Here is a 243,793-nt window from a genome sequence, read left to right as displayed (position 1 = left end):
CCAGGCAGGCGCTTCAGCGCGGACCGTGTAAAGGCGCCTCGGGACCCGGCGCGGTTGGGGAAGGATGGTTGGGGAGTGGGGGTGTCTGAGTTCTCGTAGTAGATCCCTCCGCGCGGAGCTCGTGCCGGCGCTTCTTCCTGCGGGAAACCCCTGGGTGCCCAAGGCGGCGGGGCTGAGGCTGCGGCGACAGGGGGCGGGGCTTTGCGGTGGGAGGAGGCGGCCGAGGCGGAAGGACACACGAGGCTGCTTCGCTGCACACCCGAGAAAGTTTCAGCCAAACTTCGGGCGGCGGCTGAGGCGGCGGCCAGGGAGCGGCGGACTCGCGGTGCAGGCAGTCAAGGCTTTCAAGCCTGAGCTTCGGAACGTAGTGCCGGGCGGTGAGCCGCCGCAGCAGCGGGAGGAGGGGAGAAGTAGTGGGGCTCCTGGGTTGGGACCCCCTCCCCATGTGGATCTGCCCAGGCGGCGGCGGAGGAGGAGGAGGAGGCGATCGAGAAGATGCCCGCCCTGCGCCCCGCTCTTCTGTGGGCGCTGCTGGCGCTGTGGCTGTGCCGCGCGGCCCCGGTGCGTGGTGAGTATCTGACTTGAGGGCGCTGTCCCCCGCGCTCTGGCCGCGTAGCGTTGGGTTCAATTCGGCGGGCATGCCGGCCACCTGAAGCGACCTCCGCCTCACCCCCGTCCTTTCTGAGAAGGCAGGGCCCTGCGGCCGGCGCGGAGAGAGGCCACTTGGTTCCCGAAAGTTTGGACATCGTGGGTCCCTGCTCATGGCGGGCCCCTCCCCCGCGCTCCCCACCGCCTCCCTCTCGGCTTTGCCACTGGCCGCACACACGCCTCCTCTGCCTGAGCGAGGCCGCGCAGCGAGGCTCAGAAACTGCCTCTTCCGAGCACTGGAGTTGGACAGTTTTGCTCTTTTGGTTCCGCGTTTCCTGGGGTCAGGGGAGAGCCTAGAGCTGACTGCTCCAGGCGAACCATCGCCGGCCTCAGGCCGCGGATGGGCAGAGCGAAGGAATGCCAGATTCTGGCGAGCCGCGAGCGGGGCAGGGCCTTCAAGCCCCAGGGCTTGTCCCTTCACTGCCGGACTTCGTTTTGCCAAAGGGAAGCACGCAGTCTGGGGTGTGTGGGTTTGTTTGGGATGAGGACAGGGTTTTGTGGCGCGCCTGAGTTTTGACACTCTGACCGGATTGGCGGTCTGGATGAGTTGGGTGTGTTGATGAGTCGGGCGTGTAGCTCTGTCTTTGAAAGGTGGAGGCAGGAGCAGCAGAGAAACTGGTGTGGCTGCATGCTGAACCACATGATTTAAAAATTTCAACTGCTGTTATTCTTTCCGAGGAGCGAAGTTCTGCTGCTGTTTCAGACTGTGTCCAGGAATGTGGTGTGACGATCATCAACTCCTCCAACCTGGCAGAGGCATTTGCTGCTCTTTTGGCACGGTTGGGGGTGGGGTGGGGTGGGGCGGGGCAAGCGAGGAAAAGTGGATACGTTGATTCAAAGTGATTTGGTAGAAAAAGCCTGTTTATGGTTGGATATTCCCAACAGTCTAACAGGGTTGGAGCAAGGAAAGAATCGTATTTTACCCATCCCACCCACTCTTTAAATTCTGAATTTCTTTAGATTTTTTTTTTTTTTTTTAGTGGAAAGAGTTTGGATTTGAGGGGCTCTGCTTTGTAATTCTGGATTCAAAACTGCTATATTAACTCACCATCAGAACAGGAATGAAATTATCCAGCTAATAGGATTAATTAAAAGGATGTATATTAAACTCATGGCTCTTAATAGGTGTTCAGAAAGTCCTTTCAGGACAGGAGCTGAATTTATTCTTTCAGAACTCTGTGCTTCTAGTGGGGTGGTGGTGTCTTGTGCATGTTTGTTGAATTGAAAGGGCCCCTTCTTTTCCTGAGCCTAATCTGAAGGAAGATTTTACTTTTACCAAAAAACTAGTGCTTGAACTATGTCTCTTTTCAAAGAAAAGGAGATGAACTTCAGAAAAATATGGTCTTTGTTCATTGTTAACAAGCTGCCAACATGCCAATCACAGATGTTCAAAAGAGAACAAGGTTATTTATCACCTGAAAACAGTACTGGGTTGTTCAGCACCAAACAGATACTTCTTGGAAAGTTCAAATTTCATACACTGTTAGGTCCCTAAGAATTTCAGAAGTGGATCTGGAGGCTATGTGATGATGAAGCAAAACTGTTGTTTCTGATATATGTAATAAAAATGATGTAATGTTATTTTTACCTTTCCTTTTTCTTTGAGTGGAAGGTTTAGTATAAGTGTAGATTTAGGATAAAGAGGCATATAATCAATGGAATATTCTGAGGGTTCCAGTCCTAGGCCTCCCATTAACTTATTTTGTTTAGTAAATAATGTAGTCTTCATGATCTATAGTCTCTACACCTATGAAATGGGACTAAAGACATAACCTTTAGAGGTTGTAGGAAATAATCAATACAACTGTAAGGTTATTACAAACAAGTATTAAGTGATAAGACTGATGAATTACTCTGCCATATAGGGCTTCTTTCATTCTAGGACCCTAGTGCACGGAACTATATCCCCTTTTATACTTCTGATCTGGTGAGGTACTGCTATAACTACTTAGCTTATAGAGGGTCAACTTGAGTATTACTCAAGTTGGCTCAAAGGGTAGGATTTAGTCATTTTGGTTTTTAGACAGGTGTTCTTTAGGTGCTAAACTACTATAATAGAAGAGATTAAAAACCTTGTTTCTTAGTACAAATCTTAAATCTCACAGTCTAACAGTGAAGGCTTCTTGAATCCTATTATGATTGTGTTTTGTCAAGGTACCAATTAATTATAACACACCCTTCCAAACTTTTGAGTGTTCCTGTGTTTGGCTTATGGCCAGTTGTTAATTTAAACATCACCAAGTTCCTAAAGCAAGGAGCTGTCAGCCCATCTGTCTGATTGTCTAAACACAAATCTAGGACCACCCTTTGTTCCTTGTTTTATTTTGTTTTGCAGTGGGAAGTGACTCCCTGGTTTTGCTGCTTGCTAGATAATTTCTCAGCTGAATTCTATTGCTTTTAAAAACATTTCAGGGGCTGGGGTTGTGGCTTAGTGGCAGAGCACTTGCCTAGCATGAATGAGGCACTGGGTTCAATCCTCAGCACCACATAAAAATAAAATAAAAGTTATTATGTCCACCTACAACTAAAACAAATATTTAAAAAAACCCCAACATTACAAAGAGCAATTGTTTTTTTCATGTAGAGATGAAATTTACCCTAAAACTATTTCTCTTTGTCTTTCTATATTATTTATCCTCTTTTTTGAGGTGTGAATCTGTTGGGAAGAGAGTGGTTATTTGTAGTGTCTCTTCTTTTCCTTATGTTTTAATTTTTTAAAAAGTTGATACGTGTTGACAAATCTCCACTCCCTTCCCACTCTACTGCCTTTTTTTGGTAGGCTTCTCTTGGCCTAAAGGAACAACTTTTGGTTCACCTGGATTGTAGTTGCTGACTTCAGGATGTTTAAAGAATGTCTAAATTCAGTGGGATATGCTTGGATGCTTCAGAGCAGTCTTACAATACATTTTAAAAATATCACACCCACAGAAATTCTATTTTGCCCACAAAATTTGCATTGATCTAGTTCCCATTCTCTGATGCCATTCCTAGTGATCCTCCTCCCTGACCCTTCCATTGTGCTTGAACAAAGCTTTGTGTCCTGGCAGCATCAGAATCAGCTGGAGTGATTCTTGAACTCAATGCTCAGGAATTCCCATACAGTATGTATAATAATCTCCATGTTTTTTAAGGTTTATAAGATGAGTTTGACACAGGAACCTGGTTGAAACTCATTGATCAACTCCACCTTTTCTGCCTTCAGGTGGTGTATGGGATCTTTATAAATTTAATAATTCCCACAATGAACCTAATCTTAGCCAGCCAATCTAGTGTTTAACCCTTCTGACTCCCGAATTCAGAAATTGCTAACATAAGAGCTATAGAATATAATGTAATTACTTCTTGTTCATCTGGGTGCAAAGTATCTCCATTGTTTCTGTAGACGTTTTCTTATATTTGAATGATATTATAAATTCTCCTTCCTCCTTCTTTGTTGTCTCTTTTTCCTTGAGGATCATTTACATATTTAATTTTTGGAGCCTTTATCTTTTTGTCCCAAATGGTTTTAGAGTAAAAAATTCCAACATGGTTTGAATGAGATTTTATTTCGTTATCTTTATGTTGTGTTAATGGTTCATATTTAAGTGTTTCATTTCCTTTCAGATATCTGGATATCTGGATGTCTCAACTTGGCCCATTCATTTTCCTTCCATCCTTTCCTGATTCTTCTTTTGTCTTCTACCCTTTCTCTGCAAATGATTTGAAACCAAAAGGTTTTCTGCTCTATGTGTAGCATTTTGGAAGGCTCACGGAACTAGGAGCCAGAGAAGACTTTTCCATTGGTCTATTGTTAATTGGTTTGGTAACTTTGTAGGAGAGGTACTGTTTTGCTCCTTCATTTTCTCATATACTTTGTCCGTATTCACAGAGCCATTATGGAGTGTAGAGTAGAATTCCTTTCTTCTAGTCCACAGGTCCTGGGTCTTTCCGACTCTCCATACTGCATGCGTTTTGTGTACAAATGGGTTTACATACACAAAAATACCTAATACATCTTCAAGTGCTTTTTTTTGGTGGGGGGGCGGTACTGGGGATTGAACTCTGGGGCACTTAACCACTGAGTCACATCCCCAGCTCTATTTTGTATTTTATTTAGAGACAGAGTCTCACTGAGTTGCTTAGTGCCTCACTTTTGCTGAGACTGGCTTTGAACTCGTGAGCCTCCCAAGCCTCTGGGATTACAGCATGTGCTTGGCTTCAAGTACTTATTTTAATGTGTGCTGGAGGAAAAGAATTGTGTCTTTTATGTGTTTCTTCTAATACTCATATCCCTATTCCTCTACCTGGCATGGTGCCTTGGCAACTAATAGGCACTCAGTAAGTAAATATTTGTTCAGTTGAACAATTATTTTTAGTCATTTTCTTATTTTGGACTACCGTGGTACTCTGGGACAAATTTTAAGTAGCATTTGCAAGAGTCACTGCTTACTTTATACTTAGGGAAGAGCCAAATTTCCCCCTTCCCCATGTGTTTTATTTAAACTTGCCATTTTGAGTGTGTGTGTGAGTGTGTTTTCTTTCTCTCTTTTTTTCTATCACTTCTGATATTTTAAAGGTCACTTTGACTTTGGAATCTTAACTTCAAAGGCACTGGCATCCGCCCCCTGCCTCTCTCTGTCTCTCTACTGCTTCCTGTATTACTACTATAGGTCAGCAATTTTCTATTATTTTGTTCAGAATTGTCATGCCATATTGTAATTTTGTCATCTTGAGGACCAGTCATTTTCTAAAGTAGTATTTTTTACACATTACAGCTAATGTTTTAATGACATTTTGATTTTTTTTTCATCTTAAGTTGGTTATTACAAACTTCTACTAGACTAGGAGGATATGTACATATTTCCTGAACACCACTGGAGGGAGGACCTCTAAAGGTGAGACATGATAAATAAATATTTGTGAGAACCACATGATATGTGAGTTTTCTCTGGAACAAGATTTTGTTCCTTAAGGGCAGGGACTCTACTACACATATCCCTTCTCTGTCCTACAGAAGAGGAGAACTTGTCTGGCACACACCTAACATGCAGAGTCACCTGAGCAGCAGGTGATGGTTGAGCCCCTGTGGCTCCCGCTTTGCCACTTTGGGGCACACTTGAGATAGATGGTGAGTCAGTGTCTTATCCCTCTTGCTTCCTCTTTTGAAGACAGCATCAGTTGAAATTTGACCCTACCTAGACTTTTGTGCCATCCCTTTTTGTTACTTAGCAGTGACTGCAATTTTCATATTTGTAAGCTTATGTGTTGACAGGAGCTTCACAATTCATCTAGTCCTTCTGTCAACTCCATGCTTGGTGAGATTCTCTCATAACATCCTGGACAAGTGGTAGCATACCTTCTCTCTGTTTGACCACCTCTGGTGAAAGTCTGCTCCCTATCTCCTGAGGCAGTTTAGTCAATCTTTGACCAGCTATAATTCTTAGATCTTATATTCAGCTGTATTCTGCCTCTTTATGATTTGCACCCATTGGCATTGTCTCAGGAACTTTTCTCAGGGTCTTGAGCACTGACTTGGTACAGGGATCCAAAGGGGGTGGTTATATATCCTTTGCTGAACAGACACCCACCTGTCAGTAAAAGGAATGAAACCCAATGAGGAACATGAAGTTGATCTTTTCTGAGATGGCTGCTTACATGTTGCATACCTTCTACCCAGGTGGGCCCTGGTGGGGGAAAAAAAAATTTGTCTAGCAATGTTTCACTGACCCCTCTTTTGATCATAATACTGAGTGTTTGGAGATTCTGACTCAGTGGGTCTGGAGTGGTATTTGGGAATTTGTGTGTTCAAGAAATAGCCAAATTGATTCTAATGTTACGGAAAATTGGAATCAAGACAGTGAATCTGGAAAATCAAGGTTTTGTTTTGCATTGTACTTTTGTTTGCTTTTTTTGAGAATGCCAGAGAGGTTGCCTTGTCTGGGTCCCGTGGTCATTTTTTTCCCCTTTGACTATGCCTGTGTATTCCTGAATGTCTAATTTACTAGGGAGAAGAAAGCTCCTTTGATTCTCCCTTAAGGCAAATAAAGTTGTTTGTTTTATCTTTAAAACATAATAATCTGCTAACTCTCCCTGTCTTAGGACATGCTTGTATATGGATAACTTTGGTCGAAGACCTCTTTTCCCTCCACCAGAATGTTACTTGAGGTGTCAGAATGCATAGGGGTTCCACAGCCTGTTTGGTGTCCATTAAGGAATTCTGTCTTCAAATCTTGTGAAGGATGCCTCCTTTGAGAGTGCAGTTTTGTGAACCTGTAAATGCATACCCAGTGACAGGTACTTCTCTCAGATGGATTATTGAGAAGACATATCATCAGGTCACTCATTTCAGGCAGTCTCGATTTTGAGGTGTCTAGGTTATACCGGCAAATAGAGTGAGAAAAGGAGAATAAAGGGGGAATATAGGGGCTTGAGCAGAACTGAACAGTCTGCAAGGGGCCCAGAATTTTTTCTCTTATAAAGACGTTGAATGCCACTGTCCTCGATGGGAAGAAGGAAGTGGTTTCTGATTTGAAAGGATGTCCTCACGGGCTCTGGATGGGATAAACCATGCAGTGTTCCTTAGTAGTGGTGGAAGGCTTGCTTGCTGTCTTTTTTTCTTTCTTCTCTCCTTTTTGAGGGGGAATATTAGTTATGTGATAGAAAACACATCGTGGCCTTAAAAATAAGAGTGAAAACAAGAAATAACCTAAGAAAGTGGGTTAATAAGAGTCATGGTGAGCAAAGCAATTATTGTATTAGTTTGTTATGTAAATATGTACATTTCTTAGTATTCTCTGATAGGATCCTTAACTATTAGTTTTAAGATTTGTCGTTTTTGCAACTCTGCTGAGTTAGTGGTATGTGAGAGGGGATTGTGGTATGTTGCCACATTAATTTGTATGTGTTCCCTTGGCATCACGTGGTGCAGAGTTCAGGGTATTCTAGTCTTTAGATGTGTGGGAATCATTGACCAAGTAAGAGTTATGATTCTTCCTCCAAGAGCTGACATCATCATTGGAGACAAGATGGTTGGGCACAGAAATATTAAATATAACCAGTTATTCACTTATCTACACCCTCCTATAGTTTGGGTGACTAAGAGCTGTAGAACCTGGGGAAGTAAAGACAAATCCTGATACCATTAGCAGTCCCAGCTCACCTTCTGGACTTCTATGCTATTGCATATTTTCTGCCATTTTTCTGTTTCCCTATTGTAATTTAAAAGTATAAAAATTTAACTTGGGGAAAAGATAAGGACCCTTTTGTTGGCATGGGTATACATATAAGTTTGGCACATGTTGTGGTGTCTATTATGTCTGTTAATGGATTTCTTGTGAGAGAGAGTGAGCGAGCTATGTCCTCAGTCCTGGATGCCAGGCCTGATCTAGGACAGGTTAAAGTGAAATATCTTCTTTGAAAGATCCAGTTCTTTTTTTTTTTTTTTTTTAAATTGTACTTGTTAGTTATACAATAGAATGAATTCTGACATACATATATGGAGTATAATTTCTTATTCTTTTGGTTGTCATGATGTAGAATTACATAGGCCACATGACCATATATGCTCATAGGATAGTAATGTCCAATTCATTCTACTCTTTATTGATTCTTGATTTTACTTCTTGTGCTTTAGGAGTCTTGTTAAGGAAATTAGTTCCTAAGCCAACATGATGTAGATTTGGGCCTACTTTATCTTCTATTAGGCTCAGGGTCTCTGGTCTAAAGCCTAAGTCCTTGTGGAAGATCCTGAAGAAATTTCTCATCATAGGCAATGAGGTGCGGTGTGGGCACACCCAGAGCTGCCGCTGCAGGTGGCATTGATGAATCACACCAAGATCTCTCTCACCCTTTTGTACTTGTCTTGGCAAAACCCTGTTCTACCAGCTTCTCAAACGTGTGTATTAGTAGATGTGATTGAACAAGCTCTTGGGGGATCATTTTGCTGTCCCTTGCCCCTCTTGAACTGCAGGCCAGTGACCTTGACTCAGCTGTGCTGCCTTTGCTATTCTGGCCAGGCAATGTGGGGCCTGAGTCTCTCTTCCCATTGGATGGGGGCACCTTTCCCCAGAGGCCTGCCTGGGGCAGTTTCTGGTCTTCAAGTCAGTTCCTTCTGCAGGTTTTTGGCAGCTGTGCAGTAACTTTGGGTTCTTTGAATGTATCAGCCAAACATCATGCCAAGATGGACTCATCCTCGCAGAAAGACAGGTTGGGTCTGTGGTGTTGCAGAACCTGTTTCTGGGTTAAGAGTTGCTCTCCCACCCATTCACATGTTTATTCATATTAAGTGTGTGTGTGTGTGTGTGTTTGTGTGTGTGTTTTGTGAGGTCAGGAAAACATGATGATAATATTTTGATTGGAGTCAGATGTTGTCTCCTTAATAATGTGTTTCCATTTAACAAATAGCCTCCCCTCAAAATACTATTTTACTTGCTGAATAAAGTTTTGAATGAGGAGCTGTGGTTATATTCTAAAGTATACTGCCTTGTTTGGAGGCAGGTGCATTTTTAAATTGTGTGGTTTGTTTTTTTTGTTCATCTCTTTTTATTCTCATCTTTCCCCCGCCCCCCCCCCCCGCCCCCCCCCCCCCCCCCCCCGCCGCCTTTATGGAAGGCTTTTAAGTCTGAAACATTTTCAGTAGTCTATTTTACTGTTTTACCTGGTACATAGCAGGGAAAGATTTCTATGTTGGCATACTTATCCAACATTAAATAAGAATAATTGAATACTGCCTACTAAATAATCTATTCACTTGCATTTCTTATATGAATAGCCTCAAAGGTAGATAGTGCTAGTTGTTTACCTTCTCAAAATGGTAAGTATAATAAATAAGTTGAACAGATACTTTTGCTTAATTCTTGGTTTTCATATGCATTTGTGCAGAAAGTGTCATAACTCGTTGAAGTTTTGAGGAGACGTGTGTGTGTGTGTGTGTGTGTGTGTGTGTTTTTCTTTTTTAAATTGGGGATTGAAACCAGGGGCCCTTTACCACTGAACTACATTCCCTTCCCTTTTTATTTTTTGAGACAGGGTCTTGCTAAGTTGCTGAGGCTGGCCTCAGACTTGTAATCCTCCTGCCTTACCCTCCTGAGTAGCTGGGATTACAAGCATGTGTCATCATGCCTGGAAAAGGACATGTATATTTTGATTATTAATTAGTTTTTATATGTTTTCCTTTGCTGTGAATAAGACTTCTTTAATTGGAAGCATTAAACATATTTACTTTATTATATTATTTAAAGCACTTCCTAATTTTTATGAGGATTTTTAGGAAAAAGACCATATCCTGAGACATGCATGTCATTGCTATTATTTCAAGTAAGTGACAGTTTGACTCCTAGTGACACATATTTTCTAAGAGATTTAAAGAAAATAATTATAACTAAAACAATAATTGTAACAATTTCAGGTAGGTTTACATAGCAACAAAATTAGCCCTTGTATTTATACATAATTAACTCATATTTATACTTTGATTTTCTCTGGCACCTGTACAAGATTTTTTTTTTTTTTTTTTTTTTTTGTGTGTGTGTGTGTGTGTTTGTTGGGGGAGAGATATGGAAGTAGATACATTTAGAAGTAGTTGAGGATGTCTGGAAAATCTAGAAAAGTATTAAAAAAAGTCTATAGTCACACACCACTGTTAGTATTTTAGTATACATATTTGGTCTTTTATTCCCTATGCTTAAATTTGAAAAATTCATTGATTGATAATACATTTTTAACACATAAGGCAATTTTCTGTTCTGCTTTTTTTTGGTAATTACAACTATTTTAATATTTGAAAGCATTTTTAATAAATTTAATGCTAATGATTAGATACACTAATGATGAATTTATTGTGTTTACCCTCCTTTGGTTGCATATTTGATTTATTTCCATTCTTCTGTTTTTAGATTTTCATAAATACATATGAAAATCTATTTATAAATATAAAATATATTTATATAAATATAAATAGATTTTCATATGTGTGTGTGTGTGTGTATTTTATTGATCTTCTTCATACAGAAAGTTCCCTTTTTAAGATTTTTTTTTCCAATAAGCTAGATTTCCAAAAGACAGATTACTAAATTTACCCAAGAGAGTGAAGTTTAAAAATAAGGAATAGGGTTTTTGAGAAACAGGATTTCCTATCACTTCTAACCCAAATATCATGGTTAATATTTCAATGCATTCCTAATAGTTTTTATTTTTGGTGGCTGTTATTATAATTGGGATTTTAATGTAGATTCTTTTATCCTCTGCTTCTGTACCACTTAAAATAATATGAACATTTTTCAAATATGTAAATATTATTTAAGAGTATGATTCCAGGGCTGGGGATGTGGCTCAAGCGGTAGCGTGCTCGCCTGGCATGCGTGCGGCCCGGGTTCGATCCTCAGCACCACATACAAAGATGTTGTGTCTGCCAAGAACTAAAAAATAAATATTAAAATTCTCTCTCTCTCCCTCTCTCTCTCTCTCACTCTCTCTCAAAAAAAAAGTATGATTCCAAAGGCTGCTTACTGTTTTCTTAAGTCTAGTATACTTCATTTAAAATGAAACTCATTCTTAGTTTCCAGTATTTCTAATTGTAAATAATGCTATGGTGAATAATTTTTTGTTCATAAATCTTAGTGGAAAAATTTATTTCCTAATATAGACACCCAGAAGTGAAATTATTTTATCTAAGAATCTAAACCTTTTTGTGGCTTTTAATACACAGTGCCACATTCCTTTTTATATAGTTTGATCAAATTATACTTTTATTGGCAGAATATGAAACTGTAAATGTTCTCAGCCATTGTCAATACTAGGTTCTATTTTTAAAATTTCACCATTTGATAAGAGGTAAATGCTACTACCACATTTTAGTTTGCCTCTCAGATTACAGTAATGCTGCCTATTTTTTAAAGGTGATTTGTGGCCATTTGTATTGCCTTTTGTTTTTTGTGTATTTATTTGGCAAATTGTGTCTTTTACCCATTGAAGTGTTCATTTTTCTTTTTCTTTTTTTTTGGTACTGGGGATTGAACTAAGGGGCACTCAACCACTGAGCAATATCCCCAACCCTTTTTCTTTTTTTTGTATTTTATTTAGAGACAGGATCTTACTGAGTTGCTTAGGACTCAGTTTAAGTTGCTGAGGCTGGCTTTGAACTCAGGATCCTCCTGCCTCAGCCTCCTGAGGTGCTGGGATTATAGGTGTGCTCCAGTATGCCCGGCCATGTTCAATTTTTCTGATTTGAAAAAACTCCTTAAATATTAAAAGTATTAGTCCTTTATTTTAAATATGTCACAATATATATGACAGCAGTTAACAGTACATAATATTACATAATATTAAATTGCTATCAACTTCGATACAAAAGTTATTCATTTGATAGGCTAATCTTTTTTATTCTTTGATTTCTAGTGGACATGATAAATTTTTTTATGTATTTGTTAACTGGAACTTTCTGTAGCTATTTTAAAATTCTAATCTGACTGTATCATAAAACAATATACTGCTGGGCATGGTGGTGCATGCCTGTAATCCCAGCACCTTGCGGGGCTGAGGCAAGATGATTATGAGTTCAAAGCCAGCCTCAGCAATTTAGTGAGACTCTCTCTCTATATGGCTGGTACTATGGCTCAGTGGTTGAATGCCCCTGGGTTTAATCACAAGTACCAAAAAACACCCCCAAAACCCAATATGCTATTGATTATATATGCCTAAGAAATACATATTTATTTCAGTTCCAAATAAAAAAGATGTTGTAGGGAAGCAGCATATTCTGGAGCCAAGTTTGTGATTTCCGTGGGTTGGGGGTAATCTAATGTCCTGTCTTCCCAGACATCCATGAGCTCTGAAGTTTATAACACCCCTGAAAAGCATGACTGTACGATGTCTACCACACACTGCTAATTCTGACACTTTGACCTGATTGATAAGCCTGTACAGTGGTCTAGCCAGTCAGTTTGGTCAGTCAACAGATGACTAAGATTCCCCCTTACCCTCCCCAAATTGATTAGTTGTGGGACAGAACTGACTGAAGCAGCCTGTTGTTTTGGCACCCCAGGAACACCACCTGTTTCTCCCTCCAGCCTCCCACTGTCCCTGTGCAGTGCTGTGTGCACAGTGGGTAGGAGATCAATGTTGTTGCTAAAGAATGTTGCAATAAAGAAGAGTAGATTGCATTTTTTCCAAGCTTGTGTGTTCTTAGTGCACCCCACTGCTTTTGACATTCAGTGATCCAGCTGAAAACTGCTGTGTGTAGAAGCCCTGCAGATCAAGTGTTTGGTTCAGAGTAATTTCAGGCAATATGAATGCTGTCTTAAGTATCACTGGAATTTACTGGGCTGGTCATTTGCCAGCTATTACCATATTTAGTGTGAGGAGACCTGGGGAATGAGGACATTTCTGACCAACCAAAGAAGGAAACTTTTCTCAAGGACTGCATTTATTTGTTTTTATTAAATGAAGTAGTTAAGAGAATGCCAGTTAGACTTAGCCCGTTAGACTAGTTTGTGTCCATTGGTCCTTCTTTCTGTGATCCTTCCATATAATTAATCTGTGAATGGAGAAAGATATTAGATAGTGAAGTTCTTTCTCACCCTGAAGTCTAATACTGTTTCTGGGAGGAAGTTAGAGAATCATTATGCTCAATTGTGCACTGAAAGGCTTAACCAGCAGGTGAAGCTGCTGATTAAAAATGTAGGTTGATAAGTATTTATTTTCATTTTTCTCTTGACAGTTTCTGTTCTGTCATGGTCTGAATGTATTTTGACTCTGCCGTTATCTTCACCCTACTTTTGGGATCATCTGTCTTCCTGCTATGACTTAATATCTATCTGCCTCAGTGTTCTTCCATTTACAGATGAAGATTCTAAATACTTGGAAGGACCAGTAAATACAGTTAGCATAAAAGATATTTTATAAAGTAGCCCCCAAAATTTATATAGCAATTTATAGTTTACAGAAAGCACTCACATAATGCCTCCTTTAATTCCTTTAAAACTTTGGTGGAAACTGAACCTCAGAGGGGTAGGGGTCTTGTTTACTCCTAGATTTACACCTAGAGAGTAAGTGACGGAGCTGGGACTTAAACTTGTGACTTGAATTTTTAAAAATATGGCAGTTTTTTTCCTTTTTTAAAAAACATTGAAGTTTTACTGTGTCTATCATTCTGCTAGGGGCTTTATGTGTGTGCCTTATATCATTCACATGGTTATCCTTTGGGGTAGATAGTATTCATCTATAGTACTGATAAGGAATTTGGAGCTTGGTTTATAGTTATGATGTTGGAGTGAGTCACAGTGAGGGAAGCAGCTCAGATTCAAACCCCTGTTCAGCTCCTAGGCCTCTGTAGTTAGTCATAATTTCACTTCTCAATAACCCTATGAGAAAGGGGTAGGGAAGTGTGGAAATAGGTTTGTCACATGCTCAGGCTAATGCAGGTAGTAAGTGGCTTAGTTGAGATTTAGAGCTGGTTCTGTCCTCATAACTGTTACTTACTCTCCTACATTGCAGTTGCATACTTTAATGTTTTGAATAACTAAGAATTAATTCACCAAACTACCTTCTTTGAAGAGCCAACCTGTTAGGAATCTTTTGTATCTTCTGAATAAGAGAGAAATGAATGTATGTTAGTTGACTGCCTTCTCAGGTGATTTCTAGTCCCAGGACAAGCAAACGGAATTTAGAGGGAGAAGGAGGGGACTTGACATTAAGAATGAGTCTTTAGGCCAAAAGGGACCACAGCAATGAAAGCAGCCCTTTGGAGGACCGCTCTCCAGAGCACTGGCCTAGACTCCTGTGGGCTCTGCTTGGGGACACTACTTTTTGTGTTTAGGAAAACTTCTCTTTGAGAAGGAGTTGTCAGCTTTTGGGGATAGAAAGGTGGGGATACTTACAAGTCTGGTTCTACACTAGTAAGTGCTGTATCATTGGGTAAGTTTCTTAAGCACCCTGTGCCTTGGTTTTGTTATTCATAAAATGAGGACAATAGTAGTATATGAGTGTTGTGTTTGCTCTGAGGATTAAATAAGTTAATAGGTATTAGATCCATAGGATAGGGTCTGCAGGGTCTGGCACGCAGTATGTACTTATTGTTGTTAGTGGTGTTTTTTTTTTTTTTTTTTTCCCCAGTACTGGGATTGAACCTAAGGGCACTCTACCATTGGGATGTGTGTGTGGGGGTGGGGGAGAGGGGGGATATACACATCTATATCTGTATCTATATCTCCAGCTCTTTTTTGAGACAAGGTCTTGCTAAGTTGCTAAGGATGATGGTCTTGAACTTGTGATCTTCTTGCCTCCGCTCTCCCAGTAGCTGGGATTATAGGCGTCTACCACTGTGCTTGGCTGTTAATGGTGTTCTTTTATAATAGATAGAATGTCATCTTTGCAGCATGCAGATTGTTCACTGGTTTCCTGTGACCTTATAAAGTTCCCTTAATGGGGTATACTTCCCATTTTAAGAAATTTTTCTTTTGTGCAAATTGCATTGATAGGTGTTAAATCATTCCCCCATTTCTTATTAACCATAAATTGTGTCTAGATGTCACATTTAGTGATATTTCTGAGGTTAAACTTCAAGAACACTATTAGGTCCAATACTTTCATTCTCAAATTTCCTATGACATGGCAAAGTTTATCACATGCCATTCAGTGCCACCATGAGGAATACTACTCTAAGGCTACAAACTTGATGTTTTCATTAGCTTAAAAGCAGCCATTGAATGTTCTCTGTTAGACATTTGAAATACTACAAATACCTCATCTCTCATTACAACCTCAGAGGCTTCTGGAGATTTGGGATCTTAGGCTGAGAATCACCATCCTAATATATTGCTCTTTTAAAAATAAGGAAACAAAAGTCCACAGAAGTGGAGTGACTGGCCAAAGGGATTGGAGCCAGGTCAGGGTTGGGGTGAGAACCCATGCTCTTGATTTCTGGTCATATGGTTTTTCTTCTGTGCTCACTACTCAGATGATATATTAGTATGTTGACCCTCTGGTTTTTGAGGCCTGGAAAACAACAGTGAAGGAGTAGGAGGGGTGGGAGAGGACAAAGGTGTGGCCATATTGAAAATGTCAATGATAGTAGAGAAAACATTTGCTTGTGAGCCCCCACCTGTCCCTTTGGACTTTGTTGTAGTGTTATGACAACCCAGCAGGTCTGATGTCACTAGTGATTCAGAATTGGATTAGCCAGGACTGGTGTAGTTACTTTCTCAGAAAAGGGCTTCATATTTTAACATTTGTTTCCCATGACAGTTTGCTTATCTCAAGTTTTGGCAGCCTCGAACAAATGGTTGTCGGGGTTTTTGTTTTGTTTTGTTTTAAGACAAAATTCCAAATTTCATTTTGCTGAATTTTGTAAACTGTCTTCTACCTGCCACTCCCTTTTGCTCCCTCTATAATTATTTCTAAGATTTTGTTTTTCCATTGTGGGAGTACAGTGAAAGGTTTTCTTTTATAGTCTGAGATATTTATAATTATGTGTAAGCACAGTTTACAGAAAAGTAAGTGGTGCACAAGTTATCTCAAATACCCTTGAAACACTTAAAATATTTTCCTATAATTTAAATCTTTCTGAAAAAGCAGCTTAAGCTGCTTATGGTAAAAAAAAAAAAAAAGAGTTATACACTAAGGATACCTGAATTTGGATGTGATGTAGATAAATGTGAATGTCACTTTGGAGGAACTGAGAATGTTTGCATGAAAGCTGATCCTTGTATTAGAGTGAACCAAACAGACAAAACTCTGTATTCATGGAGCTTCTACAAGTATCAGTAGCTTCCATATACTGAGGGTTTGTTATGTGACAGATGATTGGGAGGACAGAATTTTACCTGTTTCTTTTAGTCCTTATAGTTGGTATTATGATTCCTACTTACAGAAACATTAAGGTATGATCATACAAGTCACCCTCCTAGTTAGTGGAACAGGGTAGTTAGTGGAACTCCCCTTGCCTAACTAACTACAAAGCTAACATACTTAACCATAGTAAATAATGCCATTGTCTATCTTGTAGAATCCTCTAGTTCCACAGATAATGCAGTTTTGGTTTAATGATATCTTGTGTTCTAAATTGACTTTTAGTTTACTTTTCGGAATAATAACTTTGAATGAGCACTTACATAATATGGGAATTATTTAAACTGCAAGCTCCCATCTTAAGGAATTATAGTTCCTTCTAAATCTTTTTATAACTAGGAAGAATGGATTTATGTTTGTTGTAATACAGGTAACTTTTTTAGAAATTCTTTTTCTGTTACTTCTTGATCCCCCCCACGCCCAAGAATTCTTTAGTAGATTAAGACCAGGGATGAATACATAGCGTTTTTTTTCTTTAAAGTAATTTCAGAAAGATTGAAAATAGTAGTCCAGAGTCATATTTGTGCTTGGAAATATTTTATGCCAGCCCTTTTAATTACAAATAGCTTTCTCTGGACCGTGCAGCTATAGTCTTAACTGTACCATTCTAAAAGGGATGTGAGAGACCACATAAATGATTGGAATATCTCCACATCTGAACAATGGGCTTAATCAATTACTAAAACTACCTGCTAACATATCCTGATCTTGAATTTTGGAATTAACTGTGTGTAGTGTTTCTGCACATATTCTTTACAGAACAAGAATGAGGACAGCTTTACTTTTTCTTCTTTTCTGTGAATTTTTTTTTTTTTTTTTTTTTGTAGTTGTAGATGAACAGCATGCCTTTATTTTATTTGTTTATATGTGGTGCTAAGGATCGAACCCAGTGCTGCACACTTGCCAGGCAAGTACTCTGCCACTGAGCTATAGCCCCAGCCCTGAACTTTAAAAAAATTTTTTTTTATTACTGTGTTCTTCATTACTGAAAACTGGTGGTCATCTGTACTAATATATAAGAGAAGTATGCTTGACACCAATGGAAAATCCCAGAGTGCCCCTGCTGTTTCAAAATGTAGTCTTTTTCAGCATGCTCAAACATTTGGGTCCTTTCAAATATTCCTAACTTTCTCCTTAGATTTTGGTTGTTTATCACCAGTTGAATGATGAAACAGAGACTTCCCAGAGATACTAAGGATAAAAAAGATAAATGACTATCAGTGTTTATTGAACATTTTAAAATATCTTTCAGAACAACTTTATATACCCTCCCTCATTAGGTTTTGATTTTGACTTTAACATAGATGATGAGTTTGGAATCAGATAGACTTGGCTTTGATTCTTACTAGCCAAGAATATTGGATAAACCATTAAACTTCTCTAAGTCTCAATTTCCTCATTTATATAATGGGAATAATGTTAATATCTAACTTGCAGGATTGTTTGTAAAGACTGGAAACAGCATATTTAATTGTGCTTGCATAGTTCTGGGCACAAAATAGGTACCCAAGTGTGGGGCCCTGAACTTTAAACTTCATTAGTTTCATGGTAATTCCCCCTTTGGAAGAAAGAGTCTGGGAATACTTGTCTCTGGACCTCTTTGTTTCCGTTTCTTTTAATGACTCCCTTTAAGCTCTGCTTCATTGCCAAGGCAAGATTATGGATTACCTAAAGAACAGACTAAAAGCACTATTGTCTAGTAATTTCAAGTTTGTAGATTAACCCACTATGAATTAAAAGCCTTTCTAACTCCTTTGTCTGTTCATAGTTTGCAGCCTCCTTCACCTCTCACCTCAGAAGCAGTTGATTCACAGAAAAACATTATTTAGGATTTCTAATCCTAAGGACTGCAGGACTCTTTTAATAAGGAGGAACCTAGTTGGTTGGATTATTTGTTTCCATCTTTCACCCCCCCTCCCAAGTCTTCATGGAAATCAGGTTTGAAATGTTAGAAGCAGTTGGTTTTCAGCATTGGGAAAGCTTATCTAATCAGGCATGTGAAGTGGCCTATGTTGGATTTTTGTGCCAGAGAAGGCCAGGGGAGGTGGAGGAGATTATTGCTTTTGCTTGTACATTTCTGACATTGGTTGAGGCACTAGGAGAACAGTGGGGAAATTGTTCTAAAAGAGTTGTTGAAGTTATTTTCACTAGTCTAACATATGTATACTTGCCATCCATATGGGCTAGAGGAATGGGTCTTATAATCACAAATAAGTGTATGTGACCTAATTTGAACCATATAATCATTTATTATTTTAGGCTAGAGGGTGAGGGTTTTCTGTTTCACAGGATTTTGGACTAGGAATTTTACTGTTATAAAACAATATTTTATATTAAACAATGCCCTCCAGTTTTTAATAACTTTTATAGACTGATCTTATTTGAGCCCCAAATGAACTCTGTTAAGGATAGAAGGCTAATTATATTATTAGTTTTATAGATGAGAATAGCAAGTCCCAAATAAGCTTAAGGGAGTTCTTCCTGATCACATGGTTAGTATCAGACGAAGCCAGGGCTAGAACCCAAGTTCTGATATGTAGGGTAGTTTTGTTTTATGATATCCTACCACCTTGCCCTTCCATAATACCCCTAAATCTATGTTCTGTTTCCCATGACATGGAATAATTCTTTTCTGATTAACTGTGTCAGAACATGACAATAGTGAACTAGAATTTAAGGATTCTTTTCCCAGATGGGTCAGTTAGCCATTTTTCCTTTTTTTTTTTTTTTTCCTGTTGTCTTCCTTTATTTCTTTCTTTGGTATTGGATATGGAACCCAGGATCTTGTGCACATTAGGCAAGTGCTGTACCAGTGAGCTATAACTCCCAACCCAAGTCAGGTTTTCTTAAAACTATTCTGTGCCTGGGATGTTAACCACTTGTCCCCATTATCTAATCAGGATGTTGAACCGAAGTGAAATAGGCAGGGGAACATGGTAAACTTGGTTCAACACAGCCCAACTTACATATGCTTTTCTATTTGGTCCAGGATGTCATGTTCACTTAGAGGCATTTTGTATTCTGTGATGTCTGTTTCTTAGTATTGTTACTCAGCCATTTGTAAGGGTTTCAAGCCTTGTCTCTTCCTGCGTGGCCTTGAGTGACTTTGCTGTTCCTTAAAGTTTCCTAAGTTTCTCAAGAGCGTACATCTTTAATGTAATTTTATGTCACAGCTCTTGGCATTTCTCTCCTTAATCAGTGTAACTTTAAATTTAAACAGAGTACACATTGCGTATGCAGAGGGGTGTGTCGGTATTGCACTGTGGCTTATGTAAGCACACTGCAGCATTTCTTCTTTTAATCAAAATGAGGAAATAGAAAATATGTTGTTATGGTAATTTTACACATAAACCCACAAGGAAGTGTGTATCTAGGCTCTGTGGGAACTGTAACTGATACATTTCAGGAAAGAAAATGCAGACTAGCTAAAATTTTAACTGCTAAGTGTTCATGGGGAAAGAAAGAAAAATTAGCAACCTCTCATATTATACTTCAGGTCGGCCAATGAATTCTAAGGTTAATGGCACATATGAGAGCTCCTGCCTTGTTTACATCCCTTAGCATATGGAACTGTGCTTGCCTTACCACAACAACATATTTTGCCAGTATTTGACAGCTGACCACAAGAAACTAGTTCAAGATTTGACTCCTCAATATCATTAAGATGCCACACGGATCATTTTGACTCCCACGGTGATCCAGCTGGACATTTCACCTCACCCTGAAGTCAGCTGAGAGTTTCCTCTATAAAGATCTCTGTTATATAGCTACATCAGGACCATGCATCTCACTAGGAAGAATTTGGCACTGGTATATTGTGAGAGGTAAAATTCCCTATTCCCCATCCTCTCAAGAAGGGGCTGCTCCTGAGGCATGAAGACTATCCACAATGCATTTAAATTTTCATCAAAGTTTGATGATTAGTTGTATTTTTCATTCAAGTCAGGTTGAAGTTATTAGACTTTTACATTCCCCACTGTAAAGGAATATTTATGATTTGGGTAAAGTTTTAAATTTCAAATCTGAAAATTTGAATATCTGAATGATAAATTAAACTTTTATGATGAGAGAGAGAGAGCGAGAAAGAGAGAGAGAGAGAGTGTGTGTGTGTGTGTGTGTGTGCGTGTGTGTGTTTAGGGAGGAAGAGTAGACCTTGGACTGTTTCTTCAACAAATTTTTTTATAGTAGTACCTATTTTCAGTTGGTAGAGAAAAGCTATCCAGAATGTCGCTCAGGTCTAGTGAAAAGATTTAGGGAAGTTGTAACTAGTTTAATAACCATTTGTGGAGTGACATAGATTGACACACCCAATTACACAAGACCAGAGTCTGAGAACTGTTGATGTGCAATCATCCCATCAGCATCTGCTCGTCATTATCAACAACAATAATGGCTCAAATATTTCTTTGGGACCACATGAAAAGACAGTGTACCCATAAACATAAGTCAGACCTGACGAAAACATAGTCCTTCCTCACTCCCTTGTTCCCAAACTTCTCTTTTTCTGTGAGGTTTTGAAAGAATTCATTTAATTTTTTAAAATTAATTTTCTTCTTAAAAACCATGTTCTTTCAGGCTCAAATTTTTGCCCAAACCAGGAAGGGCCAAGATACTGTGCGTCATTTTTTTTTAAAACGAACTTCTTTGTCATTGGGAGCCTTTACTTAAAATAGTGTCATGTTGCTCTATATGTATGAAAATATTTAGAATCTTTTCTACTTTACGCTTTTATCACAACTGCAATTAAATCACTTATTGGCACTTTTTAATATAACCATTTGAGTCACTGGGAATGGGAGGAAATGAATCTGTTCACAGGGATAAATCTGAATGTTGAGAATATGTGATAGTTTGCAAATTACTTAATATGTTTTTATAGAAACAGGACCATGTGTTCATTTGTAGATACTGGACAGAGACCCCAGGAGGGTCATGAAGGGTTGCTCTACAGGTACCAGAGCATGTTAGGAGAGCAAAGCCAGGTCCTGTGTCTGTTTCTCTGTGTATAACTGGATAATTATTTCATTGACAGAAATATGGAATCTTCTGGTTTTTAAAAGGCACCCTTTGCCCTTGGACAGTATATGAGAATTTCTTTCCAGAATGAAAGGAAGATACATCTTTCTGCCTCTTGATAAGAACCATTGTATTTTCTTTAAAGCTGTTGTTGCTGACATGAGGCTGATACTACTTCAGGGCTTCTGAGTAAGGTGCCTTTGAAAAAATTAGGATTTCATAGAAATTACTGAGTTTTCTATGGCTTTCTGCAGGAGTAGACACAATCGAATGATACCAGATGTGTTCTTTGATTTATCAGAATATTATAAACCTTGACTTTTGAGTTTCAATATTTGGTTGCTTTCTTTATGAAGGATCTTATCAGGGCACAAAATTGTTGCTTAATGAAATCTCATCATTTTGGCAAATGATTGTATATAAAAAGTGAGTTTTGGCAGAGCAATGCAATTGTAACTTTGGTGTCAAGAGCACTGTGTGTAGATTAGCTGTGGGACCTTGTTTGGTTTTTGAGAATTGATGAAGAGTTTGAGGAAGCACTCTGAACCTGCATCCCAGAAGTCCTGGTGGTGGACAGTGTGAGCCCAGAGGGGGGAAAATATCATTTAACAAATAGATTTTACATTCCTTTTAGGAGTCAGCCAGGGTGCTGACTATTTTAGAGTAGTTGGTTGGTATCTCTTTTCAGTTCTTCCAGTAATTGAGTTGAGCTTTCAAATATATTCATTCATTTAGCAACAAGTATGTGAGTCCCCACCACATATTTTTAGTTGCTAGGGAATATTGTGAAGAAAGTATCCAAGAACCTCTTCAATTGTGGGACTTCCTTGAGCATAGGGCAAGATTAACCTGGTAGCAGGTCCTTCTGTATTGGTGCATACAGGTGAGTCTGTTCTTTTTGCTTGCCTCCTTCTACTCGTTTTACTTCCTTTTAGAATCCTTGCATTTACTAATAATGATGTTGATATTATTAGTCATCACCAAAACTTGACCTTGAGTGCCTATTCCGTGTCAGACAGTGTGGCTAATGCTTCATATGCATTAGCTCATTTAATCCTTAGGAAAACTCCAATGTTTTAATTTCAGTTTAAAAGATGATAAACTTTGAAAAGGTTGGTGATTTACCCAAGATTACATAGTTAGTTAGTGGTGGTGCTAGTCTGTCTAACTGTAAGGTCACATTCTTAACTACCAAGCTCCTGGCCAGTGTTTTTAAACTGCAGATCGTGTCAGTTCATGGGTTACGAAATCAAATAGCATTTTGGGAAAAAATGTAATAAGACATAGAACAGAGTAAGGATAAGTACTATTTCTTGAAGTTTTTGTTCTTTGGTGTGTACACATTGTATATGAATATTGAGTTTTGATGTACATTTACATCTTAATGTAGATCCCTATAAAAATGTTTTTAAGCTATTGCTTTGTTGGCTACCAGACCATAGGTCATCCAACTTTTTTTTTTTTTTTAACAGATTAGAAAATTTAGGGCTTGGAAAAGTAATTGACTTTTTTTTTTAATACCTTTATTTTGTTTATTTATTTTTATGTGGTGCTGAGGATTGAACCCAGGGCCTTGAACATGCTAGGTGAGCGCTCTACCACTGAGCCAATTGACTAAGAACACAAAAATAGTGACTGTCTTGTTAGCCATGGGCTATGACTTCACCACTTATATCATGCTGCTTACTTAAAAGGAGCACTCCCATAATGCCTAGGAATTGAACCTTATCTCTTACATGATGGGAAATATGCCATGGAACCTTCAGGAATGTTGACAAAATCTGAAAAGGGAAGTTGAACCTCAGCCTGCTCTTGGTAGCTGAAAATTCTGCCACAGAGCCTCAGAATCTACAGATAAAGATGTAACATTTCTCCTAGGATTTCTGGTGTACTTGATGGAATGAATGTGATGACATTAATAAATGGCACTGGGTGTATGTGTATTTCATATGTAAACTTAAACATTGTTCTGCTAGAGGGCCAGGGCTGGGATATGAACTTAGCTGTTTTGAGTGTATGTTTGTGTGTGTGGGGGGGTTATCTTATCAGTGAGTTAACATTTCTCTATCCCTAGTTCCTCATTTTGTTCCTGCTGAGTTCAGAGCTGTTTTGCTCATAGCCTGGCTTACCTAGGGATGGTCTCAGCCTCAGTTTTCTTTTGCTATATCACGTGTCCTCATTATGTGGGTACTTTTGGTTCCTTTCACTTTCCCCCTTAAAATTAGTAACTGCTGATTTGAATCAGGGGCAGAGCTGTGGATTGTTGGCTAGATCAGGTGATAATATGACTCCCCATGCATAATGTTGCCCCAAGCACTGTATACAAAAGGAGCTTATGGTCTGCCCAGAAGTAATGAAGGCACTGGAAAAAAATTGAGAATATTTATAAACCCTTCCAGCAAGTATCCTTTAGCATCATAGTCATGGAAGCTAAGGGAATGTAAAGTCAAGCTTCATCAAAGTAGGAGGCAGGGTGGTGGTGAGGAATGGCTAATGCAGTCTAGTTAAAAAACAACATGTGCTAGGGCTTTAAGCAAGTAAGGATGGGAAGGAAAACTCATGAATCATAAAACGACGGAATTGAGAAGGAACCTAAGGGACCTGGAAGAATAAAGTGATTGGCTTTTGGTCAGATGGCTTGTCATTGGAGAGCCAGGCATAGAAGCTCAGTCTTCATTGCATGAGCTCCTTCATCCTAAGACATGTTCATCAGAGCTATCTTAAGAGAACACCTGATAGTAGATAAAAGTGAATATAACTTTCTCTAGACTGAGTGAAATAGAGATGCCAGAAAGATGTACCAGTCTTATCTAGTTTCTTTGCATTTTCCTAGTGTGCCATGTACTCTCAGGGGTTTGCGCATCCTAGTTTGTGAAAAGTGTGGGTAAATCAGAAAAATATTATTTTTTAACATGCACCTCAATAAGTAAATAAGTATTTATAAATTATATAAATATACAGCCATAAACTGTGTGTGTGAATAAACTACTAGTCAAGCTTAGGTATACATTTTTAAAGCTGTAAATTTGTAAGCTAAAATTTCTTCTAGAACCTCAGTGGAAGGTCTTGCACCTCTCCCATTTCTGGGATACATGCACCTCATTTTGCAGACCACTGATCCAGAGTATAAATTGAAGAGTTTAATGCCAAAGCTTTTGGTTCTTTCATTAAATAGATTATCTTTTACTCCCAGTGTTTCAAATGTCCCTTTACAAAACAGTGTTTGAATTAATGTTTTGACTTAAAAAGCTGTCTTTTTGAGGTGCAAAAGTTAAGAATAGAATATGTATGTGAATTAGGTTACATTTCTCCTTGAGAAAGAATATTATTTTAAATTTTGCATAAGGAGAATTAGCAACCTTCCCATTCATGTTCTGGGTTGGTGTACATGAAACCCTTGCTTGATATCATTAAGCCTTCCCTTCCCACCATTATAGTCAGTAGCCTGGTTGTAATTCAGAGTTAGGGCTTGGTAAATGTTTACTCATTTAAAAAAACATTCTTTCAGCCTTAACTAGAGAGCAAGCTCAAAGTGACAGGGCAATAGAATAAAGAATTTACCAAGAGTCCTTTGGAACCCTTTCGAGAGATACTTGTAGCATGCAAGGGTTTTAGTTTTGTCATGGGTCTAGCTGAGCAGAACATGTAACCAAAAACAAGGGAAACAAATTAGACAGTTCATTTCATTTCAGCCTTTGGAAGCCTAGAATAATGAAGCTTAGCTAAAATAACAGTATACTGAGCAAATGCAATGAAAGATTATTTTTATTATTAGAAGAATTTCCATTTTTATAACAAAATCGGAAGGAATAACTCTGGCCATCATTTGTGGCAAGACTCTGGAGAGCAAATTAGAAAAAGGAGTAAAACTTTTTTTCTACAAGGTAGAATCAGACAAGCTCAGGGGTATATATGCTATATATGTAGGTATTTCCAAGTATTTTTTTAGTTGTGGGAATGCAAATTATTTCAATATTAGAGAGCTCAGCTCATTACTTTACTGGAAAAACAAGTTAAACCAAATGCATGTCCCACTATGGGTGAGTCAACAATGTCATTTTAACATAAGGAGGGACAGTACGTTAAGTGAGTTATTCCAAGTCCTGTGGTTTTTCTCCAGCTGAGCAAAGACAGCTGTTGTTTTAGAAGTGGGGCTTAGATGCACAAAAAGAGGTTGCCCATTTCCTTTCTTTCTTGATTGTAGCATTTTTTTTTTTTTTTTGCTTGAGTCTTTTCAAAATCTATTTTTTTCTTGGATTTCTATCCTTAGATTTCTTGACTTTTGATAGGGTGCTTATTTATAGAATATATTACTTATTATAGACCTATTGTAGTTTAGAACTTCATTTTAATTCAACTACCAATTTGAAGTCCAGGTATATGGTGCCAGATAGCCTTTAAAAAATATAGTAAGGAGGGCTGGGGTTGTGGCTCAGTGGTAAAGCACTCGCCCAGCACATGCGAGGTCCTGGGTTCGATCCTCAGCACCACATAAAAATAAATAAATAAAATAAAGCTATTAAAAAAAAAAAAAAACCGAAAACACTAAAGTGATCTATTTTTAATGTATCATTGCTTTTGACAGTCCTTTAGTGGTGTAGACAGGAAGTAAGTTGGTATTTTATGGGACAACATATCAAACTATATTGATAAAATTTACACTTTTAGCTTTGGAAGACAAGAATGTTGTTCTGGGCCTTGTGGGAAGACAGTACTATGGGCACCTTAAGGTTTGTTGACTTGGGATCCAGCATCATTAGGGGTATGTGTTAGAATAGTTTATTTCTTGGTTTGGGAAGGCAAGTTTTGTCTTTTTTCTGTCTCGGTTGATTCTTTTAATTGGAAAGAAGTAGACCAGATGAAGAAAATATTCTATCTCTTATGGCATTTTTGGTTTACCACATTAGTCATTACTTGCCTCTCTGAGTAGTAGGCCACACTTTTCCTGTTTAGTGGTTGAATTTTCATTACCTTAACTGCACATGTGTTCTTTGGAAGGATTTATTTCTAATCAGTCGAATTATGGGTACTTCAATCAAATGATGATAGATTGCCTACTTTTAGTAGAGTCAGGATTTTAATTTTTTTATATGTATTTTTAGTTGTTGATGGGCCTTTATTTTATTCATTTAGGTATATGCTGTGCTAAGAATCAAACCCAGTGCCTCACACATGCTAGGCAAGCACTCTACTATAGAGCCACAGCCCCATCTCCTAGAGTCAGGATTTTTAATAGTAAACTCTTGTCAAGATAAGTTACGACCATTCTTATGATCTAGTTCTATCTCTGACCCCATAATTTCCTCTTGTTTTATGCTACTCTATTATGGAGAAGAAATGGTGTCTAGTCAGTTTTATGAAAAAAGAGAGCCCTGTATAATTTCAGCCATTCTTTTTTTTTTTAATATTTATTTTTTAGGTGTAAATGGACACAGCACAATGCCTTTATTTTTATGTGGTGCTGAGGATCGAACCTGGGTCCCGCCCATGCTAGGGGAGCGCTCTACCACTGAGCCACAATCCCAGCCCTTCAGCTATTCTTTTACCTCGTGGTTTTTTTGGTCTTGTTTTCTTGAGAAGTAATACGTAGCAGTGTATCGAATTCTAGAGTTTCCATGTTTTCAAAGTGGGATTCTTTTATTTTGGAGGTCATGGTAACACTAACGAATAGGTGTCTGTCATTAGCATGTGTGTCAGGGTGGTTCCAGAGTACATCATTGGCAGGCCCTCTTGTCCTAGGCATTCATTGTTTTGACAAATATAAGGTCATTAGCTGGTCTTTGGTATAAATGTTCTTTATTTGCATGGCCAATTTGTGGATGGTTATCTGAGACTGTTACAGTCACAGATGTGTATTATGGAAGTTTAAGGTTATGGTAGATACAGGTTTTTATGACCAGTACAGATGTGGTGAGTGGAAGGAATATAGGACCTGTACATAAAAAAAAAAAAAAAATGTGTTCTAGTCCTGGCTTGGATACCTTGATTTTTTTATGACTTTGGGCAAGTCCCTTATTTTTTGAGTAGCATGTTCCTCTTCTGTAAAATTATGCTGATACCAATTTGCATGCCTCATAGGGTTGTTGTGGGGACCAAAAAAGATATTTTATATGAAAATGTTTGGTAAACTGTGAATGTACTTTTAGTATAGCATTGTCTTTGGCCAGTTAATCTGTGTATGGCCAGCCTTCTAGGGCAACCCTCATAGATTGAGGGTCATGAACTGACTTTCTGATGTATGTGGCCTGGGTGTTCACAAAGGCCATCAAATGCTTGTGGATTTGGCTAGAGAAGGATAGATGCAAATCAGCAGAAAATCTCTGCCCTTTAGAGGCCAGGATGTTAGTCCTAGCCCTAAATATGTCCATGGCCTTGTTCTCCATAACAATGCTTAGTCAATACCAGCTCCATCTTTGGGTATAGTAGATGCCTGTTGGTCTTATTTTACTAGGTGGATGCTGACCATTCAAGTGTCTTAAGATGTGGCAGGCCAATTTCTGAAATTCATATCCTTAGAGTTACTTCCTGAGAGTATTGTCTTCTGAAAGGTTGCTGATTTGGGGTGGGGTGGGAGGTGGGTGGGCACTTTTGAAACTCACTGCACTCAAATTTATAAACTTGTTCTAGTTAACATTTCTAAAATCAGATTAAATTGGGGGGTGAGGGAGTGGATATTTTATTTGCTTAATGCTTTTTATATAAAACTTAAAAGAGTTTTTTTTTTGTGACTTCTGTGGTAACTTATATTCCGGGTCATAGCCAAAATGATTATAATGCCTTGGTTTTAATATTTTCAGTGAGGTAATGTGTGCTTTAGTGGGGGAGGAGGAGAAATGTTATTTAAGCACAACACTGCATTAATAACCACGTTCACTGAATCTTTTGTCCCTTTGCTTGAACTGAGGGTTACTTGCTTTCATACTGATTTTCCAAAGGACTTAATCCTGTAATGTGAAGAGGTGATGGTGGGAAGCACTTTCCCACTAGGCCCGGAGTGGTGAAACTGGTAAAGCTCCCTCTGTAAATCCTTAGTGTTCATCATGAGTGTCACTCTCATGTCCCCCAAATGGGATGAATTTTTATGGAGGAGAGAATTTTAAGAGTGATAAACAAAAGAAATTGAAATATCTCTTCTGTCAAGTCATTGTGACCTTAAAAGGCTAGAATAAACTATCATTTTTCAGGTTTTCTTTTTGTCTTAGGGGAAATTGTTTATCATTGTCTTGGAGGGAGTGAGAGGACTACAAATCTGCCCCTTCAACAGTTCAGCATGGCAAGCATTTTCCAAGTCCTGACCTTGTGTCAGGCCTCATATTTGGGTTGATACTAGGTAGAGCAGACATGGCTTGTGTTGCCCAGTTCCAGAATCTGCATTCTTCTGGAACTCTCTCAGGCTCTAGACAGAAGTGGCAGTGAAGCAGATGAAGGGATGGGGGACAGGGTAAGTCAGGGCATTTTTTTTTTTTTTTAAATTCTTTAAGGAACTTATGTCTCATCCATGAAAGGGAAGGAGGAAGCACTGAGTTAAGGAAAGTCAACACCTCTTAGAGGACTTGCCCCAGACTTTAAATTTAATATTTTGGAGTTTATTTACTTTTTTTTTTTTTTTTAAACCTTTCTGAGAACTCCACACTGAAGCTCAAACAAGCAAACTTTTGTCAAAGACTGTAACTCTTTGGGTTTGGCAATCAGGTGTTTCTGCAGATGGAGAAATCTAGAGTTCCCTCTAGTGTTTGAAGATACAGACATGGGAAGTTTAAGTTGCAACACGGTTGCTTATTATGTCTACAAAATTTTCTATTTGTGCTGTCTTTGTTCATTGAGCAATAGTTAGATGAGCGAAGAGAACAGGTGTGAGTATTTGCAAAAACAAATTGTGATTGTTTGCTAGTGTGCTCAGGGTTGTTTTTTTATTAAATTGACTAACAACTCCACAGAAATGTGAGTCGCTTTGGAGATAAATTCTTTAAATATATATATATATATATATATATATATATATATTTAGTTATAGGTGGAAATAATCTTTATCTATCTATCTATCTATCTATCTATGGTGCTGAGGATGGAACCCAGTGCCCCACACATGCTAGGCGAATGCTCTACCTCTGAGCCACAACTCCAGCCTTGGAGATAAATTCTTACTTTCGCTCATAGTAAGGAAAAAGTATGAACAGTTGAAAAATGTAGAGTTGAGGACTGAGGTTTTTAAGAGGAACTTATTGAATATGGAAGTCATTAGCTGTTTATCAGTTATGCTTTAGGGGTTCATTATTATTTTTTTCAGTTGACTAAGTGATATTGGTGTAGATTAACACAGATTTATGTATGAAGAAACAAAGAAAGTGAGAAATTGAAAAATCAAAATAAAAGTTGAAGTTTGGGGCTATGTTTCATATGTTTTTCTGTGCTTAGTATTTAATAAAGGTTTGATATTTTCCTGCTGTCTGCCTTCCTCTGTTCCAGGGCTTTTGGCCCCAGGCATGTTCTCTAGAAATAGGAATGATATTCATTTACCATCTCCAGATTTAGATATTTTCCTCACAATGCTAGTTTCTGTGTTGATTTGAAGTGTTTTGGGTACAAGCCAAGGGTTAGGGCTTTTTGAGGCTCTTAGATTTAGATGGTTCTCAGTGACATGTGCAGGGTTGGGTAATATACACAGGTGAGCAGGGTTTGTTTTGGGCTGTAGGTATAGAGCCTCTGTGGCCCAGATAAAAATGTAAGAATAGCCCCTTGTTGGGACTCTAGTTTCTCCAAACCTGCACTGCAGAACAATCAGCCATGTACAGAGTTGGACCTTATATGAGACTGCCCTGTCTACCCATCATTTACACAGTACATTGGTTTTGGCCTTCTAGGGACTCCCCTCTCAACCCCAGTTCTTGAGAATTAACTTCATTGCCAGCACAAGGGTTTTTGTTTTTTTTGTGTGTGTGTGGTGCGGGGAGGGGTGGAAAGAGAGGGAGAAAGGATTTTTTTTTTTAGTTGAGGTTTTTGTTTTAGTTGTAGATGGACACAATACCTTTATTTTATTTGTTTATTTTTATTTTATTTTTTTAATGTGGTGTGGGGGATTGAACCCAGTGCTTTACACATGCCAGGCAAGGGCTCTACCACTGAGCCACAACCCCATCCTGAGGGAGAGAGTTTTTAAAGTCTATGGGGAAGGATGCACATGGTGGAAATCTGAGACTGTTCTCTGGATTTTCCCTCTTTGGTTTTGTGAAGTCTTCATGATTTTGTATAACAATATGAAACAATCATAGCTTTTTCCATTTCCATTTTATAATTTGTCCCTTTTTGGGAGTCTACTTCTAAATGAACAAACACTAGAAATTGTCTCCTACGTTTATAAAGTGTTCTGAACAATTTAAGCTAAATGAACACTTTGTTTTTTTTTTGGGTGGATAGCAAGAAGATTATATATATTTATACATTTTTTTCCAGCAACGGTACTTAACAACATCTATTTAAAATTAATGGCTTTTAAAAAGATTAAGTTGTACTTAACAATTGTCTTTAGAAAACTTCTTAAAAAGGGAGGGTTTGCTAGAAACACAGGATATTGGTGACAGGCAAAATTTGTCTTGATAAGAGAGATAGAGATAATAGAATTGAACAGAGAATGCATAATAGAGAAATAAAATGAAAACACTTTGGATTGACATTATTTTTTGATTTTGAACATTAATAAGAACACAAGTATACAGCCTTTTTGTATAGAAAATAATTGAACTTTTCAATATTATTATACAGCTTCTTATGTTTTGTTGGGTTTTCTAACACCAAGATCCTGAACCTTCTGGACATGTACACCCTGTGTTTATTTTGGTCAGTGTCATTTTACCAAGGGTTGGATACTTACTCTGAGGCGGTATGTTGGGGCTTCTTTGGATCTCATTGGTACTTGTTCTGTGATTGTGTATCAGTGCTATTTAGGGAAAATGGTTCCATCCAATGAAAACAGACTATTTACCATTCACTTGGAATTATTATTATTTTACATTTTCCATTTAAATGTAAATTATTTTGGCTTTTGTTCAAACTATTTCAGTCAGTTTTTACTGCAATGCACATAGCCTAAGAGTCACAGAGGGGCCAGGTTGGAGGGGGTAACTTCATTCATGCAAATTTTAAGATAGGAACTTTCAAAGTTGTTTCAGTTTTGTGAAGATTAAAAAAGTGCAGTTCTACTTTCTCAACTTTTCATCTTTGTTAAAGGCCAGGAAGTTTGCACTATTTTTTCCTTCAATTTTACTTTTTCTACTTCTTAAACAAAGTGAAGTAAGAATTCGACAGTCACATTTTAAGTATTCCTATACTTAATAACATTGGAATCTTAGAACATGTTGAACACATAAACTGGTTGCTGGGTTTGTTAATAGATTTTTGTCTTAGTTACAGATATTAGTTCATTGAATGTTTTGTTGAATGTTGAGTACTTGTTATGGCCCAGATAGAAAAAATATGGAGGTGATCATCAGTAAAATCAGCCACATCCTGATTTATGTGTGGAGTTTTAAACCTGTATTTCCTAAGAAGAGTTTCATCTCCAAATGCATTAGTTTCATCTGCAAAGCCCAGGAATTGGAATTTTACTCATAAAGTTATTTTTTTCCCTGTAGTCTTTATAAGGACAGAAAAACAAAAGTAAAAGGGAAAAAAACAGTGCATAGTAAATTTCCATATGATGCAAAAAATTGATGATTTTTAGTTTTTGTAATAAATCTAATGTTATAAAAAGGACAATTGGAATTTTTAGAATTCCAGGATTATTGTAGATTTATTAATTCACTGGAATGAATTTCTTTATTATTTTATTGGTGCATTATGATACATAATAGGGGCTTTTTTGTTGTTTTGATGCTGTGGATCCAACCCAGAGCCTTATGTAAGGCAAACACTCTATCAACTGAGCTATATCTCCAGCCCTATAGGGGATTCTTTAGGTTGTATTCTTTTTTTTTTTTTTAAAGAGAGAGAGAATTTTTTAAAAAAATATTTATTTCTTAGTTTTCGGTGGACACAACATCTTTATTTATTTATTTATTTATTTATTTTACAACATCTTTATTTTATTTTTATGTGGTGCTGAGGATCGAACCCAAGCACCCTGCGCATGCCAGGCGAGCTCGCTACCGCTTGAGCCACATCCCCAGCCCTAGGTTGTATTCTTACATGCACATCACATAATACAATCAACCTCATTCTGGAATGAATTCTTTTATAAAATGAAAATTCTACTAGTCATGCTAAATATACTCTGTCTTGTAAGTTCAATTTATATTGATTACATATCCCTAAATCAAGGCATATTTCCAGATTTGAAAAGCAATACTGTTTTGCTGTGAAATGTGGGTAGCCTGACCCTTAATCTATGGATCTGGTGTTGGTTTCTTTCAGGTAGGAAATACGTTTTCTGATAGATGATATCTGTGAAGAGCAAGAGTTTGTGTTGTTTCACACTAGAGTTTGTGTTGTCTCATACTGTAAGAAAAATAAAATTGGTGTCTCTCATTGCAGGGTTTTTTTTTTTTTTTTTTTCCCTTTTAATCAAGACTAATTTAAAGGAGGAAGACAGATGTTTCTCCACTTCATTTTTATTTAAATGTACCACTTGGGATTTGAAGCTTCCACACTTATTCTGTTTGTTTGTACTATTTTCTTTTCTTTCTTGCTTTTTTTGTTTTTTAATGGCTTGATCCCAAAAAAATGGAATGAAAAAATTTAGTAAAAGCTTTGTTGTTTGAAATTGCAGGGTGCTGTGAGAATTATTGCAAATCCCCAGTGTCTCCTTGTCTGCCCTCAGTTCTCCTATTTTTGGTAATAATACACATAGTCATTTTAGAAAACTTTGCTGTGTTCATTTTTACTGTGCCTTTTCCAGAGGCCATGTGCCAGAAGCAATAGCAGCCAAACACCGCCAAGTCCTAGGAGTAAACTCAGACTTCTTCTCTCAAATACTGCTACTTGAAATTTGCATAAACGTTGCGGGGGGAGGGGGGACCCTGTATAATTCTTCTTCACATATTTTAGGAACCCCAACCATTCACGTCTTCTGAGTGAGCTGTGGATATGCAACAGAGAATCATGTGAGATAGACAACAGAAGCTTATTTGAAGAGGCTACAAAGCAACAAGTAATACCAATTTAAAACTATTACATGTCAGTGCAACAAGTGAAACACATTGAAGGTTGCTTAGATTACACTGTCTTCCGTACCAGAATCTCATGTTAGAGATTCCTAAAACAAAGGGAGTCTTTTAAGCCAGTGATATGTAGCTGGCATGGTACCGGAAAACCTAGGGAATATCAAGGAGGAGGATTTTGTGGAGTTTGGACACTTCTAGCCTATCCCTAAAAGAGATAAATTCCTGAGGCACTGGAACTGGTAAAAATCAATGACAGCTTATTTTGTTGTTTGCAGTATTTGTATATAGTTGAGTCTGATAGGCTTGAATAAACACACTAGATGCTTGTCTGGATTGAGTTAAGATTTTTGTTAAACAGCAAGAGTTTGTGTTGTTTCTTAAAGGCTCTTTGTGGGTGATTCTGAGATGGATATTAGTAGTAATAAGAGCAGTTTTTATTTCATTCATATTTTTCTTACATTTATTTGGGTCATAGCTGCTCAGCCCCTACTCCTCTAACTTCCCACCATTACATTGTAAGGACCATATGACCAGGGATTGTTTTATTCATGTTTGATTTCCATGCATTGCCTAATAAAGGGCCATGCTCATAGTAGTTCTTCAACAAATATTAGTGGAATTCTTTTTATTAAAGATGAACAACATTTTTGCTTATGTAGTGTTTGTTTTACCTTTAGTCAATCTTAGTCAATCACTTCTCTTTATTCCTGCAATGCTATAATTTTTTTTTTTTTTTTGGTACTGGGGATTGAACACAGGGGTACACAAACATTGAGCCACATACCTAGTCCTTTTTTATATTTCATTTAGAGGCAGGGTCTCACTGAATTGCTTAGGGCCTTGCCAAGTTGCTGAGGCTGTCTTTGAACTCGCAGTCTTTTGCCTTAGCCTCCTGAGGCTCTGGGATTAGAGGTGTGTGCCACTGCGCCTGACCACTATACCTTTTTAAAAGAAGAAGAATGAGTTCTGTTTTGTCTTGTTTGTGGCAATTTGTATGTCTTTTATTAGACTGCTAGTGATGGCAGTTGGGAAGGATTTATTCCGTTTATTGATATAATATCCTATGTTAAATTATGCCATTTTCCTTGTAAGTTCCCTTGCTTAACACAACCTAAGAGTTTAACCTCCCACTGAGAGTAGAAGCTGCAACTCTGACCACATCCATCCAAGTTCTAACCCTTGCCTTCCTCCCTTGCTTGTCTTCTTTTTCTATCCTTTTGTTTAGTAACTTCTGGCTGTGCAGGCCTGGAATGCCAGTCTCAATACCACCTAAGGGCTTTCCACCTGTCCTTCCTCTTCTTGGAGTGATCTTCCTCCTATCTTCATGACTTTTGTCCACTTCACTCTCAGCCCAAAGGATACCTCCTCAGGCAGGCCTTTTCTGCACACTTTAGAAAGTATACCCCAACTCCCTCAGCCTTCATGACTGCTTTGTATCCCATTGCTGGGTTTTGTTTTTAACAGGATATATCACTGTCTGAAATGGCTTTATGTAGTTTTTTATTTGTTATCCATTTTTTTTCCCCCCAAAACAAATAAGGATCACGAGGGAGATCTGTTAGCCATGGTATTCCTGAAATCAGGGCACACACTTGCTCATAGCAGATGCTCTGTGTGTTGTGAACTAGTGTGCTAGTCTGGAAGCACACTATGTTGAAAAATGTTCAAATTGGAAATTGGCCTCTAGATTTTGTGTTACTTTGCCAAGTGATAGAGCAATGACATTGAAATCCACTACTTCTGTTTTCTTGTTTGTTTGTTTATTTTTTTGAGTTGGGGAGGAGCATGCACAAGCACACACAGATACAGTAAGATTGATCTCACTCAGCCAGTATTTTTTTTTTTTTATTTAAATTTTTAACAATTATTTTTAGTTATATACAACACCAGGATACACTCTGACATACTGTCATGGAATACAACCTGCTCCCTGTCTCTCCACTCCATTATCCTCTTCAATCCATGTACAGTTGATTTATTTTTAAAAAATAAGCTAGTGTCCCCTGTGGATACACCCAATGTGGAATGCACTATGCCACATCCATGTATGCACATACAAAAGTTCAGTCAGATTCATGCCATTATTCTTCCCTTTTTCTGTCCCTTCTTCCTTCTCCTCAACCTGAGGAGGCCGCCTAGGTTGTCTCCGTTGCTTAGCTATTGTGAATTGTGCTGCTGTAAATATTGATGTGGCTATATCACTGTAGAATGCTGATTTTAGATCCTTTGAATATATACTGAGGAGTGGGGTAACAGGGCCAAATGGTGGTTCCATTCCTAGTTTTTTTAAAGAATCTCTATACTGCTTTCCATTGGTTGTTAATTTGTATTCCCACCAACAATGTATGAGTGTACCTTTTTCCCCCCGCATCCTCATCAATATTTATTATTTGTATTCTTTAAAAAAAATTTTTTTTGAAGTTGTAGATGGACAGAATGCCTTTATTTTATTTGTTGTTTTTTATGTAGTGCTGAGGATTGAACCTAGTGTCTCATGCATGTTAGGCAAGCACTCTGCCACTGAGCTACAGCCCCAGTCCCTATTTGTATAATTGCCATTCTGACTGGAGTGAGGTAAATTCTCAATGCAGTTTTGATTTGCCTTTACCTAATCGCTAGAGATGTTGAACATTTTTCCATAATATATGTTGACCATTTGTGGTTTTTTAGAGAGAGAGAGAGAGAGAGAGAGAGAATTTTTAATATTTATTTTTCAGTTTTCGGCGGACACAACATCTTTGTTTGTATGTGATGCTGAGGATCGAACCCGGGCCGCACGCATGCCAGGCCAGCACGCTACCACTTGAGCCACATCCCCAGCCATTTGTGTTTTTTAAGAAGTGTCTGTTTAATTCTTTCAGCTAATATTTATTAAGTGTCTACTGTGTGTGATGTAAGAAGAAAATTCGGGGAAAACACTCTGAGTGGCTTCTGTCTTGAAACCATTGAAGCATCAGCCTAAGCATCTGTTCTCTGTGATTTGATTTAGTATTTTGTTTTCATTTTACAAATATTAAGATGCCTTCAGTTTCATTGTTAAAATTAAATGTATGTTGGAAAAAAGAAAATTAAAGTTTGAGATGAGATCTTTCCCAGTCTCATCTTCATCATTTTGGATTATCAAAGTTTTCACTTCTGCAAATAATTACAGTATTCATTTAGAAAGAGCCCCAGGAAAAGTTATGAGTCTCAAATTTTACTTTATTTTTATTTTTATTATTCAGACAGTATATCTAGATCTTTTAAGACCTGTGGAGGATTGTATGGTTTTAGGAGACACATCTTCTCAGTGTCTGTATTCTTAGCATGTGGTTCCTCAGACCTGGATTATTAGCATCTCCTGGGATCTTGTTAGGCATGTAGATTCTGAGGCGCCCTCTAGACCTACTCAATCAGAAACTGTGGGGGTTGGGTCTGGCACTGTGTTTTAACAAGCCCTTCAGGTGATTCTGATGCATACTAGAGTTTGAGGACCGTGGTATAATAAATGTTAAAGGTTCAAAGTAGCATGATCCCACAAATCAGTCAAACAGCATTAATTATTAGCCTTGTAAGCCCGCCTCCTTTTCAGTCACGAATTGGATTGGTTCACTAAGGCTAGGCTATAAAGTTATTTGCTAGGTTGATTGCCACATATTGACTTTGGGTTGTTTGTATTTCTCTGAACCTGTCACAACTATAATGATTTGCCAGGACACTTAATAGGAACAGGCTGTGATTCCCCCCCACCTCCCCCCCAACCACAGTTTTCTGAGTCATGGATGGCTGGGTCCTGGATAGGTTTCTCCAAGTATGGGGCATGTTGTTTATGTTCTTTTAACACAGGAGAGTCATTGTTGGATCACAGGGACCTTCAGGGGCATTTAGTCCACCTCCAGATTGGTTTACCTATAGGGAATTGAGCCCTTTGAGATTGTGCCTTGCTTGCAATGGCGTAGGAAGGTATAGTTGAGGCAGGAATTTAGGTCTCCTGCCTCCCTCCACTGCATGGGGATCCACACAGGAACCAGCACCTTGTTTTGTGCCTGCAGGACTTTTCCTTTCCTACTGAGAGTTTTCCTTTTTATTTAAAGGAGAAGGGCAAATAGAGAAAAGCCAGGAAGTTCTCACTGAAACTAATAAAAGTGTCTAAAGAGAATAAAAAAATCAGTTTGAGAACTTTGGTATGGAGGAAATAACCTGACATTAACTGTTTTAATTATAGTTCTTGCATTGGGCTTATCAGTGTGGGAAGAGGGAGCACTTGAGCCTTACAGGGAAGTGGGACATGGGCAAGAAGATGACCCTCTTTCTGAATCTGCCTGTTCCGCCCACGGCCCAGTGACTGCTTATGTGATCCCAGCAGCTGTTATTGAAATGGTTTTGGGACTTAGGAAGAGACATGGGTCTTAGGCTCAGCACTGCCATCAGCTAGTGGGGTGATGTCTATGAGGGGACTTCTTAATGTCCCTGGCCTTCACTTTCTGGTAAATGGGTGTGATAATGCCTACCCTGCCCCTCCTGTGAGGACCAGTGTCAGGCAGTGGGAAGCAGAGTAGTAAAGAGCACAGTTTCTAGATCCAGACTCCTTAGGTTCATTAGTGTAATAGTAATCAAGTCAGGTGCCCTGTGTGGAATACATAAAGTTAAATTAACAACTTTTTATAGTTGTTGTGAGGATAGAATTAATGTATGTACATTAGGATAGTAATTGGTATTTAGTAAGTGCTACATTGTGTTTGCTACTATCATTTTCATTACTGTTTTATAAACAGCATTATTTTAGAGGATGAGATAAGATTTCTGTAAACATGTTCTCAGATTATTCCACTTCTTGGTGCAGTACTGGGCTAATGAAGGGTCCTTATGTAGTATGTCAGAGGACTCGCTCTGACATCCAGCTTGTACCTAGGCTCTCTGGGAAAAGAAGTTGATTTTGCTGTTGGGACGGGCAAGCCTATAGTCTCTGATACTGCACAGTTTATATATAGAATGTTGTGGCTAGAGAAACTCAAATGTGGGGACTTCCCAGTTTTGCTTTCAAGTATTTGTGTATGTACATCTTAGGAGATGGACATCTTCATGGTCTACAAGAATGGAGTTTTTGAACTTTGATTTCAATTGTTAGACTAAGTTTCTTTCTGTCTTTCCTGTCTAATTGTCTTTAGGATTAATGATATGCATTTTGGTAGTGAAAATTCTGACTCTTAAAGCTAAAACAATTAAGAAACTGTAAGTTTCCGACAAGTGCATGGCAGACTGGGATGGACTTTCCTGGCTGAAATCAGTGAAAGTTTCTACTAGTGCACTTTCTTTTCTGAGTAGTCTGATTTATTTTATTTTATTATTATTTTTATTATTTTTAAAATACATGACAACAGTGGAATGCATTACAATCCTTATTACACATATAGAGCACAATTTTTCGTATCTATGTATATAAAGTATGTTTACGTCAATTTATGCCATTATACATGTACTTTTTTTTGTAAGATAGTAGAGTGTATTTTGACATATTATGGATACATGGAGTATAACTTCCCATTCTTGTGGTTGTACATGATGTGGAGTTACATTGGTCATTTATTCATGTATGAACATAGGAAAGTTATGTCCAATTCATTCTACTGCCTTCCTGTTCTCATCCCCACTCCCTTCCCTTCATTCCCCTTTGTCTAATCCAATGCACTTCTTCTATTCTTCTCCCCACTCCTTATTATGTGTTAGCATTTACACATCAGATCCATACATCATTTGGCTTTTTTTTTTTTTTTTGAATTGGCTTATTTCACTTAGCATGATAGTCTCCAGTTTCATCCATTTACCAGCAAATACCATAATTTCATTTCTTTTTATGGATGAATAATATTCCATTGTGTATGTGTGTATGTATGTGTGTGTGTATATATACACACACACACACACACACACACACCACTTTTTCTTTATCCATTCATCTGTTGAAGGGCACCTAGGTTCGTTCCAGAGCTTTGCTATTGTGAATTGAGCTACTATAAACATTGATGTGGCTGTGTCACAGTAGTATGTTGATTTTAAGTCCTTTGGACGTATACCGAGAAGTGGGATGACTGGGTCCAATAGTGGTTCCATTCCAAGTTTTCTAGGAATCTCCATACTGCTTTCCAGAGTAGATGCATCAATTTGCAGTCCTCATTTTGTTAACTTCTGTTCTCCCTTCCTCTACAATCTCTATTCATGATTTACTCCCTTTTTGTAAGCCCTTATAATTAGAGATTATGTTTTATTCATTAATATATATTCAAAAATTTCTCCTTTTTTTCCCCTGGGTCCTAGGAGAGTGTACACTAGGCTTTCAATTTCTGTTTGTTGAATGGATATTATTGATGTTTCTGATTTTTTTTGTGTGAAGTGTTTTAAACTTTCAGCTGAAGGCTAAGTAACTCCTAATATGGTGACCTAGTATCTACCTAGGTCTTCTAAACATTCATTTATAAATTCTTATATTACTCGATCTGAAGTATCCAAATCTCAAGATGGTTATGACATGCCATGGATGTTATAGCTTAAAGTGTTTTACTGTCTATCTCTGGGAGAGAGATCTAACAGCCAGGGATATAGAAACACAGAGAAATAAAAGCATATAAGACCACAAAAGTAGTTCATGTGGGAAGACACTTGTGGAATGAATTTTTCTGCCTTTATGAATCTAGAAGCTAAAAGATAAACTGATTAAAACTTGAGGGGAAACCCAGATCAGATTAGATGTGGGGATCAATGTTGATGAGGATCTCATTTGGTGTTGAGGGTTATGATTAGTGACTACTTTCTAATATATGTATGTTTCTTGTTTTCAGCATTGCAGTGTCGAGATGGCTATGAGCCCTGTGTTAATGAAGGAATTTGTGTTACTTATCACAATGGCACTGGCTACTGCAAGTAAGTTTTTCTCTTCACATATTTTCTTTTTATACTGTAGGATACTGGACAATATTTGGTTTTTTATTTTTAATATTTCTATGAAATGTTATTGGCTTTTAGACTTTGCTGATAGTTTTAGTGGGTGATGAATACAGAAGGATGTGGATGTAAGATAAATGGTCAATAAGAATTTTTTGCTATCTTACCATTATATTTTTCCTTATGAAAAAAGACTTCATAGAATGGAGACTATTAGAGAAAAGAAAGGGGATCAGGTGGAGAGGCAGGGAAGAAGAAGGGGAAAATGAGGCGTGAAATGATAAAAATATGTTTATGAATGTATAGATATGTCACAACGAAACCCATTGTTCTATGTAATTAATATGCATTAATAAAAAATTAAAAAATAAAAGGAATTTTTAGTGAGTGGCTAACTAATACATATTGAGTGTGTTCTCTTATATTTTTCAGTTTAAAACATAGCCTTAGAATCTCTTCTCATCTATGATCTTATTTTTAAGATAAACTCTAAATAGATAGTAACTTTAATTCTGCCCAGTGTAATATTATAATCATATGAAATTTTCCTCCCGGTATAAAAAAATCCAGTTCTGAAAGTGAGACTGTGAAGGAGGAAGATGTATAAGATGTGTATGCTGTGACCCTTCATTAGCCCAGTATATGCATGTGTAAGATTGGGGCAGGGCTGTGAGTGGGCATCCTATGGGGTTAAATCAGTGTTGAGGAAGGAGGAGGGATAGGGTAGGCTGTGCCATCTAGTTTTTGACTCAAGAGCATTTCTTTTCTTTTTCTGCAGCCTTGTAGTCTCGCCAGACTTCCTTCCTTCCTTCCTTCCTTCCTTCCTTCCTTCCTTCCTTCCTTCCTTCTTTCACGACAACAGTGGAATGCATTACAATTCGCCAGACTTCTTGTTTGAGGAAAGCTGTGAGATAATTTCATAAACAGCTTCTTTATATTTTTTATAGATCTTTTTTTTTAACCTTAACTGAAAAGTTTTGATAATAAAGTATCATTCTATTTATTTCAGGGAAAATGTTGGAAAAATAAGATTTGATAATATTTGTCTTCGTTTTCTTCATATGATTGTAAATTTTTTGCCAATTGAGTCCATTCTGACACCAGGATCTAACTTTTTTAATGTCACATTTATTTATTTTTTCCCAAGTCAGAAACAGTTTTCTTTAACAAAGTGAAAATATTTTAAGCTGTGATGACAGTAAAGCTTAACAATAGTTTGTTTGGATTGAAATAAAGATAACATTGGAAATGAAAGATTTTATGTAACTGATTATGGACTGCTCACTTGGTTTTTCTAGCTGGACAAAGAAAACATGTGGTGTATTCTCCTCTAAGAATGGAACTACAACTGGAGATAATAAGGGAGGGAACTTAATACCTTAGAATTGGTCACTGAAATCTTGTTTAGTCTCTTAGAGGCATCTGGTGCCTTAGTTGCTTGCTTGCTTTGTTTTTCAATTCTGTTATTCAGTTGTCTTGTGCAGTTAACCCATTACATTGTGATTACTTGTTGATATGTCTTTTTTTCTCACTAGATTATGAGGTCCTGATCTTAGGCATATTTCATGGTTAATAACTTACACAGGACCGGCCATGTAGCTATTGCTTAACAGTGTGCTTCCTGAACTAAAAGCTCTTCAGTTTATATGCCTCTTAACTGTTTTCAAAAATTAGATACTGGGGGCTGGGGTTGTGGCTTAGACATAGAGCGCTTGCCTACCATGTGTGAGGCACTGGGTTTGGTCCTCAGCACCACATAAAAATATAGCTCAGTTGGTAGAGTGCTTGCCTTGCATGTACAAGGCCCTGGGATCAATCCCCAGCACAAAAAAAAAAAAAAGTGTCCGCCTATAACTAAAAATAGACATTAAGAAAAAAAAAAGATACAGGTTCTCTCCTTTTATTTATTTTATTTGCTTTAGGTAGCATCCGGAATGGTAGTACCATACAGAGAGCCAAGTTATTTGGATATAATTTGATGTGGTGATTTATGTGGGGAGAATTTCACATAGGTTCTTTTTTTAAAATATTTTTTAGTTGTAGATGAACACAATATCTTTATTTTTTAAATTTATTTTTATGGGGTGCTAAGGATCTCAGTGCCTCACACATGCTAGGCAAGTGCTCTATCACTGAGCTACAACCCCAGCCCTTACATAGGTTCTTAATGTTGGTCTATAGATTATGGTCTGCCATGGGGAGAGAAGATTTCTAGGGGAGAAAGCTCTGAGCACTTACCTGGAGAGGACAGTAAGGGTCACTTTTGTGAGGAAGCAGGTATGTGAGTTCTAGTCTCAGACTTTGTAAGCATGATTAGAGAGGCAAGGTACCTGGTATTTGCTATTGCTCAACAACGTGTTTCTTTCTTTTAAATATTTTTTAGTTGTCGATGGACCTTTATTTTAGTTATATATATGCGGTGCTGATTGAACCTAGTGCCTCACACACTCTACCACTGAGCCACAACCCCAGTCCCAACAATGTGTTTCTTGAAGTAAAAGATGTTCAATACATTTTCTGTGAGAAACACTACTCGGAAGCAGGGAACTTCCTTTGTGGCTAACAAAAATAGAGCTACCTAAATTCTGTCACTGGGCCTGTGTTAATTGTTGATAGAATGGAATATTTATGGATATAAAGTTCTGGATGGGTCAGTCAGTCCCTCTGGTATCTTCCAGTCCTGCTCTGAGGGAAACAAGGTCCTTGATTGAGAAAGGGAGAATAAGAAAAAAAAAAAATTGGCAAAGCCATCCTTCTCATCTGAGAAATCAATATGAAGAACCGAACTTGTAAAAAGAGTGTTTACTTCAGAAAAGGTAAGATTAGCCTTTTCAGGAGTGGCAAGGTCACCATCTGTACTCATAGGGAAAGCAAGAACTCACCACAGAGGCTGAGTTGGTGATTCCTTCACAGAGTCTTAAGCAAAAGTAATGTGTACTTGGTATACTTTTCAATATATCTTAATCAACCTTGCTTTTTCTTTCTTTTCTTTCCTTCCCAGGGGAAAGAAGGTAAGCCGGCTTGTTCAGTAAATATTTTCACAAAATAGTAAATAAATATTAAAATATTTAGAAAGTTTATGAAAATTATATCAGGCATGCAGGGTATGTGATTATATTTTTATTCATGAGATTGCTCAGTGGATTAAGAAAATAAAGTTGAAGCCAAATTCTTTTTTTGGAGGGTGGGAATTGGTAGAAAGTGATTTTTAAAACAGAAGATGTCTGACTACCTCTGAAGAGGGCATTGTGTTACTGACTCAGCTAAAACATAATGATTGTTTATAGAAATTACAGAAACCCTTGATAATATCACATTGACAGATGAGGATAAGTACTTTTAAAGATTGGTTTTATGCAAAGCTCTACTGTTTTTTCTCACTGTTAGAAACTTAGCTACCCTGTCAGTGTGTGATCAGATTGTGATGCCAGACAAGGGGAATCTGTGTAATCTTGCATAAAACTCAATTATTGCTGCTAAATAGTTGCTGTCAGGTTTTAATAAAGCCCTCTCACTACACAGAGAGAAGGCATTTTATTCTCTCCCTTGTCCTACTGGGAGGTGTAAATATATAATTAAGTTTGGATGTCATTAATCACTTTCAAGTTGTTTGCTCCAGGCTTTCAAAAATAACCCATTCCAAATCCTATTTTGATTAAAAATCATGGGCAACTCAAGTTTGCTGAGATGCTGGGGGTAGATGAGGTTATGAATTATACAGTTTATAAAATGTGTATTATAAAAACATTTATCAATTATTATTTAAATTTTTTTTTTGTCAGTCCTTAACATCTGGGTTGTCTGTGGCTATGTTTCTATCAACTTCTTCTCTTGACTATGGGTTCAGTTGCTCTTTACTTTGAGTGTGCTTTAGTTTTTAATTATTGACTGGACATTGTGGTTGATGCATTTAAAAGGTTTTTCTACTAAAGAATGTTGAATTTTGTTTTAGTAGGCAGTTCCATTCCTGAGAGATAACCTTGATCTGATGGAGGCTTAGTTTGAGAATAGGTTTGCTTCTCTTTCTAACAGGTGAAAGCTTAGTCTTGAGATGTGGTCCTTATTTCTAAGGACCCTTCAGAGAGTTCTGTGGAAAGTGTGAGGGCTTGACTAAACCCTGGAGTGTTTATCAAGGCTCACTAATTTGGCAAGGCTCTAACCAGGAGCCTTCTGCCTGCTTTTTCACTCTTGAGTTTCTTGCTTCCTCTTGGTTTCCTGAATCCCATTTGCTTCTGCATAGTGAATTGTTAAAGGATTTGAACAGAGTTCTATGCATACTTTGAGCTGCTTCTTCTATGGTTGTCTTTTCCAGGACTTCTCTTCAAATTCAGCTGCTTTGACAGCTCCAGATGCCTCTGGCTCCCCATCCAGTAAAACATTCATTGTCTGCTTTCACTGTCTGTCTCCCTCTTGTGCTTCATGGACCTGGAAGTTACCTTCACAGGAAGGCTACATGGATATGGATTTCCTGTGGTTTGCTTCTTTTTTGCACCCCACCCCTAAGCTCACAACCCATCCAATTTTCTGCCTACTTTTGGTTGCTCTCTGGTGTCATTAATGTTTTGACCAGTGTTTATAATTGTTATGAGCAAGAAGGTTAGTTTGATTTGAGTTACTTTCCCGTTATTTTTAATGATGAAATTTGAAATTATAAAGAGGTCTTTTGGAATTTCCTACACACCACTTAGGAGGTATTTAGTACAGTGTTTGTGGAACAATAAAGAGACACATGAGTTACCCAGCTTTTGTGGATGGGTGCTTGCCATCAAGAATCTCTACTTTTTATCTACCTAAAATGACATTTTGAAGTGCATCATTATAAATATGAAATGTTATACAAGTTTGCATCACATTTTATCTAAATATCTGCTGTCTGTAATAAACACTAAACATTGACAGTCCTTGCCAGGATTAGGGATTAATGTTGGTAGTCTGGGCCTCCTAAATCCATCCAAGAAAACTGGAGCCATTGCCTTTGCTATCCTCTTGACAAATTTAGCTATAGTAGTAGAGAGTAGAGACACTGGGCTCTCAGAACCCAGCATGCATTGGAGGATGCATCATTGACATTTGGGTGGTGAAGGTGCTTCCCCAGAAAGGCATTTTCAGAAGTCATAGCTGACTCAGTGTTTGCCCCTCTCAACAGATTCTCGTTATCACACTCAGTGCCGAGCAAGCAGTGTCATATCAAAGAAATCCACAGGGAGAGCATCAACTGTTAAACCACTTTCTCTTTCTTCTCTACTGACACTGATCCTGCCAGCCTGGGTCCTTCATTAGCTTACCCCTAGTTAGCATAAAAAAGAAAAAAATATGTATATACCTACACATACATATACACACATATGTGTATATTTTATGTAAATAAATAAATAAGTATATAAATAAATATATATAAAATATTTCTCTAAGGTGGGTTGACACACTATGGCATATATATATATATATATATATATATATATATATATATATATATATATATATGGTTGGTGGTGGTGGTGATGAGGAGACAGTTGCCTCAGGTGCGAAATTTAGAGGTCTGTTAAAGAGCTCAGTAATCAATATCAATAATATTTTAATGTCGTGGTTCAAAAAATCAAAATGAATGAAAAAACATTTTTTTTTCCACCAAAAAAAATGGTGAAAAAACACCAAAATTTTGAATAAGAGATGATCAGCATGACTGATTTTCTTCTTTTGCCCCAGGCTTGAGTGTAGTTCCTTTGGCACGGGTGAATGATTAAGGCACCTGGTGACAAGCAGAGGACATAGGATTTTATGCCAGGTAGATTTGAGTTTGAGTCCTCATTCCTGCCAGCAGTCAGATCTTTGGCAAGTTAATGACTATAATGTCAGCTAACATTTATTGAATACTCATTATATGCCAGGACCCATCCTCAGTTAGGCTTTTTAAATGTACTACTTTAGTCTTTCTATGAGGCATAGTGTGTAAATCTCTGTTTTACCAATGAACATGTGGAAGCTCAGAGAGGTTAAATAGTTTGCCCAAAAACGATGTCCAAAAGAGATAAGTCTTTTTACTGATCTGAGATGTGCTCTGGGAAAATATGCTATCATTTTGAGTCTTAGTTTGCCTGTCAATAAAATGGGAACAAATTACATATTAAAGTAATAGTTCAAATAGTCTGAAAAGGAATTTTAAAACATTTGAAAATATATGAAAGATTTTTTTTTAAGATATATTTTTTAATATGATTAAAAAACTCTGCTTTGTGTAGTTCTGATTTTGGGCAGAAAGTGTAGCACTAACTGGGCCTGAGTACTCACTCATATAACACTGGGACCTTGCACCTACTTGTGGTTGCATGAGTGTGCTTGGACCAGGCTTGGCTAGTTCTATTACTGAGAAGTGGCCTTTGATTGGAAAGCTCTGTGCAGTTACTAAAGATGAAAAGAAGAAGGCAGTGAAGGGGCAGATAGAGGACATTGTCTGTGAAAGTATTCTTCAGTAGAGAAAACTGAATTAAAAAACTTGAAATTTCTCCTTTTTTCCTGATTAAGGGTGAACAAGTCCAGACCAATTTTATGCAGCTATGATATTAAGACAGAACAAATTCAACAACTTGATATGTTCCTGTCAGCACAGAAGTTACAAGTTGGTAAACATGGCATCTCAGTTTGCTAGTGAGTTACAAATGTACATGTGTATGTCCTGTGAGGCCTTTTCTTTAGGACTTGAGAACGGTTGTGTTCCCAAGTGAGTCTTATTAACACGATGTCCTTTAAAAATCCCTCCACGTACATTGTGTCCCCGAGGGGTCTTTAGAGGGGAATCTTGATCGACAGCTTCTTATCCACACATAGCAACAGAATTCCCATGCTCTTTTCAACTCATCTTTGTTCTTTAGATTGGAACCTTCATGTATTTCAGTGTTCAGTAGAGAAGTAGCAGGAAGTTCTGAAGCTCTGCCTGGATCCTTTTCCCCATCCTGGGTAACTGCCAGTAAGCTAAATCAATTAATTTTGGCCTGTAAACCTGGCATTAATAGATATGAGTTTAGCTTGACTTCTTTCAACACAGTCTCCAGGTTAACAATAATCCTATGTGAAGTTTCCTTCTTATTGTTCAATTGTGGCTTGTCAGCACCATTCATTTCATGTAGGAATTTTTTTTTTTTGTCCCTTCTCTTGGAAGCAGAATGGAAAAATATTTCTCTTTCAGGATTTTGAGAAGCTTAATTAAGTCCTTCATTTTAATTTTATCTATATGTGCTAGCAAAGGAGTAGGGGATATCAGAATACAATAAAAATGAAAACCTTGTAGACTTTATTTGTTAAGCTAGCATAAATGTGTGGGTATGATGGAGGTTTTTATTAAGCCCTCTTCTCAATGTCCAGTAGTAGGAATTTTGTAGGTAGGAATGAAGTTTAGTATCTCTCCTACCTCCACTGTCATATGTGTGTGTCTGTATGAGTATGTATATGTGTGAGTATTATGTATCCTGTTTTCATATTTGTCCTGTTTTTTTGCCTTACATACTAATGTCAGGTAAATTGGAATTTTTCTCGGATTTCCCCAAATTTTCTAGAACCTATTTATTCACTATTAGTAACTATCACTAAGCATTTAGTCTCATATGTCTAAAATGGTTGCTGATTCTCAGACTAGTACCATTATCATTATTAATGCAATACCTTCGATTTAAAATGTTCTTCACCAAAGTAGTTTCCTATTTGATCGTTATGAAAGGGGCTTTAGGAGAGGAAAAGTGAAAGTAAAGAACAAGAAAGTTATTTAAGTGACAGGTGGTATTACTCCGTGAACACATTGAACTGGAGCATTTTGTCCAAGTTTTTCCCCCCAAATAAATATGAAGAGAAGATTAGTGAGAAAATAGTGTGATTAGGTGTTTGTGTAGAACAGTGGTATTTAGAGTAGATTCAGGCCAGTTTCCTGCAGTTACTCTCTCTGTGACCCTGAATCCTGAATGCTGTAGGGTTAGATGGACTCTGAAGCACCATAGAATTCTCACTGTTCAGACAAAGGTTTAGTTTACATCACACTGATATTTATTGAGCAGACTACTATGCCTGATCACCGTGCTGGGTGTTGTGAACAGACAGAAAAACCACGAGGCCTGTGACTGAATTATCTACAGTTGTGCCACGTGAGCTTGTGTCTGTGCACGCTGTTTCTCTTGTGTGAGAAGAGTGGCGGCCCTCTGAAGTCTTGCTGGGGGGAGGACACATACATATGTGTATAAGATTAAACATCCTAAAGTGGCACGGAAAACAAGAACTACTGAGCATCCCATGAGGAACAACTACAATGGGACCGAAGGATTTTTGGTGCACTACTCAGATTCTAAATCTTGGAATATTACTGGAGCTGTAGGAGATGGAGTGATAGAAAAAGGATGGGTGGGGCTACTGAAGAAACTAGAAAGCACTATTAGTACTTGGAGTAGTCAATACCAGTTTCTTTATTTCTTCTTCAGTGATAGAACTTCAAAACTTCTACGTTTTGGTGGCTCTTTTCTGTCTCTGCTTCCATTTGTGTGAGGTTTTAATAGCCAGTGTGTGGATTAATCTGGTTTCACAGTGACAGGGAAGCTATTTGAAAAATCATTCTTTAGCATGTGTTAGCTTTGTTTGGAGATGGAATGCCTGGAGAAAAGGGTGAGGGGAGGACCAGGGGACCGGAACAGAGGGCAGCTGGGAGCAATTACCATTCCCTTCCCCAGACCTTTTTGGCCTTGACTGTTGATTCTTGTGCTGCTGCCAGACAGAGCAGCCAGGTAGGCTTGTGAACACTCTTTTGTAAGCAAACAGTTCAGGAATCTCTAGGGCAAGAAAAAGAATGGATTGTGGTAGAGGGAGTGATAGAAAAACAGAGAACAGGGCTGGTCTTCATAGTGCTGCGTGGTTCAGTTTCTTAGCTGAGAATTCAGGGTCTCAAACTCAGATCTCTTTTGTCCAGTGAATATTGGTCAGATTCTGTTCATTTTAGGGATCCAGAGTAAGGAAGCATCTGTTAGCCAAGTCTTTGGTTACCCCACATTAGCTCATGTTCTTTACTGCTTGTTTCCTCTGATTATATAGTACATATCCAAACCCTCAATTATCCAGAATAAACCAGGACTGCCTATTCTGTGTGGAAAACATTTAATAGTGGTTTAAATTCTCCTGCCTAGACCATGGCAGTGCCTTAAGTCATTTAACCACTCATCCCTTTAAGATTTTGAAATGTTGGTTCTTGTGTAAGCCAGACACATTTTATTTCACCAGGCAGCTTGTCCTTTCTGAAACCTCAGTCATCCTAAAAAGTACCTCAAGAGCCTCCTTGACTTTAATTTTTCTGCCTTAGTCCTATTTGTGTATAATGTTTGTGGTGTCTGATGTTCTGTCTCGTATTGCTGAAACTCATATCCTTGAATTTCTGGGTCACTCTTAAAAAATGGACAAACTTGATTACTAATGAGAAGGTGACTCATTTCCTTCCAGGCAAAGGCTGAAACTGACTATTAGAGTTCATAATTAGTCTCTAAAGAAACACTCTCTAATTACGGAGCATCACCTAGTTTTTCCTAAATTTTATGGGGATTTATGGTAGCATCATGAACTGGGGAGGCTTTTATGCTGTGTTGAGAGGATAAATGTGTAAATGAGATCTGCATAGAGGTCCTATGTGAATTTACTTAGAAAGTCCATTCCCTGTGAGTTTACAGTTAATACTTCTCAGACTGTTGACTTACACACACACACACACACACACACACATACACACACGTGTCACTTTTTAGCCATGTGTGATTTATCAGTAAGGACTGAAGTGTCTACCACTATTCTTTGTTGAAGAAAACAGGCTGTCATATTAGCAAGTTGTTCTGGGGAAGACAGGAAGGCCTTTTTGTCCCTTCAGACTGTAGATTGCTTTTCAGTCAGTCCCCTTATCTTGTTTAAGTGTATTTGTTACTTCTCCTTTGCTTCTTTTTTCCTCATGCTTCCTGTGAGGGGCCAGCTGTGCAGTAGTTCATTTACATAGGCCTGTGTTCTGTGCACTTAGAAGGTGCTTGTTAGGGAAGGTGGTGAGGGCTGTAAAACAAGGGAGACACAGGCACATTTCTTGCTCCAGGGAAATGCCACTGACTCTCAGGTACTGACAGCAGTCAGAAGCCTTACATTCTTGGGTGATATTGCTGAGGAAGTTTGAAAGCCAGGATCTTGATGGTCAACATGCTTGGGAGGTTGAAGGGACTCTGGGGAGCACCTTTCCCTTGTTTCGTATGTGAGGAATCTGAGACTTAATACAGTTAAGTGAATTGTAGTGAATTACACAGTGTAATAAGACTAGGCCATAGACTTGGATTAAGAGCTGTCTCTCCAGACCCCATTAGACAATCTGAAGATCGAGCCCTATTTCTTTCGATTCCTAGACCAGACCTGAAAGAACTGATATTGGTGAATACATGTATTGACATAAAATCAAAATACAAAAGCAAACAAATACTTAAGGTTTTTGTGAGATAGTTTGGAAGACTAAGCATGTTAACCTGTACACTTTAATTTTTAAAAATTTCATGAAAGCAAACAATGTGAAAATTCTTTTGAGCTCCTTCTAAAGGAGTCTATCCTCTACTCCAAGGGGCTGTGGAACATACCAAAATGGACAATTTTACAGATAAAGTGAATGTTGGAGATTATTTGGTCTAGCATCTTATGTCTAACACATAAGGAAACTGAAGATTGGAGAGAGAAAGTGACTTGTTCAAAGTTAGGCTAGTGGCAAACCAGAACTAGTCCAGAGGAAAAGCAGCCACTCTATCAAAGAGACCTGGGAACATCCTAAAGTCTTAGATAGGAGATTGAAAAAAATGTACATGCTGTCTATGTTTTTATTCAGATAAAACCAAGCTTATAATTATTAAGTGTATAGTTATATACTAACAGTGTGTATGTGAGCCTAGAACAGATAAATGTGTATATGTAAATTTTAAAAGTATGTTAATAAATAAATCACATGCACACATCTTGACTGCTACTAGGAGTTTTTTGAGCAGAATGGTGCAGGAATATGTAGGGACATGAAATGTTGTCTTTCCCTGGCCGGGTTCAGTGAGTGAAGAGCCTCTCCAGAGTTAATGTGGGCTGCTGTGTGCATTGTGGTTTCTGTTCTAGTGCTGTCTTTTGTTTAGACTTGGGGGTTTATTTGGAGTTTTAGCTTTGTTGAAGAGCAGATCCAGCTTGGGCCATTGCAGCTTTCAGTGTCTGTTGTACTTGTTATGTCCATCCTTTAGTTTTGGGATAAATGTCATTTATTCACAGAGTACATTTATTTCTACTTTGAGTAAATTTGAGTATGTATGTTTGGTATGCTTGTTTGATATTTAGTTTCTCTGCTATGGAAGGCCACAAACCATTGTAATATCTAAGATTTTTTTTGACCTTCAAGAATCAATTTTCTCCAATCTTTAGGCCATGGTCTTATCTCTTTAGGAAAATAGTAATGATAAGATATGGGCACCACATTTTTTACCCCCTATGTCCTCTCTTTTTATCATCTTTGGCTTTGTTTTTAAATTTTAACTTTAAATTTTGAAGTGTTGGAGATTGAATCCATGGTCTTACGCATGCTAGGCAAGAACTCTACCACGAACCACATCCCCAGTCTTCATCTTTGGTTTCAGTGATGCAGAGATTTGATGATTGACAATGATGATCCTTTGACCATTGGACTGCCTTTCTGAAATTAGACATTGTTCATGATAACTGCTCTCAAATGGCCTAATTTTTAAATTTTTTAAAAAACTTTATTTCAATTAGGTATATGACAGCAGAATGCATTTTGATTCATTGTACACAATTGCAGCACAACTTTCGAATGGGTGTAATTTTTAGTAAGCAGAAAAGTTTGAGGTATAAATAAGCAAATCCTTTGAGAATGTTTTTTGCATACACAAAAATATGAAGATACACCATAATGCTGTTCTGCCCTCAGAGCAGGAGGCACTTAAAAGTGCTAGGTAGTGTTTTAGCTAACTAAGTGGCAAATTGAAGATCCTGTATAGGTACTTAATATACCCATTTAAAATGTCATATTTTAAAAAACGTAAAAGCCAGTTATAGTTTCTTGGCTGATGATACAAAAATAAGTGGCAGCAAATTTAGCCTGAGGGCCATAGTGTGTCAACCCACCTTAGAGCACAAGAGCCACTTGAAATGTTTCATGTCCTCCCAGGGCAGTGGGTACAGATGCGAAGAACTATTCTTTGCAGTTAACTTTTCTTGAAATATCCATATGATATTCTTGAAGCAGATGTTGCTGAAATTAGAACAGTGAATCATATCTGATTCCTCCTGTATCAGATTTTGGTTGATGCCACTTTTCTTAGTTGAGATGATCTATGCTGGACCAAGGCCAGGACCTAAACTGAGATCCTGATGAATTAGAGTGGTAATAAATCAAATAAATGTCAACTACATTTTTCTTTGACAAATAACTATTTTCATTGCCATAAAGGTCAGATATTTTCAGTAAACATCAGAAAAAGTCAACCTTTATATGGAAAAGTTTTTAGGATGATCAGTATAATGGTGATGATTTTAATAATTACGATAGTGATCATCAGTGATAGAACACTTGCCAGGCATGTGTGAGGCACTGGGTTTGATCCTCAGCACTGCATGAAAATAAGCAAATAAAATAAAGGTATTGTGTCCATCTATAATTAAAAAGCTTCTAATCTAGATGAAAAAAGTAAGTGTAATCCCAATAGTGGGGCTGGTGCTTGTTGGTGCATGCTTCCAGGCATAGGCATGGATGTGCTGAGCTGCTCACACAACACTACCCGCATCATCCAAAGTAGAGGAGCACTTTATTTTCTGGACCCATGGGTCCAGACTGCGGGGGATGGGAGAGATTGTGTGTGTACACATGTGCCTCTGTGTGTGTGTTGGCTGATTTCATGTTTTTGAGGAAAATGTGATTAAAAAAATAATGTCAATGTTTGCAGGGAGCTTTTCTATTCAATTCAACCAATATTTATATGTATTTGAGTGGCAGGTCTAGGCTAAGAGTTATTTTCTATATGCTGTTTGAGTGTTTCTCAACTTTTCATCATTACTGCTCCTTGCCTAAAGGAGTCTTAAAATGTTATCCCCTAATTATCCCCCTTCCCCAGTATATTTGTTTACTTGTTGTGGTCCTTACCCTTTGGATGAACAAAAATCCTTATAATATCTATGATCCGTTTTTTTTTTTTAAATTCTCAAGGATCAATTTTCTCTCCCTAAAATTTAGCCATTTCTTTCAAGGAAAAGAGTGATTTTTGTCATAAACAAGCATTAGTATAATTATTTTCTTCCATAATGTCTGCTATTTTTATTGTCTAAAATTTAGATGCTTTTTTGGTAGTGTTTCAGGGCATTCTGAAATTATATTTTCCAATTATCATTAAAATGTTTTGCGTACCTACAGGAGTGATTAGTTTTTTTCTTCTTCTTCTGGAGAAAGGTTATTCAGAATCCACAAAGAAATACTTTAGGGACTGGGGCTTTGGCTCAGTGGTAGTGCACTTGCCTGGCATGTGTGAAGCACTGGGTTTGATTCTTGGCACTGCATATAAATAAATAAAATAAAGGTCTATCAACAACTAAAAAAGATTTTTTTTAAAAAAAGATATACTTTAGTTTCTTACCCTCTTAAAGTTTAAGTAAATACAGATCTTTCTCAAGCCTTCCCCCATATTCAGGTTTGGTTTGATACTGGGTACCATTATTTTTGAACTAGGAATCCTTTCAGACCAAACTGAAAGTTTTTCAAACTATTTCTACTTTCAGACATATTTTGGACTTTAAACTTTGAAGGTGGTCATCTACTCACACTGGGAACAAAAAGCAAGCTCCCATACTCAGTTTTCTTCCTAGGAATCTTATTTAATTTTCACGCCAGTCTCTAAAATTCTACAGTGCATGCTGTTGAGGTCACTGTTGCAGGCCCCTGTGGTTCATATTGTCAGTGTTTTACCAAAAACTAATAAAAGTGTGAGAGAGTGAAGACTGCGGGGGATGGGAGAGATTGTGTGTGTGCACACGTGCCTCCGTGTGTGTGTTGGCTGATTTCATATTTTTGAGGAAGATGTGATTAAAAAAATAATCTACTCCATATGCAGTTGGCCCACTTTGAATGATTTAGGGGTGAGTGAGGGTTAAAAAATACTCTATATATCAGGAATCTTAATTAGTTTAAAAAATCCTTTGGGTAAATAGCTCAACCTAGTGGTTCCCAAACTTCAAGTGTAATTAAAGAGTCTTTTTAAGGTGTAAAGATTCTGTGGGCCCTTGCATGTTGCCCTTTGGCATTTGTTAAGGATATGAGCTCTGAATAGTTGAATGCCTTCCATATGCCAGTCACTATGTCAAGCTCTGGGGTATGGCAATGAATAATTCTTGTCTGCTAGGGAAGATAATCATAATAAAGGTTAATGAGTGATATAATATGTCAGGGTTGGGGGAGCATATGGCCAGGGTGTCCGGGCTGTTTCTCAGAGGAAATAATATTTAAGCAGAGGCTTGAAGGAATTTTAGGGCTTATCTTTGAGAAGAGGGTGGGGAAAAGTGTTTTGGGCTGAGTGAACGTCATATACAAAGGTCTAGAGGTGAGGAGTGTTGCTCTGTAGCCTGTTCTGTCAGCTGGAAGAAGTTGAGTCTGGCAAGAATACAGTGCACAAAGGAGAGATGATCTTGGGAGGAAATCATCTCAGCCTGTTGTTTGAATGCAATGCATCAGGTCAAAATCTACTAAGAACTCAAGAATTACATTTTAGAGGCTGTGAGTGTAATTCAGTGGCAGAGTGCTTGCCTAGCATGTACTAGGCCCTGGGTTCAATCCCCAGCATATACACACAAAATCATTTCAATAACCTCTGTATTTTAGTAATCACAGCAGCATCTGTGTATACTTTAATGTAGACATGACATTATTTGGTAGTTTATAGAGTGATTTGTCAGGATTGCAGACTCTGGCCATAATTCTGCAGTCCATAGCTTGGGAACAGGCTTATCTCATTCATTTTTGTCTATTACTGTGAAGGGTACTTTTTGTAAACTCACATGACTAAGGTATGTCAGTTATGTTTTAATCACACATTGATATTTTCTTGGGGACCAGGGCAGTAAAATATGGTAAGGCACTGATTGTGTGCTGGAAGACAGAAGAAAGAACCACATTCTGTAAGAGCAGCAAAGCAAGTCTTTGGACACTGTTTGTATGTCCTTTCCCCATCTTTCAAGTGAGAATTGAAAATTGAAGAGCCTAGGCGCTCAGCTTAGCTTTGGAGTTCTGATAAATGAGCTCAGACTGTCAACTTGAAGATAAGGGCATTTGCAAAGGTCTTGTGTCAATAAAGCATGGTTTCCCATTGCAGAGGTTCCTGATTTCACAGTCTCCAGTGAAGAGGAACGATGCTGTGAATGAACAGCTTCAACGCCTGTCCCACTTTAGCCACTCTGTGGCTTGGATTTATTACAATAAGTGTGTGTTCATTGCTTTATTCAGATGAGGGGTAGAAAACCCTGAACACATTGCAGACCAAGTGGGGTGGGGCTCCAGAAGACAGCTCCCAGCCTCACAATTCCCTGTGAGGTTATTTTCCTGTGGGAAACTTAATTTGGAAGCATTCAGTTTAATGTGGGGACTGAGATTAACATTTTCTGAAATACTTCTACAAGAAAAGCAGAAATGTCTGTCCAGGGAGCTGAATTTACATACTAGAAAAATGAGCTGCCCTGCAGTATTCTGTAGTCTTTGTATATTAGTTGTGAGTGTGTGTGTGTGTGTGTGTGTGTGTGTGTGTGTTAGAGAGAGCACAAGAGAGCGAGAGAGAGCGAGAGAGGGAGGAAGGGGATTTGATTGTATACTTGTCTTTGTTTCCTTTACATCAAACTAACAGTGTTTTACCACAAACAGCCTTGTTCTGGGCCCTATTCTATACACGAATCTTTTTTTTTTTTTTAAAGTTCTTTTTGTTTTTTCCTTCTTGCTGAATAAGCTATAATGTTTCCCTTTTTCTCCCCTTTCTTTCTTTTTTTTTTGGAGGAAGGGGGAGTGAGAGTAGGAGTGGGAAGAGCAAAAAGTCAACATGATAGAGCTTCTTCCTTTTTCTTCCCCTCTTTACCAGGAAATTAACTGGAAGTCTTTGTGATTTTTTTTTTTTTAAACAAAGTTTGTAGTTAGCATAACCCAGTTAGTTACCTTTACACAGAGTTATAGAATTGAAAAGTGAACAATCTGGTGAGACATGGAACTGGAGGTACTGGAAGGAGGGGGAGGCCATGAAGTTAGCTCAGTGGGTCGGGCTCTTGAATGCCAGCCTAGGCATTTGGACTTGATTCTGCAGGCTTCAGGGCATCTAGAAATTTGCAGTCAGAGCCTTGGGAATTGAAAGTTATATAGGAACTTTCACTGGTTACAGCTAGCTTTGGCTGTTAGCAATTATTTTTATCTTTTTTAACAGGGGGAACCAAAGAGGGGGCAGGAAACCAAGCTGGCATTATGGCCACAGGAAAGAACAGACTGATTTGGGGCTTTTCTAACTGCAGACCTTTGTTACTGACCGATGCTTAATTTGGTTTCTGGGTTTTGTTAGTTTTTTCCCCTACCCTTACCTCATTTACCTTAATGACAGCTCCCCCTCTAGAGCTCAGCTAGGGCAGGCTGCCACTGCGGATTGGGGGGCCGAGAGGCCCAGAGCAAGAAGAAAGTGGGTTGAAAGCTGAGTTCTGTTTAAAGAATTTTCTGCTGGAAACTAGCCCAGAGGGAGTAAAGAGGAGCTTTAATGAGGAGCAGCTGCAGTGCCGACACAACCCACATGAGACATTTTTTTCCCCTCCGTTCCACATTCTGTATAGTTTTTTAAAAATCATGATTTTGAAATAGCTATTTTGTAAAGCATGTTTCTCTTTTTCTTCTTCTTGTATGTGGTAGGACTTTGCTTTGTTGTCGTTTTTTTTCAAATGGCCAAATCCTCATGAAAAAAAACAAAAACAAACTCAAAACACCCCAAAACTAAAGACAGAGCTGCAGCAAAGCCCTGGATGCAATTTGTGCTCACCCTGCTGCTACAGAACATTCAGCAGAGAAAACAAGGACAGAGAACACTGGCTTTTATTTGGAAAAGGGGCTTATTTCCTGCTCCGACTTCAGTCATCTTGGAGCCGACACAAGCTGCTGCACTGTTTTAAGCTTTTCTGTAGACGAGTGGCTATTCACTTAGGAAACTTGAAAGAACAATTTTTTTTCTGTCCTGTATTACTAGGGAGACTGATCCCAAACTGCAGCCATTGCCAGATAGACTGGAATTGCAATTCACAACCCAACTTCGTTGAAATCTGTAAAGTGGCTACATGTAAATTAATCCAGGCTGCTGGTGACATGTAAGAGTTAGGGTCTGGTTTTCATCTGTGTTAGTGAGGGGGACCATACAGGTATCCTTGCAAATGGAATGTTTTCTAGTTCCCTTGTTTTTCTCTCTTCTTTCTTCCCTCCCGTTTGTCCCATTCTTCCATGTGTATGTTTGACTAGTAACAATGAAAAAGTGGTCCTCTTCATGTCTGAGATGGGAGACTTTTAAAGAAAAAGTCATGGATATATTTGGACTTGAAAAGTATCCAGATTAATTTGTGGAATTATTTTGAAGGGAAAAAGTCCCCCTCCCCCCACTCTTCATTCACAGCCTCACCTTTGAACCATATTCTTTCAGGTTCCAAAGCTTAGGAAGAGGGATGGAATAGAAGGAGTCACTGAGAACCATTAAAGTAACTGATGCATTCCGCAGAGGAGAAAGGTGTTCATATAGCTTTGGGAATGAAAGGCAGCTGTTAGACGTACTTGGTTATTTTTATACACACACACGCGCACACACACACACACATAATAAATTTATATATATATATATTTATATTTTAGTTGTTTATAGACACAATACCTTTCTTTATTTATTTATATGTGGTGCTGAGGATCGAATCCAGTGCCTCACATGCCCAAGGCAAGCGTTCTGCCACTGAGCCACAATCTAGTCCTGTATTTGGTTATTTTTTTGGAAAATTTTTACATACCTCTTTGGTTGAAGAGGTAGACTCTTTTTCATTTGTACCTGAGTAGCTCAGTGGAATTATAAATGGAACTTGGATATTTATCTAGTCATGTTCCTGGCGTCTAACCAAACTCAACTTAAGTCATCTCAAGAACTCTCTTCTTTTCAGGCAATCTTACTTTTTACTCACACTTACAGGGTATAGATTGTCCTTATGTTTTAGGTGAACAGGGATAAATGAAGTTAGGAGATCTCCTGTCTTAGCCAGAAATAAAGGATTCTGAAGGATCCTTGTTTCCTATCTCACTTACCCATCCCTCCTCTGTCTTCCTATGTACATAATTCTGCTTAGCTTCCTGGCGTGTGAAGGATAATAATCTAGTACCTCAGGAGGACTCTTGGGGTTGATTTGGCTTGTTTTCTGCCAGGCAGAGGACAGCGTAGAATTGGAAGGAAATTTTGTAGCAGATCTGGACTGAGCGATTGTTCTTATCCATAATATGAGATTTAACCTGCTTCGGAACCAGTTGCTTAGTGACATGGTTTTCAAGGAACTTGCACAGGACTTCAAGATGTGCTCTTCCCATCAAGAACTATTTAATAGGGGGTGGGAGAGAGGCAGGCAGGAAAGAGAACAGTGGCCTAACTGAAGAAGAGCCATGTGGGTGGAGTCAGTGAAGGCAAGTCACTGCATTTGCTGTTGGAGGGTTTGGGGGATGGTGGATGGTTTGAAGGAGGTTCACTGGAGGATGTAAAGTTCAAGCAGATCTTTGAGAAAGGATGAGAAAGGCACATAAATGGGAGACATACCAGATAGGAAGTATGATATTTCTCACTGAAATTAGAAGATTTTTTAAGAATTAAACTTATTGTTAATATATTTTTTTTGGTACTGAAAATTTAACCTGGAGTGATTTACCTTTGAGCCACATCCCCAGTCTTTTTATTTTTTATTTTGAGACAGGTCATACTAAAGTGCTGAGGGCCTCACTAGGTTGCTAAGGTAGGCCTTGAACTTGCAAAAACCTGCTTCAGCCTCCTGAGCCATTGAGATTATAGGCACATGCCACTGCACCCAGCTAGATGATTTTATGTAGGGGACAGTAGACTAGATGGTGGAAATAATCCATAGTGTTTAGGTTATAGGTTAAGATGGGTAGATGGTTGTAGGCAAGCAGGTCAGAGATTCTAAGAAAATTCAGTTTGCCAGATTGGGTGCTCATGCTAGTTTCCAAGCAAAAGAGTGACATGGTCAAAATTATGTGTAAGAAGAATTATTTCTTTTAAAATTAATTTTTATTGTACCATTATAATTATACATAATAGTAGGATTCATTATGTCATATTTGTATACACACATAATTTGATCAATCTCATTCCCTAGTACCTTCCCTTTCCCTTCCCTCCTCCCTCCCCCTGATTTGCTTGCTCTACTCTACTGATCTCCCTTTTATTATTATTATTATTTTAGTAAGTGCATTATAATTATATATGTGAGTGTGATTCATTGTGGTATAATCATACTTGGACATTGCATAACTTGGTAGATTTCATTCCCCAGTACTTTCCCATGTCCTCCCTCTTCTCTCTCTCTTCTACCTACTTCCTATATTCTATGGGTTTCTGAGAAGGTTATTCTTTAAGTAATAATGTTTCAGCCAGGAATTTCCAGACAGTCCCTGTGGAGAGATGTTGATGGGATGCTCATGAAGTTAGGAAGACTTTGCTGACTGAATAGGTATTAGTCTTGGGGCAAGACTTAGTAGCCTGCTTTCAGTGAAATACTATTTTATCAGATGATCTAGGTAAAGATAGGGATAAATTTGTAGATGATGCAAAACTGGGAAAAATTGCTAGGTTCACAGATGATAAGCTTGGGGCAGGTCAGTTAGCTTTGGTGTCCTTATCTGTGCTACAGGGGTATGGCTTCTGGGGTATGGTGCACTGCTGAAATTCTGTAATTATATGAATACATTGTAAATGTTGTCCCAATCAATGAAACTTGGGAGTAATGATTCCACATGACAAATTTAAAAGGAACCAAATGATAGTTCCAATTACAAAGCATAAGATATAAGTACAGGATGAGAAAAATGTGGCACTAAAGTAGGTCATGTGAAATAAGGCTCTGAGCTTTTTATGTATTCAGGAGCACATAGTAGTATATTGTGGCCTCTAAGAAAGTGAACATAGCTTTAGACTGAGATAGAAGAAACAGTGTCCAAATCAGGAGATGATGGTTCAATTCCATACTGCACAGGTGAGAACACATATATTATCTTTTTCCATTTGGACCCTTTAAAATTTTTATTCTTTTTGAAGTGCTAGGGATTGAATCCTAGGGCCTCATGCATGCTAGGCAAGCACTCTCTCTCTCAGCCACATTCCCAACCCCTTAAAAAGATTTTTGGAAGATGGTGCAGGATAGCCCAGGGATGAAATGCATGGACTTTAGAGTCACACCTAGGATCCTCCCTCTAGCATCTACTAGCTGTGAAATCTTAATCTTTCTAAGGTTCAAAATTCTTAGCAAGTATATAATCATAGTAAGTACTTAAAAATATTAGTTATTATTACTATAATTACTATTATTATTACTGTTGTTATCATAAACATAGTAAAGCTACTAAAAAGGTGTGGAAGCCTGGAAATGATTTTATAATGAGGAATAGTCCAAAGCACTGAATCCTGGGAAAAAAGAACACAGAGAATCTGCATAAGTGTCTTTAGATTCTTGGAGAGCCACGTGTCAGAGAAGAAGTCTTGCTCCTTTTTGTTCTAGAGCGCAGGGACAGCCAGTGGGTAGAAATTGTAGAGAGGAAGAGTTTGTTCTTTTTAAAATTTAGATATAACTCACATGCCATAAAATTCACCCTTTTAAAATGTGCAATTCAGTGGTTTGGGTATGCTCACAGAGTTATGGGACCTCCACCATTGTCTAATTTCAAAGCATTTTCATTGCCCCCAAAAGAAACTACTCCTTAGTGGTTATTCTCCATTTCCTCTTTCCCCTAGGCCCTGGTAACCTAATCTCTTTTCTCTCTCTCTGGATTTGTCTATTCTAGATATTTCATGTGAATGGACTCATACTTGCAGTTTTTTTGTGTGTGTCTACCTGCTCTCTCTTAGCATGATATTTTCAAGGTTCATCCATGTTGCAGCATGTATCAAAACTTTATTCTTTTTCCTGATCCAATAACATTTCATTGCATGGACATACCACATTTTATTTATCCTTCATCAACTAATGGACATCTGGTTTATTTTCACTTTTTGACTATTGAGAATAATGCTGCTGTGAACATTCTTGTTCACAAGCTTGGGGCAGGTCATTATGTTTTTAGTTATCTTGGGTACATACCTAGGAGAGGAGGCAGAGGGAACATACCTAGGAGGGGAGGCAGAGGGTACATACCTAGGAGAGGAGGCAGAATTTTCAGACTTAAAAAAGAAAGAGATTTCTGATAATGGAAAAACTGAAGACTGTTCTGTTGAAGCAGCAAGCCCATACCTAACAAATACATGGTTTTTCATATGTGCTGGGTGGTATTCTAACTGCTTTGCAGTGATTTAAAAACCCTGTGAGGTAGGCGCTGTTATTAAATCTGTTTTACAACAGGGAGGCTTAGCACTCTGCCCATGATTTAGCTGGAATTGAAACCCATGTGGTCTGGTTCTAGAATCTGCAGGAACAATTATAATTTCAAGCACTTACTAAATTCTTACTATTTGTCATTTACCATGCTATATGCTTGTATTCAGAGACTGGTGACCTTCTTTTAGAAATATTTTAGAAACGATTATCTTGTTGAATAAAAATTACATTAGGGTGCCCTGAATCTTAAGGCACCCTTAAGGTACCATCATTCCAAGGATGGATAGAAGTAGGGAAACAGCAAGAAGATGTCTGGCCCGAGGCTTTTAAGATGATCAGAACTTGTGTCAAAAAGGAAACTGTGAACATGAATAGCAGGTATTATATAAATTCAGTTAATAAGACTTGTCAGGACATGGCAATAAATTACATATAACTTAGAGAGATCAACTAAAAGTGACTTTACATTGTGAGTGGAATCCTTAGAAAATTAAAGGAATTAAAGTTTCATGGGGAAATGGTCTTTTCCAAATGTTTAGTTTCAAGTATGTACACAGATGTAGATAGACGGCTTCTAGAACATTAAACACATGGAATTGGAGCAGTGTATTTTGGAGTAGTACATTTCAGTGGTTATTTAAAACCATGTCAGTAATACCATCACTATCGAATGCATATGAGAGAAAAGAGAAGGACAGGCCAGACTTCAACTTTAAGACAGCCATAACTGATGAAGAAGAAGAAAAAAAGGAATTGGCAGTCTAGACTAAGATCCTTCTTTGCAGTGACCTAATGGGTGCACCTGATCTGTATCCTAGTTACACTCTTAACTATTTTCTGCTACTCTTTCTTACTCCCTTTGGCATAGCAGCAGAGGTCTCCAGGTTTGTGCCATTCCTTGAACAGGCCAGGGCTGCTCCCCTATCTTAGAGCCTTTGCACTGGGTATTTCTCTGCCTTGAACAATTTTCCCTTAGTTCCTTGAATGGCTAGTCCCTGACCTCATTTGGATCTTGACTCAAATTATGCCTTCTCTGTTGTATTCCGCTGCCTTTCCTATCCTCTACTATCCCAACAGACACTAGTATGGCAGTATGTAAAAAAGTGGATGTGTAACCAATGTGATTCTGCAATCTGTATATGGGGTAAAAATAGGAGTTCATAATCTGCTTGAATCAAATGTATGAAATATGATATGTCAAGAGCTTTGTAATGTTTTGAACAACTAATAATAAAAAAATTTTTAATACCAATTAAAAAAAATTATGCCTTCTCAATGAGGCCTTCTTTGATTTTCCTATTTAAAACTGAAATAGCTCTCCTTAACACTTCATGCCCCTATGCCTAACTTCATCATTTCCTGTTTTATTTTTCTTAATAGCATATACTACACCTAACATATAAATATCTATTACTTACAGATTTTTATTTTTGTATTCCCTATGAGAATTTCAACTCCTTGAGTGCAAGTATCTTCCTGGTCAGTTGTCCCTCAGTATTTATGGGGAATAGGTTCCAGGACACCCCTCCACTCCTGCCCTGTATATACCCATATCTGTATGCTCAAGTCCTTTATATAAAACAGCATAGTATTTTCATATAACCTACAAACATCCTCATTTATACTTTAAGTCATCTCCAGATTACTTATTATACTAAAACAATATAAATGCTATGTGAGTAGTTGTTCCACTATTCGTTTAGGAAATAATGACACAAAAATTCTGAACACTTTCAGTATAAGCACCATTTTTTCATATATTTTTAATCCATAATTGGTTGAATGCATGGATATAGAGTCTGTGGATACAGAGAGATGACTACTAGAAAGCTGCCTGGTACATAATAAGTGTTTACTTATGTTTTTGCAAGAATTAATAAACATTATGAGTTAATTTTCATTGAGGAAACCAGTAGGAGAATATTCTTCATCCTCATTAACATCATTATTAATAAGAATATTAATGCTATTAATAAACTCCATATATCTTTGCTTAGAGTTGGCAGACTTTATGTAAAGTGCCAGAGAGTACTATTTTTGTGGGTCCTGTGGTCTCTTTGCAGCTATTCCACTCTGTCGTTGAAGTGCAAGAGCAGTCATGGGTGAATGAATATGGCTGTGCTCCAATAAGACTATTTATGGACACTGAAATTTGAATTTTATATAATTTTTGAATGCCACAAAATATTATTGTTTTAATATTTCCAACCATTTAAAAATATAAAAACCATTTTTAGTTCACAGGCCATACAAAAACAGAACAGTTGGTCAAATTAGACCTGGGAGCTAGTGTGCTTTACCAGTCTCTACTTGACTGGTTTCTTCAACATGTCTTAGTTGAAATTTATTTTTTCATATTTGGTTGGAAGCAACAATGTGGCTTAACCCCTAGAAACAGATAATTCAGAAATATTTTTGTTCCAGAAACTTTCATGCCTTGTTCCATTTTTGTTTTCCTGGGAACCTTGTTTTCATTGTGTGTTTACGATGTTAAAATTTAAATAAATTTGTATTCTCTTGGCAGATGCCTTATGGTAGTTTTAAGAGTGGTAATATTTAGGAGAAAATCTGGTCAGAGCCCACCCAGGTTTAGAAGTTTGCTGTTATTTAAAAGGTGAATAATTCCCACATGGGAGAGCCAAGCCAGGCCTAATGCCTGAAGGACTGTCACTGTAAATGAGAATTGTGTTGCAGTTTTTAACATCATCCATAACACATTGCTTGAATAAGCTGCAAGTGCTTTTAATAATATAACTCAGGGTTAACTTTAGCTGTGCCATAGTGGTACTGTTTGCTCTTCTACTTCAGAAACAACAAACAAAACAAAAACAAAACTCTATTATCAAATCAAGCTGTGATTTTGGCTAAGGCATCATATTTTTCTTAGTTCGCACAAAGGAGAGAAAAAAATGTTTCTCATTTGTAAAGCTTTTTAATACTCATATGGTTTTTCACATACTTGACTTTGTTCAGTTCTCATACTGCCAGAATGAGGTAGCTTTCTTAACTATTTTAAGAGGTGAGAGAATAGAGGTGATAGTAATTTGCCCAGGAAGGTCACGGGCACTGGGACAAGACCTTCTCACCTTCTGAGGTACAGACTCTTTACTGTCACCTTTACCAAGTGCTGTGAACTTTCCTTTGCTGCTTCCTTGTTTCTGGCTTGACTTTCTCATGAAGGTGCTCAGAGCCCTCACTGCTCTTCCTCTGCCATGTTTTCTGTACACAGCTTCAGGAAGGGGTGAGGAGCTGCGGCCAGTTACATCACTGATGCTCTAGCTGTTGACCGGCTCTGTTTTCTCCTCCAAGCCCTTTTAGCTAGTGCACTGTCTTAGTTCCCTAATAGCTGATCTATCTTTTTTCTCAATAACTTTGGCCCCTGAAGACCTCAACTGGCCAATAAGTAGCTAATGAAATGTCTTGGATATGATCAGTGGAACCAGGAATGAATTCAACTAGACCCCAGTGTTTTAGGTCTATGTGATTAGGAGAATCACCCAGTAATTCTGCACAGGAAGATAAGACAGGAGCTGGTGTAGAGGGTCAGAATTAGAGTTTGATCTAAATGTATTATCTTTGACATAATGGTGGAACAGCCTTTTGCATTCAGTTCTCTGTGCCCCAAAGAGTAAAATGGAGAAATAGTTTGAACCAAATATCTGGGTCTCCAGCCAAATAGAAAAATTTATAGTTAGAATCAAAGTCTTTATGTTTTTTTTAAATACTTCTTCGATGTCCCACTTAAATAATCTCTTCATATGAAATTTGAGATTTCCCATGCCTATTTGATGTTGTTTAGAAAAAAATTGTCAAAAATATTACTCCCAATTTAGAGCAGTTATACATCATATGAATTAAGAGGTGGCATATAAAAATCTTCCTCAATGCCCTAATGTGAAAAATGTTATAGAATGTTATTTTTCAGTTATTTTCCTCGTTCATTATGGTGTTTATATGGAATTTTAGATATTTTGTTATTTTAATTTTATTTCATGCCTTCTTGACTTAAAAATCTGACACTTGTATATTAACAGGTTTTAGAATGCCCTTTTGAACCCTTCCCTGTTCCTGTACCTCCTTCCCCTTTTCTCTATTGCAATCTCAATTACCCGAATTTAACCCAGAAAGCTATGTGCAGGCCAACTGGTGTTTAAACGGCAGTGAGAAAGAATTTACTATTTCTTGATACTTAATTTTGAAAAAGTACATGATGTCTTATATATTTTAAATTGGAGGAATAAGAGGGTTGATTCCATGCATTATCATGTGAACATTGTAATCCTATCAAAGGGCATAGTTAATGCTAAGCAAAATTAGCCAATCCCCCCAAAAAAACAAATGCCGAATGTTTTCTCTGATATAAGGTGACTGACTCATAGTGGGGTAGGGAGGGGGGAACATGGGAGGAATAGACTAACTCTAGATAGGGCAGAGGGGTGGGAGGGGGAGCGGGTTAGACATGATGATGGAATGTGATGGATATCGTTATCCAAAGTATGAAGACGTGAATTGGTGTGAACATACTTTATATACAAACAGAAATATGAAAAATTGTGCTCTATGTGTAATAAGAATTGTGATGCATTCCACTGTCATGTATTTAAAAAATAAAATCAATTTAAAAAAATGAGAAAGTTAATGATTTTAAGCAAACAGGTATCAACAGTGCTCTATGGGAAATCACATCATTCCAGGTTGTACCTACATGAACAAAGCTGTAGTGTATTTTGCCTTTGAGTAAGGGTCATGCTGACTCACTGTGGTGGCAGACTCTGCTGGATCATCTGCCTTGTGTTCTGTCACCTGCCAAGACTTGGAAGGACCAGGTAGTATGTGGTAAAGTTCTCTAAGTGCTCCTTCTCCTAAAGTGAGGCAGTTCTATAACTTGTGCCTTCAGTCTCTTGATTCACAATTTAGTATTACTCAGATGAACCACATTACTATAAGTTTTTGTACTTACGAGGCATCAGATGTTTTCATGGACTCATCTTTTTTTCCTACAGATGTCCAGAGGGCTTCCTTGGAGAATATTGCCAACATCGAAACCCCTGTGAGAAGAACCGCTGCCAGAATGGTGGCACCTGTGTGGCCCAGGCCATGTTGGGGAAAGCTACCTGCCGATGTGCTCCCGGGTTCACTGGCGAGGACTGCCAGTACTCCACCTCTCACCCCTGCTTTGTGTCTCGCCCCTGCTTGAATGGAGGCACCTGCCATATGCTCAGCCGGGATACCTATGAGTGCACCTGCCAAGTTGGTTTTACAGGTAACAAAGGGGGCTAAACCTTGTACTTTCCTACTCTTAGCAGGTACCTTTATTTTGCTTTTTTAGATCATAGTGTCTGGCTCCTGTAGGGTCTCCCAGCATTATGATAAGGAACTGTCCTCAACTTCTGTTTGAGAGTTTTTAAGGAGTGGAAAAGGAGAAAGAAAGAAGGTCAAATACTTAGGCATATTTGACTCCATAAAGTGTTTATGTCAGGATTAGGGATCATCCATCATATTGTAGCTTTAGCTATAAATGCAGATCTAACAAACTCACCTCTTTGTAGTGTCTTATGAATTTTTGCCATCCACAGAATGAACTGTAAACTCTTTACTTGGCTACTTTGGCTCATCACAGTGTATGCCTCACATCTTTTCATAGCCTCACTATCTCACAAGCATCTAGGTTTGGTCACACTTATATTTTCATCATTTCTTAGAGATGTCATACTTCCTGTTGCTTCCATGTGGTTTCCTGGAGTGTTCTTCTGTTCTTCTCTATGATTGGTGATTACCTGATTTGTCTTAGTGATCCTTTCATGGTTGCTTTAGGCAGTTAGTCACAGTTCGATTATTTTTATGTCACATTTTACTGTAATTGATTTTTTTACATGTCTCTTACCTGAATAGATTTTGGTTTCTTCAGAGGTAGATCTTAGCTTTTTTTCAAAGTGAACCATTGGTATTTATTAAATTCAGAAAATTTGTTATTTATTAAATTGAGAAAAGGAGGACCATTCTCTACAGGTTGAGTTCATCCTTTTGGTTTTTGTGAGAGCCCTTCACCCTCACCTAGTTAGACCTTGTTAGCTCATCTACACCCAGACTAAGAAGCAGAGGCAACAAGTTAGTGCCTGTACATAGTACATGTGGGAATCTAAGTTAAAGGACATTTCTGTTTCAGTTGTGGGCAGGCACCCTGATATCTGTGGTCTCCAGAAGTAAACATTTATGTCCCTTTCTGCTGTAATACATACCTCTCAGCAAAATGAAGGGAAAAAATAGGCCCAAAATGGTAGTTCCTTCATTTCCTTTCTGCTCAGCACCTGAGATATATGTGCTGTGCCTAAGTCTGTTTGGTCCTTTCCCTTTTGGTTTGGCATTCGTTGATAAGCAGAGAGCATTTCTATGTGACATTTCTCACATATTACGACTTTTCTCCTTTTAGCAAAGCTGTCATGTCTCTCATTTGCTTTTTGGTGGGGTCAAATATTTGGACAGCCAGTTGGATTATTAACAAATCCAGGGAGTTCTCATCTGTAGCTTAAAAAATAAAAGACTTAGGCTAATGTAAACAAAAAAGTCATATGAATACCAGATTTACTAAAAGTTTGGGCATATTTCTGTTTCTCTTTCCCTTTCTCCCTCTCTCAAGAATGTGCTCTGCTTCCTGTGGACAGATACCTTGGCATTTAGCCTGGCGGAGTCCCCCTACTCCTGGTGTCTTTCTGCCTGGAAGACCCCACAGAAGTTACCTTTTCAGACACCTGTACTCATGACAGCTTCTATTTTTTCTGACACATTGGAGGCCAGGGATCCTTCACCATCTCCAAACATATCAAGCAGTACCTATATTAAGACCACATAGTAACAAAATGTTTCCCAGAATGGATAGTATATTGTGTTTAAAGGAAATAGAAGTAATATTGACCTAAGAGGCCTCTTTAGTAACTTGTTGGGGAAAATATCAGTACATTTTAATGTATTCAGTAAAATAACTTGAGAATATACCAGGGGGACCTAGCCCCTGTTGGTGTGGCAGCTATTTATAATGGAAGGAAAGAGCAGAGCTGCGGTGTTGGGGAGCATTTAAGAATGACTTTATAGAGGAGGTAACTGTTGAGCAAAGTTGCTAAGATAAGGGAAAAGTTCACTAAATAATCAAAACAGAAGCTGGCATTCTAAATGGAGGAGCAGCTTGTGCAAAGACAGGGAGGTGTGAGAACGGATGGATCAGACCCTGTGTCATAGGGACCAGTGTAATCCTTCAGGACTGGGCATCGTATGACAATGTGATCCCCTTATGTGCTCTATCCATGACGTCTTTGAGTCTCATCTATGGGCCTTGGAGAGTTTCTGAAAGGACCCTTGTATCAGACAATCTTGAGGAAGCTCTGATTTGTTCTTCCATAAAATCAAAGAGCTTGAGGATCTCCATGCAAGAACTCCTGCAGTCACTTCTTGGATGGGAGAGGGGTTTTGAAGCTGGGGCTGGCTCCTGATTATATGAAAAGTACTAAGTTCTCTTATCCTCTGTAGGAAAGCTGTGCCAGTGGACTGATGCCTGCCTGTCTCATCCATGTGCAAATGGAAGTACCTGTACCACTGTAGCCAACCAGTTCTCCTGCAAATGTCTCACAGGCTTCACAGGGCAGAAGTGTGAAACTGATGTCAACGAGTGTGACATACCAGGACGCTGCCAGCATGGTGGCACCTGCCTCAATCTACCTGGTTCCTACCAGTGTCAGTGCCCCCAAGGCTTCACAGGCCAACATTGTGACAGCCCCTATGTGCCCTGTGCACCCTCCCCCTGTGTCAATGGAGGCACCTGCCGGCAGACTGGTGACTTCACTTTTGAGTGCAACTGCCTTCCAGGTAAGGAACTCCCTAGTGTCCTAGGATTGGGAAACAAATCAATTGCAAGAAGAAGGTGGAAGTCAGTGAGTGTGGTTCAATTGTTCCTTTAGGAAGTGTACTAAAGCAGGGAAAAAGGGAAGTGAGGATTTTGTGAGAGGTGGCTTGCTAGTGAGGGAGGAATTTTATGGGCCCACTGTGGTCTTTAAACTGAGCAGGGGGTAATTTAACATGTCAAGGTTTATGATGATGAGTGGCTAGGAAATTGTTTATTGTCCCTTCTGGAGAAACAGATGATATAAGAGAAATAGAGTTCTGGGAAAGGGACAGGCAAATCTGGAGTGGAGAAGAACACAATGAGAATTAGACATTGGAAAATATGTATGCATGGTTAATAAAGTACTTTAAATTATAGTGACACTAAGAGTAGGTAGACAACTTTCCCATATGCTTTTGCCCCTGATAGAGTAATTCACTATAATTTGAATGCATCCACCCTCCCATATGTGATTTTCCCTGAAGATTTGTTCTTCAGAACCCTTACCCATGTACCTTCCCTGATTTGGGGGTAACCCTACCCTATCTTGAGGCTGGAGAATTTTGAAGCTGAGAGGGGGGGTCCGCTGTTAATCAATAGGTACTTTTTGATGGCCTCTGGTAGATAATGTATGAGAGACTAAGTAAATACTTTGTCATCCTCTGGGCTGGTAGAAGTGCCTTAGAGCACACAAGTAACCCAGGTAGATGGCAAAAACGGAGCAGCTAGGTCTGGAAGCTCCAGGCTGGTGTTCCTTGGCAGGGAGGAGCAAATGGCCAGATCACTTTACTCCTTAAACAAGTGATGAGGAGGCTGAAAACCAAGAATTTTGATTGGGAACAGAGCATAAACAGCTGGAACAAATGAATTACTAAGCAACAAGGATCCTGTTTTTATACAAATATCCTTAGAACAAAAACAAAAGAAGGAAAACTGCGTGTGTGGGGGGGAATAATGTGCTAAATAAGCAGAATGGTCTCAAAGAGAAGTTGTTCTAGCCACTGTTTCAGAGTGGGAATCTTAGATTGTGGTGTTGTGGATATGGTTCACATAAAATGGGTTTGTGTGTTTTATCTTTTGGGAGTTAAGGGTCATAGGTTGGTCCTCAGTATAAGACCAAATAGTAATTTATTCATTTCATTTAGCAAAAATTTCTTGACTCTCTGCTATGTTCTAGGTACTGTTATGTGTTTGGGGTACAGTAATACAAGACACTGCTACTAGTTGCAATGAAAACTTTTTATCATTTAAGTCGTAAGAATATATTATGTGTATTGCTTTTAGTTTCTCTTTCAATAAAGAATAATGTTATCATTCTCTACTAAGTAGATGTTTATTATCATAATATTTCTGTCATCCACATTATCTTGCAGAAGGACTAACTAAAAGATATCCCTCACTCCTGTATTTGTTTGCATTTTCAGGGCTAGAGACAGAAATAGAAATATAAACAATTTAGTTTCGTAAATATTTTAATATTGCAAACATTCTAGTAGTCTAATATTGTAATGGTCTAAGTGGGTAGTAATTGAGGTTAGTGTGATTTATGGTTGAAGGCTAGATACTGTTTTCAGTTTTAAGAAAATTACTTTTAATAGTTGCCTAGAACAGTAGGTTGATTTGGCAGCAAAATTTTGAGAGGAAGTCAGAGAACTCAATAAAGGAAGTCTTTAGCTGAGAGAGAGAGTGATTATTCACTCCCATTGTCTCTGCATTGTTTTCCATTAACCTCGATAAGAACCTTAGGGAATTCTGAGAGTGTGTCCAGGAAGAGATCTGTCAAACAAGAATAGCATCTCTTCCTTGAGAAAGGAAATAACCAGGCATTCCTCAGCCAAGTTGCTGCCAGGGCTGGTGGGCTAGGGAGTGAGATTTTTGGCTCTCTTCATGTTCTACTTGTCATGTAAAGCAAGACATTTATTTATTCACTGACGGTGTGTTGGGGGATGCTGAGGGGATTTAAGCAAGGAGAAGATTGGGCAAAGATAAAGCTAACATTTATTTAAAACCTTTTGAGTTAGGTACTGCCAGGTACTTTCACACCCATTAGTGTAATTAAACACAAAATCCTTGGGGTTAGGAGTTATTTTTTGAGTTTCTCATGTGAAGTGACTGAAATTTGGTCGTGTTAAGTAAATTTACCCAAAGTTGCAGAGCTGATAACAGGAGAGGCTGGGCTCCTGAAACCCAGGCATGTTATTTCCAAAGCCTGAGCTTTTGTGCATCATACTGGGTTACATTGCACTGCTCATCTGCTTCCTGGAAGTGTGTTGAAGATGTGTTGCTTTCTTTAAATGCTTTGAGTTATGTGGGTTAAAATAATATGTTTACACTATAAGGGGAAAAAAAAACCCCGAAATACTCATAATTCTAACCAAATAGAATTTGTCACATATCAACCTATGTACAGAGCATTGTGTAGCTGTTTAGACATAGTTAAGTAGGTTATTTCTTGCCTCATAGGGTCCCATGGTCTAAAATGGATTAGTAGCTTGAACAAATTTGTAGAAGGAAATAAAATAATTTAAAACCATAGATGATATAGCAACACTTTGAATAAATATATATTTACAGTTTGTAAGATGCTGTTGTTCTTATGTCCCAGGTGAAGTTTGGGAAGTATTCATTTGATTTCCAGACAGGGAAATAGTGCCTGGAGATGATTTTCTTTTTAAGTTCTTTTTGTGGTGCAGTACTATTCTTCTTGTCCCTTGCTCAGTTTTTCCTTCAGATTATTCGAGAGATTGAAATGTTACTTAAAAGTAGTATTCACCATCTCCTCGTGAATAGTTTCCTTATTTAAAGAAAATTAGTATTTCTGTTCTAAACAGAAAATGGGGACACCAGGTCTTCAGGAGGTTTCAGTGGCTTGTTGAGCTATTTTGCAACTTTTCAAGAAATGGTTGCTTTTTACCACATTCCAAGTCTTTGCACTTCCCAGCCCCCTTCCTTAATTATTGACCTTGGTCTACTTTTTGTTTTATTTTTCTGTGACACTTATCTTCTTACTATATAATTTTTGCTATGTAATTTACCTCATTTTGCCTATTGTTTATTGTTTTATCTTTTCCAAATCCTATTGCCTCTTCCTGTCTCCAGAATGAAAGCTGGATCTTTGTTTTTGCTCCCACAAGTGCCCCAAACACCTTTTAAAAACATCTCCTGAAACCTGAGAGGCCTGCACACACTTCTTGACTGACCAACTGTTTGAGTGCAGTGTCAGGTCACCATAATGGAGTATGCGACTCTGGGCTTCTCATTTTCTTCCTGGTATCAGGCATCCTAGACTGAGCCTGGCTTTGCTGATCCATAATGGGGGTAGGGGGAAGCGTGGGAGGAATGGAGGAATTCTAGATAGGGCAAAGGGGTGGGAGGGGAAGGGAGGGAGTATGCGGGTAGGAAAGTTGGTAGAATGAGATGGACATCATTACCATGTATGAAGTGCATGTATGAAGTACATACCAAGTACATGTATGAAGACATGGATGGTGTGACTCTACTTTGTGAACAACCAGAGACATGAAAAATTGTGCTCTATATGTGTAATATGAATTGAAATACATTCTGCTGTCATGTATAACAAATTAGAATAAATAAATAAATTTAAAATAAAAAAAGGAAGAAATTTGGAGTGTTTTTCAACTCAAGTTGGTGAATAGCATGTAAGTTAGTGATTACCTTTAAATGGTTAAGTTAAAATTCTTTTCCTGCAAAGGATACTGTGGTCACTGAGAGTTGATTTTAGTATTATTGTAGGACTCATTGGGAAGGAATAAAAACTGCAAAAATGACTCATCTGGTGTGACATGGAAAATATGTTTCTCCACAGAGAGGAAAAAAGGCTATCTTTAAGAGGGAACTAGTAGAATGGAATCAAGGAACCACATTCCATAGTCTCCTTGGATCAGCAGCTGTTAATAATCTGGACCCTTCTTCGTAAGCTTCCATCATGTGAAGCCCGTAGTAGAAGAAGCCCTGAGGAGGGCACCCAGCTGCAGTAATTTTAACACAAGAACAATAAATTATTGGATCATTGACTCCCAGTATTTTGGTTTCCAGCCAACCAATTGGGAGAGAATGTGTTAGGCTGGCTTTATGTCTGTGGATATTTTAATAAATAGCACACTAATCAGAACACAGTGGGCTGTTTTGAGTCTACTGCTGTCCCTTGTGAGTTCACAGTTGGATTGGACAGTTCTCAGTGTACTTTCCCTTTTCTTTTTCTCTCACATCTGTTTATTCTTCTATAATTTTTTCTTCAAACTTCACAGAAAGCTGCCTGGTATGTCCTGTCTTTATCAGTGAAGGTTGATCCTTTTGAACCATCCTACACTTCACAGGCTGGATAGATGTGGCATCACTGTGCATTAAGAAACAGTTTTCACATGTTTTGTGGCTTTTGTGTCTATTCTCAGATTCCTGAGCTCAAGAACTATCAGAAATATTTCCTTCTTGCACCTTTACACTCAGAATCGGGTGGTCTTCTCTTGGATATTATGTTAATTGGCAAGTTTGTTTTTGTGGCAGATTTCTTTCTTGGAAATTAAAAAAAAAAGTAGGCTTGTGTCATTTTGCTTTTGTCCAGCTCTAGGTACCCCCTGATTCCCCTTGCTCTTTGATTCCTGTTTATGGGCGCTTTCCCCAAGACTTTGTGCCTGGCCCAAGAGCATCTTGGTTATGTCATCTCATCTTCCCTTCTCCCTTGGCCCTTTCCACCCTCACACCTCCCAGTGCCTGAAAGGCACTGATGCTCCCCTGAGAGACATTGCTCTCTGTGTGGGATGACACATTTAAAGACTTGTCTGCTCCCCTCCTCACTGCCATCCTTAATCAATGAAGTGGCCCACCAGTTTATAACAGCACAGTCTTTAATGTTCTTTCTCACTTTAATTTCTCTCTTTTTGGCCTTGTGAGGACGGGAATTGGCTTTGAGAAATGGGCTCCTATTAGTGCAGCTGTGGGAGCCCTTTTTGTGACTTTGCCACGCCATCCCACCCACAAGTCTGGAGGCCTGTCTTTTTCCCTTTCCCCTAAAAACTTTAAAAAGTATTTTTTAGTAGTGTCTGCTCTGTGACTTATTCTTAGAGCATTGCCCCCGCTCTTTGGATGGGTTGTTTCTTACAAGAATTTGCTAGCTATTTCCAAAAAGAGTTCTGTATCTCTATTTCTTTTTTTAAATATATTTTTTTACTTGTAGTTGGGCACAATGCCTTTATTTATATTTATTTTTATGTGGAGCTGAAGATTGACCCAGCGCCTTGCAATGTATTTCAGACATTGGAACTTTTTTTTTTTATTTTAAAAAAACATTATTTATTTATTTATTTTTATGGGGGGGGGTGTGCTGAGGATTGAACCCAGTGCCTCACACATGCTAGGCAAGCACCATACCACTGAGCCGCAACTCCAGCCCCAGACGTTGGAACTTTTGACCTAAGGTTGTTTTTTTTTTGCTTGTTTCAAAGGAGACTCTGGGTTCCTAGGAAACATACTGACAAAAACTGGGTAGAGTTTCTGGTTCAGTGCTGACTCCTGCCTGCTGGCCGTTTAGTCATGGGCAGCTCAGCCTTGTGGCCCTCCACTTCCCTGTCTGTAGCAGTAGTGAGATTAGAGTATATAATCTCTAGTGGATGTTCTAATCCCATTGATACATAATAATATTAGCTAATATATTTTGTTTTTATAATAAATAGCATCTTTATTGAGTTATAATTCATATGCCAACTTGCTTTTACAAAGCATATAATTCAGTGGCTTAGTATATTCATAGATGTGTAATCATCACCACAGTCAATTTTAGAATATTTTTATACTCCAGAAGAAATACCCATTCTTCATAACTCCCTCCCAACCCTAGGCAACTACTAATTTAGTTTCTGGTTCAGTTTGCCTATTCTGGACATTTCATATGTAGTCATTAATGACTGACTCCTTTCACTTGTAATGTTTTTAAAGTTCATCCATGCTATAGCATGTATCAGTACTGCAGTCCTTTTCATGGCTGAATAATATTCCATCAAATAGGTTTGCCACATTTTATTTATTAATCAGTTGATTGGCATTTTGGCCATTGTGAATAATGCTGCTATGAACATTCTTGGACAAGTTTTTGGTGGATATAATGATATGTTACCATTTAGGGAGAGGGTATATGCCTAGGAGAGTAGAATTTCTAAATCATATAAATCATATAAAATTTCAAGAACTGTTAGTCTCAGACAATATTCCAAACTGGCTGTACTTATATTCCAACCAACAGTATATGAGGGTTCCAATTTTTTTGCATCCTTATCAACATTTGTTAAGTTCATGTCGAAACTCTTTTTATATACTTACTATTTATTTGTGTTTCTTTTTTGGAGAATGTCTACTTAAATCCTGTGCTCAGTTGATGATTGGGTCATTTATATTTTTTATAAAGCTATAAAAATTCTTTCTTTTTTTTTAAGAGTTAAAATGTTTTATTTGATTATTACACTGAACAGTTACCATGGAAGTTTGTTTAGTTTGATCAGGACATTGAACATTTTTCTTTTAATTTTTAAAATTTATTTATATATAACAGCGGAATGCATTACAATTCTTATTACATATATAGAGCTCAATTTTTCATATCTCTGGTTTTAATACGTAGTATACTCACACCAATTTGTGTTCTTTATCCAAGACTCAGGTCTCTTATCAGGCAGATACTTTTCTTCTATTTGTGGGCAGTCTTCTTACTTTCTTGATGGCATTCTTTGGAACCCAGTGTTTTTAATTTGATGAAGTCCAATTTATCTAATTTTTTTCCCTTATGCTTTGGGGCATATTTGAGAAACCTTTACTTACCTCAAGGTACAAAGATTTACTTCTGTTTTTGTCTAATAGTTTTATAATTTTAGCTTTTACTTCAGGTCCCTGGTCCATTTTGAGCTATTTTTTATGTGTGAAGAGGTCTAACCTCATTCTTTTGCATATGGGCATCTAGTTGACCCAGCACCGTATACTGAATCAAGTGCTTTTTGTATCAGTCTCACTTATTTAATCTTTACAGCAACTCTTCCGGCGAGGTCTTGTTAATCTGTATGAGGACAGAAAGTTAAGCTTTGTGCCCAGGGCCACTCAGTTGTCTCGAGGCAGGGCGGAGAGGTAGTTTGGCCTCATAGACTGTTTTTCACGGTGAGTTACCTCTCTTGCCTGACTGCCTCCTTACCTGCCTTCCTATTGACCGGGAGGAACTATCTCAAAAACAGTCAGACATAAAAAGAAACATTTTATTTCTTATCTGTTGTGGTTATGCTGAAATGCTTCTGCTTTCTTAATTTGTCTGTGGTTGGTGAATTCAGTTAGTTGTAACAGTGGCTAATATAAAGGCAGGGTCCTGGTTTCTGTTCTTTGTAACTTGGCTACAAGAGCCTTACCACCTCCCTGACACCTTGTTCAAGTCATTCTTTTTTTTTTTTTTTTTTTTTTTAAATTTTTTTTTTAATTTTTTAAATATTTATTTTTCAGCTTTGGGCGGACACAACATCTTTGTTTGTATGTGGTGCTGAGGATCGAACCCGGGCCGCACGCATGCCAGGCGAGCGCGCTACCGCTTGAGCCACATCCCCAGCCCTTGTTCAAGTCATTCTGAGTCACAGAGAAATACATTAGGGAGAAGATGACCATCAGGAATTATAGGACACCACAGACCACACACGTTCCAGCAGTGGTGCGCCAGGAGCTTCACCCTCCCCCCAACTGAAACCTTAACTTGAACTTTTCTAAAGAATGTCTTCATAAAAAGCATTGGGCTAGGAACACAAACCTTAGTTCCCATTCAGTGACTGCTGTGTGGTAGATCTGTAGCTTTGGCTTCACTTTATCATAATCAGGGGTGGGATTAAGCAATTCAGCATTTTCTGGCTCATTAGTCCATTACTAAGACTTTCAGATGATTAAACAGAAATATGAGTAATATAAATTTTTAAAAATATGAATGTGTATTTCCATAGTCTTTATCAGGCTTTCTTAGTGATACATCTGCTTAAGTGGACTGAGGACCAACTACCTGGAGAAATATAATTTTCTTTAGTCAAGCTTTCAAATATTTGTCTTCCATGAAATCATTTCTTTTGATTTTGGGGTAATATTTTTGGCTACTTGGTTTAAGCTCATTTAGATGACTGACAATTGTATTCAGAGAAACCAGCTATGTTAAGCAGATGTAGAATCCATAGTAGCTTGTGGTAAGGGGTGGGTAGAGCAAGGTGTGATTGATATCTGTCCCACCTACCAGGCTATAAGTGCCAGAGAAGCAGGGACTTTGCCTCTTTTACTGACTGTTCTCTTCCTAGTGTCTAGTGTAAGACCCATAAATGTTTTCAATAAGAGAGAAGGACCTTAAGGGATATTTTGAGGGGTCCAAATATCTACTCATATTATATTTTAAATAGGAGTATGCTCATTGAACATTAGCATTGTTTTCCAGCTAGTGGCTTGAATAGCTTAGGAATTAGGTAGCAAGAAAAGAGAAAGAATCCCACTATATAAATTACAGACAACAACACTGCAGGCAGTTAGAGTGAAGTTTAATGTTCTAGTTTTGTTTTTCACAAAAGGGAAAAATCAGGAAGAAGGAAGCAGTACTGTGAATGTGGTATTCATGTAGAGAGGAGCAGGAAGAATTTGAAGTGCTGGAAAGTTTAGTTAGTAATAATGTCACCTTATTTCCAGATAGCTTTTAACTTTTGTATAGTACTGCATTCATGATCTGGAAAGGCAGGCTGGGTAAGTGGACTCAGCCTCATTTTACAGATAAGAAAACTGATCGATTGTAACTTACTGTGTTTTGAACAGCTTGTAGGTGGTGAGATTGGACTTGACCCATAATAATATTTAATATTTCAGTATTTTTCCTATTTCTGTTTTCCTATTTCTCACCCCCGGTTTTAAAGGCCTCTGAGCTATCATCCTGGGGGTGGGAGGGAATGTAATTAGGTAATCTTTCATCTGTTCTTCCCAGTAGTTTAGTATGGAGTTGGGGAAAATCTAATACCCTGTTTTTTGGAACCAGTTAATATCTGTCCCATGAAGACATTTATCTTCCCTGGGATTTTATTTCATGGAAACACCATGAAATACTTGTGAGGTAACTGTGAAGGCATGCCATGGTATAATGAGTCACACTGTCTAGCTGTGCTTAAGGCCAGAAAAGTTGGAGGATGGGGAAATTTTTAATATAGTGAGTCCTGCATTGAGCAGTTGTTGGAGGATGAACTGAAGTCAGAAGCAGGTCTGTCCTGATGTTCATGTCCTGAGCAGAATGCTTATGTATGAGAATCCGTCATTTTCTTTTGTTCCTCTTTTATCAGGTTTTGAAGGCAGCACCTGTGAACGGAATATTGATGACTGTCCTAACCACAAGTGTCAGAATGGAGGGGTTTGTGTGGATGGGGTCAATACATACAACTGCCGCTGCCCCCCTCAGTGGACAGGTATGTACAGTGTGATGAATCCACCAGAATGGAGTGTGGTTTGGGAAGGAGAGGAGACTGCTGCTGAAGTGGGCACCTTGAACAAGTCATATTAGGACTGCTTTAGACAGGTGTATGAACTGAGCCAGATGCAGTGCTAACCCCAGGCGTTCAGTGTTCACTCAAATATAAATTTTCACAGGAATTATTGGGTAACTGCTCTGAACTCAGCACTGTGCTAAGTGCTACAGTGCATATGAGAGAAGATCTTTATTGGTAGACTCTGAACTTTATTTGTTGGAAAAGCAGTACATTGCCTGGAACATAGTAGATGCTTAATAAATATTTGAGAGGAAAGAGCATACTTAAATGCCAAACCAAACTATATACACCACAGGAGTTCAGATCTTATTTGTTCACAGATAGATATCTATCTTATCTTATTGTCATATCTTTTAACTAGCAAAAGCTTGAGCAAGTACTTTGGACATTATTTTATTATACTCATATTTCTTCTCTTTCTTTCTTTTTCTTTTTTTTTTCCCATGGTACTGGGAATTAAACCCAAAGGCTTGTGCATGATAGGCAAGTGCCCTACCACTGAGCTACATTGAAAGCCCTTTCTCTTTTTTTATTTTGAGACAGGATCTTGCTAAGTTGTCAAGGCTGGCCTTAAACTTGCCATCCTCCTGCCTCAGACTCCCCGCTGGGAGTCTTATTTCTTTCTTTTTAACATTTTATTAGTTGTTGATGGACCTTTTAATTTATTTATTTGCATGCAATGCTGAGTATTGAACCCAGTGCCTCACACATGCTAGGCAAGTGCTCTACCACTGAGCCACAACCCCAGCTCTGCTTTGTCTTTCTTGTATCCCTTTCTCCACACAAGTGGAAAATAATTTTTTTCTGCCTCTGACATTAGAAGAGTAGTCTGGCTTAATTTTATACCCTCTTGGAAGTTTCTTTACATTATCCTAAGTTTTTTACTTTAGTAAGTTGGGTGATTTTATGCAGACTGTGGTCTACTTTCTTTTTGTATCCATCTATTTATCTACTGAAAGTGAAGACAATTAAGTCAGAAAGTTTTTGAGAGAAATGGATTGATTCAATGTGGAAACCCAAAGAATAAGTTAGTGTTATAAGAAGAAACTTCAGTACCAGTACTGAACTCTCTGTTATAGAGAAGTCTTTATGCTGGATTGCAGTCATTCCTGCCTGGTGTTCTTTAGCATTTCTGAATTGCTTTCCCTTATCTGCAGCATTTAATTATTTAGAGTACTCTTGTTCTATAGACTATGAATAGAAAAGATAAAAAGGATTTAAAGCTTAAATAACATGATTTTCTGGAAAAGCCCATATTTCTGCTTTTAATCCCCAAACCGTCCTCTTTAATACTTTCCTACTGGGTTTCCCTAGAATTGGACTTTCCCTAGAATTTTTTCATGGGGTCCTGATCCTAGAACTTCACTTCCAACCCTCTGCACTTTCTGTTATGTTCTCTGTTCTCCCTAGCTTTTGCCATTTTTGTGGTAGATTTTTTTTTTCCACTTAGAAATGACTATAAAGTTAATCACATGATCAGCCGTAACTGAAAAGATTTGGACTTTTTCTGCTTTTAATGAGTCTCACAGTTAGTTCTGGGCAGGATGATATAAGTGTCAGGAACTTGACTTTATTCTAATCTCCCTGTGCCCTGTGGGAGCATGACTCTGTGTGGTACGCAGGCTTCTGATTCCAGTGAAGATTAAATGGTATTGTAATTTTGTTGCTGATTTTTCTTTGATACCACACTTGGTTTCCTGCTTTGATATTAATTAGGAAGGTCTGATCTTGGGGCAAACTTTCCCAGTAAAATGATATTTTACCCAAATTTCTTACCTCAGGATATTTAATAAATGCCTCTTTTCTATGCAAGATGTTTCTTTCTCAGTGTAATTTGTATTTCTAGAAAGGGTGGCAGAGGTAGTAGATAAGTTCCATGTGGTGCTTTCTATTTCTTTTGATCTGTTGGCTGTCATTTGGAGTGATCCTCTGTCTTTAGTTTCCCACCATAGGTTTCCTTTCCCTTTTTAACTCATGTCAATACTTTGATTTCCAGTGACAAGACTTGTTTTCTGCCCTGCCTGTCATTAACAGGATAAAGCCCCAAAATGCTCCCTGTGTTATATGAAGCCTTCATGCCCCAGCTCTATCTGCTTCTCTAGTCTTCTCATGCATCCAACAGCTCTCCAGACTCTGGCAGTAAGAGCTGCTCTCAGCTCTCCCACATTGTGCTTGTGTTGTTCCACATTCTATGTCTTCATTTACTCCATTGCTTTTCTCCAGATTGGCCTGCTCCACCAGAGCAGGGAAGAAGAACATGAGAAGAAGATTACCATTAAGCAGGGACAAGAGGTGGGAGGGAATGGGAGAGAGAAGGGGAATTGCATGGAAGATGGAAGGAGACCCTCATTGTTATACAAAATTACATATAAGTGTGAGGGGAAAGGGGAAAAAATAAAAGAGAGAAATGAGTTACAGTAGATGGGATAGAGAGAGATGATGGGAGGGGAGGGGAGGGGGGATAGGAAGGGGATAGGAAGGGCAGCAGAATACAACAGACACTAGTATGGCAGTATGTGTAAACATGGCTGTGTAACCTGTGTGATCCTGCAATCTGTACACGTGGTAAAAATAAGAATTCATATCCCATTTGAATCAAATGTATGATATATGATATGTCAAGTTCATTGTAATGTTTTGAGCAACCAATAAAAAAAAATGAGTGGGGCTGGAGTATAGAAATTAATTGTAATTTACTAGCACTGAATAATTTATTAATTATAATACATTTTGTGAACATTTACAATCACTGTATTAGGAGTATAATATTTTAAATATCCTTTTCACAGATATGCATGTTCAAAAAGGTTAAATAATTTGCCCAAGGCAAATAGCGTTTGGGTTAGTGTTTGAATTTAGGCTTTTCAAGTTATAAATACTCAGTCTTTTTTCTTTATCAAATTGATTCTGTGAGTTGTCTTTTTAAATTTTTTATTTTTAAGGATTTTGGGTTTCTTTAATAGGTTGAAAGTTCAGTTTATAATTTTATTATTCTAGTACTTAGTGATTTACTCCTTGTTTTTTTTTTTTTTTTTCCCATTTTAGGAATCTGGCTGGTTGCTTTGAGGTTAGGAGTTAACATTATGTGAATGTTTTATATTCAGTTTGGTGCTGTTTTTGCTATACCTAAGAGCCTTTATTACAAATTTGTTCAGAATTTCCTTTGCAATTGCCAACTGTAGAGTTGAAGCATGAATTGTTTGGTTTGGCTTTTGACAAAATAGAAAAGAAGGGGTTGTTTTAGTCTAGTAGGAGAGGAAATGAAGTTGCTAGCCATCTGAAAAAGAAGGGATGAGATTATATGACAGAAAACACTAGGCATTAATTTAAAATAAATGGAGACTTGGGAGTTTGCTAGATTTTTAGTGAGAAGAACCTAATAGATAGTTTTATTTTCCAAGTATACATATGTAAAAGGCTTGAACTTTTGTAGCAAGTTCTAGACTTCAAGATGAGTAGAAGTTTTTCCAACTCTGTGGTTTGTTTGGGGTAAATAAATCAGTTCCTTTTTGTCAGAAGGCTTTATTTGCTGTACACAAAACTGATATCTCTCACTTATTTTATTGGGGTCTTAGGTGAATCAGTGGTGAATAAATAAAAATTTATTCAGCAAATAGCAACCATGTTAAACAATGTAGATCCGTGCTGTTCTGTTTGGTGGCTGCTAGTCACATCTTGTGTTGAGTATGTGAAATGTGACCGGTTTGAAGTGAAGTATTGTATCCATTAAATACCTGATTTTGAAGACAGCATGAAAAAAAGGTAAAACATCTAATGTTTAAATATTAATTAGATAGTAAAATTTGTCTTAGATATATTGAGTTAAATAAAAATAATACTACTAAAATTAATTTCACATGTTCCTTTCACATTCATTTTATTTGTTATTTATTTTATTTTATTTTGTCATGCTGGGGCTTTAACCCAGGACCTCAGGCATGCTAGGCAAGTGCTCTCCCACTGAACTACACCCCAAGACTTTTTTCTTTTGTTTTAAGTGGCCACTGGAAAATTTAGAATTATACCTTTGTCTCTTGTTTTATTTCTTTTAGACAGCACAATTCTAGATGTGAAGGTGCTCTGAGCGTATTATCATTGCTGCTGAAAAGTGGGAGTACCCACTGTGTCCTTTGGTGGTAGAGCAACAGACCGGTAACCACATGCAGAGGAGGCCTTGTGCGAGCCTCATTAGAAAGAGTGTGTTGGCTTTGGTCCGCTGTGGTTTCCCTATCAGTATGGACAGAACTGGTTGTAGCCTAGTTCAGAGCCTTTCCACTTAACTATAGCTGTCCAAATAGTGTTTTTGTTCGTGCTTTCAGAGACTACTACCAGCCTTCTCAACTAGCCTGAGCTCAGGTGGAAAAAGAAATTGGTGTTGGGGGTGAGAATGGGGGTTACTTCTTTATAAGAATCTTGTTATGGAGATAAGTCTGAATAACTAGATGTTCCTTTAGGAAATGAAAGTATACCTAAAGGTTTGATGCAGCCTGAGCACAAATGTCTTTATCATACTGCCTTTGGCACCATGCCATCTTATCAGAGAAGTTCTACTCTGGCAGATATCCATTTAAGGGAAAAGAAAGTCTTAAAAGGCCCCAAAATTTATTAGAACAGAGTAGATTAATGTTTTGTCTACGTACATTGTTATTTGAATTTTCTTTTTAAAGGTTCATTTCCTTCAGAATTAAAGTTGACTCTAAACTCAACTCAGAAATTCCTTTCTGTAACTGCTTTTGGTTTTGGGTTCACTCCTGGGGCAGATGTGATTTATTTTCCTGTGCTTGTTATTAATCCAGAAATGTAATTTCAGCTTGGGCTTGGAGTAGTGTTTTGGGACATTAAGCAGAAGTGAACAATGAAAGCTAGGTGGATACGAGTCAAATAAAACTGACCAGATTTTTTCTCAGCTCCTTTATAAGCATGATGAGCCTAAAGAGTTGGTTAAGATTCCCACTGCTCTTAGTTGCTCCAGTTTTAGTAAAAATGTTTGGCATGAACCAGCGAGTGCATATGCCAGAGGTGGTGCAGGAAGGAGCTCCTTGTATCTGAAAATGAGTCTCTGCATGGTGGTGTTCTGAAGTTGAAATAGGTATCTCTGTTTCAGCCCAGCCTCTAGTTGGTGACACATTGTCCCATGGAATGGATCTTTTTTCAAAATCACTGTGTGTGTGTGTGTGTGTGTGTGTGTGTGTGTGTTTACCCACATGCATGTAATACTATAGGGATGGAGCTTTTGAGTTGAGAGTAGAAACTAATTATATCTTGGACTGCAAAGGTATTCTCATTTATATTCGGTGTGGCAGTATGGGAAAATGCATCTCAGCTTTCAATTTCTCTGCTGTCAGCTTGATTGTGAGTACCAGATAATTAGCCTGCTATCTGGAATTCTACTTCCCACCCCAATTTCAGTTTCTTTCCAGTGGGAAGACTGCCAGAGTGCTAACCTGAAGCACCCTCATTCCAGAGGTCCAAAAGCTGATTGGGGGCTATGTTGGTGGAAACAGGAGTGAATATATAGTATGGTTTAGCAAAATGAGGAGGTGAGACTGAAGGATCTTTTCCTGTCCTTGTGGTTCATTACTCAGTGTCTAGTTTTGGCTGCATTACAGGAAGATCTAGTTTAACTTAATGGTTTTTAAGCCTGCATGGAATGACTGTAAGTTAAATAACAGATACTTATTGCACAACTATTAAATCCATGCTGGATGCTGTAAGAAACACAAAGATTAACAGAGTTAATTTGTGTCATTCAAGAATTATAAAAATTGTTTAGGAAGGAATAAAGAAGTCTACACAAAACCATTATAGGAGGTGGAAAATATGAAGGAATGAGGTTTTGAAAGAAACATGGATAGGAATTTAGAACCATTTAAGTACTTGGTGGGGTTAAAGGGGTGATTGAGAAGAATTGACTTCTTCAGGGCTGTAACATTGCTCTTGATTCAACTCTGCATGCCTCTGTTGCAGCACCTGTAGTACTTTACTGTATTTACTAGTTTGTATGCTCTGCTCACCTCATAGATTATCAGCCTCTTTAGGATTGAGAACCAGTCTTACTGATGGCTATTGAGTGAGTGACAACCAGGAGACTCAAATAAGGACAGGATTCCGTTCTTCTTTATAGCTGAATAGTACTCCATGGTGTGTATATGCCACATTTTCTTTATCCATTGGTTGATGGACACATAGGTTGTTCCCATTTCTTGGCTGTTGTAGATAGGGCTTCAGTGAACATGGGAGTACAGATGTCTCTGACAATACTGATTTCCTTTCCTTTGGATATACCTAGTGGGATTGCTGGATTGTGTGGTAGTTCTATTTTTAAATTTTGAGAAACCACCATACAATTTTCCATAATGTCTGTACTAATTTACATTCCCATCAGCTGTGTGCAAGGGTTCCCTTTTATCCACATCCTCACCAGCACTTCTTATCTTTTGATAATAGCCATTCTTACTGGAGCAAAGTAATATCTCACATTGTGGTTTTGATTTGCATTTCCCTGATTAGTGATATTGAGCATTTTTTCAATTTCTTATTTTTGAGAAATGTCTATTTCGCATTTTAAAAATGCATTTTTAGTTGTAGACGAACACAATACTTTTATTATTTATTTTTATGTGGTGCTGAGGATCGAACTCAGTGCTTCATGCGTGCGAGGCAAGTGCTCTACAACTGAGCTATAACCGCACGCAGCCCCTATTGCCCATTTTTAATTGAGTTATTTGTTTGCTTCTTCGTCTTCTTTTTTTTTTTTTTTGCTATTGAGATTTTTTAGTTCTAAAATGAACTCCTTGTCAGATGTGCATTTTGCAAATATCTTCTCCCATTCTGTAGGTTGTCTCTTGACTCTGTTGGTTGTTTCCTTTGCTGTACAGAAACTTTTTAGTTCGATATAATCCAATTTGCTTAGTTTTGCTTTTTTTTTCCCTGTGTTTTTGGGGGTCTTGTCCAAAAATTCCTTGCTCATTCCACTGTTTGGAAGTATTACCCCTATGTTTTCTTCTAGTAGTTTCATGTCTTCCATTTAAATTTTTAATCCATTTTGAGTTGGTTTGGTTTGGAGGCAGAGATCTAACTTTATTCTTCTGATGTGGATATTCAGTTTTGCTAGCAGTATTTATCGTGAAGAGGTGGTCCTTTCCCCTCTTAGTATTCTTAGCTTTTTGTTGAAAATTAATTGGCTGTACACATGTGGGTTTACTTCAGGGTCCTCTATGTTGTTCCATTAGTCTCTGTTTTTAGGTGAATACCATGCTGTTTTAATCAGTACTGCATTGTAATGTAGTTTGAAGTTAGATAATGCAAATGCTTCCTTCCTTGTTCTATTTGTTCAAGAGTGCTTTGGTTATTTTAGTTTTTCTGGTTGTTCCGTACAGTTTGGGCTTGTTTTTTTTCTAGTTTTCTGAAAAATGTTTTGTTGGTAGTGTTTCTTATTTTTAGATGAATTTGTGTTTAAATATTTGAACTTCAATTCATCTTTCTAGCTTTTTGTTGTTGTTGTTGTTTTGGTACCTGAGATTGAACTCAGGGGCACTCAACCACTGAGCCACATCCTCAGCCCCATTTTGTATTTTATTTAGACACAGGGTCTCACTGAGCTGCTTAGTGCCTCACTAAGTTGCTGAGGCTGGCTTTGAACTCAGGATTCTCCTGTCTAAGCCTCACCAGCTGCTGGGATTACAGGCATGTGCCACTGTGCCGAGCTCATTTTCCTAGTTTTAAGAGTCAAAAACAAAACTATATCTATTAATTTCCTTCTCAGATGGAGAATTAGCATACTTTTATTTCTCTTATAACTTTCCTTCACTCCCTAGATTTTGTATATGCAATCTGGGTTTTTAAAATTCAAATTACAGTATTTTATTATTGAATTTTAAAAGTGTATGCACCTTCTTTTAAACTTCTTTTTGGTAGTTAGTTTTATGATCCAACTTATGATATTATAGGCTTAATTCTGTGTGCAGTTTATTTTGTGCTACTAGTGCAGCTATGTCACAACCTCTTCATTCTACACTTCTTTCTTTTGATTAATTTTTCAGTCAAATAAGTATATCTTTAAGTAATTTTTTTTTCAAGAAAGTGACATGTTGGCATATTTTGGGAGCCCTTAGGTATGTGAAAAATTGATTCTGATTTAGTTGCCTTCATGCACAATGGTGTTTTGGCTAGATACTGAATCCTTGGGTGGCGATTTCATTTCCAGTTTTAAACATTGTTCCTTTTTCTGTGGTGAGCACTGTAGGAAGCACAGTGCCAGATGAATGTGGCTGATCTCTTGATAAGCAACATTTGCCATCAAAATAGAAAAAGGTATTATTTTCACATTAGGTTTTCCTTCTTTTTTCCCCAATGCTAAAATCTTCTTTCTTTGTGTTATAATCTGCTTGTGTTTTGCTTTGCATTTTTGTGAGAACTTCTTAAACTTTTCATTTATTACCGATTTATATTTCTTTGTTTCAGTTCTCTTCTTTACAGCTTCTGATCCTGATTTGTATTTGAACTGTATTCTTGTTGTTTTATGTCATATGTGCATCTCCTCTAGGTTCTTTCCATCTTCACCCCTAGTAACAGGGACCAAAGCTTGGCACTACTTTCTTCTCTGAGCCAGGGGTCCACTTCCTGAATGCTTAGCACTGACCCAGCTTCCATGGTTTTCCATATGGCATCCACACTGGATGCTTTTTCTGGTGTGTTACATCCGGAATTTGCCCCAGATGCACTGCAGACTTTCTTGTTGCTATAGCGGCCACAGGAGGCTGGGACTCCCTGGTGCTTTAAATTGCTATTGACCTGGAGGGGTGAGATGGAGTTCAGCCCATTCTCCTGCCTGCAGCGGAATGGGCTTTCTGAAACACAAATTGGATCGAGTTGTTTCTTTGCTTAAAACGCTTCAGTGGGTCCTCCTTGTTTTTGGATTGAGTTCCAAGGAACTGGATGTAACCCTCGCCTGCTGCATCTCTCCACTCCCCCGTGCACTCCCTGTAATTCAGCCACACTGAGTCTTTTTTCATTGCCTCAAATGAGCCATGCTCTTTTTTTCATTTAAACCTATACACATCACTTCCTTCTGCCTGAAATACTCCCACCCTGTCCTGTTTTCCCCACATACTCTCACATGTATACTCTTACACAACCTTGCTCTGCCTGTATGTCCCACAGGCTTTCACTTAAAAGTCTCGTTCTATAGTCCTTCTTTGTTCTCCCTACTCCGTGCTCCTAAAGCAACCTGGTAACTGCTAAAGCACTTATCATCCTTAATTATTGTTGTTTTTTTGACTATAAAACCACTATTAGCCTGGAAGGTTTACAGGGTAGAAATCATATCTATTTAATTCATCATTATAACCCTCATGCATATAGGTCAGAGCCTAGCACAGTTTGTGTATATGTGTGTCTTTATTGAATTAATGAATGGATTGGAGCATTAGATTTTCTGATTGTTCTTGGCTCAACTGTACCTCTCCAAATTCACAACTATTAGTGAGAGTCTCTTCTCACTTAGATACTTTAATACATTTTCTGGTGTAGACTGGGTTTGTGCAGCTTCTGTAAAAGTGAGCTAGTCACTTTTAAAGATTATATTTGACAATCAAGGTAAAGTGCTTATAACTTAATACATTTACTTTTACTGTTTGAGGTCAGTAGCAGCATTGGGTAATAAAAGGACATTTCTTTCTTTTTCTTTTTCTTTTTTTCGTGCAGGGGATTTAACCCATAAGTGCTTTATTACTGAGTAACATCTCCAGCCCTTTTTTAGTTTTTATTTTGAGACAGCCTAACTGAGTTGCTCAGGCTAGCCTGAAACTTGTGATCCTCCTGCCTCAACTTTCTGAGGCACTGGTATTACAGGTTTGTGTCACCAGGCCTGACTTTGATTCTTTGTCCCCTAGTTTGATTCAGATGGCAACCATTGGAAGAGGAGGGCAGTGGGAGTTTTTTTTTTTTCCCCTAGAGAGGGCTGACTGGGATAGTGTCTTTAGGAAAAGGTGAGGTTTCACTTAAGGAAAGTGTCCACCATAATGTGGAGTTGCCCGTGGATATAGTTGAAGGATTAGTAGGCAAAGGCAAGGTAGATTTGGGTATGGTACAAATAAGGTTTAGTTTAGCGAAAAAGGAAGGGGACTGTGATGAGAAGTTTGTGTGTTGTGGGTCATGTAAATAAGGTGGTGAGGGAGACTTTGAGATGTGAATAAAATACAGACACACTTTGTGGCTATGGGAGAAATGAGTTGTGAAAGATTACCATTATTTCAGGAGTAGGATGATTTTAGTAAGAGAAGGCAGAGTTAGACATTCATTTAACAAATGTTTATCAAGCACTTTTAAATAAGTAAGGTTAGCTGGGCTCTGTGCTAAGTTCTGGAGATGTGTGATGAGGTAGAGAGTTACCACCTATTTCTCCACAGAACTTGAGTTCCTGAAGTAAACAGGACCTTAGCAGTAGTGAGAAACAAGACATAAATCATCCAACTGTTTTTAAAATTTTGGACTGAAACAAATGCCTTGCAGAACAAGTAGAGGGTTTCAGTATAGCACATTAACAGGCAGAACTAATTTGTTCAGGCCGGTATAGTCTGTTTGAGAAAGTGGACATTTCAGATATAGACGGTAAGTAAGAATTGTTTAGTGGAAAGGGCAGGATGAGTGTCCCAGATACTTGTGTGATCACTGAAAAATTTCAGAAGGCTGAAGTGGTGGAGCTCATGTTGTTTCAAGGCAAGAGCCTGAGAGTTTGGTGGGAAACACAGGTGGGTGTTAGAATTCTGTCCTGAATGCAGTGGAAGTTACCAGGAGAACCAGGCCTTTGAGGAATTTAAACAACATGGTGATGTCTGGGTATTAGTGGAGGAGACCCTTGAGAGTCTCGTGCTTGTCTGAATGCTTACCTTCCCATCATTCCCCTCAGTCACTGGCATACCCCAGGCCAAGTGTACACATGCGTGTGTCCTTGCACGTTTGTGTGCACATACATATTCCCATTAGGCAGGTCCTGCAGACTCCATTGGTCACACCGAATATTTGAACTAGCCTTAGTCACAGCAGGTTGTACAACTGTGTTCATTAACTTCACCAGCAAAATAGAAAAATCTGTGTTTAGAGCAGATATTTTATAGGATAGAAGTTATAAGAATGCTCTGTATGACATGGAAATATATGAAACTCCAGAAATTGGGAGTTGGGTTACCGCTGATTGGAAGTATGTCAGAGACAGAATTATCTTGACTTAACCATAGAAGAAAAGGTAGCAGGGTCAGGCTACCTTTTCTTCTATGGTTAAGGGCCAGCCAAGCTGTTCTTTTAGAATTGTTGTTGCACTGCGAGCTGACCCTTAACAGGACTATTGATGTGATAAAGCCTTTTTCCACAGACTGCACAGATGGGAGGGTGAGTGCTTCTTCTTCAGAGAGTGCTCAGGCCCTGCAGTCATTTCTTTTCTCCTCTTTCTTTTGTTGTACTCCTCCTTCCCTCTTCCCAGTCACTTATAACTCCAAGTAAGATTGATGGTTTGTTTGTGGTACCTTGAGAGAACTATGATGAGCTGTTACTGCTCATAAATGGTGTCTGTTTAGTGCTTCACTGCTCACTTGGCTGGAGTGTGATGCTAATGAGGCTCAGGTCATGGTTTCCATTTCAGTGCAGACCTCTATGGTTAACACTGCTATATTTACTTGCACAGGCTGGGTCCATAATCTTATTTATCCTGTAGTCTTAAAACCATAGGACAGAGCAATAAGAAAAGACCGTTAAAGTACTCCTATAAAACTGATACGCATGCTTACTTTACTAGTGGTGGGTTGGCAGGAAGCTTCATTTGTAGCACTAAGGAGCTGTCTTCTTCCCCTGTGTTAGTCAATCCTGCCTTGTCCTTCAATAGTCAACCTAGATTCCCCTTCCTATTTTGAAAACTAGCAATCTCACACTCCCAGTCTTTTTGAGCACTTAACTATTTCCATTTCCAGTTTGTACTTCTAATTGATTGAACTAATGGTACAAACTTGAACAAGTCACTGTACCTCTCTAGTCCTGTTTCCTCATCTGTTTTGCCACTGATGCCAGGTGTTTAGTACAGTACCTGGCATGTATACTGAAGTGAATGGTAGGACACAGTTCCTGCTCTCATAGTGTGTGTAGTCTAATGTGAGAAGAAACTTATGTAGAGAAAATAAATAAATAATCACAACTTGGGACATATGCCAGGGGAGATTGACTGCAACAAATGCACTGGTGGAGAGTAGTGAGGAGGGATGCATTTGAAGAACCTCATTAAGTTATCAGAGAGGTCTGAAGGATGAGAATAACTAGTCATGTGAATTAGAGGGGCTGAAGAGAACAGGATATGCAGAGGTACTGAGGTAGGAAATAATGTGTGAGGAACCAACAGAAAACTGTTGTGGCTAGAGACAGTGTATCAAGGACAGATAGGAATGTGAATAGATACATGAGGCAAAAATGATAAGCTGGAAAATTGTCAGTAGCTATAAGTGGTTCTCATCGTTTCAAGTATCAGCCAAGAATTAGGCAGTGTGATGCTTCATATTAGATTAGTCCAGACTCCTGGAGCGTAGCTTTTAAATACACACCCCTTTCTTTCTCTTTTGCCCATAGGAAACAGAGGGGACCTACCCAGCCCTCTGCCGTGGCCATAAATAGCATTAGCTTGCAGTATCCACAGGTGGAAATTACTAAGAGGGATAATTATTGCCCTCAAAACTTGCCTAACTGAGCTTTGTGCAACATATTTTGGGAGTTTACCAGCATGGTTTGTTTTGACACAGATGATGATCTATGTTGAGACTTGTCTCTGGATTGAAGACTTAGTGGCTTGGTGGGGCATGGAGACAACACAGCTTTTCCTTTTCACCAGACGCTTTTATATGCTAGGTAGCTCATAACTTAGTGCGCTCTCCTCCTCTCCCTGCTAACAGATAGTTGTTTGCCTTTCGTTCCTCCTGTGTTCTACTGTCTGACTAATCTTCACACCCTGTGTTGATCATGTCTTTCCCCACTCTTCTTTGCCTATTTTATCAACTTAAGAACTGTATTTAAATAAGTCTCTAGCCACCTCCACCTTTTCTTTTAAAATTCAACCAGAATACACTCAGATCATTTTTGCTGTCTTCTGGACCTAATCCTGCTTTCCTTAGGAACCCACCTCCCTTCAACCCAGGCTAGTTTTCTTGGCATGGAATAGTGGAAGAAGCCAAATGACTTTAAAACATAGACCTAATTTGCCTAGGAGAGTGCAAAGAACTTTTTCAAGGCTAATACCTTCTTTCTGCTAAGGGTATTCTTGTGCCTTCTCATTGTGCTCTAGGACTCTGGATCAGGGATTCAATGTGTAGGTCTTGACCAAAGAAAGCCAATTTGGTGCTCAACTGTGCTACAGTGAAAGGCATCTGATTTAGAGTCACACTGATCTGGGTTTGAGTGACAGCATTCCTTCTCATCAGTTCTGTGAAATTAGGAGGTCATTTACCTTTCTGAGCCTTACTGTTCTTAATTTCAGGCATCTGCACTGGTTTTCCTCTGTGCTAAAATGCTGGGGACCTGATGGAAGTTTACTATCTTAGTAGACATTCCATTGGGGATTTTGGAGCAAGCAATTGCAATGGCCACCCTGGTTACTGTTTTCAACATTTTGAATTTTAGAACTGGTTGATAGAGTAGTAATAAGGAGGAAAAAAAGTCTGGCAGAAATGAGGCTGGGAAGCAATGCTGCTTTGGAGAGCTGTGCCTGAAACTTGGAGAAAAGAAATCCATCCTGTAGAAAATTCCTTCTAGGGCTGGGGTTGTGGCTCAGTGACAGAGTGCTTGCCTTACATATGTGAGGCACTGGTTTCGATCCTCAGCACCACATAAAAATAAATAAACAAAATAAAGATATTGTGCTCCTGTATAAGTAAAAAAATATTTTTTTTAAAAAAGAAAATTCCTTCTAAGTCATAATGCTCTTGGATTTCTAGATTTCATGTCTTTAATGATTAGTACCTTACAGACATGTAGTCCTAGGATTCAGTGGAGGCATCTAATTTCCAAAAACTGGTCTCATTCAAAAAAATAGTGAACTGTACCCAAAAGTACATTTGCATTTTGGACAGTAGTGTGAAGTCATAGGCTTTCCAGTAATCCTGTCCTGTGAGTCATAATTTTGGTCTTCACCTCCTCCACCTCCCCACCTTAACCTTCTTCATCCTCCCTACTTCCACGTGGCTGTGCACCTGGGAAAATAGGACATGCAGAGGGGATTTGATAAAGTCAGATCCATACCTTAAATCTTTGTTAAGAATTTTAGAGTGAGGCAGCCCCCAGCTCAAATGCCAGATTTCCTGCTCTCGTTGCCTCACACAGGCAAGTTATTTTTACCTCTCAGAACCATTTCCTCGGCTCCAAAGGAGATGATTGTTATGGCACCCCAAGAAGTACATATTTTGCAGTAGGAAATCCATGGCTATTTGTGTCCTGTCCCAGGAGTGCCAAATTTCCATTCTAAGGAAATACTTAATATTTTATCTAGTCTCTTTGTTTATTTTTCAGTCTATCTTATACCAATATTTTAGTGACTGGTTATTACAATGCATAAGAAATGAATACAAAATAATTTTAAACACTCAGTGTCTTATACTCAGATTTATCACAATATTAATAAAGAAGAATAACATCTAATTTGCTCAAATTGCACAAGTCAGTATGTTTCAGGGGCAGTGTAGATATTCAAGTCACTGTAAGAAAAATAGACAAGACTCAGCAGTTTTCCAGGTTGCAAGAACTCTTCACCTACTTCTTGGTCACGTGTTTATTTCTCAACCCCACCTGCACTCTAATAACACAGCTGTCATTACTTTGAAGTAGGGTTTCTGCTGGGACTGTAAGGGAACAAAGTTTTCTGTACTAGATGAAATGACATCATCTTCCCTGGGGGAGATGGTTGCCATTGAGTTCACTCCTTCCTTTCCTCCCTCTCTCACTTCCTCCCTCATTTACTCCCTCACTTACTTACTCCCTCTCTCATTCACTTCCTCTTTTTCTCCCCATCCCCACTTACTATGTGTTAATTAATAATCTGCATTACAACTGGCAGAATCATCTCAAATTAGAAAAACTTATAAGAGACGTCTCTCAGAAGGACTGTGCCAGGAGTAGCTGGGCTTCAGGAACAACAGGAACCAATAACTTGAATGCCATCATGATTTTATTTTCCTCACTGTGCACTTCTAATTCACCCTGATCACTTTCTCTGCAGACTAGCTGTTGCATCCATTTGGTCTTGTGACAAAATGTTCCTAGTCCAGTAATTTGGGAAAGGGACACAGTGATGTAGATTGGATCCTCTGCTGGATCAGTCAGCTGTGGCCAAGAAGGTGTGATTATGCAAAGACATAGTGGTTCCTTCAGGACTTACATGGATGGAGTAAGGAGGGAAGCACAAAAGAGAGATGCTTAATACTGAGTTCCCGAAACATCCACATTCCCATCCTGCCATGCTAGTGGGCTTTACTGGCAATATATTTTCAAAAAAGGTCCCCAGACTGAGCTTGCTTGCATCCAAGTGGTGGAAGATGGATGTGCAACCAAACAAGTGATAGATGATGTTGGTTTTATAGTAGTGGAAGTTCAGCTGAGATGGGAGTGAAGAATAAATAGGTGAGCAGTTAGGCTACGTCCGATGCAACTCGAATGTGCCAACAGTGCAAAGGAAGAATGAAGGATACCTTTACATTTTTTGAGTTTCAGCAGCTTGTTATGTTTTAGAAAATTCAAATGATCTAAATCTTAATTTCTTTGCATAGCTGTCTAAACTGACTTAATTTAAAAGACTTACAGCCAGACCAGTTTATTAATATGCTCTATGGCTCTGGTGGCCTGGCACTGAACTGCATTTCTGAAACACAGATTCCTTGGTTGTAAGAAATATAAGACATGCTTGTTCCTTGCTGAGGAGGCTTTGCCATAGTCCCACAGTTGCTGTCAGGATGGCCTGCAGCACACCTGTAGGAGCCTCGCGTTTGTCATCCTTCATTGTGCTCTTTTTCAGACAGCATACTGGTTCTTCTTCCATCTCCTGTTGCACTGGGTGGGCTTTCTGCCTTGGGATGAGCACATTTTGCTCCAGTCTCACTGTTCTGGGTCTTGCCTTTTACCAGGGCTTCTCATTGTTCTTCATCTTTTCTATCCTTGCTTGCCTAATGTTTTTGAAAATTGTAATTTATATTTTGAAACACTTAAAGTTTCACAGGATTGTGACAATTAATGAGAGATACCTAGTACACTTTACCAAGTGTTTCCCTGTAGTGACATCATCTTGCAAAACTTGTACAGTATCACAGCTGGGCTGTTAATGTTGATACAGTCCAGATGTGAAACAGTTGCCATAATGTTTGGACCTGTAGTTTCCCTTTTGTTATTTTTTGACTCACTCATCTCTTAGATGCTTTCCTCTGTGCTCTTATTCATTGACCCAGGGATTAAGGTGAGTCAAAGGTCCTAATAGGTTTCACCTCTGTTTGATAAGACTGTTTTCACGTTGTCAAGAGTTTCTAGCAATGATGATTTTTTTGTTCATCTTGAAATAACTTGCCTGGAGTAAATACCATTTGGTTGGTATTTTAAGGCTTAAGATAGCCTTAAAATTTAGGAGACTATCTGGCCTGCTGTGGCTCTGCTGGCCTTAATTTCAGGCAGGTCACATGAAGGTGAAGTGTATGGGGGCTGTGATGGTACTAATTCCTTAAGATGTGGGCCCCCTAATCAAAGGTTCTTTTCCCCCAAAAGGACAGTTCTGCACAGAGGATGTGGATGAGTGCCTGCTGCAACCCAATGCCTGTCAGAATGGAGGCACCTGCACCAACCGTAATGGGGGGTATGGCTGTGTGTGTGTGAATGGCTGGAGTGGAGATGACTGTAGTGAGAACATCGACGATTGTGCCTTCGCCTCCTGCACTCCTGGCTCCACCTGCATTGACCGTGTGGCCTCCTTTGCTTGCATGTGTCCAGAGGGAAAGGCAGGTAAGGCCAATGGAAGGACAGAGCTGGAGAGTGAGGGGTGGGGCAGTGAGCATTCAGGGCTTCTGCTGTATCTTTTGTCTGGCAGCTGTGCTCCATGAATTACCATCTGTAGGAACATACCACTCAGGACTGTTTTTCGGGAAATGTTATCTGCTAGCCAAAGATCTGGGAAGTTAGTCTCCTTCTTAGGACTTCTACTTCTAATCTTCAATCTGTGCTTTGTTTTGTTATCCTAGAAAATGAAAGCTAGGCTAGATGCAGTGGTGCACTTCTGTCATCCCAGCAGCCCTGGAGGCTGAGGCAGGAGGATTACAACTTCAAATCAGCCTCAGCAACTTTGCCCTAAGCAGCTAAATGAGACCCTGACTCAAAATAAAAAAATAAAAAGGGCTGGGAATGTGGCCCAGTAGTAAAGTACCCGTTGGTTCGATTCCTGTTACTAAGAAAAAAGAAAGAAAAGAAAATGAAGGACAGTAACTGTGGTCTTTGGAGCATCTGCAGAACTCTTCAAGATCTTAGACTGAAAAGTACTTCAGAAATTCCTACTAGATGATGAATAAATGAATTCACAGGCTTGATTTTAAGAAGAAGTAGTCCACTTACTAAGAAGGAATTGGCAGGAGAGACAGGAGGAGAAGTGCAATTCAATCCTCAATGTCTATGGAAATATTCCTCTAAAGGAGGGTTTCTTCATACTACAAAGTTAACCCTGCTCTTTCTGTGTAATAGCTTCTACTTCTAGAAGTATGACAGCAACATGGGGGTGGATGTGATGGAAAAAAGATGGTTTAGCCAAGATAACTTTTTACCCAGCAGTTTTGAAATGTGGTTATATTTCTTCTGCCTTTCCAAAAGCCACACCTTCAGCTTTGAGAAATAAGCCTTAGTAAATAACAGACTGGAAAACTGAGTTCCCACTTGAACTCTATGGAACAGGAAGTCTAGAATGTCCTCAGAAACCTGAAGGCATCTGAGCCAAGTGTCAATGCCATTAAACTGCCATTCTAGTAGAGGAGGATGACATCGGTTCCTGTTTTCTTTTGAGACTGGAGAGATGCATATGGGCCCATGACCATCAGGTAGAGTGACACTGGAGAAGGAAGATGTCAGATAAAACAGGATGCATGCAGTATTTGAATTTTATTTTAAAAATTTGTTGATCAGAAGTTCAATTTAACTCTGCATCTTCTATTTTATTTGCTAAATCTGACAATCCAGGGACTGTCTCCGTGTTCTGGAGTTACTCTTCTAATTTCTGGCCTATATGCATCTCTGCACTGGAAGAGATGTCTAGTTGAGGGCTCAGGGTTGGAACATGGGCTTGTCTGAAACAGCTAGCTGCTTTGCTGATGCTGCAGTGTGTCCCTGGATAGGACCAGGTGAAGGGGACATTGACTCTAAATCTTTATGTTGGATTGTGAGGAACTTGGTGAAAGAGAAAGTTCTTCTCCAAATGAGAGATGCTTTCTCTCTCCACACTTGCCCCCACTCTGGCAGGTCTCTTATGTCATCTGGATGATGCCTGCATCAGCAATCCTTGCCACAAGGGGGCGCTGTGTGACACCAACCCCCTGAATGGGCAGTACATCTGCACCTGCCCACAGGGCTACAAAGGGGCGGACTGCACAGAAGATGTGGATGAGTGTGCCATGGGTGAGTACACAACCTTTCTCTGCTTCCAGTGGGTGTCAGATCAGCAAGTATTTCATCGGGAGCTCATGTTACTCCAGGAGCATGTTACATCCCAAATCTCAGATCTCTCCTATTAGGTATCCCTGTTTGCAATTAACTCTTCAGCCTAACCATATATTCCATTCTGGGAACTAAATATATGCAAGGTCTATACTTGATTTTTCTTATAAAGCCTTCCTCAGTGGCAGTTTGGACTATAAAATACAGAAAACCCGGCACGGTGGCGCATGCCTGTAATCCCAATGGCTTGGGAGGCTAAGGCAGGAGGATTGTGAGTTCAAAGCCACCCTCAGCAAAAGTGAGTCATTAAGTAACTCAGTGAGACCCTGTCTCTAAATAAAATACAAAATGGGGCTGGGGATATGGCTCAGTGATCAAGTGCCCCTGAGTTCAGTCCCCGATACCCATGCTCCCCAAAGAAAGAGAATACAGAAAGGCACGAGAGTAAAGATTGCCTATTCCTTTTTTATTTTTATTTTTTCTTTGTAAGTTATGTAAGACATGAGAAGGTAGAAAGCTTAGGAAATACGTCGTCAGATGCTCTTCTGTAGTCTGCATTTGTGGAAACTCTGACCTGTGCTTGGGTCCTGATAATTGGTGCTTGTGTCTTGCAGCCAACAGCAATCCTTGTGAGCATGCTGGCAGGTGTGTGAACACAGATGGCAGCTTCCACTGCGAGTGTCTCAAGGGCTATGGGGGACCTCGCTGTGAGATGGACATCAATGAGTGTCATTCAGACCCCTGCCAGAATGATGCAACCTGCCTGGATAAGATTGGAGGCTTCACCTGCCTGTGCATGCCAGGTAAATGTATGCCTTCATGCTGGGGTGTGAGATGAGAGGTGGCACTGCACTTGTCCTAGAGAGCACTCAGGAACCAGGGGGAGTCCATGCACTGTATCAGCATTTCATTCCCTGACTGGTCACTTTAGGATGTCTGGGCTCCCAGGCATCTTTCTTTCTTACAGAGAAGCGTGCAAGATGGGAACTGGCAGAGCAATGTCGACCAAATTGAACAAGCTCTTTGTGTCAAAGCCAGATGCATACCACAGAACATATCAGAGGCGATATACTATAAGACTTTTTTAAAAATAGCTAACTTTCCTGATCCTCCAATGTATTGCATAATACGTCCCATTCCATTAATGGAACTGGATCTTACCTGCAGCATATGCTTAGTGGTGCCCTGGAGCTCTTCTGCAGAGATAGTTCTTGAATCCTCAGAGGCCCAACTAACACTAGTGAAGTGACAGCTGAGGTGGCTGCTTTGGCTGATGAAGGATGCCAGCTGCTATAGCTGTGGACCATGCCCTGACTTTGACTTACACCTGATTATAGTAGCAACCCACTCGGGTGGCATTTAAGAACTCAGGGGAGGGACACTTTGTGTCTGGCACTGTCTGGAATGTGTGCATTGACACAGAAAGCACTGTAGAGTCTGTTTGCATGTTAGGTCTCACCAGTGTCTTATGAGGTAGCCCCTGTCACCTCTTCACAGTGACAAAGGTCTTTCACATTATCCATTAACCTAATTACAGGAACTATTTCTTGACATGGCAGAGTCCCTTAGTCTTGGCAGTAATATCCATGCTCATAGAAGTAGTAGCCATCTCTGCACACTGTGTTTTCTTGGCTGGAGTCCACCTCTGTGTCTTTCTGAGCCATATGTGGTCTGTTTTGTGCAGGCTTCAAAGGTGTGCATTGTGAACTAGAGATCAATGAATGTCAGAGCAACCCTTGTGTGAATAATGGGCAGTGTGTGGACAAAGTCAACCGCTTCCAGTGTCTCTGTCCCCCTGGTAAGTGCCCACCACCTGGCCCTGTTTCCTTCTGAAGCACAAAGCCTACTGACCATGGGAAGGGAGGGAGCATGTGTGTGGGCTATGCATGAGGAAATCATTAAAATGAGGACTTGGTGAGAGGCGTGTGTGGAGGGATGGGGAATTGCTTTAGCTAGCTTATCTTCCAAGTCCTTTGTGGATGGAGGTCCAAGTCTGTTCTGGAATGGTCCATGACCTCTGTCTGTGTGTGTATTTCAGAGCTCTCACTCCCACAGAAGCCACGGTTGTAGGCTGTTCAGGATTCCTTTTTCCCCGTATGGGTCATACTCTCGAAGCCCCTCTGTGAGGTTTTATTGTTTTGAAATTTTTTTCACCCCACAAATCCAAACAGACAACATGCATCCAGTTTCTTCTGCAAGAACCTCTGTTATTTCCCTTCATGCTTTTGTTGAAGACGTGCCAGTTGTCTCCCAGCAACTGTGGCCTGCCTACTTTGTCTCCAGAGAGAGGGTCCCTTTGTCTCTGAAGATCTGGGTGCTCATTTGAGGGCTCTATGTAGCATTTCATTTTCTCTTGCTCCCTCTAGAGCTGATATCACTCTAAAGGAGCAATGGTGGAGACAAGAGGGCTTCTGACCCTGAGTTTCTCCCAGGTATCCTGGTCACCTGCTAGGGAGAACCACTGTGTAGGGAGAATCACTTGCTAGGGAGGTCACTGGGTTGACCCACAACATGGGCTCTAGTGGTAACCTAACCCACCTCCATAGGTATCATCCACTCAACAAGTAAGAAAGACACAGGATAGACTTTGACTTGGTCATTATTTTGCCTCCCCAAGGTTTCACGGGGCCAGTATGCCAGATTGACATTGATGACTGTTCCAGTACTCCGTGTCTGAATGGGGCCAAATGTATTGATCACCCAAATGGTTACGAATGCCAGTGTGCTACTGGTAAGTGCCTGCTTACTTGTCATCCCCCAGGAATTTCCTCTGCACAAGATGGCAACAGTCCTCTGATAGCTTCTCTGTGTTAGAGACAGAGGGGCCTCTGCTCTAACACTCAGGGGCTGCCCTGTGTTAGAGCTGCTGATAGCAGACTTTCTGATGTTCTCATGGTTCCCTCCTATACCCCCTGTTCTTCCATCATGGTAGTGGTCTGGCCTGGATATTCCACTGATGTCCATGTCTTTTTGGCACATGGAGAGCAATGAGCTTCCAGCTGGCTTGACTGACTCATTTGGGAAAGTAGGATTCCCATGGAAAGCTGTTGCACTGGGACTTCTCTATAGTTGCCCTTTTTGTCTCTTGAGGCCAGTGACCTGAAAAGGCTTAGGAATCTACAGGCTGAGTGTGTGCAGGTGTGGACGCTCAGACACCGTGGCTCTTAGGTATGTAGCCAACAGGCAAGAGCTCTGGCTAGGAAGTTAGGGTTTCCTTGCTGACTTCTGGTATTAGAATCCAAAGCATCTGTTCACAGAGATGAACAGATCTGTGAACCTATGGCCTTTTTTTTTTTTTACTTTGGAGAATATTTTATTAAGTCAAATGCCCCTTTTACATGTTTGCTTCTTTGTAGATAAGTAATGTCTAGAAAGCCTAAACATTATTAGAAAAGATGATAGCCTTTATTATCTGACTGCTTGAGGAAAAAAGTTAAAAATATAATTCAAGACAGTTATAAATATAATTCAAATTTATTTAGAAGAATTTGTAAAGAGTTGTAGTCATTGAACGAATGATTTCTTTCTGATTGTAGAAAAGCAAACAGTCACAAAATCACACACAGTGCTACTGTTTTTATATTAGACCTCCTTGGTGAGGTCAACTCCAATGAGCCACTGAACTTTTAAAAATAACCTATTGTCTTTCATTGGAGAAACTCCAGTATTTGTCCTCTTGTCACACCTAAGCCTCACTGGAGAGAGGCTAAAAATCACCTTTTGGGAGGAAGGTGGGGGTTACCCAGGGGCACTTAACCACTGAGCCATACCTCCGGCCCTTTTTGTTTTTTATTTTGAGAGAGGGTCTCACTAAGTTGCTTAAGGCCTTGCTAAATTGCTGAGGCTGGGTTTGAACTTAATGATCCTCCTGCCTCAGGCTCCTAAGCCATTGGGATTACAGGTGTGCACACCACACCCAGCTTGGATTCACTTTTTTAAAGGAGGATAGGCCTCCTAGAGTCTGTTGGGAAGGGGAAGAATGTGGGCATATCTAAATCTTGAAAGGAGGAATACCCTTTTTCACTTAAATGCTCATAACTGTTACACTCACTTGTTTTGTTCAACAGGTATTTATTAAAAATCTCGTGTATATGCTTAATGCTTTGGAAGGGGTGAAGCAGAATAAAGTTCCCTGTCCTCCAAAGTCAGAAAGTCAGAATTGGGAACACTAGGTTCATGAACCATTATTCAGTACATATGTTTTGGGTTTGGGAGAAAAAGAAATCAGATATTAAAAGAAAAAAAAAAAAGTCAAGAGTAGCTTCCCTGAAACCCAGTAAGACGGGAGGCTGAGGTTAAAGCCTTTGTGCAGTGAAATTAGTTATCAGTCTCAAAGTGCATTAGTCCTGCCAATCTGATGTTCTTTATTTTGAGCACAGCTCCCCAGGCCCGCTTTCTAAATCAAAACAAACAACCAGTTCCCACTGCTCAAAACCAGCAGTAATATTCATTCAGATGTGGAATGTGTAGGGTACATAGATTAATTGCTCTTGGGTTCAGGTGTGTGGTATCTGGCTTTGAAGATTCCTTGGTAAAATTCCTTCCCAAGGTTTCACTGGTGTATTATGTGAGGAGAACATCGACAACTGTGACCCTGATCCTTGCCACCATGGCCAGTGCCAGGATGGGATTGATTCCTACACTTGCATCTGCAACCCCGGGTACATGGGTGCCATCTGCAGTGACCAAATTGATGAATGTTATAGCAGCCCTTGCTTGAATGATGGGCGCTGCATTGACCTAGTGAATGGCTACCAGTGCAACTGCCAGCCGGGCACATCAGGTAAGCCTGCTTTGGTTATGTTGGGTTGGGGATTTTCATTTCTTAAACACAATTTACATAGACCTCTCCAATTTTTTTGACATTTGCACAGATACCTAAAAAATATTTCTGATTCTGAGAGGCACAGCCAAAGCCACAAGCATGAATATCTCCAACATAAATGGTTCTACTTTGGGGAGAAGTTAGAGACAATAATTGTGCCATTCCAGTGGGAGGTGTGTGTGGTGTGTGTGTGTGTGTTTCATTTAATGGAGGCATATCACTTCAAAATATAAGATTATTTTTTTTGAGTGTTTATCCCCATTTATTTCAGAGTGAAGGTTTATTTATTTATTTATTTTTTAAATTTATTTTTATTTTTGCATTACAATTCTTTTTTTTAAATTGGTTGTTCAAAACATTACAAAGCTCTTGACATATCATATTTCATACATTTGATTCAAGTGGGTTATGAACTCCCATTTTTACCCTGTATACAGATTGCAGAATCACATCGGTTACACATCCACGTTTTTACATATTGCCATACTAGTGACTGTTGTATTCTGCTGCCTTTCCTGTCCTGTACTATCCCCCCTCCCCTCCCCTCCCATCTTCTCTCTCTACCCCATCTATTGTAATTCATTTCTCTCCCTTGATTTTTTTCCCTTTCCCCTCACATCCTCTTATATGTAATTTTGTATAACAATGAGGGTCTCCTGCCATTTCCATGCAAATTCCCTTCTCTCTCGCTTTCCCTCCCACCTCTCCTCCCTGTTTAATGTTAATCTTTTTCTCATGCTCTTCCTCCCTGCTCTGTTTTTAGTTGCTCTCCTTATATCAAAGAAGACATTTGGCATTTGTTTTTTAGGGATTGGCTAGCTTACACTTAGCATAAAAAATATAAGATTATTTTTAGAATTGAAATGTGTCTTATCTTTGTGGCTTGATGAATTTTCTTTAAGTCACTTTTATTGAGAATTGCCTGTGTTCTTTCCATCCCTCCCTCCTTCCTTCCTTCCATTCACCTTTTTTTTTTTTCTTTCATGTTCAGTCTCTTTAATTTTGATGGTTTTCTTTTGCTGCTTATGTCTACTGGGTCTTCAGGCATTGGGGAGACTCTAAGGGAGAGGACACACTTTGTTACATAGTAATTGTGAAGAATGGATAGACACTGCTGTCTGTCCTTAGAGTCCAGTGCTATTCCCTGACTGTGGTTGAAGGCTACATGGTAGGGGGAGAATCTGCTGCTCCTTCTGTGTGGAATTTGGAGTTGTTTTCTCTGAGAGAACATTTCACAGGTTTCACTGGCTTCTGTTTTACATATTATAGGAATAATTATGGACACAACTGTGATTAATAGAGGGAGTACTATGTTCCAGATCAAAGGAAAATGTATTAGTGGAAGATTAACCAGTGTGTGCCTTTGCTAGAAGAAAAATTGCCAATATCAGGGGAAATTTATTGAGAAATCAACCTGGACTTAAGGAAAATGGTCTATGTGGGTGGCAGAGGTAGGGGACATGGTTAGCTGCCTTCATTTTATAGTGTTATTTCCAAATCTATTTCTTCAAACTTGTAAAAGGCCCTGGTCTTCATCCAGGCCCTCACACATGCCAAGTTTGAAAACAAAGTCCTTTTTGACTTGCCTGAGCATAAGAAACACATCCCATTCCTTCAGAGCTGAGAAGGCCTGCCCCTCCCCACGTTTAGATAAGTCCCTTAAAGGGCTTGTAGATCTTCGTAAAACCTTCCAAAAGCACTTTGCTCCAGGGCTGGTCTCCAACATGAGAATTGCTTTATGAAAAGAAATTTGAGAGATTTACCAGTACTTTCATGGCCTTTAGAATGGAGGTGTTACTGTGGGCCTTGCTGTCATTCTGGTTATAACAGCCATGCTGGGAACCTGGATGAGAGGTGGGTTGATGAGTGCTTTGTTTCCTGTGGGATTACATCATTATGCCAGAAGGCATCAGGTGTGTTTTCTAGGGAGGGCATAGTATAAGTAGCTGTCACTAAGAGGCAAGGGGTAAATATGAATATTCTGTAGCAGGCAGCATGGAGAGGGAAGCGAGGAAGGTCTCAGGGCCCTGCCAAATCCATTCCTGCAGCTATTAAAAAAATTCATGCAAAGAACTGCCAGCAAAGTAAAGAAATGTTGGTCTCCATACTGCTTTCTATATTGGCTTCACTAATTTGCAGTCCCATCAGCAATATATGAGTGTGCCTTTTCCCCCACATCCTCTACAACACTTATTTTTGTTTTTCTTCATAATAACTGCCATTCTGACTGGTATCTTAGAGTCGTTTTGATTTGCATTTCTCTACTTGCTAGAGATGATGAACATTTTTTCATATATTTGTTGATTAATTGTATATCTTCTTCTGAGAAGGGTCTGTTCAGGTCCTTGGCCCATTTATTGTTTGGGTTATTTGTTTTTTTTTTGGTGTTTATCATTTTGAGTTCTTTATATACCCTATAAATTAGTGCACTATCTGATGTGTGAGGGGTAAAAATTTGCTCCCAAGATGTAGGCTTTCTGTTCACCTCACAGATTATTTCTTTTGCTGAGAAAAAACTTTTTAGTTTGAGTCCATCCCATTTATTGATTCTTGGTTTTAATTCTTGTGCTGTAGGAGTCTTATTAAGGAAGTTGGGGCCTAATCCCACATGATGAAGATTAGGGCTTTGACCCAGCTATCCCTCTCCTCTGTCTATACCCAAAGGACTTAAAAACAGCATACTACAGGGACACAGCCACATCAGTGTTTATAGCAACACAATTTACGATAGCTAAACTGTGGAATCAACCTGGATGCCCTTCAGTAGATGAACGGATTAAAAAAATTTCATATACACAATGAAATATTACTCAGCAATAAAAGAGAATAAAATCATGGCATTTGCAGGTAAATGGATGCAGTTGGAGGAGATAATGCTAAGTGAAGTTAGCCAATCCAAAAAAAAAAAAAGACGGATGTTTTCTCTGATATAAGGTGACTGGCTCATAGTGGGGTAGGAAGAGGGAGCATGGGAGGGATAGACGAACTCTAGATAGGGCAGAGAGGTGGGAGGTGAAGGGAGGGGGCAGGGAGTTAGCAATGATGGTGGCATGTGATGGACATCATTTTCCAAAGTACATGTATGAAGACATGAATTGGTGTGAACATACTTTATATGCAATCAGAGATATGAAAAATTGTGTTCTATATGTGTTATAAGAATTGTGATGCATTCTGCTGTCATGTATTTAAAAAATAAAAGCAATTAAAAAAATAGAAAGAAATGTTGGTCTGTAGTGGGTAGAGAAAGAACTGACATGTGCCAGGGGCCTGCTTGGAACATCCATTAATTGAGGCATTATGAATAGACTCTTCCTAGAGTTAGAATCCCAATCCATTTATTGAATGTTCTGTGTTGATGGTTTAGCACTTGGATGGGATCTGGATGGAAGTGATGTGTTACAACTTGCTAACTACAGTTGCAGTAGTCACATGCTGGGTCCTTAAAGGGAGAGACACTACTCAGAGTATCAGTGCCTTCTCTTATCTATGCTATTATGATGATAAAACTGTTTTGAGTAATTAGTTTCTATGGATTTCAGGAAACAAAACTCAACTTGAGCTAGCTTAAAGAACCATGAACAAACAACAAAATAGACAATTTTAGTGAAGGCTCGCAGAAGTCTCTTATGTAGATTCTAAGCAAGAATGGAATTATTGGGCTGTCGGGAAAATAGCACAAAGCAAGGCATTTTGTAGCTCAGTGGTCACATAGGTCACATTTCTACATAGGAGCTCATTGGCCCGACCTGATACAGATGTCAGTTCCTCCTCAAGTAAACTATGGCCCTGGGGCTAGAGCTACATTGGATTTAAAGACTTCATGGGGCTGCCTTCATGGATTGAGGACAAAGATGGGTTGTCAGTCAAGGGCTAGACAAGGGTTACACATCTCCTACGTGTGTAACTTGTACATGGGAGTATGGGAATCCTTTTCTCATTTATGGCTAGTGCGGCATGAGAGCCTCTTTAACATAGAAAGACAGCATGGCTTGCTGTAAAGAACACAGAGCTGTGAACAAGAAGACAAGGCCTCACTGAAGCTGGGCAAGTCAGCAGTGCCATTTGTAAAATGGTGTAACACGGCTGGGTTTAAAGCTTGGCTGAGAGAATTAGCAAAAAAATCACAAAACTGCAAGGCCAGCTGCTTTGCACACAATGGCCCAATAAATTTTTAATACCATAGTAATTACTAATAAAAAAATAAAATTTGTGAATGAATCAATCATGACATTTTGTTCTAGAAATTGTTTATTTATATTCTTATTGTGTTTTTATTGTTAGACTGTTTTTACTACCCACATATTCTTCCATGATAACTTAGGAAACATCATTAAATCCATGTTAAATAAATAGTGAGAAATCATGAGTGTTAAATTACTTTACCAGTACAATACCATGGTAACACTAATGATTGATATAGCCTTACTCTTTCGTTATCCATATTTACAACCAAGCCTGTGTCAGCACAGCTAGACCCTTCTGTTCATCTGTGGAACAGAACAGAATAAGACAGTGCAACAGTAAAGGCAATTCCATATTTGTTTAAAGATCATCCTGAGCTTAGCTTTTAGCATTGATCTTCAGTGTCAAGCTTAAGGTGATGGATCCAAGTTCTAAATTCTAATTTTGATTTTAAAGCCCAAATTTATTTTCAGCATGAAGTACTATCAGTTGTTTCCCTCAAAATGACAGGTTTCTTTCTTTCACTTAATATTTGCTAAGCACTCAAGTCTGATGAACTTTGGCTTATCTGTCAGTTGTTCTTTCAACTACGTGGGGTTTCATACAGAAGGCAGCTATTTCAGCTCACAACTTGAACAGTTGCATGACTGCTTCTCCTGACATGATGTTCACACTTGTATGCACAGAAATCCTTCTGTGCTTCCCCTTTCGTCACACATAACAGGGGAGGTACATTTGAGGTTCAAGATTTAATGAAGTTACAATGTTTATAGTTTTAATCTCTTTGCCAAAGCCATTCTTAGGTGAACTGTCTCTTGTGTTTATTTAACTGTGGGCAGCATGGATGTGAAGATACAGTAACTACTAGCACAATTTAGTTCCACTGCCTGATTCCCACCACATGCCAGCAGTTTTATCCCCATTGCCTTTGCAAACATCAGTGTGAATATCAACACAGAAAAAAAAAAAAAAAAAAAAAAAAAAGCAAGTAATAGCTAAATAGCTATTTGTGAGTAATAAAATCCTTCTGACTTCAAGGTTCTCCTGAAAGAGTCTGTGGACTGTACTTTGAGAAGTGCTGCTGTGTTCTGTCCAGGGCTGCCTGGATTACATTTAGACTTCTTACTCCACAGCATCACAGACAAAAGCTGGGTTGTATCTGTGATAATATGGAATGATTTCTCTTTGATTCTCCTTTTAGGGATTAATTGTGAAATCAATTTTGATGACTGTGCTAGCAACCCTTGTGTCCATGGTGCTTGTATGGATGGCATCAATCGTTACAGTTGTGTCTGCTTGCCAGGATTCACAGGTAATGCTTCATGCACTTCAGCCCCATCACTTTGGGAAAATGGGACATCTGAGGAAAAATCACTTTTCAAATGTCTCTTGTTTCTTGGTGTCTCTGGAAGGTTTGAAATCTGCTTCTGTACTTCTCTGATCCAGTTTTCTGCTCATAAATCTTCCTTAAACTGAAACATGCCATATTTCATTTATTAGGTTTTACCATCATTGTGCTTGAGTTAAGTTACCTCCAAAGCCAACTTTATTTTCCTGCAAGCAGTAGTTGGTACCTTCTGTAAATCCATATGCGAGGTAAACTTGCAAAACAGCACTTTTTGTCTCATGTCCTTCCTCTTTTGGGGAGACTATTTAATAAAATTGTAACTTGAGGGGACCACCTTAATTTGCCTGCATGAACAAGATCTTTCTGTGCAGGAGGAAGAAAGTAAATGGCTAAAATAGCTTAGCAAGTCATTCCTACTGAAGTACAAATAGCTAGAACACTAGCACATGCAAACCCGTGTACACGGGCACATCCATGCATCTCTCTCCTCTTTCCTTGTTAATATTACCTTTCCTTTTACCTTCCTGTAAAAAGTTCCTGAGGCTACTGAGGAAACCTAGCCCCTCACTGACATCTAAGCTGCTACAGGCACCATGAGAGGGATTCACAATGTATTCTATTCTTTCCTGTCAGTGCCACAGACAAGTAGGCCCTAATGTAATACCCTTTAATAATGACCATGTGGTCATTTGCACTTCAGGTGAGAGACTCCTTATGAGCTTTTGGCAGAGGCAGCAGGAGCCAAATGAAGAATGTCTTCCATTGCCATGTGTTCTCTAGTTCACAAGCACTTTTCCAGTTTGTATGACTGTTGTTGCTAGACAGGAATGTTTGTGGCTCCAGTGATTCTTGTTCATTGGAAATCAACGAGAAGCCATGTATGATGAAAGCTTTCAAGCCAAGACCATGCAGTAGAGTGGTGGCCTGATGGACTTGTGCATCCTGAAAACTGTCACTCCAGTATTAGGTGACAGCCAACAGAATGCATGGAAATTCCTGCTATTAGGATAATAGGTGCACTGTTGTTAAATGGGTAGTATGAAGAAAATAGCTAGCACATATTTTGAGCTATGCATCAAATTAAGTGCCAAATCACAATTGTCACAGCTGTTTTTGTTCCTCTGGTATTGATGAGAAATCCAGAGCTTAGAGAGGTGAAGTGATGTTATCAGTGTATTCTACCCCAGACATCTGATCCCAGAGCCCTGGTTAATTTGTGGATTTATATAAGACTTACTTATTTGTTTTCTCAAATGTCAGTGCATCATATTCTTTCTCTTTTTAACATTCAGCAACCCAGCAAGGTCAAGGAGGGAGGGCGCATAGGGCTAGAAATATTCTAAATAAACTTAAGGTGAAGTATGAAACTGCATAACCAAGAAATGGAATGTTTTGATTACTGGGCGGTACCCTGTTCTTGGAACTGTTTTCTGTGTCTGACATTTTTTTTTTTTTTTAAATCAGTAGCTGAAAATATCTAAGATGACTGTGGTGTATACTCACGAGTGGTAAATGAAAAGTGTTTTATTCTTTCCCCTGTTTTAATTTAATACATTCCCCCTATTATTTTAATAACAGCTTTAAAAGACTTAAGGGATGTTTTTGTTTTTGTTTTTTCTTTCTTTAAGACTAAGTTCTCTGTTTTATTCAAAAAGGATTTCTTGATATTTTTTGAATAAATAGGAGAAAGAAAGGAATCATGTGATAATCCTGTGAACTACTTTTCAGTTTTACATAGCACCACATTCGTTATCTTGAATTCTCCAATAGTCTAGAAAGGAAGTTCTGCCATCCTCATTTAATAAATAAGGCAGCTGAGAGACAGAGCTTGATATGCCCATATCCTTAGCTAGTGAGTTGCAGAGAGGGCTGTGAATTCTCAGAAGGCAGGAACTTCCCTTTATTATCCTTCTAGCAATATCTAGCACAGAAGAACACTCAATAAATGTTGCTGGATGAATGAGTTGAGTGAATTGTACTCAAAATAAAGCACTTCTGTTATTCAACCCAGACCCTAATGCCTGGACTAAACACCAGTTCATTGAGAATTCATTAAGTACCTACCAAGTAGGAAAGACAGGGTAACTTCTCATTTCAATAATTGCTGAGCCAGGGGCTAGAGTTGTGGCTCAGTGGTAGAGGGCTTGCCTAGCACATGTGAGGCACTGGGTTTGATCCTTGGCACTACATAAAAACAAATAAATAAAACAAAGATATTGTGTCCAACTACAACTAAAAAAAAGATATGTATCTTTGTTTTATTTATTTGTTTTTATGTGGTGCCGAGGATCAAACCCAGCACCTCACATGTGCTAGGCAAGCCCTCTACCACTGAGCCACAACCCCAGCCCCTAAAAAAATATATTTTAAAAAAATTGCTGAGCCCCACAACAGACATGATTGCACTGAGCATTTTTGGTGCCCTGTGGACATTCCACGAAGGCATGACCTTTCTGGTGGAGCGACTGCTGAAGACTGCACAAGCCACTTAAAACTCTCATAAAAAGATTGCTTGAAAATTTGTTCTGGGAAGAATTTTAAAGCAAATGAAGGGCTGGGGAGTGTAGTTCAGTGGTAGAATATTTGCCCAGCATGTACAAGGCCCCAAGTTTGATGACCAGCACTGCAAAGAAAAAAGAGAGGGAAAGAAACGGGAGGGCAGAGGAGAGGAGAGACTCAAGAGGCTGAGGTGGAAGGATGGCTTGAGCCCAAGATTTGAACACTAGCCTGAATTGCATAGTGAGACACCATCTCTCAACAAAATAAAACAAAACCAAAAAAACACAATCAAAACAAACAAACAAAAATGAATGAAGAAAACTTGAGAGCATCTGTGGAGATGCTTCCCAAAAAGGACCACAAGTGGATGGCTGTTTCCTTTCATACTCTACTGGATTGCAAGCCATAGACAGCCTAGCAGTTGAAGAGCTGTGGTTCATATTTTGGTGCCATTGGCAAACATCTAAAAGAATCAGTGGTCAAGGCCAAGGAAATAGCATTTTAAAACGAGTTATTAATAAAACACTTAGAGAAAAATAGCATCCACTTCCAGATTATGGGTCTTCACCACAAGAACCACCAATAATGGTTTAGAGAGCAACAGAGAGTGAAAAAAATGTTAATACCCATACTTTAAAGGGTGTGTGTCTATTTCATTTGGAATTTCCTGTTCTAAATGCAGGGTTGCTCTTTCTTACATTTAAAAAAAATGTGTATTTTTTATCTGAGTCAGAAAATTGTATTCTTGGTAATTCATATGTTCCTTCATGGCAGTTGCTTGATTCCATTTATTTACAGAATTATGGGCAATTTAAAAATTTCACATCATTTTCGAATATATAGTCAAATCTCAATTATTGTAAATTTAACAACTAAAAACACTTGTATAACTGGCCCATTGTCACATTATTCACCCAAATGACAGTGAAAAACTAGGCTATTGTAGACTTCTTTTCAAAGTTCAATCTTGGGTATGGCTTGGAAGAAGAACACACTCATTTCAGTTTCACGTACTCCCAGCATCTATCAACATTGTTAAAGAATGAAAAGTATAAGTGTTTAGTGCAGAATTTCTCAACCTAATGTTTGAACCACCTGCATGTTTTAAAATGTGGCTGTTGGGCCCCACCCATCACAATCTATGCAGTAGGGCCTAAGGATCTCGTTTTGAGCAAGAACTTTAAGTGGCTATTTTGCACATTAAAGTTTGAGAACCATTGTTTAGACTGAGAGATAATGGTGTTTTCTTAGTTTTTAGGGAGCCATAAAATTATGTTTAGAAACTCTACTTTCTGAGGCAGAAAATGGAGTAAATGATACTCTTAAGAATCAAAACAAAATGCCTTTCTTTTTAATCAATTTCATCATTAAACTAAGTTAATAGTCCATTGACTAAGCATTCTAGTTCACCATAGTTAATAGTCCATTGACATAGCATTCTAGTTCACCTCTTCCATAGACATGGAAGAGGTTGACTAACTGAAAAGTGAATTGGTGGTAAGCCAGTGGAAAGCACGTTCCAGAGGCTTCTGGGAGTGTGCTTACAGCAGCAGCATCAGGAGCAGCCATCTTTGCTGACCTCTGAGGTTTTCTTCAAACCTTGTGAGGTTTCTCCATTTCTAAGGTGAAAATGGAAAGAAATACATGACAACATGGTATAGCACTTTTCTTGTGTTAACTTTTCTTCATTAACAACTGCCAATGCCCCCTGCAACTTCCTTGAATGGTATTAAGTGCTCTTAAGTGTCTCATTACTTAAATTTTTTTATTGGTGCATTATAATCATACATGATAGTGGGATGTACTGTTGTTACATGTGCATACATGCACAGAACAACTAGGTCAACTCCACCTCCCAGTAACTATTCCTTAAACCTTGACATTTGGTGTTCCAAGGCACCTCATAGCCTGTGCAGATGAAGAGTGTCACCCTGTGTGTATATCAGTTCTGGATGTGCTCCTGAATATCTGGGATTTGACTAACAGCATCCCCTTCTCTGCAGGGCAGAGATGTAACATCGACATTGATGAGTGTGCCTCCAATCCTTGTCGCAAGGGTGCAACGTGTATCAATGATGTGAATGGTTTCCGCTGCATGTGCCCCGAGGGGCCTCATCACCCCAGCTGCTACTCTCAGGTGAATGAGTGCCTGAGCAGTCCCTGCATCCATGGCAACTGTACTGGGGGCCTCAGTGGGTGAGTAGCTGCCATATGTTGGCCGGTTCCTGTCTGTTGACCTGTGTCAAGCCATTTGGCTTTTGGCGTTGGTGATAGCCTGCAGAAGTCATTTGGATACTTGTCCTGCAATTTGGCTGAAGGTTTTGGAAACAAACTGCCACAAACTCTTCTAATTTATCACTTTGTCTATGGAAGCTAGCCCCGCCTTCCATGGTGGAGGACCTGGGAAGAAAGTAAGGAGGATTGTCTCCTTTACATAAGTAGTGTAAGGACCTCATGGGAGGAGTCCAGGCTTATTTAATGAGTCTTTGGCAGTTGTGTTTTAGAACTTATTACAAGATTGAGTTCTGAGGAGTTTTCTAGCATCATTTTTTAACGACTTTTTAAACACAGCCTACCTTTGTTCATCATAGTACTTGTGTGTACTCTGGAGTGGAACTGGTTCAGCCAACTTTAGACATGATTCTGATAAAACATTTGCAGTTGGCATGTCCCTCAGAGTTGTATAATGTATTGGTAATTTTTAGAACCACAGCGTAACCTTAGGTTCTCTGAGAAGGTCTTCACTTTTATTGTGCTTGCCATAAGACACGGTTTTAGACATTGCCATTTTCCACACTTACAATAGGTGAAAGAATGAGAGTGTTTTAGGAAATAAAGTTTTTTTCAAAATGAGTTAACTTGGTATTCATGTCTCAGAGTATGACATCCTTAAAAACACCCCCTTCCATCTACCCTTTTCCCACAAATCTCCGGTGAAACATAGCTATCATTTCCTGATAGTACTCTCTAAGTGATACTGATATTCAAGTACGATACTGTATATTTCAGATGCCTTTATTTTATGCTCTTTCTTGATCAACACCCTGGGTGCTTTCTGAGGCAGAGTAAAGCAAGACTCAGATGTAAGACATCCAGGGAGTTATTCATTGTGTCTTAAAGTCTTTGCTACTGTCTTATTTCCAGGTGTCTGTTTTGCAACACAAAGTAGGGATCTTAAGGTTTGTTTTACCTTAGATTTATGTGTAATAAAATTAGTTTTGTAAATTATTCATTTTAGTGTTTCCTGCAGAGTGGCCCAATATATATATACATATGACCAGTCATTGTTTATATATGAAATTCACTATAATTAATTAATTTCACTAGCTTCTTGGTGAGCTAGGGAAGCACCACATAGGTCTCTTTACTGAATATACCAGATGGGCCCAATGACTCTATGTAGAGTCATAGAAGAATATGAGATTACCTTACTAAAGAGCTCCTGCCTCCTCATTTCATCACCAACTCCTTTATTTTATTCTCTGACTCTACTGTACATTTTTGTGGGGTCTTCTTTTAGATATAAGTGCCTTTGTGATGCAGGATGGATTGGCACCAACTGTGAAGTGGACAAAAATGAATGTCTTTCTAACCCATGCCAAAATGGAGGAACTTGTGACAATCTGGTGAATGGATACAAGTGCACTTGCAAGAAGGGCTTTAAAGGTGAAAACAAAAGTACATCTTTTATGTCTCTTATTGTCTTATTGCATACTACATGGCTCAGTTCTTTCCATTTCTGTTTTCTCATTCATTCATTCATATGGTAAACATGGAGGAATTAGTATTTGTGAGACATTTGGGGGAGGAAAAATTACTTGTATAGATGAAATTTCTGCCTTCAGCCTGACAGAGAGGCAAGCTGTTAAAACAGTTCATATTTAAGATGTTCAGTTAAGACTCACACAGCTTTGGACAAGTGCCTAATTGTAGGGTCATTGGTCTAGGTTTCATTCTATGGTAATTCAAATAGCTCTATAGAAATATAATATTTTGCTTTCTAGTTAGGGTAGCAACATCACAGACTCAGCTGTGTTTGGAACCTTCTCATAAACTCTTTCACACATCAAGGTATTTTTATTTAGTTTTTTATTGCCTTTTGGAAAAATGCATAGCAGTGAAATTGTATAAGCCTTTTTTTTGAGTTCACACTTGTATTTGCACTATTATAAGTTTTCACTTGGAAACTTATGAGAGATAAATATATGGGTAGATCATTTGTATTTATGCTTACATTACCCATTGATTTCTTCACTCAAAAACCGTGATTGGCTATTATGTTATATCAGCATGTTTTAGTGCCGTTTTATTTGATTACAGATTAAGCATCCCTAATCCAAAAATATAAAATACTCCAATATCTGAAACTTTCCTAGCACCAGCATGCTGCCATAGGTGGAGAATTTCACACTCAACCTCATGACAGGTCAAAGAAAAAATACAGGTTCATTAGAAATATTGTATGGAATTATCTTCAGGCTATGTGTGTATATGAAACAAATTTGATTTTTTTTTGGTTTAGACTTAGGTTCTGTCTCATTATCTGTATGCAAGTATCCAAAGTCCAAAAAATCCAAACTCTAAAACAATTCTGATGTTAAGCATTTTAGATGATACTTAAACTGTAACTGAAATTTTTCTGAGACCTATTTCAGTCATTTTCTGATATATTGCAAAGAAATTTGTAGATACAAAGGCATCTTTCTTTATTTCATTGAGACATGCTTATCAGTGAGTAAACTAAAACTCAAAATGTAAAATCCAACTTCTTATGCCCAGTTAGTATTAGAGTACAACTGAGCCCAGTTCTCTATACTCCTAGATAATCAATTTCTCCTTTACTGTGCTGTAGTTTTTCTATTTTTTTGTGTGAAACTTTACCAGAAATGCAAAAAGTAGGCAATATTGGGTACTATCCTATATCTATTGATCTTTTGTTGCTTTTATCCATTATTTAGTGGGATTAAATGTCATGCTTTGAATCAGGAGAAAAACAATTTTTTGACTTCAGACGTACCCCACTTGATGGTAGAGACTATGCAAATGAGAGTGGGCATAAATCAGAGGCTTTGATTATGTATTCAAAAACATTTTCTTTTTTGCTGACCAGAAACTTTGCATAAAAAGGCCTATGTTTAGATACGATAACAAATGTTTCAACCCTTAGCATCTTGGTTTATTATTAAGAAACTACTTGTAATTGGAGGAGTAATAGGCTCTCAGGCCATTAGAATAAACTGTTATTACTTTCATCTTTTGACCGATTGATCATTCACTGACTGACTATATGCCAGGGACATATGACCAAAATGAATAAGCAGGTGTTCCAATGGTCTGAAACAACGAGTGCCATTTCAGAGGTGTTTCATTTTTACCACCAAGAGAACTGGTTGGTCATTGAGGTAAAGAGGAGGCTGACAGAAAGTCACTGTGTGTGTGTGGTTTTCACTTTTCTGCCTACAGGCCACAACTGCCAGGTGAATATTGATGAATGTGCCTCAAATCCTTGTCTGAACCAGGGGACCTGCTTTGATGATGTTAGTGGCTATACTTGCCACTGTGTGCTGCCCTACACAGGTGGGTGCTGTAGGTGCCTGCAGTGAGCATAGGGGATGTCTGACCAAGCCAGGTCAGTGAGCACTGTGAGCTTCAGTGAGGCAGGTCTGTGGGGCCCTGATGCTGCTCGAGGAATCACTGCTTGGGTGTCCTTCCTGCCCTCACTGACTGCAACCTGAGTTCGGAAAATTTGAGATGGGGAAATACATTGGTCTTCTTAATGCTTTAGTGTTTGGACTTTATATCTGACTGGAATCTGGTATGTAGCTGATAGACTTAGTTCATCATTTGAATGGACCATGTGTTTTGATGAACTGTGTCAGACAGACACTGTTTTGTTGTTGTTGTTGTTTGTCCTGGAGATTGAATTCCAGGGCATCACATATGCTAGGCAAGTGCTCTGCCACTGAGTTAACACCCACAGTTCTCCAACACTTTTTATATTTTGGGTTATTTAATCTTGTCTTCAATAATTCTACAATGTAGAATTTCCTGTCTCACGAAGATAAGTAGGAGATAGAGCATTTGCCCATAAATCTCTGAGTCTGAAGGTTTTCCTGTTAACTGCCATTCTAATCCTAACATTCAAACGTCAGTCTTACTCAGAAATATTGTCCCCTGAATGCCTCTTTCACACAGAGAAGACAAAAGTGTGATTTCAGTTGACCTCAACTGTTCTGTTTTGGTAGGTATATTTGGCACTTTGGACATTCTTCCTGTTTTCTCCTATGTCTTCATTGCCATTGCATGGTGGTTGCACTTGTATGCCTTGCTCACCTCCTTGTCGTCCATTTTCTTCATCCATGAGGAACAGACACAACTGTGGCTTTGCCTGTTTGAGCAGTGCACAGCATGCAGACAGGAACACACCAGACCTGTCATTCCCTGGGTCTTGGGCAGTTAGCCACAGCAGTTCATGGTGACTGAGCTGTGCAGAGCAGCAGGATGGCCACAAGCATGACTGAAAGACTTGTCTCTTCTTTGTTACCTTTGCTCCTTAGAAGAAGTGGTAATGTAGGGAAATTGCATTTAACCCTCCTGGCTCATAAATTCAAAGTTATAAGAGATTCTGTCTCTAGACAAAGAAAGTACAAATAACGTCATTCCAGAGGCTTGTTGATCTCATTTGTTGGTAGCAAAAAGACATCTCACATTGGATGCAGTGGCACACACCTGTAATCCCAGCAGCCTGGGAGGCTGAGGCAGGAGGATCGTGAGTTCAAACACAGGCTCAGCAACTGAGTGAGGCCCTAAGCAACTTAATGAGACCCTGTCTCTAAATAAAATACAAAAAGGGCTAGGATGTGGCTAAGTGGTTAAGTGCCCTGGGGTTCAGTCCTCGGTACCGTCCCCTTACTCCCTCCCTCCAAAAAACCCCCCAAATATCTCACAGCCACAAAGCCTGAGAATGGACAGCTGTGGATATACACAGGTGTCACTGTGCTCAGCTACTTTGGGGACTTACTTGCTGTGTATCTTAGGTGTACAGCTCATCTGCAGATGATCTGTTTTCTCATCATGCTTTTCCGATGCACTGATATATTTGGCTTTTTGCTGGATATTGATTTTTCATTAGCATCCTTGTTTAAAAAATTTACAACGGAGAGTGAGCCTGACTGAACACAACTATGCAGATTAGCCTTGTAGCTGTGCGTGGTTAAAGGCTGTAAGCTTTGTCAGGTTTGCCCAGCGTAAGGGAACCAAGCACCCTTATAAGCCACTATTCTCCTACTTTTTAAAAGTGGGTTTAAGATATTTTGGTGAACATTTGGTGATTTTTTTTCCTGAGTACAAAACTTTAGAACGAAAATTTTAATTTGAGAATAAATTAAAAAAAAAAAAAAAAACACCTCATCTAGCTGGGGATGTAGCTCAGTGGTAGAGTGCTTGCCTGGCATGTGTGAAGCCCTGGATCTGATCCCTGGCACTACAAAAAATAAAGTAAAAACCTCATCCCCTTTTAATAATAGCGTTCCTATTTAATTATTTCTTGCTGTGAGTTTATATCTAACATACTAAAGTAGGAAGTGGTGGGCAGATACCAGTGTCATATTCATACATTATAAGGAGTCAGCTTGCCTGGCAATCAGAGCTGCTCCACTGTCTTCTACTTGTACAGTAGTGCCCATTGCCTTCCAGTTAACCCATTCCCTGGAACAGTTCAGCTGAGGTTGGAGGAGCAGGAGGCCATGGTTCAGTCTGTGAGGCTGAGCTTCAGTGTAGCTGAATCTTAACTATGGAAATGCAAAAATTATCTCATCTGATGAATGCAGGTGTCCAAATCCATGGAACCACTTGTGATGATAATAGCAAAATTAGTAGCAGCCTAACAGTAATTGAATACTCTCTGTGCACCAGGATGTGTGCTAATAAGGACTTTGTATGCATTTTTTAAATTTAATCCTCAAAAATTCTCTTTGAGTTATATATTGGTCTCATTCTCTTTATATGAGTAAGAGAAGAGAAGTAACCTGCCCAGGTTTGCAAGTTAGCAATGTCAGACCAAGATTGAAAGGACTAAGAGTCTCTCAGATTCCAAAGGGTTCCCCTCCCCAACATGGTTGAACCCATAGACACTCTACCACTGAGCTACATGCCCAGCCTTCCTTATTTTTTATCTTTAGGTGGGTTCTTGCTAAATTGCCCAGACTGGCCTTGAACTTATGATCTTCTTGCCCTGGCCTCCCAAATTGCAGGGATTAAAGGGGTGCACCACCACACCCAGCCCATAGTCTCTTAATGACTACTTTAAACTTGAATTCCGAGGAATTCTGGGTGTACTATTTGGGAAAACGTTCGTTTACTTGGCAAGTTCTCTGTCACAAACTGTCATTTGCTTTTCAGGCAAAAATTGTCAAACTGTGTTGGCTCCCTGTTCCCCAAACCCTTGTGAGAATGCTGCTGTTTGTAAAGAGGCACCGAATTTTGAGAGTTACACCTGCTTGTGTGCTCCTGGCTGGCAAGGTAATAACATGAAGATGGAGGAGCCAGGCATACGTGTTCTGAACTTCAAAGTGGTCAGGTCATCATCAGATGACATAAAAGACTTTGATCTTCTGAGGCTGGTCCATCTTTGTCAAGAACTCTGTCCTGGAGCTGGTAACTGGAATGGTGCAAAAAGCCTTTCCATTGTCCTTTGGGGCCCTCTAGTGGCTGTAGACTCCACAGAGACTCTCAAACCCTGATGTTCTTTCTACAGAGAATTTTAGCATGATGGCATTAGCCTTTCCGGAATATAGATGTTTAGTTGGGTCTTCCCAAAGCCTGAGATCAACCAGTGTGTCCTTGGAGTAGCTTTACCCATCCCACATAAGCTCAGGCCCCACAGATTACTACGGGAATCAGCTTCCAAAAACTAGTTGTTCATTGGTGTTTTTTTCTAGGTCAGAGGTGTACGATTGACATTGATGAGTGTGTCTCCAAGCCCTGCATGAACCATGGTCTCTGTCATAACACCCAGGGCAGCTACATGTGTGAGTGTCCTCCAGGATTCAGTGGTATGGACTGTGAGGAGGACATCGATGACTGTCTTGCCAGTGAGTATGCCCCAAGGGAGAGGAAATTTCTCAGGGAACAGAGCAGATGAGTTCAGCAGAGGCCACTGCCTCTTATACTGATGTCAGCCATACCAGTCATTTATTGAGTATTTTTAACACTGTTAGTTTAACATCTTCTTTAGAAGCTAGTGTCTTTAGGAATCAAAACAAATGAATTTCTTTTAAGCACTTCTCTATGATGTTTTGAATATTGACAAGATGGAGACAATGCTATGGTAGTTTTCCTTATACGTATTTCTGAGTGACAATTAACATGCAATAAACTGCAAATATTTAAGTGTATATTTTATCAAGTTTTGGCATATGATAACAAAAGCCATCATTTATGATAATACACTGATTTGTCCCTCTTAATGTATACCTTTGTAATTTAATCCCTCTACTTTCTTATCCCATACAACCACAGATCTTCTTTGTCACTGTAGATTAATTGGCATATTTTACCATTTTAAATACATGCAATCATATAAACATACTTTCTGTTTAGAGATTTTGACTTGTTTCAGTAAGCATAATATTTGAGACTTGTCCGTATTGTTCATAGTAATAGGTTATTTTGCTTTGTTGATGAGTAGTGATATATAGGCTGTTTTTTTATTAAGCTTTGGTAAAATGTATGTTTCAAAGAATTAGTCTAATTTATCTAGGTTGATAAATATGGTAGTATAGAGTCAATCATAGTATAATCTTTATTGAACTTTTAGTGTTCATAAGATCTGTGAACAACAAGCTTGTAGATGGCAGTCCAAAGATAAATTAGACCTAGTCACAACCTTTATGAAGCTCATTTCTTACTGGGGAAGAAAGATATATAGACAAATAATTTTAACATTTTGTGGCAAATAGTGGGAAAAATATGTCTAAGAGTCAATTGATGGAGAAATTAGAGAATTGAATAAAACTATTTGGATGCCTTTCTCACATTAACTATCAAATAAATATACAGTACTTTAACTTTCTTTCTTATATGAAGTGGGACCAGCAATGTTTACAAGGAGTTTGAAACAATTCAGTAAATTATGGTGAGTTTCTTGTGGGAGTCTATGGAAATTATAGTATTGTGTACTGTGGTTAAGAAAGGTTAAAATATTTTTATAATTCCTGTAATTGTAATTAGACTCAATCATTATTTAAAACAAATATGAGGTATTTAAGTGTCCCTCTCACAAAGTAGGGGCATTTTACTCAGTATTGAATTTTCATTTTAAATTTATGAATTGTCTTTGCAATTATATTTTTTTAAATTTTTTGGGGGGGTTAGTTGTAGATGGAACAGAATGCCTTTATTTTATTTGTTTATCTTTATGTGATGTTGAGGATCGAACCCAGTGCCTCACGCATGCACTCTACCACTGAACTACAACCCCAGCCTTGCAATTATATTTTTAAGATCCTTAAGCGCAGTAACTCTATCTTGATTTTCTTATTCTGGTTTGTATGCTATCTATATTGTGGAGGGCCATGGCATGATAATAGCTCAAATTTTGTTGATTAATTTCTTTCTTTTTTCTTCATTGTTTTTAGATATACATGACAGTAGGGTGTATTCTGACATATTATACATATGTGGAGTGCAACCAATTTCAATTAGGATCCCATTATTCTGATTGTACATGATGTGGATTTTACATTGATCATGTATTAATATATGAGCATAGGAAAGTTATGCCCAATTCATTTTACTGTCTTTCCTATTTCCATCAATCCTCCCTTCTTTTTATTCCCCTTTGTCTAATCTAGTGAACTTCTATTCTTCCCCTCCATACTCTCCTTTGTTATGGGTTAATATCCACATACCAGAGAGAACATTTGACCTCTGGTTTTGGGGGGATTGATTTATTTCACTTAGCATAATAAGTTGCATTCATTTACCTACAAATGCCACAATTTCATTCTTTTTTTATGGCTGAGAAATATTTCATTGTGTGTGTGTGTGTGTGTGTGTGTGTGTGTGTGTGTGTGTGTATATATATATATATCACATTTTATTTATCCATTCGTCTGTTGAAGAGCACCTAGGTTTGTTCTGTAGCTTGGTAGTGTGAATTGAGCTGCTATTAACATCAATGTCACTATAGCATGCTGATTTTAAGTCTTTTGGGTATAAACCAAGGAGTCAAGGATAGCTGGGTCAAATAGTGGTTCCATTCCAAGTTTTCTGAGAAATTTCCGTACTGGTTTCCATAGCGGTTGCACCAATTTGCAATCCCAACAGCAATGTATGAGTGTACCTTTTCCCCGACATCTTCACCAACATTTATTGTTACTAATATTCTTGATAATTGCCATTCTGACTAGAGTGAGATGGAATCTCAGTGTGGTTTTAATTTGCATTTCTCTTAATTGCTAGAGATGTTGAACTTTTTTTCATATATATTTTGACCATTTATGTTTCCTTTTCTGTGGAGTGCCTACTCAGTTCCTTTGCCCATTTACTGATTGGGTTATTTGGATTTTTAGTGTTAAGATTTTTGAGTTCTTTATATATCCTAGAGATGAATGCTCTGAGGTTCAGGTGGTAAAGATTTTTTCCCATTCTGTAGGCTCTCTGTTCAAGTTTTTGATTGCTTCTTTTGCTGTGAAAAAGCTTTTTAGTTTGATACTATCCCTTTGATTGCTTCTTGATTTTACTTCTTGTGCTTTAGGATTCTTATTGAGGAAGTTTGCTCCTGAAATGACATGATGGAGAGTTGGGACTTCGAACTCAATCTAAAAAAAGAGGTGAAAGACCTCTAGAATGAAAACTACAGAGCACTAAAGAAAGAAATTGAAGGAGACCTTAAGAAATGGAAAGATCTCCCATGTTCTTGGATAGGCAGAATTAATATTATCAGAATGGCAATCTACCAGAAGTGCTATACAGATATAAGGCAATTTCCATTAAAATTCCAAGGACTTTCTTTATAGAACTGTCCATCATGTCATTCAGGAACAGACTTGTTAATTAATTTCTGTGAGCATCAAGTATTCTAAGATCAAGCTGTGTGATTTTTAAATTTGTTTTTGAAACATTAGATTTAGGGGCTGAGGTTGTAACTCAGTGGCAGAGCACTTGCCTCCCACATGTAAGTCACTGGGTTTGATCCTCAGCACCACATAAAAATAAATAAACAAAATAAAGATATTGTGTCTATGTACAACTAAATTTTTTTTAAAAAAAAACATGAAATTTATTTGGAAAAACAAGAGGCCCAGAATAGCCAAAACAATCCTTAGCAAGAAAAGTAATGCAGAAGACTTTAAATACAAGACTTTAAATTTTACTACAGAACTATAGTAATAAAAATGACATGGTATTGGCATAAAAATAGACTTGAAGATCATTGGAACAGAATAGAAGACACAGAGACAGACACACAAATATATAGTTATCTCATACTAGAGAAAGATGTCATAAACATACATTGGAGAAAAAATAGCCTCTTTAACAAATGGTGCTGGGAAAACTGGAAATCCTTATATAGTAGATTGAAATTGAACCCCTATCTCTTACCCTGCACAAAACTCAACTCAAAATGGATCACGGACCTAGGCATTAGACCAGAGACCCTGCACCTACAAGAAGAAAAAGTAGGCCTAACTCTCCATCATGTCGCTCAGGAATAGACTTGTTATTTAATTTCTGTAAGCATAAACTATTCTAAGATCAAACTATGTGATTTTTAAAATTGTTTTTAAAAGTATGTTTCCTAATGCTACCTGAATCTAAAACACGTAGTAATAAAGAAATAAATGAAAATAGTGAGAAAGAGAAGAATAGAGGGATGATTAATTTATTTAATATTTCTGGAACAAAATTAATATATATGATATATGTTTATATATGTAGATATACCCATATATATGGAGATTTTACGTATAATTCTGTCTTTGTTCATCTGTTCAGCCTCTACATATACATTTTGAAAATATTGATAAATATTTCTGATGAGCTGTGTGTTGGATCACATATTTAGTTTGTCAGTGTATGAAAGATCAATGCAAGTTTTATGACTATACTAATATTACAAATTTGTTAGGGGTGATTAGATGACCGTGTATCCCAATTGCCATAAAATTCTAAAATCTCAGACAAATGTTACTGAATTAATTTTCATAAATGGGGAAATCAGGGCAGAATAGATGGTTAGAGGTCAAGGACAGAAGTCAGAATTGTACTGTCCTTAGCATGAGATCATTCACCTTCACCAGTCTTAAGGTGAACTTGGTGCTGCTGTTCCAAATCCTAACTTTTATAATGGCTTAGATCCTTGCCAGAATGGAGGTTCCTGTGTGGATGGAGTGAACACTTTCTCCTGCCTCTGCCTTCCTGGATTTACTGGGGATAAGTGCCAGACAGACATGAATGAGTGTCTGAGTGAACCCTGTAAGAACGGAGGGACCTGCTCTGACTATGTCAACAGTTACACCTGCAAGTGCCAGGCAGGATTCGATGGAGTCCACTGTGAGAACAACATTGATGAATGCACTGAGAGGTGAGTGGCTGTGCGTTGGGCATCAGCATCTTATGTGGAAAGGAAAGAAAGCAGAGGAACTTAGGAGTTCTAGGAACTTAAGAGTGCTAGGATTGTGGGGCAGGGGTGGGACCTCCCTTTGGCTCCTATTCTAGTCATCTCTCATTGCCTATTCCCAATTCCTGAAAGAAGGTTGAAGGTAGATAAACTTAGTGGGATAGATAGGCCAGCATTTATTTCTTACTTAGGGAATAATAGTAGGAACTATAATTCCATTCTCTCTTTGTTTTCTTATTCATTTCAACGGCAGTTGATCTAAAAATTCCTATTCCTTGGCAGATTTGTTACCACTGTTTAAGGACTTTCTGGGAAGTCTGTTCCATTTATTTTTATTATATTATCAACATGTTTGTTCTGTTTCTCTTTCATAAAGAAGTCTAAACTGAAAAGCTATTTATCTGGCATTTTTTATATGAAGTAAATTGAAGCCAGGCATGGTGCTGCACACCTGTAATCCCAGCAGCTCAGAAGCTGAGGCAGGAGGATCGTGAGTTCAAAGCCAGCCTCAGCAAAAGCGAGGTGCTAAGCAACTCAGTGAGACCCTGTCTCTAAATAAAATATAAAATAGGGCTGGGGATGTGGCTCAGTGGTTGAGTGCCCCTGAATTCAATCCCTAGAACCCCCCCAAAAAAGTATAAAATAAATTTCAATATAAAGTAAATTGACTTAGTTGATTAATAATAATAATAATATGTGGAGAGTCTCAGAATTGTGGAAAACTTCACATTCTCCAGGAATCTAGAGTAAGCACAGCCTTTTAAATGCTCCTAAGCCTTTGGGTATAGAAAGGAAGTTGGCACTCAGGGCTTCTGACATCCAGTTTGAAGGAAAGTAAAATTTACTGGATATAGGAGTTTGAGATGCTCAGGGGTATTTGCAATTTAGATTTTTAAACCTTGTTTGTAAAAGAGCCGGTCAGAGGAACCAATACATAGCTAATGTTGCCTCCCTGCCCATTTGCCTCTCAGTTCTTGCTTCAATGGTGGCACATGTGTTGATGGAATTAACTCCTTCTCCTGCTTGTGCCCTGTGGGCTTCACTGGTCCCTTCTGCCTCCATGAGATCAATGAATGCAACTCTCATCCATGCCTGAATGAGGGAACGTGTATTGATGGTCTGGGTACCTACCGCTGCACCTGCCCCTTGGGCTACACTGGAAAAAACTGTCAGGTAATTAGTTTCCTGTCCACTCACTCAGTTCTCCCACAGTAGCTGAGTATTATACCTGTTCCCTTTCTAGGCAAAATAAGCCCCCTTTAAAAGAGGAAATCATAGTCCTAGGGGTCTTCCTGAGATGAATCTGGTAACTTATTAGTAGGTTTCAAACTGGTGATGCAGGCAGCATGATATGAATCTGTAAACTAAGATTGTCTTAAGAGACTGACCAAGAACTGCAGAAAAATACACAAGGGAAGCAAGCACATAGATACCTTTTACATTGGAAGTACAAGAGGAGAAAGAACATCAAAATGCCATCTTTAAAGTTCAGGTACAACATCTAAGAGTATAGTAGCAATTATCATGTCTTCCAATGTAGAATTCATAAAACCAAACTATTTATGTATCTTTAAAATTCAAATATATAATTATACATTTTCATAGAATCTTAAGATGGCAAAGTCCCCATAAGTGATTACTCTAAACTTTCAATTCATGGAAGAGAAACTGAGCCACCAAGAGACATTGTGGTGGCACACGCCTGTAATCCCAGCCACTCAGGAGGTTGAGGCATGAGGATCACAAGTTCAAAGCCAACCTCAGCTGAAGTGAGGTGCTAAACAACTCAGTGAAACCCTGTCTCTAAATAAAATACAAAATAGGGCTGCGGATGTGGCTCAGTGGTCGCTTGCCCCTGAGTTCAATCCCTGGTACCAAAAAAAAAAAAAAAGATATTTACCAAACAGTACTATTTAATTTTATTCTACTTACCTCTTCAACAATCAAAGAACAACAGAACTTCAAAGAACTTTGGAATAAATAGCAAAATGTAACCTGATTCACAGGTGCATTTCAGTAAGGCTTTGGTTATATTGGACGTGCAAACAACTACCTTCATGTGTTGAGCAGGTTGGTGCTGATTGTGTGGATCCAGCAAACATTCTTCAAGGGGTGCATGCTCACTCTCGTAGGGTGGATGGCAGTGCTGGAGGTGCAGTCTTCCCTACCTCCAGTGGCCTTTTCTTTCAGCCAACAGTCTCTAATGTGAACATGGCCTTCCTCTCTGCTTTTTGTTTTTCATAAACCTCATTTTCTTCCCTTCAAAATAAGCTCTTTGGAAGAAAGAAAGATCTCCCATGCTCTTACATAGGCAGAATTAATATTGTCAAAATGGCCATACTGGGGCTGGGGTTGTGGTTCAAAGGAAGAGCACTCGCCTAGCATGTGTGGGGCACTGGGATTGATCCTTAGCACCACATAAAAATAAAATAAATACATTGTGTCCACCTATAACTAAAAAATAAATATTTTTTAAAAGTCATTTAAAAAAATGGCCGTACTACCGAAAGTGTTATTCAGATGTGATATAATTTCTATTAAAATCCAAATGACATTCTTTATAGAACTAGAAAAAAGCAATCGTGAATTTCATTTGGAAAAATAAGAGACCCAGAATAACCAAAGCAGTCCTGAGCAAGAAGAGTAAAGCAGGAGGCATCAAATTACTAGACCTTTATGCTACAGAGCAATAGTAACAAAAACAGCATGGTATTGTCACCAAAATAGACAAGTACACCAATAGTCAAGAACAGAAGACAAAGAGACATACCCACATAAATATGGTTATCTCATACTAGACAAAGGCTCTAAAAACATTGGTGTGACTGGAGCTGTGGCTCAGTGGCAGAGCATTTGTTTAGCACATGTGAGGTCCTGGGTCTACATAAAAATAGACAAATAAAAATAAAGGCATGTTGTCCATCTACAACTACAAAAAAATTTTAAAAAAGCATATTTGAGAAAAGATAGCCTATTAATGGTGCTGGCAAAACTGAAATCCATATGAAGCAAAATGAAATTAAACCTCTATCTCTTACCCTGCACAAAAATCAACTCAAAATGGATCAAAGACTTAAGCACTAGAACAGAGACCTTGCACCTAACAGAAGAAAAACTAGGCCCAAATCTTCATTATATTGGCTTAGGACCTGACTTCCTTAATAAGACTCTTAAAGTGCAAGAAGTAAAATCAAGAATCAATAAATGGGATGGGTTCAAACTAAAAAGCTTCTTCTCAGTAAAGGAAACAATCAATAACATGAAGAGAGAGCCTACAGAATAGGGGAAAATCTTTACTACCTGCACTTAAGATAGAGCGCAAATCTTCAGGATATATAAAGAACTCAAAAAACTTAACATAAAAACAACAACAACAACAACAAAAAAACCCCCAAATAACCCAATCAATAAATTGCCTAAGGAACTGATTGGACACTTCACCGAAGAAGAAATACAATTGATCAACATACATATGAAAAAATGTTCATCATCTCTAGCAATTAGAGATGTGCAAAACAAAACTAAGATTTCATCTCACTCCAGTCAAAATGGCAGTTAATAAGCAACAATAAGTATTAATGAGGATGTAGAGAAAATTATACACTCATACATTACTGATGGGATTGCAAATTGGTGCAACCACTATGGAAAGCTGTATGGAAATTCCTTAGAAAACTTGGAATGGAACCACCATATGACCCAGCTATCCCACTCCTTGGTTTAGACTCAAAGGACTTAAAATCAGCTTACTACAGGGACACAGCCACATAATGTTTATAGCAGCTCAATTCACAGTAGCTAAACTATGGGACCAATTTAAGTGCCCTTCGACAGATGAATGGATAAAGAAAATGTGGTATATATACATGGAATATTACTTAGCCTTAAATAAGATTCAAATTATGGCATTTACAAGTTAGTGGATGGAGTTGGAGAATATCATGCTAAGTGAAATAAGCCAAACACAAAAAAACAAAGACTGAATATTTTCTCTGATAAGTGGATGCTGATCCAAGAAGAATCAAATTATGGTGTTTAGAAGTTAGTGGATGGAGTTGGAAAATATCATGCTAAATGAAATAAGCCAAACACAAAAAACCAAAGGCCAAATGTTTTCTCTGATAAGTGGATGCTGATCCATAATGGGGGGGGGGCAGGTACAGAAGAATGAAGGAACTTTGGATTGGGCAGAGGGGATGGAGGGTAGGAGTGCAGTATAGGTATGGGAAGGATGGTGGAATCAGATGGACATTATTACCCTATATACATGTATGACTACACTACCAGTATGACTCTGCACCATGTACAGCCAGAGGAATGAGAAGTTGTGTTCCATTTGTTAAAATGTGTCAAAATGCATTCTATTGTCATGTATAACTAATTAGAACAAATAAAACTAAATAAAATAACTTCTTTGGCAGTTTTAGGTTTATTAATGGACTTTATATCCTTTTACCCATCTTCACTGCAGGCAGGGTTTGGTCAGGATCCACATGGGTTTCATATAGGATTAGCATAAGGAAAATGGAACTTTTTGCATAGCTTTAACTCTCTTTCTAGCCCTACAGGGTGTCTGTATATGTAGACATAATCCTGTCTAGAATATGGAGAATAACTTAACCTATTGGATCTTCTGAAATTCTTGAACTTCTGTGGAAAGAACTTATTAAATAGCAGAGCTAAGAGAAACCAAGACTATTTTAAAATTGTGAGCTGTATCTGGAACATTTGGTCTTGTTTTAGAGCTTGGGTGAGGTCTCTCTCTCTCTCTTTTTTTTTAAGTGTGTTTTCCTTTGATTTCTTGTAATACAATATAACTTATTTTCTTCATTTCTGGTATTTGGATTTTGATAGATATGTTTCCTTGTCTCTGCTTCAGACCCTGGTGAACCTCTGCAGTCATTCTCCATGCAAAAACAAAGGTACTTGTGTTCAGGAAAAGGCAGAGTCCCGGTGCCTGTGTCCATCTGGGTGGACTGGTGCTTACTGTGATGTGCCCAATGTCTCCTGTAAATTGGCAGCCGCCCACAAAGGTGAGCTCTGTCCCTGGGGCTCAAGGTTTTCCCTGAAGTATTGACTGACCAAGGGCATTTTAGGGCTAATAATATTAATCTTGTTGGGTAAGAGGGAAAGACGGATAATAGTGAATGGGTAAAGCTCTGGAGAAAGGGTAGAGGAATGGGGTTAAAGGTCCCAAAAAGAAATTCTAAGGCATATTCCACTTGTAGGGCTTGTTTATTTTTTAATGCAAATCTGGTACAGAGAGTTGTGAAGAAATAGACAAGAATAAAATTTGCTGATCAACCAGCTTTGATTCACTTGCTCATGCGTCATTCTGAACAATGTGTGTCTTGTGCTCTTCTGTGATGACTTTTCTTCCCCTGGTTTCCCAGCTGTGCCTGTTGAGCGCTTGTGCCAGCACTCAGGTATCTGTATTGATGCTGGCAACACGCATCACTGCCAGTGCCCACTGGGCTACACTGGGAGCTACTGTGAGAAGCAGCTTGATGAGTGTGCATCCAATCCCTGCCAGCATGGCGCCACCTGTATTGACTTCCTTGGAGGATACAGATGTGAGGTAAGGATGAATGAGCACAGATCAGAGAGCTCCCAGGAGGTGGTGTGGCTGTTATGAGCTCTAGTGTGTCAAATTTAGCTGCTGTGTCTTATGTATACAACTTATAGATTTTTACTAATCACCATCATAGTGTTTACCAATCCCACTGTTTTTTCAGCCTCCCTATGCAATACATTAGCATTGCCCTAGTAAGATATTTTTATATAGATTCTAAAAAGGCTTGCTCCGGGATTTGGAACCAATAACCACTTCTAAGGTGCATTATACACCGTCCCCTGTGCACAGTGGTCCCTGGAACTTCCCTGAATATCAGCTGCGATAGGAGAAGCCACTTTGAGGAATGGCTTTCCTATTTCATCCATGTCACCTTTGTCTGCTGTCACTGATCAGTCAACTGATAATTCTCTCTCTCAAAAAAAAAATGTTGCTAATCCTGTTTCCACAGTACCCATGCTAAATGTTACGTGTGTGTATTGGATTGTGTATCTTCAAGGAACATGTCACTGTCTTAATATATGGGCTAATGGTTAGAGCAAAATGTTAACAAAGCACCAGAGACATGAATTCAATACCAATTCAGACTGCCAAACAACAGAAAAGGCTTTGCTTCTTCACTGTTACCTAGATTGTTTATTTCTTTACAGCCAGTGTGGGACTCATTAACTCAGAAGCCTACCAGTGCCAAACTCAAATGTTTACACATTCATTTATCTTCAACTTATCCCAGATAAGCAGAATTTTAACTGTTTAGGTGCTACCTGCCTGGCATACCCTGTAAAACTACACCCAACATTTACTAGTCATAGATGAGATATACCCTAGTCTGTAAAGACCCAGCCAAAGCTGCCCTTAAGAGCTCTCTGACCAGAGACTCCTGCTATTGGGCTGCTGAGTGACATTGTCTATACCACTAACCTCCCTTTCTCATCCCCCTCTCTCCAAGAGTTCATTTTTCTTCTTCCCTCATCCTTCTTCCCTTTTGGATGGTCACATCCCACAAGGGACTTCCCCTACATACAAGCCTGTTGAACTATTGCTCAAATAAAGGTACTGTTGGGTTGTATTCCTTTACCAATCCTGAATTCCTTCCAATTCCTACGTCAGCCACAGCCAGCCAGCGCCACCTTCTTCTGCCCCTACTTCTATCTCAGTCAGTTTCTCACATGTACATGCAGTTTTCTGAACCTGGAGGTCAGTACATGCCATACCTTTACTACCCACCCGCACATGCTATTTGACTGAGCCATAGGGTCCTTGGACATATGAAGGAATGCATATATAAAAAATGGGAAAAACCAGTACACAGGAGGAAAAAAAGTTTTGCACAGGAATCATATTGAAAACAACCCTCATGATATTCAATCCTTATCTTTAAAGTGGCTTGTTTGGCTGGAAGAGAAATAGGTAAATACCAGTAAGATGGAGTTTGACCCCGCACAGATGATCAGCAGAGAATGTGGTGGTTCCAGAGAAACATAAAAGAGCTGAATGAGAAGCAGGAGAGGATCACAGTAACATTTCAGATCTCCCTTGCCTTCGTGGTTTGTCTCCAGTAATGATGCAAAATCTCTTCTTCTTTGCTTCCTCCTGGCAGTGTATTCCAGGATATCAGGGTGTCAACTGTGAGTATGAAGTGGATGAGTGCCAGAATCAGCCATGCCAGAATGGAGGCACTTGCATCGACCTTGTGAACCATTTCAAGTGCTCGTGCCCACCAGGCACTCGGGGTATGAAATCAGCCTTCCATACATGGCCTTTCTCTAAGTTACAGATCCATTCTTAGTGGAAAAAAACCCAAAACAACCAAACAGTAAAACTAGCTTCACTACAAGCATTTAGTTCTGCACCTTAGTAATTCAAGTATTTTTTTTCTTTCATTTCTTGCAAGCTCTGCTTCATAGTCTCAATTTGGTCTGGTTGTTTCAAATCTTATTTTTCATAAAACACAGAACATAGAACTGATACAACATTGTAACAAAATTATCCTGGTCAGCAAGATTTCTTGATGCTTCAAGCAAAAGCAGCTACTAATCCCCTGAGTAAATGATACAACATTTACCTGCTTTGTTTTTTAGCTAGCTAGTTTTTGGTTCCATAGGGTGAGGGAATGAATGAAATGAAAATAGTTGCCTATTGTTATAATTCCAGAGGAGGAAGCTGTTGGTCTAAGGCTGTGCCTACATAAATGCAGAGCAACATTCTGCTGTGGGCATTACCAACAACCTCCAAGCAATTTCCTAGAAAGTAGGAATAAGTATTATTTATTAGAAGAGATCAGTTATGATTGTGTGAATTCTGAGTAAACTGAAAAAATGTGAAAGGCCATCAACAATAATGGGAAATTCATTCTCTTCTGTGTCAAAGAGATTGGAAGTTCAGAGAAGTATTTATATTGTCTTACATCTTGGTTATTATAATTGACTGTCTTCCTCCCACCCCATCCCAGCTTTTTTAATATTTTATCCCACTGCTTTTTCACTTCCATGATTTTAATGAGAAATTGGCTTTTATTTGTATTGAAACTCCCTTGTATGGGATATGTCTCTTCTCTCTTCATGTTTTCAAGCTTCTCTTTATCTTTTGGCAATCGAACTATAATAGTGCTGGTGTGGATCTCTTTGAGTTTATCCTAGTTAATATTTAATTATTATACCACATTTGCTTGTTTAGATGTGTGGAACAGTATTTATCCTGACTTATCTGGCAATTGGCGAATATATCAGGAGACTCAAGTTCCATAACATCATTATGAGAGTTACCACAATGCCTGTTTTTAATTTGCTATCCTTTTCAACTTTGGATCCTGGCCTGGATACATTTTTAGTTGTTTAGTTTGAGAACTAACTGTAACAGTTCTGCCCATCCCTACTATTTTGCTTTAGGCCAAAGTTGCATTTATTTTCATTTTTTAGATCTGTTCATTACTGGTAGTTCCATTCTGATGGGAGACTGGGTATTTATGTTAACATATTCTCAGTTGCTAAATATCAAATATTTTGTGAGACTCAAAAGCACATATCAGTTTTGTTTTTACTTTATTTTCATTTAACTTCTAAATAGGTGATAAAGTAAAATATGCACATGGACATAGACAAAAATGTATACATGTACATAGAAAAAACATGTAGTAAAACACATCTTCCCATCCTTGTCCCTCTCCCTCCATGCTGAGTTCTCCTTGTGTCACAAACAAGTAATTATCACTTTTAGTTTCTTGTGTGTCTTTCTAGGGTGTCTTTTTTTTTTCCTTAAGTATTCTTCAGAATGTCTTTATGAGGCTGGGGATATGGCTCGGTTGGTAGAGTACTTGCCTTGCATACACAAGGCCTTGGGTTCAGTCCCCAGCACCACAAATAAATAAATAAATAAAAATTAAAATAAGAAAAGAATGTCTTTTTGTACATGGAAGTCAAATATTTTTAACTTTGAAGTTGGACACATTTTTAACTTGGAGATATTTTCATATCAAAATATAGAACTTTCTCAAACTTTTTTAATGATGTAGAATTCCCTTTATTGGTGTACCATATTTCACTTAACCAGTGCCCTAGTAATAGATATTTGGATTATCTTGCATACATATAATTTTTTAGAAATAGAATTGCTGGATTGGATATATGTGCATTTGTAATTTTAGCTGATATTGCTGAATAACAGTGTATCAGCAAACCAGTTTCTTCTCCAAATCGTTGAACATATTCACATTTTAAGAGTCATTTAGTTTTCTTTATTCCTGTTATTTATCTGATGTTAATCTGTTCCCCTTTTCCCATTATGCTATTGATCTTAATAGTTTATAAAAATTAGTGATCTCTGATATAAAATGAAAATATTTTCTCATTATACTTGTTTTTTATATTTTCATTTTTCTTTGTTGTGATTTTTTTCATGAAGTCTTTTTATTTTTAATCAGAGTGAGTTTGTAATGCTTTTCCATAGCATCTGAATTAAAAAAAAAATACTTTTTCGTTGTCAATGGACCTTTATTTTATTCATTTATATGCCAAACTGAGAATTGAACCCAGTGCCTCACACATGCTAGGCAAGCACTCTACCACAGAGCCACAGCCTTAGCACCTGGCATCTGGATTTTGAGTCATAGTTAGCAATACCTTCCCCATTTTCTGGTTATAAAGGAATTATCATTTTTTAATATTTATTTTTTAGTTGTAGTTGGACACAATACCTTTATTTTATTTATTTTTATGTGGTGCTGAGGATCGATCCCAGGGCCCCACATGTGCCAAGCGAGTGCTCGCTCTGCCACTGAGCCACAACCCCAGCCCTCATATATTTTCTTAATAAAGCTGAAATACTGAAGCACTTTTTCCGTATTACTGCTGATTTGTCCTAATATAATTTACTAAATATTTGATCTTTTACACAATGATTTGAGATGTCACTTTTATCAAATTCTAAATTCCCCTGTGTTTGGAGTATTTTTTTTGTTTTATTGTGCTATTAATTCACCAGCAACTTTGTTTTAATTACTAAGGATATTCTGTATATTTTCCTTGTTGTAGTTTATTTTTCTATATAATTTTAAAATTAGTTTGTCTATTTTAAAAAATTCTGCTGGTAAATTGTTATTGGGGTCACATAAATTTATGAGTTAGTATAGAGAAACCAACTTTATAATGAAGCATCTTCCTACCCAAATCATAGTGTATCTTTTCATTTATTCAGGTCTCCTTTTGTGTCTCTCAGGACATTTTTAAAAGTTGTTTTCATTTAGGACAGCATGTTCTTGTTAAGATTATTCTTTATATTTTGCATCTTTTGCAGTTGCTATTGAATATGGAGCCTTATTTTGCATTTTATTCTTTTTTAAGTCTTGCTTATACTAATGAAACTATAAATGCAAGCAACAGGAATATAGAAATCTTTTTCTTTTGTAACTTCTGAGATTAACCATGAAAGAGTCATTGATTTTTTTTGTTTTTTTTTCTTTCTTTCAAAAATATGTTTGAAGATATTCATGTGAGATGACTCATTTACACCTACTGTACATTAAAGTTCTGTTTTAGCTAGAATAACCTTTGAACTCTCATCAGGATATTTCTCCTTTATTATTTTAACTAAAAACTTGAAAATATTTATCACTCAATGCAGCTTCAATTTAACCAATATCTTTACAAAGCTATCATCTGTGTATTTACTAAATTATATTGTTTTAAACTAATTTTATATTTTAAATTAAAATTAATAAATTAGTGAAAAATTATTGAGTCTTTCCTGAGCTGCTTTTTTTGCCTTTGAGATGGAACAAATAATAGTACCTATTCTATAAGGTTCTACTTCTTTGGGTCATGTGGGAGAGATTATGTGAGGCCCTAATATATTCTTTCTTTTTCCCATGCTGCTCACCAGGAAGGTGGTAGCTGTCTTGGACCAAGAGTGTGCTTTGCCCTGTCCAACCTAAAAGGTTCCACTCCTAGAAGAAGAGTAATCTCATTAATTGTGAAAATCCCAATAAGGATGGTTGTCTTTTGCTAGAGAGCAGTGGTTAAAGGACTTTCATAATTCTTTCCCTCTCCTCTCTCTCCTCCAGGCCTACTTTGTGAAGAGAATATTGATGACTGTGCTGGAGGCCCCCATTGCCTTAATGGTGGTCAGTGTGTGGACAGGATTGGGGGCTACAGTTGTCGTTGTCTGCCTGGCTTTGCTGGAGAGCGGTGTGAGGGGGACATCAACGAGTGCCTCTCCAACCCCTGCAACTCTGAGGGCAGCCTGGACTGCATACAGCTTACCAATGACTATCTGTGTGTCTGCCGTAATGCCTTCACTGGTGAGAACCTTTCCAGCCCCCTGGCCACTCTGCCCCGCAGAGGGCCTTGGTGAGCAGGTTCAGCATGGTGTGACTCATTCTAGAGCCAAGCGAAGCTTTTCTTATGTACAAAAATGACCAGCTCAGTTTAAGATTGCAGTTCTACCATCATTACCATACAGCCCCAGAACTCTTCATCTGAGTAAAAGAGTATTTTGTTTTCAGGAATCTTATATCTAACACTGGTTCCCTGGTCCTGCCTCCTTTGACATTTAATGACTTGAATTACTGGGTAGTTCTTTCACTGCCATCAGGACTCAGAAGAGTTTAGGACCTTCTTAGATGCTTAAGAGAGTGGGTCTGAACTGGGATGTTTAGCCAAAAATCAGTGGATCAGAGTAGGAACAAGAAAGCTGCAGTAGTCACAAGTAGTCACAAGTATGCCCTGCCCTGCTAAGGCTTGGCCTCGCTCCTAGTCTTTTCTCAAGCTTTATTTTTTTCCACCACAGGATATAATGATGACCAAGCCCTGCCTCAGTATAGGGAATTTATCACAGCACTTATTAGTCCACTTCTAAAGAAGGGCAGCATGGTGACTTTGGGGGACTTAAAAATAGTTGAATGCATTTAGATGTGGCTAGATCACCAGATACCCAGATTTAAATCTGTCTTGCATTTTCTGGAGTCTGTAGTTGTAGCTCCCATGTTGAGTATGTTATCATGCCCTGAGAGTCAGATGATAGGCTGTAGTAGTCTATTTACTAGTCATTTGGCAAGTGGGATACTACTGCATCCCCAACCCATCTCTAGCCGGCCTTCTCCCTTCTTTCCTCTCCTCATTCCCTTCTTCTCTTCATCCTTTCTTCCTTACTTCACTGCCTCTCTCCCTTTCTTCGTTCTTTCCTTTCAGTTTTAAAGATATGCTGCCTTAAATAATCTTGGAATTTTACAAAGAATGGGAGGGACTTTGAAATATGGAAGCTATCTGGATGCTATAATCGCAAAAAAAAAAAAAAAAAAAGAAACAGTCTACTTATTGAGTCAGTGTGGGGCATGGAAAGAATATGAATAGTCTGTCTACAGGCTCATATTGGCCCCAGTGTGCTTGGGAAGTCAGAGAAGCAAAGATGGCTCCAGTTTCTTTCATTGCCTCTGCGGATGTTTTTTACCTGGAAACAATGACAAGCATACAAAGGAAGGGGAAAACAGAGAAGAAAGGTATAGAGAACCACCTTGAATGATTATTCCACTGCCAGGAAGTAGAGTTTGTGCTTATTCCACACTTGTGAATGAAAGGAACCCCTTGAACTGCAATAGCAGTGAGATGTTGTTGCTGAGAGAGAGAACAGCAGACCCCTGAGTACTGTGTCTGTGTGATACCTGTTCTTGGTCAGTGTCTGCCACTGTGATTTGGAGAGTCAAACATTTGTAACTCTGGTTTCTTAATTCTAAATGGCCAAAAGTGCTACTATTTTAATTTTTTAAAAAATCGAAATGACCATAGTCCAGATGAGCCCATCTCCTACTATTTGCCAAGAGACCTCAGCTGAGCCCCATGTCCCTTCTATGATTCCAGTTGCCTGGTTCACTTTCTGGTGGAGCCAGATGTCCTTTGGCTTAGAAATATTTCTAGAGAAAATTAACTCTGGGAAAATGAAGCTGTATTTTAGGGTAAGACCAGTCAAATTACAGAAATGCCAAAATAATTGAAAAGAGACCTCATAGATAGAAATTCTCTGTAAACTGTCAATGCCTGGTTAGGTACATTGGTCCTGGTGTAGATTCTCTTATGAAGTAGAAATATAACAAAATGGGGTAAAAAGTTTGTTGAACAGAAGTTGGTAATTAGAGTCACTTCTCATATGCATCCTTTTAGGGTTTGGTTTGGGGATGTGGCTGCTTGTGCTTTATTGTACAGATGAGACAGATGAAGGAACTGGTGTGAGCCAGTGAGGGCATCATGTTGAGGTCCATCAAATGTCTTGCCTTCTCATACCCCTGGAGGCTTAGAACTGAATTCTCATACCTCTTTCTCAGTCTGTGGCTGATTCCCATCCCAGTGGGGTTCTGTTCAGTAACTTGACCTTACTATTTCTGCCTTTTAAAACTGTGTTGTTATTGTTTTTTCCCCTGCCTTGAGGCCGTCACTGTGAAACCTTCATGGATGTGTGTCCTCAGATGCCTTGCCTGAATGGAGGGACTTGTGCTGTGGCCAGCAATGTACCTGATGGCTTCATTTGTCGCTGTCCTCCAGTGAGTGGCCTGATGCTGATTTAAAGAACATTCTCTCTTCCATATGATTTATGACAAAACTGAGATTAAATCTGGGTTTTTCAAGTTCCTTAATGGGGAGTGTTCTCAATTTCACCTCCTTCAGAAGAAAGCACTTTAGACTTTCCCAGAAACTATGAGCTTCCCATTCTATGACTAAAAGTTTCCCTTTGGAACACTAAGGGAAAACCACAAGAAGTGATGGAATGTCCCCTTAAAATAGAGGTATTGTCACTGGCTCTGTGGTTCCATGCCAGAGCAGTCTTACTGCCCAGGTTGGGTGAAACTCTATTCTGCTTATGTTGTTCCTTAAAGTAGAAAGCAGCTTAATTTCAGCCATTTGTTGTGCAAACTCTTGCCACTGCCAAAGGCTGAAAGTTCCCTAAAAGAGAAGTCATTATGTGTGTGGAGACAACCAAAAGAAACCTGACTAGTAACCTTGACTTGGGCTGAGCAGGAAGTACAAGAATAAGATAAGATGTGGAAGTCTTCTAGGGATTCAAAACTTCCAAAAAAATGCCCCACCCCTACCCAAAGTCATTGTAGAAATGATCTAATAATGATTAGAGAAGGTGGACTTAATTTCTAGAAGTAAGAAGTAAGTAAGAGAATTCTACATTAATCTCATGGAACCTTCAGCTCTTACCCACTGGCTCCTCGAACTAGGATGAGGATGCTATATGAAGGGATCTAAGCAAGAATAGGGCAAGTCTTAGGTATGCCTGCCATCCTCATTTCTTCACCACCTTCCACAGGGCTTCTCCGGGGCAAGATGCCAGAGCAGCTGCGGACAGGTGAAGTGTAGAAAAGGGGAGCAATGTGTGCATACTGCCTCAGGACCCCGCTGCTTCTGCCCCAATCCCCAGGACTGTGAATCGGGCTGTGCCAGCAGCCCCTGCCAGCATGGGGGCAGCTGCTACCCACAGCGCCAGTCTCCTTATTATTCTTGCCATTGCTCTCCACCATTCTGGGGCAGCCACTGTGAACTCTACACGGCCCCCACCAGCACTCCTCCTGCCACCTGCCTGAGTCAGTACTGCACTGACAAAGCTCGGGATGGCGTCTGTGATGAGGCCTGCAACAGCCATGCCTGCCAGTGGGATGGAGGTGACTGTTCCCTCACCATGGAGAACCCCTGGGCCAACTGCTCCTCCCCGCTTCCCTGCTGGGACTACATCAACAACCAGTGTGATGAGCTGTGCAACACAGCTGAGTGCCTGTTTGACAACTTCGAATGCCAAGGGAACAGCAAGACGTGCAAGTAAGGGCTCCAGGCTCTGCAGAAGCTGAAGGGACTGTCACTAACACTTCTTGATTTCTCGTTCTTGCTCCTAACCACTCCAGTGCTTCCACCCAAGCTGCCTCCGCTTTTCAGATGGTGCCAGCCTTGTCTCGTCACAGCCACCCTGCGCTCTCCCTCGCTGACAGAGGGCCAGGAATGCTCGTTGCATAACCATCCTTTCTTTGCCTGTCTTTGCCTTCTCACCTGCTGCTCTTTGACCTTTGGGGGGAAATAACATTTGGAAGTGTTATTTCCTACCCTTAGGCAGCCTCTCAAGTAACCTGCCTACAGGACGGATGAAAAGGTCTGTACCTCTCTCTCTTCACCAATTCCTTTCCCTTAGACTGGTTTTCTACATCTAAATTTATCTGAAAACATGAGCTAGATTAGGTCTTTTAAGATTCCTGCTCTCTGTTCCATTTAGAGAATGCTTTATGGTCTGTGTTGTATTCTCCTATTAACCATTGCATCTAGCCCTAGTTAATTCTCAATAATCTTTGTGAGGTATAGGTATTGTTAATGATCTTTCATATATGAGAGAACTGAGGTATCAAAGGTTAAAGAACTTTCCAAAAGCACACACAGTACCAATGACTCCTACTCTTTTCACTGAGCTACATGGCAAATTGTACCAGATGATAGAGTTATCAAGGGATGGGGGTAGGGGTGGGAGAAGAGAATGTAGCAAATGATTGTGAACATTTATGTTTGGGGGTCCTAATTCCTTTTCCCAGTATTTGAAAGAGATTATATGAGTTAGATCTGGTATCCTCTATGGAACACCCCCTTCCCCTGCTTACTTTCCGCAGTTGCGGTCGCTCCTGAGAGGGAAAGAAACGGGCCACACTGGTTCTCTGTCAGCCTTTGATGGTTCAGGGTCTAGAACCATCTTTGGCACCTTTTACTTTCTAAGGCTCTTTGTACCTCATTTAAGGGGAGCAGTGGATACAAAGAAGAGGAAACATTAACCAGGTTGACTTTGGTTTCACATGTGCAGCTTTGGTTAAAAATCTGAATGAGCAAGAGTGTGAGTTGCATAGGAGCCCCTAAACCCATACTGCCTAATGTGCACAGTGTTGTTCCCCATTTAAGGAACAGTCTGTAATACAGTCAGGCATAGACTGTATGCACTCCACAGTGTCAATGACAGAAAATTCAAAGAAGGCTTCGCAGGCCATATGGGTCCTGATACAGGCCACAAAAGATGGGTAGCAAAATCCACAGTAGTTCCAAGTGGAAAACAAAATGGAGCTCTGTCTAATTTGAACCCCTTTCCCTGTTCTCTCTCTTTTTTGCTTAGGTATGATAAGTACTGTGCAGACCACTTCAAAGACAACCACTGTGACCAGGGATGCAATAGTGAGGAGTGTGGCTGGGATGGGCTGGACTGTGCTGCTGATCGGCCCGAGAACCTGGCAGAGGGTACCCTGGTCATTGTGGTGTTGATGCCCCCTGAACAACTGCTCCAGGATGCCCGCAGCTTCTTGCGGGCACTGGGCACCCTTCTCCACACCAATCTGCGCATTAAACGGGACTCACAGGGGGCCCTCATGGTATACCCCTATTATGGTGAGAAGTCAGCTGCCATGAAGAAGCAGAAGATAACACGCAGGTCTCTCCCTGATGAGCAGGAACAAGAGGTGGCTGGGTAGGTATCTGGTTTCTGAACTTGTTAAAGGTGAATTCTGGAAAGCTGAGCATTTTGAGATACAGCAGAAATTATAACTCAGCCTATAAAAGTGCAAAGCTTAGGCAAATAGAAAAGCCCATTATCCCAGTACTTTTGTTTAAGGATAAAGATTTGCCCTGATCTTGAAAAAGCAGGTGGACTCAAGTAAGTGGAAGGCAGGATGTTGGAGAGGCCTTCTCAAATGCTGGAATACCTAACTTTTTTCCAGAGTTGCCTCAAAACCCTTTATTAGCAACTCCTCTCTTATATTAGTCATTGAGTTATTTACAAGACTTTTTACTTATGACATGTCTCTTTGACAAGGGCAATAATCTTAATAATCTTTGACAAGGGCAATAATCTGTCATTCATACCCCACTATTTGTTGGTATATCCCACAATTTTTTCAACCCTTCAGCTAATGAAATATGAATATAAAAATATGGGAGTAGTAGGGCCTCAAATGTGCAGGGGCATGCTTTTAGTGTAGCACTCAGTGCCACCAAATAGGTGGGAAGGGATGGAAGAAGACCACTGAAGCCTTTGAGAGGAGGGCACTGAAGGCCAGCCTCCCCAGCTTCCTCACTTAGCTTTCATTGCCTCAGCCAGAAGCCTTAGGGCAGCCAGACTAAGGAAGGTGAGACATTCTTTTGGTGGGAATAAGTGTTTAGGATCTGAAGGGACAGTGTCCTAGTTTCTGAGATCTTTCTGAAGGCAGCATCCTAGAGGTGAACAGTCTGATGCTGAGAGGAGGAAATAAAGTTTATATAACCCTTCTGACTCAACTTGCCGGAACTCCCTATTCTACCTTCCATTTCCTTTCTTCCTTTTTGCCCATGGCATCCCACAGCTCTCAGGTGTTTCTGGAAATTGACAACCGCCAGTGTGTTCAAGACTCAGACCAGTGCTTCAAGAACACGGATGCAGCAGCAGCTCTGCTGGCTTCTCATGCCATCCAGGGGACCCTATCGTACCCTCTTGTGTCTGTTGTCAGTGAGTGGCATTGGTGTTAAGGGGAAAGGTTTGGGGACAGACATCCCTAGGGGCACACTTTTCAATGTGCAACCTTCTATTTTTCGGGTGGAGAGGTCAAATGGCCCTCTAAATGAACTTCAGGTTGCTATCAAGAGGTCGATGGTTTATATAACAATATCCGTTTCTCTGGACTTTCAGGTGAATCCCAGCTTCCAAGACGCACTCAGCTACTTTATCTAATTGCTGTTGCTGTTGTCATTATCTTGTTCATTATGCTACTGGGGGTAATCATGGCAAAACGAAAACGTAAGCATGGCTCCCTCTGGCTGCCTGAAGGTTTCACCCTGCGGCGAGACTCCAGCAATCACAAGCGTCGTGAGCCAGTGGGACAGGATGCCGTGGGGTTGAAGTAAGAGGGTTGGCCAACAAGCCACTATCCATAGTAATAAGCAGAAAGAATAGAAAAGCATGTCTTATTGAATCATGATTTTTAAATTCTAAGCTCTGGCCATTAATCACAATGAACAGGGTTCTGAATGACCCATGAGTGACTGAAACTATAGTGTCAGAGTCTGCAGGTGTAGTCATGTGAAAGCACTCTGTGCTGTCACATGGTGCTCAGCTTCTATGTGGGGGCACACTTTTGTTGTAAGCTCTTTCTCAGTGGGAAGGGAAAAGATGGGTACTCTGAAATGTCATAACTCTCTGGCCCATGACCCTTATGTCAGAGATTACCCTTAGAAGTAAGTGGGGAAAGTGTTTAAAACCACTATATTTATTAATGCTGTAACCTCTGTTTTTGTTTCTCCTCTTTATGATCGTATCAGAAATCTCTCAGTGCAAGTGTCAGAGGCTAATCTAATTGGTTCAGGAACAAGTGAACATTGGATGGATGATGAAGGACCCCAGCCAAAGAAAGCCAAGGTAAGCTGGCTGCAGTAAAACCACCATCATCAGTCATCACCGGATCACTTTTCAAATTTCTATTATTTGTTCTAGAGTGTTCTAAGTGGAAGGAAAAGGTGGTCACGTTTATGTGTTGCCCAGACAGGTGGCTCTCTCAGCTTCTCACAAACAGAGGGAAACTTAGGACATTAATGACCTTGGGTTACCTGGTCATTTTAGAAGGTTTTCATGACCTTCTAAAAATAATAAAACATGCTTTCTTCCTTCGTATCATACTGTTAGTTGAGTCAGAACTGTTGTGTGATCAGTTTCTTTCATGACTAGATCTCTTTGGGCACCTCTTCTGTAAGAAAAGATGGAATTAACAGTAAAGAAAGCCAGTGGCTACAGGCTTTAGAGGCTCCATATCTTGAGCCCAGGAAACTAAAACCTCACAGAGCAAGAGGTAGATTGGGTGGAGGCAGATGTGAGGAAGGAGACTGCACATCCTTAGCTACATGTGGCCAGCAGCCAGGTATGGTGCAGTCCTGGCCAGAACTGGATTCAAGTCCAAAAGTCTGCTGCTTAGTAGCTAGCAAGTTATCTTACCTCTTTGTATTTAATTCTTCTTCTCTTTAGAATGGGGATATAATAACTCTTTCCTCTGTGAGTTGCTTTGAAGATAATATAGCAATATACCTTACCTAATTCCTATCATATACTAAGAAGTCATAAAGGGTAGCTACTTTTAAATTATCATCAGTATTATTATTCTTCAATATTTTCCTGAGTGCTTATTCTATGCTGGATACTATATTGGGAAAAAGGCTAATTCCCACTTCTCAAGACCTGTCCATTCTGGTAGAGACTGTCACATAGTACGTGTAAACACTTCACATACTCAGTGAAGTAACGGTAAACAGAGTGTGCTAAAATGACACTCACCTACAAGAGGAATTAATTTTTATTTGAAGGGTAGGTAGCAGTTAGTCAAACAAAGAATGGGGGAAAAACCATAGCAGGCAGAGGGAAGGACACAGGGCAGGGGCCAAAAGCAAGAGTATGTTGAGCTTGGGATGAAGAGGTGGGGAGAATTATCAAGATAATGCAGGAGAGCTGAGCAGGAACCACATCATGAAAGCAGTGGATAGCTGAAGTGATGAATGATATAGAGGATCGGAGCAGTGTATCAGTTAGCTTTTTCACTGCTTGACTAAAAGACCTGACAAGAGCAATTTTGGAGGAGGAAAAGTTTATTTGGGGGCTCATGGTTTCAGAGGTTTCAGTCCTTAGACTGCCGGCTGAATTCATTGGGTCAGCCCTATTCCTTGGGGCTCAAGGTGAGACTGAACATCATGGTTGAAGTGTGATGGAAGGACACAGCTTAAGACATTACACCAGGAAACAGAGAGAGAGAGTTCTGCTCAACAATGGCAAAATATATACCCCAAAGGCATGTCCCCAGGGACCAACCTCCCCAAATCTAAACCTTCTTTCACTGACTTACACATGAGCTTTTGGGGAATACATATCTAAACCATAACAAGCAGGAAGAGATAGAAAACTGGATGGAAGTTAAAAGAAATTGTGGGAGACTAGACCAGCAGTCAGCAGCTTCTACTGGGAGTCAGATTGGTAGGAAGTATTGTTTCCCCTCCTAGGCTGAAGACGAGGCTTTGCTCTCAGAAGATGATGACCCCATTGATCGACGGCCATGGACACAGCAGCACCTTGAAGCTGCAGACATTCGTCGAACACCGTCACTGGCTCTCACTCCTCCTCAGGCTGAGGAGGAGGTAGATGTGCTGGACGTGAATGTCCGGGGCCCAGGTTAGTACCTCAAGCCTTTCCCACTTCACTAGGCAGTGCCTGCCTTGGCTCTGTATGATTGTCCTATGTTTGTTTCATTTGGCCATATGCCCCCTGCCAATTTCATGGGTATAGAATCAGCTTGAGGAAATGATTGTTTAAGGAATACAGGCATGTAGAACTTACGGACTCATAAGAAAGGGAAGTATTTCACATTGCTGTATATAAAGCATGTTGAGAAGAAATAGGCTGATTAAATGGATTTGATTCTCCAAGGATACAAAAATAGTACCCCAAAGCAAAGGACAGAGAATTAGTTTAGTTCCTACCTTATGTATATAATTCTATTAATATTGGATATTGTAAAATGTTGTCCAGTTTAAATTAGGCTAGCACTTAAACTTGAACAGAGAAGCTTATTTAACTTAGAGAAGAGCTGCCAGCTCAGAAGGCTCTTTCATTCCCATTATTCTTTACAGAAAAGACAGTATCAGAGGAAAAGCTGGTGAAAAATATAGAACTTATCACCAGTTATTACAAGAAATACAAGAAATTGACTTCCCCTAAACATAATGTTACTCAAATAGAAGTATTCCAACAATAGGGTTAACTTCCTTCTATTCATTGAATACTTTCTGGAACTTTCCTCTTCTGCAGATGGGTGCACCCCACTGATGTTGGCTTCTCTCCGAGGAGGCAGCTCAGATTTGAGTGATGAAGATGAAGATGCAGAGGACTCTTCTGCCAACATCATCACAGACTTGGTTTGCCAGGGTGCCAGCCTTCAGGCCCAGACAGACCGGACCGGTGAGATGGCCCTGCATCTTGCAGCCCGCTACTCAAGGGCTGATGCTGCCAAGCGCCTCCTGGATGCAGGTGCAGATGCCAATGCCCAGGACAACATGGGCCGCTGTCCTCTCCATGCTGCAGTGGCAGCTGATGCCCAAGGTGTCTTCCAGGTAAAGAAGCCAAAAAGAATGGGTTTGGATAATGAAAATCTGTTATGGATCTACAATATTTTATTTTTGTTTAGGCATTTAATATCTAATTGAAATCATTCAGTAAGTTTTCAAGAGGTTAGTCATGCTTGCTAGATGGGAAAGAAAGAAAAGAGAGGCGAGCCAACTGACCTGCTCTAGCTAGCTATATAGTGACAGAACTAACAGCAGGTTGTACCAGTCTTCTGATTCTTAGCAATATTTTGATGTGCAAAGATGCTTCTAAATGCACAGATCAGAAGGGAATGAAACCTGTTCTAAAGCCTTTGACTGGTGTTAACTGCCCTAGCTCTCTGGGTTTCCAGCTGCTCATTGGCACTTTTCTTAATCTGACTTGACAGTGTTCTCCTCATGCCCCTTTATTTTAGCCTTTTGAGGACATTAGAAGCATTCTAAATCTCCTTTGTCTGTATACTGTAATTGAAGTTGTGATACTTCCCCACATTTCTCTGCTTTCCTTAGAAAGTAGAGGTACCTCACTTTATGTGGGCCATTATGTCTTGATGAGTCATTTGTTAGTTCATCCATCCTTTCTTTTTTTTTTAATTACTTTTTTTCATCCTTTCATTTAACAAATATCATTGGTTGACCATGGTAGAATCTTGGACACAAAAATAACAAGTCTCTACCTACCCTTTAGGAACTTACAGGTTTGCCTCAGTTCTGGCTCTTATTCTCTTAGTTTCATTATTTTTCCTCTCCAAGTGACTGTTTTCTGTACTCCTCTTCTAGATTCTGATTCGCAACCGAGTAACTGATCTGGATGCCAGAATGAACGATGGTACTACACCCCTGATCCTGGCTGCCCGCCTGGCTGTAGAGGGAATGGTGGCAGAGTTGATCAACTGCCAAGCAGATGTAAACGCAGTGGATGACCATGGTAGGGACAAGACGCAGGAATTGGGATTCTTACCTGCAAACCGTGCCTCTAAGGAGGAGAATCATTAATTATTAATCCTTCTCTGATCCGAATCCATTAGAGATTGACCCATTCTTTCATTTATGAATTCATTCATTCTTCTTCACTACATCATGTTCAGAGCCCTGGGCAAGTAGGGGTCCCTAAATTATGTGAAAAGGGAGACTTTTTATAGGGTTTTCGAGCCTCAAAGAAGGCTCATGAAAGGTTCACCTGTGTGGGTTCCTTAGGTACACCATTTTTTTTTTAATATTTATGTGTTAGTTGTAATTGGACACGATACCTTTATTTTTTATTTATTTATATGTGGTGCTGAGGATCGAACCCACACATCTAGGTGAGTACTTTACCGCTGAGCCACAACCCCAGCCCTGGTACACCACTCTTGATAGAAAAATGTATTAGAGTTTATTTCATAGGAGGGGAGGTCTTCAGTCTGTGAGCAGGTCTTCAGTCTGTGAAGGGTAGATTCTATTATGTGGAGGTCATGGATACCACATGTTACCTGCCTCTGTCTAATGGCTGGGAAGCCTATATTGAAGTCTTCCTAGAATAGAGGGAAAGGAAGATATTACTTTCTTCTCTGTCGGGCCCCACGGATAACTGGCTTCCTGCTGATATCTAGGGAGTTCAGGGTTTCCCTGTACAAGTCAATTGGTGCTTCCTTTTAAAAGGAGTAGGATGCTTATAAAAATGTTTTTCTTCTGAAGGAAAATCTGCCCTTCACTGGGCAGCTGCTGTCAATAACGTGGAGGCGACTCTTTTGCTGTTAAAAAATGGAGCCAACCGAGATATGCAGGACAACAAGGTATAGTCTGTAATCTGGGAGTTTGAGGATGCTCATAGCAGTGCCTCACTTATTTATAAAGCCCTTCCCTTTTCTCCAAATAGTTTCTTTTGTGATGAGTATAGAAAATACAGAGACAGGCTGGGCAGGAACTGGGTGCCCATCAAGCAGAGAGTTTGATGAAGGTCCTTTCTTCTGTTAGTCACACTTTTCTCATATTTGTTTGATTTTCCTCCCTACTGTTCTTTTTTTTCTGTTCTTGGATACCATGATGTTTTCCTGTTTGATTTTCCCCTCTGAGTAGTTGTCATGCTTCCCTTACCTCACTCATCTTCTCTTATTTGCTTCCTCTTTTCCTTTATCTTAGCTCTTTCTTCATGTGTTTTGTCTTTTCTCTTTTACTCTTTCCCCTGTTTTTAATGTTTTTTAGTTGTAGGACACAGTACCTTTATTTTATTTATTTATGTGGTGCTGAGGATTGAACCCAGTGCCCCACACATGCAAGGCAAGCGCATTATCATTGAGCCACAACCCCAGCCATATTTCCCATTTTTACTTTAGTTCTTTCTCTTCCTACCTTTCTTATTTGTAACTGTATTTCCTTTTAGAACCTTACGTTGATAAGCTCAGTTCTCTTTTAAGTGAGTCTTTGGCTCAGGGGCATGTTTTATTTCATGAATTCCTCACTGAGGAGGTGCTGCCCATAGGAGGGAATATTGGCTCTTGGTGAAAGGTGAAATAAGCTTATACATTTTATATATAAATCACAGGTATACATTCAGCACATAGGTAGATAGATAGCATGCCTGTGGTATTAAAATCTCATGGGGGAGGCACTTAGGGAAAATATATCTAAGGGGGTTGAATAAAAAAAAAGAATCAGTAAGACTGCTTGTATCAAGAGTGTTATTAAAAATGTTTGGTGTGGGTCTTTTCTGTAGGAAGAGACACCTCTGTTTCTTGCTGCTCGGGAGGGGAGCTATGAGGCAGCCAAGATCCTGTTAGACCATTTTGCCAATCGCGACATCACAGATCACATGGATCGTCTTCCCCGGGATGTGGCTCGGGATCGCATGCACCATGACATTGTGCGCCTCCTGGATGAGTACAATGTGACACCGAGTCCCCCAGGCACCGTGCTGACTTCTGCTCTCTCACCTGTCATTTGTGGGCCCAACAGGTCTTTCCTCAGTCTAAAGCATACACCGGTGGGCAAGAAGCCTAGACGGCCCAATGCCAAGAGTACCATGCCCACTAGCCTCCCTAACCTTGCCAAGGAGGCCAAGGAAGCCAAGGGGAGTAGGAGGAAGAAGTCTTTGAGTGAGAAGGTCCAACTGTCTGAGAGCTCAGTGACTTTATCCCCTGTTGATTCTTTAGAGTCGCCTCACACATATGTTTCTGACACCACATCCTCTCCAATGATCACATCCCCTGGAATCCTACAGGCCTCACCCAACCCTATGCTGGCTACTGCCACCCCTGCTGCTCCAGTCCATGCTCAGCATGCACTGTCTTTCTCTAACCTGCATGACATGCAGCCTTTGGCTCCTGGGGCTAGTACTGTGCTTCCCTCTGTGAGCCAGTTGCTCTCCCACCACCACATTGTCCCCCCTGGGAGTGGCAGTGCGGGAAGCTTGGGTAGACTACATCCAGTCTCTGTCCCATCAGATTGGATGAACCGCGTGGAGATGAATGAGACCCAGTACAATGAGATGTTTGGCATGGTCCTGGCTCCTGCTGAAGGCACCCACCCTGGTGTAGCTCCCCAGGGAAGGCCACCTGAAGGGAAGCATATCACCACTCCACGGGAGCCCTTGCCCCCCATTGTGACTTTCCAGCTCATTCCCAAAGGCAGCATTGCCCAACCAGCTGGGGCTCCCCCGCCTCAGTCCAGCTGCCCTCCAGCTGTTGCAGGTTCCCTACCCACTATGTACCAGATTCCAGAAATGGCCCGTTTGCCCAGTGTGGCCTTCCCCACTACCATGATGCCCCAGCAGGATGGGCAGGTAGCTCAGACCATTCTCCCAGCCTATCATCCTTTCCCACCCTCTGTGGGTAAGTATCCCACACCCCCTTCACAGCATAGTTATGCTTCCTCAAATGCTGCCGAGCGAACACCCAGTCATGGTGGTCACCTCCAGGGTGAACATCCCTACCTGACACCATCCCCAGAGTCTCCTGACCAGTGGTCAAGCTCATCACCCCACTCTGCTTCTGACTGGTCAGATGTGACCACCAGCCCTACTCCTGGGGGTGCTGGAGGAGTTCAGCGGGGACCAGGGACACACATGTCTGAGCCACCGCACAGCAATATGCAGGTTTACGCATGAGTCTGCCTCCGTTGCAGAGACAGAACTGCCTATTGTGAATGCTGCTGAGGAACAAATGAAGGTCATCCGGAAGAGAAGTGAAGAAATCTCTGTAACCAGCTTTTGGAGGCAGGAGAGAGAAGACCATCTTTTCAGAGAAGCAATTTATGGGCTTCACTGAATATCTGCAAAGTTTCAGGGGAAGAACTTGGTTCCTTTTAATCTCTTGCCCACCAAGTCAAGTTCATGGAAATGCAAGATGAATGCAGCCCTTGGGGCCATGTTTACTCTCTTCTGTTTGGAGAATAGGATGGATGCCTTTTGTAGCCTGGACATTCTTGCAGTTTGGACTGCATTTTAAGCCCTGAGGGCTTCTGCTACATCCATGAGAAGATTCTACACTAGAGTCCAGTTGGGAATTGTGCCCTGGAATTCTGACTAAGTTGACCTATCTCATCTTCTCAGCTTGGAAATTCTTTTGCTTCATTTGGTGCTTTCCTTTTTTGCACCTTTCCATGGTTGTAGCCTACCAGCATATTAGAGGGCAAGACTTTGTGCTTTGAATCATTCCTGCCCTGGAAAGCAACTTCATCCTCCCTTTCCCCTCCCACTTCCTCAGCACCTCTCGGAGTCTCACAGGGTTTACTTTGGTTATGGTTCTCAACATAAACCTTTCAAGTATGTTTCTGTAAAAAAAAAAATGAACATGTTGCATTCTACGTATATCATTCCTCAAGAGAGAAGGGGAACAAAATATTTTTCTTTGAACAGATTTTGGGGGCAGGAGATCCCTTGAGGAGGCTGCACCTTAATTCTCTTTCTTGCATGCAGAGCTGCATAGAAAGCTCACCAGGATGAAGGATACAGAGTTAATTGTTTTCTACTTGTGGACCTAGTCAGTGTCAAGTTTTATCCTCGGAAGCCTAGGTACTATAACCTTACCCCCCTTTTTTGAAACCAGAAAAAGGGCCAGAATGTGGGAATGACCAAGACATAAGCTAACTCATGGAAGAAGCAGTTACCTGGAAGAAGCAGTTACCGCCCCTCCACTTGGGATACCAAGCATCCCATCAACTGCCAGCATGAATCACATTTGTTTGTCCTGGATCTTAGGACTATAGGTCTACTTCCCTCACTCATCCAGCAGGTGAAGTCAGTCTTTGCTGTTGAGCCTTTCCTTCCATACATCCCCACAGAAGAAAATGTCTCAAACAATTTGTCCTTGCCATTTAGGACTGAACTTTCCTCAGCTCAAGGGACCCAGTGACAGTCATATTCCTTTGATCACAGTCTGTTTCCTGCTTTTCTTTGAGAGCAGGAGCCTGTTTACCAGTTCCCCTCACACTGTGCAATCTGAGTTCCTAGTGCACCCAGTAGGTTCTCACTGGACTGTGTCCACTGCACTGTGTTTCAGCAGCACATGGAGAGTTGGACTAGTTTCCAAGGGGACCGCTGTGAGGCTGCCTTTGCCAGCTTTTGCTGTCATTTCTTTTGCTCTGAAGCAGTCATGACATTGCCCTTTGGAAGACTAATATAGAAACTTCCCAGGGACTTTTCCTTTGCTAGAGTCACTTTGTAAATGATGACAGATTTCATGCTTTTCATTGTCACCCTCGTGTTCTGATTATGATTGCACCTCACCCGAATCTGTTCTCTGAATTATGGTCTCGATGACTTGACTCTCCATCAAGATCAGAACCAATTTAGTCAGCTATAGAAACAGAATGGTTTTTTTCCTCTTCTCCTTGGGTCAATTAATAACTGGCCCTACGACCACATTGCCACTTCAGTACTGTGATGCCTGTGACACCTGGAAAATCAGTTCTGCTGGGGCATTTTGTATGTATTAGTAGGGATTGCCTGCTCTGTTTTGGTTTAACAATAGTCCTCATTCTTGCAGTGCCTTGCAGTGTTCACCAGTGCTTCCCACTGACCTCATTTATCTGTCTGTGGCTCCCTATGGAAGTCCTTTGTGTCCACTGGCATGGCAGTCTACAAATAGTGTTTTTCCGTCCCTCCAAGTTCATTGAATCAACAAAAGTAATTAGTTCTGACCTGGTACATGAAGATTGTTTGTTGTTTTATTCTTTCATATGACAGCATTCTGTCAGTCACTTTAGTGGTGTGTAAACATTTTATCATTCCAAAATGGTGACTCTTTCCTTGGGCCAGTTTATTAATCCAGCACCTATCTGATGCATGGACCATTCTGGACCACTCCACATCTACCCCTCACTGCCCTCCTGCTCCATATCCCCACTGCTTGAAAGTATCAGCCTCTGATCCAGTTACTGGATCTTTTAAATCCTTCTCCTTCCCCAAGCACAGTGTAAGACTGACTTCCATGTTTTTCCTCTTTGGGATACTTTTCCTCTTTGGGTTTGTGGGGAAGGAATGTGAAAGCTGCCATTATAGATAAGAGGCTCCAGGGGTGAGGACAACACTGCCTTTCAAATGTTTTACCAATCTCACATTTTAAGAACCATTGAGTTATATAGTTTCTACTAAAAGGGAAGGTAAGATGGATAATCACTTTCTCATTGGATTCTCAATTGGAGACAAGATTTTATGGAACTCTTTTATGCCATGCATAGATTCCCCCCCCCCCCCCGCCCCCGTTTTTGGTTTATTTTTATTTTTATAAATTCATTCTTTCTTTGACTCCTTGTCTGCCTGCCTTTGAGGATAGGTTTGTTGTTGTTGTTGTTTCTTTCTTACTTGTGTTTTGTTTTAAATATCTTTTTCTGACTTACATGATAGTGGGAGAGGGAAAGTGAGATCAGAAGTTAAGGACTTTGGTGTAAGCAGTCAGTTGTGATGTTCAGTCCATTATATCATTGTTAAATTTGCCAGTTTGTAATTCTTGCATAGAAAAGAACCAAAGGTGTGGTGTCGTGTTGGCACATGGTTTGGGGAAGTGGGCCTTAACCAATACATTGAGTGATGACTCTTTGGGAGGAGACATTTATATGTCCCAAGGCCCCCACCAATAACTGTTTGGTTTCAACTTCTTTGTGTAAATTTCTCTTAAAAGTGATATTTTATCTGTGTGTATGAGAAACCCAATAACCAATAAAATGACTGCATATTCCTGACTATACATGGTAAGGAAAGTGCACGCTTTGTTTTTGCTTTTCAAAGTTTCATTCTAAAAGTAGTTAAGGTGAAATTTATATGAAAGCATTTTTATCACAAAATAAAAAGGTTACATGTCAAGCTCAGTGGTATTGCATTTTTTAAAAAATTTTTCCAGTCCTGTATCCCTGTCCTTGTGATTATATCATGATGTCATAATTTGGTGAGAGAAAAATAGTTTTCCTTTCATTGTAAATCCTACAGAGCCTAACTGGGCTGCTTTTTTGTCGTTGTCGTCTTCTTTCTCTAATCATTTCATAAATAAATGTTTTTGAGGGAAAACTTTCCATCAAATCAGAAGCACCATAATACTGAGTCATAATACTTCCATGCATCATAATACTTTAATGCTCCCACCACAGCCAGTGAGCAGTGGACAGTTGCTCAGGACAAAGCACCTTCCAGTGGAAATGGGGTGTGTTTGTTGAAGCAAGAATTGTTAAGATATAAATAATAATGAAATAGTTATCAGAACCATTGTTTTCTAATATTATTCCTCAAATTAAACTTTATGTAGAACATGGCATATAGTATTACAAAATAGTATTTTGTGTATAAAGTAGTTAACATGTTCACATTTGGGGCTGGGGCAGTAGCTCAGTGGCAGAGCACTTGCCTAGCATGTGTGAGGCACTGGGTTTGATCCTCAGCACCACATAAAAATAAACAAATAAAATAAAGGTATTCTGTCCATCTACAACTACAAAAAAAAATTAAAACAAAACATGTTCACATTTGGACATTTACCTATAATCAGTAAGACATTTGAACATGAATATTTGGTGTTTGTGATATGTGTGGCATTAGCATTCTTATATAAACTTCAGCATCTAGTTTATTTCAGTATTTTCCTGAAACTTCTAAATCACAATTGCATACTTAAAAATGCTAATAGTATATGTTTAAGTGACTTGAAACTTGTTATGCTTTAGTTTAGCAGATGAGTTTTATTGAAGATAACTGTAAACACAGTTGGTAACACATATTGGTTATTCCCAGTGTTATAATTTCATTAAAAATAAAAAATTGAGGGCTGGGGTTGTGGCTCAGTGGTAGAGCGCTCGCCTAGCACGTGCAAGGCCCTGGGTTCGATCCTTAGCACCGCATAAAAGTAAAATAAAGATATTGTGTTCATCTACAACTGAAAAATAAAATATATATGTATATAAAAAAACCCCAAAAAACACAATTGATTCTTCATGTTTAAGAAGAAATTTAATTTGAAAGCAAGGAATGACCACCCTGGCAGACTGGCCTCTCAGAGCTAGAGTTGCTACCTGTGCACTTCTTGAAACTTTACTTGCTCGGTGGAAACCTTGCTTCAGTAGATCTGGGCTGAAGGCTATTGGTGTGCTGACAACATCCTACCCCTGCAATATTAAGCCTTGGAGCCTAACCCCCAGTTATGCAGAGATCCAGAATGATAAGTTTGGATACCAGATCATGATCATGCTGGGGCAAGGGGTGGTCTCCCTCAAGTCATGCAGCTTAACAGCCCAAGGGCCAGGCTGGCTCCTTTTTCAGAACACAATGAACAGAACAACTCTTCTTAACACCTGCATGCTAACCAAGATGTGATCTGTGGGGGAACTGCAAGCCTATTACTGCTGCCACTGTTTTCCAGCCATAGGGTGTACCTGTCAGGGTATAAATGAGTGTAAAAACAATACAACATTTCTTTTTTTGGCTTAAAACATTTGCAACAATCAATCCCAACTGCAAAGAATGGGCACACTCAAATTGGTGTAATTCAAAGAGGCCTTATTTATGAAAGGATTATTACAGAAGACATTGTCAGGTGTCGGGGAAACCTGGGGGACAGCGCAGAAACCTCTGGCCAGGAACAGGGAGCTATCCCCACTCTAGATCTAGAGGGGCAAAGGCTGGCAGAAGTTAGAATCCCATAGTGCGGGTTTCTTCAAGAAGAACCGAGACTTCTGTCAAGGCACCTTGAACCCTAGGCCTCTCAGCAGAAGGAAACCAGGGGAAGAATACCCCGGCCTCATTCTCCACCCCACCTCCACCCTGGGAGGTGAATCCAAGTGGAAGCTTAGAAAGGGTTGCCTGAGGCTGAGAGCTTGGTGGAGAAGGGAAGAGTGGATCTGAAGGTACTAACACATGGTCGCCTCAAACATTCTCCCTCCAACTATAATATTTATGAGAAATTTCCACTAGTGGAGACAGCATTGATATATCAAGGCAGGAAAAACAAACTACAAGAAATTATGCATTGGTAATCCTGACTGGAATTCTTTTCCTGACTTCCTTGTGGGTTTCTTTATTGCTTTGGCTTTGAGCACCCACCCTGAGTATGACCAACAGTAGGCCGGACAAATGATGTTACATTCATTCAAATGAAGCCTATACATGGATGAAAGACAGCCATATGCCATATGTAGCAACAACAAGAATTGTCATAGACATGATACTGAACACATAAATCAGACAGAAAAGAGCACACTTTGTATGATTTCCATTATATAAATTCAGGAAAAATAAAGCAATAGTAAATAGAGATCTGAACCATGGATACTTTTGGGGGAGGGGCATCTTAACTAAGACAAGAGCAAGATGAATCTTGCTGGAGTCCGAAAACCTCTTAAGCAGGTGATGGTTATATGAATGTATACATCTGTAAAAGTACATGTAAAATTTAGCTTTAAGATTTGTGCATTTTACTTATGTAAGTTGTATTTTAATAAAATGTTCCTTTAATAACCTACAGAAATATATAAACACCTAATACAATAAGAAATGTATGTCATCATATTTATCTCAGACTTTTAAAGATGACATACTGCTTATAGCTTAACACTCCTATTTTTCCCTCTAATTCCATTCCTCCCTTTTTTTCTTTCTTCCCTCCCTCCCTTCCTCTCTCAGTTACTGGTTTTCATGAATTTTGTTTGCAGGGATGATTTTCTTAAAAACATCATTGTATATAATATTTCAAACTCAATTGTATGAAATGTGGGGTTGAATACTTACGGAGTTAATTAAGTAATGACATAAACTAGTGCTTTAGCTTGCTGGGCAGGAGTTCTGGGTTCCAGCTGAATAATTCATATCCATTGGGTTCTGGCTGTATTTGGTACCTGGTGGCATTGGTTTAGGATTGATTCTGGGTTTTGTAACCTCACTGCAATTTTTAAAAGCCTCTTTGTAAATCCTCACTGCTTCATATGCCTATTTTCACAGAATTCAGGCCATGCAAATATTGGAGTATAGGGACCCAGCCTTTATTCTCTGTGATGGAATTGTCTCATGTTTCTCCCCTCCAGGATTACTTTTCCTTGCCTTCTGAGGAAGGCTAAAAGGCAGGGACTAGGCAGAGGAAGGGAATTAACAACTAATCATATTACTTACTGTAGTTATTGCAAAGTTTTACATGTAAGAATTGGAAGAGAGGCTAATAAGCCTGTATACCTGAACGACACAAGAAAACTTATGAAAGAATTACCATAAACCATCAGGAATTTAATAGAGTGATGTAAAACTAATTCATAGAAATAGATTTTATTATTTAAAAAACTAGTTGGAGGATATATGATTGAAAAGAGATGCACAATTATAATAGCAAACACACACACACACACACCACTAACCATCAAAAAATTGCAAACTCCAAATATTAACAAACATCACCCACTGTTTCCTTATCAGGTTACAGCTTTATCAGTTGCTGTTGCTTTATCAATTATAGCTCTAGTTCTGTCCTATTCTTCCCATTTTTCTGCTCTCCTGATTTTCTAGATAAAAATGCTGAATATATCTGATTATGCCCACAACTCAGATAAAATTCATTCAAATGCTCAATTGCTTGAATCCCCACTAATATCACATAACAAGCACTTCAAATCCTGAGGTGGCCCCATTCCCCATCAGCTTCTCTGATGCAGCACTCAGGAAGGGGCACTTATTTGATTGATTCACAGAGCTACTCCTGGTGATTTTTTTTTACACACAAAATATCTTTTATACTTAATTACAGAAAATCAAAACTGCAATCTAGTACTATTCATAAGACCCACTGATGTCACTTTTTTAAAAAATTTAACTATATAGTAGCTTTTTAAACATTTGAGTTCACTCAGATTTGTCAGTTAATCATTTTACCTTTACTGATTATGATTTTACCAAGTTGTGAGATCAAACAATTACAATCACATCATTTTTTTTCTTTGGTACTGGGGATTGAACTTAGGGTCACTCAACCACTAAGCCACACCCCCAGCCCTTTTTATATTTTGAGACACTGTCTCAGTTGCTTAGGACCTCGCTAAGTGCTGAGGCTGGCTTTGAACTTGTGACCCACCTGCCTAAATCTCCCAAGCTGCTGGGATCACATGCGTGTTCCAACACACCTGGTCATCCACATTAATTCTTGACAGAATTTTGATGTCTGATACTATCTAGATATTGAGCGACATCCAATTAAAACATCAGTATACCTTTCATTTACCAAAGAAAATACTTTATTCAAGTTTCCAAAACAAACTCGAAACGTTATTCTGGGTTTGAATTGAAGACAAAAAGTCAATTTAAAATATGAAAACAAATAGTTTTCACGTAGTAGAAGTCAAAATCAATGTATACCTTCTCCAATCAAACATCTGTCCCATGTGGAGTTTTTTAAGTTCTTAAAGATGTCTACCAGGTCAAACCCTTTGCTGCCTTTGCTGCTTTTGCTTTGCTCTTCCGCCTTCCTTTCTCTCACTTTGCCTTCAGTCTTTTTCTTTGCCTCTGGTTCATCCACACGGGGTACTATCCACACTGGTCTAGAAGAGTCTTTTTGTTTCTCTTAATCTCAGCCTCCAATTTCATGTCTTCTTTTTCATCTTTCACCACACACAGTGTTTTCTTCTGGCAATGCTTGGGTACCACCACCGTTGCTATTTCTTTAACATCTTTCGTTAAAACATCACTACCTACTTTGAGAATATTTTTAAGTCTGTTGAGCTCTTTCGGAGCATTCTTTTTCCTCTTTTCAGCCCACGTCTTCCTTTTCCACTTACTCCGTAAGCTTTTAGCCATCTTTTATAAGACCACCTTCTGCAAGCAGCATGCCAGGTGGAAGTCCCCCACTCCTGGTGATCTTTGACTGATAGACCAAAACAAGGCACTGTGTCAAAACTACCAGACCGAAAACTCCCATTTCAACACACTATTACAAACAGGAACTGATGGAAACAGAGTTTATAAATTTATTTCAAGAATTTCACAAAAATTCAACATACTCAGATAGTTTCTAAGATTCAGTATCATGCAGTTATCTCTGAACATAGCACTGTCAAATTAGAAAGAAATAAAAATATGACCAATATTCCCACATGTATGAAAAAATTAATTTACAAATTATCAAATTAGTGTAAATGTAAATTAGAATATTTAGAATTGTACAAAAACAATTATCAAGTAGCATTTGATATATGAAGTGCTATTAAAATATATATATATATTTGAAGCACTATTAAAATTTGTGGAAAGCAGCTAAGTGTTTAAATAGAGAAACGTTAGTCTTGAGCTGAGGTGGTGGCTCAGTGGTAGAGCACTTGCCTAGCATGTGTGAGGCACTGGGTTTGATTCTCAGCACCACATATAAATAAATGAATAAAATAAAGGTCCATCAACATCTAAAAATTTTTTTAAAAAAACTTTAATGTAAGTACCTACATAGCAGAATAATAATGTAAGAACCTTCATTAAGAAATTAGACAAAGAACAACAGAATAAACCCAGAAAGATAGAAGAAAGAAAATAAGCAGAAATGAATGAAATAACTGAAAAAGATAATTAACTTCACTAAAAACTGGTTATTTGGAAAAAGGATGAGAGAAAACTCTGACAAGAATCAACAAGGAAATTATAAAGAATGCACAACTAAAGCACTAGAGAAATAAAAGTAGGATTTAACAGCAGACATAGTAATTTAAAATTCATATGAGAATAGTGACACAACATCAAAATCTCAGGGACACTATGAAGGCAGTTCAAAGAAGAAAGTTCATTGCATTGAGCTTGTTCATTAAAAGGATTGAAAGTGGGGCTAGGGTTGTGGCTCGGAGGTAGAGCACTTGCCTTCCTTGTGCGAGGTGCTGGGTTTGATCCTCAGCACCACATAAAAATAAATAAATAAAAATAAGGGTATTGTGGTCCAACTACAACAAAAAAATTATTTAAAATAAAGGATAGAAATGTGGAAAGCAGGGCTGGGGATGTGGCTCAAGCGGTAGCACTCTCCCCTGGCATGCGCGGGGCACTGGGTTTGATCCTCAGCACCACATAAAAATAAAGATGTTGTGTCCGCCGAGAACTAAAAAATAAATATTAAAAGATTCTCTCTCTCTCTCTTAAAAAAAAAAAAGAAATATGGAAAGCAGTATGGAGATTTCTTGGAAAATAAGGAATGGAACCACCATTTGACCCAGCTATCCCTCTCCTTGGCCTATACCTAAAGGACTTAAAAACAGCGTACTATAGGGACACAGACACATCAATGTTTATTGCAGCACAATTCACAATAGCTAAACTGTGGAACCAACCTAGATGCAATAGATGAATGGATAAAAAAAAAATGTGGCATATATCTATACACAATGGAATATTACTCAGCAATAAAAGAGAATAAAATCATGGCATTTGCAGGTAAATGGATGGAGTTAGAGGAGATAATGCTAAGTGAAGTCAGCCAATCCCAAAAAAACAAATGCCGAATGTTTTCTTCAATATAAGTAGGCTGATTCACGGTGGGATAGGGAAAGGGAGCATGAGAGGAATAGATGAACTCTAGATAGGGCAGAGGGGTGGGAGGGGAAGGGAGAGGGCATGGGGTAATTAATGATGGTGGAATGTAATGATCATTATTATCCAAAGTACATGTATGAAGACACAAATTGGTGTGAATATACTGTGTATACAATCAAAGATATGAAAAATTGTGCTCTATATGTGTAATAAGAATTGAAATGCATTCCACTCTCATATGTAAATAAAAAATAAAATAAATAAATAGGACAAACAAACAAACAAAAGGATAGAACGTCATCAAATAAATAACCTAACATTACATCTCTAAACCCTAGAAAAAGATCACATCAACACCAAAAGCAGTAGAAGATAGGAAACAATTAAAATCAGAGCTGCAATCAATGAAATTGAAACAAACACAAAAAAATTCAAAAAATCAATAAAATAAAAAGTTGGTTCTTTGAAAAAATAAAGAAAATTGGTAAACCCTTACCCAAGCTAATGAAGAAAAGAAAAAAAATATTGAAATTTGTGATGAAAAAGGAAATATCACCACAGACACCACTGAAATATAGAAGTTACTTTGGAAATCTGTACTCCAAGAAAATAGAAAATCATGAAGAGATCAACAAATTTCTAGAGACATATGACCTTTCCAAATTGAATCAAGAGAACATAGAAAATTTAAACAGATCAATTTCAAGCAATGAAATTGAAGATACCATCAAAAGCCTACTAACAAAGATAGCCCATTCAACAAATGGTGCTGGCAAAACTGGAAATTCATATGTAGCAAAATGAAATTAAACCTCTATCTCTCATCCTGCACAAAAATCAACTCAAAGTGGTTCAAAGACTTAGGCACTAGAACAGAGACCCTGTCCCTAATAGAAGAAAAACAGGCCCAAATCTTCACCATGTCAGCCTAGGATCTAACGTCCTTAACAAGACTCCTAAAGTGCAAGAAGTAAAATCAAGAATCAATAAATGAGATGGATTAAAATTAAAGAGCTTCTTTTCAGCAAAGAAAACAATTAATAACATGAGGAGAGAGCCTACAGATTAGGAGAAAATCTTTACCACATGCAACTCCAAGCATTAATCTCTAGGCTATATAAAGAACTCAAAAATCTTAACACTAAAAACCCAAATAACCCAATCAATAAACGGGCAAAGGAACTGAATAGGCACTTCACAGAAGAAGAAACGTGAATGGTCAAAACATATACGGGAAAAAAAAGTTCAACATCTCTAGCAATTAAGAGAAATGCAAATTAAAACTACAATGAGATTTCATCTCACTCTAGTCAGAATGGCAATTATCAAGAATATTAGTAACAATAAATGTTGGTGAAAATGTGGGGGGAAAGGTACACTCATACATTGCTGGTGGGACTGCAAATTGGTGCAACTGCTATGGAAAGCAGTATGGAGATTTCTCAGAAAACTTGGAATGGAACCACCATTTGACCCAGCTATCCTTGACTCCTTGGTTTATACCCAAAAGAATTAAAATCAGCATGCTATAGAGACGCAGCCACATCAATGTTTATAGTAGCTCAATTCACAATAGCTAGACTATGGAACCAGCCTAGGTGTCCCTCAATAGATGAATGGATAAAGAAAATGTGATATATAATGGAATATTACTCAGCTTTAAGGAAGAGTGAAATCATGGCATTTGCCAGTAAATGGTTGGAGTTGGAGAATATCATTCTAAGCAAAATAAGCCAATCCCACAAAACCAAAGGCCAAATGTTTTCTCTAATATATAGAAGCTAATTCACAGTAAGATGGTTGCACTAGGGAAGAATAGCATAACCTTAGATTAGTTAGAGGGAAGTGATGGGAGGGGAGGGGATGTGGGGATAGGAAAGATAGTAGAATGAAATAGACATTATTATTTTATGTACATATGTGACTGCATGACCAATATGATTCTGCAACATGTATACTCAGAAAAATGAGATTATATCTCAGCTATGTATGATATATCAAAGTGCATAAATGCATTCTACTGTCATGTATAACTAATTAAAATAAATTAAAAAATAAAAAAGAGTGAGAGGAAAATAACAATATTCTTGGACATGCAAAAACTTAAGTCAGGAGCCCAATGTAATTTTGTAGAACCCAATGCAAAATGAAATTTTGAGATCCCTTATTCAAAAATTATGAAAAATTTCAAGATGGCAACTGCAAAGCATGAAAATAAGTGTGGGACCCCTCTGAATGCAGGTCCTTTCTTAGGCATATATGGATCACATACCCAGGAAGTTGACCCTGAACCCAGAAAGCTCACTACCCATGAACTCCTTTCTATATAAAACAACATTTAATTTTGTTAGGGTAGTGGCACAAATAGCCACAAGAGACACATCTTTGAGATCAAGCAAAAGTTTATTGACAGAGAATTTCTGCCAGGCTGCCCTCCTACAAGGCGCAGCAGCCTGCTGGAAAAAAAAATCTTAACTATATAGTCAAATACAATACAATAGTTTAAAAAAAAATAACTCATCGGGTCCTGTGATTGTTATTTGATGTCTTTGCTGTGGTTTTGGTAGTTAGGGACTCTTCCAGGGAGGGAAGGTCATGCCTGGGTTGGCAGGTACTGATTTTCAAAATGGAGTTACTTAGGCCTAAGGACTTAACAAATTTAAAAAAGAAATGGGCAATCAAAAATAAATAAAATAAATTAAAAAATCAAATAAGACAAAACAAATATCCCAATTAAAAGACTGTCTTAACTATAATATTCTTTATGAAGCTTAAAGTAGTGATTTCGAAAAGAACACTATGAAGAGGACCGGACGGCAAAGAAGGCTGCAGTCCTACTAGGATCTGGATTTTCAATGGATACTGAGGGGTTTGGTGAGCTCCCTCAACAAGCTGAACAGCTTGCTGCTGAGACTGAGGGCATCCCAGAGCTTCCCCATGGGGAAGGGAACTTACAGGAGATCCAGCAAGCAGACGAGTGCCTGCGTTCCCATACCCTCACACCCACGTCCCAGGAGACAGCAGATGTCAAGGTGGCTTCCTGAAGAATGAGGAGGACAATGCGCTGCTGTCTGCCATTGAAGAGTCCTGAAAGCGGACCTTTGGTATGGCTGAGGAGTACCATCGGGAGTCAATGTTGGTCCAGTGGGAGCAAGTGAAACAGCGGATTCTGCACAGGCTGCTGGCGTCGGGAGAGGATGCCCTTGACTTCACCCAGAAGAGTGAGCCCAGTTACATCAATGATGTGGGGCCCCCTGGTCAGAGCTCTCTGGATAGCCCTGAGATGGCCTATGCCCGGCAGATTTATATCTATAATGAGAAGATTGTCAGTGGCCATCTGCAGCCTAACCTTGTGGTCCTCTGTGCTTCCCGTCGCAGAGCTGGATGATAAGAGCATTTCTGACATGACAGATGTGTTGTTGGCACCAGCGACTGACTCCCTGAAGAGCCGGAGCAGCGTGGAAGTGCGCACAGAGTTCCTCAGGCAGGCGCTGGGGTACCTCGAGCAGAGTTATAAGAATTACACCCTTGTGACTGTGTTTGGAGATTTGCATCAGGCCCAGCTGGGTGGTGTGCCTGGGACTTATCATTGGTGCGAAGTTTTCTGAACATTAAACTTCCAGCTCCCTTACCTGGACTTCAGGGTGGAGAGGTGGAGGGCCACCCTGTCTGGGCTTTGATCTACTACTGCACGCGCTGCTTGCGGCTTCTCAGGTGGTGAACCGAGCCCAGCACCAGCTGGGAGAGTTCAAGACCTGGTTCCAGGAGTCCATGAACAGCAAGGACAGAAGACTGTCCCCAGCTACGGAAAACAAGCTCCGGCTTCATCACCGCAGAGCCCTCGGGAACAGCACAGACCCCCACAAGCGGGCAGATGCAATGTCAACCAGCAGCCCTTCCGCTACCTCCAAGTGCTGTTCCTGACAGAAGCAGATCGAAGCCGCCATTGCTTTTCTCTTCCGCATGGAGGGACTGCTCTGTCATGCCGTCCATGTGACCCTGGTGCTGTTCAAGCTGAAGCTGCTTTTAAAATCCTCAGGACCCAGTGCTCAGCTCCTCAGCCACGAGCCTGCTGACCCTCCTTGCACGCGTTCCTCCGATCAGTGTCCCCCAGTCCAATAAGGAGCGGCTGAAGAACTTGGCGCTCTCCATCGCTGAGCGGGACAAGACTCAGGGAATAAGTGCAAATAAATTTGTGGACCCCACCTTCTACCGTTTGTTGGACTTGATCACCTTTTTTTTTGATGAGTATCACAACGGTCACATTGACAGAGCCTTTGATCTAATTGATCGCTTGAAGCTGGTGCCCCTAAATCAGGAAAGTGTGGAAGAGAGAGAGTAGCTGCCTTCAGAAATTTCAGTGATGAAATCAGGCACAACCTCTCAGAAGTTCTTCTTGCCACCATAAACATCTTGTTCACACAGATTAAGAGGCTTAAGGGGACCAGTCCATCCATCCAGGCCCCAGCGAGTCATGGAGAACCCTAACTCTCAACTCCGAAGTCAAGCCCGAGCCCTGATTACCTTTGCTGGAATGATACCCTACCGGACGTCTGGGGACACCAATGCGAGGCTGGTGCAGATGGAGGTCCTCATGAATTAAGGGCACGCCTTGGGGCTCCTGGGATTGGACACTGCTGGTATATTAGGCGCGTGGGTCCAGTGGGCTGGGGTTTCTGGTTTTGTTTCTGTTGTGTTGTGTTGTTTTGTTTTTTGTTTATCATGTATTTTTGTCAACACCAATAAATTTCTTTGATTTGTAAAAAAAAAAAGAATTCTATGAAGAAACAAGGCCAATTATTTTAAAATCACACATTAAAATTTCACAATTTCAACAAAATAGAAGACATAGGAAAGGAGTAAAAGTACAAAACATGCTTCATGACTTGTGAGGTTAGGAATAGGGGATGTTTTAGACACTGATTAACTAGAACAAAATATATTTTTTAAAAACTTATTCCAAATATTTAGAGGAAGCAGTAATATTTAAAAGTAACCACAAAATTAGTGACTTAAAAAATAACACAGGTTTATCTTATTGCAGTGTCTGTGGATCAAGAATCCAGGCATGGTGCAGCTGGGTCCTCTGCACCACCTTGCAGGCAAGGTGGTGGCCAGGGCTGGGCTCTCATTTGAAAGCTTGAGTGAGGAAGTGTCTGCTTTCCAGTCTCCTCTGGTTGTTGGTGGGATCTGGTTTCTGACAGCCTTGTGGAGTGAGGGCCTCAGTTTCTAGCTGGCTGTCAGCTAAAGCCACCCTGGTCCCAGCAGGGTCCACCCAGATCTCTCTCCAGGGTGGTTACTTCCTTGGTGAAAACTTGTAAGCTGAGGAGGAACCAAGGGTGCTGGCAAGATGGAAGTTACAATCCTATGTGATATAACCACAGAAGTGACCTCATCTTTGCTGGATTCTATTAATGGTTAGAAAGACATGACAGGTCAACCCCCCTCAGGGGGAGGGGAACCCAAGGGTGTGTATACCAAGAAGCAGGGATCCTTCAGGGCTTACTCACAGCCACATACATTTACAAGAGGGTTTGTCAGAAAAAGGAGACTTGGTCATATACCTGATCTATGCAAAGGCTTGCCTGCTCTCCCCACAGTTGAGAAAGTAAATGTCTTGCTCATCTGTATCTAGGTTCAAATGCAATCCTATAATCGCTATTTGTTGAATGAATATATCAATTGCTGCAAAGGAACACAGTTTTGAAAAACAGTTTGATATCATTAACAGGTTGGTTTCTATTTGCATTGAAATAAATCTGGCAGTTTTTCATATTAAAGGTCAAAATGTCATGCCGGAAAGGACAAAACAAGAGCTTTAACACATTCCAGAACAAAATTTTTTCCACAGGATGCCTTGTGTTTGCCTTTCCCATCTAGACTATTGTCATAGTCTTGCCTCCAGTGACCATTTACATTTGAATCACGTTTCTCTCTTGAAACCTGAACAAATATAGTACCTCCTTTTACATATCCTTAAAAAAAAAGTATCCTACCAACAAAGAAAAGCCCAGGACCAGATGACTTCTCAGCTGAGTTCTACCGGACCTTCAAAGAAGAACTTACACTAATACTCTTTAAATTATTCCATAAAATAGAAAAGGAGGGAACCTGAACTCTTCCAAACTCATTCTTTGAAGCCAATATCATCAAAACAAAGACACATCAAGGAACAAAAACTTCAGACCAATATTTCTGATGAACATAGATTTTCAATAAAATAGTGGAAAATCACATACAAAACATATTAAAAAGATAGTGCACCATGATCAAGTGGGGTTCATTCCAGAGATGCAAGGTTGTTTCAACAAATGGAAATCAATAAACATAATTCACCACATCAATAGATTTAAAGACAAGAATCGCGTGATTATCTCAATACATACAAAAAATTTTTTTGACAAAATTCAGCATCCTCTCATGCTCAAAACACTAGAAAAACTAGGAATAGTAGGAGAATACCTCAACATTGTAAATGCTATATATGCTAAATCCAAGGCCAACATCATTCTAAATGGTGAAAAACTCAAAGTATTTCCTCTAAAAACTGGAACAAGACAAGGATGCCTCTTTCACCACTTCTAGTCAACATAGTCTTTGAAACCCTAGCCAGATCAATTAGACCAAAAAAAGAAAAAGAAAAAAAGAAAAAAGGAAGAAAGAAAAAAGAAAAGAAAAAGAAGAAAAAGGCATCAAATAGGAAAAAAAAAGAGTTCAACTTATCCCTATTTGCCAAAAACATGATTCTATATTTAGAAGACCAAAAAAACTCCACCAGAAAGCTTCTAGAATTAATAAATGAATTCAACAAACTATCAGGGTATAAAATCAACACCCATAAATCAATTGTGTCCCTATACACTAATGACGTATCAACTGAAAGAGAAATCAGGAAAACTATCCCATTCACAATAGCCTCAAAAAAAAAAAACTTGGGAATTAATATAACAAAAGAAGTAAAAGGTTTCTACAGTGAAAACCACAGAACACTAAAGAAAGAAGAAGATTTCAGAAAATGGAAAGATCTCCAATGTTCTTGGATGGGCAGAATTAATATTGTCAAAAGTGCCATCCTATCAAAAATGCTATACATATTTAATGCAATTCCTATTAAAATTCCAATGATGTTCTTCATAGAAATAGAAAAAGTAATCATGAAATTCATTTGGAAAAATAAGAGACCCAGAATAACCAACGGCATCCTTACCAAGAAAAGTGATACAGGAGACATCAAATACCAAACCTTAAATTATACTACAGAACTATAGTAATAAAAATAGCGTGTTATTGGCACAAAAACAGATGTGGAGACCAATGGTACAAAATAGAAGACACAGAGACATACCCACATAAATACAGTTATCTCATACTAGACAAAGGTCCACAAACATATGTTAGAGAAAAGATAGCCTCTTCAACAAATGGTGCTGAGAAAACTGGAAATCCATATGTAGTAGAATGAATTTGAACCCCTATCTCTCACTCTGCACAAAACTGAATTCAGAGTAGAACAAGGACCTAGGCATCAGACCGGACATGCTATGCTTACTAGAAGAAACAGTAGGCCCAACTCTCTACCATATTGGCTTAGGAACCAACAGCCTAAAGCCCAAGAGGTAAAATCAAGAATCAATAAATAAGATGGATTCAAACTAAAAGGCTTCTTTACAACAAAGGAAACATTGGAACATGAACAGAGAGTCTACAGAATGGGAGAAAAAATCTTTACCACCTGCACCTTAAATAGAGCATTAATCTCCAGAATGTACAAAGAACTCAAAATCTTAACACCAACAAAAAAAAAAAAAAAAAGAAAAAGAAAGAAAGAAGTAATCAATCAATGAATAGGCAAAGGAACTGAACAAGCATTTCACAGAAGAAGAAATACAACTGATCAACAAATATATGAAAAACGTTCAACATCTCTAGTAATTAGAGAAATGCAAGTCAAAACTACACTGAGATTCCATCTCATTCCAGTCAGAATGGCAATTATCAAGAATACAAGTAACAATAGATATTGGTGAGAATGTGGGGGAAAAGGTTCACTCATACATTGCTGGTGGGACTGCAAATTGGTGCAACCACTTTGAAAATCAGTATGGAAATTCCTTAGAAAACTTGGAATGGAACCACTATTTGATCCAGTTATTCGACTCCTTGGTCTATACCCAAAGGACTTAAAATTAGCATACGACAGTGATGCAACCATATCAATGTTTATAGCAGCTCAATTCACAATAGCCAAGCTATGGAAACAATCTAGGTATCCTTCAACATATGAATGGATAAAGAAAATGTAGTATATATTACTCAATGGAACATTACTCAGCCATAGGAAAAAATGAAATTGTGGCATTTGCCAGTAAATGGATGGAACTGGAGAATATCATGCTGAGTGAAATAAGCCAGTCCTAAAACCAAAGGCTAAGTGTTCTTTCTGGTATGCGGCTGCTAACCCACAACAAGGGTGGGTGGGGAGGGAAAGAATAGGATTAGACAAAGGGGAATGAAAGGAAGGTAGGGTGGAGGGGAATAGGAAGTACAGTAGAATTAATCAGACATAACTTTCCTATCCTTGTGTTTGAATACACGATCAGGATAACTCTGCATCATGTACAACCACAAGAATAGGATCCTAATTAGAATAAGTTATATGGCATGTAGGGTATAATATGCTAAAATACACTCTACTGTCATGTATATCTAAAAAGAACAAATTTTTAAAACATACCCATAAAAAAATAAAATTCATTAGTGAATATCAACAAATTTATCTCAATATGTTTAGGAAAACAACAACACCAGGTCTAGATCCTGAAATTGGTAAGTTCTAAGAGGAACTTCAAAGAGGAGATACTCCCCAGCATAAACATTTCAGAGAATTAAAAATAAAGAGCATATTAAACTCATTTTAGGAAATTATTATAACTCTGAAAGCAAGACCTCACAAGGAAAATACAAATAAGGAAAATTAGAGATCTAGCTCACCCATAAATACAGATACAAAAATCCTAAATCAACTATTAGCAAACCCAAACAATGCATGTTTTAGAATTCCATCATTTTTCCCCAGAAAAGGAAGGCTAGTTAATAGTAGGTATACCAATTATGAGTTGTCATCACATTAAGGTGAAAACAAATTACAGCAATGTATTGATAAAATTAAATCTTCATGGTAAAAACCATCAAGTATAACAGTGTATTAGGACCACAGAGTAACGTGATAAAACTAATGAAGGTATCTACCACAATCTACAGCAAACATCACATTTAATGTTGGCACTGTAAATCTGAAAGGTAGGCACAAGGCAGATGCCACCTTTCTCCCATGTTATACTCCATATGATCTGGAAGTCCTACTCTAGCCAGGAAGACAAGCAGCACAGTCCTTGCTTGTAGGTCATCTAATTTTAAAGTAGAAAGTCCCCAACCCCTCAAACTGTTAGAATTTGTTGCCCTTAAAGAGAAACTTTCTAAAGATTCAGAATTTTTTCTGTAGGTGATTATTTGAATCCAACTAGGTCATGAGGAAAATTAGCTAGATTCTAGCTTCGGGACACCAGAGTCTATTGTAGGTGAGAAGACCTGGCTTGTGGAGGGACGTGACTTTAGAGACTTCTATTGATCCGATGGAGGACATTAGAGGTAAAACATGGATTTGGCAGTTTCACATGTGCCTCAGAAAGTATCATCCTAGAATCATGGAGCGGCATCCCTTGCTCCAGCTGAGAGACATAGACCCTAACTAGATTTCTGTAATCTTGTTTCTTCTGACTGGCAAATTTAAGTCCCTATAAGAGACTGTGATGATTGTTAATTGATTGCTTCTTAAATCTAAAATCATCCTTTCTTACTTCTTTTGTAAAAATGAACCTGGGTCTTTTAAGTGTTTTCACAGGTGCTAGCTGGCACTCTACTAAGCTCTGTGAGTAGAGGAAGCTGGAGAGATTTTTTCAGGAGTAAGACATTTTTCTTCCTAGTTCCAGTAACTAACTCTACAGACAGGCTCCTGCAATGTTGTAAGTGGATTCCCACCTGCCAGTCTCCTGAGCACAGGAACTTGTTCAACACCCCACTCCGCTGTACATGGCCGCTGGAGGCACGCAGTGGCCAGCAGCCATCCCAGCAACCCCCGCCTGCACCGTTTGATAGTGGAGTGTATTAAAGTGCTGATTAAAGCATCTTCCTGTGAACAACTTTCCCCAGTGTCCCTGAATGCCTCAGTGAGACACCTGTGAACGGCTTTTCCTAGTACTTTAGAGGGTGGGTTTTTGGCAAGATCCACCAGAGTGGCCATCTGAATTTTCTGTTTTGTGAAGTGCCTGTAGAACTCTTTGTTCCTTTTCTATTAGATTGTGTCTTTAATCATTGATTTATCAGTCATTTATAGCATCCTTTGTCAGTTATAGGATTTTCTACTATCTTGTTCAAATAATAAGACAGAATCATACCTTAGAAGGGATAAAGAATTGTATTCCATACAAAAAAAAGAGAGACATACTAAAAGAAATTCATTAAAGCACATATTAGTCAGATAATTTTACAATCATATATTATGGGAAGAGAGATGAAGACAGGAAACTCAGAAACCAGAATGGCTGAAGATATTCTGTATGGTGAAAAGCATTATAAAAATTAAGTGAGGGCTGGGGATGTGGCTCAAGCGATAGCACCCTCACCTGTCATATGGGCGGCCCGGGTTCGCTCCTCAGCACCACATACAAAGAAAGATGTTGTGTCCGCCAAAAACTAAAAAATAAATATTAAAAATTTCTCTCTCTCTCTCTCTCTCAAAAAAAAATCAAGTGACAAATAACAGATTGGCACAACTGATTTACAAAATATAAGTAGCTCCAACAAATTATTTAAAGCAGTGAATGGGCAAGGAATTTGAAAAATTTGGCAACAACAAAAAAGTAGATCAATTTTCATCTACTAATAAACTCAACCCTAGTAGGCAGAGAATGCCAATTAAAATAATGAGCTCTTTTCAAATGCAAATCTATGTTGAAGACTACATTAAAGACTTCTGCTCAAACATTGTAGAAATAGGAACCTTACAGATGTATGCTATCTAATATGATAGCTATAGGTTACAGGAATGTATTTAATTATTATTATTATTTTGGATTTTGTTCTTTTTTTCCTTTATTGATTTTATTTTTTTTAAAAATACACGACAGCAGTGGAATGCATTACAATTCTTATTACACATATAGAGCACAATTTTTCATATCTCTGTATATAAAGTATGTTCATACCAATTTATGCCTTTATACATGTACTGTTTTTTTTGCATTACAACTCTTAATACACATATATACCACAATTTTTCATATCTCTGTTTGTATATAAAGTATGTTGACACCCAATTCAAGTCTTCATACATGTACTTTGGATAATGATATCCATCATATTCCACTGCCCTTGCTAATCCCCTGCCCTCTCCCTTTTCCTCCCACCCCTCTGCCCTATCTAGAGTTCATCTAATCCTCCCATGATCCCTCTCCCTACCTCACTATGAGTCAACCTCTTTATATCAGAGAAAACCATTGGCATTTGTTTTTTTGGAATTGACTAACTTCACTTAGCATTATCTTCTCCAATGCCATCCATTTACCTGCAAATGCCATGATTTTGTTCTTTTTTTAATGCTGAGTAAAATTCCATTGTGTATATATGCCACATTTTTTTTTTATCCATTCATCCATTGAAGGACATCTAGGCTGGCTCCACAGTTTAGCTATTGTGAATTGTGCTGCTATAAACATTGATGGCTGTGTCCCTGTAGTATGCTGTTTTTAAGTCCTTTGGGTATAGGCCGAGGAGAGGGATAGCTGGGTCAAATGGTGGTTCCATTCCCAGATTTCCAAGGAATCTCCATACTGCTTTCCAAATTGGTTGCACCAATTTGCAGTCCCACCAGCAATGTATGAGTGTACCTTTTTCCCCACATCCTTGTTAACACTTGTTGTTGTTTGTCTTCATAATAGCTGCCATTCTGACTGGAGTGAGATGATATCTTAGAGTAGTTTTGATTTGCATTTCTCTGATTGCTAGAGATGATGAGCATTTTTTCATCTATTTGTTCATTGATTGTATATCCTCTTCTGAGAATTGTCTGTTCAGGTCCTTGGCCCATTTATTGATTGGGTTATTTGGTTTTTTTTTTGGTGTTTAGCATTTTGAGTTCTTTATATACCCTAGAGATTAGTGCTCTATCTGATGTGTGAGGAGTAAAAATTTGCTCCCAGGATGTAGGTTCTCTGTTCACCTCACAGATTGTTTTTTTTTTTTTTTTTTTGCTGTGAAGAAACTCTTTAGTTTGATTCCATCCAATTTATTGATTCTTGGTTTTTATTCTTGCACTATAGGCATCTTATTAAGGAAGTTGGGGCCTAATCCCACATGATGAAGATTAGGGCCTACTTTTTCTTCTATTAGATGCAGAGTCTCTGGTTTAATTCCTAGTCCTTTATCCATTTTGAGTTAAGTTTTGTGCATGGTGAGAGATAGGGGTTTAATTTCATTTTCTTGCATATGGATTTCCAGTTTTCTCTGCACCATTTGTTGAAGATGCTATCTTTTCTCCAGTGCATGTTTTTGGCACCTTTGTCTAATATAAGATAATTGTAATTTTGTGGGTTAGTCTCTGTGTCTTCTATTTTGTACCATTGGCCTATCAGTCTGTTTTTGTGCCAATACTATGCTGTTTTTGTTACTATTGCTCTGAAGTATAATTTAAGATCTGGTATAGTGATACCACCTGATTCACTCTTCCTGTTTAGAATTGCTTTAGCTATTTTGGGTATCTTATTTTTCCAGATGAATTTCATGATTGCTTTTTCTAATTCTATGAGGAATGCCTTTGGTAGTTTGATTGGAATTGCATTAAATCTGTATAGTGCTTTTGGTAGTATGGTTATTTGGATAATATTAATTCTGCCTATCCAAGAACAAGGTAGATCTTTCCATCTTCTAAGGTCTTCTTTGATTTCTCTCTTTAAGGTTCTGTAATTTTCATTGTATAGATTTTTCACCTCTTTTCTTAAGTTGATTCCCAAGTATCATTTTTTTGAGGATAATGTGAATGGGGTAGTTTTCCTCATTTACTTCTCAGAGGATTTGTCACTGATATACAGGAATGCCTTTGATTTACTGGTGTTGATTTTATATCCTGCTACTTTGCTGAATTAATTTACTAGTTCTAGAAGTATTCTGGTGGAGTTTTTGGGTCTTATAGGTATAGAATCATATGGTCAGCAAATAGAGCTAATTTAAGTTCTTATTTTCCTATACATATCCCTTTAATTTCTTTCATCTGTCTAATTGCTCTGGCCAGTGTTTCAAGAACTATGTTGAATAGAAGTGGTGAAAGAGGGCATCCCTGTCTTATTCCAGATTTTAGTGGGAATGACTTCAATTTTTCTCCATTTAGAATAATGTTGGCCTGAGACTTAGCATAGATAGCCTTTACAATGTTGAGATGTTTCTGTTATCCCTAGTTTGTCTAGTGTTTTGAACATAAAGACGTGCTACATTTTGTCAAATACCTTTTCTATCTATGTATCTATCAAGATGATGATCATATGATTATTAAAATCTTTAAGTCTATTGATGTGATGAATTACATTTATTGATTTCCATATGTTGTATCCCTGGGATAAATCCCACTTGATCATGGTGCACAATCTTTTTGATATGTTTTTGTATTCAATTTGCCAGAATTTTATTGAGAATTCTTGTATCTATGTTTATTAGAGATATTGGTCTGAAGTTTTCTTTCTTTGAAGTGTCTTTTTCTGGTTTTGGAATCAGGGTGATATTGGCCTCATAGGATGAGTTTGGAAATGCTTCCTCTTTTTATATTTCCTGAAATAACTTGAAGAGTATTGGTATTAGTTCTTCTTTAAAAGCCTTTTAGAACTCGGCTGTCTATCCATCTGGTCCTGGGTTTTTCTTGGTTGGTAAGCTTTTGATGGCTTCTTCTATTTCCTCATTTGATATTGTTCTGTTTAAGTTGTGTATATCTTCCTGAATCAATCTGGGCAGATAATATGACTTAAGAAATTTGTTGATGCCTTCAATGTCTTCTACTTTATTGAAGTATAATAATTTCTAATTATCCTCTGTATTTCTGTAGTGTATGTTGTGATATTGCCTTTTTCATCAGATATGCTGATAATTTGAGTTCTCTCTCTCTCCTTCCCTACATTAGCATAGCTAAGAGTCTGTAAATTTTCTTTAGTTTTTTCAAAGAACCAACTTTTAGTTTTGTCAATTTTTTCAATTGTTTCTTTTGTTTTGATTTCATTGATTTCAGCTCTAATTTTAATTATTTCTTGCCTTCTACTGCTTTTGCTGCTAATTTGTTCTTTTTTCTCTATGGCTTTGAGATGTAGTGTGAGGTCATTTATTTGTTGACTTTTTCTTCTTTTAAGGAATGAACTCCATGCAATGAATTTTCCTCTTAGTACTGCTTTCATAGTGTCCCAGAGATTTTGATATATTGTGTCTGTGTTCTCATTTACCTCTAAGAATTTTTTAATCTCCTCCTTGATGTCTTCTTTAACCCATTGTTCAACCCATTGTTCATTAAGTAGCATATGGTTCAGTCTCTACGTGATGCAGAAGTTTTTATTTTTTATTTTGTCATTGATTTCCAATTTCATTCCATTATGATCTAATAAAATGCATGGTAGTATCTCTACTTCTTTGTATTTGCTAAGAGTTGCTTTGTGACATAGCATATGGTCTATTTTAGAGAAGGATCCATGTGCTGTTGAGAAGAAAGAGTATCCGCTTGATGCCGGTTGAAATATTCTATATATGTCAGTTAAGTTTAAGTTATTAATTGTGTTATTGCGTTCTATAAATTATTTATTCTATTTGTTTGGAAGATCTATCCAGTGGTGAGAGAGGTGTTTAAAGTCACCCAAGATTATTATTGTGTTGTGATCAATTTGACTCTTTGCTGAGAGCCAAGGCGGAGTCTGTATGGCCCCTGGCATTTTGCCAACAGTATTGATTGACAGGCGAGGCATTACTATCCGCCTCTGACGCTACTTTTGAGTTCTCGCACTATTTTAGAGTTCTCGTGGGGATTTCCCGAGAGTTCCCATTGGTTGGGGAAGTGCAGGAGGAGGGATTTCCGGGAGAGATATTGCCGGCTGGGGGTTCCTGGATGAGCCGCGTGGCGTTCGGGAGGATTCCCCGGAAGCTGTGTGAAGTGTTTTCCTGAAGTTCAAAAATAAAGTTTGTTCCTGCTTCAGTGGCTCGTGATTTGTGCCCAGCCAGACAGCGGCAACTCTTGAACTTGAGAAGAGTTTGTTTGATGAACATAGCTGCACCATTGTTTGGGGCATATATACTTATGATTGTTATGTCTTGTTGGTGTATGGTTCCCTTGAGCAGTATGTAATTTCCATCTTTATCCCTTTTGATTAACTTTGGCTTGAAGTCTACTGTATTTGATATGAGTATGGAAACCCCTGCTTGCTTCTGCAGTCCTTGTGAGTGATATGATTTTTCCCAACCTTTCACCATCAGTCTGTGTATCTCTTTTCCTATCAAATGGTTCTCCTATAGGCAGCATATTGTTGGGTCTTTTTTTTTTTTTAATCCAATCTGCTAGCCTATGTCTTTTTATTGGTGAATTTAAGCCATTAATATTTAGGTTTACTATTGAGACATGGTTTGTATTTCCAGCCATGTTTGTTTATTTTTGTTATTTAACTTGACTTGGTTTTCCTTGTTGATTAGTTTTTCCTTTAGTGTACTACCTCCCTCTGCTGGTTTTCATTGTTGTGTTTTCATTTCCTCTTCATGAAATATTTTGCCAAGTATGTTTTATAGTGCTGGTTTTCTAGGTATAAATCCTTTTAACTTTTGTTTATCATGGAAGGTTTTTATTTCATCTTCAAATCTAAAGCTTAATTTTGCTGTATACAAGATTCTTGTTTGCCCTCCATTATCTTTCAGAGCTTGAAATATGTTGTTCCAGGATCTTCTAGTTTTGAGGATGTATGTTGAAAAATCTGCTGTTATCCTAATTGATTTACCCCTATATGTAATCTGATTCCTTTCTCTTGTGGCTTTTAAAGTTCTCTCCTTATTCTGTATGTTGGGCATTTTCTTTATATAATGTGTCTTGGTGTGGATCTGTTGTGATTTTGCACATTCAGCGTCCTATAGGCTTCTTGGATTTGCATTTGCATTTCATTCTTCATGTCTGGAAAGTTTTCTGGTATTATTTCATTGAACAGATTGCTCATTCCTTTGGTTTGGACCTCTATGCCTTCCTCTATCCCAATAACTTTTTTTTTTTTTTTTCAGAGTAGAAATTAGAAGTTTATTAAAGGACAGCAGAAAAGACTTCTCCCGGAGGAAGAAGGGGACCCAAGAGGTGGAATCCGTGGAAGGGATGTTGTCTCCCCTTTTTATAGTTCTTTAAGTGATGGAATGTAGGTGGGAAGGCCCGAGGGGTAGGACACAGGTGGGCCAAAGAAGTAATCTGGTCAGGAAGGACTTCTGAGTCAGCACCTTTTTGCTGGGGGCTGTTCATTAACATTTCTTTGAGGTGGACTTTGGCCTAGGGCCTTTTTGGGGACTTCATTAACATTCCATGAGTTGTCCTGTGTTTTCCCTGAGTCATTCTCTGCATGGTCTCCATTTTAGATTTCACTCGATAGTAGACCCGATTTACCTAACTACACTGACTACCTAACTTTAAATCTGGCTTCATTCCCCCCTCTAATTTGGGAACTCCTTACTGCTGTAAGGAAGGGGGGCAAAGAAGATCTTTCTGGCTTCTTCAGGCTGAAAAGGGACGATGTGGGGCAAGCAGTTTGGAGTCCCCCCTTAAAAATCGGGTCTATCGAGTGGTCCATGATAGAAGTCTGATTGAGAAGTAATAGGCTGGAGGGCCATTTGAGTGATGGATGGTCTATAAGAGAAACAAGAATTCATTAGTACTGGAACCATATTGATGCAGCAATAAATGCCATAGCACAGGAATATGCCAATGAGTATGATGGCAAAGACAAAGACTAACAATGTTTTCCACCAGGAAGTACCAAGAACTAGGAGCCAAGATATTGTTTCCATGACAAAGTTGCTGAGGACATGGCTTCTATCTGAGCATGTAAATCTTTAATGACATTTGTCACATTGCCAGAAATGTCAGGGATGTAAACACAACATTTAACTTTTAGGGTTACAGACGTTCTTTCCCTTAAGATACAGTTTAATAATTTAATGTCATCTGGTCTTGTAAAATCCTTTTACTAGTATGACCTCTGTGTCTAATAGAGAAATCTTTAATTCTGTTACTTAGGTCTGCATAACCATACTAGCAAACACTAAGCCTACCTGTGTAGGTTAGAAATAAAGGCCTTAAACTAAAAACTACTCTGGCAGTTCCTTTTGATAGTTATCAGGCATTCCTGTCTGAGAATCTCTTTTTCAGCCTCCAGTTTACTTATTTATGGAATAACTATTTTTATCATTTAAAATGCCCAGGAATAGCTGTGTTTTAGCTTTGACTGTCTTTGCTAAGTGTTTAAGATGAAGCAAGTCAAACTGACTTTTGTTTCTATCTATTGTTAACAGTCAGCTGAGTTTCCCTGGGAGTCCTCAGGGAACTTCACAGCAGCTTCTCAGTTCTGCTAGTGCCATTTGCGCTAGGATGGGTCCAGGCCTTGCTTGACCATGTGGCTTCCCTTGGAAGCATCAGAGATGTCTCCCTTTTCTGATGACCCTCCTCTTCACAGCAAATGCACTGATTGGCTTTCTGTCCTCCACTAGTCTCATTAATCTCCCTGATCGGGAGGTTATGTGGCCTAGAGTTGCAAAGCTCTTTGGAGAAGTCCCCTATTCCCTGATTCAGACTGACTTAGAGGGCAAGAGCCAAATTATTGGTTTTCTTGGCCCTTTTAATTTAACTTTAATTTTAAAACTTAATCTTAAACATCCAGCAAATAAGTTTCAACAGCCTTATATTAAGAGTACTGGGCTTTAATGTCTATCTCTCTATCCTGTAGGTGATAACTCCTTATCTTAAATTAACCCAGGTTGTGTGTTCTTAAATCAGTACCTCTGTAAAACATTAACAGGCAATCTTAAATCATTTATAAGAAAACTACAAAATTAAATTATCAAGAGTAAAAACATATTTAGTTCATGTAATAGCTACCTTGAATTTTGGCAGAGTTATACATTATAATCCCCTGTTTGAGATCCTAGTAATCCTGACAAAAACCAACTTTTGGACACAACTTTAAATGTACTGAAATCTGGTCTACTTCTTTCATAGTCACTTTCACATGTAGTGAGATGGGACAGAGCCTTATCTCAAGTAAGGCAGGGCTCTTCATAAATCTTAAGTACTGTAGTTCTGAAACTGATCTTTGCTTTTTAGACATCATTTTACAAAGCCTACATAAATTGTTGTGAACTTGAGCAAACACAACATAATATCACATCTAAAACATGAAAAAATTAAAGAAAAGCTGAAAGCTTTTAACCTTTTGTAGAAAAGTAGCAAAGTACTTTTGTGTTTTGCAATAAAACCTTTACACAGATTAGGCTCTGATTAACTTAAAAATACATTTAAATTGTATCTCAGTGTAAAAAGTAACATGGAACTTGATAACAAGTCCAGTTATAGAACACAAATGATAAATAAATTTCCAACATGTTTTTCTTTTAAGCCTAAAATTACCATACAACTTTAGAACACAGCTTGATATAATGCTCTTTCTAAAGCTTCTACCTAACAGACTTGTATACCTGGAAGATATGAACATATTAATAGCACCAATTACATTGATGTTTTTATATTAACCAAGTTTAGCTTTTAAAGAAATAACATAGCACAATTCTCTAAAACAACAGCACTTTTTTAACCAGCTGTTTAATTTCTTTAAGATTACTTGCTCAAAAACTTACACTTATAAGCAACTTACACAGACCTTTTTTATATCATTTACTTAAACCCTCTTAATTACTTAATCATAGACTCTTATCCAGAAACACATTTTTCCTCTATTAAATCCATACCTAGAACCTTCTAGTTTTTCTTTTTCATCTGTTAACCTCCTTCTGTTCACATTTTGAAACAATACTTGTAAATTTTATAGACATATTTTTCATCTATTTACCAAATTTAAATTGAGCCATTTGAATCATGTGAATCAAAGATATTTGGATCCATTTTTTTGACTTTTCATGAGCACTCCTCATCTGTCAATTGTCATATCACTGCATGATATATGGACATACACACATACGGACATACCGACATACAACACGTAACGCAAGTGTAACACAACACAATAGTAAAGGCCTTGTAGCTTTTTCAGGTGAAATCTCATTGCAATGTTTAAAAAAATTCCAGTTGATAAAAAATAGAACTTATCAGAAAAACACTAACTTGTCTGTAGGATCAAAATCATGAGCTCAAAAAAATACAGAATCTAAGAAAAAAAAGTCCTAGAAAAAAATTGACTTGCCAGTAATTAGTAAATGCCATACAATTTACTCTTTGGTTTAATCTAGTTTGAGTTCCCAAAAAAAGACACTTTTACTCTTTTTTTTTCTTGGGCCTCAGATCTGTCTCCTACTGAGTGCTCCAGGCTTCTTCTATTTGCATATCAACACAAGTCCTGGATGAGGTCTGGAAGGAACTGGGAAAACTGGAATTCTGAGCAGAAACCTCATGCCTAAGGCATTTTAACCATAAGTCACAATTTTTAGGTTTGGATGTTGGAAATTATGATAAAAGTTTAAGATACAATTTTCAAAATTTCATACCTTTACATTTTCCTACACTAGAAAAACTTTCTCACACAAAACTGAAAATAGGATCTCTACCATCAGAAGAAATTTCTTTAGGATCATTAAGTCACTTCCTTTGTTCTGAAGTTTCTAAAGTAGTATTAAGTTACATTAAATCACCTGAAAAAAAATCTTAAAAGAGAACCAGACACTACCATGTATATCCAAAATTAAGCTTTAAAAATTTAAGACTGTTGCTATTCAATGTTATTTCAATAAGCCAGACCAACGTTCCAATTCAACATTTTTTCCTAAATCTTACACACTGAGGGGAACAGATACCATATCATAATTTAGTATCCTTGCCCAAGTTAATGCACTGGTACACCTAGTGAAATCTTCTCAAGCTACCCAGTTCAAAATAAAACTAAATGATTGGGAGTTACTTGCCAACTTGGAAGTAGAATACTTTTAATTTTTTTATCCTAAGTATTTAAGTTCTCTGGCATGAATTATCTGAAATCACAAACTAAACAATTACCTAACCCCAACTTTTAACTGCAAGATTATGCAATGCTTCAAACTCAAAATTTAGGTACCAGATTGTTACAATAAAAAAATCATCTTTTAGATACACATTCAGCCAAGATCATCCCCAAGAAACAATCTATAATAACCTTTAAAACAGACCAGATAAGATAAAAATCTCTCCGGGTTTTGAACTTCCATTTAATTATGACTCTTATCAGTGGCACCATAGATTTCCCCATGAGTGGACCAGATGTTTTCACATAGGGGCAACTATAGGTGTAAAATCAAGGGTCTCAGTGTGATTGACTTTACTGCATTCAGGTGGAGTAATCCTTACAGTGCAGGGAAGGAATGAGGAATTTCCCCAAAACAAAAATGGCTCTGGCAGCTGCTGGGAGTCCCTCAGTTTCCCTTTTACTTACAGGATTAGCTCCTTTGGATAGATCCAATCCCAGGCAATCTGGCATATCTCCTAACTTTCCAGTAGAGTCAATTTTTATCTGCCTTTGGTCTTGAAGGGGGAAGGGGGTATGTACTTTGATCGGCCCCAATTTTTCTCTTGATTCTTTTTCCTCAGTGAGTCCAAGATTTTTTCTCTTCATGGCAGATATCATAGCTAAGTCTACTTTAAACTGTTGGCATAATTTAGGATTTTCCCTTAGAGCAAAGAAAATCTGAACATACAGCACCTCATACCATTTCCTTTTTTGTAAATTTTATCAAACTGTAAAATTGTATTAAAATTGATATTTCCCTCTGGTAGCCAGGTTTCTCCATCAGAGAGTTTGTATTGAGGCCAGGCCAAGAAAATGAGGAGCTTTTTCTTGAGCGTCTGAGGTTCAAATTTATCCCAATTTTTCAATACGCAGGCTAGTGGTGCACCTGGCGTATTGGAGAGAGAGAAGCTCCCATCTGAGTGATAAGAAAACAGGACTCCGGCGCAGCGGGCGCCAGAGAAAACTGTTCTCATTAGGGATGTGTCCCTAAGTTTGAGCTTCCTAAACGGTCCAGAAAACCGTCTCTCACCTTGCTTTGCCAAGGGGTTTCTGGTCCCCTTTAGCAAAGTGCTAGGGTCTCAGTTTGCCCTGTGCCAGAGACCCTGGGAGGATTCAGACTTAAGGGCATTACTGCTTATCCTCCCGGCCACTAAAAACCCATTGCAAAAGAGAATCGTGTGCTCTTTCATTGCCTTTGCTCCGTAGACTAAAGGAATTGCCACAGCACATTTTAAACATTGGGGCGATAAAACAGACTAGTGAAATTTACCTATGCATCTTAGGGAACCTGGGCAGATTTTGCTAATTATCCCATGCCTTTCTCTCAGTCCTACAACCTGAATTGCTAACATTTCTGACCTGCGAAGGAAGGGGAGCATCCAGGAGGAATGGATGCGGGGTTGGGAGTGTTGCATGGCCCATATGGAGGCAAATGTGATTGGGGCTTTCCCTCAGTGCCATTTATCTACCGATCACCCTAGATACCCCTGAGGGCTGTCGGAAGGGGGCTCAAGAGAAAGGAACCTTAAGAATAAGTCTGAGTGTAGCCCAGACCGGAATTCAGCAGTTGTTCCAAACTCCTTCCTCCACCTCCATGCATCCGAGGCAGATTGGGATTCCGGACACTGTGTACTCACGCCAATTGCTCTCCGGGCCCAGACAGAAAAGTTAGAAGCGGCTTTGACAGAACCCAACATGCCTGCTCTATATTGAACAGGTGATTGAGAGTTGCCTAGGCCAGGAAACCTCTCACCCGAGTCTTGAAGAGTGGCGGCTGCACTAATTGCATTTAAGTAGCCGTCGGGTGCCCACCTTACCCTCCAGAAAGAAAGAGAGAGAAAGATGCACCTCAAACAGACATGGGGTGCGTGCACTTACCTCGGTGTAGAATCTCGGTCTGGGACCTCCAATATGTTACCGCTGTTGACCGGTGACGAGTCCTTGCTTCCCCAATGTTGAAGAATAACACCAAAGAAGCATGCCGAGGCAAGGTCAGAGTAGAAATTAGAAGTTTATTAAAGGACAGCAAAAAAGACTTCTCCCGGAGGAAGAAGGGGACCCAAGAGGTGGAATCCCCCAATAACTTTTAAATTTGGTATTTTTATGCTATCTCATATTTCTTGAATCCTCTGCTCATGGTTTCTTATCATTTTTTGCTGTGCTGTCTACGTTCTTTTCAAAATGATATATATTGTCTTCATTATCTGATGTCCTATCTTCTAAGTGATCTACTTTGTTGGTGATGCTCTCGTTTGAGTTTTTAATTTGTTTTATTATTTCTCTCATTTCAAGGATTTCTGGGTTTTTTTTTATAACCTCTGTCTCCCTGTTGAGGTGATCTTTTGCTTCTTGAATTTGTTTATGTAGCTCATCATCAAAGTGATTTTTCACTGCCTGTATTTGTTCTCTTATGAATTCTTTGAGATTCCAAAACATATACATTCATGTATATCCTGAAATCTTTCTCTATCATTTTTTTCTGCTCTAGCTGTCAATTCTTCTAATTATGTGTTGTCTTGACTTGTTTGTGGTATTTTCTTCCCTTGTTTTTTCATGTTGCTTGCACTTCTTTCTTTCCGCTCTGTGGGACTTGTATGTTATCGATTTGTAGTGCTATTGTATAGTTCCAAGATCCCTCCTTTGTGGGGAAGAACAATGTTAACAGATCCCAGTATCAACAACACATCACCTATGGACAAATTATTGTTTTTAAGACATTTATAGTTAGTATCAATGTCCAGAAGTTTTGGATTCAATTATTATTTAAAATATAATCAGTAGTTTCATAAAAGGTGTTTAGTTTCTGGTGGTGGCCAGTGAATTGGAGGTTGGGTGTAGGATGAAATGCTAAGGGGGAAAGATGTGAGGATATGAGGTTAATATAACTTAGAAAATTTGGAGGATAACTCTAGTGAAGAAGGTTAGTAGCAGAGGAATATACAGGAGGTAATTTAGGTTAGACAAGTACGTAGGAGGACAGTAGAGTATATACAAACAAACACACTTATGTATTTAGAAACTTACAGGGTGTAAAAATAGTAAACTTTGGAGGTTGAAAGAAGAAAGAGAAGAAGAAAAAAGGGAAAGAAAGAGAAAAAGAGAGAAAAAAAAAGAAGAAAAGGGGAGGGGCTTATGCAATTCCTCTATATTATATTATTCAGGTGACTCAGTTCTCAAAGTTATATTTCATGCAAAGTTTTGATTTCACATATGTTGGGGTTGTAAGGGCCAAAGGATAGAAGAGTAGAGGAGAAAGAAAAAGGATAAGAAGAAAAAAATATATACTATTAGAATTCTGTTTCTTTCCTGCTTCTCTTCTCTTCCATTAGGTGGATTTGTCTATTTTAAGCTGGAGTCTCTACCTCCAGGGTGGTGTAGGTAACCAGGGAGAGAAGACTTGAGCCCCCAATATCCTCTCCCTCTCCTGCCTGGAGCATCCAGCAGGCTGTACAAGATCATGCTGATCAAATTCATCTGACACATATGACTCTCCCCACAGGTGAAGCAGCCGTTGGGTTCTGATAGGGGAATGACTGCTTCACCTGATCTGGTGCAGCCTGCTGGATGCAGGTTCACTCATCAGAGTGTAAGGGTGGAGGAGAGAACGACATAGACGTCATGCCAAGTAAGTCTAAGAGAGGTATCGGAATTCCTTAATATAAGTAGAAGAGTCAGCATAGCAGGACCCAAGGCGCTTTTCAACCTGGGAATGGTCTTGAAGTGAGCATGGGATGTGTACTCGTACAATCCCTTTGACATCAGCCACTTCCCTGAGTGGACAAAGGAGCTTTGAGCTAGCTGATAAGTGGGCCTAGTAGGACTGGGTGTGGGAACCGACAGAAGAGAGGCATAAGCAGACAGAACATTGGAAGAGTGACTGCCCTATGGCTGGCCCTTCCTTGACACCTCCACCAGCCAGGTGGTCCCTTATCTTGAACTATTGGGGTTCTCAGAAGACTGAAGAAGCCTGGACTCAAAGACCCCCACCACCCTTGCCGAGCCCAAGGTAATGCTCCAGTAGTGGGTAAGTCCATAACCTTCCTTGTGGATACAGGGGATACCCATTCTGTCTTGCCTGCCCACTCTGGCCTCTGTTTCCTCCCCAGGTATCGGTTATGGGGATTGTTGGCCAATCCTCCTCCAAAACTGAACTGCTAATCTGGCCTGTGCCCTGGAGGGACACTCTTTCACACACTCTTTTCTGGTCATTCCATCCTGTCCAGTTCCTCTCCCAGGCAGAGCTATTCTCCAACTACTACTAGGAATAGTTGGAGAACAGCTAGGAGCCACCCTCCAACTACACCCCAAGAATACACCTACCCATCTTCTTCTGCCTCTAATTCTTACTCTCTCTAATAACCTGACAGTAACTACTGTGCCATTGTCCCTGACCTAGTCGATCCCCAGGTCTGGGACACCTTCAAGCCAGTCATGACTTCCCACCACAAGCCACTCCATATCCAGCTGAAGCCCCAAGCTAAATTTCCCTCATGTCCCCAATTTCCCAGCTCCAAAACCCATAGGGAGGAACTTAAACCCATCATAGACTGGTTACTTGCCCAGGGACTCCTCATCCCTACTGACTCCCCCTGCAACACTCCCATATTGCCAGTGCACAAACCCTCCAGGGCCTATCGCTTAGTCCAGGACCTCCGCCTAATTATTGAAGCAGTTATTCCCATCCACCCAGTGGTTCCCAACCCTTACACTCTTCTTTCTCATGTCCCACCTTCAACCACTCACTTTACTGTCCTGGATCTTAAAAATGCCTTCTTTACAGTGCCTTTCTATCCTGACTCTTATTACCTCTTTGCCTTCACATGGTAAGACTCTACATCCTTTAGATCTCAACAGCTGACATGGAAAGTCCTACCTCAAGGCTTCAGGGACAGTCCCCACCTCTTTAGGCAAGCCTTGCCACAGGATATAACTGCTTGTGACTTGGGGGATAGCACTCTCTTACAGTTGGATAGAAGCCTTCCCTACCTCCAGGGAAACTGCTGACACTGTTGCCTCCATCCTCATTGAGCCGATCATTTCCAGGTTTGGACTTCCCATGTCTATCTAGTCAGACTATGGTCTGGCTTTCACTTCTCAGGTTGTTCAACTAGTCTCCAAAGGCCTCAACATCACTTGGAGGCTCCACATTCCCTACTGACCCCAATTCTCGGGTAAGGTTAACAGGGCTAAACTTGCTATTGAACTCAGGCTTTCCTGGCCCAATCTCCTGCCATTGGCCCTCACCCAAATTCGAGCAGCCCCTAGAGCCCCCTCAGGCCTTAGCCCCTTTGAACTACTCTATGGGCGCCCTTTCTTAATCAACCAAAGCTTTCCAGTCACTCCTCCTTCCCTGTGTCCTACCTGCCCAATCTCACATTTCTACATCCAAGTGACATGGCAGCAGGATGGCACCACCCACTCTCAGTTGATGGGTCAAGGCAATTGCCCCTCCACTGGCTGCAATCAGGTAGTCTCCCTGGATTCAACCAAGCCACCTCGTCCTACCTATGTTCAGCAATGCTATGCTTCATATCAGACCAAACTGGGAAATCTTGTAAGTGCTGGCCTAACACCTATGTTTAAGAAATGCTTCCAAGAAAAGTCTTGCTATGAGAATCAAGCATACACCAAATTAACTATTTGGGACCCATGGGACCTGAAATGGGCTTCTGGTGTTGATATTAAATTTTATGTTTGGGGTTTTTCCAAGCTTCCCCCAGCCTCTATCAGAGTTTGGAGAACTTGTATACAAGTGTTCTCTCAAATTCACATAACCATCCAGGAGCAAGAGAAGAACTCCAACACCAGCTGGATGCAGTTGCCCATCCTAAAGTGGACCCTTTCTCATGGATGGCCCAAATACATCAGGGCCTTCAGCTTCTCAATTTATCCAAAGTTAATAACATTTCAGACTGTGTCCTCTGTGCAGGTTTGGATTGTATTCTGTTAACTGCGATTCCCATCGATCTTCCTCTCAATACCTCCACCAGACCCCAAGGGCCACCTCCTCCTCCAGCCTTGGAGGAAGTACCTCTTTTTCGTAACTCATCAGGGAATTTCCCCTGCTGCTACCCTTTCTCTGTGCACCTTTTGACCAGATTATTCGAATTTCTTCCCCAACCTTTGCTCTGCCTGGGTTCTTTTTCTGGTGAAATGATACCCTAACAAAAAATCTAAGCCTTCAACATGCCCTTTGCTTTTTGTATTCCTTCCACCTTGGTCCCTCAATTAACTCTGTATGGTGAGGCTGAATTAACATGGCTTGTTACTACTTCCCTTTCCAGGACAAGACAGGCCGCCTTTCTACCTGTAGTAGTTGGACTCTCCCTGGCCTCCTCGATTGCTGCCTCTGGACCAGGGACAGGAGGACTTGGTTATGCAGTAACCGCTACTCAGAAGCTTGAACAATGATTTTGGGACGCGGTTGAGACATTGGCAGACTATCTCGCTACCCTACAAAGGCAAATAACATCTATTGCCCAAGTTTCATTATAGAACCATGGAGCCCTAGATCTCCTGATGGCAGACAAAGGAGGAACCTGTCTATTCCTGAAAGAAGAATGCTGCTACTATATCAATGAAACTGGATTGGTCGAAAAGAATGTCAACACCCCTGTCGTTTGGGTGAAAGGCTTAAACAGCAACAATCAAAGGATCCTTGGCCAGGCTGGCTAAACTCAACCCTCATTATGTGGCTGACTCCCATTCTCACTCCTATATTAGTCATAGGGCTTCTATTAATGATTGCTCCCTGCCTCCTCGGGTTCATTGCCAGAGTGACTTACAACCAAATGCTTCTACATCCCTACAGTCACCTCCCCACTGAATGGACACCCAAGCCACCCCCTTCCCCTCCAGTGCCCCTAGCCAGCAGGAAGTAGCCAGATGAAATTCGCTGCCCTATATCATCAAAAAGGCTGGGATATCAGGTCGATGAAGGTGACTTAGGAACAAAACACCACTGAAAGAAACACCAATCAGGCATCGACAACAGAACCATCTGTCAATCAGTGGGATCTCCTGGCCAATCCTGGGTCTTAGCCAGCTACTCCCAACCAACCCCAGTAGGACAAGGGACTCTAAAAAACCCCTTTTCGGGCCCTAAGCCCAATAAAAATTCCAGTCTGGTCCAGCCTCGACAAGCTTCATCTCAGATCTTCTTACTCTGCCTGTCTGAGAGTTCCACCCGGGAGTGGAATCTCAACAAAGTCTCATTAAGTGGCCTTTTCAAATCTGCTTCCTTTTGGTTGCTGCTGCCTGACCTTACAGACACAAAGATCATCTCTGAGAGAATAAATATCAAGAAACAAGAGGTACCCATGAAGCCAGAATTAGACAGGCAGTCAGTATAGATAGGCAAATCAAGTCAGGTCAGATCAAGGAGGCCAATTTGAATGGAGTCTAGGAAGTTGGAGACTGTCCCCTGAGGGATTGAAATGTTAATTCCTTCAGAGACCTTCCTCCACTCTTATCAAGAACCTGCCTCTGCTCCAACCTGTTGCTGAGGTAACCTGTCCCAGGAATTGTCCCTCCCTACAGGGAACTATAAAGGTTGTTAATTAATGTGGGCTGCATCATCCCGCCCTTCCCCCTTCAGCCCACCTGTTTCCCACCTTTTGGCCATCCCACTGATCATTCCTGGGCACAGTCACTTATGCAGGAAGGAGAGAGATAAGGGGAAGAGGGCAGAAGAGCAAAGGAATCCTAGGACATATAAAAAGGGCAGAACAACTCACGTCTGGGGATGCCAGGATACCAGCTATGGCCCCCTTCTCCCTCCTGGGAGAAATCTATATTACCCCTTTTAAAATTAACTTTGCTTTATATGCTTGCCTCGGTGTGCTTCTCTAATGTTCAAATTTCAACATATGAGGGAGCAGTCACCAATAACCAGCGGTATCACCCACACTAAATCCAAAGGAGTCTCAAATTCAAAGAACACATTTTTACAGATGTTTTTCTTTTGCCAATCTGAGTTGGAAAGGGAGGAACAAAAGAAAATTGTTTACCTTCCTCTCTCAGTCAGGCACTACAGACCGATATCTGGGAGAGCTGACCTTCCTCAACTCTCATAAGTCCACAGTTGGGACAGGATCTCACAACAAAAGATTAACAAACAAGAGAAAACAAGTAAATTGATGAAGGCATGCAGTGCACATCAGGTGGGAGAAAATGAAAGGAAACTCAAGGCAGGGGATTAGAACTCTGACTTACATAGCCACAGATGTCCAAGAGGCATATTTTGAGGTGACATTTTGGTTTCCTTCAGTGCTATGACCCTTCAGTGGGGAAGCATCTTTAATAAATGGTACTAACAATGCAACAGATATCTACACTTCCATGTTTATTGCAGCATTATATTCACAATAGCCAAGATTCAGAAACAACTTAAATGCATATCAATAGATGAACATCCACAATGGGATATTATTCAATCTTTAAAAGGGAGGTACTGACATTTGCAACAACATGAATGAACTTGGAGAACTAATGCTAAGTAAATTAAGCCACTGAGAAAAAGAAAAACATTGTGTGATCTTACTTTTATGAGGAATCTAAGAGAAAAGGAAAGTATAAGAAACAGTGGAATGGTGGTTGCCATAGGTGAGAAGGGAGAAGAAATGGGGAGATATAAAACAAATAGCATAAACAAGCTGTTATAGAGGGAAGATAAGTCTAGACTCTAATGTACAGCAGGAAGACGATAGTACATAACACAATAGTATTACTGTACTCAAACTGTAATGATATTTTACTATATAACAAACATTGTTGATGAAAGAAAGCGAGGAACCCGGAGACAGGCGAGTGATAAATGAAAAACTGAGACCAGGCAGATATACACACAATACATACAATACAATACGCACGACAGTTTATTTGTCAGAGCTGACAAACTAAAGCACATCTCTCCATAGACAGAGAGAGGCAGGGCAGGCTTAGATTTTGGGCCAGGCTCAGGGATCAGAGTGGGAAGGTGGGGGGCTAATGCTGGTGGTTTAAGGGTGGGATAGGTATGAGGAAGTGGTGAGCCTTTCCTGGAAAGGCCCTTGGGCAGGAAAATGGCAGCTGTCACTTAACATGGCCACCCAGATGCTAAGCAAGGACCTTACAGTTAAGAGTAGATTTTAAGTGTTCTTACTTATCACAAAAGAAGTAACTATGCAAATAATAGATATGCTAAATTACTTATCTATAGTAATCATTTCACTGTATTTGCATACCTTAAATTGTATATCTTCATGTTGTATACCTTAAGTTTGTACAATCAAAATATGAACAAAAAATTAAGAAGAATGTGAAGGAATGAAACAGATGGAATCAAAAAGAAGAAATGAAAGGGCTGATGGTGTAGCTCAGTAGTAGAGCCTTTGCCAAGTATATATGACACCCTGAGTTGAACTCCCAGCACTGGAGAGAGAGAGGGAGAGAGAGAGAGAGAGAGAGAGAGAGAGAGAGAGAGAGAGAGAGAGAGAGAGAGAGAGAGAAAGCTAGTATTTACCAATATTGGAAAGAGATGAGCCCAACCAAACATCTCTTAGATCACAATATTGGTCAATAACAAAGATTCTATAACAAATATTTTAAAATGTAACCTGAAATTTACTATGTGAAAGGAAATGTAATTCTTTCTTAAAAATATTTATTTTTTAGTTGTAGTTGGACACAATACCTTTATTTTGCTTATTTATTTTTATGTGTTGCTGAGGATTAAACCCAGGGCTTTGCATGTGCTAGGTGAGCGGTCTAAGCACTGAGCCAGAACCCCAGCCCCAGGGAATGTAATTCTTCATATGATGAGCAAAGACTCTATTTTGTCCTTTGGAAAAAATATTTAGAAATAGGACTAAATGTTAAATACAAGAAACAACAAAGCTAAATTTTTTTTAAAGAGGTCTAGGAAAATTTGCAAATTCCTTATCAAAAGAAATACACTGGGCTGGGGTTGTGGCTCAGCGGTAGAGAAATTGCCTGGCATGTGTAAGGCACTGGGTTTGATCCTCAGCACCACATAAAAATAAATAAAAATAAAACAAAGTCATTGTGTACATCTACAACTAAAAAAAACCAAGACATATTTTCTTAAAAAAAAGAGATACACTGTTATACAATTATATAAGGTAAAACAGAAATCAGTAAAACTTCAAAAATAAAATCATGGTGAGAACTTATGAGGTTGTACTTGTAAGAATATTCACAAGTAACATAAATAAAAATATCTTAGTAAATTAACAAAGTCACTAAGTTAAAAAAAAATAATGCTGGGTGTTGTGTTTTAGTCAGCTTTTCATTGCTGTGACCAAATTACGTGGCAAGAACAACTTAGAGGAGAAAAAGTTGATTTTGGCTCACAGTGTGGAGGTTCAGTGCACGGTCAGCCAACTCCATAACTCTGGGCCCAAGATTAGGCAGAAGGATAGAGCAGAGAAAAAAATCTCTGGACATGGCAACCAGCAAGCAGAGAACTCTACCTAAGAGGGTCAAAATATGAATCCCAAAGGTATACCTCCAGCAACCTATTTACCCCAGTCACAACCTACTTGCTTACTTATCATTTCACCCTTGGACATTCTTATATTGTCTGACACATGACTTTTGAGGGGATATAACCTAAACCATAAGAAGGGAAAACTGGATATCCTGCAAAAGAATAAAGCTGCACCCTTATACCATACACAACAGTAAACCCAAAATGGATCAGAACTCAGCATAAGGCCTGAAATAATAAAAGACTTAGAAGAAAACATAAGGGAAAAGGTTCATGACACTGGATTTGGCAATTGGATTTCTTTCCTATAACACTAAAAACAAAAATAATGAAAGTTAAAAATATCTAAAATTGTACTAATCAAAATAAAATACTTCTGCACACCAAAGCACAAAATTGACCAAATGAAAAGGCAACATACAGGGCTGGGGTTGTGGCTCAGTGTTGGAGCACTGGCCTAGTATGTGTGAGGCATTTGGTTCATTTTTCAGCACCGCATATAAATAAATAAATAAAATAAAGGTCCATCAACAACTAAAAATATATATATTTTTAAAAAGGCAACATACAGGAGAAACTATTTTCAATTTATATAACTGGATAAAAGGTTAATCTTCTGAATATATAAAGAACTCCTACAATTATTCAGAAATAAGAAAGCAAACAACCCAAATAAACAATAGAAAAGGGATTTGAATACAGATTTCTCCAGTAAAGATATCCAGATAGCCAGTAAGTCTATATAAAAGATCTTCAACTTTGCTAATCATTAGAGACATGGAAATCATAATCACAATGAAGTACCACTTTCTACTCATTAGGAAGACTGTTTTCTAAGAACCAGAAAATTCTAGTTTTAGGATAGATACAGAGAAATTGGAACACATGTGCACGTTGAGGGAATTTGAAAGGCTTCAGCTGCCGTGGAAGACAGTAGGGCAGTCAAAAAACTTAAAAATACAATCACCACATGATCTAACAATTCCACTTGTAAATATATACCCCAAATAAAGCAAGGGCATGAACAAATATTTGTTCACAGCAACACTACTAATAATCGAAAAAAAAAAAAGTAGAAGCAACCCAAGTATTCAGTGCATGGTTAAATACTGTGTAGAATATAGCTAAATTCAAATATTATCTAGCGTTACCAAAGAAGGAAATTCCAATACATGGTGAAAACAACACTTGAGACTGAGGGATCTTTGAAATCAAGGGGAGTATTGAGCCGTTACGGATGCTAGCCAGAAAAGGGTCAGATCCTTGGACAAGCTTTTGCAACTTTCAGTAGCAGGGCTAGATAGCAGTTAGAAAAAATGTCCTCTGTATCTATAAACCAAGAGTATTTTTTTTAAAGAGAGAGGGAGAGAGAGAGAATTTTAGTATTTATTTTTTAGTTTTCATCGGACACAATATCTTTGTTTGTATGTGGTGCTGAGGACCCAACCCGGGCCACACGCATGCCAGGGGAGTGCGCTAGCGCTTGAGCCACATCCCCAGCCCATAAACCAAGAGTATTTTTGTAACAGAGATTTGGAGAAGGAAAACATAAACTGAATCAACATTGGCTATGGATAAGAGGGAGAGGATAACACTCAAGTGGAGAAAGTGGACAGTCCATAAGGAGAAGTACTGGTTGCTTTTGAATTGGTTAAGGTTTTAAGTAGGTTGCAATGAATGGCACCTGGCCATCTTTCCTGTGGGATTTAGGTCATATGGTTGGAAATGTGGAATAGTCTTTTGTTGATTTGGCTTATAGCTATTAGCTGATTAATTTTCCTTATCTTGCCTCTCCTCCACCCACTAGTCCTTGTAATTAAATGTAGGATATCTCAGAATTTTTCTCTTATGGACATGTTACAACATACATGATCCCTGAAGACATTGTGCTAAGTAAACCAGTCACAAAAAGAAAAAAATAGTATAAGATTCTGCTTATGTGAGGTATCAAGAATAGTCAGATCTATAGTGACAGAAAGAGGAATGGGAATGGCCAGGGATGGAGAGAGGGAAGACTAGAGAGCTGTTGATGTAGAGTTTTCAATTTTGCAAGATGAAAAGAGTTCTGGGCTGCCTTATACTGTGAAAGGCAGTTTGGATTATTAAATTTGTTTATGTTCCAATTTAAGATACTTCATACATAACAGAAATTTAATGCCCTAGAAAAATTAAAGTAAATAAAACTAAGTAACTTTGTAAACATCTTAAGTTAAGGAAAAAGTTGGATCTCTTATATTTTTATGTAGAATTGGGAATGCAGTCATTTTAGGTCAACTAAAACTATTTAAAAAATATTGCCAGTCTACTCGGTAATCTGGACTTTTCTAAATATGCCACTATAGTTTTGGGCAATAATTGCAGTTATGAAGTTAGATGAAGTACGTAGAAAATTAATTTCTCAGTTTATAAATCAAAAGTGTCATGATATTAAAGCATAGCTCTTTTCAAATCACTTAGTCAATGCCAATAACAAATAAGGAAAATATATACCAGTATTGCTCTAAATATACTGTTTTTATCTGTCCTAAATGACCTAATTGAGTCAGGGAGGGACTTGGCCTGCTTCTCCAACTCTGTGGAGTTTCCACCTCCAGCTTCATTCTAAATAGCTTATATAAGATCAAGTTATTGATATCACTACTACAAAATTCATAAGCTGTGGTCCTAAAGGACACCTACGTTTTTATATTGACTTTTTGCTGTGTGCATTAAAGAATTTGTTGTACTCTTCACAAATCTGATATGAGTTTTTATATCCAACATTTTATTTCTTGGTTTCTTTGGAAGGGAAAATAAAGACTAAGAAAAGAGGTACATCAGGAGAAATGGACTATAAGGTGACACTACACATATGACTAGTTAAATCTCTTTTGACTTTAAAAGATAATGTCATCACAAGGCCAGATATACATATATATATATATATATATATATATATATATATATATATATATATATATATTTATATTTATAAACAAAATCTCCTCCATAAAAGCCATGTTATTCCATGACTGATATTCACAGCAACCATATATATCAACATGTTTTTCACAATCTGATCAGTAATCCACTAAGTATGCTTTTAGAATTGATGTATGTTATTAAGCATAGCAGTCTAAACATTTGTACTTTTAAGGAAATGTGCTTAAAAATGGTTCAGTGATTTGCCCATGAGGACTATTTACAAAGACATCTATTTACGTTAGCCATAAAAAAACCTGATATCAAAAGAGATAATGCTCATGCACACACCAAGATGGCTGCATGCTCTTAAAATATTTACACGTAGTTTCTTCTTTATGAGTCTCCCACACTTTCAATAAAGTGCGCTTCCTTCCATTTTCTCCATATTTCCTTCAGTCTTATTTCTGGGGGATGCATCCTTCCATTTCTACAAATTCAGGCCATCCTTCGTATTTATTTGTATCCTTATTGTTCTTTATGTGCTGTTCAAAAGGACTTTTTGTCTTAATGCCCTTCCCACCACAGAAGACCCAGTTGTCTCTAAAACCAAGAGTAGTAATAGATGTGCTTCCCAATTCAGCAATAAGCTTGTATAAAAATAACCTATAAGCAGTATTTGTTATTTTGCTGTAAGTTGGATGCCTTGCAGATATTTCATAAATATTAATAACCGTTGGGGTACTTTTTCTTCCCTCAAACTGAATGTAATTCACAAGTAAATGCACGTTATGTGTCTAAACAATTTTTGTAAATTTTTTTAGATTTTTGGTGATTATATACTCAATCTCATTCAGCATGTATGTTTTGACATTTAAAATACTTCCCTTGATTCTGTAAATTTTAAAAATAGCTATTTTACAGTTCCAGGGATTGTACAATAAATTTTAGTTTTTTTAAATAATGAAAATAAATATATCTTGTTTTACACATGAATTTTTTTTATTATCTGGCAAAGTAATATATTATGAAACTTCACTTAAGATTTTTTGAAGTATTTATTGTACTGCTTAACATGCAAATAAATTAAATCAGTGCTGTGGTTAAAAAGCAGAAGATATATCATAACATATATAGAATTTTATATCTAGATGCCAGGACACCCCTTTGATTTTAAAGACTGTAAAAGGATGGCTTTTGAAGACGCATTGAAATGTCAAGAGATGGGGTTAGGATTAGTTACCTAGAATAAACAGTACCCGAAAGGGTATTAATATTTATGAAATATCTGAAAGGCATTCAACTTACAGCAACTTACTGCATGGGTGCAGTATGTTTTTGTTTGAATTCTATCTTGTACAGATTAAATTTTTTAAGTAAAATTATAAAGTTTAAATAAAACTATAGATCTGACTATTCTTGATACCTCACATAAGCAGAATCTTATACTACTTTTCTTTCTGTGACTGGTTTACTTAGCACAATGTCTTCAGGGATCATGCCAACTTAACTTTGGAAGCAATAATTTTACTACATTTTATTTCCAGATCTCTTTAAAGTCAGCATTATAAGTGAAACAATGCTCACTTAACATTAATAATTTTCTTTATTCAAGTAGAAATTTGATGTTGACATTTCAGTAGTTTACATGGTATTTATTTAAGGGCTTGTGGAGGCATATTTTTATTTGTAATCACAGATGCTTTTCTAGAACAAATGTATTATTATATGAATGTTAAAATAGAGTAAGAGGAAGTAGGAAATAAGTAATATTTGGAAAATTAAAGAAAAACGGAGCCAGTCTTCATATTCCTGACTTTAATATGATTAAATGAAATTTATCATTGTGGTTTCTATGTTGTATTTGTTTTTCAATGAATCAGCTAATATTTTATAATTTTATGGTAGCTGAAAATTCATTTAGCCTGTATTTTACTTTATACTTTTAAAATTTACACAGATTATAAATAATTTGACTAAAACACATAATTTTATTCTGTTTGATCCTCAAAAAAAAAAAACCAGAAAGAAAGAAAGAAAGAAAAGAGTTCTGGACATTACAATGTGAATATTCTAAACACTACTGAACTGTCCACAAAAATGGTCAACATTTTATGTACCCCACTGAAAACTGTAAAAACATTTGCCAATATAAAAATATCTTTAGGGTTTCTTAGTAAATGTTCCTCTCTAAATATAGTTCCTGAATTACTATTAAATTTTTCTTGTATAATTTATAACCTGTATAAACCTGCATAGGTTAACCCTGCTGTGACTCATTTTCTATTTGGAAAAAACAACGGCAACCCCACAGAATTATTTTAAGCTGCACACACAATGGTACACATGAAGCTCCTAGAACACTGCCTGACACCTCGTATGCTCTGAGGAATGTTAGCCACCACTATCAGTATGTAGCTATGATTCAAGGTCCTTGGTTTCTAGGACACTCTTCATTGAAGGCTAAGCCTGATACATGTTTGGAATGATGATCAGCACAAAACCCGGTTACTTGATGTTTGCCTCCGAGTGAAAACAGTCCCCAAGCAATCCAGAAGAACCTGGTGACTGAGGAGCAGGAGGTTGGGGTGGGGCTCAGAGGCCTGCAGTGCTTCTGGGGAGGGAGGGGACCGTGGGCAGGAGTAGAAGAGCAGGAAGACCCAGCCTCCTGCAAGCCCAGCACCTTGGACTGAGAGGTCTGGGAGGGCCAAGCCCCTGCCTGAATATGAGAGTTGGGCACCCACCCCCTTGTAACGTGCCACTCAGTCCTCACCTCCTACCCAAGGAGCAGTGTGAAGGGGACAGAGATGTGGAGGCAGAGACATGGAGGTCCTTGGAGGTGGAAGGCATCCCTGCTCGCCTCTGTTGTACTTGGGAGTGTGGCAGTCCTAGGCCAGGTGTCCCTCAGCATACATTCAAAAAAGACTGCCCAGCAAGCATATGACCCAAACACAGAAATTTGCTCACATTCGGACACTGCTGAAGATGGGAATCATCTATAGATTGTGGACTAATGCAGGTGTTATGATGGGTCAGTAGAGTTTACCCAGTTGAGGTCACCTCAGACGTGCTACAAGAAGACCCTGCCTTGTAGAGCCAGAGAGACCAGGAGAAAGGCATGACAGAGAAAATGCTCATTGAAGGCACAGCCTTTAATTTCATGTTGTTTATTTATAAAATGTGTTATCTTCACTTATCATGCAAGATGGGGCTCAGGTGCAGCTCTCAGCAGTGAGCAAGTTATAGGACGCAGAGGGAGAGGCAGATCATTACTTCATTTACTGGAATTTTAAGGCAGGGCTACACCTTCAAAACCATGGATTGCTGGAGATGTAGCTCAGTAGTAGAGTACTTGCCTAGCATGCACGAGGCCCTGGGTTCCATCTTCAGTCCAAAGTTCCACAAAACAAAACAGCAACAACAACAACATGGTAATTTCAAAGGGTTAGTGTAGAAATGCCATTAGGGCATTCTTTTCAGGTCACCCCAAATTGGTTACAAATGGAGGGACAAGGGTGAATACTAGGAAAATAAAATGCACTGATTTTTTTTTCTTCCAAAACAAGAATGTCATTTATTTGCTGATCAAATTGTGTGTGAAATTTAAGTTAAGAATTTTTTTGGAGAAGAATGAAGAGCCGTTGGGATCAATGATAAGCTTGTTAAACAACTGACTCTATGTTATCAAATGACTAAGGATTGCTTGTTTACTTTATTCGTTTCTTTCTCGGGATCTGTTGTCTTAATGTTAGTTTGTGGTTTCTTTGGTTTGGGTTGTAAACATTTTACTATTAATTGCCTGAAACACACAATAATTGCTGAGATGATAAATAAAACAAGGCGCAAGAGCATAACAGACAAAACCTGAATTGTTGGGGGCACCAGCTCCTTCCGTGGTCCCGGGGGTCCACTGTCAATGCTCCCTCCATACCCGAACTCCTCGCAGAATGGAGGGGCCCAGCCATACATGCAGTGGCAGTTTCTATTAGCGTTGCAAACGCCTCGGCCGTTGCACTTCTCAGGCACACAGTCAAATTTCAGGACTGAGCTATTGACACAATTTGTCTTAAAACATACCTGGTCCTCGCCACAGGATGTGCCGTCATATATCATACCTATGTCAGGTATCCCCATCGGATGCATGCTTAGATGGTAGCCTGTGCCCCAGCAGATGATATTGTCCTCTTCCAGATGGGTGGACATTATAATTGTGTGGTCTGGCAAATCAGGGATCACTTTGACATTTATACACTGCAGCCTTCCACATATCGCATTTTCCTTCTTACACTTTATATATGTATGGACATCTTCTATCGCACAGTGACCATATTGATCACCTTGTATATTAATTACCTCATAGCACTTAGTAGGAGCCTCCCTAGCATCAGGTCCAAAAATGCTTTGGCACTGCATGTATCTGGATCGGCACTTTTGATTGTAACAACGGCCTTCATAACTGCAAGGGGTCCCATCTTGCTTGTAAGTGTCAGCTGGGCACTTATCTGAGTTCCCATAACAATACTCTGGAAGATCACATTCATTTTCTTCATCCCTACACACATATCCAGATGGAAGAAAGTTACATTTGTCACAGCAAAGTCCAATGCTACAGTTGGCACCCAGTTTCAATTTACAGTCTGCTCTACAACACAAATCTTCCTCACATTCTTCTATTGAACCACAATCACATTCCTCATTCTGTTCTATAATTCTGTTTCCACATCTGCTTTTTATATAATGTGGTTGTGGGATATTATTTAGGCATTTCGCTGCTTGAGACAAGTGTTTAAAATAAAGTTCGTAACTACAATTACTAAATCCAGTTCGCCCTGTGCCCATGATGCAGCTCTTCCTACCTCTACATTGGCAGTATTCTTTATCATGTAACATTCCCACAGAATGGCCCAGTTCATGAGCAGTCCAAGTGGCAGGTCCAAGGACATTTTCATTTAGAAAGGTACTTATTGATCCAGATAAATCTGTACTACACACTCTTCCCCAGGAAAGTGCGAGGGCATCTATATATTTTCTGGAAATATATAAGTGTACCCAATCTGTAGTAATCCGAGTAGTTATTGTGTATTTTCTATATCGTATAAATTCTTTTAATACATCAGCTAAAGCCGGATGATCAGTACGTATTAGGCCTTCATTGCTCCATACTTCAATGCCTTTTAGATGTATCCTCATATTGATATCTTGATAGTAGGTGTCAATAATCGAAGTCAAAAGAATAGCATCATAGAGAATTAGAGAGAGATTATGTTTCACAAATTCAAATCTTCTAGTATCAAAGATCATGACCAATTCCAAATACTTTTGGTGTTTATAGGACATAGTATAGTCACTTATCCTAGCCATATCCTCCTGCTGGGCCATTTGCCTTTCTGTTTCATCATCAGTTAGACCACAGGTCTGATTGCTAACCTCATCCTTCAGGAGATACACAACATGTTCAAAAGTGGACGAGGCCTTGAGGGGCTCGATTTGGTACTGTTTGGCATCGATGCTCAGTACGCCTCGGAGTCCCCCCACGCATGTACTGAGAGTGGCGTCAGAGTCCTGAAATCCTTCCACCAGGCCCATATAGTTGCAGTCCTTGGGTATATAAGGGTGATCTTCCAGCAGTTGTCCCTCTTATGTGAAGGAGAAAACACGTAGATGTTGCGGCAACAGAAGTTTCTTGGGCCACAGGTGGATGATGTGCTTCTTACCTGCTAACTGCAGGAGGTAGGCCACGGAACTGGGGACACCCTGCTCCTCTCGCCAGAAGCTCAGCTTCTTGGGGATGGTGATTTTGAAGCCAGATTTAAAGTTAGGTAGTCAGTGTAGTTAGGTAAATCGGGTCTAATACCGAGTGAAATCTAAAATGGAGGCCATGCTGGCAATGATTCCGGGAAACGCAGGACAACTCAAGGAATGTTAATGAAGTCCGAAAAGGCCCTAGGCCAAAGTCCACCTCAAAGAAATGTTAATGAACAGCCCCCAGCAAAAAGGTGCTGACTCAGTCCTTCCTGACCAGATTACTTCTTTGGCCCACCTGTGTCCCACCCCTCGGTCCTTCCCACCTACATTCCATTACTGAAAGAACTATAAAAAGGGGAGACAACATCCCTTCCATGGATTCCACCTCTTGGGTCCCCTTCTTCCTCCGGGAGAAGTCTTTTCTGCTGTCCTTTAATAAACTTCTAATTTCTACTCTGACCTTGCCTCGGCGTGCTTCTTTGGTGTTATTCTTCAACATTGGGGAAGCAAGAACTCGTCACCGGTCAACAGCGGTAACATATTGGAGGTCCCAAACCGAGATTCTACACCGAGGTAAGTGCACGCACCCCATGTCTGTTTGAGGTGCATCTTTCTCTTTCTTTCTGGAGGGTAAGGTGGGCACCCGATGGCTACTTAAACGCAATTAGTGCAGCCGCCACTCTTCAAGACTCGGGTGAGAGGTTTCCCGGCCTAGGCAGCTCTCAATCACCTGTTCAATACAGAGCAGGCATGTTGGGTTCTGCCAAAGCCGCTTCCAACTTTTCTGTCTGGGCCTGGAGAGCAATTGGCGTAAGTACACAGTGTCCCGAATCCCGATCTGCCTCGGATGCGTGGAGGTGGAGGAAGGAGTTTGGAACAACTGCGGAATTCCGGTCTGGGCTACACTCAGACGTATTCTTAAGGTTCCTTTCTCTTGAGCCCCCTTCCGACAGCCCTCAGGGGTATCCAGGGTGATCGGTAGATGAATGGCACTGAGGGAAAGCCCCAATCACTTTTGCCTCCGTATGGGCCATGCAACACTCCCAACCCCGCATCCATTCCTCCTGGATGCTCCCCTTCCTTCGCAGGTCAGAAATGTTAGCAATTCAGGTTGTAGGACTGAGAGAAAGGCATGGGATAATTAGCAAAATCTGCCCAGGTTCTCTAAGATGCATAGGTAACTTTAACTAGTCTGTTTTACCGCCCCAATGTTTAAAATGTGTTGTGTTCCTTAAGCTGCTAGAGAGGCATTTTTAGAATCAACTCCTCTGGTAATCTGCTACCTTACAACCAGTAGATATCCCTTAACACTTAGGCGGCTCCTTCAGTCTACAGAGCAAAGGCAACAAAGAGCACAGGATTCTCTTTTGCAATGGGTTTTTAGTGGCCGGGAGGATAAGCAGTAATGCCCTTAAGTCTGAATCCTCCCAGGGTCTCTGGCACAGGGCAAACTGAGACCCTAGCACTTTGCTAAAGGGGACCAGAAACCCCTTGGCAAAGCAAGGTGAGAGACGGGTTTTCTGGACCTTTTAGGAAGCTCAAGCTTAGGGAGACGTCCCTAATGAGAACAGTTTTCTCTGGCGCGGCGTGGGCGCCTGAGTCCTGTTCTTCTCACTCAGACGGGAGCTTCTCTCTCTCCAATATGCCAGGTGCACCACTAGCCTGCGTATTGAAAAATTGGGATAAATTTGAACCTCAGAACCTCAGACGCTCAAGAAAAAGCACCTCATTTTCTTGGCCTGGCCTCAATACAGACTCTCTGATGGAGAAACCTGGCCACCAGAGGGAAATATCAATTTTAATACAATTTAACAGTTTGATAAAATTTACAAAAAAGGAAATGGTGTGAGGTGCTGTATGTTCAGATTTTCTTTGCTCTAAGGGAAAATCCTAAATTATGCCAACAGTGTAAAGTAGACTTAGCTATGATATCTGCCATGAAGAGAAAAAATCTTGGACTCACTGAGGAAAAAGAATCAAGAGAAAAATTTGGGCCGATCAAAGTACATACCCCCTTCCCCCTTCAAGACCTAAGGCAGATAAAAACTGACTCTCCTGGAAAGTTAGGAGATAAGCCAGATTGCCTGGGATTGGATCTATCCAAAGGAGCTAATCCTGTAAGTAAAAGGGAAACTGAGGATTCCCAGCAGCTGCCAGAGCCATTTTCGCTTTGGGGAATTTCCTCATTCTTCCCTGCACTGTAAGGATTGCTCCATCTCTGTCCACTTAAGTCAGTCACACTGAGACCCTTGATTTTACACCCATAGTTGCCCCTCTGTGAAAACATCTGGTCCACTCATGGGAAATCTAAGGTGCCACTGATAGGAGTCATAATTAAATGGAAGTTAAAAACCCGGAGAGATTTTTTTCTTATCTGGTCTGTTTTAAAGGTTATTATAGGTTGTTTCTTGGGGATGATCTTGGCTAAATGTGTGTCTAAAAGATGATTTTTTTATTGTAACATCTGGTATCTAAATGAGTTTGAAGCATTGCATAATCTTGCAGTTAAAAGTTGGGGTTAGGTAATTGTTTAGTTTGATTTCAGATAATTCATGCCAGAGAACTTAAATACTTAGGATAGAAAATTGGAAGTAGTAACTCCCAATCATTTAGTTTTATTTTGAACTGGGTAGCCTGAGAAGATTTCACTAGGTGTACCAGTGCATTAACTTGGGCAAGGATAGTAAATTATGATATGGTATCTGTTCCCCTCAGTGTGTAAGATTTAGGAAAAATGTTGAATTGAAACGTTGGTCTGGCTTATTGAAATAACATTGAATAGCAACAGTCTTAAATTTTTAAAGCTTAATTTTGGATATACAAGGTAGTGTGTGGTTCTCAAGATTTTTTTCAGGTGATTTAATGTAACTTAATACTACTTTAGGAACTTCAGAACAAAGGAAGTGACTTAATGATCCTAAAGAAATTTCTTCTGATGGTAGAGATCCTATTTTCAGTTTTGTGTGAGCAAGTTTTTCTAGTGTAGGAAAATGTAAAGGTATGAAATTTTGTAAATTGTATCTTAAACTTGTATCATAATTTTCAACATCCAAACCTGAAAATTGTGACTTATGGTTAAAATGCCTTAGGCATGAGGTTTCTGCTCAGAATTCCAGTTTTCCCAGTTCCTTCCAGACCTCAGCCAGGACTTAAGTTGATATGCAAATAGAAGAAGCCTAGAGCACTCAGTATGAGACAGATCTGAGGCCCAAGAAAAAAAAAAGAGTAAAGTGTCTTTTTATGGGAACTCAAACTAGATTAAACCAAAGAGTAAATTGTATGGCATTTACTAATTACTGGCCGGTCAATTTTTTCTAGGACTTTTGCTTTTTTCTTAGATTCTGTATTTTTTTTTGAGCTCGTGATTTTGATCCTACAGAGAAGTTAATGTTTTTCTGATAAGTTCTATTTTTGATCAACTGGAGTTTTTTTTAAACATTGCAATGAGATTTCACCTGAAAAAGCTAAGGCCTTTACTATTGTGTTGTGTTACACTTGTGTTACGTGTTGTATGTCGGTATGTCTGTGTGTATGTCCATATATCGTGCAGTGATATGACAATTGACAGATGAGGAGCGCTCATGAAAAATTAAAAAAAATGGATCCAAATATCTTTGATTCACGTGATTCAAATGGTTCAATTTAAATTGGGTAAACAGATGAAAGTAAAGATGTCTTTAAAATTAAGCTTATAAGTTTTTCTAGATGTTCAAAAAGGCCCTAATAAAATGTTAAATCTGCTTAAATTCAAAAAATTTACAAGTATTCAAAATGTGAACAGAAGGTTAACAGATAAAAGAAACTAGAAGGTTCTAGATATGGATTTAATAGAGGGAAAATGTGTTTCTGGATAAGAGTATATGATTAAGTAATTAAGAGGGTTTAAGTAAATGATATAAAAAAGGTCTGTGTAAGTTGCTTATAAGTGTAGGTTTTTGAACAAGTAATCTTAAAGAAATTAAACAGCTGGTCAAACAAGTGCTGTTGTTTTAGAGAATTGTGCTATGTTATTTCTTTAAAAAGCTAAACTTGATTAATATAAAAACATCAATGTAATTGTGGTGTTAATGTGTCCATATCTTCCAGGTATAGAAGTCTATAAGGTAGAAGCTTTAGAAAGAGCATTATATCAAGCTGGTGTTCTCAAGTTGTATGGTAATTTTAGGCTTAAAAAAGAAAAACATGTTGGAGATTTATTTATATCATTTGTGTTCTATAACTGGACTTGTTATCAATAAGATATGTAAAGTTCTATGTTACTTTTTACACTGAGATACAATTTAAATGTATTTTTAAGTTAATGAGAGCCTAATCTTTGTGAAGGTTTTATTGCAAAACACAAAAGTACTTTGCTACTTTTCTACAAAAGGTTAAAAGCTTTCAGTCTTTCTTCAATTCATGTTTTAGATGTGATATTCATGTTGTGTTTGCTCAAGTTCACAACAATTTATGTAGGCTTTGTAAAATGATGTTTGAAAAGCAAAGATCAGTGATCAGTTTCAGAACTACAGTACTTAAGATTTATGAAAAGCCCTGCCTTACTTGAGATAAGGCTCTGTCCCATCTCACTACATGTGAAAGTGACTATGAAAGAAGTAGGCCAGATTTCAGTACAGTTAAAGTTGTGTCCAAAAGTAGTTTTTTGCCAAGATTATTAGGATCTCAAACAGGGAATTATGATGTATAACCCTGCCAGAATTCAAGGTAGCTATTATATAAGCTAAATGTTTTTACTCTTGATAATTTTATTTTGTAGTTTTCTTAAATGATTTAGGATTGCCTGTTAATGTTTTAAAGAGGTACTGCTTTAAGAACACAACCTGGGTCAACATAAGATAAGGAGTTATCACCTACAGGATAGAGAGATAGACATTAAAGCCCAGTGCTCTTTAATATAAGGCTGTTAACTTATTTGCTGGATGTTTAAGATTAAGTTTTAAAATTAAAGTTAAATTAAAAGGGCCAAGAAAACCAATATTTGGCTCTTGCCCTCTAAGTCAGTCTGAATCAGGGAATAGGGGACTTCTCCAAAGGGCTCTGCAACTCTAGGCCACATAACCTCCTGATCAGGGAGATTAATGAGACCAGTGGAGGACAGAAAGCCAATCAGTGCATTTGCTGTGAAGAGGAGGGTCATCAGAAAAGGGAGACATCCCTGATGCTTCCAAGGGAAGCCACATGGTCAAGCAAGGCCTGGACCCATCCTAGCGCAATGGCACTAGCAGAACTGAGAAGCTGCTGTGAAGTTCCCGAGGACTCCCAGGGAAACTCAGCTGACTGTTAACAATAGATAGAAACAAAAGTCAGTTTGACTTGCTTCATCTTAAACACTTAGCAAAGACAGTCAAAGCCAAAACACAGCTATTCCTGGACATTTTAAATAATAATAATAGTTAAATGTAACTTCCAAAAATAAGTAAACTGGAGGCTACAAAAGAGATTCTCAGACAGGAATGCCTGATAACTATCAAAAGGAACTGCCAAAGTAGTTTTTAGTTTAAGGCCTTTATTTCTAACTTACACAGGTAGGCTTAGTGTTTGCAAGTATGGTTATCCAGCCCTAAGTAACAGAATTAAAGATTTCTCTATTAGACACAGGGGTCATACTAGTAAAAGGATTTTACAAGACCAGATGACATTAAATTATTAAACTGTATCTTAAGGAAAAGGACATCTGTAACCCTAAAAGTTAAATGTTGTGTTTACATCCCTGACATTTCTCGCAATGTGACAAATATCCTTAAAGATTTACATGCTCAGATAGAAGCCATGTCCTCAGCAACTTTGTCATGGAAACAATATCTTAGCTCCTAGTTCTTGGTACTTCCTGGTGGAAAACATTGTTAATCTTTGTCTTTGCCATCATACTCATTGGCATATTCCTGTGGTATGGCATTTATTGCTGCTGCATCGATATGGTTCCAGTACTAATGAATTCTTGTTTCTCTTATAGACCATCCATCACTCAAATGGCCCTCCAGCCTATTACTTCTCAATCAGATGTATATCATGGACCACTCGATAGACCCGATTTTTAAAGGGGGACTCCAAACTGCTTGCCCCACACCGTCCCTTTTCAGCCTGAAGAAGCCAGAGAGATTCTCTTCGCCCCCCTTCCTTACAGCAGTAAGGAGTTCCCAACTTAGAGGGGGGAATGAAGCCAGATTTAAAGTTAGGTAGTCAGTGTAGTTAGGTAAATCGGGTCTAATACCGAGTGAAATCTAAAATGGAGGCCATGCTGGCAATGATTCCGGGAAACGCAGGACAACTCAAGGAATGTTAATGAAGTCCGAAAAGGCCCTAGGCCAAAGTCCACCTCAAAGAAATGTTAATGAACAGCCCCCAGCAAAAAGGTGCTGACTCAGTCCTTCCTGACCAGATTACTTCTTTGGCCCACCTGTGTCCCACCCCTCGGTCCTTCCCACCTACATTCCATTACTGAAAGAACTATAAAAAGGGGAGACAACATCCCTTCCATGGATTCCACCTCTTGGGTCCCCTTCTTCCTCCGGGAGAAGTCTTTTCTGCTGTCCTTTAATAAACTTCTAATTTCTACTCTGACCTTGCCTCGGCGTGCTTCTTTGGTGTTATTCTTCAACATTGGGGAAGCAAGAACTCGTCACCGGTCAACAGTGGTAACAATTTCGTAGGAGTCAAATTCCAGTTGGTGGAAAAGTAAGTCATCTCCCAGAGAGTCAAGGAGGAGCAGGGCCAGACCCAGCACGGGGAGCAGGAGGCCTTGGCAGAGGAAGGTCTGCTGGGACCTCATGGTCTGTCTGTTCCCTCCTCAGGAGTTGCAGGGGCAACTCCAGCCTGGCGAGTCAGACTTCCCCGAACCGCCGCTAGAGGCGCAGGATCGCCAGGGGCGGGGTCCTCCCCATAGAGACCGAGGGGACTCTGTCCTGGGGGCCTGGTCTAGCTGACTGTCCCAAAGGCGCGCGCCGGGTCCAACGCATCCAGTTCGTTTTCTGGGCGGTGCGTTGGGCGCGCGTGGCAGAATGGAGCGAAAGGTGCGCAAGAATCAAGATGGGAAAAGGGGGCTGCTGTCCTTTGGGTTGGAGGGGAACAGAGAGCAGTTTGAGGAATGGAGAAGGAATGGAGAAATGGGGGGGAATTCAAGAGAGCTCACGTAAGGCCCGCTGTGTCCTCGCCCTGTAGTGCGTCTGTGCACCCTGGGACAAGGGTAGGAATCGGATGTCTCTTGGGCCGCTCTCCTCTCTTGACTGTGGCTGTTCGGCTGGGGTCCCCCAGCAGAAGGAAGGAACACCAGAACCCTCAAGAGTTGAAACAGACTCTTGCCTATAACTGTGAATCAGAGTGTGGGATCGCAAGCTCTGTGTCCCAGCCCTTGCTCCTGAAGCAGCCCTGGCTGCCGAGAGGCTCCAGAGGCTTCAGCCGTGCGCCCAGGCAAGGGGAAGTTCCTGCGCACATTTTGCCTGGTGTTTTTTTTTTTTTTTTCCTGCTGTGCGTCGCCAGGGTGCTAGGCATCAGCGAGATTTGATTTCTTTTTGTCCCTGTGGTGTGGTGGGAGAAGCTAGAATAAGGACTTGTTAGTAGAGGGAAGTCCAGGAATTTTCTGAGAAAGGCAAATAGCTGGTTTTCTTTGTAATATGAATGATGGGTGAGGGATGGCTGAGAAGGTACGAAGTCCCCAGCTCAGAGGACAGAGGGACATAGCTTCCACAGAAAGGGCAAATCACAGAGTCATGGTGACTTGGAGGGATTCCAATAGAAGGGCAACCTTTTCAGTTTTTCTTAGGAAATTGGATCTGACTGCAGTACAGGGAATGTCATGCAGCTCCAGAAATTAAGAGAGATATATATTAAAAATACCCAATGACTCTTCATATCATCTTGTTTTTCCCCCCACTAACATTTATTATGTATAATAATTTCTTTAAAATATCTTTTGGTTATTTTTAACAATTTAGATAATTTTCTATATAGATGCATAAAATTCTATAGTAGGCAAGTAATTATGTATTTAATTATTTCCCTTATGATGGATGATACATTTGTGTTTTGAGTTCTTTTCATTTGTTTTGTTTAAAAAGGTACATTTTAGTAAATATAGCTGTATATCTATTTAAAAAGCTGTATATGTATGAATTTACACACACACACACACACACACACACACCTTTGCTCCATGAAAGTATTTCTGTGCTGATAGGTTTCTAGAAGTGAAACTGTTAGATCAAAAAAGAATCTTAGCTCATATTGAACTCATCATTTTAAAAATTCTTACATTGTTTTACATTACTCCCATAGAGCAAAACTACCTAATAGAATGGTTTTGAAGTGATGTAAATGGTAATATAGCCCAATACTGTAGCTACTAGTCCCCACAGGCTAATGAACAGTTTAAACACGCCTAGTGCTACAATTTGGATTCGGTGTCCCCCAAAGGTCCATGCGTTTAAAGCTTGGTGCCCCAGGGTGATGATTTTGGGAGAGGGTGGAGCCCTTAGGAGGGGGAATCTAGTGGAAGGAAGTTAGGTCATTGGGGGCATGCCCTGAAGGGAATATTGGGACCGCCACCCCCTTTCTGTCTGTTTCCCAACCACCATGATGTGAATAGACCTCTTCTGGCACATGCTCCTACCATGATGTGTTATACTGCCACAGGTCCAAAGCAATGGGGTCAAATGACCATGGACTGAAACCATGAGCCCAAATAAACATTTCCTCTTTATAAGTTTGTTTTTCTAAGTTATTTTGTCATAGCAGAAGAAATCTGGCTAATGCACTGAGCAACTACTTTTTAAACTTTCCAAAATTTTAAATTTAAATCTCATCGATAGAAGGTCCATGCTCCTACAATCTTAATTTAAATTCATTAGAAGATAACTCATCATTTTAAATTGCATTTTCTTATTATTAGTAATATTGAGCATATTTGATAGTTGAAAACCAATGTTTTTTATTCTTAAATTTGCTTGCTTATATCCTTTGTTTATTCCTTTTAAAATTTGTTATTATTATCATCATTATTTTGGTACTGGGGATTAAACCCAGGGGTACTTTACCACTGAGCTCCATCCCAGCTCTTTTTTATTTTTTGAGTCAGGGTTTCACTATGTTTCTGAGGGACTTGCTAAATTGCTGAGACTGGCCTTGAACTTGCAATCCTCCTGCCTCAGCCTCCTGAGTCACTTGCATTACAGGTGTGTGCCACCATGCCTGGCTGTTTGCTTTTTTATTGCATGATTTGTTCAGCATTAATTGATTTGTTGAAACTACTTATGTATGACAAATCAATTCTGTCAGCACATTGTTTGTTAAAAACTTTCACAGTCACTTTCACCTTATAGAACTTTTTAAGTCATTCTGGTTTCTGAGTTTTATATCATTTTTCTAGCCTCCCTCAACTTAAGATATTGTAAAAAATATCTGCCTAATATGTTCTTTAAAAATATCTTCTAATCTGTCTATGATTTTTGCATGGAATACAACTCTGTTTTCTATCTGAGCTATGCTTCTGTATTATTATTGGATCATTATATTGAATAATCCTATAATTGACAGAGATGATATAAATGACAGATCAATAATAACAAGACAGATAATCTAAAAGGAAAAAAGAGCAAAAGATTTCTACTGACACATCACAAAAGAGAAAACTCAAATGCTCAATAAACAAATGGCAAGAATGAAAAACAGGACAGCCACCTTGGAAGGCAGGTTGGTGGTTTTTCACAACACTAAGCATATTCTCACCATATGATATGGCAATTGCACTCCTTGCTATTTACTGAAATGAGCTGAAAAATCTGCTCATGGATATTTATAGCAGATTTATTTTAATCGCCAAAATTTGGAGACAATCAAGATGTCATCCAATAGGTAAAGGATAAATGTTTGCATGGTATATTCTAACGGTGAAATGTTCAGTAATAAGAAGAAATTAATTAGCAAGCCACAAAAAGTCATGGAAGAACCTTAAAATGCATGCTGCTAAGTGAGAAAAGCCAGTCTGAAAGAATATGTTCTGTATGATTCCAGTGACATGACATTGAAAAAAACAAAACAATAAAGACAGTAAAAAGGTCAGTGGCTGCCTGAGGTTTGAGAGTGTGGAGGAAGGGGTGAATAGATGAAACCCAAGAGTGAATTAGGGCAGTGAAACCTTCAGTATGATATTGCAGTGCTGGAATATGTTATTATATACATTTGTCAAAACCTACAGAACTGCACGACACACTCTAATGTAAACCATGGAATATAGTTGATCATAACATACCAATATTGGTTCAAGAATTATTAAAAATAAGCAAAAAGCTTCAAAAGATCAATGTCATTTGATTATTAAGACAAATATCCTACTGTCTCTCTCAATCAGAATGAAGAATATGTTATAAAAATAATTACTATAAACAAGTTATGTTGATTCTAGGAATGAAATAATGTATAAATATTAAAATATCTATTAATATATTTAAAAAATAATAGATTGAAAAGTATATGAATTTCTATAAAGAGTCTATAATGACTCTAATGTCTATATGACAGATGTCTTTTCCTTCATTTATCATGACTTCTCCTACTGCATAGATTGAAATGTTATGAATGATGTTGCCCAGCCTCTTCTGTAGTAAGGGTTACAGATTGGCATAGATTCTGCAAAGAGATGAATCCACATGAGACAAGCCTACATGTGCATATGGACGATGAGGGGTAGGAGTGGCTTTTAGGGAATCAGCATTTCTTGTGAACACAGTGGGTGTCCTGATGAAGCTCTGGAGTTGAGTTTCTGGCAGCAAGGTGTTAAGTGGCACAAGGTGGGGGCAGTGTCCATTAGAATCTGTATAATAGTGTTTGGACCTTTAACTGGCTCCAATTTTTTTCCCCTAGCCATGTAGCATCCAAACATTGGTCTCTGTCCTTCCTGGAAATTTTACAAATTATGGAAATATTTTTAATATATTCCTTATCCTTAATATAACTAGAGTGAATTCCACTCTTGCATACAAGACCTGAATGATGACTGTCATTTGCTTTCATGAAAAATACCTGACAAGAATAACTTTTAGAGGAGAGATTTATTTTGGTTCACAATTTCAGAGGTTCAGACCATCATTGGCTGGCTCCGAGGCAGACAAATTATGGTAGAAGGGCCTGGTGGAGGAAAGCTGTTCAGCACATGGGAGCTAGGAAGCAGAGAGGGAGGAAGGATCCAGGACATATATAGCCCAAGGTCATGCTCCCAGTGACCTGCTTTCTCCCATCATGACCCACCTGCCTACAGTTACCACCCAGTAGTCCATTCAAATTGTTAATTCATCAAGCTGGATCAATCCAGCTCTCCTAATCCAACTGTATCACCTCTGAACATTGCTGTCTTGTCTAATAAAATATCTTCAGGGGATATTTCTAGGTCCATGCTATAACAATTGCCTTGTACATGGTCAATACTTAGTACATTTTTTTTCTATTATTGTTACTACTGCTACATATATAAGAACCACCACAAGATGTGAAGAAAGAATGAATCCATTCATAATAGCAACAACAAAATACTTATATAAAAATATAAGAAAACTGTGCAAGATCTATTGGAAGGATAATTTAAAATGCTGAGTTATGCACAAAGAGACTTGAATAGATTTTTTTAGACTCAATATCTTAAATTCTCAGTTCTGCCTAAAAATTCCATAAAAGACTATAATTTCAATAGAAGTATCAACAGGATTTCTTCCATTTTAGAACAAGACAAGCTGATTTTAAAAATTGATATTGAAAGACAAGAAACCAAGGACAAGCAAATTTACTTGCTAATGAAATTATAAGGGAAAATCATATTTAAAAGAATTGAGACACCAAAGTGAATTAGAATGACAACCACACAATCAAAACCTTTGGTGGATTACCAATTTATAGGAGTACCACCTAAAATAAGGTTGCTTCAAGGACAATTGCTTTTGGTTGAGTCACTATAGAGTGATACTCTTGGTAGTGACTATCTCAATTGGTTTATTTAGAATGCTATTATATATTTTTAAAAATTTTTAAGTGGGTTACACTATCTTTTGCCTAAAGAAAACAGCAATCACTGATAATGTCAAGAGGTTGAGTAGAAGAGCAAAGGAAATTATCCTTAGAATACAATGTTTAGAATAGAACCTGATGTTATAGAATACATAGGGGTAGCTTTTTTATTTCTATGTCTCTTTGATTTGGTTTTACTTTCACCTTGGGTGTCTTTTTTAACTTTCAGCATGGGGTGTTTTTTTTTGTTTTGTTTTGTTTTCTTATCTTTACATATTGAAGATATTTTCCTATCCTTACCCTGAAAAATACAAGAATTGCAGACAACAGCAAGAGAAAGAAACCAATAAAAGAGTGAAGGGCACATGCTGTTTCTTGGACAGATCCTGTCATCTCTCCTGCAGGCCCACTGTGGATACTTCCTGAAAATGCCTGCTCCCCACAGAAAGGAGGACCCAGTCAATAGAAAAGTGGCAGTTTTTTTTTTCTTATTGCAAATGCCTTGGCAGTTGCCCTTCTCAGGCTGACTGTTAATTTAGAGCTCTGACTTCAACTCATCCCCACCCCATACCAAGTCTACTACAAGAAGCACCACTCCCCACATGCCCAAATCTGGAAATCCACAGGCTGTCAACGACTCAAGATACTTGCCCCAGCACAGAACAGTTTTCTTCTTTACAGTAACATGACCAGGCTTGTCAGGATTGACCTAGACATTGATACACTACATACTTCCATCTAAAGTATTTTCAGTTTTACACATAAGAAAACAAAAGGCATGGTTTGAATGAACCTCCAGGTAACTGAACATGGGGAGATTCCTGGAGGGAGGTATTCCCTGGAGAGAGCACGGAAGTGCTTGACCTCTTCTCCCTTACCCGTGCTCTCTTTTATCTGGGTTCTCATCAGTCTCCTCTGTAATATCTCTTATTAATAGACCTAGTGTTTATAAGTTTATAAATACAAGTTTTTCCCTGAGTTTTGTGAGCTTCTCTAGCAAAGTAATCAAACCACCTAAGGAGGGGATTAGGAACCCCAATTTATAACCTACCACAGGTGGTCCTGTGGCGGAGGCTGGGCTTGGGCAGGTGCCTGCTGGTGGAGGGCTGGACCTGGGCCTACTGTATCACACACACACACACACACACACACACACACACACACCCCACATACAGAAGCACAGGTCATAGCCTATGCTTGCAGTTGGCATCCAAAGTGGAGCACAGCCTCCTAAGATTCATCCTCAAACTGTGGGATGTAACCCTATTCTCTAGGAAGTGTCAGGATAGAATTGAATTACAGGGCTCCCAAAAGGTATCTATTGGAGAACTGATTGATTGTTAGAGGATCAAATATACACACACATTTTGGTGAGCAAAGGTAATTCTGCATTGACCATAAGAAAAGAGAAAACATAATACTTTGTTTTTTTTCCCCTATATTTTAGAGATGTTGGTCTGTACACATAGAGCCTCTGCCTCTGCCAACTCAGATCTTAGGGACCAGCCATGAAAATAGTAACATAAATAAACAGCAACAGTGAAATGTGCCAGTTGGTGATTTCTCAGTTTGACACATGCTGAAAAGAACAGTTAGAGCCTTGAAACTCTGAGTTTGGCCAGTTCATATTTCCCTTTTACATGGGTTTGGAATGCTTTTGGGGTAGTGAAAATTGTCTTAGGTAACACAGTTTTCCTACACAAGAATTTCTTTGTTACCATTCTCTTCAACATCTGAAATTTTTGTTGGCATCATCCGCAACTTTTTTAAGGGATTAGTATTAACATACTTTACCTTATGCTTCTACTATATGCATCTCTTTTAAAAAATTGCTGGCAAATCCACAGTTATATTATTAGCACTTAATTTTACAACATAGTAAGATCTTACTTTTTGCTTTTTATCCTTCATTATGTACTACTTTTTCTTGAAGTAATCTTTTGCTACCTGTATTTGCTGTCTATCTCTTTGTTGATCAATTTTTGCCCGTAAATAACTCATTTAGGTCATTCTTTAATTCACAGATCATTTTAATTATGAACCTTCTGAACTCCTTCTCTGACATTTCATCAACTGTGCTGTCCATGGGTTCTGTTATTATAGTGTCATGGTTTGTTTGGGGCACTTTCCTCCCTTGTTTTTTCATGTTGTCTGTGTGTCTTCCTTTCTTGCAGTGTGGATCTGAGATATTATAGTTTCTACCCTGTATTCTTGTAGTACCCGTGCAGATTGTCTACTCCTCACCTCATGTTGATATCCTTCAATGTATGCTACTGCATCTAAAGGTGGTGGCGGCAATAGCCGAGGTAATTCGAGATAATAGTTGAGGTGTTCCAAGATGGAAGCAATGTCTTACAGAGATGAGGCTGAAAGGGTGGGCCCCACACTCCCTTTGGGATGCCTGCTCTGAGATGCAGCTGCTTCTAGGCCCTGTCTATTGTCAAAAAGTTAGGGGCTGCTGTGTGGGGAAGGCTGTGGCAGTGACTATAGTGTCCCAAGATGGAAGTGGTTTAGGCGTAGGCTCTCAGGTCGGGCAGAGGTGAACTCGGACTTACCCTGGACCTGGGTCCTGCGCAAGTTGGTGTGGGCAGATCCAGGCCAGGCCTGGGCTCCTGTAGTAGATGTGAGCCTGGGTCACCCACAGGCTGCTGTGGTTGGATCTGGGCTTCTGGACTTGACCTCTCCTGGTAGTCTGCTGGTCGGAAGGGGTGGTCCTGTGACTGAGGCTGGGCTTGGGCAGGTGCCTGCTGGTGGAGGGGTGGACCCGGGCCTACTGTGAGCCTGAGTCCCGTGGCTTCATTATGTACTCTGTTGTGAATTCCTCTGTTATTTTCTGTAGAATCTGCACTTTCCCTTTTGTTATGGAACACTTTAAAATGATAAATTTCCATTGGAATATGCTTTAGTGTGCGTGTGTGTGTGTGTGTGTGTGTGTATGCATGTATGTGTGGTTTAAACTTTCCTTTAAGGTTTTGTAGGTCCTTTGTATCTGAAGACAAGCCAGGACATTTTTCTCATGTTTACGTTAATTTTTCTTATCTGTGCTCCTCCATTGTATCCATTTTTGTTGTTGTTGTTGTTGTAGAACTCATATTGGGACTCATTTACCTTAGCCTGTCTTTTATAATTTTTTATCTTATTATTAAAGAAGCTGTTGCCCCTTGTGCTCTGTTTAGACAAAGGCTTCAGCTTGGTCTCTCAGTGTACTAATTCATTGTTCAGTCATGTCCATCTTGCCACTCTGTTCTTACTACTGCTGGTTGAACAACCCAGGGAAGTTATCTACCATTTCCATGCTTCACTTTTGTCAGCTGTGAAATGCAGATAATAATAACTTTCTAAAATGATTGCTCTGAAATAAAAAATGAATTAACATTTTTCAAGCACTGAGAACAGAGCATAGTAAGTATTCAATAGATATTTCTGTTCTTGGTATTATGACTATGCTGAACTTCTGTTAAACTTTTTGTGTGTTTGCTTTGACCCCACTGTGGATCAAATCCAGGGCCTTGAGCATTCTAGGCAAGTGCATTACCGCTGAGCTACATCTCTAGTCCTGAACTTTTTGTTTCAATACCATATTTGACATCTGATCACTTCTTTTTCATAGCAGACTGTTCTAATTGGATTAGTGCAATTACTGTTCAAATCTATGAGAATATTATTAATCAGACCAATTTTTAAATGACCTTCTAGTTAAATATAAAAGCTGCTTTAACCTTGGAGAAGAAAACAAAAAAAAATTTTTTCTGACCTTAAATTTTTATATTTTTGCATTGCAATGATTTCTTATGTTTGACACAAAAAGGACAAACTAATAAGGTAAAAAAGTGATAGATTAAACATCATTGGAATCCTAAACTTTTGCTGTTTGAAAGATTCCATTCAAGAAAAAGAAAATGAAAAGACAAATCACATATAATATTAACAATATTATTATTAATAATACATTTTATAGATTAACAGTATTCAGGTATCTGACAAGACTTATGGCCTTATAAAATCTCCCACTTGGCAATAGTAAGACAAGCAACTTAAAGAAGGATCAAATATTTCAACAGATACTACACAAAGATGAGAATGTAAACATCAATGAACACCTGAGAAGATGCTCAAGAGCATGAGACATCAGGAAAACAAGAATGAAGACCAACTCACAAAACATCACAATGTCTAAAATTCAAATGACCATGCCAAGTGTTGGCAAGGATTTAGAACAACGGCAGCTCCATCCTTTGTTGTTGAGAGGGGTACATGTTACAATCACTTTGAAAAACAGTTTGGTAGTTGCTTATGAAGATGAGCATACACTTATCATGTGACCCATCAATGCTGTCAACAGACATAAAAGCACAAAACTAGAAAAATACATGTTCCCAGGAACTTCATAACTTCTATACTCAGAGCAGTTCCTAAATGGAAGCAAACAAAATGTCCATGAACAAGTGCCTGTATAAAATGAGTTATCATAATCCTTGAAATGGAATAGTATCAGCAATAAAAACAAACTACTGATACTAGTAATAACATGAAAGAATCTGAGAAATGTTATGCTGAGCAAAAGGAGTCAGATAGCAAAGAATGTATGACAAATTATTCCATGTATATTTAGCTGCCTAGGCACTTTCCTTCCTCTAAGGTGTTCTTGCTAGGTAGGTCACAGTGAAAAAAGTTGACTAAAACAATTCTGTTTCATCAACTTGAAAAATATGATGATACTAGAATATAAACAAATAAGCTAATGATATATATCAGTGGAGGAAATGATAACTTTTTAAAAAAATAATCTCTTCTGGCACAATTAGGTGTCCATCTGGAAGGAAATAATGCTGGATCACTGACTCATCAGGCTCAAAAAAAATTCTAAATGTAAGCTCAAAATGTAAAAAATATATATTAATTTCAAGATAATTTAAGAAAGTGTTTGTATAACATTGGCATTGGGGAGAAGTTTTCAACACTGGAAGCAGATGTAAAGAAAAGAATAACTTATTTGATAACATTAAAGTCTTCCAATTCTTCTCTGTGCAGTATCGCTTCCTTTGTCAACACTATTGGGAGTTCATTAACTTTAATCCTATGACCCTGTCAAAATTACAAATTAATACCAACAATTTTAAGAAGATTTCTTAGGATTTTCTACATCCTTTTTATTTTTCAAATTAAAGTAGTTTCACATCTTGATTTCCATACCTTATTCCTTCCAGCTTGTCTTTATTTTTCCTTATTTTGTGGACTAAGATGTCCAGCATTAGAGTAAATGAACATGGAGAGATATCCTTGTCTTGTTCCTGAAGTTAGGTGGGAAACATTCAGCATTTCACTACTAAATGTATCAGTTGTTTGTTCTTCATAGACACATTTTGTCATGTGAGAAAAATTTCCTTCTATTCCTAGTTTGCCAATTTTTTGAAAAAAATCAGGAATGAGTTTCAATTTTGTCAAATACTTTTTAAAAACGAATTGAAATTTTTGTATATTCTCCTTGTTCTGTTAATGAAGTCAATTATATTCATTAATTTTTCAAATGTTGAGCAAACTTTACAATTCCCAAACTACACTTGGTTAGGATGTATTATTCCTGTTACATATATCTGGATTTGGCTTGCTTTTGTAGAGGCCTTTTTTGCACATATGTTTATGAGAAATAGTTGTGCATTTCTTTTGTTGTAATCAGATCTTTTGGTTTCAGGTATGTTCCATTTGGTTTTGGTATCAGGGTTATGCCTACCTAAGAAATGAGTTGGGAGATTTTTTTTTTTCTTCTTTTATTTTCTGAAATAATTTGTAAATATTTGTATCAGCTTTTCCTTAAATAAAGAATTCAATCTGTAAAAACTTTGGGATTTAAAATTTTATTTGTATCACATTATCAAATTATAAATGCATTTTTTTCATAGATAATCTTGCTATCTATTTTTTCTTGTCAGTTTTGGAGAAATCTATTTTTCAAGAGATTTTTCCACTTCACCTAAGTTATTATATTTCTGGACATAATGTTGTTCATTAAAGTTTTTGATTATCTTAATGTTGGTAGAAAATATGGATATCACCTAAAAATAATTCATATTTTTGTCATTTTTCTCAACTAGTCTTGCTTGGTATTTATCAGTTTTATTAATCTTTTCCAAAACTTGATTTTTTTTCTTGTAGTTTATCTGTTTTCTATTCGATTCATTCCTGCTCTTTATGATTTCATTTTCCTATTTACTTTGGATTTAATTTGCTTTTCTTTTTCTAGATTCTTAAGATGGAAATTAAGATTATTGGTTTTAAACTGTCTGATATCGACATGAAGTTACATATTTTCCTGTTAGTACCACTTTGGCTGCAAATTTTAGTATACATTACTTTCATTATCATTTAGTTTGAAATATTTTCCAATTTCTTTTGTGATTTTTTTCTTTAATTTGTATTATTTAAGATGATATTATTTGACTTTCTAATAATGGGAATTTCATAGATATCTGTTATTAATTATAACATAATTTTGTGGTCAATAAAATAATTAATGTTTAAAAAATTTGTTGGGAGGGGAGGGGAGGGGAAGGGGGGATAGGAAGGGCAGCAGAATAGAATAGACATTATGATTGCTGTATGTATATAGGTGACTCTATGACCAGTGTGATTCTGCAATCTGTACAATCAGAAAAATAAGAAATCATACCCCAATTGATTCAAATGTATGAATTGCCAAGATCATTGTAATGTCATGTGTAGCTAATAAAAAAATTAATAAAAAATAATAACAATATACAGGTTACAGAAAAAAATTGTTGAGTTTATTAAGGGATGGAAATGATAATGCCCTGATTTTGATCATTACACATTGTATAAATGTACTATATTGTCATTACTTGCCCCATGAATAACCATAAGATGTTATCTGTTGACTTAAAAATGCAAAGTTGGTGAATCTTCCCTGCTTGTTTGGTTGGATTCTTAACCTTTCTCCCTGATTATACACCAAGGGGAGGAAATCTAGGTTCAAGTGTTATAACAATCTGAAACTTGAAAGACAAAGGCTATAGAACAGTGCATGACAGTCATACCATATTCCATGAACAAAATGTGCATGTGTGTATGCAGATTCAGGACTATTTCTCATATGGTGGGTTGTCTGGGCATATCCTTCCTTGTCAATCCTGGTAGTATTTCAGGGCCATTTGTTTCTTTTCCTCACAGAACAAAAATGAAGATTCAGGAAAAAAGATGCTAGCTAACATAGGAATAGGAAGATGAGGTTTTTGCTGTTTGATTCAAAGATAAAGTTGGTCACATTAAAATTTTAAATAGTTATTTGCAGAAACATTGATTCATCAGTTAATAGCTCAGTTGGCAGGAGATCAGGGCTCCACTCAATGGGTGGCAGGGAGATAACTTTTAAGGTGCTAATGAAGAAGACAAAATATTTGATTGGTTCAAGTGCAAAGCTTTTATTTGCAAGTTAATTGTTGGTGTCTAGTGATTAATCTTGTTTCCTTTTTCTGTTTTCATTGAGTTGTGGTTTGTTTTGCTTCAGTAGTCCCACTAATAAAATCTCGGACAGGTAAACAGGTAAACAGTTGTTTCAGCTTGTTGAGTTTACAGAGCTTTTCCGTCGTTCCCATACACTCCACGCCAGGAAAAGCCTGCCTTGGTTCCAGACCTGGTCACCGCTGTTTGAGTGAGTGTGCATCTGCTGGCCTAAGGCTTGAGACTTTTGAACTTAGCAATCAGAAGGAATGTCTGTCACTAGCCTGTCATGATTAAGTGTGTTTTCAGTGCCTAGAATTAATCTAGAATTGTTTGCTGTGAATGGATTATGTCTACTGCAGTGCCTAGCATTAAGGATTGTCATTTTCTTAATTAAGAACCTATAAGAGTGAAATTCTATTGAGTAATTTGAGTGAATAAAGCATTGAAAGGGGGCAGAAGCACGTGGACATTCTTTATTTCTCCCCTCAACTGCATATGTCACAATTTTGCCCCCTCGTGACAAATGTCAAAATCAACATTCAGGGTAGGTAACAGGAATTCATGATCGTAAACCATGGTCAGAATATTTGACCCAGAATCAATTATTTTCTCATTTCCTTTAAAGCAGAATTGTGTGGGCTCTCCCTTGTTTAGGGAGGAGGTCCACAGAATAGTGTAGAGACGAGTGTGGCTTCGGAGTTGCTAATTAAGACCTCTGGAGACCAAGCAGGAAGCAGGTCTGATTTTATTGCGCAGTTACCACATATATAGACTCAGGCAGTAGCTAAGCAGATTACAAACAGCCACCAATGCAATTTCTTCTGGCCAACTGTCCTTGCAGCGACCAATCAAGGAGCAAGTGCAGGGACTGCAACGTGTGGCCTCACGCCCAGGGCTATGCCTAGGGGTAAGCGGTTTGCCACTCAGATGCCCTTAATGTATGCCATGTAGGCAGTACTCCATGCACTTGTCTCCACACAGAATTGTTATTTTACATTGATGACTTTTTCACTTACAAGGACAATTGTGAATAAATGGACTCTCTAGGATCATCTGTCTCCCTATCTGAACATTCTTAACTAGATCACAAATATTCTTTTTTGCCATGTAAAGTAACAGATTCACAAGCTCCAGATACTGGGATATGGATATGCTAGGTTGAGTTTACCTTGTCTACAGTGGTCACTTGATGCAGATAGTACACTTCTCCATACCCGTCACTCACTGCTTGCCCCTCACTTCTGAAAGTCAGTCAGCTGAAACAGCACAGTCCAAAGAACAGCTGTTGAGAACCAATCAATCAATAGCCGAGTTCCAGAGATACTGGGTGCTATTCTGGGACTGAGAACAGAACACTGAGACTTCAAGTTTCTCCACACACTGTGTCCCCATTCCTGTACTCCTCTTGGTCCTCATTGGCAGCCTTGTTGTTTCCACTCCTCATTCCTATTCTTGCTACTCCTGTCCCCATAGCCTGTGCTCCCCCCCCACATACACACCATGCAGACCAACACAGAAGGGGTTGTCCACATCTCAGATGAAGATGAAGGAATATTTTGCCCCTGGAGGAGAAGCACAACTACATTTTTCTCTGGTCAGCACCTGCTTTTGAGGAGACCAAGGAAGATGACTGCACCTGAGAGCTAAGCTGCCACAACAGCCCCAAGGACTGGTAGGTGCTCTAGGGATGCAGGGACCAGTTGTCAGGAAATCTCCTGTTCCTTCTGGCTAGAATCCTGCCTTCACACCCAGGAACTTGAATCCACAAACCCTTCCCTAGGAGACCTTCTTGGTGTCCAGGGGGCGTACAGGTTTTCAATGGTTAAAGGAAAGATAGACCAGGGTAAGCTCAAAGAAAACCAGCCACCTGCTCCATTTAGAACTCTCCATGTACTGAGCGAAAGTCCACAGGCTTCCAGGTCCACCAAATCCTCCCCTACCTTCCGCCTTCACTGTGTGCTCTCTGTCTCAGATGAGATTTCTGCATCCAAAGCCAGCCTTTCAGGAAATAAGGGCAACATCTAAAATAAATCGGATACTTAGGAAATCCTGAAGTCATCAGTGGAGAATTTCTAGGGCCTAAGTTTGAACTCACTGTTGAGTTGCTTTTGAAGACTAGGCTTTGAGGTAGTGCCTTAATTTTACTAACTTGGCTTAAGTCAGAGTTTTTTTTTTGTTTTGTTTTTAATTCCAATATTGCTTTGCACATGAATTAGGAGTATATGGCAGGCAGAATAATGTTGTCTATGGAGGAGGATCCTCTTCCTCCTTGGAACCTGTGAACATGCCTCATTATCTAGCAAGGGACTTTGCAGATGGTATTATGTTAAGGATTCTGAGAAGGGGAGACCATCCTGGATGGCACAGGGTAATCTACAAAATCCAAGAAATCCCCCTGGGTCTTTAAGAGGCGGAAAAGAAATCATGGTGATAGATCAGGCAGCCTGCCAGCTGTTGCTGGTTTTGAAGGTGGGAGAAGCAGCCACCAGCCCAGATGTGGGTGGCTTCTAAAGCCAGAAAAAGCAAGGAAACAGAATGTGCTTGATATCCTCCTTTGAGTGATAGAGCCCTGTTCCCCAGTGATTTTAGGCCAGTGGGACCTTCTATGGACTCCAAACCTTCAACTCTAACATAATGGTTTGTGTTCAGCCATGATGTTTTGGAGATTTGTTATGGCAGTGATGGAAAATCATCACTAGTGCCTCTCTCACTTCAGCCTTGAGGAGATCTGAGAGACACAATGAATTATCTGTAAATTCTGAAGATCTTAGGTCAGCAGGTCAAGAGATACTATTATGTATTTTAAGTGCTATAATAAGTACCTGTCCTCTCTTTTCTTTTCTGTTCTTCTTTATGAACTTTCACTCTATTTTCCTCACAGGATTCTCCATGGATTTTATATAAAATATAGAAAATTGGAAGACAGAGGTAGTCACATAAGACTAAGGTTTTACCCTTTCTTTTTTTCCCCCTGATGCTGGGGATTGAACTCAGGATCTTATGTATGTGAGGTAAGCACTCTATGAACTGCACTATATCCCCAGCCACTTTCCTTTTATTTCTTTCAGAATGAGTTCTGTTTCTGCCACACGGATAGAAAGAATATACTTATAAAAAATAATATACTGGAAAATCTGCCTCAAGGATATTTTGCTGTCCTCTTTTAAAAAATTATTAATTCAAAAGCTATTTTTCTATAATCATAAAAGGGGAAATACAATAGCTTTCAAAGTTTTCTCCAAAAGTAGCTGGGGACTGTATCCACCAGTTCTCAGACTTATAAGAGGTAATTAGTTGTTGTCATCATAAAGTTACTACTTAGTAAGCTAAGTAAGCATAAATATTTGAGTTTTCCTGTAATTATTGATTATTTTCTCAAGGCTACCAGCCCTTGAAGCACAGAGATAAAGGAAGGAAATTTTCAGGCTGCTGCAATAACCTCAGGATTAGAGGTCCTTACCATTGGCTGCTTTATCTTTAGATTCAGTAATGGGTCTGAGGAGTTTCCAACTCAGAATTAGCAGAATTCAGCTAATTCTGCCAGCAAATTCCTCTGGATTTCAAAGCCAAAACCACTCATACAAATACTTAAAACTTTCGAGTGTAAAGCATAGTTGACCTCACAACTCCCCACAGGAGTGGCCATGTCTCTACACAGGGAGATTTATTGAAGGGTTTTTTTTTCGTCATTGCTGCTGGTAATGGTGGTGGTTTTCTTGATAATGATTACAGTTTTTGTCCTGTATTTATTTGTGTTCATTTTTAACTGTTTCTAGGAAATAATTGTAGACTAATATTTTAATTCTGGAAGGTGAAAGGACATAAAAGACATCTGCTGAAGGATTATTTTAAGATTTTTATTTCAAAATTTATGGAATGATTTTTAATTAAGGTTCTTAAATAAATTTATTGTTGTGAAGTCAATGACATACACATGCACATGTGTGTTAAACTGTGGTCTGTGGCCCACCTGTATCAGAATCATCAGTGTGTCAAATTGTGTCTGCAGCAGTATCACCTGGGATACTTACATAAAGAGGCAGATCCTAGATTAGAGTCCCACACCCACTAAAGTGCTTGATATTGCAGCTCAGGGAGTCGCTCCCACAATCCCCACAGCTGATTGTGAAACAGACTCCCCTTTTGAAATAAAAATCTTCAAAATTCTTTTTAACTTTTGATCTTCTTTATATTGAGGGTGGAGGCTGATGGACTGCCTGGCCCTGATGGCCACTGCAAGGGAGAACATGCACTGAGACAGGTTTCTGATTAACACAGCCTAGCTAAATACACACTTGCGTATTTCCTGCCCTTTCCCCCCACTGTGCCCTCTATTCTTATAAAAGCTTTCCATGTCTCTGAGTCACCAAAGATGGAGACTTGTGAAAGAAAATGTTCTCCATCTTGCTCAAAACCAAGATGGAAAGAAACCTAATTTTTCACTGCCACCCTGACTCCTGAGTTTTATTTATTTATAATATTTTTTAGTTGTAGTTAGACACAATACCTTTATTTTTATGTGGTGCTGAGGATTGAACCCAGCACCTCTCACATGCTAGGCGCACGCTCTATCCCTGAGCCACAACCCTAGCCCCATGACTCCTGAGTTTTAATGCTGCAGAACAAACAGCAAAATATGCCCTTCCCTTTGAGAACTGTAAAGACACATCAAGTTTAAGAATCACTCTGCCATACCTTAGAGACTATTGCAAAATGGCAAAGAGGTAAAATTGTAACTTAAACTGAGACTTCAGAATAAGCCAATAAATTTTGTCAAGAGTTTTATTTTCTATTCTTTCAAAATTTTATAGTTTTTTAAAAAAGAAATGTCCTTTTTTAAAAAAATATTTTTTAGTTGTTAATAGACCTTTATTTTATTTATTTATTTATATGTGGTGCTGAGAATCAAACCCAGTGCCTCACACATGCAAGGCAAGTGCTCTACCACTGAGCCACAATGCCAGTCTTATAATCTTTTTAAAATTTATTCTAATTAGTTATACATGACAGTATTGTACACAAATGGAGCAACAATTTCTCCTTCTGGCTGAACGTGGTGCAGAGTCACACCAGTAGTGTAGTCACACATGTATATAGGGTATTAAAGTCTCTCTCATTCCACCATCCTTCACACCTGCACAATCCTTCCCTTTCCTCCCCTCCCCTCTGCCCAATCCAAAGTTCCTCATCTCCCAACCCTGCTTTATGGATCAGCATCCGCTTATCAGAGAAAACATTCAGCCTTTGGTTTTTTGGGTTTGGCTTATTTTATTTTCTATTCTTAACACTTGTTCTAGGGACGGGTGTAGAAATGGGAAACAAAGCCGACAAAAGGAAACTATTTATACAAATTTTGCTTTTAAAAACAAAATAGCCATTGAAAGACCATTACTCTATTTCACCCTCCCTGTCCATGAGTGATGTTGGCCTTCAACGGATGGCTACAGCAACATAAATAAATCGCTGTCTTACATTTATACACACCTACTCACACCCTAGGAACACTCTAAAGACACAAAGGAGGCTTCAGTACAATTGGGGCCTGGCCCACACCACTAAGAAACAAGTAGAGGCTGCCATACTCAAGAGTTTGCATAGGCTTGGTGTGGACATCAGTCTCATATTCCCCTGAGGGATGTTAGGTTACAAAATGGCACAGCATACTTAATGGGGAGGAGGGGGGGCAGTAAAATTTGGAGAACATGTTAGTAAAGGAAGCAGATTGTGCTAGGGTATGAATGAGAGGGTCTCTTAGGGAGTCACCAATTTCCTTCCTCACATGGACTCAAAGTGGTCAGACCTGATGGTGCAGTGCAAAGTCCAGCCTGGCTTGGCCAAGAGGAGCTACCTGCTCAGGTGTAAATCCATGAAAGGTGGTCACTGAGTTTCACTGACACTGTCCAGAAGTGCCCTGCTGCTCACTAGGGTGCTTCTAGAACTGCCAAGGGGCTCTACATTGGGACCACATGACCCATGTGTAGGAGGCAACCATTTCCCCCAAGTTGATCTTCTGAGGAGAGCTGCTGAGGTGAGAATCATGCTGTGGCAGGTGCTGTGCCACTGAGGCTGCTCAGAAGCAGTGTCACAGGGTTTACCATGCAATCTTAGGTGCATTTTGCCTAGAGCTGGGCCTGGTGCTATTTGACTACTGGTATTCCATCACTGCCAGGAAGTCATTCTGCCTTTCTGCCTACCCTAGTAGGAGACATCTCTGATGACCTCTTTAGACCTGCACCAGCTTTGAAGGAATACAACTCAGATGCTCCTTAGCAGATAGGAAGTTGTTCAGATGTGGGGAGGGGGGGAGTAGGCCTCATGTTTTAGGGACCTGTGGTGGCTTTGCTGCTTGTGTGGCTCCTGGAAGGCAAGGGTTTCAATGCTGGAGCACACAGTAGGGCCTTTAAGGATTTCACCTGCAAGAAAATGAAAGAATCCTGTTCAGATGAAACTGTTAGACCCCATTTATGATGCCCAGAGCTGGAATAAGGGCAAAGCATGCAGGAAGGCAGGAATATGGTAGGAGGTGGTTAAGAGGATGAGCCAAGTGGATGCACTGGGTCTGGAGGAGATTCCAGGTTCCAGTTTAGAGGATAAGCCTCCCTGTGCACCCAAATCCCTGGTGCCCCAGCCATAGCTCTACTGCATGCCATATGGCCAGATCCTACTACTTTCCTTTTATTAAACAGTCCATGCTACAAGTTATGTGGTCTGAAGGGAAACAAAGGCCTTTGTCATCTTCCAGGAAAAGAAGGATGAAGCATGAAACATGCACATGTAGAAACAGCCTGTATTGAAGAGGACATATTGGGGAAAGTTCCCCTGTTAAGTGTGTGTCTCAGTTTTTTTTTAAGAAGAAGTCAAATTGGCAGGGACCTCAGAGATCATCTAAGTCTAGGTCCACCTTTAACAGATGAGGGACAGTAGCTCACAGAGACAAAGGGGCCAGCCAAAGGCATACAATCAGTTAATGACAAGCCTGGACTTAGAGACCAGACATCAGGAAGAAGAGAAGGTGGCCTGTACACTGCAGGGAGCCAGAAAGAACTGGAGGCTGCTGGGTTAACTTGGCAGGGATAGGAGGAGGCTGTACAGAGCCAATCCTGTAAGTATTGTGATAAGAGGCTCAGGAAAGAAAGCAATCCTCAGAGAAGAACCAAAGGGAATTAGAAAACAGGAGCTAGTTATTAAAACATGGCCCATCCTTGATCACACTATGGCTGTCAAGGCTCTCAGGGTACAATATAGGAGCATTCCTAGAAGGTTCAACTGCTCTGATGTTTACCATATAAGTTTAAAGGTTTAATTTCTGATTTTTTAAAAAATATTTTTATTAGATGATTTTTTAAAACTTATTTGTATGTGGTGCTAAGAACTGAACCTAGGGTGTCACACATCCTAGGCAGCACTCTACCACAGAGCCACAACCCCAGGCCCTAATTTCTGATTTTTAAAACAGTCAATTACACATTAAGTTTTTCTTCAAAGGATTTCTAGGGAATTATTAGCACAGCATTTAAGTAAATATAGAGGATATCTGGTATGTATATTTTAAAAACTTTTCCCTTAAAGATCAGTGTTTTTTATCAGTTTTTCTTTTTTTTTAATCAAGGATGTTTTTTAAATAAAATGAGGTGTCAAAATAAAATTACTGTTCTTAACCTAATTTTGTGCACTAAAGTCAATTTATAATGTTATGCCTTATTTGGTTTTTCATAAAGTAATTCAGGAAAGTCCAGAATGCACAAATGGCCTCAAGATCTCTTGATAGACAACTAACTCACTGATAAATTTTGAAATCAGTTTCTTCCCTCAAGGACCAACTGAACTGCATTTCTCCTGGCTCCTTGATTGACTGACATCAAGGAGAGAAAATTGGGCTAAAGAGGAGAGATGGTGACAAGGGGAGAGCAAGGGCAGGGGAGGAAGCTGAGGGGGCAGGAGGGTGAAGGGATGGAATCCTAGGAGGAGGCTATCCAGGAGGTAAGACCTGTCTAGTGGACCAGATATCTCCTGGAAGGTCAAAGGAGGTCAGGGTCACTTACAGATCTGATGACAGATGGTGATGTGTTTGAAGCAGGCTCTGTGTCTGTGTAAGGTGCAACTGTTTCCTTAGCTCCAAGTTAGTCCTTGCCTTCAAAACATTTTTCAGTGACCAGGACACTTCAAAACAGTGTCCTGGTCACTGAAAAAAGAAAAGAGCTCCACAAAGAAGGAATTACTAGCTGGGCCTTACTTGCTGGTATGCATTTTCAAAGGCATTTTCTTCTGACCCATCAATCATGGCCAGTTGCTGACCCCTCCCTCCCTCCCTCTGCACCCACAATAACTCATGGCTTAGGAGGTTTGGGCCCAGTAGATCAGACTCCCCCCTCCCAACATTCCAGTGCCTCTGTGGTCACTGTTCATCTGCAGCACAAGTGGGGCATCTGTAAGACCACCCCTTTCCTCTGCAGCTCCACAGCTCAGGGGCACCTACACTGGCTGACAATGAACTGCTCCATGTTCTCCTTCTGCTGGTTGGCAGTCCTCAGATGCTCAGCTGTGCTCTGAAGGGGCCTCTCCTGTTTGGATACTTGGGCTCGCAGATCCAGGAGCTCCCTTTCCATTGACTCATCCTGGGGAAGAAGTTACAGGCTCTCAGACAACAGTTTGGAAACCAAATGCATCCTGTGCTTTCTGGTTCCTACCAATCAGAAGGAGTACTTGATAATCTTCTCAATGCTTCCAGACTGAGTTCCCTCCATTATAGCTTCTCAATCCCTCAGTTCAGAACATTTGAGAGAGAGAGACCACAGGATAGGAATGTTGAGAACCTGAAAGCCCCCAATCAGACTAGCATAGGTCTACATTACTATGAACAAGGAGATCCTGACTCCAGACCCATAGCAACTCCCAACTGTGAACAAGACCTCCAACACGGTCCTTGCAGAAGTTTTTTCTCATCCTTTCCCCATCCATGCAGGTCTTGGAATTTCAGAGATACTATGTCTGGGACACAGGGCTGCACCAATCACAGTGTTCATGCTTCAAAATGTCTGTACGAACCTGAAGATGGTAAAGTACCTCCTTGGAATCTGCATAGTTTACATATTAGTAACATTAATGTGGAACTAAAAACTAGTGAGGGGATCCAGAGGCTGGCCCACCCAAAGCAGGACAATTTCTTAGGGGCTCTACCTTTTCCCCAGACTGGCACAGAGATAAAAGGTGTGTTGGGATTCTAGGAGCATGACTGACAGAAGCTGCAGGATCATAACGACATCCTTTGATCTTTTGAACAAGAAGCCCTGAGGAGTGGAGAATCTTCAAAGGCCCCTGAATTTCAGCTCAAACTTCAGAATTATTAGAAGTGGACTTTTATGGATTACCAGGGTGTCTATGTCTGTGTTTCTCCATTTTCTTTTCTTCTCTTTGAATTATTGTCTTAGAGGTTTGGGTGTGAGGATGAAGTAAGGTAATCAGAGCTTCAATGAAAGCAGCCACCATGGACCAGGGGTCTCCCTCCCGGATCCTGCACCAAGGTCCAGCACTTTCTAACAATCCATGTAGCTTATGACCCTCAGAAATCTCTGGAACTGAGAATACAGAATCTCCTGGGGCAGAAGAGCAGGGCTTATACCAGAAGACAACACTGGCCTCTTACCACTTTGCCAGGCATCCCAGGAAGCTTGGTAAAGCTGCTCTCCAGAACATGGTCAGGAGGGAGGCTGACTCCTCTAGGGTGTGCTGCAGGGCATGGGCGCTGCTTCTTAGCTCATGGAAACATTTGTTGGCTGCTGCCTGTGGAAAGGCGGGAGGTAGCCATGGACATCACTGAAGCTGAGACATCTCAGGGCTCAGGACATTATAGGCCTGCACAGGACTCAAGCTTCCTTTGCCAATGAGGCACAAAGCATGGGCTGCTTGAACCTGTAAAACCCTGGCTCATCCCTTTGAGGCCTCAGGACTGAAGTACTGCTCCCTTTATCTGGAATGCCTCCTCCACCTGGACACCCTTTATAAAGCTGTCAAAGCTCATTCCCATGTCATGTCCTCTACAGACATTTTACCTTCCTTGTATACAATAAAAGACCCCTCTGCACTAGTGAACTCAAGGCACAAGAGGTGACTTCTCACATTGGGCCTGTGGTCCCTCAGTTGGTTTATAAATAGGGGTCTGTGTCTTGCCCTGAAGTGGGGGTTCCCTGGATGCAAGGCTCTGTCTACACATCCATGGGTCTCTGGTGGCTCAGACAGCACAGCCACTGGCCCTTGTTATCTCTCAACAGAGAGGCACTCTGAGAAGCATTGCAGACTGCCTCCCTCCTATTGCTCCACGGGAAAAAAGAAATGTTGTGGCAGCCAGGTTCTTCCTTTTTCCACACACAAGGCCTTTATGGATGCAAATCCCTGTCCATCTGATTAATTTTAATCTGTTCATATGGGCCAGCATGACTGTAACAGATAATTGTTGAGAGCCACAGCTGAAGGGGCCCCAGCAAACTTCCAGCTGCCAGCAAACTTCCAGCTGCCAGCTGATGATTGGCTCACAGCGGCCCCAGCAACATCTAGCTGATTGGCTCCTCTGTGGTGATGCTCATTGGGCTGTTTCCCTGCCCTTTCAGACCACGGAGCTGCTCATTGGGGGACTTTTTTGGCTTCGCCCACATGACCCAGCCAATCGGCCTCAAGAGCAGGAGGATTGTGGGAGGGGGAGAGAAGCTTGTGTTGGAGAGAGAGGCTTGTGGGAAGCCGGTGGTGGCAGTTGAGGCTCTGAGGGTTTTTCATGAGAGGCTGTTTTGTTTGGCGTGTGTGGTTCTAAAAATAAAGTTAGTTTCTTTTGACAAGTGGCTCCTGATTGTGCCCAGCCAGACTGCGGCAGATAATAAACCATCAGAGGGTGCTGATTTCAACATCATATGGACATCAACACTTAACAAATGCTTTACTGAGGATGGTGGCAATGCTGCAGACTTCTCTGTGGCTCTAAGGGAGAATATCTGGTTGGCCTTCTGAACAACAGAGTAGAACTTAGAATGAAATCAGGAGATAGGGAAGCAAGGGCTTGGCTAGAATGAGTGGAAGATACTTTCTCTGTCATTGGGAGATGCAGGCCACAAAAATAAATAGCAGAGAAGAAAGTAGAATTAAGGACAAAGGGCACAAAGAAAGGATGAACCCAGGAGGTGCAGGTGTGACTACCTCTGAGCTCTGAGCTTCAAGGTCCAGGAAGTTGCATGTGGGCCTCAGGAGAGACTGGATCTTTTGAACCAGCTGTTTTCCCTCTCCAATCTACTCTCTGAGAGCAGTAAAGTCATCGATGCGGCCTATGATGTGGCAGCCATACTTGTTGGTGAAGAAGCCATGTGCAGTATCATCCTCTAGCTTGGGAGAATTCTTCATTCCTGAAAGATCATCCGAATTCAGCTCTGAAAAAGAAAACCACAATAATACAGGATCTGCTTTTATTCATGATAATATCCTCAGTTCCCCCAGGATCAAGAAAGGCAGCCTTCAAAAATGCAGGTGGGTCAAGTCCATAGAGACATTTTGATTTCTTTATTTTTATAATATTTCTTACATCATTACATAATGATAAACTTGCCAGAAGACAAATTTTGTCTTCATTGACAAGTGGCTATTCAGGACAAATAGCATAAACATGAAAAGTTTTCTGGATAGAAAAGGCACAGACAAGTAAATAAGAATGTGTACAGGGCAATGACCCAAAGAGAGCAATAGGACAACTGTGGCAAGAAGAAGAATGAGAAGAAAGGCAACCACAGAAGATTCAATGAACAGGACTGAAGGCTTTGTGGCACACAGAAAATTTTCTATTGTGTATATATAACACATTTTTAAAAAATCCATTCAGCTACTGAAGGGCATATCTAGGTTGGTTTCACAGTTTAGCTATTGTGAATTGTGCTGCTATAAACATTGATTTAGCTGTGTCCCTGTAGTATGTTGTTTTTAAGTCCTTTGGGTATAGACAGAGGAGAAAGATAGCTGGGTCAAATGGTGGTTTCATTCCCAGATTTCCAAGGAATCTCCATACTGCTTTCCATATTGGCTGTACCAATTTGCAGTCCCACCAGCAGTGTATGAGTGTAACTTTTCCCCCACATCCTTGCCAACACTTATTGTTGTTTGTTTTCACAATAGCTGCCATTATGACTGGAGTGAGATGAAATCTTAGAGTAGTTTGGATTTGCATTTCTCTAATTGCTAGTGATAATGAATATTTTTTCATGTATTTGTTGACTGACTGTACATCATCTTCTCAGAAGCATCTGTTCAGGTCCTTGGCCCATTTATTAAGTTGGTTATTTGTTTTTTTGGTGCTTAGCTTTTTGAGTTCTTTATATATCCTAGAGATTAGTGTTCTATCTGATGGGTGAGGGGTAAAAAACTTGCTCCCAAGATGTATGCTCTCTATTCACCTCACAGATTGTTTCTTTTACTGAGAAGAAGATTTTTAGTTTGAATCCATCCCATTTATTGATTCTTGGTTTTAATTCTTGTGCTGTGGGAGTCTTATTAAGGAAGTTGGGGTCTAATCCCACATGATGAAGATTAGGGCCTACTTTTTCTTCTATTAGATGCAGGGTCTCTGGTTTAATTCCTAGGTCCTTGATCCACTTTGAGTTTATTACTCAGACATAAAAGAGAATAAAATCATGGCATATGCAGGTAAATGGATGGATTTGGAGAAGATAATGCTAAGTGAAGTTAGCCAATCCAAAAAAAAAAAAAAAAACAAAAACAAATGGCAAATGTTTTCTCTGATATAAGGTGACTGACTCAAAGCGTGGTAAGGAGGAGGAGCATGGGAGGATTAGATGAACTCTAGATAGGGCAGAGGGGTGGGAGGGAAAGGGAGGGAGCAGGAGGTTAGCAATGATGGTGGAATGAGATGGACATCATTATCCAAAGTACATGTATGAAGACATGAATTGGTGTGAACATACTTTATATACAAACAGAGATATGAAAAATTGTGCTCTATATGTGTGATAAGAATTGTAATGCATTCTGCTGTTATGTATTTAAAAAATAAAATCAATTAAAAATTTTTCTAAATTCACATAACACACTTACAGAGGACCAACAGTTATTTGCATTAATAATTTTCCTCCATTGTGTCCAAGCCTTTTAGTTGTCATATTTATACCATTTATCCTGGTGACAATGACAGTATCTGAGCCAGGAGAAGAGAAAGAAGAGCTATGGAGGACCAGAGTTAGAAAATTCACTGCAATGTCCCAAACTACAGAGGAAATAACTGAATCTAGGGAGTAAAAACCACCTGTTTAGGATACTTCAAATACCCTGCACCCCAAATCATGCATAGTCTAGGCTTTTCCACATAAGAACTAAGGCACCAGAACTTCCCTCTCATATCATTAGCATACATATGCCACATGGAAAAGCAAAAGTCAACAGACTGATATGTTTCTACTATTTAGAACAAAAAATGTTTGATGGATGGGATTCCAAAGGAATGCATTTTAAAAACTTGTTAGGTCCAATTTCATAAACCAACTTTGAGTATAATGTTCTATGTGCTGTCTAGTACAATGCCTTGTAATGAAACTTAAATATGCACAAATCAAATACATATATAAAATACACACACATATGCATATATGTGATAAGTGTATATGTTAAAATATTGATCAAAGGCTGGGGTGCAGTTCAGTGGTAGAATACTTGCTTAGCACACAGAAGGACTTGGGTTCAATTCCCCTGTTATTACAAAAGTTGATCAAAATGTGAAGCAACACAAAAAAGGAGTTCCTGGTAAGAGGGGAGTGGGTCAGAGCCAGGTTCCAGTTCAGGCCTCTGGGGGCTGGGAACAAGAGGAAGAGCAGGGACTGAGTCATGGTGTTACACCTTAGCTGGTACATGGGAAAACAGTGATGGGGAAGTCTTGTTAGAAGGAAGTGAAGATGTGACTCAACACCATACCCACCATGGCAGCTCCAAATGGGGAAGGCAACAACCTAATATATGCCTAGCACTTCCTGTCAGCTGGGTACTGTGCTTAGCAGTTCACAGATGTTTCTTACTTAAAGGCCAAAATATAAAGTCCATGAAATTGTCTACTTTCACCTGACCATTGAGGTCGTTATCTGAGAAATGAGTATTCAGGGCAACCAGAGAAAATAAGTACTAACGTGACCCAAGAACATCTGGCATGAGAATATCAAGGCTCAGACTTAGAGAAACCTGAGCAGAAGTGATTGAGGATATGGCCATGCAGGCGATTGGAGAGGGTGAATTAATTGGTGCCCCAAAAGGCAAAATAGAAGACACAGAGTGGAATGATGTGTCAAGAGGTTGGGGAGTGGGGCCTCTGTTAACACTCAAATTATAACTAGGGAAGCAAGATAGAGAGTGGATATTGAAGAGAGCCAGAGAAATCTGGTAAACATGCTTATCTGAAGAGGCAGGCAAGAGACTGGGGCAGAAGTGGATGTCTACCATGTGGAAAAATTGTGCCTGTCACCCAACACTTTCCCACAGCCCTGGTTTCTTTAGGGACAGGAGCATTTTGCCACATACTGAAGTCCCTCTAGTGAAGGAAAGAAAGCCACTCTAGAGTGTGGAAGGTCTGTGATACTGAGACAGAGACTAGTGAAGTGGAAGGAAGACCAACTAAAAGGCCAAGTACCTGATGTGGTCTCTAAGCTCTGTAAACCAGCTTGTCTATTAATGTCTCAGTGCCCCCCTTTGCCAGTTGGATCATGTAAAATACAGTAAAACCTGTCCTACTATAAATGAAATTGGAAAAAAACAGGCTCCAGGACAATGTGTCTCTCATCTATAGCCAAACTTCCATAGAATTTTTGTTTTTGTTTTTTTAGATTTTTATAATGATTTTCTTACATGTATTTCTTTTTAAAATTAGAGCTTTATAGTCATACATAGTAGTGGGTTCATTTGGACAAAATCATACATGCACGCAATTTGATTTCAGTTCATGATTCGCCCCTTTCCCTTCCTCTTTTACTCCGTGTCCTCCCTAAAGTCTCTCAATCACCTTCATCTACTCTACTAGACTTCCTTTTGCTCATCTATTAATTTATATTTGATTGTTTCTTTCTACCTATGCATAAAGGTGGAGTCCCCTGTGGTATCTTTAAACGTGCACATGACAACTTTTTAAGAATTCATTCTGGGGCTGGGGTTGTGTCTCAGTGGTAGAACACTTGTTTGGCATGCATGAGTCTCTGGGTTCGATCATCAGCACCAGGTAAAAATAAATAAAAATAAAGATATTGTGTCCATCTACAACTAAAAAAAAGATTTAAAAAGAATTCGTTCTGCATTGCCTCCCCTTACCCATCCCTGCACTCTGCCTCTTGATCTTCTCCATTGCTGCTCTTTCCTTTATCTGTGTGATATTCTATCCTGCCCTCCCCATTTCCTTTGTTTACTCTAGTTTCTGCATGAGAGTAACATTCAAGCTTTGAGTTTTTGTGCTTGGATTTTTCATGTAGCATGACATTCTCATTTCTATCCATTTACCTGCAAATGCCATAATTTCATTCTCTTTTATGGCTTTGTAGAACCCCAGTGTGCGTGTGTGCATGTGCCTGTGCACATGTGTGTACACATGCACACATGTCATATGAGATATATATATATATATATATATATATATATATATATATATATATATATATATATATCAGAATTTTAAAATTTATTTATCTATTGAGGGGAATCTGGGTTGATTCCATAATTTAGCTATTGTGAATTATGCTGCTATAAACTTTGAGGCAGCTGTCACTGTAATATGCTGATTTTAGATGTTTTGGAAAAATACCAAGGAGTGGGCAGATGCTCATAGGATGCTTACATCCCTAGTTTTTTGATGAATCTCCATAGTGTCTTCTGGAGTTGCACTAGTCTGCAGTCCCACTAACAATGTACAAGTGCACCTTTTCCCCCACCACCTTCCCCACATTTTGTTTTGTGTGTATTCTTGATCATTGCCATGGTGGAGTGAGATGAAATTTTAGCGTTGTTTTCATTTGTGTTTCTCTGATTGCTAGTGAGGTTGAAGCTTTTCTCAAAGATTTGGCAATTTGTGTTTCTTTTGTTAAAAAAAATTGTGTTTCTTGTTTTTAATTGCCCATTGATTGATTGGGTTACTTGGGATATTTTTGTTTCAAGTGTTTTGAGTTATTAACATATTCTGGGTATTAATCCCTGATCAGATGAGTTCTGGCCAAGACTTTTTCACATTCTGTAGGCTCTCTCTTCACTCTCTTATTTCTTTCCTTTGCTGGGAAGAAGTTTTGTAGTTTGATGGCGTTCCACTTATTTACTCATAGTTTCAGTTTATGTACTTTTGAGTGTCCTGTTAAGGAAGCTGGTGCCAGCAATTTTATGATAGAAGGTTGGCTCTATGTTTTCTTCTAGCAGTTATAAGGTTTCTAGTCTAATTCCTAAGTCTTTGATCCATTTTGACTTGAGTTTTGTGCAGGGTGAGAAATAGGGTTTTAGTGTTATTTTTTAATTTTTTTTAAAAAAATTTTTAGTTGTGGATGAACACAATACCTTTACTTTTTTACTTTTATATGGTACTGAGGATCAAACCCAGTGCCTCACATGTGCGAGGCAAGCACCCTGCCGCTGAGCCACAATCCCAGCCCTTAGTGTTATTTTTCTACATAGTTATCCAGTTGTCCCAGCACCATTTATTAAAAAGGCTCTTTTCTCCAACGTATATTTTTGGCACCTTTGTTAAGTATCAGAGGACTCTAAGTATGTGGATTTGTCTCTGTCTTCTATTCTGTCCTATTGGTCTATGGGTCTATACCTGTGGTGCCAATATCATGCTATTTTTGTTACTACAGCTCTGCAACACTACTAGTATTCTGTGTTTAATAATGGTACCAATAAGAAAAAACAAACTGAAACAAAAACTAGTTCAGGAATTGGATAGTAGGAGTCAACTGTGTGGCTAATATATTAACATTCCCAATTGAAGTGGTGGGAATTACAAAGTGAGTGTGTGTGTGTGTGTGTGTGTGTGTGTGTGTTGTGTGTAGCTATTTTTCTTTAATACCTTTATTTATTTCTTTATTTTTATGTAGTGCTGAGGAACAAATCCAGTGCCTCACACATGCTAGGCAAGCACTCCACCACTGAGCTACACAACCCCAGTCCTAGAAATACAGTATTTTTAATGAAAATTCTTTTAAAATATTATTATTTTTACATGACAGTAGAGTAAATTTTAACATATTATACAAACACAGAATAAGTATAATTTGTTGAAAATAGGATCTCCCCCATTATTGATGAGGGGGGATCCTATACATGATAAGGAGCTACATTGATCGTGTAATTATAGATAAAGATAGGAAAGATGTCTCCTATTCATTCTATTGTATTTCCTATTACCATGCTCCCTCCTTCTCTTCATTCCCCTTTGTCTAGTCCAATGAACCTCTAATCTTCCACTCCCTTGTTGTGAGTTAGTATCCATATTCTGCCTTTGGTTTTTTGGGATTGCCTTATTTCACTTAGCATGATAATCTCTAGTTCCATCCATTTACTGGCAAATGATATAATTCCATTCTTCTTTACGGCTTAGTAGTATTCCATTATATATGTATACCACCTTCTTTGTCCATTCATCTGATGTAGGGCACCAGATGAATGGATAAAGGTTGGTTCCTTAGCTTGAATATTGTGAACTGTGCTGCTATTAAATATTGAAATGGCTGTGTCACTGTAGTATGCTGATTTTAAGTCCTCTGTGTATAAAGTGAGGAGTGGGAAAATGGGGTCAAATGGTGGTTCCATTCCAAGTTTTGTGAGGAATATCAATACCGCTTTCCAGAGTGGTTGCGCCAATCTGTAGTTCTACTAGCCATGTATTAAGTGAACCTCTTTTCCCACAGTCTTTACTGTTGCTTTTATTTTTAATATTTACCATTCTGAGTGGGGTGAGATGGATTTAGTGTAGTTTTGATTTACGTTTCTCTTATTGTTAGAGATTTTAAACAGTGCAGCATGTGGATCAACCAAGTTCAGGCAGCTTTTCTGATCTTAGAGGGTTTTTTTTGTACTAAATCTGTGTTTCTCTGTGTTCTCCCTCCCTTTGTGGGGAATCTTTGCTGCTTTTGGTACCCATGTGGCAGGTGGGTTGGCTTCTATGTATTCTTTTTCTTTGTTTTATACTCAAATTTCTGATCCCCTAATCCAACTGAATGTCCAATATTATATTTTTTGAAATTCCTTTTCATCAACCTCAGTAAGTGGATATTTCCTGCTGCTGTGCTCATGAGACAAGGCTCAACATGGAATGTAGCTTTCCACTATCTCACCATCTTCTGCTCTTGTAATACAGCTTTTTATCCAGGATGATTGCTCATCAATTTTGACACTTTTCAGGTTGATGCCATCCCATTTGTGGATGTTTGATTTTATTTCTTGCACTTTAGGAGTGTACTTAAGGAATTCAGCTCCTGAGCTTTGATGTTAGAGTGTTTGGCCTACGTTCTCTTTTAGTAGATGCAGGGTTTCTGGTCTACTTCTAAGGTCTTTGATTTGCTTTGAGTTTAGTTTTAAGAGATAGGGGTTGAATTTCATTTGACTATCTATGGATTTCCAGTTTTTCCAGCACCATTTGTTGAAGAGGTTATACTCAGCACACTACAGTGATGTAGTCATATCAATGTTTTTAGCAGCACAGTTCACAATAGCTAAGCTGTGGAGTCAACCTAAGTTTTACACACACACACACACACACACACACACACACACACACACATATATATATATATATATGTGTGTGTGTGTGTATGTATATATCACTGAGGCATAAATGAGAATAACTTTATGACATTTGCCAGTAAATGGATGGATCTAGAGACTACCATGCTAAGTGAAATAAGTCAATCCACCAAAACACAAAGATCAAATGTTTTATCTGATATTTGGAAGCTAATCTACACTAAGGGGGAGGGAAGAGGAGAAGAATTAGACAAAGGGGAATGACAAAGAGGAGCTATAAGGAAAGGAAATGAATGGTAAGAAAAGGAATGAATCTGACACAACTTTCCTATGTACATATAGGGATACAGCAGACAGAATCTCACCACTGTGTACATGTATAGGCCTGGGGTAATAATTAGAATAAGATATAGTCTATGCTTGTATAATGATATCAAAATGGGCTTTAATCTCATGTATAACTAAAAAGACCCAATAAAATAAAAACAATAAAAACAATCGACTTTTCATTTGCATGTCCAAGGTAATAATCCAGGTTTGAGTTAGACTTGTTTCCAAAAAAACCTCAAGAGAAGGATCCATGTGCTAGTAACTTAGGAAGGCCACATTCCCAGCTGAAAGAGGCAATAATGTCAAGGAAGTCAGGTACAGAAGGCAAAACAGTCTAAAAGTATGGAATTTAAGAGAAGGTGGCATGTGTCTGAAAGATGCTCTTCACAGGGTTAAGACCCTAATCTGACTGGGGTTCCCTGTGGCAGTTATAGGGAGTATCAGGAGAGCAGGTGTGAGAACAGAGCAGAGTTCAGAATGTAAACAGGAAATGTAGATGGAAGGGCAGGTCAGGGCTACAAGGCCATGGGAAATACAGATAAGACCAAACAGAGGCTCCATCTGCTGTTGGAGACAAGCACAGGTGAAGAGAAATCACTGAAGAAGTAGGAGCTACAATCCTATATAGAGTTAAAAGGAGTCAATTGCATCCCAGAGCCACCATACCTGAAGCCTGAAGGCCAGAGAATCTGCATGCTATTTTCCACTTGCTAAACAGAATTTTTCTTGTAATTATTTTCTGTTTGCAGACACCTGTGGCTTCATTGAGGACATGCTCTTGAAAACCATCTATGTTGTCAGATGATCCTTTTTTAAAAAATTTTTATTGTTGGTTGTTCAAAACATTACATAGTTCTTGATATATCATATTTCACACTTTGATTCAAGTGGGTTATGAACTCCCATTTTTACCCCGTATACAGATTGCAGAATCACATCAGTTACACATCCATTGATTTACATATTGCCATATTAGTGTCTGTTGTATTCTGCTGCCTTTCCTATCCTCTACTATCCCCTTCCCCTCCCCTCCCCTCCACTCTTCTCTCTCTACCCCTCTACTGTCATTCATTTCTCCCCCTTGTATTATTTTTCCCTTTCCCCTCACTTCCTCTTGTATGTACTTTTGTATAACCATGAGGGTATCCTTCCATTTCCATGCAATTTCCCTTCTCTCTCCCTTTCCATCCCACCTCTCATCCCTGTTTAATGTTAATCTTCTTCTCATGCTCTTCGTCCCTACTCTATTCTTATTTACTCTCCTTATATCAAAGAAGACATTTGGCATTTGTTTTTTAGGGATTGGCTAGCTTCACTTAGCATAATCTGCTCTAATGCCATCCATTTCCCTGCAAATTCTATGATTTTGTCATTTTTTAATGCAGAGTAATACTCCATTGTGTATAAATGCCACATTTTTTTTATCCATTCGTCTATTGAAGGGCATCTAGGTTGGTTCCACAGTCTTGCTATTGTGAATTGAGCTGCTATGAACATCGATGTAGCAGTGTCCCTGTAGCATGCTCTTTTCAGGTCTTTAGGGAATAGACCGAGAAGGGGAATAGCTGGGTCAAATGGTGGTTCCATTCCCAGCATTCCAAGAAATCTCCATACTGCTTTCCAAATTGGCTGCACCAATTTGCAGTCCCACCAGCAATGTACAAGTGTACCCCTTTCCCCACATCCTCGCCAGCACTTGTTGTTGTTTGACTTCATAATGGCTGCCAAACTTACTGAAGTGAGATGGTATCTTAGGGTGGTTTTGATTTGCATTTCTCTGACTGCTAGAGATGGTGAGCATTTTTCCATGTACTTGTTGATTGATTGTATGTCCTCCTCTGAGAAGTGTCTGTTCAGGTCCTTGGCCCATTTGTTGATTAGGTTATTTGTTATCTTATTGTCTAATTTTTTGAGTTCTTTGTATACTCTGGATATTAGGGCTCTATCTGAAGTGTGAGGAGTAAAGATTTGTTCCCAGGATGTAGGCTCCCTATTTACCTCTCTTATTGTTTCTTTTGCTGAGAAAAAACTTTTTAGTTTGAGTAAGTCCCATTTGTTGATTCTAGTTATTAACTCTTGTGCTATGGGTGTCCTATTGAGGAATTTGGAGCCCGACCCCACCGTATGTAGATCGTAGCCAACATTTTCTTCTATCAGACGGCGTGTCTCTGATTTGATATCAAGCTCCTTGATCCATTTTGAATTCACTTTTGTGCATGGTGAGAGAAAGGGATTCAGTTTCATTTTGTTGCATATGGATTTCCAGTTTTCCCAGCACCATTTGTTGAAGATGCTATCCTTCCTCCATTGCATGCTTTTAGCCCCTTTATCAAATATAAGATAGTTGTAGTTTTGTGGATTGGTTTCTGTGTCCTCTATTCTGTACCATTGGTCCACCCGCCTGTTTTGGTACCAGTACCATGCTGTTTTTGTTACTATTGCTCTGTAGTATAGTTTGAAGTCTGGTATGGCTATACCGCCTGATTCACACATCATGCTTATCTTGTTTTTGCTATTCTGGGTCTTTTATTTTTCCATATGAATTTCATGATTGCTTTCTTTATTTCTACAAGAAATGCCATTGGGATTTTGATTGGCATTGCATTAAACCTATAGAGAACTTTTGGTAATATCGCCATTTTGATGATGTTAGTTCTGCCTATCCATGAACAGGGTATATTTTTCCATCTTCTAAGATCTTCTTCTATTTCTCTCTTTAGGGTTCTGTAGTTTTCATTGTATAAGTCTTTCACCTCTTTTGTTAGGTTGATTCCCAAGTATTTTATTTTTTTTGAAGATATTGTGAATGGAGTGGTTGTCCTCATTTCCATTTCAGAGGATTTGTCGCTGATATACAGGAATGCCTTTGATTTATGCGTGTTGATTTTATATCCTGCCACTTTGCTGAATTCATTTATTAGCTCTAATAGTTTCTTTGTAGACCCTTTTGGGTCTGCTAGGTATAGAATCATGTCATCTGCAAATAGTGATAATTTAAGTTCTTCTTTTCCTATTTTGATGCCTTTAATTTCTTTCGTCTGTCTAATTGCTCTGGCCAGTGTTTCGAGAACTATGTTGAACCAAAATGGAGAGAGAGGGCATCCCGGTCTTGTTCCAGATTTTAGAGGGAATGCCTTCAATTTTTCTCCATTCAGAATGATGCTAGCCTGAGGCTTAGCATAGATTGCTTTTACAATATTGAGGTATGTTCCTGTTATCCCTAGTTTTTCTAGAGTTTTGAACATAAAGGGATGCTGTACTTTGTCGAATGCTTTTTCCGCATCTATCGAGATGATCATATGGTTCTTATTTTTAAGTCTATTGATGTGGTGAATAACATTTATTGATTTCCGTATATTGAACCAGCCTTGCATCCCAGGGATGAATCCTACTTGATCATGGTGCACAATTTTTTTGATATGTTTTTGTATCTGATTCGCCAGAATTTTATTGAGGATTTTTGCATCTAGGTTCATTAGAGATATTGGTCTGTAGTTTTCTTTCTTTGAAGTGTCTTTGTCTGGTTTAGGAGTCAGGGTGATGTTGGCCTCGTAGAATGAATTTGGAAGTTCTCCCTCTTTTTCTATTTCCTGAAGTAGCTTGAAAAGTATTGGTGTTAGTTCCTCTTTAAAGGTTTTGTAAAACTCTGCTGTATACCCATCCGGTCCTGGGCTTTTCTTAGTTGGTAGTCTTTTGATGGTTTCTTCTATTTCCTCAATTGATATTGGTCTGTTTAGGTTGTCTATATCCTCCTGACTCAATCTGGGCAGATCATATGACTTAAGAAATTTATCTATGCCTTCACTATCTTCTATTTTATTGGAGTATAAGGATTCACAATAATTTCTGATTATCTTCTGTATTTCTGAAGTGTCTGTTGTGATATTGCCTTTTTCATCCTGTATGCTAGTAATTTGAGTTCTCTGTCTTCTTCTCTTCACTAGCATGGCTAAGGGTCTGTCGATTTTGTTTATTTTTTCAAAGAACCAACTTTTAGTTTTGTCAATTTTTTCAATTGTTTCTTTTGTTTCGATTTCATTAATTTCAGCTCTGATTTTCATTATTTCTTGCCTTCTACTTCTTTTGCTGTTGTTTTGCTCTTCTTTTTCTAGGATTTTGAGATGAAGTATGAGATCATTTATTTGTTGGTTTTTTCTTTTTTTAAGGAATGAACTCCAAGCAATGAATTTTCCTCTTAGAACTGCTTTCAATGTGTCCCATAGATTCCGATATGTTGTGTCTGTGTTTTCATTTATCTCTAAGAATTTTTTAATTTCCTCCTTGATGTCTTCTATAACCCATTGATCATTCAGTAACCTATTGTCATTCTCCAAGTGATGCATGATTTTTCCTTCCTTCTTTTATCGTTGATTTTCAGTTTCATTCCATTATGATCAGATAAGATGCATGGTATTATCTCTACTCCTTTATATTGTCTAAGAGTTGCCCTGTGACATAATATATGATCTATTTTTGAGAAGGATCCATGTGCTGCTGAGAAAAAAGTGTAACTGCTTGATGTTGGGTGGTATATTCTATATATGTCAATTAAGTCTAGGTTATTAATTGTGTTATTGAGTTCTATAGTTTCCTTATTCAACTTTTGTTTGGAAGATCTGTCCAGTGGCGAGAGAGGTGTGTTGAAGTCTCCCATGATTATTGTATGGTGGTCTATTAGACTCTTGAACTTGAGAAGAGTTTGTTTGATGAACATAGCTGCACCATTGTTTGGGGCATATATATTTATGATTGTTATGTCTTGTTGGTGTATGGTTCCCTTGAGCAGTATGTAGTGTCCCTCTTTATCCCTTTTGATTAACTTTGGCTTGAAATCTATTTTATTTGATATGAGTATGGACACTCCTGCTTGTTTCCGAAGTCCATATGAGTGATATGATTTTTCCCAACCTTTCACCTTCAGCCTATGTATGTCTTTTCCTATCAAATGCGTCTCCTGTAGGCAGCATATTGTTGGGTCTTGTTTTGTGATCCATTCTACTAGCCTGTGTCTCTTAATTGGTGAGTTTAAGCCATTAACATTTAGGGTTATTATTGAGATATGGGTTGTTCTTCCAGCCATATTTGTTTATTTATGTTACTAAACATGGTTTGTTTTCCTCTTTGATTATTTTCCCCCCTTTACTGTCCTACCTCCCACTGTTGGTTTTCATTGTTATTTTCCATTTCCTCTTCCTGTAATGTTTTGCCAAGGATGTTTTGAAGAGATGGTTTTCTAGCTTCAAATTCTTTTAACTTTTGTTTATCGTGGAAGGTTTTAATTTCATCTTCCATCCTGAAGCTTAATTTCGCGGATACACAATTCTTGGTTGGAACCCATTTTCTTTCAGTGTTTGAAATATGTTATTCCAGGATCTTCTAGCTTTCAGAGTCTGTTGAAAGATCAGCTGTTATCCTGATTGGCTTACCCCTAAATGTAATCTGCTTCCTTTCTCTTGTAGCTTTTAAAGTTCTCTCCTTATTCTGTATGTTGGGCATCTTCATTATAATGTGTCTAGGTGCGGATCTCTTATGATTTTGCACATTTGGCATCCTGTAGGCTTCTAGGATTTGGGATTCTGTCTCATTCTTCAAGTCTGGGAAGTTTTCTCGTATTATTTCATTGAATAGATTGCTCATTCCTTTGGTTTGGAGCTCTATACATTCCTGTATCCCAATGACTCTTAAGTTTGGTCTCTTTATGTTATCCCATATTTCTTGGATGTTCTGCTCATGGTTTCTTAACAGTCTTGCTGAGCTGTCTATGTTCTTTTCAAGTTGAAATACTTTGTCTTCATTGTCTGATGTTCTATCTTCTAAGTGTTCTACTCTGCTGGTAGTATTCTCAATTGAGTTTTTAAGTTGGTTTATTGCTTCCTGCATTTCTAGGATTTCTGTTTGTTTGTTTTTT

General features: G+C 39.0%; 3 protein-coding genes and 2 pseudogenes across 3 annotated transcripts in view; 2 read left to right on the top strand and 3 right to left on the bottom strand.

Moving 5' to 3' along the window:
* The first annotated feature begins 241 nt into the window (after positions 1–241).
* On the top strand, positions 242–153,267 carry Notch2 (notch receptor 2). The gene is made up of 34 exons (XM_046467112.2): positions 242–568; positions 40,457–40,538; positions 67,211–67,470; positions 69,729–70,064; positions 79,419–79,541; positions 96,396–96,629; positions 98,127–98,282; positions 98,936–99,124; positions 100,006–100,119; positions 100,939–101,052; positions 102,871–103,104; positions 108,533–108,643; positions 113,182–113,374; positions 114,699–114,844; positions 116,642–116,755; positions 119,579–119,698; positions 120,118–120,270; positions 124,538–124,766; positions 125,774–125,975; positions 129,682–129,835; positions 130,196–130,380; positions 131,975–132,107; positions 135,932–136,168; positions 138,288–138,400; positions 139,174–139,679; positions 141,001–141,348; positions 142,220–142,362; positions 142,543–142,753; positions 143,172–143,268; positions 144,891–145,059; positions 145,696–145,997; positions 146,769–146,916; positions 147,666–147,763; positions 148,684–153,267. The coding sequence occupies exons 1-34, from the start codon at positions 496–498 to the stop codon at positions 150,070–150,072; spliced, it is 7,416 nt and encodes a 2,471-aa protein (XP_046323068.1). The 5' UTR covers positions 242–495; the 3' UTR covers positions 150,073–153,267.
* Positions 153,268–157,769: 4,502 nt separating this feature from the next.
* On the bottom strand, positions 157,770–158,220 carry LOC124108639 (protein LLP homolog; annotated as a pseudogene).
* A 4,502-nt stretch (positions 158,221–162,722) lies between these two features.
* Positions 162,723–164,692, top strand: LOC124108675 (nuclear pore complex protein Nup93-like; annotated as a pseudogene).
* A 32,618-nt stretch (positions 164,693–197,310) lies between these two features.
* On the bottom strand, positions 197,311–206,140 carry Adam30 (ADAM metallopeptidase domain 30). Its single transcript, XM_046467150.1, is given in 2 exon segments — positions 197,311–199,424; positions 206,017–206,140. Coding segments are annotated over 2 exon segments (2,238 nt in total).
* Positions 206,141–228,376: 22,236 nt separating this feature from the next.
* The window catches only part of LOC131425045 (myomegalin-like), an 18,472-nt gene continuing 3,055 nt past the window's right edge, over positions 228,377–243,793 (bottom strand). Inside the window, exons 2-3 of the mRNA XM_058586327.1 lie at positions 229,999–230,225; positions 228,377–228,597 (exon numbers count right to left, since the gene is read on the bottom strand). Of these exons, the coding sequence (XP_058442310.1) occupies positions 230,089–230,225 (137 nt within the window). The 3' untranslated portion in view covers positions 228,377–228,597; positions 229,999–230,088. The remainder of the gene's footprint in view (positions 228,598–229,998; positions 230,226–243,793) is intronic.

Source organism: Marmota monax, unplaced genomic scaffold (assembly GCF_021218885.2).
Source record: "Marmota monax isolate L192 unplaced genomic scaffold, Marmota_monax_Labrador192_F-V1.1 WCK01_AAM20220418_F8-fsc00181, whole genome shotgun sequence".
NCBI lineage: Eukaryota > Metazoa > Chordata > Mammalia > Rodentia > Sciuridae > Marmota > Marmota monax.
Note: the sequence above shows the minus strand (reverse complement) of the source record. Positions and strands in the feature narration are given on the sequence as shown.

Coding starts and splice junctions, on each gene's coding strand:
- Notch2 (XM_046467112.2), top strand. CDS start 496: ATGCCCGCCCTGCGCCCCGCTCTTCTGTGGGCGCTGCTGGCGCTGTGG. Junction 101,053..102,870: donor CGAATGCCAGTGTGCTACTG/GTAAGTGCCTGC, acceptor TTCCTTCCCAAG/GTTTCACTGGTGTATTATGT. Junction 119,699..120,117: donor GTGTGCTCCTGGCTGGCAAG/GTAATAACATGA, acceptor GTTTTTTTCTAG/GTCAGAGGTGTACGATTGAC.